The sequence below is a fragment of the Ursus arctos genome, unplaced genomic scaffold (genome assembly GCF_023065955.2).
Source record: "Ursus arctos isolate Adak ecotype North America unplaced genomic scaffold, UrsArc2.0 scaffold_24, whole genome shotgun sequence".
NCBI lineage: Eukaryota > Metazoa > Chordata > Mammalia > Carnivora > Ursidae > Ursus > Ursus arctos.
This window is the reverse complement of record NW_026622919.1, coordinates 894,910-1,121,796: the sequence shown is the minus strand read 5'-3', so window position 1 is coordinate 1,121,796 and position 226,887 is coordinate 894,910. Positions and strand designations below refer to the sequence as shown.

At 57.6% G+C, this 226,887-nt stretch overlaps 8 protein-coding genes across 30 annotated transcripts; 2 read left to right on the top strand and 6 right to left on the bottom strand.

Annotated features, from left to right (window-relative positions):
* Positions 1-16,565: 16,565 nt before the first annotated feature.
* On the bottom strand, positions 16,566-20,611 carry RFNG (RFNG O-fucosylpeptide 3-beta-N-acetylglucosaminyltransferase). Its single transcript, XM_026483856.4, has 8 exons — positions 20,309-20,611; positions 19,737-19,785; positions 19,057-19,159; positions 18,776-18,929; positions 18,462-18,550; positions 18,204-18,369; positions 17,620-17,705; positions 16,566-17,532 (listed from the first exon to the last, which is right to left on the bottom strand). Exons 1-8 carry the CDS (start codon positions 20,594-20,596, stop codon positions 17,451-17,453), a joined length of 1,017 nt encoding a protein of 338 aa, XP_026339641.1. The 5' UTR covers positions 20,597-20,611; the 3' UTR covers positions 16,566-17,450.
* A 61-nt stretch (positions 20,612-20,672) lies between these two features.
* Positions 20,673-26,083, top strand: GPS1 (G protein pathway suppressor 1). Of its 9 annotated transcripts, none has more exons than XM_048211672.2 (15): positions 20,690-20,781; positions 21,092-21,176; positions 21,668-21,760; positions 22,347-22,528; positions 23,052-23,216; positions 23,299-23,434; positions 23,538-23,615; positions 23,774-23,831; positions 24,277-24,362; positions 24,606-24,700; positions 24,831-24,936; positions 25,022-25,102; positions 25,189-25,326; positions 25,415-25,549; positions 25,638-26,083. In XM_048211672.2, the coding sequence occupies exons 3-15, from the start codon at positions 21,683-21,685 to the stop codon at positions 25,710-25,712; spliced, it is 1,413 nt and encodes a 470-aa protein (XP_048067629.2). In that variant the 5' UTR covers positions 20,690-20,781; positions 21,092-21,176; positions 21,668-21,682; the 3' UTR covers positions 25,713-26,083. The 9 variants fall into 9 exon arrangements, with proteins under 9 accessions (XP_026339637.2, XP_026339636.2, XP_057173912.1 ...); XM_026483853.4 differs by having other exon boundaries at positions 20,691-20,781; positions 23,771-23,831; XM_026483852.4 differs by lacking the exon at positions 21,092-21,176 and having other exon boundaries at positions 20,673-20,781.
* A 280-nt stretch (positions 26,084-26,363) lies between these two features.
* Positions 26,364-32,478, bottom strand: DUS1L (dihydrouridine synthase 1 like). Its single transcript, XM_026483855.4, has 14 exons — positions 32,395-32,478; positions 31,456-31,702; positions 30,823-30,931; positions 30,227-30,277; positions 29,828-29,940; positions 29,229-29,311; positions 28,986-29,089; positions 28,639-28,783; positions 28,359-28,455; positions 28,191-28,279; positions 27,610-27,755; positions 27,220-27,257; positions 26,856-26,931; positions 26,364-26,755 (listed from the first exon to the last, which is right to left on the bottom strand). The coding sequence occupies exons 2-14, from the start codon at positions 31,690-31,692 to the stop codon at positions 26,616-26,618; spliced, it is 1,428 nt and encodes a 475-aa protein (XP_026339640.1). The 5' UTR covers positions 31,693-31,702; positions 32,395-32,478; the 3' UTR covers positions 26,364-26,615.
* Positions 32,479-45,444: 12,966 nt separating this feature from the next.
* Positions 45,445-63,652, bottom strand: FASN (fatty acid synthase). Its single transcript, XM_026483849.4, has 42 exons — positions 63,544-63,652; positions 61,694-61,827; positions 60,809-60,961; positions 59,506-59,679; positions 59,190-59,390; positions 58,953-59,075; positions 58,752-58,867; positions 58,530-58,664; positions 57,551-58,022; positions 57,260-57,447; positions 56,971-57,160; positions 56,295-56,389; positions 56,053-56,187; positions 55,759-55,962; positions 55,495-55,610; positions 55,005-55,180; positions 54,714-54,905; positions 54,551-54,631; positions 54,244-54,432; positions 53,806-53,985; positions 53,524-53,727; positions 52,557-52,861; positions 51,919-52,308; positions 51,501-51,665; positions 51,300-51,418; positions 50,983-51,137; positions 50,650-50,853; positions 50,329-50,479; positions 50,063-50,241; positions 49,860-49,979; positions 49,555-49,677; positions 49,224-49,447; positions 48,947-49,145; positions 48,674-48,825; positions 48,471-48,562; positions 48,093-48,244; positions 47,749-47,994; positions 47,311-47,499; positions 46,792-47,022; positions 46,490-46,710; positions 46,299-46,397; positions 45,445-46,182 (listed from the first exon to the last, which is right to left on the bottom strand). The coding sequence occupies exons 2-42, from the start codon at positions 61,818-61,820 to the stop codon at positions 45,793-45,795; spliced, it is 7,557 nt and encodes a 2,518-aa protein (XP_026339634.2). The 5' UTR covers positions 61,821-61,827; positions 63,544-63,652; the 3' UTR covers positions 45,445-45,792.
* Positions 63,653-66,797: 3,145 nt separating this feature from the next.
* On the bottom strand, positions 66,798-166,216 carry CCDC57 (coiled-coil domain containing 57). The gene is made up of 21 exons (XM_044378685.3): positions 166,147-166,216; positions 157,778-157,869; positions 155,572-155,986; positions 153,218-153,326; positions 147,605-147,706; positions 146,072-146,229; positions 145,879-145,953; positions 141,097-141,297; positions 136,891-137,049; positions 133,461-133,623; positions 132,860-132,994; positions 132,661-132,723; positions 126,897-127,119; positions 126,096-126,248; positions 121,740-121,843; positions 118,682-118,852; positions 112,347-112,536; positions 101,155-101,255; positions 96,298-96,429; positions 95,579-95,795; positions 66,798-67,140 (listed from the first exon to the last, which is right to left on the bottom strand). Exons 3-21 carry the CDS (start codon positions 155,976-155,978, stop codon positions 66,935-66,937), a joined length of 3,069 nt encoding a protein of 1,022 aa, XP_044234620.1. The 5' UTR covers positions 155,979-155,986; positions 157,778-157,869; positions 166,147-166,216; the 3' UTR covers positions 66,798-66,934.
* A 9,376-nt stretch (positions 166,217-175,592) lies between these two features.
* LOC113244669 (translation initiation factor IF-2-like) lies at positions 175,593-176,722 on the bottom strand. The gene is made up of 2 exons (XM_026484222.2): positions 176,044-176,722; positions 175,593-175,744 (listed from the first exon to the last, which is right to left on the bottom strand). Exons 1-2 carry the CDS (start codon positions 176,720-176,722, stop codon positions 175,593-175,595), a joined length of 831 nt encoding a protein of 276 aa, XP_026340007.1.
* On the top strand, positions 176,181-186,399 carry SLC16A3 (solute carrier family 16 member 3). 7 transcript variants are annotated; one of them, XM_044378788.3, is made up of 6 exons: positions 176,206-176,290; positions 182,452-182,651; positions 183,161-183,407; positions 183,803-183,946; positions 184,291-185,049; positions 185,687-186,399. In XM_044378788.3, the coding sequence occupies exons 3-6, from the start codon at positions 183,185-183,187 to the stop codon at positions 185,941-185,943; spliced, it is 1,383 nt and encodes a 460-aa protein (XP_044234723.2). In that variant the 5' UTR covers positions 176,206-176,290; positions 182,452-182,651; positions 183,161-183,184; the 3' UTR covers positions 185,944-186,399. The 7 variants fall into 7 exon arrangements, with proteins under 7 accessions (XP_057173662.1, XP_026339615.2, XP_057173663.1 ...); XM_048211709.2 differs by lacking the exon at positions 182,452-182,651 and adding an exon at positions 178,932-179,179 and having other exon boundaries at positions 176,219-176,290; XM_048211713.2 differs by lacking the exon at positions 176,206-176,290 and adding an exon at positions 178,933-179,179.
* Positions 186,400-186,926: 527 nt separating this feature from the next.
* CSNK1D (casein kinase 1 delta) lies at positions 186,927-220,587 on the bottom strand. Of its 9 annotated transcripts, none has more exons than XM_057317683.1 (10): positions 216,806-219,716; positions 215,547-215,712; positions 212,911-213,021; positions 200,097-200,245; positions 199,430-199,658; positions 198,850-199,020; positions 198,347-198,495; positions 196,582-196,753; positions 195,873-196,012; positions 189,520-191,694 (listed from the first exon to the last, which is right to left on the bottom strand). In XM_057317683.1, exons 3-10 carry the CDS (start codon positions 212,924-212,926, stop codon positions 191,644-191,646), a joined length of 1,077 nt encoding a protein of 358 aa, XP_057173666.1. In that variant the 5' UTR covers positions 212,927-213,021; positions 215,547-215,712; positions 216,806-219,716; the 3' UTR covers positions 189,520-191,643. The 9 variants fall into 9 exon arrangements, with proteins under 9 accessions (XP_044234728.1, XP_057173666.1, XP_044234726.1 ...); XM_044378791.3 differs by lacking the exon at positions 216,806-219,716 and adding an exon at positions 216,488-216,556; XM_026483834.4 differs by lacking the exons at positions 215,547-215,712; positions 216,806-219,716 and adding exons at positions 192,858-192,922; positions 220,250-220,580 and having other exon boundaries at positions 191,643-191,694.
* Positions 220,588-226,887: the final 6,300 nt, after the last annotated feature.

Sequence of the window (226,887 nt, the reverse complement as noted above, 5' to 3'; positions counted from 1 at the left end):
TGACCCTCCTCCAGGCCCTCCAGGTGGGACCCTGACACGCAGGTGAGCCCTTGCCGCCTCTCCCTCCTCACTCTGGCCTGGCCGGACCCCAGGTGCGGTCCCAGGAAGAGAGGCTCCTGTCCTGGAGCGCATCCTGCCTCTCGGAGACCTCCTCAACTCCCGGAGGCCCAGGTGGGCTTGCCCTCTGGGCACGTCCTTGACCTTCTGAATCACCAGGGAGTAAAATGGAGGAAATCCTTGCCCTGGGCATGACACAGCACATGAAATCCTGGCTTTCTTCCCAGACACATTTTGAAATCCACTCCCAAGAGGGACTCAGGTTGCCAGCTGTGGGGGTGGAACAGTCAGTCCTGTGCACAGCAAGGCCCCCAAAGCGCGTGTTGGAGCCATGCCTGGGAAGCACGGTTGTGCGGTATAGGGCTGAGCCCTCATCGTCTACAATGGGACCCGCAGGTCTCGTCCGAGATCCCCAGGATGGAGTGCACCTGCCCCTAGCCGTCCCAGAGCCTTGGGAGCTGGCTTCCACCTGGTCTGGAGGACAGCCCCCAGCCCCGCCCGCCGTTTCGGCCTTGCAGAAGGCCCTTTGGGGAGTGTTCTCCCACAGACCCACATGTCACAAAGAGCCCCCTGCTTCCAAATCAAACCCCCCACCATGTGCCCCACCCCTCCAAGGCCACTACCACATTCCTGACACAGTTCAAATGCTACAGATAATTTTTATTTTGAAATAATTCAGAATTGCAAGGATGCTGCAAACTTGTCTCCCCCTGAGCCATTTCAGAGTAAAACTAGCACCCCATCACCCCCAAGTAGCTTCATGTCTGCTTCCTTCCAACACAGACTTTATCCTACACAGGCGCGAGCACGCACAGGCACGCACGCACGCCAGGAGACTAATACCACGTGTCCCCACCATGTGTCCTCGGCTCCGTTCCGGTCTCATAAATTATCCCAGGGATGTTCTTTTCAAAAAGAACAGCTTCGGGGCGCCTGGGTGGCACAGCGGTTAAGCGTCTGCCTTCGGCTCAGGGCGTGATCCCGGCGTTCTGGGATCGAGCCCCACTTCAGGCTCCTCCGCTATGAGCCTGCTTCTTCCTCTCCCACTCCCCCTGCTTGTGTTCCCTCTCTCGCTGGCTTTCTCTCTGTCAAATAAATAAATAAAATCTTAAAAAAAAAAAAAAAAGAACAGCTTCATTGAGGTATAATTGACATACACGGTCAACAAAAATTCACCTGAGGAAATTTTAAAGATCTAATTGGCTTTCTCAATTTGTGGATTAGGCATCTTCCCATCTAGCGAGTAGAGAGGAACTCCACTGAGCAGCAGAAGAGGAGAGGTTTTTAAAGGAAGAGAGGGACAGGGAAGAAGGAAATTATTAGCAAAGGATGCCTCACGTCAGGCAAGGTGGTTCTCCCAAGGGGAGCAGACACTTCGGAGTGCTGACCGGACATTCCCAGGTTGACTGGTTCAAGGGTCCCTGACATGAGTGACTACTGTTTGGGTCCGTGGTTTTCGTTTTCTTTTCTTTCTTTCTTTCTTTCTTTCTTTCTTTCTTTCTTTCAGGATTTTATTTATTTATTTGACAGAGATAGAGACAGCCAGCGAGAGAGGGAACACAAGCAGGGGGAGTGGGAGAGGAAGAAGCAGGCTCATAGCGGAGGAGCCTGATGTGGGGCTCGATCCCGTAATGCCGGGATCACGCCCTGAGCCAAAGGCAGACGCTTAACGACTGCGCCACCCAGACGCCCCTCTTTTTTTTTTTTTTTAAGATTTTATTTATTTATTCATCACAGAGAGAGCAGAAGCAGGGGGAGAGGCAGGCAGAGAGAGAAGCAGACTCCTCGCTGAGCAGGGAGCCCGATGTGGGGCTCGAACCCAAGACCATGGGATCATGACCTGGGTTGAAGGAAGCCGTTTCACTGACCGAGCCGCCCAGGTGTCCCTGGGCCCGTGGTTTTCTTTTTAGCAACACTGAACTGCACAGGTTCAGTGTAGACGACCGGAGGAGTTGGGGCGTAGGCAAACCCCGGGGGAACCACCCCTACAGCGAAGGTCATAAACGCATGCATCACCTCCGGGGTCCCTGGCGTCCCGTCGCTCTGTGTTTGCAGGCAGCGCATGTGGCCGGAGACCCTGCCCCCGCAGCGTTCTGGGAGGACTGTCTACACCTCAGGGCATCCCTGGAACTCACTCCTCTTGCCTGAAACTCCCCGTGTCAGTTCTGTGTGGTGAAAGGGTCCAGTCCAGGCTCACCTCCCTCACTCCAGAACACTCCTCAGTCTTTCCTTGACCTTTATGACCTTGGCATTTCCAGAGACTAGAGGCCAGTTCTTTTGCAGAAAGTCCGTCAGCTGGGCCTTGCGCAGTGTTCCCTCGTGGTTAGGTGCTCGTGTCTCCGTCAGTGGCTCCAGAGAAAGGCGCCGCGTCTCACAGCACGCGGTCAGCTGGTGCCACGCGGACCCGTCTCACTGCCGGTGATGTTAGCTCTGATCGAGGGGTGAGAGCTTTGACCACCTCAAGCACAGCATTGTCCTTCCCCTTCATATCTGTCCTCTGAACCCCAGGGGCAAAACCGGGTGGCTAGGGTCCACCCAGTGCACCCACCACAGTGCGTTTGACTTAACCTCCAAGTAAAGCCAGTAACAAAATCTAACATCATTCAGCCAACAGCCCACAACAGACACGTGCTCACCTAGACAGGCTGGAACCACACCAGAAACTTAGCCCCTACCGGCTCGGCTTACGGCAGGTGGGGTGGGAACGGGCAGAGAGGACAGAATGGGCCAGCATGCACACAGACGTGCCCCAGTAACGAGGAGCTGACGACAGCTCCTGGTCCCATGGTCACCACTACCGTTCCCTTACACCACGGCACACTGCCTTGCACGGCTGGCCCAGGCTTCTCGCCCGCGGGAGGAAGAGCTCTGCCTGCCCGCCTTCTGACTACTGCCACGTGTGGCAATCACCACCAAGCCATCTTTGGGACTGGGTTCCCCCACTGAGCTCAGGAAGCCCAGCTCAGAGGCAGCCGTCCCCACCAAACGCTCTGGCTGCAGAGAAGAGCCCGTCCTGAAGTTATTTCTCAAAAGGGGTGCTGAGCAGTGCACCCCTGGGCTCTCCCGGCTGGGAGAGCGGGGCTCACGGGACCATTCCAACCCCCCTGCGCCCTGGGTGCCCTCCTGCCCAGCAAGCCACGGAGCCCGGCATTTCCAGGTGGTTTGCAGGGCGTCCTTGTGTCCGGGCCCCAGGCTGCGGGGCAAGTGCTCAGGGGGCCCCGCCCGCCGCAGGAGGACCCGCAGCAGCTTCACGGCCCGCTCCGGGAGACTGCTCAGGGCTCTCCCGGAAAAGAGCCGCTGGGCTCCTGGGACCCTTCGTGGAGCCGGGCGCGCGTCACCCTGTCCCGCCCGCACGGAGCTCCAGGACCGAGCTTCAGTGGGTGGTGCAGCCGCTTTCACGAGCGTCCCTGGGGCCTGCGGGGTCATTAGCACAGTCATTTGGTCATTCGGGGTGAGACTGAGTGAGCGTCTGCAGAGGGTCAGCGCTTCTTCTAGACGGCCGCGGATACTCAGGTCCCTTATGCAGGCCCTGGGCTGGGACGTCCCTTCCCCTGTGTCTCCAGCGCCGAGAGAAGCAGCCGGCACCCCTCACTGCACCGCCGCACCCCTGCCGAGGAGCCCTGGCACTGCTGCGGGGGGCGCGGGATGCACATACAGCCCACCGTGGCCAGCAGAGCAGGCAGCAGCCAGACTCGGGGTCCAGCCTGCTGTGGGGTCCCAGCTGCTGCCTGAGTCTCTCGGAGCCTGGGACCCGCAGGCCCCGCAGGCAAGAGACAGAGCCCGGGCAGAGGGACAGGGCAGCCGGAAGGCCTCCCGCAGCCTCATGCATGCCCCCCAGATGCCCCCGCAGACACACCACGCTCGCGTGCGCACACATGCACACACACGCGTGTGCACACGTGTACACACAGACGTGCACACGCACACGCCCTCACGTGCCCTGACGTCTACATTACTGACTATTTTCTACCCCTGAGATTCCGGGGTCTTCAGTCTCCCAGATCAGCCCTCCCGGGGCTGCCCTCTGCGCTCTGCTCCAGCAGGCCGTGGAGGCTGCCTTCCCAGGGATACGGCTCCGAGGCAGGAGGGTGAGGTGCTTGCAGCCCCGGGCAGCACGTGAAGGGGTCTGCATGCCCAGATCAGCGCTGTGGGGCAAAGAGTCGCCGAGCGCCAGGGCCCTGACATGGGCTCATCTCCAAAAGGAAGGTCATCTGCTCCTCACTGAACAACACGCGGAAGCCCCACAGGCCGGCTTGCGCTCTGGGCTTGGGATGCGTGGGGTGGACCCACCAGGGAAAGGGGCAATGAAACAGGCACAAGAAGGGTGTGACCCAGGCTGTGGCAGGGCCGCCAGCGCAGGGAGCCCCCGCCCGAGGCTCACCTGCATTGCACTAGCTTGCTCGGCAAAGCCACAGCCCTCTTACGCTGTGTGTGGTGGAGAATTACCTACAGAGGGCTCTGGCCCTTGTCTCCGCTCCTGGGATGGGATCGCCAGGCTCCTGCCATGTCCCACCTGACAGGCACGTCTCGGTTTGCCTGGGGGCCTCGGCCACGGGGTAGTCTCGGGGTGATTTATGCTGGGGGCTTCGGGATGCGTTGTATTGGGCCTGACCTCTGGGGAGGCCTGGAGTCTAAAGGTCGTGCAGCCACACAGGCGGTAGGCGATGGAGCTCCCCAAGCCCCTGGACAACCAAGGCTCCGGCAAGCCTCCCTGGTTGGCAATATTTCACGCCTGTTGTCACAGGTCGGGACTCCAGGGGGCAGTGGGAAGGTTGGCCCCTCCTGGGTGCCATCCTCTGTCTCTCCCTTTGGTGATTTTCCATATCCATTTGCTGTAAGAAAACTGTAATCCTAAGAACAGCACCTTCTTGACTTCTGTGGATCATTCTAGCGACTTATGGAAACTGAGGGTGTCTGTGAGGTCCCCTGAATTTGTAGCCAGCTGGTCTGTGGGGAGGGTGGCCCTGGGGACCCCGAACTTGCCACTACTGTCTGAGATGAGGGCAGTCTCCTGGGGCTGCTCCCCGGGGCTGCCCATGGCTAAGCTCTCACAAGCCCCGTAATCTCGGGGGCTGGACGCAAGGACACCTCCCCCACTCCCACTATGGCTCGGGGCCGCTGCGCAGGGACTCAGGCAGGTGCAGGCCCCACCGCCGTGTAGCTGCACCATCCGGAACTTGCGCTTTGCCAGGGGCAGCTCTCGCGGCCTGCACCAGCTCTTGGAGCCCGCAGCCTGGGAGTGACGTGCATTCCTCCCCCCCCAGCCATGGCCCGGGCGAGTCTCCCAGTCCCACCTGCACTCAGAGCCACGGGGCCCGTCAGGGAGCAGCTGAATGCTCTCCACCACACCTGGTCCCCCCAGCTGCTGTGGACCAGACGGCACACACATGTGGTCATCACCCGCTCCCACAAACCGCCCGGCCTCTCTGAGCTCGCCAGTGACCGCCCGCGGTTCCCAGTCCTTCTCACCTTCTGTTCTCTCTGGAAACCCTCCACGCCGGCCCTCCTCTCTCTTAGCTAATCGCCTGCATCACACAGCCCCTCGCTGTCTGCTCCCAGCCCTGTGCCCCTTGAAGACCCCCCCCCCCTTCACGAGTGACCCGTCCCTCCTGGTGTCACCAGAGCCTCCCCAGCAGCCTCTCCCTGCTGCTCCAGGAGCTTGCCATTGTCTCTTCTTAAAAGCAAACCAGGGACACCTGGGTGGCTCAGTTGGTGAAGCGTCTGCCTTCCATTCGGGTCCTGACCCCAGGGTCCTGGGATGGAGCCCTGCATCAGGTCCCTGCTCAGCGGGGAGCCTGCTTCTCCTCTCCTGCTCCCTCTGCTTGTGCTCTCTCTGTCTCTGTCAAATGAATGAATAAAATCTTTAAAAAAACCAAAAAACCAGAAACCCCCCACCTGGCCCCACTGGCTGCCACTCGTGTCTTTGCTCTCACTTATAGAAAAACTCCTTGAGAAAAAGCTGATCTCACCAGCTCCTTCCCCAGGAAACCCATGTGAACGGAGCTCCTTGTGTCCAGCCCAGAGGTGCCCCCAGGGCCTGCCTCACTGATGGCCCATTGCGCACAGCCTGGGGGCCGCGTGGGGAGGGCAGCCCCGGCACGCATGTGCACATGCCCGCGGGCCAACGAGCACACACTTCTGGCCACGGGGATCGGCCGTTGGAGCAGCAGGGCAGGGAGGACAGTGTGGTCAGGGCGCCGAGGGCCTGGGAGAAGGACTCCAGCTTCAAGGGCACAGCAGGTGGTGTGAGGGGGTGGGGGTGGGGAGGCCTCGGGTGCCCAGGGCCTGCCCGGAAAGGCCTGGGCTGCACCTGAACAAAGGTCCTTCCCAAGCCTCCAAGCTAACTTCTCAGGTTTTCTCCTTAAGAGAGAGGGAGGTTTCATTTGCATTTCCTGTTTCTCAGGGCAAGGAGAGCACCCTTGTGCAGGCCTGCCCGAAACTGGAACTGGCCAGGGCCAGGCCCCAAAGAGGACACTTGAGCAGGGTGGAATGGAGCTAAGTCAGGGCTGGCTGGGGCCAGGGCCAGGTGGGCTCTGAGGGGAGGAGGCTCCCCACCAAACGGCCAGACCCTGGGCACCCTCCAGAAAAGGCTGGGCTCCAGGCTGCACTCAGGAAGGGCATGGGGGCCTCAGGGAGGCCTGGGCACCCGAAAGGCCTGGGAAGGAGGGCCCCCCCTCAAGCCAGATCCCACCCCACTGCCTGGGCTAGACAGTTTCTCAGTTGGGAAGGCTCGACGCCACCTAGAACATTCTGTGACTGGGAGGTGCTGACAGGTGCGGTCCCACAAGTGTATTCTGTGCACCTGCGGAAGTTGGCCAGGCAGGGAGGGGGTGCACGTGGGCACGGGGCCTGGAGACCAAGCCCGTCTCCCAAGCAACGGCACTTCCGTGCCACAAGAGGTGTGGAGGGGGGCCGCCCCTTGTGCCGTTCAGGCTGAGCAAGTGGCTTCTCTCTGAGTGGCACCTGCCTGCTGTGCGACCCAGAGCCATGGCCCTGTCACCACCCAGAGCCCAGAGCCTGCACTGGTTCCAGACCTTTCCTCATGCTCCACTGGCCACCTGTTGCCCACAAGGTCCCACTGGTGGAGGGGACGAGGATCTGCCTGTCCCCAAGGCCAGGTCACCTGCACTCTCATGGCCCGGCTCCCACCCCCACGGCATCTGCTCCGTGACTCCTGACAGCCTGAACCCCAGGAGGGCAGGTGTGCTGTGCTGTCCGCCTCTGTTCCCCCGGCACTGGGCAGAGTGCGCCTCCAATGTGTCTGTGGAGTGAGGAATGAATGAAGGAATGAATGAATGAACGGTGCATTATCTTATTTATTTTTTTAAAGATTTTATTTATTTATTGGGATGCCTGGGTGGCTCAGTCGGTGAAGCGTCTGCCTTTGGCTCAGGTCATGATCCCGGGGTCCTGGGGTCGAGTCCCCGCATTGGGATCCCTGCTCAGTGGGGGAGCCTGCTTCTCCCTCTGCCTGCTGCTCCCCCTGCTTGTGTACTCTCTCTCTCTCTCCCTGACAAATAAAATCACATGAGACACTCCAGGTCAGCCCCCCCCCCCCCGGCCCCGGGTGTTTGTGCTCCTGGCAGGGAGTGGGATCCTGGGCTTGCGCCATCCCAGGAGTTCAGTTTGGAGAGGGCTTTGCTCTGGGTTGTCTGTGAGTCAGTGCCAGGCCTTTCCTGCTTTGAACACCCCCTCTGTGGACAGGTCTGTAGGCTCGTGGGCACCACAGAGAAAGGGCTCCTGCAAAGTTTCCTTTGAGGACCCGGGAGCCAGTCCCTGCATGCTGCCTTCATCAGGCTGTGTGGGACACGCTGCCGTGGTTGGCGTGTTAGCCGCAAACCACAGCTTGTCGATTCTTTTTTTCACCCGCGGCAGCCGCCGGGCAGAGCCTCAGAGGGAGAACGCTGGAGGTGTGTGGAGAGGCTCTGCCCGCCCTGGCTGAGCCTGCGGGGCGCGGAGGCCAGAGCCACGGTGGAGGTTCTGGCCCGCTCGGGGACTCCCACCCCTGCCTGCCTGCACCATCTCCTGAAGGCCCTTGGCCCCACTCTGTCTCAGAAGCTGACTGCTTCACAGCCTGGCGCCGGGGCTTGGAGAATTCCAGGGAGACCTCGGGTATCAGGGTTATTGGGCAGCGGCCCCTTCCTGGAAGCTCCTGGGTCTTTGGGACTGAGCCTGCCGCTAGCTGACAACTTCTCTGGTGGGAAAAGTCCTGAAGCCCCTGCTCCCAACATTATTGGATGATAGCAGAAGGGATAAGGTGTAGGGAGAGGGCCTGCCGGCAGGTCTGCTTTGCCAAGAGCCTAGTAAGCTCTTTCCTGAGCTAGCCTGAGGCACAAAGGCTCTGTGTGGGTGAGCGTAAGGCAATGCCCCTGGGAAAAGCCGACTCAGCTACTCCCAGGATTAGGCCTAGGTGGGGGGGCAGGGATGCTGAGCTAGGGAGGCGGCATCAAGCTTCCTGCCTGCGAGCCGCCTCCCTGTGCCTGTCGCCGCACCCTTTGGGAGTTGACCCCAGCCTGCAGGCACAAGGCCCTAAGCACTGAGTCTGGAAGCTGAGGGCCCAGCTATTGGGTCCAGGGTAACTTTCTGGGGTGAGTTTTCTAGGGGTTTCTTGTCCATAGGCCAAGTCACTGGGTTCTCCCATCCCTTGGCCTCTCTCCGTGCCTGGAGAGGACGGTCCCTTCCTCCAGCATTACGGTGTGTCTGCGGAGTCCGACCACCCCCTGGGGAGCTGGCCCAGCTTAGATAAACTTCTGTCTTCTTAGACCGCACTAGACCCTTCCACCAGCTAGTGCTTCCTCAGGAGCAATCATAACTTGGCCCTTGGATCAGAGTGGAACAAGTGAAAACAGACTGAGATTTACAACACACTGTCCTCCCCATAGACTAAAAATCATGCACATTTGCTTCCTGTGGTGATGTTTTCACCGGTTCCCAAACTAGCCTTCCCATTGTGAGTAACTGTGGAGCCTGACAAATATACCCAGTAATTGTGTTCTGGAAATGGTAATAGGCAGCATAAGACTTCCATCCTTGGTGGATAGAAACCCCTGAGGTTAGACCAACAGATGCTCTGCCTGGGATAACACGTCCCCTGAGGGGCAGGAAGCCAGGATCCAAGCAGAACATGTGGTCCTGCCAAGTGGCCGAGGCAGATCAGGGTCTGAGGCAACTGAAGGGGCTGGAATCTGCAGGGAAAAGAGGAGGCTGTGCCCAGAAGTCTGTGTGTGGTCTCTGCCTGGTTCCTTTCTAGTCCATGGCTGAGGATTGGCTGAACACGTGCAGGATGAGATCACCCAAGAGTGGCTCAGGACAGAACAGAACATCAGTCATGGCCCAGTGCTGGAGACCTGGGAGCTCTGGCCCAGCCACAGTGGACACAGCTCATCAAGGCTGGGCATCCAGCTATGACCTGGAAAGTCTCTATGAGTCAGGGCCACCAGAGGTAGGCTCACTCTCGCTTCTCTCTCAAAAGCCCTAATAAAACACACAGGCGAGACAGTTAGGAGGCTGAGTCACAGTAAGTTAGAGGGCAGGGGAAACACCAGAAGTTTTCTGCAGATAGCCCTAATAAAGCACAAAACAAACTTAAACAAGTTCGAAATGATTAGTCAGTAATTGAGCTGCCTACCAGGACAAGATCCAACACCCTTCAGAGGAAGATAACAAAATCCAGACTGTCTATAGCGTATTGTCTGTAATATCCAGTACACAATGAAAATTTTCTAGGAATGACAAGAAACAGGAAAACATTACCCAGAGTCGAGGAAAAAGCAGCCAACTAAAACAAAAATTGTCTTGATTTACTAAACAAGACTTTAAAGCACCTATTATATATGTGTTAAAAAAATTAAAGGAAAATAACATTTTGATGAGTAAACAGAAAATTTTATCATAGAAACAGAAACTATAAAAAAGAATCAAATGGAAATTGTGACTTTAAAAGCACAATAACTAAAAGAAATTCGCTGGGTAGGTTTAACAGCAGATCGTAGGTGTCAGAAAACAGTCTTTAAACTTGAAGGCAGATCAATAGAAACGATACAATCCGAAGAAAGAGAACAAAACACCAAAGAAAAATGAATAGACCCTCAAGGGTCCGCTGGCTAAGGGGAGGGTCAGATAAATGGCCTAACATGGGGGTAACTGACGTCCCAGCAGAAGAAAATGAGAAGAGAGCTGAAGAACTAACGCCCCAAGTTCCCAAAACTTTGATTAAAGTAATCAACATACAGACCCCAGAGCTCACAGAACCCCAAGCGGGATAAGTGTAAAAAGAATGACACCAAAGTGCATCATTATCAATCTGATTAAACTAAAGATAAAAGGAGGACGTGGAAAGAGGCCCGAGAAGGAGCATTCATTGCCCAGAGGGAAGTGGGAGCGTGAACGTCACCTCCTCGTAAGCCAACCAGGAGGCCAGGAGGCAGCAAAATGACATCTCCAAAGTGTTAAAAGAAAAAAAAAAATCTGTCCATCCAGAAATTCTAGATGCAGCAAAAATATCTCTCAACAATGAGGTGAGGGGCGCCCGGCAGACTCAGTCGGTGGAGCGTGACTCTTGATCTCGGGGTTGTGAGTTCGAGCCCCATGTTGGGTGTAGAGATGACATTTCCAGGTCAACAAAAGCTGAGAGATTCTGTCGCCAGTAGACCTGCAATATAAGAAAGCTAAAGGATGTTCTTTAGCTTGAAGAGAAATGATTCCAGATGATTCCTTGCAGCTATCAGAAGGAGGGAAGAATGTTGGAAATAATACACGCGTTGGAAAATACTCAATACAATTTTTCTTGTCAAAAATTCCTTTAGAAACACTTGACTCTTTAAAATAAAAATAAGAGGGGTGCCTGGCCGGGACAGTCAGGGGAGGAAGCGACTCTTGAGCTCAGGGTCGTGAGTTTGAGCCCCACATTGGGTGTAGAGATGCCTTATTAGGTAAATAAATATTTTAACAACACCCTTGTGAAGTGGCGTATGTAAAAGTACAGAGGAAACAACAGCCCAAAGGGTAACGAGGGTGAAAGAAATTCTACTCTTGCAAGCTTAGTACGTTTGCCAAGTGGTTAATATTGACCCCAAACCCATTTTGATAAATTCAGGACGCATACTGGTAACCATGCCATGCCAACAAAATACTCCTTAGACGCGGCGAAGAAGCCAGACAAGGAAATGAAGTAAAGCATTAAAGCTGCTTGCTTGCCAGCCCCACCCCGGGGAACGTGGGCAAGGATCAATAGAACAAAAAGCAGAAAGAACAAATAGAAAACAGGGCTAACTGGGGAACTTGGACCCAGCTAGACCAACAGCAACATGAGACCTGACCGGACCACACGCGTCCGAGGCAGAGATCGGGACGCCCAGTACAGAAGCAAGAGCACACTCTGTCTACAGACGCCTGACAATCGTCACGGGTGGGTGGAAAGGAAAGACACACTGTGCAGACAGTAAGCACAGAGATGTCTGCCTACAAAACGACACGCTGGGGCGCCTCCGGGCTCCGTCGGGAAGCGTCTGCCCAGGCTCAGGACATGATCCCAGGATGCTGGGATCAGTCGTGCGCATCGGGCTCCCTGCTCAGGGAGCCTGCGTCTCCCTCTGCCTCTCCTCTCTCTAATCAATGAAATCTTTTTAAAAAAATATGACACACACTTTACAAGAACACAAACACACAGTTAGATCCTGAAACACATGGATAGTTTCCAGGAGGGGTGGGGAGTAGAGGACAGAACTACAAGGAGCAAGTGTGTGAAAAAGAGGGGGGACCTGGGCCGAGCGGGGGAGAGTGAGGAAGTGATTCTTGCACAACTTCGAAGAAAGAAAAACCAAGGAGGAAAGGAAGGGAGGGAAGAGGGAAGGTGGTGGGCAGGAAGAAGGGACAGGGGAGGCGGGAGGGACGGCTGCCCTTACAGGAGGGGGTGCAGTGCCTCCTGGGGGGCCTCCCAAAGCTGTGCATTTTGGGGCTTTTGCTCCTTTCTCCGGGGCACGGGGAAGAGGGGGACAGGTTAGGGGCCCGAGGCCACTCTGTGTGGCTTCAAGCTTCAAATTTATTATTTTACTTTACTTAATTTATTTTATTTATTAAGTAGGCACCACGCCCAGCTTGGAGCCCAACGTGAGGCTTGACCTCAGGACCCCGAGATCAAGACCTGAGCTGAGATCAAGACCTGGGCGCTTACCCGACTGCCCCCCCCCCCACGCCACCTTCTTGCATGAACCCCTCAGGAGCTGCCTGCCCTTCCAGAGCTCTGGCTCAGGTGGGAGCAGGGACGTCGCTGAGGCTCAGGGGCTGGGGGTGGGGGAGGAAAGCCCACCGGCTGGGCCAGAAGGCGGCCAGGGGCGGAGCAGGGCGAGCCCTGGGCCCGGCACAGGTGCAGGGAAGCCCGCTGGAGGCGGTGGCTGTGGCCGGGGTGCGGGAACCCGAGCCCGTGCGCCCCTGCACTGAGGCCAGGACCCCGTGGAGACCCCTCCTCACCACGATGACTCCCCATAACTGAGCTTTCCAAACTTGGCTCTGGCGTCCTGTCCTCGGGGAGACGGAAGACTGCTGCCCCCGCCTGGTGTGCGCCGGGAGCCGCAAGCTGAGGGCCCGGCCTGCAGGCCCTGCCTTGTCCCGATTCCTTCTCCTCCTTTCTTCCCCTTTCTGCTCCTTCCAGAGCCTGTGTGCGGCTGCAGGGCTGCCCTCACATTCCACGTCAGGAGAACTTTCGGCCGAGAGCAAGGTGCCTACCACTGACTGAAAACAGGAGTTTGTGTCTCTGGTAGTAACAGGGAACGGGCGCTTCTGAAGAACCCCCCACCCGGCCCCCCACCCCCGCCAGAGCACCCTCAGAGGCCGGTGTGCCAGAGTCCCACGTCATGGGCACGCGCCAAACTAGAGGCTTCTCCACGCTTTCCGGCTTCCCTCCCCTCGAGCCCGTGACGTGTGGGGAGAGGACTGTGGTCCCTTCCCGGGTCGTGTGCTCATCGCGCTTCTCTGTGCCTCCGTTTTACCCGGTGATGCTGGGGCCGCTTGGAAACCACAGATGGGCCCCGAAGGTAGGAGCGCCCTGGGTTCCCGACCCCCGCCATCACCGTGTGAACAGATGCGTGTTTAGGACTTAGTCCTTCCTGCACCACTGCCAAGCCCAGCCCAACACTCCGTGCTGGCTTTTTTTTTTTTTCTTTTTAAGTAAAAACAAATTAATTCATAGACTAATTCTAGCACTGTTTGTTGCAAAGACTTTCCCCCACTGGATTGCTCCGGGGATTTCTCAGGACCCTGTGACGGTGTGCGCGTGCACCTGCGTCTGGGCTCCCCTCCGGGGCCTCTGGGTCTCCGTGTGGGCCGTGCGCGGACGCCCTGCCGTCTCCATCCTGTAGCTCCAGGGAGGTCTTGAGGTCAGGCTGTGTGAGTCCTTCAACTTTGTTCTTTTCCAAGATTGCTTTTTAGATCCCATGAGCTTAGCATCTCCATATAAAGTTCAGATTCAGCTGATCCACTTTTTTGTAATGTGTTTGTCCAAGTTTGGTGCCGAGTTATCCTGTCCTCACAAATGAGGGAAAATGTCCTCTTCTAACCTATTTTCTGGAAGGCTTTGTGTCATGTCGTTCTTCCCTCCTTGGATGTTTGAGAGAGTTTGCCAGTGAAACCACCTGACCCTGGGGGTTTCTTTGTGGGAACGTTTTTTGTTAATACGTTGAAATATGTAATAAGTATGGGCCGCTCCGATTCTGAATCTCACCTCAGCTCACTTTGCAAACAACACCCTTATTTGGTGGTTCTTACTATATTCACAGAGTCGTGTAACCATAGCTACTCTCTAATCCCAGAATAGGGTTAATCCCTGTTATTCACGGTGGGACCAAGTCACCACAAATACTGAGTTAGCTAACACTGAGCCATTGCCCTTAGAGGAAATGCACGCGGGCTTCACACACGCGCTCACACACCTTACGGAGACGGTAACCCTGGAGATCAAAACACAATTCATTCTGGTAGATTCTACTTGACAAAAGAGAAAACAAGGCTCAGAAGTGTGGCATGAACTTGCATGAGGCCACTAGGTGCCGGAGTGGGGATTCGCACCCGTGCCTCTGGCCGCAGAGCGGGAGCCGTTTGCCCTCTGTGCCCATCCCCCCATCCTCGGGCCTCGCCAATTCTGCCTCAGCTGGGGGCGCGCAAGCCTTCACCTGTCTTCAAGTGGCCAGGAAAGTAGGTGCTGGTCTTGGGATTACAAGCAAATGTTAAGTGGGCCAGTGTGCAAACACACCGTCTTCCAATGGGGATCAAGGGTGTTTTCATCGCCCCGTCAGCAGCTGCTCCCGTTCACCCCAAACCCCAGCAGCTGGCCTGCTCTGCGGGTCCCCGTCCCTCCGGGGCTGGCCTGGGGCCTGGCCTGCGGGGACACGTGTCCTGATGCTTATTAAATACTCATTCAAAAAAGGTTAGAGGAGGTCCAAGGACACACAATTGAATTTTTAAACTTAATTTACAAAATTTTAACTTTTTTGATTATACGTCTACTGCAGGTCCGTCACAAAACATAGTTTGTTATGTGTAAAATACCATAAAGGGGAAAGAGAAAAACCCATTTTACTGGTTTTAGCATTTTTCAGAGACAATTAAACATTTTGGTGTTTCTTTCCAGGCTTTTTTTCCTCTCGGAAGCACAAAGGCACCAGCTGGCCTGGAAGAGCACGCAGCTCAGGAAGCCAGCCAGTCCCACCCCTCCTAGGAGGGCGCCGGGGGCCCGGGGACGGCTGTTCCTCCAGACCCGCTGAGGGGGGTCTGGGCCTCTGAGGTGGTCCGGCCTAGAGCTCCAGCCAGGGGAGGGGCCGTGTGGGCCACTCTAGTGCTGTCTATGGGTCTATGCTATGTGAGCACAGGACGTGGGAGAGGCAGGTGGTCTGAGCGGGCTGGGGTCTGGGAGGTTCAGCTGGTGCCCTGGTCTCGGGGGGCTGCTGCATGCTTCGTGTCCGAGGGTGTGAGGGGAGAGCTCCTGAGCAGGGACAATGCCTGGCAACCTGCCACGAAGCCCCTTCCAAGTGACCTGGGTCCCACGCCAGCTTGCTGCTTTGGGGTCTAACAGCACCGCTTTCAGAGGACCCTGGCTGGCTTCTCCCACCCCCGGGACTCCTGGAGCCCACACCCATCCATCCTCAGGATCCCTTCCCAGGCTGAGGTTCGGCTGTCTCCGGTTCCCGTGTCACCCTGCACGCTGACGGCCCCCCGCAGCCCCAAGCTCGCTGGGTCTGCAGCGGTGTGCGGCTGGCGTTGCCAGAGGCTCTCCGCAAAAGGCCTGAGCAGTGGGACTGCGTGCCTGGGGACAGACGTGTGAAGCAAAGTGGAAAATTGCTCATTGGAAAACTTCATAACCCGCGTGCAACAACACAAAATGGTTGTGCTGTGGCCAGTCGCTTACAAGAAGAGCCTCAAGGCCTGGGTAAGTGGACGTGAACGGAGACCCCGACCCGAGACGGAGAGACGGAACAGGACGGGCTCACAAACCCACGGCAAATCCAACCCTGGGGAATGGCTTACAGAGTGACTGTGTCATAACTGCTGGGAAGTCCGCTGTAGACAGAACAGGGGTGGGGTGGGCGGGCTCTCCCTCCTCTTCTGGGAGACACGTGGCCCTGAGAAGAGCCAGAAACCCGCTCCCGGGTCCTCGGTCGTAACCCACGCAGCAACTGCTCTGCACACGCTCCCTCGGTGGGGGCAGCACGTCCCCTTCCACGGCCCCCCTCCCAGGACACCTCGGCGCGGGCGAGGCGAGGGGCGCTACGGAGGCTCGGGAAGGAGGGCTAAGGGAACCCCGTCTGCCTCGATGGAGCATCGAGACAGCCGCGCCCACCCGCGGCGGCTTGGGGACCGCAGCGGGCTGAGGCCTTCGGGTGTGTTTTTCTCCTGGCCGTGCACCATCGAATCACACACAGAAACCAGGCCACGCTGACTCCAAGCTGCTTGTGGGCGTGTTGCCTGCCTGCCCTATACGCACATCGGCACACGCCTCCACAGCAGTGCTCACTCACGTACGGCCACGCGCACACGTATTCACGCACACGTACTGCCACGCGCACACGTCCACTCACGTACAGCCACGCGCACACGTCCACGCACACTCACGTACAGCCACGCGCACACGTACACGCACACCTACATGCACCCATGTGCACTGCTGTTTACATACGTGCACACCTGTGCATGTCTGTGTGTGTACACCCCCCCCCCCGGCAATACACACACACTAGTTCCACAGTGTGCTGAGAAAGCAAGCATAACGGGAAGACTACCCTCCTGGGACAGGTTTGTGCGTGTTCATCATTCCCTGCAGGACCCCTCTCCCGACCCCTCGCCGTTTGCTTGGGCTCACACAGAAGAGTCCCATGGCAGCTTAAGGCTTGGCTGGCAGGGCTGTAAGGGGTGCAGATTTGCCTGGGATGGAGCCCCCCTGGAGCAGCGGCTGGAGGCCCCGCCAGGAGCGGAGCTGCCAGGTGCTGTGCTGGTCCATTAAGCCAATGAGCCAAACAGAGTAACCATTGAGCCTTTATTCACTTATGGCAATGGCACAGCAAGGGACCAGAGCGAAAGAGCTGACTCCCCTCGTTCCACTCTCTCCTCCACGGAAAGGCACAGTTAAGGTGGGTCAGCGGCTGGGATGGGGATGCCACACTGCAGAGGGAGCCCCAAACAAAAGGGCCCTGCTGCTTTTTGGACTTGGGGCGGGGGAGCCAGGGGAGGAAAAGTACAAAATGGTGGGTCAGAGTGCAGAAATAAGAAGACCTTGACCAAGGGGCCCCTGATGACAAGGCCTCCGGATGGAGATGCCCCAGCTAGGGATAAGCTGTGCCCCAGCCCACTGGCCAGAGGCCTGAGTCCTTACTGCAGCTCCCTCAGAGACCTCGATGCTCTGGCCAGGCACCAAGCCCGGTGAGGACAGGGTGGCTCCCCCGCCCCAGGCCTGCAGGTGAAGCCTCTGTGCTCACCGATGGCCAGCTGACGGATCCTGTCTGTGACCCTGGCCTGGAGCCCACTCAGGGGGCCCAGTCTGTCTGGAACCCCCTCTCCAGCAGGGTAAGGAGGGCAGGATAGAGCCCTGGGAGCCAGATGCCAGCCTCCTCCCAGGCCCTCAGATCCTAGGGTGGCCACCTTTCCCGTGGGAGCACACCTTGGGCTGGGCTAGGGGGGCAGCAGCATCTCCCCCTCCCGCCTTCTGGGGCAGCCTGCACACTGCACAGCCTGGACCCCTGGGTGGGGCAGGCAGCTCTCCCAGAGAGCCTGGTCACCTGGCCCTCCAGGGGCTCTGGGGGAGGCCTGCAGGGCACCCACATCTCCCTGGACGTGGCTGCGGCCACCTGAGAGAGCCGAGGCCAGGAGGGGTCAGCCACGCTCCTCCTCCCTGGGTTGGGAGTCCAGGGTCACCGAGAAACGAGGTCACTCTGCTTGTGCACAGGACACCAATCCGTATCTGGGTACAGAAGGCAGTGGACAGACTTGAACCTGGGAAGGAGACGTGGCGGTCAGGCCTGCTGGGGTGGAGGTGTTTTGGGGGGCTGGTGCCAGAGCCCCTCCGCACTGCCCACTCACCGTGTGGGGTCCTGCTGCAGACTGAAGCCTCCCATCACATTCACGACATTATGTGGGTTTTCTGGACCCCCGTAACTCAAGGTGACCTGGGAGAGGGAAGGGGGCAGGTCACTCTCCCAGGACCAGCTCCACCCCACACCCTCCGCTGGCTTCTGAAGTCAAGCCAGGAGAGGCTGCTGTGCCTCCCGCTTCCTGGGCCCCCCAGGGCAGGACCACCCCTAAGGGCAGACTCGGGAATAGCATGGAAGGGCTGAGAGGTGCAGCCGACACAGAAGACACCTCAGGACGGCGGCTGGTGCGCATGCGGGGGCACCCCTGTCCAAGCCTCCTGTCCCTCTCTGCGTCCTGGTCTGGGACCGCACTGCCCACAGCCGCTGCCCCTTACAAATGAGCCCCCAGACCCAGGCCTCTGGGTCCCAGCAGGCCGAGCACAGGGTCTGCAGCTGCGGGGCTGGGAATTCCTCCCTGAGCCCTGATGGTCCAGCCTGAGATCCCTGGGGGGCTGGTCAGGGGCGGGTCAGGGGCGGGACCCCAGGGGCGAGTGCGCGGGGAGCGCCCGGGGGCTCCGCGCCCAGGGGCCGCACCTGCTGTGGCACAGCGTCAGGCGGCAGCCTCTGCAGGTTCTCCAGGTGGGAATGGAAGAGCGAGCTGGGCAGCAGGCGAGCACCCAGCAGCCCCTCCACGATGTAGCCCACGGTGCAGTCATCCGGCAGCCGCACCCGCTCGGCTGTGCTCATGAAGCTGCCCAGGCTGGTGGGGGTCGGGGAAGCGGGTCAGGGCCTCCTCCATCCTCAGCCCCACCACCCCGGGCCTCCCAGCCCGGGCAGCCAGCACCCCCTCACCTGGCCCAGGGGCTCATCTTCAGAGCGAGGCCTCTGCTCAGGCAGAACCCGGCCCCGCCCGTAGCAAACCAGAACTTGACAGTGGTCACCTGAGGAGGAGAAAGATGCCAGGCGGGCCCCTCAGCAGCTCCCCACACAAATGGCGGGAGTGCCCCGCAAGAGGGTGGGCTTCTGCGACCTGGTCCCCCAGCTCCTCCCACAGCTCCCCCTGAAGTGCCCCCAGCCCCGGGGGTGGGTCAGACACCTGCCCCCCCTGCCCTTCTCCACCGGGGTCTCCACTCTCTCAGCCGCCACTCCCCCGGCCCCGCACTCACAGTGCCTCCTCCCTGGACCCTCTCGGCGGCCTCGATGGGGTGGTCCAGGCTGGGCCGCCCCAGGTAGACATCCTGGCTGGGCGAGAAGGTGGAGAGCAGCCGGAGCAGGCCTTTGGGGTTCACATAGTTGTCATCATCCACATGGCAGAACCACCTGGGGGAGGTGGGGAGCGCTCACGAGCGAGGGGCCGGTGCGGGTGGAGGCCTCCACCCCCTGGCCCAGGTGTGTGGGCCCCAGCCCTGGGCTCTCCCGGGGGCACCGGGCCGTGGCCATCACATACTTGCGGCCCGACTCGATGAACTTGTCGTACTCCACCGACATCTTGCAGCACAGTGCCTGGCGGGTGTGCACAGCGGAACAGTTGGTATTGATTACATGGCTGCCTGCCGGGGCGGGGGAGGGGGGTGGAGAAACGAGGCAAGTATGAGGGCCAGAGTAAGATGAGGCCCGCCGCCAGCCCACCCCACGGAGATCAGGGCAAAACGTGGCTGTCCAGTGGGCCTTGCCATCTCGCCCTGCTCAAAGCCCCCAGTCTGGCTCCAACCGCGCAGCCCTGGCCTGGCCTCACTTGCTGACCTTGTTGCTGATCCACAAGGCCCGGACAGGTGACAGCCATTGGGAATCCCGTGAGGGCAAAGCCCCCCCGGGGTTGAGGACACATGCCTGAAGTGGGGCTGCCGGGAAGGAATGACTCTGTTGGAGTGTCTTCAGGGACCGTGGCTCCAGTCGGAGGCCCTGGGAAGCCCGCCAGAGGCTGTGGGAGGCAGAACCTGGCTGGCAGGGTGGGGCCCTGATGCTGGGCTGGTGGCAGGTGGGCACCCTGGCTCTGTTCTCTACCAGCTGTGTGACCCTGGACAAGTGACTTAACCGCTGGACTCTACGTAGCAGGGAGATGGGTGTCACTGCACCAGAGGATAAGCGAGGGGGCCTGGTGCACGCTGGGCTGGGGAGGGTGCTCACCTCCCTGGAGTTGAAGCTCAGGGTCATCCCCATCCGTGAAGATGAACGTCTGGGGAGAGACAACCTGTGAGACCCCAGGTGGACCAGGACGGAGCCGCAGAGATGCCAGCGGGTGAGCCTGGGCTTCAGGGCTGGAGCTTTGGGATGAGAAGAGGGTACCCAGGACGGTCCTGGACGCTTGGGGTTGGGATGGGGGAGAGAGGAGGGTGGCGCCCGCTACTGTCCCTGGCGTCTCCTGGTGCAGTTGGGGCCAGGCCTGCTCTCATGGGGTGTCTGCGGGGTCTTGGTCCAGTGTCAGCTGAGAGAACCCACCCAGGTAGGAGGGGGACTAGGCCTGGGTCCCCAGAGACTCAGAACGGGGGTCTGCCTATCACTCTGAGGACACAGCAGTGGGTAGGGGGTCCCGGGGATGGGGTCCCCGGGGCAGCCCTTGCGGGACAGGGCTGCCAGGGGTCGCGGACAGTTGTGGTCCGGCGTCGGGATCCTGGCTGGGGGCCCCGGGGGATGGGGGCCCCGGGGCTGGGGTCCTGGGGCAGGGGTGTTGACATCGGGGATCCTGGGGCGAGGCCCACCTGTTGGCGGGCCCGGGAGATCCAGGTGCTCAGTAGCAGCCCCAGGCGTGGACCGTGGTTCTTCTGAGTGGTCTTGACAGCGATGAAGACGTCGTCCGGTCGCAGGCGGGGGGCGGTGGCGGGTCGGGCAGGGGACGCCCGCCGGCCGGGGCCTGGAGTCGGGGCCGGGGCCGGGGCCTGGGCTGGGGCCGGCACACGGGGCAGCGGCAGTGGCAGCAGCAGCAGCGCGGCCAGGGCCGCGGCCAGCGCGAGGCAGGCCCGGCACAGCGCCCCCCGCGCGCGGCTCATGCGGCCGCGGGACCCGCGGGCACCGCCCGGGCCCAGGCCGCGCTGCGGCCCCTTTAAGAGCCGCCCCGCCCACCGCGACCCGGAAGCGCTGCCCCGGAAGTGGACGGCGCTGCCCCGGAAGTGGACGGCGCTCCGCGGCGGGGTGGGCGAAGATGCCGCTGCCGGTTCAGGTGTTTAACTTGCAGGTAACGAGCCGTGGCCGGCGGCCCCTCCGCGCCCTCCACGACCCCTACTCCCACCCCCCACCCCCGCCGCCGCCGGGCCGGAGCCGGGCCCCCGCGCGGCCTCCCGTCCCCACGGCCCGGCGGCCTCGCGCAGGGTCCCCGCCGTCGGCCCGGCAGGCCCGGCCCGGCGCTAACGCTCTTTCTCCCTTCAGCAGCAGGCCAGCTGTGTGTCAGGGTCGGGGGGTGCAGAGAGTCAGGACAGAATGAGGGATAGCCCGGCCCCCAGCTCGGCCTCCTCGTCAGTGACAGATCTGTACTGCACCCCTCACAGCAGTAGGTCAGACCTCTTCCTGCCGGGCACGGCCGGGGACTTCAGCCTGAGCGCCAGCCTGTCGGCCTGTACGCTGCTTTATGAGGTACCTTCCAGGACAGGGGGCCCAGGAGCGAGCGAGCGAGCGCGGGAGGGGGGCGCACCCCCGCCCGCCGGGCCGGGCCAGCCAGCGCAGGACGGGCGCCCCAGGAGACTCCTTCCCGCCGCCGCCCGGGCCCTGCCGGCCCCCTGCCGGGCGCTGCTTGCGGCTCGGAGGAAGCTGCGTCAGGACGGTGGCTGGGGGCGTGAAGGGCCTGTCGGGGGTCCCTGGGCAGGGGGCCCCCGCTGCCTGCTCTCCGCTCCAGAGGCCGGCGGTGGAGATGGCGCCAGGGCTGTCGGCTCAGCAGCCGCTGGGCTTGCGAGGGGCGGCGTTGGACGCGGGCCGGAGCGGGGAGGGGCAGGGACGCAGGCGCTCCCGGACAGGATCCCGCCGGGGACGTGGCACCGCGGGCAGAGCCCGACTCAGGGCACGGTGAGGGTTTCTCGCCCTTCCTGGGCAGTCCGGTTCGAGTGCCAAGGTGGCTGCCTGTGTTGCAGGGGGCCGTGGAGCCCATGCAGATCGATGTGGACCCCCAGGAAGACCCGCAGAACGCACCCGATGTCAACTACGTGGTGGAGAACCCCACCCTGGTAAGGAGCCCACCGGGCGGTCCTGGGGCAGGCAGCAGGTGGCTTTGGGGCGTCAGTCCTGGAGCGGGGGCTAGGCCAGACTCCCCACGCAGGCCATGTTTTTCTCTGATTTGGAAACCTTTAGGCTGTTCGGTCACCCACTTGTTATAAGGGGTGGTAGCCCAGCCGGAAACCGTGCACCCCACTTCTCTCCCACATGCGAGAGCCCCATGTGCAGCTTTTCTCAGACTGAGGACGGGTCTTTCTTGGGGCCCAGCCTATGGAGCACTGCTTCCTGACTGCTCTGCCTGGGGACTGGCAGTCACCAGTGGTGCCCATCTGGCTCTGGCCATTCACTCCCTCAGCCCCCCGGGGCAGAGCTCTGCCCTGGAGGCCCCTGCACTGGCCCACCCCAAGCGGCCTTTGCCAGCGCTGGATCACGATCTGTCTGGTGCCCGAATACCCAGTTGTTCTTGTCATCGGCATAGGGCCTCTCGGATACTGCAGAAGGGTCAGCGTTTGGGTCCTGCTCTTGACTCACTTGCCAGGGCTTGATCTGGGGTCCTGCCTTGCACAGTCTCCATCCACTCCCCCACCCCCACTTCAGGATCTGGAGCAGTATGCGGCCAGCTACAGCGGGCTAATGCGCATCGAACGACTGCAGTTCATTGCTGACCACTGCCCCCCGCTGCGGGTGGAGGCCCTGAAGATGGCCCTCTCCTTTGTGCAGAGGACCTTCAATGTGGACATGTATGAAGAGATCCACCGCAAGCTCTCGGACGCCACCAGGTGAGACCGGGGGCTTGGCAAGAGGACACAGGGCCCTTGGTGGGGGCAGACACCAGGGGCTGGGCGTGGTATGTCCCCCTTGGGTCTAGCCCAGGTGGGGGCCCTTCATGTGCCCCTGTGAGTCTTGACACCGTCCCGATGTGGGCACTTAATAGCATCACTGCCTCGACGTGGTGATCTGGCCTTCCTTGTTGAAAAGCCAGGAAGGGCAATAAATGGCAAAACGGGCTAGGTTCTCACTCCCCACTCTGTGGCTCTCTTTACGTTGTCCTGGCTTTTTTCTGTGTGCACGTGACACGTAGTTATTCTGACATCAAGCAGAACTTGTGAAGACAGCACTTTGCTTCTCTCCTCTTGGCATGGCTGCACGCACGACCCTTTTCCTGTTGGGCATCCCCGCCAGGCCATGGGCCCCTGTGTTCCTGTGCTGGCTGGGTGCTCACTCGGCTGGGGCTGGGCAGGGGCTCCCGGGAGGCACCCATCCTCCTGCACCTTGGCCCCTGATGGCCAAGTACTCCCTCAGGGAGCTGCAGAATGCTCCGGACACCATCCCAGAGAGCGGCGTGGAGCCGCCACCCCTTGACACGGCCTGGGTGGAGGCCACGCGGAAGAAGGCCTTGCTGAAGCTGGAGAAGCTGGACACGGACCTAAAGAACTACAAGGGCAACTCCATCAAGGAGAGTATCAGGTGCTGCTCCCGGGAGGCTGGGAGGCGGGTGTCGAGGCCCACGTGGCCCTGGGCCCAGGTCTGCTCACGCCTGGGCCCACAGGCGCGGCCACGATGACCTGGGTGACCACTATCTGGACTGTGGGGACCTGAGCAATGCCCTGAAGTGTTACTCCCGGGCCCGGGACTATTGCACCAGCGCCAAGCACGTCATCAACATGTGCCTCAACGTCATCAAGGTGGGCCCTGCCTCTGTCGGGTGGGCATCAGGAGGGGCTGCAGAGCAGCACTCCCCGGCGCCAGGAGGGGGCGCCCAGGCTGAGTCCCCCGCCCGCCCACCAGGTCAGCGTCTACTTGCAGAATTGGTCTCACGTGCTGAGCTACGTCAGCAAGGCTGAGTCCACGCCGGAGATTGCCGAGGTAACGCCGCCTCAGACCCCGTCCCAGGGACTGCTGCGGCCCCGGTGGGCCTCGTCCTCCCCAGTCGGCCCTTGCCCCTCTCGGGCGGCGGCAGGGCCCGGGAAAGGACCAGGGTGTGGAGGCTGGTGGCTCATGTGTCCCCCTTTCCCCTGCAGCAGCGTGGGGAGCGGGACAGCCAGACCCAGGCGATCCTCACCAAGCTCAAGTGTGCTGCAGGTGAGGGCCTCGGGGCGGGAGGACGCCACGGCTGACCCCGGCACTGGGGTGGCCTCGTGTGCCGGATGTTAGGTCCTCACAGCCAGAGTGGTGGGCCTTGTCACATCTGAGGAAATGTCTGAGCTCTGCACCCACGGCCCCGGGGGTGCCTGCCAGGCTCCGGTCTTGGGCGGGGAAGCCAGCCTGTGGCCAGTGGTCAGGAGCTGAGGCATTGCTAACAGGTGGGCCTGGGAGCCCTTTGCAGGAGTGACAGCCGCTGTGCACGGCTTCCCTGGGCCCTTGACTCAAGGAGAGTGCCCCAGTCAGTGCTCTCGGGCGTGGTTACATCTTGACCAGAATCCTTGTCCCTGACACTGAGCAGCAGCTGGGCTGGGAGAGGTGAGGGTGGCTCTGGCAGCTTCCTCTGGGCACCAGGCTTCATTCTGCCAACCCCCCACCTCCCTAGGCCTAGCCGAGTTGGCCGCGCGCAAGTATAAGCAGGCTGCCAAGTGCTTCTTGCTGGCTTCATTTGATCACTGTGATTTCCCCGAGGTGAGGGACAGGAGGGTGTCTGGGGACGAGCCCTTGCTGGGACGCGGGAAGCAGGGGGAGGGTTTGTGGGTTGGGTTGTTTATTGAGGGGTATCCCCCCCCCCCATGGAGTCCTATGTATTCTTTGGCTGGGTGGTGGGCGGAGCAGGGGTGACCCAGCCTTGTGTCTGGGCTTCCTCCTCGGATTCTGTCTCGACTGTCAGCGACCCTGATGTCTGGACCTAACTCTCTTCTGGCCCTTCAGCTGCTATCTCCCAGCAATGTGGCCGTCTATGGTGGCCTGTGTGCCTTGGCCACTTTCGACCGCCAGGAGCTGCAGCGCAACGTCATCTCCAGCAGGTGGGTGAGAGTGGGGTGATAGCCCCGCAGACCGTCCCTCTCCGGGGGCCCTTTCTCTGGCCCTGCACCTCCCCGGCCTGCAGGCCAGGTGGCAGGTGTGGGGCCGGCTCTGAGGGGTGTGCACCTGCAGCTCCTTCAAGTTGTTCTTGGAGCTGGAGCCACAGGTTCGTGACATCATCTTCAAATTCTATGAGTCCAAGTACGCCTCGTGCCTCAAGATGCTGGATGAGATGAAGGTGAGGGACCTGCCTGCTCTGGATGGGGAGGGGGGACCAGGCAGAGGGCGGCAGGTGGTGGTGCCTGACTGGGTCTCCTCACCAGGACAACCTGCTCTTGGACATGTACCTGGCCCCCCACGTCAGGACCCTGTACACCCAGATCCGCAACCGCGCCCTCATCCAGGTAGATGTGGGGGCACGAAGGCCGAGGCGGGGCGCTACGGATGGGTCTGGGAGTCGCGGGAGGCTGACGCGCCCTCTGCCCTGCAGTACTTCAGCCCCTACGTGTCGGCCGACATGCACAAGATGGCCGCGGCCTTCAACACCACCGTGGCGGCCCTGGAGGACGAGCTGACGCAGCTCATCCTCGAGGGGCTCATCAACGCCCGCATCAACTCCCACAGCAAGGTGCCTGGACTGGGGTCGAGGCCGTGGGTGCGGGAGGGGGCCCCTGAGACCCGGTGAGCACCGCTGAGCCCCGTCCCTCCCGCCGCAGATCCTGTACGCCAGGGATGTGGATCAACGCAGCACCACCTTTGAGAAGTCGCTGCTGATGGGGAAGGAGTTCCAGAGACGCGCCAAGGCGATGATCCTGCGGGCGGCCGTGCTGCGTAACCAGATTCACGTCAAGGTGAGGGCGGGGGCGGCCCTGGCGCGGAGAGGCAGCGAGGTGGGCACACGCGCGTCCCCTGGGCTGAGCAGCCCCATCTCCACCCCAGTCCCCTCCCCGAGAAGGGAGCCAGGGGGAGCTGACGCCGGCCAACAGCCAGTCCCGAATGAGCACCAACATGTGAGGGCGTCTGTCGGCCTCCGGGATGGTCTGCGTGCCCCCACCCTCGGACTTGGACACGCAGGCTCCCGTGGCTCGTGAGGCACTTCTGGAGGTTACCCCTGCCCCCGTGAAGGGCCCCCCGCCGGGGTGTCCACGTCCAGCTTCTCGTGACCCCTCCACCCTGTTGTGCCCCGTGGGGGGGGCCCTGGCGAAGTGGGCTGTTGCTCAAGGCCCTTCCTGGAAGGAGAGACCGCAGGGCTCACATGTGCGGCGCCCAGCCCCCCCTCCCCCCCACGCACCCCAGCGGCACTGCCTCCCAACTTTCCTGTTCCTGTGTCACTTGGGGTTGCAGACAAGTTCGATCTCAGACCATTAAAAGGCAGCCTGAGAACACTCCCCTCGTGCTGTTTCTTCCTGCTAAGAGGGCTTCTGAGGCTCATCTCCATGAGGTCAGGCTTTGGGGCTCCCCACCCCTCACGCAGCCGGTGCAGTGGGGAGGGGACTGAGGCCAGCGCGCTGCCCTCCGTTAGGAAGGTTCCCCAAGGCAGGGGGTTCCTTCCGTGGCTGCTTGTTTTGAGTCTTTATTGCCCTGACCCCACCCTCCCGACTCACAGCCTTGCTTCGAGTTTCCGCTGGGCCTGGGGCCTTCACATACCGTCTCCGGCTCTGAACGTGCATCTTTGAAAGGATTTATTGTTCACTTCAAACACACACGTTGCGAGGGGGCAGGTCCAGCCTGGGAGCCTGCTCCCTGGTGCAGCATTTCCGGGCTCCCAGCGGAGGCCGAGGGGAAGACCAGCTCATCCTTCTGTGTTGAGTAGTGGGAGATTCCCTGAGTAAAGGCATTTCCTTAAGTGGGACGTGTTGAGGTCTCAGCAGCAGTCCTGGGGCCTGGTGGGCCGGTGTGTCGCGCTCCAGCTGCCCCTCAGGCCAGGGCACTGCCCACAACCTCAGGAAGGCCGCCTGGCTCCCCAGATCCTGCTGGCTGAGACTCCTGCGGCCGGGACTGGGCCCCTTTCCAAGCCAGAGACTTCTCCAATTTGGTTTTAAAAAGCAATCCGTGACCTGGCAGAGAAGGAGGGAAGTGGGGCTCAGGAGGCTGAGGGTCCCACTGCCCCCTGGGGGCCGGGGATGGGGGGCGCTGGCAGCAGCAGGTGCCCCTTACCTGGGCAGTCTGCGGCCTCTCTGAAAGCTCGCTTCTTACAGCAGCCCCGGCACAGGTTGAACACACATCTGTTACCCTGGACGCGGGAAAGCTAGTGAGCCTGGGGCTAACGCCCCTCCTGAGCAAGGCCCCCAAAACGTAGGGCCGGCTGGGGCACCAGCAGGCTGCACCCTGGCCCAAGGCTGGCCTGCCACGCTGCGAGGGGCTGTCCTGAGGGGGAGAAGCAGCCACCCCCCCTCGGGCTGCCCCCTCAGCAGACAGGGAAAGGACAGTCCCCGCAGGTCCTGGGCAGCGTCAGCGGGGACCACCCTGCCAGCCACCTCCTGACACTGAGCTCTGCCCTAGGCAGCACGGCCAGACTCACCTTTGGGTTTCCACACTGATCACACTTTGCGTATTTTGCTGAGAAAAGAACAGAAGCAAATGTTGGTTGAGCAGGTGAGCCTGCCTCCTACCTGCCATTTCCTCCAGAGTGCCTGCTGCCGGCTGTGTCCCACCGTGTCCCGCCGTGTATGGCCCGAGGACGCAGCACACGTGCCCCCACCGTTCACTGGTTGCTTGCCAATAGAAGAACCTTCTCAGGACGGTAGCCCCAAAGCCCACCTCTGGCTCCGAGCAGTGGCCGAGGGAGCACATGGCAGGCAGGGCCACGGCTGCTTCATGTAGCAGCCTGGGTCACCGGCGGCCCTTGCTACTGCTCTCCCACCTGCCCTGGGGCGGAGCTCCCGGGGCCCCCGCAGTGGGAGCAGCTTACGCTTCAGCGAGGCATCGAAGGTCTTGTGGGGGTTCCTCAGCTGCTTCTTCTGCTTGTTCTTGGACAGGACGTCTGTGCCGCCCTCCTCCTCCTCCAGGGCCCGCTTGCTGCGGGCACCCCCGTTCTCCTTGCTTCCTTCCCGGGGCCTGAAAGGGAAGGGCAGCGGGCAGAGCTGGGGGCGCCCCGCAAGAGGCGACCCACCAGCCTGGGCCCCAGGGCAAGGACGTGCATACAGAGCCCCAGCAGCTTGGCTCCTGGGCCACGGCTGGGCCTGAGTGGCCACAGATCACAGTCCAGCCGCGGCTGTGAGGACCCAGCGGAAGCTCAGGGTTGTGTGCCCCTTGCCCCCAGTACAAGAAGCACTTAAGAGCTATCTTCTTATGGAAAAAAGACATAAAACCACAGCACCCACGATGGGTGAGGGCAAAGCCGGCACTGCGGGATGGAGCCCAGCCACCAGCACCCTCCGCCAAGGCTGCAGAGAGGAGGCCAGGCTCCTGCTGTGGCAGTGGCGGAGTGCCCTCTCCTCTGTGTGCACCCCAGCCCCCCAACCCCGGCCCGTGGGCTGGTGCGAAGCTCACCCTGGCCGCAAGTAGGGCTGGCAGATCCAGTGGAAGAAAGGCAAGCCGCCAGATGGCTCCTCTCCCTCCTTCTGCCTGGATATATCCTCCTGCGAAAGCCCAGAGCACCCCAGGTCACGGAGCCCAGCACCCCCCCGCCCCCCCGCTCCCCGCAGCCCCGTCACCTGCCTGACACCGCAGCTTCAGTTCCTGGTTCACGGCTGCAACACCCTCCAGGGTCTTCACTTTGGCGAGCTCCTCCCGGAGCTGCTGATGCACCTGCAGCCTGGGACAGAGGCTCCATCACCGAGCCGGCCCCGCCTCCCGCTCCCCAGGCCGAGCCCAAGCCCCGCACACAGACGGGCACTCTCCATCTCTCTTCTGAGCCAGACCCACTACACGTCTCCAGAGAGCTCCCTCCTAACACCCCCAACACCCCAGTCAGGCGTCCACCTCAACAGCAACTCACGCGTGGTGCCACAGCTTGAAGAGGTGGGCCCGCACGTAAGACAGGGGGCAGGGGTGCTGCCGCACGATGTCCAGGTACTCCTCGGCCAGCTCCCACACGGCGGGGCTGCGGCCCTCAAACAGGGCGGGGTTGTGCAGGTTGCCCTCTGTGGGGTATTGCTCAAGGTGGCAGGTGCTCACATCCCCGGAGGGCTGGCCCCCCCACCATGTCACGCCAAGGGCAGCCGCCAGTCCGAGCGCTCAGGCCCATCAGGCCGACGAGGCCTGTGAGTGAGGCCAGCGTGGGGCCCAGGGCATCAGGATGGCGACAGGCGCCTCCAGCGTCTGCCAGCCGTGGCCCTGCCTCACCTGCACTCATGACCCCCTGGACTCCTGTGTCCTGGATGCAACGTTCCACGTCCCGCAGGCACTGGATGTTCCCATTGGCAAACACGGGGATGGCCACTGCCTTCCTGTCGGCAGCAGGTGGACACTCAGAAAAAAAGGACTCTGTCCCTTCACCCCCCAGAGGACGGTGCTCCAGCCGCCACACTCCATCCGAGCAGGTGTTTCTCGGCCCAGGCAGCCGCGCCCCCCTCCACGCACACTCACCGCACGGCCTTGATGTGCTCCCAGGACGCAGTGCCCGACAAGGGCCCCTTCTGCTCCTTGGTGCGCCCGTGCACGGTCAGCAACTAGAACACAGCGATGCCCAGCTCTACCCTGCTCGCGGCCGCAGACCCCCGGGCCCAGCTCACTCAGTGCCTGCCCCCCAGTCCCCTGGGTTGCAACTGGTGGGGTGCTGCCCGGGGCTCCCACGTCCCACGGGTCCACCCAACACGCAAAGCAGACAGGCCCAGCCCTGTTCAAGGGCCAGTCTTCCCGGAAATGGCAGCACCCCAGCACCAAAGGCGTCAGGGACAGGCGGGCAGGCGGGCACCAACCTGACCGTGAGGCTGGTGGCAGGTGGGGAGAAGGCAGCGGAGGCCTGGCACCTCCTCCTGCCCAGTACCAGCCTCCCTCTTGGGAGCCTGCGGCTCACCCACCCTCACCAGGCCTCGCCTCGTGGTCGCCATGATTCCGGTCCACCCTGGCGAGTCACTGCCTCACGGGAGCTCCTGGAGGCAAGGAGCACTCCACATCTGGCCCAGGGTGCAGAGGACACGAGGCAGGGGAGTAGCACGTGGCCCTGCGAGCCCACAGCCCCGCACCTGGCAGCCAGCCTTCTCCAGCATCTGGGCGTACTTCACAGTCTTGTCAATCTCCGGGAAGACACGGATTTTGCATGTGACGGGGACAGAGAGTTTCTCGTGTGCCAGCAGAACTGGGGAAAAGGAGAATCGGCTTCTGAGAAGCGTGGTGTTCACTTCAGGCAGGCGGGGCGCCTGCCTCCGCCAGATCCCATCTGCCAGCGTGCTGCAGGGGCCGGGCCGGGGCCAGAGCACCTGCCGTCAGGCTCAGATGAGCAGCTGGTGTGGGATGCGCGGCCTCACAGCCGCTCCTGCAGTGGGGCGCGTGCCGCGGCCAGGGCTCAGCGGCCGCCGGCTCAGGGCTCCTTTAGCAACTACGACCCAGCCTGACTCCCCACCCACAGCTTGCGGCCAACTCACTCATTCTCTGGAGCAGGTCCCACTCCTCCTGCAGGAAGGCACCATAGTGACCTGCAAAGACCAGCATGGCCCTCAGCACCCGTTCCCCCGTGTCCACACAGGGCACGCGCCCCCTGCCATGCCAGTCCTGAGGGGCCACAGGAATAATCACCGAGTTGAGCAGTGTCTCAGCATCACACTTGGGGGAAGTGTGCCCAGGTGCGGAGCTCAAGGGCACTGAAGGCAATGCCCACCCTGCACGGCTGCCCAACCAGCAACCCCTGAACCGTACGCTTAGCAGCGCACGGCGGCAGTGTGCGGGTGACGGGGTGGGGGGGATGACACCTCCTTCCCGCAAAGCGTGTTCACCCGCAGGGAGCCCAGTGACCCCCCCCCCCCCCCCGCGCACTAAGGGGAGTGATAAGCCTCTGAGAGCCAGCAGAACCCTGTCCCTCCAGAGAGAGGAGCAAAGAAAGGCCTGAGACGCCACTGGGAGCAGCGCCAGGCCCTCCCCCGGTCGCGTCCACACCCTGGCCTCTAGCTGGGCACTCTGCGGGTTCAGGGCCTTGCCCCCGCCCAAAGCAGTGCTCAGTACAGCGACCCGAAGCTGAACTCACCTCGCTTGGCTATCATCTGCGGGCAACCCAAGTTCAGGTCGATGGCATCACAGTAATCCTGCGCCAGGAGAGCCGCCTGGACAAACACCTCTGGATCATTGGCACAGAACTGGGAAAGACACAGAAGGTCCCATGAGCCCAAGCCAGGCCCTGGTACCACAGCTCCCCAGCCCCACAGGGCGTTCATATGCGGCCCAGTGGAGACAGGGTCCCCAGGGCTGACTGCAGGATGCATCCTGTCCTAAACATTTACAGTATGGCATGTGCCCACACCACAAGGAGAGGGAGTCACTGATTCACAATGGTCCCGACTGGAACAAAAAACTGGCATCACTGACTTTAGCTAGAGAACAGAGTGTTCTTCCCCATCGTCTGATAACGACAGAACACGTGGCGGACAGCAGGCAGGCAACGGGGGGGGGGGGGGGGGGGGGGGGGCTGCGAATCCTCCACAGCGCCCAAGGCATCCTCTCCCCCAAACTCAGCCAGCACCCGGCGAAGGGATAAATCTCTGGGAGACCAGCAGCAGGAGCCCTGGGAAGCCTAGTGCTTCACCACAGCACCCCACCCCCATCGGGAAGCTGTTAATGGAAAGAGGCTCCACCTGGTGCTCCTTGCCAGGCCCCTGCCCACCTGCACAATGAGAGGCCGGTCCTCGGGGCACACTTCGCAGTACAAGTTCTCCTTCCGATAGTTGGCATCGCGGACGAAGACCTGGGCGTGTAGCATGGGGGTGTAGCAGAGCTGGGCCCCGTGTCGGCGGCTCAGCAGCCTCCAGGCCAACTCACTCTGGTCCACCATGGGCGCCACCACGTGGCGAGCCCCCCCCAGGGTGCGGCTCCAGAACTCGAAGCCCTGCAGCTTTGGCATCGCCTCCACACTGAAGGGGGAGACCAAGGGCTCAGCCGGCCGCGGCGGCGGGGGCGGGGCATCCACGCAGGCGTAGGATCGGACCCAGAGGAAGCGCTACCCTCCCTCGAGGCCACTCCAGGGCAGCCTGATGGTCACGGATACGGACATCAAGGGTGACACCGGCTGCAGGTCCAGAACCATCACCTTCCAGCGGAGGCCGTCACCCCCTGCTCGCTAGCAAGCCAATGGAACAGGGAAGGAGCTGTCTAGTCCTGGTCTGCGGGTCCGAGTCCCCCTCGGGACACCTCGGTCAGGGAGAACCGCCCCGCCCACCTCCTCTTCACAGGAAACGTCCGAACAGACTCTCTTCTCTGGCTTCTAGGACCTGTGCGGGCCAGCTGCCCTCGCTGGACCTGCCCGTCCCTACAAGCAACTAGCCGAGCCCCAGCGGAGCCCCGGAGGGGCGGCCCGGCTTACAGGGACAGCCGGGCCGGGAGCGGCAGCCCCCCCGCGCCCCGAGCTCTGCGATCACGGAGCAGTCACGGGCCTGGCCACTGACCGAGCGCGCACCTGGGGGTCTGGCACTTCCGGAGACCCTGAGGTCCCACGGAAAGTCCCCGAAGCGGCCGGAGCACGAGCGCGCGGGGCGCCGCAGCGCTGTCACCGTCACTGCCGCCTCGCGCTGGCAGGACCGCCGGGCCGGACCCGCAGGACACCTACCTGCGCCCGGGCCCGGGCTCCTCCCGGACCGCCGCCGGGCTTCTGGGGGCCAGGGCGCGGCGGGGGCTCCCTCGGTGCCCGCAGGCCGCCACGCCGGGGCCGCCACCCGGCCCAGGGCTCCGCGCCGGGGCCGCCGGAAGGTGCCTCTGCCAGGGCGGTCCGGGCGGCCCGCGGTGCGGCGGGAAACGCGTCCCCGGGAAACCGCGCCCGGCCGCGGAGAAGCCCCGCCCCACGAGGTCGGAGGTCAGACGCTGGAGGTCGGCCGGGCCCCGCCACAGCGCGGTCGGGCGGGGGAGGGTGACGTGCCGACCGCGGAGGCCGAGGCCCGGCCCGGCCGGCGCCCGCTTTCCACTCCGAGCTCCCGCCTCTGTCTCCTAAAGGGGCCGCAAGTCCCCGCCTCAGTTCAGCACTCAGAGGCCTTAGGGGACCCCCCCCCCAGGCCGGAAGTGCTGCTATCGGCGAGGCCACACCCCCGAACTTCCGGGGCCCGGCCCGGGCGTGCGCGACGCTACCCCGCTGGAAACTGAGCACGCACGCGCAGAGCGCTCCCCGCCGCGGGGGCTGGCGGAAGCGCACCCGGATGTCCGGGGCTGTCGGGTCAGGAGCGACCCTCCGGAGTAGCTTCGATGGCGGGGTTTCTTCCTGGCGCTTCCCCGAAACCCGTTCCCCCTTCCTGAAGGAGCCTTTTGGTCTCACCTTTCCCCTGATTAGCGAGGCACCCGAACCCCTGCTCTGCCGGCTGCTCGAGCCCCTGCTCGGCGCCTGGGAGTGCACGTGCCCTTGGCTTAATTCGCGGGCCTCTGCGCACGAACCCGACAGGATGGAGGGACGGGTGCCAGTCATTTTATTCCAGCCTTAAATATTGCAGCATCCCCAAAGGACAAGGATTAAAAGAAGAATAATAACCAAACATGAGAGATAGACTAACATCTGAAAAATAAGGACCATACCAAATATAGCTCCTGTGTCCGCCAGGGGAGCCAGTGCTGGAATGTAGCTGGTCTTAGTTGAAATGTGCTGTTACGTGTGAAACATACAGATTTCAAAGGCTTAGGAGGAAGGGAAAGAAGTGTAAGCGTTCATTCATAATTTTAAAGATATTGATTACATGTTGAAATGATACTATTTTTTTTTAAGATTTTATTTATTTATTCGACAGAGATAGAGACAGCCAGCGAGAAAGGGAACACAAGCAGGGGGAGTGGGAGAGGAAGAAGCAGGCTCCTAGCCGAGGAGCCTGATGTGGGGCTCGATCCCATAACGCGGGGATCACGCCCTGAGCCGAAGGCAGACGCTTAGCCGCTGTGCCACCCAGGCGCCCCTGAAATGATACTATTTCTTACACTGACTTAAATACATTATTAAAATTAATGTCACAGAGGCATGCCTGGGCGGCTCCTTCGATTGAGCAGTCCACTCTGGGTTTCAGCTCAGGTCATGATCTGGGGGTCGTGGGATTGGAGACCCCTGTGGGGCTCTGCCCTCAGTGGGGGGGTCTTCTTGGGATTCTCTTTCTTCCTTTTTCTCTGCCCCTTCCCTCCCACCGGCCTAAGTAAATAGGTCTTTTAACACACACACACACACACACACACACACACACACACACACACACAAAACCCAAAATCAACACCATGCTTATTTTTTTTAATATGGTTACTAGAAAATTTTAAATTACATATGTGGGCAGGATTTCTGGAATAGCAGATTGAGGAGTTTTCCAAATCCCTTCCCAAAAAAGCAATGTTAAAACAGGACAAATTGTTAAAAGCAACCATTCCAGGGCTCTCTCTCGCTCTTTTTTTTTTTAAGATTTTATTTATTTATTTGACAGCACAGGCAGGGGGAGCAGCAGGTAGAGTAAGAGGGAGAAGCAGATTCCCTGCTGAGCAGGGAGCCCAACTCGGGGGCTCGATCCCAACACTCTGAGATCATGACCTGAGCCGAAGGCAAACGCCTAACAACTGAGCCACCCAGGTGCCCCCCATGCCAGGACTCTTGACCAAAGGCATACAACATTTGAGAGCACTTTGAAAAAAATGACTGAACATCCGGTGTGCCTGGCTGGCTCAGTCAGTGGAGCCAGGGACCCGGTGTGACTCTTGATCTCGGGATTATGGGTGTGAGCCCCATGTTGGCTGTAGAAATTACTCAAAAATAAAATCTTAAAAAAAAAAAAAGGGATGCCTGGGTGGCTCAGTCGGTTAAGCATCTCTCCCCTGCTTGTGTGCTCACTCTCTTTCTTTCTCTTAGTCTCTCTTGCTCTCTGTCAAATAAATAACTAAAATCTTTTTTTTTTTTTTAAAGAAAAAGGTAAGAACAGGGGCAGTCTGTGGAGTTTCAGGAGGGGGCTACTTTCCTTTCCTCCCACCCTGTGGTAATTCCACCAGAGTCAGGTGAGCCTCCAGGACCTGACAGGGGGACATCTGATTAGAAAGCTGGACTGAGGGGCACCTGGGTGGCTCAGTCGTTAAGTGTCTGCCTTCGGCTCAGGTCATGATCCCAAGGTCCTGGGATCGAGCCCCATATTGGGCTCCTCCACTGGGAGCCTGCTTCTTCCTCTCCCACTCCCCCTGCTTGTGTTCCCTCTCTCGCTGGCTGTCTCTCTCTCCCTGTCAAATAAATAAATAAATAAAATCTTTAAAAAGAAAAGAAAGCTGGTGTGACTAGAAAGCCCCACAGGGTGCTGGTGGAGAAAATTGCAATCATGGTGGCAGACAGCTAGCTAGAGACCCACACCTTAGCTGCTGGAGGCCGTGAGGCTGGTTGAAGCAAAGACAGTCCAGCCAGAAATTTAACAAGGAAATTCAGTCAATAAAATAGCTGCAGTTGGGCCTCGATTAGCCCCCAGCTGTCCCTGGTAGCCTGCAAGGCTGTGTCTCTGCTCAGGAGGGACCAAGGCTGTGGACTCAGCTATAGACTCTTCTCTGGCTGCATATGAGGCTTTGCACAAGCAAAAAGGACAAACCAGGGCTGAACTCTGAATGTCTCCCCAACCTACACCCACAACTGTCAGCAAGGACGGAGCCCTTACTTGTTCCAGACACTTAAGCATAACCTCTAACCAGTAATTGACTGTCATTAAACCATACTGACCCAGGGAAGCTTAGGAAACCAGACTTCCATATAAAAAAAGAATTTTAAAAAATCTAGCAGAGGGGCACCTGGCAGAGCTTGGAGTCCTGAACACACTGGGCGTGCAGCCTAATTAAAAAACAAACACACAAACAAAAAGCCTGCTAGAGAGCCCAGTGGCCGCACACTGCGGCGGAGACAGACTCAACAGAATTCACCATCCAGGTCCAGTACCAATAACAACACCAAGTCAGACGGGGGGTGAGAGTCAGAACCCAGAGTTCCCACAGCACATCATCTAATATGCCCAGTACTCAATTAAAAAACATTCTTTAAAGATTATTTGTTTTAGGGGCTCCTGGGTGGCTCAGATGTCTGCTTTCAGCTCAGGTCATGATCTCGGGGTTCTGGGATCGAGCCCCACGTCGGGCTCCCTGCTCAGCAGAGAGTCTGCTTCTCCTTCTCCCTCTGCTTGCGCTTCTCCCTGCTTGTGCTCTCTTTCTGTCAAATTAAAAAATATATACATTTATTTTAGAGAGAGAGCGCATGAGTGAGAGCTGGGGGAAAAGGAGAAGCAGACTCCCCACCCAGCAGGGAGCCCGATGCAGGACTTGATCCCAGGACTCTGGGATCATGACCTGAGCCGAAGGCAGACGCTTCACTGACTGAGCCACCCAGGCGCCCCAACAGCACACTTCTAAGTGATCAACGGTCGAAGACAAAATCACAAGGGAGATTTTTTTTTTTTTTAATTGAGATGACTGAAAATGGCAACACCGCGTATCACAGTTTACAGGACGCAGCGAGGCTGCTCTCCCAAAGAAAGTTCCTGTTCTGAACGCCCTCGTGAGAAGAGAGGTGTCAGATCAATAACCCAAGCTTCCACTTTAGAAAACTGTTAAGAGAGCAAACTAAACCAAAGGAAGCAGAATAAAGGACTCAATAAAAATTAGAGCAGAACAAAAAAATGAAGAGAAAACGGAAAAGCAATAGTGAAAACAACGAAACCAAAGATTGGTGTCTTGTAAAATCAACGAAATTGACACACCTTCAGCTAGACTGACGGAGAAAAAATAGAGAAGACACGGGTCAGCAGAAGCAGGACATCAGCACACGGACCCCAAGAAGAAAAGGCGGGCGGGGGTGCCGAGACCCCCGGTGGGATAGCACAGCAGTAATTTCGAGTCTCCCACGAAACAAAGGCCCGGCCCGGATGGCTTGGGTGAGTTCTAGGAAAGATCTAACAATCAATACCAAGCCTCCACACACACTTCTAAAAAAAATAGGGGAGAGGACACCGTCCAACTGGTTCTGTGAGGCCCGAGTCCTCCTGACGTCCGACCAGACAAAGGCCTCGCGGGGAAAGAAAACTGCACACTGATAGTCTTCACAGCAGAAAGATTGGTGGGCATCAGCCAACCCCAGGACTTACGGAAGGAACCATACACCACGACCCAGTGGCAGTTACCCCGGGAATGCCGTCAGTTTACCGTCTGAAAATCAGTTAACGCACTATGCCATCTATTAGTAGAACGAAGTGCAAAAACCCATTACCTCAATAGATTCACAAGAGGCATTTGACGGAGTCCAACACCTACTTATGATACCAAACAAACAAAGAAAGAATGAATGAATGAAAAAGCCATCAATAAACTAGGAATAGAGGGAGGAATTTCCTCAATTTGATAAAAAGTATCTACACAAAATCCTGCAACTAGGGGTGCCTGGGTGACTCAGTCGTTAAGCGTCTGCCTTTGGCTCAGGTCATGATCCCGGGGTCCTGGGATCGAGTCCCGCATCCGGCTCCTTGCTCAGCGGGGAGCCTGCTTCTCCCTCTGCTGCTCCCCCTGCTTGAGCTCTCTCTCAAATAAATAAAAATAAAAAAAGAAATGGAAGCAACCTTTAGTGTGAGGGTGCATTTCTGGGTTCTCTGTTCCCTATTAATCTGTATGTCTGTCTTTACCCCAATAGCACACTGTTTGAATTACGATAACTTCAGGGTCAGTCTTGAAATCAGGGGATCGATTCCTCCAACTTTGTACTTTCTCTGTTCCATCCGTTTTAGGCTCTTTGCATTTCCACTCACATTTTAGAATCAGCTTGTCAAAGTCCTCCGTTGAACGAAAAGCCTGCTGGCGCTCGGGTTAGCATCACACTGAATTCATAGATGGACTGGGGACGACGGAGGCCTGAGCGAGGCTGGGTCTTTGGGCCTTGCAGCGAGGCTTCCCCGGAACTTCCCTCCCGTGTGTCTCCTGTTGCGGGTTTTTTTCCCCGGAAGCTTCTCTAAATGGCGTCATTTGTCCTCTCATCTCATCATTGCTTCCCGGTATGTGATGTGTTTTCTTTTTTTTCTCAGGGTCAAGATTTTCTCTTTATCTTTGGTTTTTAGCGGTTTGTTTATGTTATGTCTGACTGTGTCCTGTTTGGGCCTTGCTGGGGTTCTTGTCCTCACAGATCAAGATACTTAGCAAATGTTTGGCCATTATGTCTTCAAACGTTCTGTCTGTGCTGTTCTCGCTGCCGCTGCCCGACCTCCCTCCTCACTGCTTCCTCCTCAGTGCCAAGGGCCCTGTGCTTTGCTCCAAGACAAGTCTGCCACTTGGGGGGGTGGGGCGCCTGTTCCTGCGCCCTGTCCCCAGCACTGCTGGGGCACCGGGAGGGCACAGGTCACTCTGAGTGACAGTCCAGCCTCGTGAATGGGGCACCAGGCAGCCTCTTCCAGGGTCTGACAGCTCTGAGGGGCAGTGGGGCCAGCACCCACCCGAGGAGCCCGGGTGGGGGTCCCCTGGCACTCGGCCTCTCCCGGGGGGATGTTCTGGGATGTTCCGGTCTGCCCCGCCCGGAGCAGAGTGGGGACGGGGGTGTGGGGACTTGGTAGCTTTTCCGGCACAAACGTCCCTCCCTGGGCCCTGGGCGGGTTCACACACCGTGGGGACCGCTCGCCCCCATCCGCAAGCGTGGGCCTGCCGCTGTCGCTACTGGTTTCGGCGCCAGCGTGTCCAGAGTCGTGGCCGGGCCCTCTGGGCGTCCCCGTGTGTGAACATGTGCTTGCCGTCCCCCTCCCCGCCCGGCCCTGGAGGCCGCCCTCCTGCCGTGGGGCCCGCCGTGCTGGGGTCCGGGCCACACCGCCGGCGGCGCCGCCCGCAGACTGAGCGGGGAGCGCCTGTCCGTGCGGCGCCAGCCGAGCCCATCCTGGAGGCGGCGGGGCTCCCTCTGCCTTCGTTCCAGGTCTGTCTTCGCCCGCGGCCGCAGCCTCGAGGTCGGGCTGGTTAGCTGTCCTCCTGTCTGCGGGACGGGCCCGCCCGCCCGCCGAGGGCGCGCAAAGGGGACTCCCCCCAGAGGGCTCCTGCCCTTTCCTGCGGCTCCCAGCCCCGCCGGCCGGTCCCCCCACCGCCTGGCCGGCAGAGCGTGCAGCTGCTGCTGGGCGTGAGTGTGAGCGTGCGTGCGTGTACGTGCGTGTGAGCGTGCGTGTGCGGGAGTGTGTGCGTGTGCGGGAGTGTGAGTGCGTGCGTACGTGTGTGCGTGCGTGTGCGAGAGTGAGGGAGTGCGTGCGCGTGCGAGAGAGTGTGCGTGAGTGTGTGTGCGCTCGTGTGCGTGTGCGGGAGTGTGCGCGGGTACGGCCCGGAGCTCCGCGTGACTGCGGTCCGCCTCTCTCTCTTACAAGGAGACAAGTCGGGGTCTTCCGTAGGCTGGGGTCTCGCCGACTTTGATGTGGTTTATATGTAACAGCTTTATGGAGCTTTAATGAACGATGACATATTTATACGCCAGGGAAACAACCACAATCAGAAAAAGAAAAATATGTACGACGCCCCCAGTTGCCTCCTGTCCCCCCAGCCCCCGTCCCTTGAAAGTGCTGATCGACTTTCTGTCGCTGGAGAGTACCTTGCCTTTCGGGGGTGTTACAGAGACGGACTCTCTCTGGTCCGGCGTTGGCAATCCGCATCATCGTGCCGAGTCCATCCAGGCCATCGTGGGCTCCCATCGTTCGCGGCCTGTTGCTGCTGAGGGCTTCCGACCGCCTGTTCACTTGTGGTGGACGTCTCTGTGTTTTGCAGCTTTGGGCTACACAATAGGCTTGTGGACAAGTCTGTGTGTGGACACAGACTCCGTTTCTCTTGGGTAGATCCCAGGAGGGGAATGGCCGGGTCATATGGCAGGTGCGCGTTTCACTTCTTCAGAAACTGCCGAAGTGTTTTCCAGGGCGGTTGTACCGCTTCACATTCCCGCTTGCGACGCAGGAATGTTCCAGTTGGTCCATGTCCTCCAATGCTCAATATTCTTTTTTTTTTTTTTTTAGATTTTATTTTTAAGTAAGCTCTACACCCAGCATGGTACTTGAACCTATAACCCCGAGATCAAGAGTCACGTGTTCCGTGGACTGAGCCAGCCAGGCAGCCCTTGATGTTCTTAATTTTAACAAATAGGCGTGTTCTGATATCTCGCTGTGTTCTTTTTTTTTTTTTTTTTAAGATTTTATTTATTTCACAGAGCGTGAGCGCGAGCAGGGGGAGCAGCAGGGGGAGAGGGAGAAGCAGGCTCCCCGCAGAGCAAGGCCCAATCCCAGGACCCTGAGATCATGACCTGAGCCGGAGGCAGATGCTGAACTGACTGAGCCCCCAGGTGCCTCTCTCATTGTGTTCTTAATGTTCATTTCCTTATGAAACGTTGTGTCTGTTCCTTATTTCTGTTTCACATCTTTTGCCCATTTAAAATTAAAAAAAATTTTTTTTTTAAAGATTTTATTTTTAAGCCATCTCTACACCCAGCGTGGAGCTTGAACTCACAGGCCCGAGATCAAGAGTCACCTGCTCTTCCATCTGAGCCACCTGGCACCCCTCTTTTGCCCATTTTTAAAAATTAAAATGTTTGTTTTCTTTTTGTTGAATTTTGAGAGTTCTTTACATATTCTGGACACAATTCCTTGGTCAAAAACTTTCCAGTGGTCTGTGACTTATTTTTCGTTTTTTGAACAATGTCTTTCAAAAAGTAGAAATGGGGGCACCTAGGTGGTCAGTCGGCTGAGCGTCTGACTCTTGACCCCAGCTCAGGTTTTGATCTCATGGTCGTGAGTTTCAGCCCTGTGTTGGGCTCCGTGCTGGGCGTGGAGCCTACTTAAAAAAAAAAAAAAAAAAAAGGCAGTGAGTAGAAATGGTCAAACTTCGATAAAATGTAATTTAACAATTTATTCTCTTATCAATTGTGTTTTTGATGTCCTAGTTAAGAAACCTTTGCCTTGGGGTGCCTCGGTGGCTCAGATGGTTAAGCGTCTGCCTTCGGCTCAGGTCATGATCCCGAGGGTTCTGGGATCGAGTCCCGCATCAGGCTCCCTGCTCAGTGGGGAGTCTGCTTCTCCCTCTGCCTGCAGCTCCCCCTGCTTGTGCTCGCTGTCAAATAAATAACATCTTAAAAAAATTAAAAAAAAAAAAGAGACCTTTGCCTAACCTGAGCTCACTTTTTTTTTTTTTTAAAGATTTTATTTATTTATTCGACAGAGATAGAGACAGCCAGCGAGAGAGGGAACACAGCAGGGGGAGTGGGAGAGGAAGAAGCAGGCTCATAGCGGAGGAGCCTGATGTGGGGCTCGATCCCAGGACCCTGGGATCACGCCCTGAGCCGAAGGCAGACGCTTAACCGCTGTGCCACCCAGGCGCCCTGAGCTCACAAACATTTATCCTGTATTTATTTTGAAAAGTTTTATAGTTTTAGAAGATATGTTTAAGTCTATGATCCATTTTGAGTTAATGTATGTGTTGTGCTGCGATCTAAGGTCTCTTCTTCTTCTTCTTCTTTTTTTTTGTATGTGGGGATATCCAATTATTCCAGAACCATTTATTGAAAAGACAGTCCTTTCTCTATGGAACAGCCTTTGCATCTGTGCTGAGAATTAGCTGTCCGTACATGTGTGAGTCTACTTCTTGGCTTAGTATTCTGTTCCACTGATCTACTTACATATCTTGATGTCAATAAACACACTGTCTTAATTATAGCAGCTTTGTAATAAATCTTGAAAAATCTTGGAATCGGGCAACTTCTCCAGCTTTGCTGCTCTTATCGAATTTGAGTCAGCATGTCCACGGCTATGAAAGCCTGTTGGGATTTTGATCGAGACTGTGTAAAATGTATGGATTAGGGGGGCCCGGCCTGCTCCTTCGGTAGCACGTGGGACTCTTGGTCCCTGGCTCTGGAGTTCGAGCCCCAGGTTGGGTGTAGAGATTGCTTAAAGTTAAAATCTTAAAAAAAAAAAAATCTATAGGTCGTTCTGGGGAGAATTTACACGTCGACACTGAGTTTTCTCACCCAGGGGCACAGCACATCGCCCCACGCGCTCCTTCATCCCGTTCAGCGGTGGGTGGTCTCCGAAGGCCTTACACACCATCGCGCTCGCCTGTAAGTCTCTCTTACTGGAGGGGCGCTGCTCTAACCGCCGTTGACTCGTGAACATCAGCGCCTGCGGCTCATTCCTTGTCCGGACGCAGTACACCGATCTCTCCTGCAGTCTCCCCACGCTCACGGCTTACATCCAGCAGGCTTTTGTAGGTTCCCTCAGCTTTTCTGCAAGGATGACCATGTTGCCTGCAACTGGGGGCGGTTTGATTTCTTCTTTCTCATCTGTACGCCCTTTGCCTCCGTTCTTTGGCTTGCTGTGCTGGCTACAACTCCCAGCGTGGCGTTGACTGGACGCGGCGGGGCCGTGAGTCTCTGCCTCCTCCCCGGGCGCAGGGGGAGCGTCCGCCCTTCTGCCACGAGGGGCGACGCGGCTGCATTTGCAGGGACGTCTTTATCGGGTGGAGGAGGTCTCCTGTCTCTAGCTGGCTGAGAGCTGTCCCCGCAAATGCGTGTTCGGTTTGTACATCTGTGTTCAGCAGATGCTGTTTTCTGCATCCAGTGAGATGATCCCTTTTTGGCCATGAATCTGGTGAATTACAGTGATTGATTTTTGAATGTCAAACCAGGCTGGCATTCCTAGGATAAACCCCATTTGGTCATGATGTGTTACCCTTGGATATGATTCTGCATGCTAAAATTCCGTGTCGATTTTTCACATGTATGACCATGATGGATACTGGCAGCTTTCCTGTAACATTGGGTTTTGGTATCATAGGAGTGCTGGCCTCATAGAAGACCTGTACATGACTCCCTTGCTGTGGAGTGAACTGGGCCCCCCCGACATTCACGTGGGAGCCCTAGTCCCCGAAGTGACTGTATTTGCAGATGGGGCTATAAGGAGGTGCTAAAGGCAAGGTCCTAGGGGGGGCCCCCCATCTGATGGGGCTGGTGTCCTCTCAGGAAGAGGAAGAGACCCCAGGCGTGGTGTGCTGGCTCTCTGCCGTGTGAGGACAGCAAGGGGCAGCCGTCTGTGAGCCAGGAGGAGAGCTCTCCCCAGGAACTGAACTGGCAGGAACGGCGATCGTGGGTTTCCCAGCTATGAGAGGATAAATGTCGGTCTACGGTGTCGTGTCATGGCAGCATGAGCGATGAGCACGTCCCCAAAATATTGCATGCACACGGAATCCTTTTGAACTTACTGAGACTGGTTTCCCTTCCAGAATTCCGGGGAGAGTTTGAATAGAATGGGTAACATTTTCTCTTAAGTATCCTGCAGAATTCGCCATTCCCGTCTGGAGTTATCTTTGTGGAAAGGTTTTAGCTACAAACTCGTTTTCTTCCATACATGCGGGGTCACTCGGGCTGCGATTCCTTCCTGACTGTGTGCTGTGTGGGATCTTGTCATTTCACTGAGGCTGTCCAACTGCGTGGTGCAAAACCGTTCGTGATGTTCCCTCATCAGTCTTTTCACGTGTGTAGACTGTCAGGGACGCCACCTCTGTGGTTCCCGATGCCGGTATTTTGTGTCTTTCCTTCTCTCCCAGTTCCATCTGCTCTGAGGTTTTTTATTACCGGTCTTCTCCAAGAACTTGCTTCTGGCTTCATTAATTTTCTGTTCTGTATTTTACTCCATTGACTGTCACTCTGGTGTGTACCATTTCCATTATTCTGCTTAGCTGGGTCTCATTTGCTCTTATTTTTAGTTTCCGAAAGTTAATTTGAGTGGTTCGGCCGTTCCTGCCGCAAGCCTTCAGGCCATGCCCGTCCGCAGAGAGATGTGGCCTGGCGCTCTCGTCCAGCGCGAGATACCAACTTCTCTTTCCAGTTTTTCTTTAACCCGAGGATTCTTTACAACTGTTACCTGATTTCCACACATTTGAGGATATTCTAGAGAATTTTTGTTATGGATTCTAATTTTATTCAATTGTGGTCAGAGAAGAACTTTTCCAGAAGTTGAATTATTTTTTAGCTTAATGACACCGGTTTTATGACCCAGACTGTACGACCTTGGCACATGCTCCCCGTGAATTTGGGAAGAATGTGTTCTGTGACTGTTGGGTCACAGACTGTGCCAGGCCCATCAGGGCAGACTGGCTGCTTCTGCCGCCCGTCTCGTACACCCTACTGACTTCCGGTCCGTGTTCTTTCAGCCCAGAAGGGCTTTTGAAATCTCCAGCTTTCATTGTAGACTTGTCTGTTTCTCTCTTCAGATCGACCACCTTTGTTTCCTGTGATTTGGAGCCATCACGGAGCATAAAAGTTCAGGATCGTTACATCCTTTCAACCAGTCGACTCTTTTATCATTTTGAAATAACCCTTTTTCTTTTTCTTTTTTTTTTAAGATTTATTTATTTATTTGACAGAGAGACAGCCAGCGAGAGAGGGAACACAAGCAGGGGGAGTGGGAGAGGAAGAAGCAGGCTCATAGCGGAGGAGCCTGATGTGGGGCTCGATCCCATAACGCCGGGATCACGCCCTGAGCCGAAGGCAGACGCTTAACCGCTGTGCCACCCAGGCGCCCCTGAAATAACCCTTTTTATCCCAAGTGTATTTGTTGCTCTGAGACCCTTTCAGTGTTGGCACATTTCCAGAACGTGCCAGAATGGCAGCCCTTCCCACAGGGTGACAGTATCCAGGTGGGAACGGCCTGTGTCTGTACACCCATCCATCCACTGGGGGACACCTCCTGGCCATCGTGAGCAGTGCCGCTGTGAACACTGAAGCACGCCCGTGTGAGCCCTGGTGCGTAATTCTTCGGGGTATATACCTAGGAGTGGAATTGGCTCGTGGTAATTGTGTGCTGAACTTTCTGAGGAATAGGGAGGGGTCCCGGTCCGTTTCTGGGCTCAACACGTCCCTTTAGAAGCCTAGAGGTGGGCCTGACCACCCCCCCAGCCCCCGGCTCTCTGGCTGCAGGGTCCAGCTCTCCCTGCTCATTCCCACCCATTGGGCCAGAACTCACACCTCGCCGCACCCCATGGATCCACTGGTGTCCCCGTCACCCCTTGGCTCTCAGGGTTCAGATGCTCAGGGGACCTCCCTCCCCGACTTCCTCCGATCTCCCTTTGCCCAAACCAACGTGACGGTCAGTCTCCTGTTCAGCTTGGCGAGTTGTGCACACGGTAGCCTAGGTGTTGCTGTGAAGGTGTCTCGGTGGTGAGACTCATCCTTATGACCACCTGACTCCAAGTCAAGGTGACGCTCAGTAATGTGGGGAGGCCTCCTCAAGTGAGCGGAGACCCTAGACAACAATCCCAAGGCTTTTCTGAGGAGTAAGGAATTCAGGCAGGAAGTAGCAGTGCAGGGGCCCCAGGCTCGCCCTGGCTGATCTGAAGGGCCCAGCAGTAGCTCGTATGCCTGTCCTACTAGCTCTGCTCCTCTGGTGAGCGCCCACCCCAGCCCTCCAGGAGCCGGGCGCTGTCCCCGTGTCTGAGGGCTGCAGGGAGCAGAGGGGCACCCCCCCGACTCCCAGGAGGTGGCAGGCCCGTGCTGGCCCCCACAGCAGCTGTCAGAGGAGGGAAGAAAGGGTGACTGGAGGCCAGAGCTCAGGTGGGGTTTAATTGTGAGCAGGCCCTGCGGCCTTCACCAGCTTGGTGTAAAAACGGACACAGTACTCGACGCCGACCGTTACAGAAAACTCCAGAATTCAAGCAGCAACGTGAATCATGTTTCTTGAAAAACGAATACAGACGAACACAGAACGGGTGCCCCGCACGCCCTGGGCTGCTCCTTTCCACAGGCCCCTGCATCATGGGGGCCCCAGGGCTGGGGCTCCTGCGCCGCCGGCCTTCACAGGGTGGACGAGGCCCTGGCGTCTCCCCAGCGACGCAATAAATAGGAGAATCGAACACAGGACTGAGGAACAGACCCACGCGGCACACCAGGCCCCCGGGCCGACCCTTCACAGACCGGGGCGGGTCTCCGAGTCGGCGGCGGCGGCACACGGGCACGGGCACGGGTCCCACCGGCAGGACCCCCCCGGCCGCGGGGCGGCTAGCCCTCCCGCACGCTGACGCGCGGCTCGGCCAGGGAGCCGTGGATGATGCTGACGATGGAGTCCAGGCCGCTGCCCTCCAGCAGCGTGCGGTGGTCCCCCTCGATCACGTGCACGGACACCTTGCCGTCGCACACCTGCGACAGGCTGTAGTCGGCGCCCAGGCCCTCGCCGTACACGCTGCTGGTCTTGGCGCGCAGCAGCGTCACGTTGCCGTGGTAGGTGGCCCGCGGCGCGTACTCCTCGGCCGCGCGCAGCTTGTAGTAGAAGGAGCGCGCGGCGAAGCTCAGCTCCCGGCGGTCCAGACCTGTGTGGCTGCGCTTGATCAGGTCCACGGCGGCCGCCACACGCTCCTCCAGGCCCCCGAGGGGCAGCAGCGCCTCCAGCACCTGCGGGACGGGGCGCAGGACGGGGCTCTGAGCGGCGCGACCACGGGGTCGGACAGGGCCGAGCACGCTCGGGCTGCAGGGCGCCCCCCGCCCGGCCACCGGCTCCCCGCACCCACCCTGTCGTGCTCCATGTCTATGAACTGCTGCAGGAAGAAGCACATAGCCTCGGCCTCAGCTTCGGCCTCGCAGCCCCGGGTCATCTTGGCGCGGTAGCTCTGTGAAGGGAGAAGGGGCTGCTGCAGCCGCGGACTGCACCGGGACCCTGGGGCTGGGGGTGGGAGCCCGCTGTCGCTACCGGGGCCCTCACCTGCGTGTAGGCCAGCACGTAGGTGTGCGAGCCGTCGAACAGGAAGAGGCTGTTGTGTGTGGGGGCCGGGCTCTGCTGCGTCTGCAGCTGGAAGCACATCTCGAAGGCCACGCAGGCCCCGTACGAGTAGCCGGCAATGCGGTAGGGCCCCTCAGGCTGCACCTGCCGGATGCATTCGATGTAGTAGGCGGCCAGGCTCTGGATGCTGTCCAGGGGTGCAGCTGTGGGGCAGAAGGAGGCTCAGCGCAGGCAGGACACACACACCACCCTGCCTTACTGGGGGGAGGGAGGACGGGTCTCACCTCGGGTACACTGCAAGCCATAGGTGGGGATGCTGAGCTTGGCGGCCAGGCTGTGGAACACGGTGACGGAGCCTTCGATGGGATGCACCAGGAACAGCGGCCGCTCCGAGCTCTGCACCGAGTTGAGCCGTGTCAAGGTCGGGCCCTCGGGGTTCACCAGCAGGGTGCTCAGGTTCAGCTGGGCCTGCTGACTGGTGGAGCTGTTGTCCTTGGGCGTGGGGGCTCCCAGCTCTGTAAGGAGGGGCAGATGCCAGGGAGGGCCAGGGCCACACAAGGTGCTCCACGCGCACATACCCACCCCTGACTTGGGCTGCTGGTGGCCAGGGCCTGAGGCCCCAGTAAGGGCTCACAGGAAGGGGCCCGATGGACAAGCCCTGACCTGGGAGGGCGACTTAGGCTGCTTGCAAGCCTGCAGCACAGAGAAGCACCCGTGCTGCTCCAGGGATAGAGGAGCTGGGGCCAGGGTGGCCCAGGGACCCCCCCCCCCTTTTCTCCAAGTCTTCCCTCATAGCCACATACCGTCAGCTGTGCTGGCCTTCGAGGAAAGCTCCTGCAACTTGCGAAGCGTGAGCTGCCGGATGTCCCGCATGGACAGCACCAGGTCGTGCTCACGCTCCAGCATCTGGCGCACCTCCACGCCCATGAGCGAGTCCAGGCCCAGGTCCGCCAGTGTGCTGTCCAGGTTCACGGTGGCCAAGTCTCGGATGCCTAGGGACAGGTACTTGGTTGGCAGTTCAAGAGAGGGGGAGGGGAAGGGCCCTGGGTGAGTGCAGACACCTCGGTGGCTAGTCCCCTTCCCATACCACCATCACCGTGGTTATGGCACGTGGCCCCCACCCAGACCACCGGCGCCTGTGCCCTCCTGGAGCAAAAAGGCACGGCTTCTCTTCCAGCCAGGGAAGCTGCAGCTAGTGGGAATTGACGGTGTGCCAGTGTGGGGGTGGTGGGCTCTCTCACCTAGGATGTGGGCCACCGCCTTCATGAGGTCCTGGTGGGTGCTGCCGTCGCCCTGGGCAGTGGCCTTCTTCTCAGCCAGCACAAAACTGCTCAAGACGGGGTGGGGCTGGTTCAGGAAGAGGTCCAGCACCTCCAAGCAGGAGGTGATTCGCTGAGGCAGGGTCCCGCCAATGACCGTGTCGTTGGAGCCCATTGTCTCCAGGACGACACCCACATCGCCGATGGCGCCCCACTGCACGGCGAGGCCTACAAGAGTACAAGGGCCAGTGGGCCAGGGGTGAGGGGGGGCGCCCGTCGGGGCAGCAGCAGGTGGGGGTGACCGGGCGAGGAAAGAGCTGGCTCACCTGGGAGGCCGTCATGCCGGCGCTTCTCACACACGCGCTCCATCGTGGAGTTGGCGAAGCCGTAGTTGGCCTGGCCAGCGTTGCCGCGCCCACAGCTCACGGAGGAGAAGGCCACGAAGTAGTCCAGCTCGGGGCATGCTGCCCGGGTCACCCTGTGGGTGCTCGAGTCACACCCTGCCGGCTGGCCCAGCCCACCGCCAACGCGCCCAGGAGCCCCCGCCTGCCGAACTGCCTCCACTTCCCTGAACCCCCAGCTCAGGCCTGTTGCCTGGTCCCTGAGTGGCAGAGGGAACTCTGCGTTGGGGTGCACACAGGCCAAGAGAGACAGCTGCTCCCAGCACGCGCCAGGTCAGAGCCAGGCCGTGCTGGGGGCCTCACCTGTCCAAGTTCACGGTACCACTGGCCTTGGGCTTGCTGACATCCTGGAAAAACTCGGGGGTTTGGTTCTCCAGCATGGCGTCTCTCAGGACCTGGGGGTGAGGGGTGCTTAGCATCTGCCCTGACCTGACGGCTCGGGAGGGCTCAGCCTAGGAGGGCCTTCCCTGGGGGGCCTGCTCTGGACCCTTCCGAATCACACTCACCATGGCCAGGTTGAAAACACCTCCCACAGGCCCCAGCTGCGTGGCCTCCGCGATGAGGCTCTGGGCCCCATCTAGCGAGCTGGCGTTGCTGGTGGACACCAGGACCTGCACGCCCTGGCGCCTCCACTCACGGACTTGCTTGGCCTGGTAGCCTGTGGGCCACAGGGCAGGGCGGTCAGGCCAACTGGGCTTCTAGCCCTGAGAGCACACGCGGGCCGAGCTGACCAGGTGTCCCCCCACCCCCACCCCATCCCGACCCTCAGGCCCACTTACCTGTGCGGATCCCAGAGCGAGAGGTCAGCACGAGTTTCTGGGCCCCTCGCAGCACAAGCCACTGGGCCAGCTCAAGGCCGAACCCGCCCAGGCCCCCAGTGATGACATAGCTCTTGTGGGCTGGGCAGAAAGTCTTGGACGCAGCCGTCATCAGCAGGGGCCTGGTCACCTGCGGCACGGCCTCTTGCTCCTCGAGCACCTGCAGCCCAAGCAGCACCCCCGCTCAGGCACTGCCCTCGGGGGCCGGAGCCGGGGGTGCCGGGGGCCCTGCGCTCACCTGCACGACCACTTTGCCGATGTGCTTCCCTTGGGCCATGTAGCGGAACGCGTCCTCCACCTGGTGCTTGGGGAACGTGGTGCACTTGAGCGGCTGCACCACGCCGTCCCGGATGCCCGCCTGCAGCAGGCCCGCCACCTCCCGCCACTCGCTGCTGGCCTCGTCGAAGAGCGAGTCCAGCAGAATCCCGTGGAAGGCCACGTTTTTCAGGAAGATGGCCATGCCTGGGTGGGCAGGGGAGAGGGCTCAGCATGCATGGCCCCCAGCTGACCCTGTGGACCTCGCCCCACCAGGGGCCTCCTGTCGCCCGCCTGCCCACGGCCCAGCTCACCCAGCTGGTGGTTGTTGGAAAGGTCGAATTTGCCGATTTCCAGGAATCGGCCGTGCTGGGCCAGGCACCGCACGCTGGCCTGCAGCTTCTCTTCCGCCAGAGAGTTCAGAACCAGGTCGACACCTTGGGGGGGCAGTGGGGGAAAGACAGGTCCTCCTCGTCACAACACTGGTCTGGGTCCAGAGGACTGGACCTTGTCCCCGCCCAGGCCGGGTGAGGAACAGGAGAGGAGGAGGATGGGAGCACGGGGGACAGCGACGGATGGGTGTGCCGGGGACGCCGCCGGGGGTCCGCGGGCCGCTCACCCTTCCCGGCCGTGTGCCGCAGCACGTGTTGTTCAAAGGACGTGTCCCGGGAGTTGGCAAAGCTGGCATCGCTCAGCTGGGGGAACCTGGCCTGGAGGTACGCCCGCTTTTCGGCTGACCCTGGCAGGGAGAGGCACGTTGCTGAGCCACGCAGTGGGGCTAGGCCGACAGCCCTGGGCTCCCAGGAGGGCCGGTGGGCTTACCCACGGTGGTGAAGACGCGGCAGCCCAGGCTCAGGGCGATGGCGATGGCAGCCTGGCCCACGCCGCCCGAGCCCGAGTGGATGAGCACCGTCTCCCCGCGCCGCACGCGTCCCCGCACCACGAGCGAGTAGTAGGCGGTAGTATAGACCACAGGCACGGACGCCGCCTCCTCCAGGGTCCTGCGGGCGCAGCGTAAGAGCTCAGCTCTGGCCAGAGCCTCGGCCGTGGCCACGTGGGGCGCCGGGCTCATGGTCCCACCAACTCACCAGCTAGACGGCACATCCCACAGGAAATCCTGGGACAGCACGACGGAGGTGGCCAGGCCTTCAGCGGGCACCAGCCCCATCACGCGCTTGCCACTGGCGTCCCGGCCAGAGAACTCCATGCCCAACATACATTCCCGGGCGGCCCATTTCCCTGGGGGTAGATGGTGGCGGTGAGCCCCACATGTCCCCGGAGGCGCCCAGTGTGCAAGCTCAGGCCCGAGGAGCCTCCAGGGCCCTGAATGCTGTGGGTCAAGGAATCCTCTTCCCAGTCCCTGGCCTGGAGCGTTTGCTCTGGCTGTCCCTGTAGGGGACAGTCCGTACCTGGGATGGCATCAGGGGACAGCTTGCCCGTGGCCAGCATGATGTCTCGGAAGTTGAGAGAGGCATAGTTGACAGTGCAGAGGTAGACGCCGGGCTCAGTGGGCTGGACGTGACGCAGAGGGGAGCAGACCCAGCGGATAGAGGACAGGTCCCCCCGGGTGAGGACGTTGACGAAGGCATGCTCGGTCTGCTCCTCTGGCAGGCCTGACCGCAACAGGGAGTGCGGCTGTCACTGGGGCTTCCCAGCCAGGGCCCCCAGCCCCGTCACCCTCAGCCCACCCAGCCATAACGCAGGAGCTGGTGGGGGTCCGGGAGGCATCTTGGGGGGCTCACCACGCTCCAGTGGGAAATGGCGGAAGGCCCCCCAGGACCCGTCCCGGTAGACATTCATCACGAGGTCCCCCTGTAACACTTTCTGCAACTCTGAGGAGCTCGGGTCCATCTTGGGGACAGGGGACGTGCTGCTGAGGTTGGATACCAGGATGCATCTGCGGGCGGCCAAATAGGTGAGGGGGAGCTGGAGGAGGGGGAGAGGGCAGGGGGAGGGAGGGAGAGAGAGGGCAGGGGGAGGAGACCGGGAAGAAGGGGAGGGGGAGAGAGAGGGGTAGAGGGGCCTGCAGCTCTGGCTGAGCTCTGTGGCTGTCTCTCACCGAATCCGGTGCCCGCCAGGCTCCCGTCGGAGACAGTTCACCATGCCCACGACGCCCGAGGTGGCGCAGCTGACAGCCGTCAGCCACACGGGTCGGGACGAGTTGTCGGCCATGACGTTCTGCAGGACGAGGGAAGGGCTGGCGTCTGGGCAGGTCCCCAGGCCCGTGGGCATGGTGCTGGGGGGCCGGGCAGAGACTGACCTTCAGGGAGTCCACCCATCGGAAGCTGGTGTCCTCCACGGGCAGGAAGACGGGGCTGTCCCGCGGGGCCGGCCGGCGCAGCAGGAAGAGCGCCGAGCCGTAGAAGGAGCGCTTCAGGGCCGCCAGGTGCAGGGACGCTGCGGCGAACAGACCCTCCCACTCATCCTGCGGGGCGGGGCGGGGCGGGGTCCGTGCTCAGCCAGCCTCCGGCCCCGCCCCCCGGCCCCGCCCCCTGCGACGCTCCGGCGAACAGACCCTCCCACTCATCCTACGTGGGCGGGGTCCGTGCTCAGCCAGCCCCCGGCCCCGCCCCCCGGCCCCGCCCCGCCCCCTGCGACGCTCCGGCGAACAGACCCTCCCACTCATCCTACGTGGGCGGGGCCCGTGCTCAGCCAGCCCCCGGCCCCGCCCCCCGCACCTGACTCAGGAGGCTCTGCGGGCCTCGCTGCTCCGGGCAGGTGAGGAAGGCCACCGTCTCTCCCAGGGGGTGTCCTCGGAGCAGGACGTGCAGCAGCAGGAAGCCGCCCTCCTTGAGAGCGGCCGCCATGTTGCCGAGGGCCGTGGCTGGGTCACGGAGGGGGGCCACGGCACAGTTGCACACCAGCAGGTCGGCGGCGCCCAGGCTGCTGGGGGCGGGGTCTGCAGGGTCCCACTGGCCCTGGGCCATGCCGTATTCCTGTAGCTTGGCCTGGGCAGCCTCCAGCGCCTGCGGGTGGCGGTCCGTGGCCGTGTAGTCCAGCTGCAGCATGGGCTGCGTGTTGAGCAGCGCCGGAACGCGGGAATACAGGCGGCCATCACCAGCCAGCACCTGGAGGCAGGAGAGCTTCCTGGATCAGCTGCCCCCCAGGCAGGCATCCGGATCCCAGCTGGCGGACACCTGCCAGAAAGGCCCGCCTGCCCACCCTGCTGAGGAGACCGCCAGCTAGTGTCCTCCCCGCCGCGCCCACCGTCCAGCAGGGCGGAACGGTCAACGACATGAGGGCGGGCTCGGCACAGCTGCTGACCCGGCCCTGGCGTCCCTTACGTCCGAGCCTGGATCTGGGTGCCCACACCCACCTCTACAATGTACATCCTGGGGCTGGTCAGGTTCTCCAGGGCGGTGTCCACGCAGGCCTTGAGTGCCGGGGAATCGAGCAGGCCGCTGAGCAGAGGGTCGTCGTGCAGCAGGGGCCTCTGCTGGGCCAGCAGCTGGTCCAGCTCCAGCTGCAGGCTCCCGTTGAGCTGGAGCTGGCAGGCGGCTGCCAGTAGCTGAGGCAGGCCTTGCTGTGGGGGCTCCCGGGGGACCTGGGCCCCATCCAGCCCAGGTACCACCATCTTCAGCCCCTGCTGGGCCACCTTGGTCTGCAGTGCCTGTGCCAGCCCTGGGGAGGTGAGAGATGGGCACTAGGGAGGAGTCTCACCTGGGCCAATGTGCCCTAAGCCCCCCATACAGCAGGTGTCTGCTGAGAGCAGGGGTCCGTCAGCAACCAGGACCCACGTGACCCTGTCCTCCCAGGGCCCACTGTCCGGCCCTGGCCCTGGATAAGCAAACAGATGGGAGGGACAGAGCAGGCAGGCTGGTCCTCTAGGACTAGGAGCTAGCCCACCAGGTGGGTATCATCAAGGCATGAGCTCCACAGAGAGGAGGCTGCCTGTGGAGCGTTGGGCTCAGTGTCCTGACATCCCCAGCTGCACTCCAGTCCCCCGCTGATCATCCCCCACCCATCAGCATGGGTGCAAGCCCTCATGGGGTGGGGGGGCGGGGAGGGGAAGGGGTGCAGTCTGCCGGGCCAGGTCCCCGTGGCATCACACCCAAGTGGCTGGCCAGGGATGCAGCTAAGAAGGACCAAATCTGTCCTTGTGCCCTAGGCTGCCCCTGAAGACCGGGAGCCTCTCCAGGAGACAAGACTTGGCTTCCTGTGAAGCGAGAGCTTGTCAGGCTGGAGCGGGTCCCAGCGAGGGGCTGCATGGGAAGCTGAGAAACTCCCTTTTGCCAGAGGCATCCAACGGAGGCTGGAGCACAGAGGCAGGGACTGGGCCTCACCCCTGCACAGCTGCAGCTCCTCCTGCAAGGCTGCGTTTCCAGCCAGGAGCCCCCCCTCCACGTGGGGGGTGAAGCAGAACTTCTCCAGGCTGGGGGCAAGCTGCTCCTGCTGCCGCCTCGGGGCCACGGAGGCGTGCAGGCCCGAGATGAGGACGCCACCGGCCGCTGTGCTGTTCAGACAGCTGCTCACCACCACGTCAGCCACTGTGGGGAAGAGCTGGGTGAGCGTGGGCCGCGGTGGCCCAGGGACGCAGGCGTGGGGGGCCTGGGACACGGGGCTACCTTGGGCCTGGCCCTTGAGTGAGTACACCTTCTGCCGGTGAGTGGCGGGGTCGATGTGGATGGAGGTGATGCGGGTGGGCAGACGCAGGGTGCGCTGGACGATGCCCAGGATGGACATCTGCAGCATGGTGTCCAGGAAGGTCACCCAGTTGTCCTTCCACAACAGTTGGCCTGTGTTGCCTGTGGCAGAGGGGCCGTCAGCGTGGCTGGGCTGGGTCTCTCGCGCGCATGGCACCCTCTCCTCTACACGCCTCGACCTGGGAGCCCCCGGTGGCCCGTCACACCCAGTACAGCCCTCCGTCCACAGGATTTGGGCGGCGAGGGAGTCATACGGCACCTGGATGGGATCCTGGGCAGCTGGTCAGGCCCAGTGTGGCCTAAAGGGAGGCGGCCCCAAGGCTCGTTCCCCAAGCATCAAGGGAGGACGTGGCGCCCTACCTTCAAGGTTGGTCTCCAGAATGCCCTGGAAGTAGGGGCCATAATCATAGCCACGTAGCCGCAGCTCCTTGTACACATCCCCCTGGGACAGGCGGAACGTGGCTGTGGGGTCCGTGGGGTCTGCGGGGTCCGGGCCATCCCCGCGGTCGAAGAGCTTGGGATCAGGGTCCTCCCACTGGTACACCTTCCCTATGGGTGGGGGGCACAAGAGCCTGAGGTGCGTAGAGTGGAGCCGGCAGCCAAGGGTGCACTCAGAGGCCAACCCCCACCAGAGAGCCTGTGGCCTGGCCGGACACCCTCTGCTCACCGCTCACGATCAGGTTGCCGTTCTGAGACACCTCAAAGGTGCGGGAAGCCTCCAGGAGCCGAACTTCCAGGGCCACAGTCCCTGTGGACAGCAAGGCCAGACATGAGCATCAGGGGCGGCGGTCAGCATTCCCACCCTGACCCCGGCAGCTACCCCGTCTCACCGGACTTGGGCAAGATGGTGGCCTGGTGCAGCGTCACATCCTCAAACACCACAGGCACGTCTTCCATGTTCTGGCTCAAGGCACGCGCCAGCACCTTCCAGGCCAGGCACAGGTAGCCAGTGGCGGGGAAGAGGACGCGGCCATCGATGCAGTGGTCCACCAGGTAGTGGTCAGGGGACTCGGGGCTGGTGTCTGTGTGGGCTGGACCTTAGTGCCAGTGCCCAGGAGGGAGAAGGCAGGCCCCGCCGGCCCCCTTGCCCCACCCCGCCCCTCCCCGCAGCCCCTGCTCACCGATGTTGTAGACGGTGGCTGCGGAGGAGCCGCTGGAGCCGCTGGGGAAGTCCCCAGCGGCAGGCACGTCCCACACCTGACTGTGGTCCCACTTGATGTGGGGCGAGATGAGAGGAGTCCCCCGGGGCACCGGGAACTCCACGGGTGGAAACAGGCCATTGGGGTTGGCATCGATGCTGGGGGGTGAGGGAAAGGTGTGATGTGCACGCCTGGCGCCGGGGGCCTTGCCCAGGACTACCCTGTCCCACCCACGGCCAACTGCCTCCCACCAGACCCCAGAGAGCATCAGGACGGGGTGGGGGGCCATAGCAAGGGAGCCTGGGGTGGCCCAGCACCCTCCAGCCCACTTCCTGGGGACGACCTCAAGGCCACCGAGGGGCCTTAGTAACACGCTTTGCTGTCAGGGAGAAGCTCCGTGTGGACAACCCCCCCCCCCCCGCCCGGGAACCTGGCACCCTCCCCAGCGGCCCAGCAGGGGCAGCCGACCCACCCCAGCAGGTGCAGCCTGCCCACGTTCCTGAGGAAGAACTCCAGGTTGTCCCTGTGGTCCCTCTTCATCAGGGGGATGATGGCGCAGCTGGCCTTGAGGCCTCTCTTCAGGACGGCCTGGTGAGGCAGACGGGCTTGGCCTTCCTCACTGGCTCCCACCTCCCCCCAGGCCCAGACCCTCGGCTTCTCTGGGCCGATGCACCAAGACCCCCGTCCCTCCCGGAACCGCCAGCCTTCCTCGCCCCCGGCCCCAGCTGGTGTGCACCTGCAGCAGGGCATGGGGGGCTATCTCCAGCACCACGGCGTGCTCGGGCACGTGACACAGCGCCTCCTGGAACAGCACGGGGCTCACGAGGTTGTTGACGCTGTATTCCGCCGAGCACATGCGGGCCAGGCTGCCCTTCCACTGGGCCTCAGGGATGGAGGTGCTGAGCCAGCGCGCCGAGCGGGGCTTCGGCTCCCGGATCACCTGCGCATGAGCCGAGGTCAGCGGTCAGCGGGCGGGGCCTTGGCTCCCACTGCCCCGCCTCCAGGAGCCCCCGTGGGGCGGCCAGCCCACCTTCTTGAGCGCCCGCAGCAGCGTGGGTGCGATGGACTCCATGAAGTAGGAGTGGAAGGCCATGCCGCCCGTCCGCACCTCCTTGGCAAACACACCCTCCTGCTTCAGCTGCTCCATAAATGCAGCCATCTCAGCCTAAGGACAGAGGTGTCAGGGCTGGACGAGTGCTTGGCTCCCCACGCAGAGCTCCCCCTGGGGACGGGGAAGGGACTTGGGGACAAGCCTTGCCTCCCAGGGCCCACCTGAGGTCCTGAGATGGTCACCGTGTCCTCGGAGTTGTGGCACGCGGGCACAATGCCAGGGGGACAGCGCTGTTTACACTCCTCCCAGGACAAGCCTGTGGGCAGGGATGGCCTCAGGGGGCGGGCTGCGGGGAGCCAGGGCCCCCACCCCAGGGGAAGGCACTGCCCAGGGCAGGCCCTAATGACGGGGTGCAGTAATGACAGCCGCGGAGTGGGGCCTTTATGGGGCACTTTCGCTCCCGCTGCGTTTGATCTTGAGGCAAGGTGTCCTCCCTGTTGTCCCACAGGCGGGGAGCTGAGCCCTGGACACCCGACAGGCCACCGAGGGCCTCGGCCCCTCCCCTGCCAGCCCCTCAATGTGGTGGCTCCCTGAGGTGTCCCTCCTGCCCAGCCCTGCCTGCCCAAGGCACGAGCAGGTGCCAGTGGAAGGGACCCACAGCGAGTCACCGATGCCGACTTTATCAAAAGCGCTCTGGCTTCTTGTGTAGAGGTGGGGGGGGGGAACTCTCGTCCCCACGTGGCTTCAGACCAGCTTGAGGCAACGGCGCGTGCTGATGCCCGCCGGCGAGCGTGCTGGGCACCGTGTGACCATAAGGAACGCAGGGACAGCACCCCCACCCCAGAGATCTAGAGGCCAGGGGGAGAAGCGGGATGGGGGAGCACAGGGGACACCCACCCACGGCCGCCATGGCCCCTGGCGGGATGTTGGCCTCCTTGATGCACTGGCCCCTCCAGTAGGCAGTGAGGACGGCCTCCTCCTGAGAAAGGCAGCCGTCTGCGTAGCCGCAGGCCACCTCCCCCAGGGAGTGCCCGATGATGCCGTCGGGCCGCAGGTCCATGGAGGTCAGCAGGTCTATGAGGGCGATCTGGGGGCAGGGGAACGTGACATGTCACGCCAGTCTGGCCACCCGCACTGTCACAGCAGCCCCATCCTGCCCACTGGCCCCCAGACCCCAAGGGCACACCTGGATGGCGGTGAGGCACACGAACGAGTGGATGAGGTCGTCGAAGGTGGTCTCGTCTGCGCTCAGCAGCAGCTTGGATACCTGCAGACCCAAGGGCTTCACGGCCTCGTCGGAGCGCAGGATGGAGTCTCGGAAGCTGTCCAGGCGCATGAGGCTCGACCCCATCCCGCGCCACTGTGTGCCCATCCCTGTCCCAAGGAGAGGTGTCAGGGGTGGTGGCCGTCAGCCCCAGCCACCCGCTCCAGCCACCTGCTCACCCTCCAGGGAGGGCCCGGGGAGCAGCGTGCTCACCAGAGCAGATGAACCAGAGTGGACGCCGTCCGGTGGGCGGCTGCTGAACCTCCTGCAGCTCCAGACTGCTGTCCTCGGCTCCCAGCACCGTGTAGCCCCGGAACGGCATGGCGCTGGGGGGGCTGGCCGCAATGTCATTGAGCATGCTCACGAAGGCCGCGTCCCGGCCGTGCTGGTGGCCCTGTCCCAGCAGGCACCGCACGGCCTCTGGGGTGCGCCCGCTGGCCTGCAGCAGACGGGGCAGGGGGACGTGCGGGGTGGACGGCGAGGGTGGCTGCAAATTGGGCCTGAGGATGACGTGCACATTGGAGCCGCCGAAGCCAAAGGAATTGATACCCACGTTGCCTCCACGGACGGGCAGGGGCCGGTCCACCACCTGCAGCCGCCCTTCCCGAAGGGCAGGGATCTCAGGGTTCGGGCTGTGGAAGTGTAGGTTGGGGGCCCAGACCCCGTTTTCCAGGGACAGCAGCACCTGTGGGTGGCTCGCAGTTGGTGGGGCAGCTGGCCCTGGACTCCCTGCATTGCTGCGTGGGGTCGGGCCTACCTGTCCCCCAACCTTACCCCTCCACAGTGCAGGGACCCAATGACCTCACCACAAGCCCTTTCCCCTCTCTGGGCTTCATGCCTCCACCTGGGGCCCTAAGGCGCCCCCCAGATGGATGGGCTGTGGGCCTGGACACAGAGGCTCCCTCAGCCAGGGCTCCCTCCAGGTCCCAGTTCTTGCAGAAACTGTAAGCAGGTTACTACGTCAGCCCGAAGGAGCTTAGAGCACCAGGAAGCCCCCACCGCACCCAGAAGCTGCCAGTGCGTGGTCTTCCCACAGGCCACCCAGCCCCCTCCTCTGGCTGAGTGACCCACAGGGAGCAAAGGTGGACACTGGTCATAGGCTTGTGCCCTGCTGTCCGGTCCTCGGTGGCTGGCACCCTGCGGAACCCTCCCTTTCCGGGCAGGCAGGATGGCTCCAGACCTGCCCACCTACCTTGGCCAGCGCCGCGAGCCCCGAGGCGGGCTCTGGGTGCCCCATGTTCGACTTCGTGGACCCGATCAGCAAGGGGTCCCGGCGGGTGGTGCAAAGGGCTCGGTCAATGCCGTTCAGCTCCTGGGGGTCGCCGACCTGTGCAGGACAAGAGGAGAATCAGGACCCTGCCCCGGTGCCTCTCGGCGTGGGGCATGGGGCGTGGGGCGTGGGCGGGGCTCTCACCTTGGTGCCCGTACCATGGGCTTCGATATACTCGAGGGACTCTGGGGCCAGCCCAGCTGGCTCATACAGGGAGCGGATGAGCTGCTCCTGTGCCTCCCCGGAGGGGAAGGTCACACCTGTGGGAGGAGCCAGGCCTCAGCCCAACCAATGACCGCCCGTAGCAGCCCGGCCCGGGCCCCTCCGGCCCCGGCCGGCACCCACCTTGCTCCTTGCAGCCATCGGTGTTGATGCCGGCGTTCAGGATGGTGGCGTACACGCGCCGGGCCAGGGACTTCTTGGTCAGCAGCATGACCACCACGGCCTCCGAGCGGCAGTAACCGTTCCCTGCGTGCAGGGGGCACCTCAGGCCCAGGGGCTCTGCTGATCCGAGCCCCTGGGGCCAGGACCTCCGGCGCCACCCCCCTGCCCCCCCCCCCCCCCGGCCCTCTGCTCGCTCACCAGATTCATCGAAGGACTTGCAGCTGCCCTCGGGGCTCAGCATGCCCAGCTTCAGGAACTGCACAGAGGTGTTGGGTTTCAGCAGGATGTTGATGCCGCCCACAATGGCGCAGGGGCACTCCCCGTGGCGGATGGCCTGGTAGGCGTTCTGCAGAGCCACCAGGCTGGAGGAGCAGGCCGTGTCCAGAGCGACGCTGGGCCCTGGAGCAAGAGCACAGCGTGGGTGCCCTCCCCGGGAGCCCGCGGCACAGACACCTTGCCCCAGGCAGCCTTCCTGGGGGAACCAGAGGCCCAGAGGGGCTGGCTGGGTACCCACCTTTAAAATCAAAGGAGAAGGAAATACGGTTGGCCATCATGGCACGCTGGCAGCCCACCATGCTGTAGCCCAAGAGAGTCTCCGGGTCTCGACTAAGGGCCTCTGAGGCCTCAGAGCCGCTCACGCCCACCCAGACACCGGTGTGTGTCCCTCGGAGTGACGCTGGGTTGATGCCTGCAAGAAGCAACCGTGAGACCTGGCAGCCGGGCCTGCTGCCCAGCTCTGGGGGTAAGTCCTCCCCTCTCAGCCTGACTCTGGAGGGGCCTGAGCAGGGCAGCCAGCCCAGGTAGGGCTGAGGACAGATAACTGGGTCACAAGGAACCTGGGGCCCAGGAGACAGGTGGGGCTCCAGGCTCTGGGTCAGGCAGAGGCCAGAGAAAGCTGGAGGTGAGGACAGAAGGCAGCATTGTCCCCGGATACTCCCCTGGCCCCTGGTGTCACCAGTAGGGTCTGGCAAGCCCCAGTGACCAATGAGCACCCAAGCACCAAGGGCAGCCTACCCTAGGACAGCCTAAGATAAGGAAACAGAGAGAGACAAAGGCTGAGTGTCCAGGCCGGGAAAGGAGGGAGGGATCCTGGCCAGCCCCGGGGAGCAGCGTCCAAGGTCTCTGCTGGCCCTTCACTCCAGGGCACTGTGTGCCTGCGACACTGTTCAGTGCAGGCCCCAGGGGCTGGCTAGCTGTGGGGCAAGAGAGCTGGAAGGCCCGGACTGCCTGCCTGCCTGCGGCGTGACCGGTTGGCCCCCAGGGTCCCCCCAGGGCCGGGCTCCCCGTCACCTGCCTGCTGAGGCCCCACACCCACATGGCAGGACTTCTTGGCCCCTGGGGCATAGGTCTGGGTCTGCCCCGTGACAAGGCACAGCTGTCTCCAGCCACTTGTACAGGGCCAGACACAGCCTGGAAGAGGGGAGAGTGGAGAGCACTAGTCCTGGGGGCTGGTCCCCCCCTCCTGCTCTGCCTGGCACTCCACCCTTGCCCCAATACCAGCTGTACTTTGGGGGGAGGAAACTGGGGCGTCAGGGCATGCCAGGGACACCTGTGTGTGCAGTTGTGAAACCTTGACCTGCTCCCGGGCCCACGCCTCCCGCACCTCCATGAGCCCACGGGCCCTGGACCAGGGCCCAGGAGAGACAGCCACAGAGCCTTGCGTTGCCTCCTTGGTAATTTTTGTGTCTTCAGACTTATGCTTTTAGAAGTGAAAAGCGGCAATGTTGTCATGATTTCTGGAGAGGTGGGAACCTCAGGGACACGGGCCCCCAGCCCCAAGGCGGCCGTAGTCGGCCAGCAGCCTCATGAGCACCCACCTCCGTCCAAGATGGCCTCGTAGGTGACCTCCAGCAGCAAGCGTAGCTGGGGGTCCATGGTGTGAGCCTGCTTTGGGTGGACCCCGAAGAAGGACGCGTCGAACTTGGATAGGTCCTTCAGCTTGCCGGACCGCCTGGGCAGGCCGTAGAGTCCTGCAGACATAGGCAAGTGGAGGGCTGTGGGCCCCGAGTGACCGGCGGCAAAGTCCCTGCTGGGATGGGGAGCCATGGGCTGCCCAGGAGGATGGGGCAGGGGCTAGTGCTGCTGGGTCTGGGGTACCACTTGGGCGACACCAGCCCTGCTTCTGAGAAGGGGCCCCCCTGGGCAGCCGTGTGGGAGGCGGCCCGGGAGCAGAGCACAGCGGGGACAGTGCCTGTTCCTCCTGCCCAGCACCGCCCTAGCCGGAGACCCTCGCCTGTGCTACCGCTGCCGGCTGCTGAGGCCGGCCAGAATCTACCGCGCTGACTCACATCCCGTAAATCAGGTAGAGCCGCTCTGCAGAAGAGCCTACTGGGCGGGAGGGAGTCAAACCAGCTTCCCGAGAGCCTGGCTGCTTATCTGGCAGTAGCCGGATGGGCTCTGCGGGACAGGCTGGCGGGTGGTGGGGCTGGGGGTGCCTGCCCACCGGGACTCACCCGGGATCTGCTCCCCCAGCAGATCACCTAGCTCGGCCGTAACACGGGCAGACGCACGCCCAGGGTTGGCCCTCAGCCTCCCGTGGGCCCTCAGTCCCCAGCCTCGCCTTGATGACCAGTGGCTCTGCCGTTGGGACTGGGGCTCAGGCTGGAGCTGGTCTGCTCTGGGCAGCCAGGAGGCCGCATCCAGAGCAAGAACAGGAGATGGCCGCCCTGTGCGGGAGGGGAGCGCGAGGGCCACCCACTCACCTGCCTTCCACCTCCTGTCATCGTCTGTCACCATGTCTACACCGCCGATGAGATTGGCCCAGAACTCCTGCAGATTGTCCGACTCGGGCAGCTTCCCGGACATGCCAGCAATCACCACCTCCTCCATGGCTGGTCTGTGCAGGGAGGGCAGTGTGGGGGCCTGACGCTGTCGGCACTGGTGGCCGCACCACCAGCGTGCAGCCTCCCACCCTCCCCGGGCTTCCTGACCCCACAGCACCACCTATGGGTTTGCGAGCAGTGAGACCAAGATCTAGCTGGCCGGCCCAGACAGAAGCCCAGGGTGTATGGGGTGGGGGTCCATGCTGGTCCAGCCGGGCCTTGTCACTGGGAAGGCCGGGGCCTCTGGCCTTTGGCACTGACCTGTCACATGTGGGGCCCCGGCCTAGGTGACCACACCATAGCCCTGCTGCCCTGTGTCTGCCCCCCAAGTCGGTGGGCTCGGCAACCTGCTGTGGGGAGAGGGCCTCACGGAGGGTGGCAGGCCGGGCCACCCCAGAAGGGCCGAACCCTTCCCGGGACAGGGCCACTCGGCCATCAGTCTGTGAAGAGCTGACCCAGGGAATCAAGCAAGCAAAAAAGAAAGGGTGCCAAAGTTTAAGGGGAAAAAATGAGACTGGGGGGAACACCGGCCCACACTGACCAGTGGGCCCTGCACCCCATATCCCAGCTTGCTTTCCATGCTGGGGACAGGGGCCCAGGGCCACTCAGGGCAGCCCATGAACTGCCAGGGCTTGGGAGGGACATGGTGGGGGTCCCAAGTGCAAAGCCCCTGAAGGGTTCTGGGGAAAAGATGGCCTCCACCACACGGTGGACCCAGCCCGCCAGTCTGACCATCCAAGCAGGGTCCAACCTGGAGAACCATTCTTGGTTAGGGGCCAGGCAAGTGCAGCCCACCTCCGCACACCTGTACAGCTGAGGTCTCAGGACTACCTGCCCACCTCTGCACAGCCTGCCTGACCACCCAGACCCAGGTCTCCCGAGGCCCCCACTGCAGAGAAAGCCCCGGCCCCCCTGAGGAAGGGCGCTCCTGGGCAGGCCCTGGAGGGGGCAAGGCCACGGTTGGTCTGGCAACTTCCGCCAAGGCCCCAGGGCCTCGTGGCGCTCAGGACCGGTGGACGCGCCACCCTCCGGCCGTCCGGGTCTCTCCGAGCAAGGGCGCCCGAGCGGAGAGCCGCGTCTTCCTCGCGTGGCCCGGCATGCCTGAGTCCCTGCCGCGAGGGAGCCCCCACCCCCAGCGCTGAATAAAGAGCCCTTTGGCGGCCCAAGAGGCACCAGCTCGGGGGAGGCTGCTGCCTCCAGAGAGCGCCCGCTGTTCTCCCCTACTTGCTATTCACGCCGAGTCCCGCGCGGCCCGGGCAGGGGCTGGAGACCCCGCGGCGCCGGCCTCGCCCCGCCGCCCGCCCTCCAGAGCTTCGGGGCTCCGCGCGGCGCCCACTTGACCGGAGCCGGTTCCCCCCCGCCCCGCCGCCGGGCCTCGGCCCCCCGGCACCGGGGCTGGGGGATGCCGCAGGCGAAGGGGCTGGGCGGTGCGGTCCGCGTGGCCCACCCCGCGACCAAAATGGCTGTTCGCGGCGCGCCCGGCGTCCGCCCCTCGCGTCGCCCACCTGCCCCGCCCGGCCCCGGGCGCAGCGCCGCCGGCCCTCCAGCGCCGGACCCCGGCGCCCAGCGCACCCAGACCGGGGGCCTCGGAGCCCGCCGCCCGACGGGCTGACCCCTCCCCGCGGGAGCGCCCCGAGACCAGAGGGTGCGGGCCGGCGGCGCCCCGACGCCTGGCCGTCCTCCGCCCCCCAAGGCCCCCCGGCACCCGGTCCCCGCCGGGCCGCTCATACCTGGTCTGGGCGCAGGCGGCGGAGCGGGCGGCGGGGAGCGAGGATGGAGCGCGGTGGCGGAGAGGAGGCCGGGCCGCTGCCGTCTCTCTGGCTCCCTCTAGGCCGGCGCCGACTCTATTTAACCGCGGCCGTCCCCGCGCGGACACGCCACATGGGCTGACAGCTTGGCTGCGCCGCCCAGGCCAATGAGCGTCGGGGCTGCGCCCCGGGACCCGGCGCGCCGCCGCCGGTGGGGTGATGCCGCGCGCCGCCGAGCCGCCGGGACCCCGCGCGGGGGCGCGCAGGCCTGGGGAGCCCGGCGCTCGGGGGGCGCGGGGAGGGGCGCCTCAGCACCCCCGCCCCCGGCTTCCGTGCCCCGCCCCCGCGGGCCCGTGGCGCGGAACCTTCGGAGGCGCACGCGCACGCGCCGGGTACTGAGCCCGCGGCCGTCCCCCGCCCCTTCCCGGGCCCGTCCCCCCACACCCTCGAGCCGCGGGGCCACGTGTGCGCGCTGCGCGGGTGAAGATGGACGGGGATGTGCTTGAGCGCCACTCTGGGACCACTCTGGGGGTACACCGGGGGCCCACCGGATCCCCGGGAGCACCGACGGACCGGCCCGCGTTCTGGGGTCTCGGAGCCGGGTCGGGGTGGGGGAGGGGGCGGGGCTCGCACGCCACGGCAGCCAATCGGGGGCCGGGGGCGTGCGCACCGGCCCAATGGCGGTGCGCGAGTGGGCGTTGCTAGGCGATAGGGTGATGGGCCGGGCGGCGCGGCGGTCGTTGACCCCTGCCGAGGGCGCCCCGGGCGGGGTCACTGCCGGTCACCGCAGCGCTGCGCGGCCAGGCCTCCCCAATCTTGTGGGCCGGCGCGCGCGCCCCACGGCTCCCGGAGACCGTGGGCGGGGCGAGGCCCGGACACAGCTTGGCGTGGTTTGAACAAAGGCGCCCCCCCTGGGCAGAGGCACTCGCGCGCGCACGTGGCCACTTGCACCCACGGGCGCGCACACGCCCGGCTGAGCCTCCAGCCCTGCGTCTCCGCGCATGCTCCTGCTCACATGGTTACCGAACTTACAAAAAGACCTAGGCTTCCAGACCAAAAGGAGACAGACCGCCGGTCTAGGGGTCAGCTGAGAGTCCAGGAAGGCCGCCCTCCCTCCCTAGCGGCCATGCCCTACAGGACCCAGGCCGCCATATGGGCCCCCAAGCAGACCCTTTGTGAGGCCAGAGGAGTCCCTGGCGGTCCCCAGGACGGCCAGTGCCCTGCTTCCTCTCCACCGCCTCATTGTCTTGAAATCAAACCCTGCACTCCTCGCTGTGCTCCACGGCAACCCCTCCCGCTTTGCTTTTAGGAGCTCAGGGACCGTGTGGAGCAGGACACTGGCCAGGGACGCTCAGGGACTGCAAAGAGCGGGACTGGCTCCGTGACACCAGACGCCAAAACTTCACTTGGCTGCATGCCTCTGCACGCACCACAGTACTCACCAGTCCCGTTAGGTCCCAGTGGCCACTCCATGCCCCAATGCTCCCATCTTTCCCTTGGCATCCTGTCTCTGGGGGCATCTAACTCCTGACAGTGGAAAAAAGGGCAGGCCGAGAAAAGGTGGGAGAGGGCCCTAGGGTCCAACAGCTGAATTAATGTTCTGAACAACCTTCCCATGGGTTTTTCTTTCTCTTCCAATTTAAGAAGTTTTCAGATACCTTGCACCCTGGGCCAGCAGTCACTGGACCATGCTGCGTACACTCTCAACTTTTGGTGACTTAAATTATCCCAGGCTCACTTCTTGCTGGTCAGTGGGGCTGTGCTCACTGCAGCCTGCCAGGGGCCCAGGCAATGGGAGCCAGTCTGGGATGGAGGGCCTGGGTTTGCACCATAGAGGGAGGGCTTGAAGGCTCACTCATGGGTTCTGAAATACCTCTTTGGAAAGTGACTGCTCAGGTTTTCAGCTTAAGGAAGTCACACAGTCACGCCCCACTTCTAAGGGCACACACCAGAAACAGCAGAGCACCGGGACCCCTGCCACCCCTCGGCAAAGCTGCCTCCGGGTTGCTGCTTCCTGGCACAGCGGGAATGGCCCACTGTTGCCTCCGCAGCTCCTGCAAGCACAGTGTGCCCAGGGTGAGTGCTTAGCCTGTGGAAGGATGTCCCCCAGGCCCGTGGGCCATCACATGGAGCTCAAGGCTGCACAGGATGGGACAGGAGCCATTGCAAAGCACAGGGACCTGGTCTGTGACCTCTTGGCCCTGCATCAGGCAGATGCACAGACCAGCCACACCGCCACTACTGTTTGTGGTCTCTCCCACGACGTGCATCTGCACGCGCCCCTGCACCTGTGAGCCAGGCAGGGAGAGGACACTGTGCACATTTTACGTGAGGGCCAATGGAAGCCACAAAGGCTGCAAGATGTGTGCAGGTCATCCTTCCCCCAGCACTCTCCCGTCTTCCTGGAGAAATCATTTGCCCGGTTCCATGAGAGCTGGCTGCCCAGAAAGGGAAGCCTCAGGTTGCAGAGGGCCCGGGCTGCCTGAGGGCACAACCACGCTCTGCCTAGGCTGGGCACAGGCTGTCTCCGTTTCGGAGCGCTGCTACAGGCCAGGAGCGCCCTGGCTCTGCCAACCCGCTGTGGACACCAGGGGAGCAACGGGCTGAGGGCTCTGGAGCAGCACATGCCCTGGCCTCTCCCACACTGGCCCTCCCAAGATGGGAGATTGTGATCTGGAATGTGAAGTTCACTGCAGAGCAAATCCGCAAGTGTCAAGGACGTGTGGTTAGGGTTTGTGGGATGTGCTTCGGGTGGGGAAGTGTGGGAGTGGTTCTGTGGTACTTGGAAGGGTATCAGGTGCCTGGCCCCAGACATCTAGCTGTCAGAAATGTCTCACGACTGTCCTACTCGGGGGGCGGATGTGGAAGGCTCCAGACTGACCCGCTGGGTTGGTCTCATGGGACTAACGAGGACTGGAAGTGCCACCCCCACTCCACCAGCTCCCTGACGTGAGCAGGCAAGCAGGCATGGCGGAGCCCGGGGAGGCCGCCTCTGGTCTGGCCGTCGGCTCACCCGGAACCCCAGTTCTCACTTCTTCCAGGAGGTCCCCTCACATGTGCAGCACTCTGGGTGGGCATTCTGCTCTCCTGTCCCCCACCACCCTCACCAGGCCGTGCTGCCTGTGGACTCCCCCCACCCCAGCCCATGGAGGCCCTCCTGGCTTCCTTTCCCATGTCCCTGGAGCACTGATGCCCTTTCCCAGCAGGACGGAAGCAACTCCAGGGCCAAGCGAGAGCCCAGGAGGCACGGGATTTAATGGCTCTGGGGGAGTCAGTGGGGGCCCCTGACACACTGTGTGCCAGCACCCCCCCCCCACGAAAGCACCAATACGGGAGGGCAGGGGAGGGTGTGGGAAAAGGAAGGCCCAAGAAGTCAGTCCTTCAAATTGTAGTTTCGGATCTTGGGGGGCCGCTGGCAGCCTTTAGTTTTTGCAGGTGGAGCCCTGGAGGGTCTGGCGGGCTTGGCCTTTGCGTGCGCTTCCACCTTCAACCCTTGGATGGCAAAGGCTGTCCGTGTCCTCGCGGGGCTCCTGTCCGGGTGTCTGAGGCTGTCGGGTACTGGACGTGCCATGAACTCTACTGGAGAACGGCAAGAGAAAGGCCTGTCACAGCAGGAAGGGACAGGAAGAGGCAGGAGGGGGCAGGAGGGGGCAGGAGGGGGCAGGAGGCCCAGGCTCCCCGTGTACAAGCTAAGCGGCTGTGCCTCTTGCCCGCAGGACCCAGAAACCCCACGCCCTGGCTGCCGTTCCGGAGCCTGTCAGGCCAGAGGTCCTCCCCCACGGGGGTCAGGCCAGAGGTCCCCCCGGGGGGGAAGCGCTTGATGGCAGTGGCTGTGCCTTGGGGGCCTGGCACAGGAGGTCTCTGGGACACATGCTCTCCAGATGTGCTCCAGGGCCTGGGCCTGTCCTTCCACTGGGCACTCTGGACATTTGGGCCCCAAAACGCCATCTCCTGCCTGACCATTTCGTAATGGGTCCCCTGGGGGCACTGAGGTTAATGGTTGACCCAGGGCAGGTGTCAGGGACTTCCCCAGATGTCAACCACCCTCCACCTGCTGCCGTGCTCTCCAGGCACCCCAGCTGCCCAGCAGCCCTGACGCATGTCCAGGCATAGGCCAAGGACCCAGGAGCCTAGACCGCATGCCACACGCATAGGCCGACACTCAGGGCAGCGTCTCTGAACTAGGGCATGGTAAAAGACTTTCGGGTTCCAAGCTTTTCTCTATTTCCCAAGTTTTTAGAACTAGGAATGTATTTCTTCTGTAAAAAACAAAACAAAACAAAAAAGATGGTATTAAGAAGCAGCTGTAAGATGCAAGGTGAGAGTGGCTCTCCCTTGTGGGCTGGCCTAGCAGGTAGGGCTGGGGTCTCTAGAGCCCCAGGAGGGTCCACCCTGGATGGGATGCTGCCCCAGAGTCCAGACGGGGGAAGGTGGGGCCTGGCACCAGCACCTCACACACGGGAGGCACACGGGTGACGCGTCTCCGAGCCGACCACCCAGGGCCTGGCCAGCACAGGGCGGTGTGCAGCACAGGTGGGGGGACACCGCATGGCAGGGACCCACCCAGGCGAGGCCCGAGGACAGGCCAAAGGGGCAGGAAAAGGCCTGTGCTTTAGAAAGCACACACAGGGGACGCACACTGTGGGCTTGCTGGCAGCGTCCCCGTGCTGGGAGCTGGAGGTCCGCCATGCATACCCGGGTCCCTGGCCCTCACGTTGGGCCTCTTCTGTCCTCTCGAGCACCTGGAACTGCTCCGTTCCCTGCAGCCTCCTTGGGGTCACATACGCCTCCTGTGCCCTGGGACCCAATCCTGGGGCCAGGCCCTGCTCTCCTCTGACTGCCCAGGCTCCAGGCACCGGGATCCTGGAGTGGGGCGAGGTTGCTCCCCGGATGTCCCCGTTCCTCTCTGCTTCCCGAGGCCATGGCTGCGTCTCCCTCAGGAAGGAAAGGCCTTTGGTTCTCTAACGGCAGACCTGTTCCTCCTCCGCACACACGCTCTCCGGGCTCGTCTCTGGAAGTGGACCCTCAGGCCCTGACTTCCATTCAGCCCCATCCTGGTAGCAGACAGTATCTAGGCCCATCCTCTGCTTGGCGTAGTTTCCTTCTGGAAGGCAGTGGCTCATGGGGGGGGGGGCAGGGTTGGGACCCTGAGCCGACAACGTGAGGGACTGGCCCTCTCAGGGATTCCATGGGCCTGGCCTGAGTTCACCCTCACAATCCACTGCCGCTGGGGTTGGGGGGTGGGGGCAGGAAGGAGGAAGAGCCCAGGCCCCGAGGCCCTGTGCTTGGGGGGCCGTGCTCCCCGTGGCGGTGGGAGCAGGGCCTCTGAGGAGGACAGCAGTGCCAGCTGTGTGGTCTCGGGGGCTTCTGTCCCCCCCCTTCCACAGAGCCCTCCCTGAGGTAGCCGGCTGCTCCAGGGCAGGGGCTGTCCCGGCTCAGGCATGAAGCTGGACGGGTCAGGCCTGTTTGCTGTCCTCCCCCTGCCCCCCCTCCCCCCGCACACGCCCTGTGACCGTGATGTGTCTATTCCCTGGTTAACCTGAGATGTGCCCTCGGTGCTCAGACCAGTGCTGGTTGGTAGCCGTGCGACCTCCACCACTCTGCCCTTCCCGGTCCCCGTCTGACTCGTTCTGCGGACCCAGCCTGGGGCTGCTCTCTCTGCACTGGGTTCCGGTGAGGCTTCAGGAGAAGCACTGGGGCACACGACTTGCCTCCTGTGCGCTGCTGGTCCTGCTCCGCGGTGCCCGAGGCCAGGCAGCTGTGAGCCTGGGGGCGGGACCCTGTCTGTCTCAGGGGCTCGCGGGGCTCTGTGAGTGGTCCCCGCTTCGCGGCTGCTTGGAGCTGCTGCTCAGCCCCCTTCCGACTTGGGGAGGCTGTCTGCTCTGGGGAGCAGGTCAGGCTGCCTCTGACTGTCAGGGGGCCCGAGCACATGTTGGAAGGGCTGGGGACACGGAGCCCGTGCCGGCCCTGGCTCTCCAGAGCCTTCCCTGGGGCTGCGGGGGCAGCTCAGCCCTCAAGTCCCTGTTGTGGTCTTGGGCTCGGGGGACAAGGCCTTCCCAGGCTGACTGCAGTGTTGGCTGGTCCGGTCAGCGCTTCTGTCTCCCCTCCTTCATGTGTGCTGACGGGCACTGCTTCCACTGAAGCCTTTCTCCTGCTCCCGGGAGAGAACCTCGGGCCCCTAGGTCCAGCCCTTCCCAAATAAGATGAATTATACCCCCACCTCGCCTTGCCCCTCATCCCAATCCCCCCTTTCTTTCCCCTTAAGTAGGCTCCATGCCCAGCGTGCAGCCCAACATGGGGCTTGAACTCATGACCCCGAGATCAAGACCTGAGCTGAGATCCAGAGTCGGACGCTTAACCGACTGAGCCACTCAGGTGTCCCCCAAACCCCTTTTTGATTAATGGTTATGAATTAGATGACGTCAAACTCCCCAGAACCTTCCAAGGCTCCTTGGACCCCACAATGGTGGGATGGAGCCCAAGCTTTCAGCACACAGTGGATGTGGAGTGGTCTCACTCTCTAAGCCCGCAGGCTGCTCCTGGCCTTAGGCTGGGGGCGCCGACCACAGACCAACCCCCTTGCTAAACATACCAGCTTCATTGCTCTGCCCCTGTCCTCCCTGAGCTCAACACCCAACCCCAACCCCTAATCGCTCCTTCCTAATATCATTTTCAGGGGGACCCCCTCCCTGGTTCTGAGCTCACCCAGGCCTGTCTGCTGGGGCCTCTCAGTGTGGTCCAGTGTGGTTTCCGCCCAGGGTCTCAAGAACCGCTGCTGGGCCGCGGGGAGCACAGCGGGGCCCTCAGGAAGGGAATTTAGGGGAAATACTCTGTGAGTACTGGCCTTAAAGAGAGACCAGCTCTATGCTTGTCTGGGCTGCCTTGTCCAAGGCGGGCGGGCAGAACCTGGAGAGCGGGCCCTGCCCTCCAAGTGGACCCTGTTCCTTCTCTGGGCCCTGAGGCTCGGCTCTATAGGAAAGAGTTGCTGACAGAGGTCAGAGGTGGGGCAGGCAGGCCACAGGGGTCTGGGGCGGGGCCAGGACAGTGACAACTGCAGGGCAGGGAAGGGGCAGAGAGTGATGGCCAGGCCCCTCTGCGGGCCTTGGTTTCCCTTTTGGAAGGGAGAGGCGATGGCGGGAAGAAGTCCCCGGGCCCCAGAAGGGAAAGAAGGTGCAGTGGGCAGGCTGGGGGTGTGGCAAGTGTGAATGGGCTTCAGGACCCCGGGCCGAGGGCCGGGGCTGCATTCAGACAGCTGTCCTGCGAGGCGCTGGCTGGAGACGGCAGGAGGCCACAGGGGAGCAGATGGGGCGGGGTGGGTTCTGATCTCCCTCCTTTTCACAGATCGAAGCCTAGAAACTAGATCAACAGGGTAAGATTCAGGAAAGATGCGTGTCAAGAAGGGACCATGGCAGGAGCAATTGGGTCAGCCAGGCGGGCTCATGCTCCAGTCGGCCGGGGACCCTCCCTGGAGGGGCTGCCCGTCCTCACGCCCCTGACCACATGCTGTCATGAGCTGCTCTCTGTCCCTCTTGGCGGAGGAGAAGTTGTGAGCGACTGAGGCAACACTCTCCTTTTTCATGAAAACGTGGCCCCTCGGGAGGGCTGCCCATCGGCCACATGCACACAAGCTGGTCATCTTGCTCAAGACGCCGAGCCACCCTGGCCAGAGGCCTCCCCACGCCAGACCCGGAATCGCGCTCTGGAGCTCTGCTCAGGGCCTTTGGGACCCACGGGCTGCTTTCAGGTCCCCAGAAGGAGAGGCAAAGGGACGGAACGCCTCCATCCCAGTGGCCAAGTTGACAACGGAGTGGGGGGCCCCCGAGCAGGCCCAGCTGGATCAGGCGGCCAGCGTTCGGGCTCTGTGACACGGCTTGCGACTCTCGTGCTGCTCCCTGTCTGCTTTCAGCCCACGTGGGCAGCGGGAAGGCCTGAGGTGGCTCCCCGGGGGCCTTTCCCTTCACAAGGGCCGACCACGCGAGGACACGTGTCCTGTGTGCCGAGTCCTGACACGGGTGCCGGGCATGGCTCTAAGCGAAGCAGGCGTGCCTCGTCCTCCCCGGGCTGCGGCGACCCCATCCTCCCACCGCCCCGACACCCGCCAAGGGGAGGTGGTTAACTTTGCTCCAGAGCTGAACTGGAGGCTGCCCAGAGGACGTCAATGAAAATAAACTACCCGGGGCCTGCCGTGTCACGAGTTTGGCCGAAGTGCCTTTGCCGTTTTCCCGACTGCTCCCGGGAGAGCGGGCTGGCCGCACTCGGGAGCCGGACCCGGCTCAGCGCCTCTGGGTTGCGGCGCCGCGGCTCGGCTCGCAGGGGGCGTCACAGGTACAGAAACAGGCCTGATGAACCTCCACATCTTCCCCTGCAAGGGCTGCACATTCCCTGTGCTCCCTGGCCTGACGGACACGTAAGCCTGGGAGAGTCGGCCTGCCTAGAAGGTCCTCTGCCCGCACAAAGCCTGGGGCCCTGCACTGCCGCTCAGCTCCCAGCCAAGCTGCCCATGGGCAGGTCCGCAAAGCAGGAGGCCCCTGGGCCGAGGCACCATGCAGACCGTGCAGGGGCCGGCAGATGGCGGGGCTGCAGGGGCCGGCAGAGGGAACTGACCCAGCCGGGGGTGCCCAGCCCAGGCTCTCGGGCTCCCTGGCAACGCCTGCCCACAGTGGCCTGGACAAGGGTCCATCTCAGTCCTGGTGCACTGACCGCTCCCTGGACGGTACGGCACAGGCTCAGCCCTTGTGAGACGGGACTGCCCTCCTGCCTCTGCGGCCTGCAGTGCTGTCGGGGGCTCTCAGAGTGGACGCTTCTGGAGCAGACTCTTGCAGGGGAAGGGGGTTGGCTGCCGGGCCTGTGGTCACCACGTGGACGCCTAGGCAGGGTCACCCTGCATCTCAGAGATGAAAGTTCACGTAAGAAAATGCAACAGGGAAGGGTGCCTGGGGGGCTCAGTCGGTGAAGCATCTGCCTTCGACTCAGGTCATGATCTCCAAGTCCTGGGATCGAGTTCCACGTTGGGGTCCCTGCTCAGCGGGAGCCTGCTTCTTCCTCTCCCTCTACCCCTCCCTCCCTGCTCACCTGTACTTTCTCTCTCTCTCTCTCTCTCACAAATAAATAAATAAAATCTTAAAAAATAAAAGACACATAAAAACTGAAAATAAAAAAAGAAAATCAAATTGTGGAAGGAGTGTCATCACAGGCGAGGAAGAGCCCGTCGGGAAAGGTCGGGTCCACAACACATCAAGGAAAGAGAATTCAGCACAGGCACATGGGGGATCTTGTCCCTACTGATAAAACAAACAGGCCCACACACGGGTGGAAAAGACCTGATGCACAGAACTGACTAGCTTGAGTGATTAGCCACACAGACATCTAAACCGGCAGGCAGAGAACGTCATTTCTTTGTCAGTGAATAAGCCACACACAGAATCAGACACATATTACACTTGCCACAGAGTAAGTCTCAATTCATTACAAATGTAAAGCGACGAATTCAGAAGCCAACGCCAAACCCTGTTAAATCCATTCTGCTTTGAAACTGTGTAACACATGACTTAATCACCCTCGAGTTATAAAGGAATACATAAAATGAATTAAGAAATGTTCAGAACTGGGGCACCTGGTGGCTCAGTCGTTTGAGTGTCCGAGTCTTGGTTTTGGCTCAGGTCACAATCTCAGGGTCGTGAGATCGAGCCCCGTGTCGGGCTCCCTGGTCAGTGCAGACTCTACTTGGGATTCTCTCTCTCTGCCCCTCCTCACTCTCTCTCTCTCTCAAATAAACGGATAAAGCTTAAAAAAAAAGAAAAGAAATATTCAGAACTGAATCCTCGAATTTGCAGGACACAGCTGAGATACACTCTCAGGAACAGAGAGACAGGTAACCCGCAAGGAGACGAGCTAACCCCCAGCATAAGGAGCTGAAGCAAACTCAGGGAAACAAGAAGTAAAGAAACGGTGAAGTTCGATGGAAACCCCAAGGAAAACATACGACGGAACAGCAACCGAGCCCAGACTGTTGTCTGCAGAGATTAATGAGATCGACCTCTCCCAAGACCAACCCACACAAGGGAGAACAAATAAACACAACAGGGGAGTAACTGGGCAAAAGTGAGCGCTGCAAAAGCTGTTCACTAGTAAATTATTAAGACCTAGAGGCGATGGAAAATTCCAAAAACCAGAACCAAAAAACATTTGAAATATCCAATAAGTATTAAGAAATTGAGATGGTATTCGACAATTCTCTTCCCAAAGGCCCCTGGCTCAGATGGCTTTACAGGCGGTTCTGCTGAATTTTCACAGAAACCAAATTTTCATGGAACACTTCATTTCTATCTTATTCAAATTATTCAGAAAAGTAAAAAAAGAATGAAAGATGCCCAGCTAATTTTATTCCCAAACCATGTAAGGACAATACAAGAAAAACTTACAGGCCTATTTAACTTGTAAATACAGTTGCAAAAACTATATATAAACATTATCAAATCAAATCAGGCAGGTACTAAGAATACATCACTATCAAGAAAAATTTATGTCAGTAACGCAAGGCTGGTTTCTTTTCAGAAAATCTACCACCATATTTACCACACCAATAAATGAAAAGAAAAAACAATCATGCCTATCATAATGCAGAAAAAAACGGACAAGGTTTAAGACCTATTTGTGATGAAAACTCTTAGTAAATCTGGAATATAAAGGAAATGTTTAATTTGATAGAGGCTGCATTCTTGAAACGTGGCAATCACACGTATTTAGTGGACCAGCCTCGTTGCCTTCCAGTCTGTGAGTGGATGAGACGCCCGCCGTACTGTGGCTGTCGGTGCCCAGCCAAGTCTACAAGGGAAGAGAGGTCAGGAGTCTAAGGGCTGGAGGGCAAGAGAGAGACAGTCTTCATTTGAAGATGCCGTAGCGATTTACTCGGGGAAGACAGGCTGCCGGGATGAGGGTGGGAGCTCGGCAGCTCCCGGAACTTCCCTCTCGAACGGCACCAGCCCGTGAACATAACGAAGTATCAGAAACAGCAAGAAAACTCCCAGCAGGATGGCCGCCTGTTTCGTGAGGGACACGTTCCGCATGGTCTGGGGCTGGCCGGGGGCCACCTGGGGGCCTTCCCCCGGCAGAAGCGAGTGACACAGAGATGTGCAGCCTTCTGCAGAGACGAAATAACCCCATGAGATGAGAAAGCGGAAGTCACACCCGAAACTAATTGGAAACTGCCCGCCAATTACACTTCGATTAAAAGGAGAGGGAAAACGGAAGTTGGTTTGTTACGTCCACGGTCTAATGTTTTAAAGCTGCGGCGCCGTTTCCCAAACACAGTCCCGTGTGCAGGCCGGACGAGGCGGCAGTGCTGGTCTGGGATGAGGGCTGGAGCCCGAGGTGCAGACGCTCCTTCGCTCTTGCCGACGCGCAGGGGCTCCTGGGGCCCTTCCAAGAAGCCCGGGCCCGCTGGGAGGACACGGCTACAGTAATGACCTCCACCGGGAGCTCCTCAGTGCCACAGGGCGGAATGAGGAAGAGCCGAGCAAATTGATAAGAATTACCAGGGTCCTCTGAGGCCGCGCGGCGACCGCGAGCGGATGCAGGCCGACGGCGGTGTGTGCACGGCGGGGGACCGAACAGCGGCGCGGGCCTGACGCCCCCCAGGACCGGCACCAGGCCCCAGCTGCTCCTGAGAAAGTGGCTGCACTGACTTAGAGTTGACACGCAACACAACGCACCCGTCTTGAAACATGCGTTTCCGTGGCTTTTAGAAAACGCATGGCTCCACGCGGACGGAACGCGTCCGTCACCCAGCAGCCCCGCGCAAGCACGGCCCGGCCTTCGGTCCCCGCTCATCGGACGCGTCTCTTCCGGAGCCTCGCGTGAACGGAAGACACGACACTAGGCACGTTTTGAAGTCTGGTTCTCCCAAAACCAAAGGCATGTTTCTCGAGATTCACTCATGCTGCGATGGACCCCCGAACTCGTTCACCCGGGGGGGAGTTCCACTGAACGGCCACGCCGTACTCTGCCCTCCCCTTCATGCGTGGCGGGATGTTTGTGCTGTGCCCTGTCCGGGTATGAAGTCACCATCGACATTCATGCTAGTCTTTGGCTGCGTGCATGCTTCTTTTCTCGACACCTCTCTGCTCTTGATTTCCAATGTAATATGTCTGTGGCCGGCAAAGACAGTCCGTGTGATTTCAACCTCTTAAAATGTACTAAGACGAGTTTTATGGCCAAATATGTGGTCTATCTTGTCAAACGTCCCATGTGCACCTGAAAAGAATGTGTGTTCTGCTGTTGGGTAGAGGGGTCTACACATGCCAGTTAGGCCGAGCTGGCTGACCGTGCTGCTGAAACCCTCCCTACCCCCCCCTGGCTTTTCTGTTTGGTGTTCTATTGATTACTGATAGAGACGTACTGAAGTCTCCAAGTGTAATTATGGACTTCTCTACATTTCCTTCCACTTCTGAGAGGGCTTTATAAAGATTGTATTATTTAATTTACAGATCGAGCAAGAGCAGGGGGAAGGGCAGAGGGAAAGGAGAGAAAATGTCAAGCGGACTGCACGCTGAGCACAAAGGCCGGCACGGAGCTCAGTCCCACGACCCCGAGATCACGGCCTGAGCTGAAATCCAGTCAGATGCTCAACCGACTGAGCCCCCCAGGCGCCCCTTTTCCCGAGAGTTTTTAAACGTCATGTGTTCACAGCTGTCATACCAGGAGCATACACAATTGGGACGGCTCTGTCTTCCTGCTCAACTGACTTCTATGCCATCATGACATGCACCTCTTCATCTTGGGTCAGCATTCCTTGTCAGGAAGGCTACTTTGCCTGACATCAAATAGCCACCCAGCCTTCTTTATCTGTGTCTCTGTATTTAAAAGCGGGTTTCTGGTAGACAGCACACAGTTGAGGCTAGCCTTCTGCTCCCAGTTGGCTTTTTAATGCAATATTAGACCGTTACATTTAATACAATTATCAACATGATTGGTTTTAAATGTACCTTCTTGCTAAACTGCAATTGCAAATTGTTTTCTCTTTGTCCTGTCTGCCCTTTGTTCCCTTTTTCCTCCTTCTGGGGCTACTTTTGGGATGATCCTTTTGTTTTGTTTTTTAAAGATTTTTATTTATTTATTTATTTGAGCGAGTGAGAGAAAGCACGGGCCAGGGCGGGGGGCGGGAGGGGAGGCAGAGGGAGAGGGAGAAGGAGAAGCAGACTCCCCGCTGAGCAGGGACCCCGATGTGGGACTTGATCCAAGGACCCTGGGATCATGACCCGAGCTGAAGGCAGACGCTTCGCCGGCTGAGCCCCCCAGGCGCCCCAAGGGTCGATGTCTTTTACTCCGTTTTATCTCCATCACTGCAGTACTGGCGATCCTTCTTTGTGATCGTTTTTAATGGCTGTCGTGTGGCTTACAATGTGCACTCTTACCTCATGCTGCGGTGACACAATGTGGCACGAGGTCGCCTTCAAGGGCCTCGCAAGAGCACACTTCCTTCTCCCCTTCCCACCACGTATGCCATTTTTGTCATACCTTTTACTTCTGTGCACATCACAAGCCCCATAATGCACTGTAATATGTTAATATGTGCATTTTAAACAATCAGTCAGCATTTGAAGAAAAACGTAAGCCTGTCCTCTTCATTTACCCACAGACCCACACGTCTGCCTCTCCACGTTATTCTCTGTTGACCCACATTTCCATCTGGCATCATTTTCCTTCAGCCTGAAGAGTGTCCTCAATTTCATGTAGTGCGGGGTCGGTTGGTGGTGAATTCTATCAGATTTGTTCATCCGTAAAAGCTTTTATTTTGCCTTAGTGTTTGGAGGGTATTTTTGCTAGATACACAATTCCATTTTGACAGGTTTTCTTTCAGTATTTTATACCTGATGAGCCTTTGCCTTCTGGCTTGCACAGTTTCTGAAGAAAAGTCTGCCATAATTCTCTCTTTGTTCATCTCTATGTACTGTGTCCTTTATTTTTGCTTTGACTGCTTTTAAGATTTTCTTCATCACTGGTTTTCAGACACGTGATGACAACACTCCCTGGGTGGCCCATGCACGCCTGTGTTTAGCCAGCTGTCTGGGGTAGTTGAACTTGGATCTGTGAGTTAAGAGTTTGCATCAGATTTAGGGGGAGATCTGGTCTTTTTTTAGAGAGAGCAAGTGCACAAGTGGGAGAGAGAATCTGCAGCAGACTCCGCATTCAGCCTGACGCGGGGTCAATCTCATGACACCGATATCATGACCTGAGCCGACCGAGCCACCAGGTGCTCCTAGTGTTATTGCTTGAAACACTCTTTCTCCCCCTGCTCTCTACCCGGCTGTTAGACTGATGGACACTGTCTGTCACGAGGCCGAGGCTGTTTCCCCCCACCCCTCCTTCTCTCTTTGTACATCACTTAGGACAGATTCTGTTGCTATGTCTTTGAATTCTCTGTTCTTCCTTCTACCATCTTTACTCTTGGGTTAATCCCATCCTATGAGCTTTCCTTATCAAATATTATAGTTTTCATCTCTGGAAGTTTTGTTTGGTACTTTTCATATTCTCAATTCTCATTAGGTACATGTTTTTCTTTATATACTTGAATATAGTCATTCCAGTTCTTTTAATGTCTTCGTCTGCTTGTTCCCCCATTTCTGTTATTTCTGGGCCTCTTTCTCCTGACTGATTTTCCTCTTGCACACGGATCACATTTTCCTGCTTCTTCACATGTCTTGGAATTTCTGATTGGGTGTTAGGCATTGTAATATTTCCTTGAAAAAACTTTTTTTAGAGTGTTGGGTTTGATTTTGGCAGGCAGTTAGGTTCCTAGATTGGTCATTTCAAAGACTGTTTTTAAACTTTTCTAGTGTAAGTCCACGTGGGGCTTCACTCCAGAGATACCTAGCCCTACTGCTGAGGCGTGACTCTCTGGGTCTCCACTGAAGGAAGGTCATGACGGGGACGCTGAGTATCTCCCCACTCTCTGAGAGCTGGAAATGGTTCAACGTACAAGCCGTCTGTCTCTCCTTTGTCTGGAATTCTGGAGCTTTAGTCTAAACGTCTGTGGGCTGGTATACAGGGAGGACTCACAACAACATCTGTACAGGTTTCTGGAGCTCTCTTCTGTATTGTACCCCCCTTTCCAGACTCTGTCCTGCAACTGCCAGCCCCTGCTGCCTTCCCAAACTCCACTTCCCATTTTCCCAATGCAGTAAGGCTGCTGAGTTCTGTCTGGCAACCCCCTCCCTGTGCCTGCAGCCCAGAAACTGTCTTCAGGCAGAAAGCCAAGGAGATCCTGGAACTCACCTCACCTGTTTGCCTTTTTTCAAGGACAACGGTCCTGTGCTGTCTATTGTCAGATGTCTGGAAACAGTTGTTTCATATATTTTGTCTAACTATCTAGCTGTTTATGGAGAGACACTGAGGTCGAGTCCATGTAACAGCTAGCCAGAAGCAGAAGTGAGAGCTAGCCGTGCTGCGGTCCCAGAACACAGGCCACTGAAGAGGAAGCTGATCTGGCTATTTCTTCAACTATTAACTTTGGTGTACATGTTCTTTCTATATCAACTTTTCCCCAAGTGGCATAACTGTTTAATCCCAACGCCTTCAAGAGGAGAGCTAACAGAGATGTACTTGACCGTCACCTCTCAAAAAGTTTACAGGACACTCTGCACTTCTTAAAAAGTCTCAGGTTGTACTAATTAGCACAGGCAGGAAGCTGGCGTTGCTCACGCAGTCCAGGACACAGCACTGCTCCCTCCTCTGACCAGAACACTGGTTCTGGGAATTCTGTAGTTGTGATTACGACGGTGCTGAGAGGCAGCACACGCCAACCCGTAACAATGTCGCTGGCATGCTACGCGCTCCCATCCAGCCCCGTCTGAGAGTAGTGACAGGCAGAGCCAAGAGGATAAAGGGTGCTGAGCAACAAGAGGGCAAGACCGCTTGGCCGCTGGGGTCTTGTGCCCTAACAGTCATAGTGCTGAATAAGCTTCCCGTTCTCGAGGACGAGAACGTGTGCCTCACAAGGTCTCTCTGTGGCGGTGGCCAATGAGAATGTGTGCTGAGCCCTCCAGTGAGAGGCACTGCACGCTGTTAGTAGCTCGTGTTCCCAGAGCCCAGCCAATGAGTCCTGACTGCGGGTTGCATCGTGACGTGTTTCTGGTGCAGAGGACAGCCCTCCCTGGCTCTAGCTGGCTTTGTTCCCCACGGCTTAGGCTGCTGGTCTCTGAGCCAGGTCTCACAAGGCTCTCCTAGGTCTACCCGTCTCACTGACGCTCACATTCATGTAAGGTTCTCAGACCCTAGAGGAGTTCTGTGATTAGTGCATGGGTATGAGGACCACATGGGAAGAACAGAATGTATTGTTCCAGGTGGTACAATGGAATCACAAGATGTTCTTTGAGGTCACCTATCCTGTGTGATTTTAACCTTTTCTTATCACAAGTCCATATCACAAATGGCTATCACTCAAAAAGTGCAGGGCCATCAGCCTGCCCTCCTGTGCTCAACCCCTGGGTTTCATAAGAAACACAAAAGCATCTGTGGGGAAGCCAGATGGGAACATTCTTGGTCTTGGGGCATGTGGACAAGGTAACTCTAAGGTCCTCTGTTCACAGTATGTTTTTATGCCCTCAGACCAGGGCTGGGCTAGCAGGGCCACAGCTGAAGCAGTCTGATTTCAGAGCAAGGTCCAAAACACTGTCCCTGTGTCCACGCATCCTTCTAGGGAAGGCATGGGACAGTCTCCACTCAAGAACACAAGACACCAAGAAGGGGACAGATAAGATAGTGTCCTGGGGGCTCACTCAGCCCTCGTCAGAGGCAGGTGACACACTGTAGGATGGACACGACAAGCCCAGGAGGGCCTGGTGTGTGTGCCCTGCAATAACCCGTGGAAACAAACCCCGACTCCCCAGTAAAGAGAACCCAGTTTTACCAGCAGTCACCAGATTCCCAGTCTGGGAAGGAGCTTTGCCAGAGGCTGGGTCCCTCTCTGGAGCCCACCCTGCTGATCCAGTCACTGGAGCATTTTCTCTTCTTCTCAACCATGTAAAATCATGGACGTGGTTCCCAGCGGGAGGCTGCGCGTCACGAGGCAGGGCTGGGTCTGGCTCACAGAAGCGTGTGGCTCCCAGGCTGAGCTGTAATTTGGCCCACGCTTTGTTTTGATTTTTTAATTAGTTGCCAATATTCAAAAATGAAAACATTCTATATAAAAAACAAGATTTCTAGCTTCTCTTGAAAAATGGGAGGATCTAGCTCGTGGGACCATCTGCCACTGAGGGGCAACTGTAGGATGGCGTCATCCGCCAGACAGAGCGAGCCTGCCAGACATCAGCACCCCCACGCAGAGGACTGCCTGGCAGCTAGCACAGCCCCTGCGGGCCTTCACTCAGCCACCTGCTGCCTGGTGCCCATGTGCACGGTGTCTGGGACTCTTCTCAGCCAGTGGGCTCAGGGTCTGGAGTGCAATGGCTTGGACTCTGGTCCTAATCCACTGACTGGGAGCTGTGAGACCTTAGGGGAGTAACCTAGCATCTCTGGGCCCAGGTCTCTACATCCGACCGCAGAGCCCCCACCTCTGAGCTTCGGGAGCTGCTGAGAAAGGGACCCACTGTGTGAGGTGCACGCCAGCTCTCTGTGGCACTGGCGGGGGCTCCACAAGCCTTTGGGCTATGAACATGAGGTGGCTGGTTTGGTTTTTATCTGGATCGTTGGTTAAGAACAGCCTGGCAATGTGGTTATCTGATTTAGGGGTCATCTCTGTAGAGAAATATGTATGGAATTATCCTTACTACACAGGATTTAAAATTAATTTTGGATTAGTAACCAGTTAATAGCATCATGCATACCCTTTTCTTTTTTTTTTTTTTTTTTAAGATTTTATTTATTTATTTGACAGAGAGAGAGACAGCCAGCGAGAGAGGGAACACAAGCAGGGGGAGTGGGAGAGGAAGAAGCAGGCTCATAGCGGAGGAGCCTGATGTGGGGCTCGATCCCAGAACGCCGGGATCACGCCCTGAGCCGAAGGCAGACGCTTAACCACTGCGCCACCCAGGCGCCCCTGCATACCCTTTTCTTAACATTTTATGCAACCCTGTTTCGGGGGGCGCCTGGGTGCCTCAGTCGTTAGGCATGTCTTGGGCTCAGGGCGTGATCCCAGGGTCCTGATCAAGCCCCGCGTGAGGCTCCCTGCTCAGCGGGGAGCCTGCTTCTCCCTCTCCCACTCCCCCTGCTTGTGTTTCCTCTCTCTTGCTGTCTCTCTGTCAAATAAATAAATAAAATCTTTAAAAAAAAATTTTTATACAACCCTTTTTAAAAAGAAAAATGTTAAATTTCAGGAAAAAGAAATAACACCCCCATTGTATCGTTTAAAAGTTGTCACCCTTCTATCCCTCCTCATTTTGATCCCCCCGGGGGATCCCCTTGGGGGGAAGCAAGGGAGTGGGGGTGAGGGTCTCCACCCAGGGGAGCTCCCCGCACCAGCACCCACCACGGAGCAGCCTCCAGTGCTCACAAAGGGATGGGCCATGAGTGGGTGGGGCCTTCCGGGCAAAGCCCGCCTCCAAGTGTGGAGGAGTGTGACCCAGGGCCACATTCCTCAGGTGCTCCAGGCCATTATCTGTCTGACCTCTGGGACAGCCTTGGCCCTTCCCCCAGCCGCCCGACCCCATTCTGGTCAGGCCTGTCCCCTCTGGAGCTCCAGGGGTGCAGGGAGGACTGGGACTTGAGACCTCTGCTACGGGCTACCTGGCCTTGGGCGGGCACTCAGTGTCAATGGGGCAGACAGAGGCTAACCCCATTCAGGTTACCTTCATTTGTAAAAACAGATCTCCAGCCTGCCCCCGTCCCCACCCCTGCACTGCCCCCTTTCCTGAGTGGGGGCAGAGTCCCCTCCTACAGCACTTCCCTGTCCTGCGTTCTGACTTACAAATCACAAGGAACGTACACCTTCCTCCTGGGCAAGCTTCCGTCATCACCTCTAAACCGGTGCAAACCCAACGACGTGCGAAGCACTGGGAAGATGGCCAGCCTCTCCCCTAGTTTACAAACTGCACACTGAAACCAGTAATGAAGTATATTGTTCATCATCACATTGGCAAAAAAGAAAGTGCTTGATAAAAACCCAGCAGTACTGGGGGCGCCTGGGTGGCGCAGTCGGTTAAGCCGCCAGCTCTTGGTTTTGGCTCCTGCCCTGATCTCAGGGTCGAGGCCACACCAGGCTCTGCGCTCAGCAAGTCTGCCTGAGATTCTCTGTCTCTCAAATAAATAAATAAAATCTTAAAAAAAAAAAAAAAATCCACCAGTATGGGAGTTAGGAAAGACACTCTTAGACCCTGCAGCCATGAACACCAACTGGGACAACTTTTCCAGGGCGATTTAGAAATAGCTCCCAAAACTCAAACCACTCACACCTTTGACCCAGTGATTCTGCTTGGAGATACCATTCTGACAGCAGACTCCCACAGCCCTGCTCAGACACTGCAGCACTGTCTGCGGAGCTCAGACCACAGGCCACGTACACGCCTGTGGACAGAAAGCGGTTAAACCACGTACTCAGGCACTGGGTCACTAACTGCTGGAAGGGGTTAGCTCTGTTCGCAGGCACCAACTAGAGAGAGACGGCAGATGGGGATTTAAACAGCAAGCTGCCCACTGGTACTTACAACTACAAAGAAAAGGGGAGGCACACACATTTTTAAAGGTTTGCTTCTGTGGCCACAGAGAGCAGGCCACGCTTGGAGAGGGGCAGGGGACTGGACAGTTGTGGTCTGGGGAACAGAGAGGGGACCGGAGGCGGGCAGGTGACTAGAAGGGAGGGAAGGGGGAGGAGGGGACTAACTTTTCACGGAAAACCCTATGCAGCATTTAAATTGATTTTTTAGCCATAAGGAGGTGTGCACCATAACTAGCCCAGGTCTGGAGCCCCCTTTGCTCCAGTGGGCATGCCGCACCCTGGGCGTCCACACATGTGGCCAGCACACTTGGGAGGCTGACTACTTGCACCACCCCTGGAACGCACACACCAACAAACCGCACTGCCAGAAGTCCCAGCGCCCCAGCCTCGCCCTCCGAGGTGGGTGAGGCTTCCCAAGGCGGGTGATGAGTTGCCAATGGGGCCTGACACCTGTGTTTTTCTGGTGCTGCCCTGTTTCTGTCCTGATCAACTTGGATGAGTTATTCATACGTGACCTGTGTCATCTTGCTTAAGAAAACCTCTCCAGTTGGATTATTTCTGAAGTTAAAAAGAATGATCTTAGAAATGTCTGATTTTTAAATCACATCTCAGTCATTTGTAAATCTTCAGTTCCAATGCTGTACATTTTTAGGTTTGATTTTGACTGGGATGCACTCTGGGGATTTAGAAAGTGTGCTGCTGACGCTGCTGGTGGAGGGCCGTCCCTCCCCCGCAGCTCACCCGCCACTGAGCCCCTACATCTCATTACTCAAGGGCTGGGTCTCGCTAGGTATGACCTCTTCCCCCTTGAAAACACACTCATTTAGCTTCAAGGGAAACTGTCCATATTTCCATTAGAATTACAGTAACCGACGAGGTCAATGTGGAGAAAACATCTTTACAGTATGTAATCCTTCCGTCCAGGAAGAGTCAACTGTTAAAAATCTACCTTTTCAACAATGCTTGGTAGTCGCTCTAATCACCTTGTCCCAGGAATCCAGATCCCTGGGCTGCAGACTCAGGGCCTCCCCCGGCTCCATTCCTTCCAGTTATCTCCCTGCTCAACTTGATTGAGCACCTATTGTGTACCTGCCTGTGCTGACCAGGGGGGTCAAGGATCAAGGACGATGCCCCCAGCCCAGCCCCATGTTGTTCCAGGATGCCGGCCAGTGCTAAGAGGGGAAGGAAGTCGGCTGGAAGATGCAGCTAGAGGGGCTTGGGATGGGGGCAGGTGCTCGGAAAGGAAGGTGGGGAGGAGGTGTCTGCAGATGCAGGCCGGAGGGGGCGGGGCTGCATGGGGCTGGGGGAGGGATGGGGAGCAGAGGTCGTAGCCCCTAGGCACTGCAGCAGGGAGAGAGGAGAGAGTATGGTCAGGGTGGAGCAGGCGTGGGTGGGGAGTGTCAGTGGCCGGGCTTGGGCAGCAGGTGCCTGGGAATGGACAGGATGAAGGGGGCCGTGGTGACCCTGAGACCCTGGGTGCAGCCAGGTGATCCGGACCCCAGGCAAGTGTCCAGGCCCAGGAGGTCAGGCTAGGGCTCGGGCCCTGGCCTCAGATGAGGGTGCAGCAGGGACTGGCCAGGCCTGTCGGGGGCAGGATGAGGGTGGCTCTGGTCCCACCTCAAAACTAAGGGGCATGTGTCCTTTCAGTATAAGAACCGTGTGCCATCTGGAGAAACACCGTGTAATAGAAGTAATTCTTCACGTTTAAGTGCAGATGTCACACACCGTTAAACTATTTACCATTTTGACTGTTCACAAACGCTGCTCACGATGCCCTGAAAATGGGCCGATGCGAAGATACTTCACCACCGTTTCTAGAACGGAGCCTCCGGACGGCTCGTCTGGGGACCGACTCCCGCGTTGTACTGGCTCAAGCAGAGTTTTTGTCTGCCTACGAGCGTCTTTGAAGAGACCAGTGAGGTCTTAAAAAGTACTCTTACACACAGTAGAGTGTCATATGGGTAACTCAGTCACGCACACCCAAATACTCAGGATACAGGGGCAGCATACAGAAGCTTCGTAGATAATTAAAACGTCTAAATTGCATTAATTTCAACCTTTTCCTCCCACCTCAGTTTTTCACAGGGAGAACCAAAAGCCTACATTGAAATGTATCTTTCCTACTTTTTAATCAGAAATCAGTGCTCACAAAGGGCGACGGCCACCCTACCCCCAACTGGTGTCTGACCACCCTCCCCAGCATGGACCCTGCTGAAGCCAGACCCATCCCCCCATCCTTTCCCAGGTTTCCTGCCGAGGACGGTAACACTGTTCCTGGCTGCTGTCCTCAGGGTCTGAGACAATCCCCTGGTCAGGTGGGAGAGGGGTCTGTTGGGAGCTTTGAGGAAACGCTTCCATTTGCAATGAAGAGAAAGAGAAGCATGAGGAGAGAAGCACGCCTTTTTCAGACGTGATGCCTGGAGCTGCTGCAGCCCTTAGGGACCTTTAGGAGGAGCGAGAACCCCAGAGGCGCCAGCCCAGGCTCATCTGCCCTGGACCTAATGTGCCAGTCCAGGGACTCCTCTGTGTTGCTCAGTGTGTGGGTCCTGCAGCTGTGCCAGGCACACCGCGTGTCAGGAACGTGTTCAAATGCCCACCACCTTGGCTGTCTCCTCCTGGGGGGGTGCCATGATGAGAGAAAGTGTTTTAAATCACTTCCACGCGGCTGTCCTATGACCTGTGCACAAGCATGTCAGTCTGTTGGGGGGGCCGTGCTCCTCCCCACACACGAGCGTCTCCGCAGTCAGCCACGGCAGCCAGCTGGCCGTCCTGCTCTCCACGGGCCTGGCGCTGCTTGGCCATTCCCTTCCACCTGCTTCCCGACTCGTCCAACGACCGTTTCACAACTGGGTTCTGTAACCCTCCCACAGCCGCCTCCTCTCTGAGCCGTGGCGCTGTGTCACACTTAAACGCAGGCGAGCAAGGGGATGTGACCGGAGCCTGCTTTCCCACCACCGGCCCTGTCGCCAGGACAGCTCTCCTTGCCAGCGGCCCCTTGCATCTCTGCTGTCAGAGCACGGCCAGCTTCTGCTGTCGATGCTGCTGTCGGTGTTTGTGTACGTCTCCCTCAGGCGCGAAGGGCAGATGGGCCTGCAGCCCACCCCCAACTCTGCCTGGCCCTGGGGGAAGGGGGGAAGCTGGGGAGACAGGGGACCCACAGCCGCCTGCTGTGCCAGGAGAACCAAAGCCTCGTAACCTGACCCTGGGGCCTTGTGCTTTCTGCGGGCCACCACCGGCCACCGTGCCTGTCAGCCGAGCTCTCAGTTCTGGCCACACATCTGCCTCCCTGCCTCCATCCTGTGACCAAGAGAGTCCTGTCCTGTCAAACCCCAGTCCTGCACGGCCTCCGGCCCTCCTCTCTGGAGTCTGCCTCCCCCCAACGAGACCTGTCATGTGCCACCCGCCTCTGTCACCTGCACGCAGACAGGCTTCCTCCTGCGTGGTCCCCTTGGAACCACTGCCTTGCAGAGCACGGCTTCCCGAATAACTTGTCCCCCCCTTCTGCCCTCCAGCCACTCCGCCCGGGAAGACTGGCATGACCATGCCACCCATCCACGCAGACCGCCGGTAACCCCACAGTGACCCCCACCTCAGGACAGCAGTGGCACCTTCCTGTCCTGACCTCACCTGACCTCCCTGCCACGCCCCCAGGGGACCACTCTCTTCCTTAAGACTCTGCATTACAAAAGGTACCCAAATTTCATCAAGTGTGCGTACATGTGTAGTTTAAAGAATAAAAATAAAATAACTTGAAGAATACAACAAACCCCACAAACCCCAGGGCACCTGGCCGGCTCCATTGCTGCAGTGGGCAGCTCTTCCTCTCCAGGCCGAGAGCTGGAGCCCCACGCTGGGTGCTGGGATTACTTCATAAAAATAAAAGAATAAAACAAACACCTGTGTACTCAGCTTAAGAAACAACATTGCCACCACCTATATTTCTTTTTTTTTTTTTTTAAATTTAATTTTTTACTTATATTTGACAGAGACAGCCAGCAAGAGAGGGAACACAAGCAGGGGGAGTGGGAGAGGAAGAAGCAGGCTCCCAGCAGAGGAGCCTGATGTGGGGCTCGATCCCAGAATGCCGGGATCACGCCCTGAGCCGAAGGCAGACCCCCAACGACCGTGCCACCCAGGCGCCCCTACCACCTATATTTCTAAATAAAGTTTTATTGGCAGGCAGCTACATCCCTCATTTACATACCGTCTGTGGCCCTTTACAGAAAAGTTTGCCAACTCCTACTTTGGATTTTTTTTTTTTAAAGATTTTATTTATTTATTTGAGAGAGAGAGAGCACGAGCAGGGAGGAAGGGCAGAGGCAGAGGGAGAAGCAGGCTCCCCACTTAGCAGGGAGCTCGATGTGGGGCTCGATCCCAGGACCCTGGAATCATGACCTGAGCCGAAGGCAGATGCTTCACCCACTGAGCCACCCAGGCGTCCTGGCATTTTTTTAAAAAAAGAGGGACAGGTGGTGTCGAAGTTGCTCAGTTCTTATTGTCTGTCAAGTCTTTGTTTTGCCCTGGTTGGTGAAAGACATGTCCGTGGGTGTGGGGTTCTGGGTTGCCGGCATGTACAGATTCCCCGTTGCTGTTGACAAGAAGTCAGCCGTCCATCAGGCCTCACCTGCTTGCAGGTGACAGCCTTCTGCATGACCCCATCACGTCTGGTGCTCCTGAGTTCTGTCAGGACACACCCAGCTGTGCACCTCTCCGCAGTTCCTGACGGGGGCTTGTGAGGCTTCCCAGAGGGGGAACGAGGGCCGTGGAATACTCCAGTGGATCTTCACAGGGCGCCTTTGGCCTGGACTCTGTGCTTCTGAGGCTCTGACCAGCGTGCGGGCATGCGTCACGTCACACCTGCTTATGCCGTCCTCCACGGCTCCTGACCTGCTTTCTTTCTGGTTCTCTTGCAATCTCTCTGTCTCTCTGGGTAATTTCTTCATATGTAACGTCTGTGTCACTGATCCGCTGTGGGGCTCAACCACCAAGCTTTCACTAGGAATGATTACATTTTCCGGTTCTTAAAGTTTTGTTTGTTCTTTTCTAAGTCTCCTTGGTCTTTCTTTATAGTTCTTGGTTTCCTGATGTGCTTTCTTGCGAGTCTCTTATTTCTTTGAACCTGTGAAACTCAGCTATTCATACCTTGTATCGTCCACGTTTATGGAAGGTCTGTCTTCTGCTGGCCTCATTCCTGGTGCCTTGCACCCTGTGCACGGGATCCCATTCTCAGCTGGAATCTGATTTGTGGGAATGTTTATGGTCTGGGACAAAGTGGGCCCCCTGAAGTGGTCTGTCTCCACTGCCGCCCAGTCCTTGGGGGCCCCACCGGTTCAGAATCACTGAGAACTAAAATCCTCGGGCCACGCAGGTGCTGTAATGGGGACTACCCTACATGAGAGCTGCGTGTGGTGATGAGTTATAAGGGACAGCCTTCCTGCCAGTGCTCCGTGCGAGGGCCCTGTCCTCAGTGGGGGCACTGGACAGGCGGGGCACGGAGCTGTTTCTGGCTCACCTTCCCACTGAGGGTGGGTGGGACCCTTCCCAGTCCCTGCTTTCTGGGAAGGATCACCTGTCACACTCCCACCCTGGGTGGGCCCTGAGTTTTGTCACTTGCTTCCTGAACACCGTGAGGCTGTGACACCCAGTGTCAAGTTCACCCAGTTTGACAAAGGCCTTGGGGTCAAAGCTGGTGGTGGTCAGCCTGCAGTCAGGGCTCCTCCTTCACGGGACCTTTGGTAACGATTCTTCACCTTCTTGCCACGTATGGATGCCTTCAAGCATGACTGTGGCATTTTTTTAAAAAAAGCATGCTCTGCTTTACTTATTTTGTTTTAAGTAGGCTCTACCCAACGTGGGGCTTGAACTCATGACCCCGAGATCAAGAGTGAGCGTGTTCTACCAACAGAGCCAGCCAGGTGCCCCGACGATGGCATCTTCCTCAGCAGCTTTACTGAGCTGTTTGCAGAGGGGTTATCAATCCAGCACGTAGCTGATGTGCTGGGAGCAACGGGGCTAGATTTATGGATAACTAGAGTGACTCAGATGTGACACAGAAGTAAAAGTGCTCTCCATGTACAAGGCCTCAAAGAGCTTCCCATATAAAAATTCTCTTTTAAAATTATTCTGGAAGAAGAAAAATATGTCCAAGAGGCTACTATGAGAGATTTGCAAAGTACATAAGGATAAATCTCAAAGAATTTAGTCAAATTTGGGGCACCTGGGGGGCTCAGTCGGTGAAGCGTCTGCCTTCGGCTCAGGTCAGGTGATCCCAGGGTCCTGGGATCGAGTCCTGCATCGGGCTCCCTGCTCAGCGGGGAGTCTGCTTCCCTCTCTCCCACTCCCTCTGTGCTCTCTCTCTCTCTCTCCCTCTTTCTCAAATAAATAAATAAATAAATAAATAAATAAAATCTTTATTAAAAAAATAATTTAGTCAAATTTACTTTGTCTAAGAGATACCCCTCGCCAACATCTAGTGTTCTTGTTGGCACCGATGCATAATGCAGAAAAACACAGGTGTTGACAAGCTTAAGAAATCGACGGCGAAATGAAAATAAGTAGGTCTTAAGGAGTGACTGCCAGAAGATCACTTTGAAGCAGGCAGGAGATGGAAAATGTGATCTATCCAATGAAAGGCAGGAGAAAATAAGACATTTTTAAAGCATGCTAAGTAGAAAATACAAACTAAGATGTGAGAGGGAAGCGCTCGCGCTGCACGAGTGAGCAGGGCCGCCAGACTCAGACGGGGCAAGCGGGGTGCGCAGGGCGCCGGCCGCCCTGAAGCAGGAGGGAGCAGGAAGGTGGGAAACGAAACTCAGTGAAGTCGGAGCCGAGAGGGACTGAGGCCCCAGGACGGTGAGGCAGGGTTTGGGGAGGGCTGTAAAGCTGAGTCTGAAACCTGCGTGGAAAAACCCAATAAACATGAATGACCAGGAAGATGTGGACATTGCAGGCAAGGAGAGCTCAGGTCAGCCCATGACCAGGGCCCGAGCCACTGTCATGACTCCAGTAGCCCAGCCACGCATGTGGGCGGACCCAGACACACACGAAGACACCCGGGAGAGTCAGCACTGCTGTGAAAGTGGGGAATGTGAGTCACTCAGTAACTGTGGCTGGGACATCTGGGTGGGCATCTGGGGTAACCAAAAAATGTAAGTTTGGTCACTATTTTATAACATATCCTGTGATAAATTCCAATTGGATCATAGCTTTAAATATAAAAATGTGAAGCCATATCTGTATTAGAAGAAACCAAGGAAGAATCATCTCTAATCTTGGAGTGGAAAAGGCCTAAGTATGGCACAAAACCCAGGAAGGATTGAAAACAAGGACAGTAATTTAACTACATAAAGATAAAAAAAAATATGTGTGTGACAAAAACCACCATAAGAAGAGTCAAAATCAAATGAGAAATCAGTGAACTATAAACCAGAATAGTAGAGCTGATCAACGAAACTAGGAGCTGGTTCTCTGAAAGAATAAGATTGATAAACCCCTGGCCAGACTTACCAAAAGAAAAGAGAAAGGACACAAATTAATAAAGTCATGAACGAAAGAGAAGAGATCACAACCAGCACTGAAGAAATACAAACAATCATAAAAACATATTATGATCAACTATATGCCAACAAATTAGGCAATCTGGAAGAAATGGATGCATTCCTAGAGATGTATAAGCTACCAAAACTGAAACAGGAAGGGGGCGCCTGGGTGGCGCAGTCGTTAAGCGTCTGCCTTCGGCTCAGGGCGTGATCCTGGCGTTCTGGGATCGAGTCCCACATCAGGCTCCTCCGCTGGGAGCCTGCTTCTCCCTCTCCCACTCCCCCTGCTTGTGTTCCCTCTCTCGCTGGCTGTTCCCTCTCTTGCTGGCTGTCTCTCTGACAAATAAATAAATAAAATCTTGAAAAAAAAAAAAAAAAACCCAAAAACTGAAACAGGAAGAAACAGAAAACCTGAACAGACCCACAACCAGCAAGGAAATTGAAGCGGTCATCAAAAATCTCCCAACCAGAGCCTAGGGCCAGATGGCTTCCCAGGGGAATTCTACCAAACATTTAAAGAAGAATTAATATCTATTCTACTGAAGCTGTTTCAAAAAATTGAAATGGAAGGAAAACTTCCAAACTCTTTCTATGAGGCCAGCATTACCTGGATCCCAAAACCAGACAAAGACCCCACTAAAAAGGAGAATTACAGACCAATACGAACATGGATGCAAATATTCTCACCGAGATACTAGCCATAGGATCCAACAGTACATTAAAAGGATTATTCACCACGACCAAGTGGGATTTATTCCTGGGCTGCAAGGTTGGTTCAACACCCGCAAATCAATCAATGTGAAACACGACATTAATAAAAGAAAGGACAAGACCATATGATCCTTTCAACAGATGCAGAAAAAGCATCTGACAACGTATAGTATTCTTTCTTGATTAAAACTTTCCACAGGGATGCCTGGGTGGCTCAGTCAGTGAAGCGTCTGCCTTTGGCTCAGGTCATGATCCCAGGGCCCTGGGATCAAGTCCTGCATGGGGCTCCATACTCTGTGGGGAGTCTGCTTCGCTCTCTGCCTGCCCTCCCCCTGCTTATGCACACTCTCTCTCTGACAAATAAATAAAATAAAATAAACCCACAAAAAACCAAACCTCTTCACAGTATAGGGATAGAGGGAACATACCTCAATATCATAAAGGCCACCTATGAAAAGCCCACAGTGAATATCATCCTCAACGGGGAAAAACTGAGCTTTTCCCCACGGTCAGGAACAAGACAGGGACGTCCACTCTCACCATTACTATTCAACACATACTGGAAGTCCTGGCCTCAGCAATCAGACACAAAAAGAAAAGGCATCCAAACAGGCAAAGAAGTCAAACTCTCAGCCTTTGCAGATGACATGACACTGTATGTGGAAAACCCAAAAGACTCCACCCCAAAATGACTAGCACTCATACAGGAATTCAGCAAAGTGGCAGGAGATAAAATCAATGCACAGAAATCATCTTCGTTTCTACAGATTCTATGCGGCATTTCTGCATCATCTGCAAACGATGAGACAGAAGAAAGAGAAATTAAGGAGTCGACCCCATTTACAATTGCAGCCAAAACCATAAGATACCTAAGAATAAACCTAACCAAGGAGGCAAGGGATCTGTACGCAGAAAACTATAGAACATTTGTGAAAGAAACCGAGGAAGACATGAAGAAATGGAAAAACATTCCATGCTCACGGATTGGAACACATATTGTGAAAATGTCTATGGTGCCTCGAGCAATCTACACATTCAGTGCAATCCCATCAAAATACCAACTTCTGGGCGCCAGGGGCTCAGTGGGTTAAGCAACTGCCTTTGGCTCAGGTCATGATCCCAGGGTCCTGGGATCAAGTCCCACATCAGGCTCCCTGCTCAGCGGGGAGTCTGCTTCTCCCTCTCCCCCTGCTTGTGCTCTCTCTGTCTGACAAATAAATAAATAAATCTTTTAAAAAAAAGAAAGAAAGAAAGAAAGAAAGAAAGAAAGAAAGAAAGAAAGAAAGAGAGAAAGAAAGAAAACTAAAGCTGGAGGCATCACAATTCTAGACTTCGAGCTATACTACAGAGCTGTGATCACCAAGACAGCATGGTCCTGGCACAAAAACAGACACATAGATTAATGGAACAGAATAGAGAGCCCAGAAATGGACCCTCAACTATATGGTCAGCTAATCTTCCACAAAGCAGGAAAGAATATCCAATGGAAAAAGTCTCTTCAATAAACTGGTGTTGGGAAAATTGGACGGCCACATGCAGGATGAAACTGGACCACTCTCACACCGTACACAAAGATAAACTCAGAATGGATGAAAGACCTAAACGTGAGACAGGAATCCACCCAAATCCTAGAGCAGAACACAGGCAGCAACCTCTGTGACCTCGGCCGCAGCAACTGCTTGCTAGACACGTCTCCAAAGGCAAGGGAAACAGACGTAAAAATAAACCATTGGGACTTCATCAGGATAAAAAGCTTTCGCACAGGAAAGGAAACAGCAAAACCAAAGACGGCCGACAGAATGGGGGAAGATATGTGCAAATGACATACAGATAAAGGGCGAGTATCCAAAATCTATAAAGAACTTACCAAACTCAACACCCAAAGAACAAATAACCCCATCGAGAAAGAGGCAGAAGACATGAACAGACATTTCTCCAAAGAAGACATACAAACGGCCACAGACCACGAAAAACTGCTCCACATGACTCGACATCAGGGAAATACAGCTCAAAACCACAGTGAGACACACCTCACAGCGGTCAGAACGGCCACAACGAACAAGTCAGGAAACGACAGATGTTGGCGAGGACGCGGAGGAAGGGGAGTCCTCGTGCACTGTTGGTGGGAACGGAAGCTGGTGCAGCCGCCCTGGAAAACAGTATGGAGGGTCCTCAAAAAGCTGAAAATAGAGCTACCCTATAGCCCAGCAATTGCACTACTAGGTATTTACCCCAAAGACACAGATGTAGTGATCCGAAGGGGCACCTGCACCCCAGTGTTCATAGCAGCGATGTCCGCAGTAGCCAAACTGTGGAAAGAGCCCAGATGTCCACCGACAGATGAATAAAGAAGATGTGGTATGTGTGTATACACACACACACACACACACACACACACACACAATGGAATAGTACTCGGCCATCAAAACACATGAAATCTTGCCATTTGCAACAACGTGGATGGAACTAGAAGGTATTATGATAAGTGAAATAAGTCAGAAAGACAATTATCATATGATCTCACTCATGTGTGGAATTTAAGAAACAAAACAGAGGATCATAAAGGAGGAGAGGGGAAAAAATAAAACAAGACGAAATCAGAGAGGGAGAAAAACCGTAAGAGACTCTTCATCATAGGAAACAAACTGAGGGTTGCTGCAGGGGAGGGGGTGGGGGGATGGGGCAACTGGGTGGCGGGGTTAAGGAGGGCGTGTGATGTAATGAGCACTGGGTGTTGTATACGACTGATGACCTCTACCTCTGAAACCAATAATACACTATATGTTAACTAATAGAATTTTACCTTAAAAATGTAAAAAAAAAAACCCAAAAACCAAATGAGAACTTGAGGGGAGATCTAATTCATGCATCAGAAAAGGCCTAATTTCCATCATAAATGATGAGCTCCCACAAATCAGTAAGACAAAGAGCAAACTCCACGTACAAAGGGCAGAGAACTGAAGGTGAGGAAGAGGAAGTGAGGAGGCGTGGAAAGGCTCCCACCAGGCGGCCTGCACACACACACACCGCCAGAGCGCCTGTGATCCTGTGGTGTCACCAGAGCCCAGCTGGACAATGTCTTCCCCAACCAGAAATGCATCTGCTTCCCGACAAAGCAACGCCCCCGCCCTCGGAGTCACACGTGGGCTGAAAGCCTGTGCACAAGGCCATTCGCCGTAACATGACGTGTACGACAAAAGATTGGAAATAACCTAAAATGTCCACCTCAGGGACAACAGTCACAACGGTGGGAGCACATCTACGTAACAGAGCGCGACCCGCATGGGGCTGAGACCCGGATCGAGGGCGCTCTGCGCACACGGATCCCCAAGGGGCTCTGCACAGGCTGCCCTCCCTCAGCCTTCTTGCCGCATGGGGCGTTCTGCAGCTCCCCCAAAGGTGGGCCCTCCAGATGGATGCTCCTGAACACCCGTGATGACCAGGCAGGACAAGGGCAAGGACAGCGTCGTGCTCGCGAGGCTGGGCGGCACAGAGAATGGCCGTGTCTCCCAGACTGACGCACCAGCTCCCTGGGGAGGGGACCCCCGCGGGTGGCCTGTGCTGCGCGCTGTGGGTGAGGACCGGCCTCCGCGAGGGAGCCTGCACAGGCGGAAAGAGTGCCTGTGTGTGTGCACGTCAGCCTGACAGTGGTCACCTAGCCCTGCCAGGCAGCGGCTGGGGGACAGCACGTCTCACCTCCGCTCTGACCTCTCGCTGGACTCCCCGCTGATCAAGCTCTTCCTTCCTGCTTCTCTCTCGGCAGAAGACCCTGAAAGCAGGGTCCCCAATGGGAGCCGAAACTCCCCTCAGGCTATAAGGACTGCCCTGAGCCAGCAGGACCCCATGACTGACCCCACGACAGTGACCGACCTGACCTTCACTGCCCACGAGCACGCACCCACTGACCTTTGTCCCACACGGTCCTTACATAAACCTGGAAGTGCTTTCCACACTTCGGAGGGTCTTCTCGACACTAGTCCGCAGGCTTCCCGGGAACGGCCTCCCTGAAATAAACTCCTTCCCTGTGTCACCACCACCATCTCTCCGCCTGTGGATTCTGTCGGTGGCCAGTGGCCAAGCCTGGCCCGTTTGGGACCCCAGAGCCCTGGCCCCCGCCTACCTGGTGCGGAGTCGTCCTGGGAGGTGAGGCCAGAGGGGCTGGATCCCAGGTCCAGTAACTTCCACATGTCCTGGAGGGGACCGCTGGCCAACGAGGAGGGGCTTCCGCTGGGGTGGCTACTCTCCCTGTGGGATTCTTGAGCCGGGCGTGGCTCTGGGGACCGGTTTTCTTTCTGCCGAGCTGATCTGCAAGTTACTGTAGAGATTTTGTGTTGCCTCTAGGAAAGCAAAAAAGGATGAATTATCCCTGAGAGCCCGGCTCTCCCTGCCCCTGGAGGAAGTGGCAAGACGGTGGGCATGGCCCAAAGACAGGCCTTGGAGTGAGGCTTCAGGGCCCATCGCCCAGAGGCCCTGGGGACAGGCCCGCGCTCCCCAGGCACACTGGCTGGCCGGTGCATGACCAGCTGGGGTTCCTGTGGACACCAGAAGGACAAAGCAACGTGTAGGGCAAAGGCAGTCTGGTCTTCACGGGAGGTGGGACCTGGAAAGAAGGGCAAATGCCCCAAGCACAGCTCTCCAGCTGCGCCAAGGCCCACTCCGGAGCCGTGCTGCCCATGCCCCCAGCGCCCCGGGGGGACCCACTCTGCAAGGCACAAGAATAGACTCCACCATCCTAAGAGAAGCCTCTGGGGTTGCCATGGCAACAGCCATCTGCTAGGACACCAGGCGCTCCACTTCCCACGGCTGTGCCCGTGCTGAGACCGGCAGGCCCTGCCGTACCTGCCCCGACCCCGCCAAGGCTCCTGCTGTCCAGCCCTGTGGAGGACCGCTTCTCCCGACTGTCTGGGCCAAGCAGGGTTGGACCTTCCCCGAGCATTCAGAGAAACATTTTTTCTTGGTGTTCTTGGAGTCCTGCCATGAAAATGCAAACAGAAGGAATTCAGTGTTGGCGGGTCACTGATGGGGTGTGTTACCGAGGTCTCCCTCAAGATTAGGGAGAAACGCTCTCCCCAAATTTCATGGTTTTCAGCCTCTGTTCTGTGGCCAGCCCTGCCCAGTTTCTCAGGCTAGCGTCTCCTCGTTGGGCAGACCATTGTGCAGGCCTCTCCCGCAGACCCATTCCAGGTGCCCTGGAGCTGTCCCCGCCGTCCCCACCGTCCTGTGACTCAGACCTTGCTTTTGCCGAGGGCTTGTGTTGAGGCCCAGCAGAAGCCCCTGTCCCCTCCCCCCCGCCAGCCCCATGAAGTATGTGCCCATCGGACATGCCAGCAGGGCAGCTCGGGCATCACCAGTCCCAGGCCCCCACTCCCACCCCCCCCACCCAGCAGCCAGGCCTCAAACCTGGGTTCCTTCCCTCTCTCACATTCCAAATCCATCCGACAGTGAATCCTGGCTTCAGCTGTCTCCAGACGTGATGCTTCTCCTTGCTGGCTGCCCACCCCTCTTACCCGGGCCCCCAGATCAGCGTGGAGCCTGAGCACCGCCACCTCGCTAGGGCCACCTTGGGGCTCACGTCACCCCATGGCAGAACAGGACATCCATCTCCCAGCTGGCTCTCTCTTACTTTATTTTAAATAAACTGAAAAGGCAAGCCGTACACTGGAGACTATCTTCACAGAACATGGGCCGATAAGGATTAGTCTCAAGACTTTATAAAACTCCCATATCCTTCAGGGAAACTGAGTATTAGTGAGCGAAACACTACACGCAGGTACAGAGACACACACTTGCTACCTCTCATCAGCTAATTACAGGCGGAAGCTTCTAGTTGTGTGGAAAGGCTTGTGAAGAACGGAACTCTGAAGGCAGCAAGACACGGCCCGCGCACACATGCGGCTGGCACACTGGCAGGCATGACCTCCGTGGAAGGACAGTGGCATCCCGCCAGCCGGGACCCCAGTCGTGGTCACCGGGATGAAGTCAAAAGCACCAGGAGACAGAATTCAGCACTTAATATAGGTCAAAACTCAGTAGAGCAGAGGAGAAAGAACTTTAAACTGAGGACGGGTCTCTACGAGGTTGAACCACACGGAATTGCTGATATTTCACCACTCCTGATTTACAAAAACGGCAGTTTTGTAGGATTCGATGTAATACCCAAGCCTACAGCAAACTTTCTACTTGAAGATAAAATGCAAAAAGCATTTGGGGCACCTGGCTGGCTCAGTCAGTGGAGCGTGTGACTCCTGGTTTCAGGATTGTGAATTTGAGCCCCACTTTGCACGTAGAGATTGCTTAAAAAAATAAAATCGTTACCAAAAAAACGCAAAAAAGCATTCTATAAATCAGGACAAGGTGTGGATGACCCTGTTCTCCCCGCTGCGTGGGAGTCCTGGCCAGGAGAGCAGCATGAGACAGGACCGCGAGGGGAGCAGCCGGACCCTCACCACAGACGCTCTCTGTCCGTGCAGTGAACCCGGGAAAACGGCTGCTACACGTCTTAGTGCCAATCAGTTCTGCAGAGCTGTAGACATAAAACAGTTGATAAAAGCCGACTATGCTCCTAATGGCCTGCGACACCTGGAAAATGCAAGTTTAAAGAGGTCCTCCAGATGAACAAACCGGTACAGCCACCAAACAGAACACCGTCCGGCAGCGAGAGGTGAGCTCTCAAACCCTGGAGCGTCGCGGAGGGGCCATGAGTGCACCGGACCAGGAGAAAGGAGCCAGTCTGGAAAATTCCAGCTCCGTGACGTTCGGGGGCAAAGGCAGAGCTGTGGGGCAGTAAGATCAGCTGGTACCGAGGACAGAGCTGGAAAGGGGAAGGGTGCACAGAGCACAGAGGAATCTCGGCACAGGGGGACTAGTCTGGGTGAGACCACGGTGGTGGCCACGTGTCACGATACGTTCGTGCAGACCCACAGAACGCACAGCAGCGGGAGCGGGCCGCGACGCGCTGCACGGGCTCTGGGTGATGACGGTGTCTGTCCGGGCTCATCAGTGGGACACACACATCGAGTGTGCACAAGAGGGCTTTCTAACAACGTCTACAGCAAAAAACAGCCTAAATGCCCCTGAGAGAAGAATGGATGAGCCAATGCTGATGTATTTATACAACAGAAGGAACACACACAAATCAGTGTCTAGACGTGGGCTCGGCAAGCCACACCTGGCAGAGGCCAAACCCCGCCCACCTTCCTTTGTCCAGCCCATGACCTAAAAGTAGTTTTTACATTTTTAAATAGTTAAAAAAAGTGAAAAGAAGAATGTTTCATGACATGAAGATTATATGGAATGAAACTTCCTGGATCTATCGAGTTTTCCCAGAGCACATCCAGGCCCGTCTGCTCCTGTACCCACTGTGGCACCGTCCGGCTCCTCGCAGAGCTCAGCTGCCACAGGGAACGCGGGGCCCTAACGCGGGGCCCTAACGCGGGGCCCTAACGCTGGGGCCCTAACGCTGTGGCCCGACATAGCCGCTCTCTACATAGCACATCGGTGTAGCTCAGAAGCATGACGCGGAATGAAAGTGCCGTGCAGAAAGATGCATGTACAACCAGATGTGATTCATGCAGATTTCTAAGTATCTGCGAGGAGGAACACCAGACTCAGGAAAGTCTGAAGGGGGGATGTCAGGGTAGAACTCTCAGAGGGGTTTTGACTTTATAACATTTTGTTTATTAAGCTGAATGGTATACATCGTATGAGTCTTTGTATCTTCTTAGAAGTCTAAAAAAATTTTAATAAAAATACATAAATTATAGGGGCGCCTGGGTGGCACAGCAGTTAAGCGTCTGCCTTCGGCTCAGGGCGTGATCCCGGCGTTCTGGGATCGAGCCCCACATCAGGCTCCTCTGCTATGAGCCTGCTTCTTCCTCTCCCACTCCCCCTGCTTGTGTTCCCTCTCTCGCTGGCTGTCTCTATCTCTGTCGAATAAAATAAAATCTTAAAAAAAAAATACATAAATTACAATATTTACCAAGTAGAGATCAAATGGGATGAATGGCTAAGAAAATTCTGTAAAAGAGCGGAAACAAGAACAAGCTTGTTACATGTTTTTGTAATATATTAAAAATATTACAAAGGGATGGGTTTTTTTTTTAAAGATTTTATCTACTTATTTGAGAAAGAGAGAGAGAGAGACTGTGAGCAGGGGGAGGGGCAGAGGGAGAAGGACAGAGTCCCAAACAGACTCCCTGGTCGATCCCACGACCTGAGATCACAACCTGAACCGAAACCATGAGTCAGCTGCTTGATCGAATGAGCCCCCAGGCGCCCCGCGAAGGTCTGGTATCTAAAGCAGGACCGCACCAGCGGGGAAAGGACCCCTCACTGGAGCTGTGTCAAAAATAAATCCAGACCCAAATCTGACCATGAGGAGGCGCCATCCCGGTCTGCCAGACACTGGCCTGGCTCTTCCAAAATGTCAGCATTGTGAAGGACATACAAGGTCAGCAGACCCGTTCTGGAGTGAAGGAGATGCCCACACACGCACCTACCCCCATGCAGGCACATGTGCAATAACATGCTTACACGTGCAACCCCCACATGCATGTCCACACACACACACGCGCGCACGTGGGTGTGCAAGTGCTGGAGGCAATGTGGGTCCTGGATCTGTAACTCACAAAATCTGAGTATACAATATGTATTAAATTCTAGGATCATATTCACGTTTCCTGATTTTCATAATGTCGGGAGGTGTCCTTGTTTTCAGACATAAAGGGGCTCGATGTCGGCAAGTTACTCTCAGCCAGTCCAGGAACAAAGTTGTCTGACTGTGTGTGTGTGTCTCTCTCTACCTACCATTTATCCTATCATTCATCCATCCATCCATCCATCCGTCCATCCGTCCATCCGTCCATCCGTCTATCCGTCCGTCCGTCCGTCCGTCCATCCATCCATCCATCCATCCATGTGTATAAATAACCCACAAAAGAAGAAATATAAATGGCCAATAGATTACAGACTTTAATACCACCAAGGACATAAGAAACTTCTAAAAGATGAAATTTTTTTAGCCCATCATATTGGTAAAGATTTGAAAAATAAGGGGCACCTGGGTGGCTCAGTCAGTTAGGCATCTGCCTTCAGCTCAGGTCATGATCCCAGGACCCTGGGATCCAGCCTCAAGCGGGGCTCCCTGCTCAGGGGGGAGTCTGCTTCTCCCTCTGCCTCCATGTGCTTGCTCTCTCTCTCAAATAAATAAATAAAATCTTAAAAAAAAGAAAGAAAGAAAAACAATACCCAGGTGGGTAAAGCTACAGTAAAACATCCATATGATGTAATTTGTAATTTTATATTTATTATTTATTTAGGTAGTTTTTAAAAAACAGCAGGAGGGGCGCCTGGGTGGCTCAGTCGGTTAAGTATCTGACTTCTGGTTTCGGCTCAGGTCATGATCCCAGGGTTGGGAGACTGAGCCCCGAGTCAGGCTCCACATTCAGTGGGGAGTCCGCTGAAGATTCTCTCTCTCCCTCTGTCCCTCCCTCCCCACCTAAAATAAATAAATAAATCTTAAAAAAAAAAGCAGCAGGAAACATACTGAGGTGTTACTGGTAATTATGCTTGGGTGCTGAAAATTGGAGCCTTTTTCAACGGTATTTACTGGATTTTACATTTTGGTAATGAAATGCAATACTTAAGCGATTAGTAAACAGTTATTAAAACTACATTTCTTAGATAAAGGAGTATTACCTGGGCTGCAAAATGGGGTTGCAACTGTCCCAGAGGGGCCTCAGGTGCGACATTCTGTTTCCGGGCCTCAGGAGTGGGCAGCGGGTGATGACGTGGCTTTCCTAGAAACAAGAGGAGGAAAAGGATTTGCTTTTTCTTTTCTTTCCTTTCTTTTTTTTTTCTTAAAGTAAGCTCCATGCCCAGTGTGGGGCTTGAACTCCCAACCCCGAGGTCAGGAGCCATGTGCTCCACCGACCGAGGCGGCCAGGCACCGGAAGGTTTGCTTGCTGTGCACACCTCACTTCTTGATCTCGCTGGTGCCAGGCCCAAACGCTCCAGAGGCACGGCCCTCTCCTCCCCTACACCAGTCACTTCTCTCTTGCGGTGCGCCTGGGGGCGACGCCGGGAACCTTGTGCCGCGGCAGCTGAGAGCAGGGGCGCTCGCACACGACTCACAGCTGCGACGCCTGACCCAGCGCCTCCCAGCCCCGGAAATCAACATGTTCACCAACAGACCCAAAGACACCCTCTCTGCAGCACAGAAAAACAAGCAGCGGGAGGTTAAGTGAATAAACCTGGAGATTCTGCCTGTAAGAGGCGCTTCGGCACCCTGTCTCACTTAGAAAAGATCCGTTAACTCAGGTTGAGTCAAGTTACCTACACATCTTGGAAACTCATCTGTAAGCTGACATACCACAAGGTACAATTACTGTTGAAGTCACATTTCTCAGAATAAGAACCTACGTGGTTAAACACAAGGTTACTGAGGACTCCAACGAGGTTTTTGCGTGTTTGAGTTGTAAATAACGATACGTACTGTATTAGTACTGAGTGACGTACCATATGTATGGAAACAGAAAATTCTTTTTTTTTTTAAAGATTTTATTTATTTATTTGACACAGAGAGAGAGACAGCCAGTGAGAGAGGGAACACAAGCAGGGAGAGTGGGAGAGGAAGAAGCAGGTTCATAGCGGAGGAGCCTGATGTGGGGCTCGATCCCAGAACGCCAGGATCACGCCCTGACCCGAAGGCAGACGCTTAACCGCTGTGCCACCCAGGTGCCCCCGGAAACAGAAAATTCTTAAAAGCTTATAATCTCTTCATTTGAAGCTGGTGGTGGTGAATGCATCGCATGTTAGCATCTGGGTACAGAACTAGTGCTGCCATCTTGGACCTCCTGGGAGGGTCCGAATGTACGACGTCAGTTTTTTTCCAGGAGGTAAAAGGACATGGGAAAGACAAAATTTGGAAATGAATTTATTTTCCTTAGTTTTTAATACCTGAGCTTAAAAGCTATGAAATTCGAAGACACACAAACGGCCAACAAGCCCATGGAAAGGTGGTCGACGCCGTTAGTCATCAGGGAAATGCAGCATCACAGTGAGATACCACTTTGCACTCGTGAGGGCGGACAGAAGAAGAAAGAAGTCAAGTGTTGCCTGAGATGTGGAGACATCAGAGCCCTCCCACGTCGCTGGTGGGAAAGTCAAACGTTGCAGTTGCTGTGGTAAAGTTTTAGTTTGACGAGAGCTGAAGGCCAGGGTGCTTGTCCCTCACAAGGACCGTCTCTGAGCCACGGAGAGGCTGCGCAGGTCTCGTCCGCAGTCCCGGTTCCTCGCGGCCAGCCGTGGTCTGCACACAGACGACCCTGCACCTGCCCTGCAGTCAGGTCAGCAGTAGCCTCACCCGATGTCGCAGGCCCACATCACTTCCCTCCCTCCTCTCATCACGGAGGCACTTCACCATTTCAGCGTCGCAACAAAGGGGAGTCAGCTCAGTAAGATTATTTTGAGAGACCCCAGTCACAGAACTTTATTTACAACAGATCGCTCTAATTGCTCTATTTTATTGTTATTGTTGTGAACCTCTTACTGCACCTAATTTATAAACATTATCATGGCTAAGTGTGTCTAGGAAAATATGTGGAATGCGTAGTGTCCGCGGTTTCAGGCATCCCCTTGGGGTCACGGAATGTGGGTACAGGCGTCCGACGGCATCGCTCTGCCCCCTGTGAGGCAGGATTTCCAGAGCTCCAGTCGAGAACAATGTGCACTCCTCTGACCAGGAACCAAACTCAAATGGATCAAGACTTCGTCACGGAGGACACTTGCGACATTTGGACGTGCGACTTCCTAGGTATAGAAGGGCCCTTTCTCCTTCCTCTTAGCCGGCTGTAGTCTGCAAAACCCGAATGGCTTCCGCTTCTGTAAACTGACGTGGAGCATTTTTTTTTTTTTAAGATTTTATTTATTTGACAGAGAGACAGACAGCGAGAGAGGGAACACAAGCAGGGGGAGTGGGAGAGGAAGAAGCAGCTCCCATTGGAGGAGCCTGATGTGGGGCTCGATCCCAGGACTCTGGGATCATGCTCTGAGCCGAAGGGAGACACTTAACCGCTGTGCCACCCAGGCGCCCCGGAAGTGAAGCATTTCTAAGCGGCATCTGTCTCCCTAACTCTTCAGGAACTCAGAAAGTTTTGCTAGCGGATCACGGGGGGCATCCCCAGAAGCAGAAGTAAGCACTGGGCTGGCCGGTAACAGGCTGTGAGGGGCAGTTCACAGCGCAAGTTGAAGGTGAATGTCAGAGGCGTGGACCTCAGCTAGGGGGCAGTTATCCCAATTGTTGGACTCTCAGAAAGCAGACCTTCTGAAAGGCATGGGATCTTCTTCGAAAAGGCCTTGCATGAAAATGAACTTCTGCCCAGGCATCAGCATGAATTATCAGAAAAAAAGTTCCAACTCGAACAAAATAAAATGAATTTTTCCACTAAAATTACAAATGGAGAGGTGCCTAGGTGGCTCAGTCGGTGAAGCGTCTGCCTTCGGCTCGGGTCATGATCCCAGGGTGCTGGGGTCGAGCCCCACGATGGGCTCCCTGCTCAGCAGGGAGCCTGCTTCTCCCTCTGCCCCTCCCCCTGCTTGTGCTCTCTCTCACACTCTCAAATAAATAAACAAAATCTTTAAAAATAAATAAAATAAAATCACAAATGGAATTCAAGGCAGAGCAGCAGGCTCGGCATCTTCCATTTCTTCTGAGCGCAAACCTTTCACTGGGTATTTTCAGGGGTAGTGAAGAGATATTCGTAACGACCCATCGCAAGGTGAACTAATGGGAGACGCCACTTGATGGTGGAATAGAAACTCGGTTTCCTGTAACCTGTTGTGCATTCACGAGAACAGAGGGGCTGCACCTGTTCAGTCTTCTTTCTGCTATAATCTGATGTATATGACATTAAAAGTACTGACTACATGGCAGTTTTTGCCAAAATAGTGCCTGTGATCATTTGAGATTATTTGGGTCTTTGGTTTACAGCCATGCGACAACGGAAAGCACTATAGGGAGAGGATTTTAAAAATCCCAATTTATATGAAAACAATAGCCTTCTACATCTTTACAAAATCGTTGCTAATGAGCATTTGAAAACTGTCCACAGGCTCCAATTCAGCCCATTTTCTGGGTATTCCATAAATTTAAGTTTGAAAAACCATTATCAGCACTCGAGTCTGCAGCCTTCACGGGAGTGTCATTCAGAATAAACATCTATAACCGATTTCAGTGGCAACACTTCCAATTAAGTACGGAGTAAGATATTTGTATTTTACCTTGTTTCTTGTATGGCCCGTTGCTTCTCATTAGAATAATATTAGCTTTATTGAGGCTATTTTAGAATTGTAGCTATTCTTTGTTTCTTTCAAGTTGAAAAGTATAAGTTCAAAGGTTTTGATTTTGGTGTTATCTTTATTTTTTTATTTTAAAGATTTTATTTATTTATGTATTTGACAGAGAGAGAGAGAGAGAGAGGGCTCACGAGCAGGGGGCAGAGGGCAGGGGGAGTGGCAGAGGGAGTGGCAGAGGGAGAAGCAGGCTCCCCCCTGAGCAGGGAGCCCAATGGGGGACTCGACCCCAGGACCCTGAGATCATGACCTGAGCCGAAGGCAGATGCTTCACCAACTGAGCCACCCAGGCGTTCTGGTGTCTTTAAAGTGAAAAATTAAATAAAGCAACCAGCATATGTTGATTTAAGGGGGAAAAAAGCGCAAATCACAGGCCCCAGGTGGTGTCCCTTAGGCTGGGTCCCAAACCAGGCGCATGACCTGAACCAGGCTGAGCTGCGGCTGTGAGGGCGCTTCCTGACAAGTGACAGCACAGGAAGAAGGCAGGGAGAACCGGGCAGAAACACAAGAGCCATGGCAAGATTTTAACACAAAAATCACCGTTCTTGGCAGTTCAAGTTGTCAAATACACATAAATTTAGAAAGAATGTTAGTAAGTATGTATGATAAAGGCTGCTTAACAGATTCAAAAGTAAATTTCAACATGTGTTTAAAAATAACTAAAAAATTCTAAAACTTCTCCCAAACAACTCAAGTGAAATAGAAAAGCCGGGTGCATAACCGCAGAGTATCTGGAAGCTAGTCACACTGACAATACCGTCCCTCAAAACCGCGGAGACACGGCCAAAGCAATACTCAGACGGAAAAGTCACACCTTAAAACACGCAGTTACTAAACAAGAAAGAATAAATGTTAAAGAAATCAGGAAGGAGCAATCAAACAAACCTGAGGAAAGGAACGAACAAACACAAAAAGTAAACTCCTTGTAAAGGTACGGGAATCCATCGGCTGGCTCCAAACAGCTGCCTTTGGGGAACCCCCCCTCCCCGCAAGGCAGGCGAGAGGGCGGGCAGAGAAGGGAGGGAGGGGAGAGATTTCCAGCAGATATTATGAGATCTCCAGAAAAGATCAGAAACAAATGGGAAGAAGAGTATTTAAAGAAACAATGGCTGAGAATTTCAAAGTATGGGAAAAACAACCAACCATAAGTCTTAAGATTTCAGAAAACCAACCGATTCCTGAGCAAGTTAAAGTAAGGCCAACTGATCCCGTCCAGACAGAGGCTGGTAACACAGAAGAAAGGCAGCCAGAGAGAAAAGGGAGGCCCTCCCCAAGGACGGGGCTCTGACCAGGAGGGCCGGCTTCTCTGAGGACACCGAGGCATTCGCTTTAAAAAAGGTTGTGAGAGAACGCCAGCGTCAGGTTCTTGTTCCAGCCAAGCTATCATTCTAGAAAGTGGTCAAAATACAATCATTTTTTTAAAAAAGATTTTATTTATTTACTTGACAGAGAGAGACAGCCAGCGAGAGAGGGAACACAAGCAGGGGGAGTGGGAGAGGAAGAAGCAGGCTCCCAGCGGAGGAGCCTGATACGGGGCTCAATCCCAGAACGCCAGGATCACGCCCTGAGCCGAAGGCAGACGCTTAACCGCTGTGCCACCCAGGCGCCCCAAAATACAATCATTTTATGACAAGTGTGTGCACTGCCCGCGTGAGACTGTACAAGCCAGGGTGCGCGTCCCCGTGTCGCAGTCACGCGGAGGGCGCTGGGGCCAGAGAGCCAGCCTGGCACGAGTCTGTCAAGCAGAACATACAACCTGACTGAGAACCATTGCTTCTAAATCAGCATAGTTGACAACAGACTGTTAGATGCCTGTGTAATTATGAATAATAAATGTAAATAAGGATTTTAGTATTTATGTACACATGCCTAATACATAGTGTTGGGCCAGCAGGCTAACTAAAGCTAGGTCCCTAATTTATTTATATTTTTTACCAAATTCTTTTTTTTTTTTTTTTTTAAGATTTTATTTGAGAGCAAGAGAGCGCGAGGGGGAGGGAGGGGCAGAGGCAGAGGGAGAAGTAGACTCCCCGCTGAACAGGGAGCCCAACGTGGGGCTCAATCCCAGGATCCTGAGATCATGACCTGAGCCGAAGGCAGACGCTTCACTGCCTGAGCCCCCCAGGAACCCCCCCAAATCATTTCTTGATGAACACAAACTTCATCAGGACAATGACACGGTGAGGAAACACAAAAGGCGCCATGCTGTGGGATTCCAACTGTGGGACGCTGGGGAAAAGGCAGGACCACGAGACAGTGAGAGGGTCGGCGGCCGCCAGGGAGGGGCGGGATACACAGGCAGAGCGCAGAGCACTTCCAGTAAAACTATCCCATACGATCTGCCGGAGTCCCGCGGTGGACGCGTGTGGAAACATATCTATCCCAACCCGTACGACGCCCAGCACCAAGAAGCCCCGCAATGTAAGCATGGAGTCTGGTGCTGGTGGCGTGTCGGGGAGCTTCGTGGATCGTGAGAAACACACCACTGTGGTGGGACGTTGATCGCGGAGGCTGGGGGTGGGGGACATCTCTGTACCTTCCTGGCAGTTTTGCTGTGAACCTAGAACTGCTCTCACACAGTCTTTACAACAGTGTTCGGTATTACGACCCTTGGAAATAGCCTTTTGAGAAACGCTGGCTTTACATGAGATCCCGATGGTGTGCGCAGCTGGGGCTTCTGGGAAAAGCAGAGTTGGCAGGTAGACGGCATGAAGGGAGAGGCCCCACAGCGCGTGATGTGCCGGTCTCCACCTCAGAGGTGAGGGGTGAGCAGTCAGAGGAGGGCCGCTCCACGGCCTGTGTGCCCCACACGCGGGGCTGACGGAGCCGGCCCAGGGCCAGGTGCAGCCTGACCGTAGACCCACACACAGTCTGCCTGTCTGTCAATGCAGATCTTGAGGCCTGACCTGAGCGGGAGGGGCAGGGCCGGCACAGAAGCCCGACCCCGGTCGGCTCGGCAGGGCATGTGGGATGAAGACTGGGCAGCTAGAGCCGAGGCCACTGAAGGGGCTGGACCGCCAGCTCCGTGTGAGGGTGCTTCCCAGAAGCAGCTGGGGGCAGACGCGCCTTGGGGCAGGTGCCCGTGAGCCCTGGGATCTGCCTTGCCTGGCGGAGCTGGAGAAGCCCCTGGGAACAACTGCAGACTGGTGCGGCGGCTCGGGCGCCACCTTGGCTGGACGGTCTCGCATTATTAATGTTGTTAAATGATGATAAGATATTCGTGTCACAGTTGGTTTATAAGCCAGATGTATTTACGAACCAGATAAACTGTCTTTGTAAAAAAATGCACAGACCAGTGTTGCCATCGGGTCTACGCACGTCCGTGGGAGAGGAGAAATCTACCACCAGCACGCTTCTGAGGGAAGATGGCCTTCCCAAAAGGAAACAGTGGAAGAGTGTTTGGTATATTTGCAAACTGCAAATAATATAGAAGTACCCAGAGAGAACTCCCTGAATTTCACTCACGAAGTTCCTCCCCAAACCACCAACTGAAATTGATACACGTCCTTGCGGTCCCGTGTTCGCGGTCACATACGTGTGCACACACCCTCTTCTGTGTGCCTGCTGTACAAACGCCCTGCTGTGCGGCACCTGCACAAGAGGGGTCAACGGGGTCAACACACACGGCTTCGGGCTCATGACAAGACGGCACAGACAACGAGAACGCGCACTGGGAGCGCTGGTAGCAATTTGGAACTGCCACCTTTTTCCTGTAGTTGCCAAAGCATCACCACATGGACGGGACTTTAACAGGGAGAAAAGGCTCTAACTGGTGTGAGGCCAGGCAGAGGCCGCTCCTCTGGACTCCAGCGCCCCAGCACGAACACGCAGACCGGTCCCGATGACTTTCTCATGGTAACAAAATGCTGCCAAGAACAGCCTTGCACATACGTCTATTTCATATCGGTGAAAAATCTTTTAAATAGGTTTCTAAGAGAAGAATTGCTGATCCAAAGGGTATAAACATTATAAAACCTGACAGAGCCAAACTGCCCTCCGAACAGGCTTCGCCAACAGGATCCCCACCAACAACGCCCCTGCTCTCCTCGACACTAAGGGTGACTTTTCCGTCTGAGACTCAAACTCAATACTTAACAAACTTACTTTGCCTCCGCAGACGCCTGCAGAGGCCGCGTGTCACCCGCACCCTATCAGCTATGTGACTTCTCCTGGGACTCGCCATCCTGGCCCTTGCATGTGATCTGTAGACACCTGCTTTAGGTATCGATCCTCTTCACCTGTCGCACATGTCGTGAACACTGCCCCCAGTCTGTCATTTCCCTTTATCTTTGCTCACAACGTCTTTTCCTTAGAGACTTTTAAAATGTAATGCCATCATACCTGTTGATCTTTGACTTCCCCTGCCTAGGGGGTATTTTAATGTTTTATTTTATTTTATTTAGGGAAGCCTTTCTCCATGCTTGGGGTTGTTGCAAAGATGAACTGAGGTAATGTGTGCACAGCTGATGGGGGAAAGGCAGTTTGGACTGAACCCCACACCGCTGCTCATATGAAGGTCTTAGAAAATAAGGAGAGACAGCCACAGGTCCAGAAGAGAGCAGAGAGCTATGAGCCGCCATGTGCCACTCACTTTACAGGCTGGGGACTATGGATAGTTTCCTAGCAAAATGGAAATAACTAAAATTAATCTAAGAAGAGGCAGAAAACCCACACAAACAAATCACTGTAGAAGAAAATAAAAGACGGTTAAAAGTCTACCATCAAAAAAGTCACCAAGTAGGGAAAATTCTTTTGCTGAGGTCTCCCTAACCTTCAGAGGAGGCTGAAAACTTAAGTCACTAGGGATCTGTGGCTTTCTCTGACACTGTGAGGCAGGAAGGTGCAGGCCTGGCAAGAGGAGACAGTGAGTTTAGCCAGATTTGAGGCTGAGTGATGGAGAAATTGCAGAAGGCAGGAAGTATCTGGCACATAGCAGTGGCTCCTCTGTTGGAAGGATGGATGGATGGATGAATGGATGGACGGATGGATGAGTGTATGGGTGGGTGGATGGATGGATGGATAAATGGATGGGTGGGTGGGCGGATGGACGGACGGATGGATGGATGGGTGGGTGGGTAGATGTGTGGGTGGATGGATGGATGGATGGATGGATGGGTGGGTGGGTGGGTAGATGTGTGGGTGGATGGATGGGTAGGTAGATGGGTGAGTGTCGAGTGACTCACTGAAATACTTAGCCGTAAGGTCAGGCTGGCTATAGGTAACCACAATGAGAAGGAAAGACAAGTTCACTTCCACTAGGATTAGAGGGAGAGGGAGGCATGGTTGCAAACAGAAAAGGTCTTGGGACTTGGAGGCTGAGAGAGAGCACCCTGGAAGTGGCATAGCACAGCATGGAGGCCAAGGTCAAGAGCAGCAAAGCTCAGATGTGGGAGGGAGGGTGTTGCTGGTTTAGAAGACAAGAGAACAGAATGGAGTTAGAAGAAACAGAGTCATAAATGCTGAAGTTGCTGTGGTTGCCGGCTAAAATGACAAGTGTGAGGGAGGAGAGTAAGGGCAGATGGCACTGCCTCCCAAAGAAACGAGGTTTTCAGTGAACTTGGCAGAAGATGGTCTAGAGTGTGTCTGACAAACAAACGCAGTCAGCCTTCCTCTTCGGCTTGTGACCTGGAAGGAGGACGCAGAAGGGCTTTCACTGAGCAGGTCCCGAGCGAGGCACATAGCCAGTCCCTCACGGGGCTGCAAACGACACCACTGCCGCTGCTGTCGTGTGGACAACACACGGAGATGAATCTGGTTGTCCCCATTTACTATTCCTCCTTCCAGAGATGGGATCTTAGAAGGACAGAGCCTCTGAGACCGCCTCTCCTCCGTTACCCTGCATGGCAGGGTGGATATCCCGCTGTGTCTCAAAGAGCCATTTGGGCTAACTATACCCATGAGGTTTGGTTTGCTCTGCCCCTTGGGCCCCTGGCCCACAGCAGCCACTCAGCAAGACAGCAGCTGCACAGGCCTCCTCTTCGGATTTCCTCAACGGTCTGCACCCGCTCTCTCAGAGACATGGCGCTCCCTGCTGCCCTGCTGCCTAAGTTCTCCCACGTTCCACTTGCTACTCACTAGATAATTCTACTCATATTCAGACCAAAACCACTAACATAATAAAAACTATTATTATCCATGCAGCTTAGCTGTGGGGGTCCTGAGGATGAAGCACAAGGCCGACCTTCCCCTCCCTTTCTGTGCGTTGGGTGTTAAGGACTTAGGAAGACTTGCCCAGGAAAGCTAAGACCGTAGTTGACAGAGGAAACATTTTTTGCTGATATTCCCTTTGCAGTGCTCTGGGCTTTAGACAATAGACAGGAGAGAGGGAATGGCCTGTCTCCCATCAACCATGGGTGGAACCTGAAATCCCTCATCTCTGATCATCACAGTATCTCAAAGCACAGAGAGGCAGAAGCCATGTTAAGTGAGGGGATACAGCGTGAGGAATGGGGGTGCCACAGGGAAATGAGAGCAACTGCTTCTGAAAGTGGTCTGAGAGCCATGTGGCCAGTGGCTCGCTCTGGGCACTAACCAAGAGTGTTCGACCTGGACAAGGCTACTCCTGGCCGTCCGTGGTGACAACCATGCAGCCGCCCCATGAAGGACATCATCTTGCCCACCAACACTGGTGCCTTTGGTCCTCTAGCAACAGGGGACCTTGGCTTTGCGTGGGCAGCTGGACGTTTGCTCTCAACCGATGACCCTACACCAGACCTTCCAATAACCCACTGGTAGAAAGGTGCACCTCAGCTAAATTTGGACCTTATCCCTTCCATCTCCCCTTGCATGGAACAACAGTGTGATTATGTGTCATTAATTTGAAGCATGTTATTTCCTTATGGGCTTTTTAAGAGACAGTATCCTATACACTATTGGCTTGTGAAATACTATTATAAGTTATAATTCATGCAGTGAACCCTTGTTGAATAAATTATCGGCAAAGACAGTGTCAGTATGAGCACAGCTTGCAGCAAACAAAGCCCTGGGCTCCTGTGTCCTCAGTGGCAGCCTGGGCCTGTCCTGCAGGCCCGGAACACAGGCACGCCTCTTTCTAGTCTGGTTGGAGCGCTGCCTGTCTTTCTTGGGAACCAGGGCCCTCTGAGACCCCTGTGGGCAGCCAGGCATCTACTGCCAGAGGTCTCAGGCCGGGTCCCAGGGGACACACAAGTCCCGGCAGAGCCGGCGAGAACATGGCGAGAACACGGCAGCTGTGGCTGCTCCCTATACGCAGCCCAGAAACGCCGTCTGCTCTGCTAACTGCAGTATTCCCCTCAGATGCCGCCCGAGACGCGGGTCCGGGGAACTCCCACCGCGGGATGAGGCTCTGCTCTGTGCCGTGACTCCTGACCCCGGCTTCCCTTCACAAGGGCAGCTTCTGTTCTCCCTCCCTCAGGGCAGCAAAGCTGCTCTGCTCCCGCCTCCCAGGTCCCTCCCCTGCCCCCTCCAGAGGAGCAGGCCCGAAGAAAGCACTTCTGAGAGGGCCCCTGGCCCCTGTGACCCCACTGCCCGGTGGAGCAGGGCACTGCTCCCAAACTCACCTGGGGCCTGATGGCCCAGCTCTGCACGGAGCCTGTTCCCCATCTCCAGGAGCTGTTCTTTCTCCAGGCAGAGGCGAAGGATTTTTCGGGCTGCCTCCTTCAGTTTCCTCTGGAGTAGGGGCACAGACAAGGCCTGTGGGGGCTGTGGCCCCTGGTCCTCAGTCCCTGTGGGTCCTTGGTCTGCAGGGACCTGTGGATGAAGCCACAGGCAGACAGCCCATAAGACAAGCCATCCAGGTGGGAGAGGGGCATGTGGGTGTGGGTGCAGAGCCGGCACCACGGGGGGACAACGGGATAAGGACCAGTGTGCTTTGGGAGTGAGATGGGGACGCTGCCTCCTCCACAAGTGGGGTGAGCGAAGATCACGAAGCCCTGGGCCGGGCCAGGCCTGCTTTTGGCCCCTTGTGGCCCCCACCAAGCCCATGTCTTTCTCACAAGGACAATGAGGAACTAGTTGGAACCCATGCCGAGCCTCCAATGGGCCCCCAGGACCCATGAGGGCTCACGTCTGATTGGATCCCCTGCGTGGCACCAGGGTTACAGGCTGGGTGCACAGGTCACAGGTACCGGGGTCACCTGGTGTGGAAGGGGCTGGCAGAGGCCTGACGGACAGCCTGCGGTGGGCGCCAGCCTTCCTCTGTACTTCCTTCCTGCCTGGACTCCGTGCTGTGGGTTCACTGTGCCGGGTCACCACACAGCCCCCATACAGACACGCAGTCACACCCAGAGGGTGTTCGGAATGAGGGGGTGTAGAGAGTAAGAGAAAGGGAAAGACCAAGGTGTGCGTGCCAGACAGAGGCCCCGGAGGAGCCAATGTCCAAGGCCCCGAGGGACGCAGGTGGCCTATTTAGGCACGGCTGCTCCTGACACTGTGAAAAGCTACACTGTGCCCTGTCTTGGCCTCATGACGTGGAGCCAGAACAGGAGCCTGCCTGGAGTCCCTGGAACAGACCAGCACGTTCTGTCCTGGCCCCACTTCCCGGTGTGCCTTTCCAGGGCTGGCAGGCGCCCGTGTACTCGGTGGCCTGGAGCCGCGGTGACCACACACGGGTGCCTCCAGTGCAGGCCGCAGGCTGGCTGGGCAGGATGACAGAAAGGGGAGGAGAGCGGGAGACGGCCCCGTGGCAGCACAGCCCCCGCACCCAAATCCTGACCCCCTTCCCCCGTGACGGCGCGTGGGCCTGCTATCAACCGCGCAGGGCACCGGCCTCGCCCGCGCTCTCCTGAGGGCCCAGGACATGACTGGGGTCCTCAGGCCTGTGGGGGGCCTGGGACAGACCTCGAGGAAGGGAGGACGGAGGCCTGGCCTCCACAGGAACACGATGGTGGGAGTCTCCTGTGCCACTTGAAGTGAGGAAAGATACTTTGCAAAGCCCAGAACGCTCAGACGCTGACGAGAAAGCTCGCTTCTGAGAGCAGACCCCAGCCCACAAGGCAGCCCCCCTGCATGGGCAGGGAGCCGACCCCACACGCGGGCCTGTGGCTGGGCTCTGGCTGGCCGGGGAGCCATGGCTGTAAGCTTCCCAGGCCCTAGTCACCGTGGCTGCACATGGTGAGAGGGCGCAGCAGCCGGGGCCGTCCTGGGCTAGGTTTCTGATGCGATTACTTTTTTTTTTTTTTTTACAGAGGCACAGCAAGAGAGGGAACACAAGCAGGGGAAGAGGGAGAGGGAAAAGCAGGGTCCCAGCGGAACAGGGAACCCGATGCGGGGCTCCATCCGAGAACCCTGGGATCACGTCCTGAGCCGAAGGCAGACACGTAACGACTGAGCCACAAGGCGCCCCATCTGGTGCGATTCCTTTGACGGCTTTCTCAAGTCTGCCCACACCCACCATGTAACACTCATTAGGACAATCCCGGGACTGCCAAACCACTGCGCGCTTTGGGGCCCCCACAGCCCCCACATGCTGGCCCCGTACACCCTCGCCTGCTCGGGGGGCTGCTCCCAGAATCCTGGCCAGGGGGGTCCACATCTGTGCAGCACAGGGAGGGCTTGGCCGGTGGAGGGGTCCTCGTGAGGGAGGATTCTGTTCCCAAGGGCAGCGGCGACTGCACTCCACAGAGCCTGACGTCAGAGCATGCCCCAACTCGGGGGTGCAGAGGGGCACTTGCCAGGGCTGCAGGGGCTCTCGCGGTGGACATTAGGGATCCCAGTCCTTCTGCAGGTTCCCAGGGGTGCAGGCAGAACTGGAGAACACTGCCCCCCAGTGGACCCAGAGCGTCCCTCCCGCTGTGCTCAGGGGACTGGGAGGACCAGTGGACAGGAGCAGGCTTGCCGGGGAGAACTCTGGGGCTGTCAATCCAGCGGGCTGGGGGTCACTGGAGACACAACAGGTGCCGGTCCAGCAGTGGCCCTGCTGCCAGCTGGAGAAGGGGCTCCGAGTTCCTCACGGGCCCTTGTCCTGGGCTGGGGTGGTGAGGGGCCTGCCTCCATCTGGGAGAATGTCAGACTCGCACGGGAGCTGCCAGGGCAGCGCCGCGGTGGCACCAGACCCTCTGCTTCGTCACCATCGGCCCCTTGCGCCATATGCATTTCTTCCTGAACCGCGGACAGGAAGCTGGAGACACCGTGCTCAGTTACACCTCGATGCTTCAGTTTGTACTTCCTACAAATGGACGATTCTCCTTGTAACCGCAGTTACGAAAACCAGACATTTACCACACATACAACACTATGACCTACCACATGGGCCGCACGGAAACCTCACCAACTGTCCACTCGTGTCCTATAGTTTGTTTCTCCCGTCCAGGGCGCAGGACCCCGCAGGACATCTGCCTCGCGGGGCCCTGCAGGCTCCTGACGGGCACAGTCTCCACAGTGCGGGCCCCGATTCGAGCGCATCACTTGCGGCTGGAGTCAGCAGTAACCTGTGACCCCCTGCGCGGTGGGCTTCAAAGCCCAGGACATCCCTCCGTCCCAGCGTCCATGACAGGAGTGCATCTCAGTGAAGGGGTGTCTGCAGGCTGCCCCCCTGGACAGTTGCTCTTTTCCCTTGTAACTGAACCATTACTGGTGGGAGACACTGAGTCACAGCCTTGCCCCTTTGTGCATCACGATGGCTTCCCGGCGCACAGGCCCTCCACGTCTGCAGATGATGTTCTGGCCAAGGACCAGCCCTCCCCTTTCCTACCTCTCCTTGTCAGCACAGACCTGGGAGTCCCACTTACTGTGTGGCCAGGGCCTGGGGCCCTTCTGTACCTGCGTCCTTCTGCCCCATCTCCATGTGTCCATGGTGGAGCCCGCCCCTTCCTCTCAGCAGAGCGAGACTTTCAGAAACCAGGCTCTCGGCACTGGTGGCACTCAAGGCTCCTGAGCTGCCAAGGTGCTAGCCCTCCTGCAGTAGAGCTGGGCTGGGCACAGCCACTGGATTTCCTGTGCCTCGGTTTCTCCCCAGGGTCACAGTCACTTCAGCTCTAGCCTGTCAGTCAGAATCAAACATCTCCATTTTAAATCCTGCTGATACACATGATTTCTTCCATCGAAGCAAGTGGGGTCTGTGACCAGGCTGCTAACAGAACCCCTAGTGCTTCTGACCTCAGGGCCGAGCATGGGCAGCACCTGGAATGAACAGTGGACACGGGGTGAGGCAGACGTGCTGCTTGCCGGCCTCTGTGGCCCCGTGGCCAGGACGGTGTATCCGAGCTGAAGAACGGTGGAAGGGCTCGCGCGGGGCCGGGGCTCTGGCTATCCAGGTGGCATTTGCTAAAGGGCAGTGCAGGCGGTTCCGGGTCCCACCTCCCGGTGGCCTCTGAGGGCCTCCCCTCTGCAGCCATTCTTCACCTGTCCATCCGTCCCAAGGTGCGTCCGGCCCTCCTGTTGTTCGTGAGCCAGAGAGGAGTGGACCCGCCCTCCCCTCCGGTCCTTCAGGGCTGGACGTCGTCCGAGAGCTGAGTCCCCCTTGTGCCTCTCAGCACTGCCTTCTACGTCCACGCTGCTGCCGCCGGAAAGCTCGCCACATCTCCCAGACCCCATGGTACAGTCGTAACTGCAGGCCCCCACGGGTAACGAGGTCACCATGGGTCACCACAGGTAACCAGGAACTGCAGTCACCACGGGTAACCCAGGTCACCATAGGTCACCACGGGTAACCCAGGAACTGTAAGTCACCACGGGTAACCCAGGTCACCGTAGGTCACCACGGGTAACCCAGGTCACCGTAGGTCACCACGGGTAACGCAGGAACCGTAGGTCACCACGGGTAACTCAGGTCACCATAGGTCACCATGGGTAACCCAGGTCACCGTAGGTCACCACGGGTAACGCAGGAACCGTAGGTCACCACGGGTAACTCAGGTCACCATAGGTCACCATGGGTAACCCAGGTCACCATAGGTCACCACGGGTAACCCAGGAACTGCAGTCACCGCGGGTAACCCAGGTCACCATAGGTCACCACGGGTAACCCAGGAACCGTAGGTCACCACGGGTAACCCAGGTCACCGTAGGTCACCACGGGTAACCCAGGTCACCGTAGGTCACCACGGGTAACGCAGGAACCGTAGGTCATCACGGGTAACTCAGGTCACCATAGGTCACCACGGGTAACCCAGGTCACCGTAGGTCACTACAGGTAACCCAGGAACTGCAGTCACCACGGGTAACCCAGGTCACCATAGGTCACTACGGGTAACCCAGGAACTGCAGTCACCACGGGTAACCCAGGTCACCGTAGGTCACCACGGGTAACCCAGGTCACCGTAGGTCACCACGGGTAACGCAGGAACCGTAGGTCACCACGGGTAACTCAGGTCACCGTAGGTCACCACGGGTAACCCAGGTCACCGTAGGTCACCACGGGTAACGCAGGAACCGTAGGTCATCACGGGTAACCCAGGTCACCGTAGGTCACCACGGGTAACCCAGGTCACCGTAGGTCACCACGGGTAACGCAGGAACCGTAGGTCATCACGGGTAACTCAGGTCACCATAGGTCACCACGGGTAACCCAGGTCACCGTAGGTCACTACAGGTAACCCAGGAACTGCAGTCACCACGGGTAACCCAGGTCACCATAGGTCACTACGGGTAACCCAGGAACTGCAGTCACCATGGGTAACCCAGGTCACCGCAGGTCACCACGGGTAACCCAGGTCACCGTAGGTCACCACGGGTAACGCAGGAACCGTAGGTCACCACGGGTAACTCAGGTCACCGTAGGTCACCATGGGTAACCCAGGTCACCATAGGTCACTACGGGTAACCCAGGAACTGCAGTCACCATGGGTAACCCAGGTCACCATAGGTCACCACGGGTAACCCAGGAACTGCAGTCACCGCGGGTAATCCAGGTCACCGTAGGTCACCATGGGTAACCCAGGAACTGTAGGTCACCACGGGTAACCCAGGTCACCGTAGGTCACCACGGGTAATGCAGGAACCGTAGGTCACCACGGGTAACTCAGGTCACCATAGGTCACCACGGGTAACCCAGGTCACCGTAGGTCCCCACGGGTAACCCAGGAACTGTAGGTCACCACGGGTAACCCAGGTCACCGTAGGTCACCACGGGTAACCCAGGAACTGCAGTCACCACGGGTAATCCAGGTCACCGTAGGTCACCACGGGTAACTGACAGAGTAAGAAAGTGCACACTTGACAGCATTTCCATCACAGCCGTCGGTTAGAAGAGAAGCGGCCTGTGCTCCACGTCTGTGGGGACGGCCGCCGCGGGGCTCTCTCCACAGCTCAGAACTGTGGCTTGAACCAGCCACAGAGCCCGCTGGGTACCAGGTGTGGAGGGCCTGACCAGGAGCAGACGGGAGCCCCACTGTCATCATGACTGCAAGGGTGGTGGCCTCAAACACTCTAAGAATCCCCACAAGGGTCCTCTCCAAGGAAAAACCCAATTTTGCTTCAATTTCAGGGCCCTCTTAGCAAGTCAGGGTCTCCGTTTTAGAGGAAACAGAACAGCCCTCTTCATATGTGTGGTTTTCCCACACTGGAATTTTTTTTTTTTTTAAGATTTGTTTGTTTATTTTGGGGGGGAGGCAGAGAGAGAGAGAATCTCAAGCAGATTCCCCACTGAGCACAGAGCCTGACGCGGGGCTCGATGTCACGACTGTGAAATCATGACCTGAACCGAAACCAAGAGTAGGACGCTTCACTGACTGAGCCACCCAGGCGCCCGGCCTACGCTGGACTTTTAAGTGGTGGGATCCCGAGGCCTGGAGGCCGCGGACCAGGCCCGACCATGAACGCCGAGGCAGAAGCAGGGGGAGTGGGAAGCAGCACGCCAGGGGCCCAGGAGGGCTCTGCAGATGGCCACTCGGGTGACTTGTGCAGCAGGCCCCAGACAGCACAGTGGGAGTGGGAGCGGTCGGCACAGGACACCTACCTGCCTCCCAACGGCCACCTTGTCCAAGGCTCGCGGCTGCGGCCTGCTCCCAAGACGCCCCTCAAGCTCAGCCACCTGTCCCCGCAGCTCCGACACCTCCAAGTGCAGCTGGTCCACCTCACGGGGGAGCTCGTGCTGGACGGTGTCCGCGTCCAGGGGCCGCTGCAGCACCTGGAGGGCCGTTTCAGGGGCAGTCAGGAAGGGGGTGGGGGCTGGGGAGGGTAGGGGGGCAGGGAAGCAGAAGGCTGGAGGCACTTAGAAACGGCAGGAAGATCGGAAAGCAAACGCAGTTGTAAGTCTCTCGTCTCTGACTCAGCAGTCGCTCCCCACACCGCGCCCCACCTGTGCCCTGCTGTGTGGACGCACGTGCCTGCGGCAGAGCCCACGCTGGACCCCAAGGCTGGCTGGGGAGGTCCAGGCCTGAAACTGTCTGGACAGAGGCAGAGGGCCTAAAACCCTCTTCCTGAACCCAGTTCAGGCGGAAACAAACATGTAGAAAATGCAGGTCACCAGTAGGGGGCAATCCGGGGCTTGGGACCCGAAGTGGGGCGGAGGCAGGGGTGAGGCCAAGGCTTTGAGGAGGAGCTAACTGACGGGACTCGGGTTCCAAAGGGAAGTCCCAGGAGTAGGCGGCCTTGGGAGTTACAGGTCGGCTCTGAGATCCCCAAAGCGGGTCCGGCCAGAGCTCCAGGGCCAGCCCCTCACTCTGGCAGCTTCTCTGGACAACGTTTGTCCTCCTGCTGATACAAGGAAGAAAAGAGCAGGGGATAGAAAGAATGACACCCCCTCTACACTCTTTTCCCTTTCATTCTCAGGAAGAGACAATACGTTCCTATTCCAGGAACTCCTATAATGAATTCCTGGCGAATATTTTATTCTTTGAATTTGTCGAGTACACACCAAAAAAGGTGACCATTTGGTAAACAGACACTGTTAATTAAAAAACACCTTGAGGTGGGTATTTTTCCCCATGATAATCATAACATCTATGATTATCAAGAGAAAACTAAAAGCTTATATTTAAATGTTTACTCCCTGTTTGCAAAGTGTGTGTGTGACATCCCAACAGTGGGCAGAACGGGAAGCAGCGAGTCTGAGTGTCTTGTGCCCCCGCCCCTCATGCGGTGAGGAGAAAGAGGAGAGCGGTGAGTCCCCTCCATGATGACAGTGACACTGCTCTCAGTCAGGACAAAGCACAGCCTCCTGGAGCGCCACCTGCAGCCGCCGGAAGGCTCAGCCGCCGGAAGGCTCAGACGCAGAGCGCACGAGGCAGCGTGATTTATGTGTTTATGGACTTAGGACATGTGAAAACGCTCTCTTCTTGTTGCCTCATGAAAAACGTATCTGTGCAAAAGGCAACAGGATGGTGTAACACCAAAGTACAAGCCGTAAGCAAATACAGACACAACAGGGCTGCCTGGGCGGCTCCGTCAGTGAAGTGTCTGCCTTCAGCTCAGGTCATGATCTCAGGGTCCACGGATCGAGTCCCACATCGGGCTCCTGCTCGGTGGGGAGCCTGCTTCTCTCTCCCTCTGCCACTCCCCCTGCTTGTGCTCTCTCTCACAAAAAATGAATAAAATCTTTTTAAAAAAATAAATAAAAAAAATAGACAAAACTGGAAATCATAAAAACTAAGAACATTTGTGCTTTGAAGCACATTATCAAAAAAGTGAAAAGAGAAGCCTTAGAATGGAAGAAAAATTTTACGAAATATATATCTGATAAGGGACTAGTATCCAGAAGATACGAAGAAGTCTTAGGACCCAACATGAAAAGACAAACAACCCAATCACAAATGGGCAAAGGGTCTGAACAGGTATTTTTCCAAAGAAGACACACAAACGGCCAGTGAGCCCATGAGACGACACCCCCATGACAAGTCATCGGGGAAGACGCAGACCCAAACCACGCGAGGTACCACGTCACACCCATAGGATCGGCCAGAATCCAGGGACAGAAAATAGGTCACGTGGGTCAGGATGTGGCGGTCGGGATCCTCACACGCGGCCAGGGGGACACGAAGCCGCACAGTCACGTGTGAAAATGGTTTGATGTTTCTTCAAAGAGCGAAATACAGACTGACCATGTGACCCAGAATCCCGTGCCTACACATGTACCCGAAAGAATGGGAAGCAGGGCTTGTCAGGTGCCTGGACACCACGTTCACAGCAGCATTATTCACAGTTGCCAGAAGGTGGGAACAACCAGGTGTCCATGGGGTGAAAGGGTCCACACGGTGTGGGAAGCACAATGGGGTATTACTCGGGCCTTCGAAGGCATCAAGAACTGATCGATGCCACCACCTGTGATGAACCTTGAAGCCATGGTGCTGAGGGAAACGAGCTGGTCACAAAAGGACAGCTCGCAGGACCCCAGTCCCAGGAGAGTCATCCAGCCCACCGGAAGGACAGACGTCCCCAGGGGAAGGGGTATGGGGCTGGTGTTGAATGGGGACAGTTTCTGTTCAGGTGACGGACAAGTTCTGGGAATATTAGATGGCGGTGACACGTACACGGTATCGTGAATGTGGTTAATGTCAATGTACGCTAGAAAATTGTACGCTTCATGTTTGTATATTTTACCACAATGAAAAAAACACTAAAAAAAGAGAAATTATGAATTTGAAGCAATAAAGCACGGGCTGTGACCCAGGGCACACGTGTGACAGGGCAGGACGTGTGCCCCAGGAAGCAGCGGGCTCCGGCCCAGCGCAGGACTGTGGCCTGACCCCAGACAGGCTGCTGCGGTGTGTGGACACGCCCGTCACCCTGCATGGTCCTGCCACAGCTCGGCACCCGGACTCGCTCAAGCGCGTCCCGAGTGCGCGGCCGGCATCACACCCCTCGGCAGGGGTGTGAGGCAGGGAGTTCCGGCTGTGCGCTCCTCCACGCGTGCTGCCCCTCTCGCTCTGGACTCATTTACCAGGGCTTCCCGTGCGCCTTCCAGGGACCACAGGTGACCTCACAATAACCCGTTCCTTGGAGGGAAACTGAGGCACAGAGGGTGAAGCGGTCCCGTGGAAGACTTGCACCGCACATGTGTCGGGGGGAGGCCATACCTTCTGCTTGAGCCGGGCCACCAGGAAGTTCACGAGCTGTGCCCTGTCTCTGAGCCTCCCGAGCACTAGCCCAATGGACGCGCCACCAGCTGACACAGCTCCTCCTGCAGAAAGAGTGATTCTCCTAGAGCCTGTCCGGGGAGTGGGGTCTGCGCCGTCGCCGCCCTCCCCTGCAGGTGCCCACCATCACTGCGTCCACCTGGAAGCCAGGACGCTCTAGAGCTGAGAGGAAGGGCCAAGTCCCCACAAAGACTGAGAGGCGCTGGGGATGAAGTCTCATCCTCGTGAAAGCAGGGATCTCCGCAGGAGAGCAGTGCAGCCTCGCCACCTTGTGCCTGGTGGAGGCCGGTCTGCAGCAGCCTCCCAGTCACTTGGGAGTTAGGGAAATGTTTCTACAACCATAGGTCAAAGAAGGAATCGGTGGAGGTTACAAATTATTTTGACCCAAAGTATCATTAATACACTGCTTATCAAAACTTCTGGAATGCAGGGCTGCCCGGCTGGCTCAGTCAGTGGAGCGAGCAACTCTTGACCCTGGCTCAGGTCACGATCTCAGGTCCTGGGATCGAGCCCTGCATCGGGTTCCCTGCTCAGTGGGGAGCCTGCTTCTCCCCCTCCCTCTGTCTGCTGCTCCCCCAGCTTGTGTGCTCTTTGTTTGTCAAATAAAATAAATAAAATCTTTAAAAAAATATAAAAACAAACAAACTTCAGGAATGCACTGAAAGCTGTCCTTTCAAAGACACTTACAGCCGTGGGAGCTCACTGTGGAGGGGAAGGGAGGCGAAGTCAATGAGCTGAGTATCTGTCTCAAAGAATGAGAAAAAGACCAACCAAATAAGGCAGAAGAAAGGACAGAATAAAGTGAATATTAGACACCGAGGAAGCAGAAAATGAGCGTACAATGTAGCTGGCTCCTTGAAAGGCTTTTTGCAAAGATAAATCCCTCGTAAGACTAAGCAAGAGAAAAAAAGTCAACAGAAACAAAACAATCAATGAAAACAGATTTATTACTTTAAAACCTACAGAAGTTTACAACTCATAGGACAATACTATAGACAATTTTTGAAAATTTGGATGAAATGGGCAATTTTCTAGTAAAATATAATATCAAAAAGTGACACACAGAAAAGAAAATCTGGGTCGTCCTTTACTATTAAAAAAAACAAAACCGAATTCACACTTTAAAACCTTCTCAGGAAAATCCTAAACCCAGAGGGGCTCAGAGTTGAAATCTATTAATTGGTTCAGGAAAAATTAACATAAGTCTAATAGAAACTTCTTCAGGAAACAGAGAAATAGGGAACATCTCCCAACACATCTGAGGCCAGAACTGTGGTCCTGAAACTTGACAATGGCCATCATGAGAAAGAAAGTGTACAGGCCAATGTCCCTCACGAACATAAATGTAAAATATCAGTGAAAGAATAGATCACATGTTGAGTTTATTCCAAAGACGTAAAGCTGGTTTAACATTCAAAAACCAGCGCAAGCTCGCTGTTCTGGACAAGGCAGTGCGTGCGCGCCCCATCCCTCTCCTTCGGTGCGGCTGAAAGCCCAAAGCAACTGTGAGGGGAGGCCCAGCGGGCAAGGGCCAGGGGCTCCAGGGACGCTCCGCGGTGGGCTCCACGTCCTTCTCCTTCGCGTATTTCCCAGCTTTGATGCTGGAACAGCCACAGCCCAGAACACCAGGGAGCTCAGACCAACAAAGGCCCCAGCCAGGCCTGTTCCCTTCAGCACAGGGGCCAGGGAAGGGAGACTCCGCAGGTGGGCCTGGTGCAGACAGAGGCCCACCTGCACCAGCCGCCTGCACCCTCCCGGGAAGAGCATGTGGGGAGCATCGTGGGGGGGCTGAGGAAGGAATTCCTTAACTCTGTGCACCAAGTCCCGGAGGGGCCCCTGGAAACCAGGCAGCATCCATACAGCCAGAGTGTTGCAAGCTGAGCCCTGCGGCGGCAGGGAAAGCACCAGGACTTCAGCGGCCTCGGATGGCACACGAGGAGGTTAAGCAGAAGAGCATCGTCGCAAAGGTGCTGGGGACCAAGTGGCTGTCCGGACCCAGCCCAAGAGAGTGGGCCAGGACACAGACGTGCATTGTGCCCGAGAAAGGTGGGGGACCGGTAGAGCAGAAGAGGAATAAAACAGACGTCACACAGATGGGAGGTTTGAGCACCCACTCGATATGTGCACGTCACAACCCAGCGTCACCCGTCACACCGACAACCAGGAAAATCCCAACTCGAATGAAGCACTGAGAGGACAGACGTCGGGACTCTTTTTTTTAAGATTTTATTTTTATTTATTTGACAGAGAGAGAGAGCACAAGCAGGGGGAGCAGCAGAGGGAGAGGGAGAAGTGGGCTCCCCGCTGAGCAGGACCCTGGAATCATGACCTGAGCCGAAGGCAGACGCTTAACGACTGAGCCACCCAGGTGGCCCAAGCTGATACACTCTTAAAACAATGGAAGAAGAAAAGTTTCAGCAAAGGAATAAAAGATAATGAAAAACAAAATGGATCTTAGAACTGAAACTGAAATAGAAGTCCCGCCGAAGGCTCCAGAGCAGCATGGAGGTCTTGAAGACAGACACAGAAATTACGCATTTAGACAAGGGAGGAAACAGACTGAGAAAAGTCACAGAGCCACGGGCACCCGCAGGAGAAGAACAAGAGAGCCAGCGTTTTTCTGGTCAGAGTCCCAAAGGGAAAAAGAGCATGGAGTCAAGAAGACACATGCAGAAGTAATGGTTGAAAACTCCCCAAATTTGGCAAAGACAATAACCTTCAGATTCAATGCCAAACAGGATAAGCCAAAGAAACGTGTGCCCAGACACACCACTGTCACGTCTCTGCCCCGAGCGACAGACTTGGTGTGTGGCTTGTCAGGGACAGTGTCTGGGGCGGCAGAGGCCTTCTCAGAAGGAAGCGGCACCATTAGTTTAAGGGCTGAAAGCTCCTCCTCTTATGCCAGCGAATGCCTTCCCTTCTCCAATAAAGGGAAACCAGGACTTGCCATAAGAGTGGGTGACATGGAACCCAGAACATCGGGATTCAGGAAGGACACGGGCAAAGGGCAGGTGTCCAGAGGAACGTCACAGACTCCACCATTCCTCCTGAGTTTTTAAAATTACATTTGAAGGTTCAAAGCAAGAGCGATAACCCTGCCTGAAGCGGTTCCTGATGTAGGAAAGGCGGTGTTTGCCACAGCCACGCGGGCACGGGGCCCGGGCAGCAGGCAGGCCTCCACCTTCCGCTGGCAGCTGCGCAGTGTGGACGGGAGCTAGCCGTGGTCCTGCAGCCACCGAAACGGTGTCCTCAGCAACCACGGACCAGTGACAACGGAACATAAACAAAGTTTGGACGACCTACGAGCAGGAAAGAAGTCGCCGGGGACAGAAAACAGGCCAGAATCCGCGGCTCACACTCACACGACAAGTGCAAGCGTGGACGGTGCAGATATGTCAGTTAATTCAGAAACTGACCCTATGTGCTGCCTATGGGAAATTCACTTCAACTGCGGCAGAGGCAGGCGAAAAGGGAACAGGATCCTGAAGATACACTGGGCAGACACGACCAGGGGAAGGCCAGGAGAGCTGCCTGGAGGAGGGGACCGCTCTGGGATCACAGAAGGGTCCGTCCCCGTCACAAACAGTCCTAGGGCTGCACGTACGCATCCAACGACAAAGCTTCAAAACACATTAAGCAGAACTGACAGAATCGCGATAAAATACAAAGATCTGCCTTACAACAGGAAGAGAAAGGAATTTCCTTACTCTGATCCCGCCCCCTCATCCTTACCAAATATTAAAGTGAAATGTTGAAAGTGTTTCTCTGGGCTCAGGAGGAGGGCCAGCTGTTACCCACATCATATGGAGAGTCCAGCCAGGAAACATAATACAAGAGAAACAAGTCACAGACACCAGCTTTGGGAAGCCAGCCAGCTCCTGGGCGGAGAGCAGGCCGTCTGGAGGCGCCGTGTCCTGCTCCCTCCCTTCTCTCCTTGTAAACCATCGGCTGGGCAGCTAGAGGGTGCTGCCTGGCCTGCATGCGTCCGCCTAGTCCCCCGAAGTGGGCCCTCCACCGGGCCAGCGCCCCAGCTGGGGTGAGGGGGCATCTGCGTGGTGTCGGAGCAGGGGCGGGGCAGGGAGGCGCCCATACACGGGGGTGAACAGGCGTAAACACTTTGAGAACGGCTTGGCCTGCGGACTCCTGGGGAACAGGACAGGGGACCCGCGGTCTGCGATCATTCCTTGACCTGTCCGTGTGCATTTCGTGCACTTTCTGTAGGGTTTATATTTCAACTAAAACAAAGGCAGTGTTACCAGGGCAGAGCATGTGACAGGACAAGACAAGGACTCTTACCGTGGACGTCAGCCGAGGTGTGGACGCTGGGCTGAGAGTCAGGGTAAGAGGAGGACCTCTTCGGGGGATCGAACACATCTTCTACTTGTTCTTCCAGGGCTTTAAATTTATGCTTCAGATTTTGTATTTCTGTTTCAAGGACCATAATGTGATCTGCCCCCAAAAAAACAGTAAATACACAGGCACACACATTTACATGTCCCTCCACCGTCACCAGGGCAGAGGCCCACTCAGGCCAGTGCCACCTATTTCCCGCCCGCCTCCACAACAGCCCCTGGCCTCGGTGCTCTTCTCCCCTCCAGTGCCAGGCGCTCACTGAGGAGGGTTTCACAACCCGGCAGACACTCAGCGCCCCCTCAGGCCCGTGCGTCTCAAGCGTGGGCTCGTGCTCCACACTGGTGGAACTGGCCCTCCACTCACAGCCACTCCTGGGCCCCTCCTGACCGCACACGGGGTGCAGCCCAGCTCCGCTCCAGCACCAGACGCCCCGAGGAGAGGCCCAGTGTCCCGCCAGCCCTGCACTGCCCACCACAAACACAGTGCCCAGCTGGCTCCCCATGCCAGCAGACTCTCGGCTGGACATGCCAAGCACACCCTTCACTTTCTCCTTCCCTGTTATCCACATGCAAACACTGACTTAAGATGTTCTCTCTCAGAGGAAACGCCGCTGTCCTACTTTGAAGTGATGTTTTAAACCACGTGTTCATTGGTAAGACTCCAAGTGAAGCCCATTTCGGACCCAGTGGAGACCCGTGTCCCCCCGGCCTCCCCTCCCCTCCTGCAGCCCTCACCCGTGCTCACCAGGAACCGCGGCTGCTGCCTCTGGGCTGGGACGGGGCTGCTCTGTGTCAGCGACCTGACCGCCTGACGGGGCAGGAGGCAGAACGTGGTCACTCAGAGTCTCCATTTCTTTCCTCATCTCAGCAACAGCCCTTCGTAAACTTGTGTTTTGCTCCTGGAGCCTCTGGATCTCACTAGATGGGAAACTTTCCCTGATTTCTTCTTCATGATGCCTTAGGAGCAGCTGTCAGAAAAGAAAGAGAATGCTTACAGCTACAGGAGAAACCTGCGTCTCGCTGCCCGTCCAGAGCCACTGTGTCCGCGCTCCCCCTCGTCTGCCCTCCCAGCTGCAGGGACCTTCCGTCTAAACTGACAATGCAAATCTTCTGGTTGTCACAAAGACAAGACTGCTGTTTGCCAAAGGCAGCTTTCACTGAAACCTGCGGACCCTTTGTTCTCGGTCACGAAGCCACCCTCACCCACTGGGGCGGCAGGTGTGGAAAAGACCAGCAGTCACTGTGCCGGGAGGAGGCGGACGACACGGGGCTATCACCCGCTGCGAGGGCTGCTTGCGGGCGTGCGACAGAGCAACGCTGTGGGAGACAGTCTTGGTGGCTCCTCGAAAGGTGAAACACAGAGTTACTACACGACCCACAATTCCACCCTGGGTGTTCGCCCAAGAGAACCAAAAACATACGTTCACCTGAAAACTCGTACGTGCGTGTTCACAGCAGCGTTTCTCACAGGAGCCAGAATGTGCACATACTAATGTCTACCAGTGGATGAATGAATTAAGAAAATGTAACACAATGGAACAGAAGGAATGAGGTTCTAACACACGCTAACCCATAGATGAACCACGAAGACATGCTACGTGGTGGTCAAAGACTTCAGCACAGTTATAAACAGAAACACAGTCAAGGATTTAAAGAAAAACAGGACATAAAAGGAAGAGTATTGGAAGAAATTTTTAGAAAAACCAAAGAGCATCTGCAGAGATAAGAAATACATTATTTGAAATAAGAAACTCGCGGAGAGGACGGCCTGAGAGCAGAGCAGACACTGTAGGAGGAAAGGTCTGTGGGCACGAGCACAGCGCCAAGTGACAGACCCGGAGTCAACAGGCTCGGCGCAAGATGTACTTTATTCGTAACAAATTGATGAAAACATCAGTCCACAGATCCCAGCCCACCGAACCCAAAGCAAGATAAACATAAAGAAAATCACACCAAATAGCACATCGTAATCAAATTGCTAAAAAAGATCAGTGATAAAGAGAAAACTCCCAAAAGCGATCACAGGAAAATAGCGTATTACCCGGTGTGCACAGCACAGATACAAGGTTTCTGCCGACTTCCCGTGACAGCCACTGAAATCCATGAGAGAGGACCGGTGTGCGGCGTGCAGGAAGGGAACACACCGACCACCTTGCAACCCTATGGGCAGTGGCAGCACCCTTCAGAAATGACAGTGACCACAAGGGGCTCGCTGCAGGGGGTCTGCAGCTGGCTGTAAACAACCAGAAAACCAGACACGGTCCTGGAAACGCCAGCACAGAACCAGGGTACCTGAAGCATGGGCCAGGAAACGCAGCCCCGCGGACTGCCCAGGTCCGTGTCTGAGCCCGAGCAGAGGCCCCTCCTTCACGGACACGTGCCTGCCGACCGGGCTGCCTGGCCGCTGTGCTAACCGTGTGGGCGGGCAGGCCTGCCGGATGCCCCGGCGGCCGCACACGCTCCACGGACCCCGGCCTTCCTTCCGACACGTCGCTGGCCCCTCTCAGCTTGCCCAGTCCTGCAGCACCTAGCCACCCGAGCTCAGAGCGAGGCACCAACACACCCGTGTGGCCTTAGGATGGTCTCGGCGGCCGCAGGCAACAGAAGGGCCATACAGTAAAATGTGCAACCATTTACATTGTGTTCTGAAGAACTACAATGACATGAAAAACAGTTGTCACAGAAGTGGGAAAAAAGACTCCAAATTATACAGCACAAGCTGAACTATATAAAGATAGTACGTGCACGGGAACACGTACAAGACCCGCAAGGAGAGGCAACTAGAGAAACACACCGGAGTGCCCGAGAGGCCCAACCACGGGGGACTTCTGCCTTCTCTGTAGCGGTAAGACTGGCCCGTGTTGAGCCAGCCGCAGGCCGGGCGCTGGGTCACGGCCCTCTGTCAGTGCTCTGCAAAAGGGACGCATCACACAGATGAGTCAATGAGGTCTGACCCCGCCACCACACTGTCTCCACGCTGCCGCCGCGTGCTCAACCCGCTACCCCCGCCATGCTCCGGCCACTCATTCATTCCCCACGAAAGCGCCAGGGAGGCTGCGAGAGGCAACCCGCTCTGGGCCGAACAGAGCTGGGCTGGGTTAGACCTTGGGTCCGCCTGGTTCCGGAGGCCATGCTGCTAAACTGAAATTGCTGAACTCTTGCAGTGGCCACATGTTACTTCTCCTTCCAGAAGGAAGCAGCTCCTTCTCTACTGAACACAGACTCCAGCTTTCCAACGCCCTCCTCTCCCCCGTCACACCCTCCACAGGCTCCTTTCTGCACCTGCTCTGCGTTCCGGCCCCTGCTCCTCTGCCCCACTGCTCGCCGTGGACACTGCAGACAGGAAGGGCAACCTGCTTCCCTGCAAACCCCCACCTCCCTTTCCCGTGCCCAGCGGCACGTCGCCCACAAAACTTCACAGCTGCCCCAGCACAGACACCACAGCAGAGCCGCGTGGGACCTGCTGCTGGCCTGGCCTTGCTCAGATGCTTCCTCTGCCACCTGTGGAGCAGGGACCACCCTTCTCGGATGGAATGGCAGCATCAGCCCCCACACCCCTGGGGAGCCCGAGAGCCACGATCTCCTCCGTGACGTGGCGTGGCGATGAAGCCCCCGTGACACAGGCTGCGTGCTCCCCTGAGCCTGTACCGGGAGGGCCTGTGCTTCGGACCTTAGACCGTCACCGCGGGAGGACTGACGCGGTCCCTGCAGAGGCTCCACGTAACCAGGTGCCCGTGGGAAGAAGACGCCGCCACACAAGATGCAGCCCATCGGCTCAGCGGAGATCACGCCGGCCCATCCGCCCTTTCCCATCGCCTCCTGATAGACCCGCCTGCTGCCCTAACCTTGTGCAGGCCGAGAGGGCCCACCTACACCAGACAGGCAGCAACCACTGTCCACGGACAGCTGCAGCTTTCCCAGGTGGCCACATCACGAACCTGCTAATGGTTATCACACCCCATGAAGCAGGGACACCCACGGGACTCAGCTCAAGCCTTCATCCCACCGTGTCTGCCGGACGCCCGCAGAGAGCCCTCCCACCCCAGTCCTAGCTCGGAAGCCACATCAGACCACGGGGCACGCCAGCTCATGCTTGCGGACAGCCTTGTGGAGTGGGCTGTTACGTCCCACTAGCTTTGGCTCCAGGCCCCCTACACAGAATCAAAGGTATGCGCATTTATGGACAGGAGTGGAGTGTTTTCTCAGCATGGCTGGTGGGATACGACTGTCTTCATGTGACTTCCAGGTCAGCCCTCGGATGCTCAGCTCCCAGCCTGCCTCACACACTAACCACAGGGTGAGTGCCAGCCACGCAGGGCACAGCCAGAGTCCGCAGGGCCGACTTCCACTCTGAGACACGCGTGAGTCACTGCCAGCGAGAACATGAGCCGTGCATGTGCTCTCGACAGCCTGGCTAACATGGACAGCGGGGCAAGCCAGCCCACAGACATGGCGCTCATGCCTGCGTTTGCCCTAACCCCCCAGGCTGATGCTGGACGAGTGGGGAGAGGGCTGCACTGCTGGAAAGTTCCCTTACCGTGAACAACTAGGTGAGTGACTTCTCATCAAGGGACAGAGGTTGGACTACTGGACACTTGGGCCCTAGAAGCAGGAGGATGGTGTCTGACACTGCCCCCAGCACTGCCCCAGAAGCCACCTCCCCTGCGGGGTTTCCCAGATTTCCCAGCAACACGGCTTCCCTCAGGGGCCTTGAGGAGAGACTGGTGGTGGGCTGGGGCTTCCTGTGACGCTGACTGTGGGGCATGTGCCTCAGGCTAGAGGCAAAGGCTCCCTCAGGGACTCTGGCTAGAATCCTTCCTGCCTCTTCCTGCTTCCAGCGTGGACCCACACCCCTTGGTGTCCCTCGGTTTGGGGCCCCGTCACTCCCGTGTCTGCCTCCGTGGGCGCCTGGCCTTCTCCCTGTGTCTCTGTCTTCCACGTGCTGTGCCTTGTATAAGGACTCCAGCCATATTGGATTAGGACCCACCTGCTCCTGCGTGACCTCATCCGACTGGTTACACCCACAAAGAGCCTATTTCCAAGTAAGGTCGCATCCCCGAGAGCTGGCGGTTGGGACCAAACCTGTCCCTTCCGGGCTGCTGTTCAGCCTGCAGGCCTCTCACGGTCAGCGTCGGGCTCTGGGTGGCTGTCAGCAAGGAGATCTTTGTGGGGAGAACATGGCCATGGCTGTATGTGGGCGGCTCAGACAGCACGTGTGAAGACGCGTGTCTCTGGTATAAATTCTAGCCCTTAGTTCTGTCCTTCCTGGACAGACGCACCCTTCAATACAAAGGGCCCTTGGCTGCACCCTGGGATTTCCTTCTGGATGTCTGACGGTACCCCACATCCTTCAAAATCAGCACCAACACCGACAGGAAGCATCCTTTGCAAGTCCTCGGCTCTGTGGCCAGTGACGTGGCAGGAAGGACACTGGTGGCCCTGCCACACGCTGATTCCTCCCTGTGAGCCTTCCCACTGTCCTGTGTTGCCGAGGCCCGAAGGAGCCTCCGTGCCCGTGTGCCACGTCCTCCCCAAGGCTGTGGCTCCTGCCCAGCTGTCCACACAGACGCTGGGGCAGTTTCCTGCGTTCTGACAATTCTCACAAATGACCGAGACAGGATCATCAAATGTCAACCCTGTGCTTGAACTTAAAACTCTTGAGAGAAGAAGTAGAGGTCCTGGGTTCCGTACGTGGGTCAGAACAAGTTGGGAACATATATGCGTATGTTTTAGTAACCTCCACACCCAATGCAGGGCTCAAACTCATGACCCCGAGATCAAGAGTCACATGCTCACAGACTGAGCTGGCCAGTGCCCCAAATTACAAATACCTTAACATTGGTTAGGGGCTGGGCCTACAGACGTGGCCACAGCACTGTCTTGGAGGAAACCTTGCCCACCTGGGTACCTGAGACAAGCCAGACGTCTGAGCAGCCGCTGCCTTTGGGGTGGGGATGGGGACCAATGGGAAGGGCCGCAGGGTACTTTCTAGGGTGATGGAAATGCTCCATATCTTGCTGGAAGGCTGGGTCCCATGGGCACATTCACGGCAAACACACTGACCTGCGTGCACTAAAGATCTATGTGCTTCACTGCATGTCAAACAAGACAAGAACCGTTCACGGGCCTGGAAAAATCCTCCAGCCACCCCGCCTGCTCTCACTCCCCCAGCCTCATGCTGCCTCTGCCCCTCTGACCGTGGACCTTGGAGCCCAGCCCTGCTCCTTCTAAGCTGTTTTCTAGGGTCCCAGCCTCTCGGGCCACAGGGCCGGCCTCAGCATCAGAGATTCCAAAGGCCAGGACACAAAGTTCTCTGGCAGACCCAGCACAGGGAGGTACTCAGCCAGTCCCTGCAGACAGGATCACGGCACACAGAGACCCGTCATGACAGCTCCACGGGGAAGGCCACAGCAGCAAAGTGACACTAACCATCTGTATGGCAGAAGGGAGTGTGGGGTTTTTGAGATTTCAAGAACTAAAGATACAAAGAAGAGTCTGAACAGAGTTACCTCAGCTCTTTCAGGCGTCAGACTGGCCCCTGTTGCGCCAACAGACCCTGGAAAGGAATAGGGCTGAGAAGACAGACCTCCAGTTGGGTTCTGTGTGGCCCTATTCTCCCATGGCCGCTGTTGAGGCAAGCCTCAAGGAGCGGGCTGCTGGGGCCGTGGGCGTTCCCGGGCGAGGCTCAGGGAGGACAGCAGCACTGACCTGCACCTCCCTCTCAGGAAGGAGCCCGCGTGTCCTCAAGGCCTGCACGGCCTGGTCTCTCTCTAGGGTCAAGGCCTTCAGCACCACCTCCTGGTCACGCAGCATCCGCTCTGTCTCCTGGAGCTTGGCAGAAACCTGGGAAGAGATGTGGGACTCAGTTCCCACTGGGAGGGTCACGAGGCAGCAGTACCAACTTTTGGGGTCCTTCCCGGGAAGGAGACTGCAGATGTGTGAGCAAGCAGCCCCCGTGGCCCAGGACCACGCAACGGTCGGAGCCGGCTGAGCGGCCGCACCAGGCTCGGGTATGGCCCTTTCTGCCAGGTCCCCCGCACACAGGAGCCAGGGATCCTCCCAGCACTGGCCAGTTAGGGAAACAACTAATAAAATAAAAACTAAGATGCTATCAAAGGCTGTGGGTGGGACAGGGACACCTTCCCCTGCTCTCATCTTTGTTGTTGCGCGTCACGCTGCTCAGTGAGGCTCGGCATGCTCCTATCCGAACGGCAGTGTGGTGAGAGCCCAGAGCCTTCCAGGAGCCGCGGGGCGTGCTCCCAGGCCCTCCCAGCGCAGGATGAAACCTGACAAGCTTGGGGACACAGACCTGATCCCGCGCCTCGGTCAGGGCCCGAATCAGGTCTTCAGACTTGCGGTAGTGGTCCCTCTCCACACCGTCACAGCGCTGCCGCCAGTCGAGCTCCCGCTGTGCCTTCTCACGCTCCAGGCACCGCTCCCTCTCCACGGCCTCGGACAGCTGCTGTCTGTACCTCCAGGGACGGGAAAGGCACAAAGGTTAATGTCTTGCACATGAAGAGCAAAGGGGTGCGGCAGGCAACGGGGTGGGGGGACGGGGGGCACAGCCGGGAGGAGTCCGCAGTGCGCAGGCGGAGGAGACACGGCACCTGTGGGCAGACTGGGGTTCAGAGAGCAGCCAGCAGGGACTCCCAAACACCGAGGAAACCAGCACCACGGAAGATCACGCTCAAGAGACAGAAGAATCCATTCATGAGAAGGGAAGAAAGCCAGCAAACTCGGGGAAAAGAGAGAGAGAAGCGGTTCCAGCAGAGACATGTGAGAAGGTCTCAGAGTGACCACCACCGCAGAGCTCGGGAACGTGTGCAGAGTGGGCTGAGCCAGAGAGCTTGGAGCCGCCAGGACAGAGAGCCCTCCAGAGCTCAGAGGACCGACATCCATCAAAGAGCAGGTCCAGAGAGATCAGAACGGAGGAAGCAAAGCAGAAAACCCAGCACAACGGGGGGGATGCACGTCCTCGGACCAGAAGGGCTCACCGAGCGCTAGGCAGGGGGCTTCACGGAACCACACGCACAGACGCCATGTGCACTGTTGAGCCCCAGGATGAAAGAGAAGCCTAAGGGTGAGAGACAGTGAGTGCCAGATGGGCCCCAGGCTTCTCGTCGGCCACATGGGGGCAACACATGGCGGGGGCTCTGGACAACCTCCCCCAAGGGTGGCCAGGCTGTGTGCACGACACGGTGGGCGTGCCCCTGATCAGGTGAGGCCATGTGAGACCCTGTCCTGCCCACTGGAGGGAGTTTCCTGCTGGCCTTAGAGTAGCTGCCGCGCTGTGAGGCCACTGTCAGGACCTGCGGGCGCGTCAGCGGCTCACAGCCACTGGGAAGGGCCTCTGCCACCAGCCTGGAGGAGCCCGGGAGGAAAGGGCAGCCTGGCCGATACCGTGGTCCCAGCCTAGTGAGACCCTCTGCCGGGGACACAGCTGAGCCGAGCCGGACTCCTGAACGCAGAGACCGAGATGATATGTGGACGTAGTTACACCTGCTGGGTCTGCAGTAATTTGTTCCAGAGCAACGATAAAGTAATACGCAACGGGTTTAAAATCCAGGGGAGAAATGATTTGGAATTTAGCATCCTAAACGCAGCAAAATCAGCACTCACACAGGAAGGCAAACATGGAACATCTTCAGACACAAAGGCTCACAGCAGTGGGACAGGGCTTTGAAAACTGTGCTGAAAGCCCACTTGTTTATTGTTTTAAAAATTTATGTATTTATTTTTGAGAGAGATAGAGAATGCAAGCTGGGGGAGGGGCAGAGGGAGAGAATCTCGAGCAGACTCCCGCTGAGCACAGAGCCCGACTTGGGGCTCGATCCCAGGATGCTGAGATCATGACCTGAGCCGAAATCAAGAGTTGGACGCTCAACCAACCGAGCCACCCAGTCACCCCCAAGTTGTTTATTTTTAAAATGTCCATGGAGGGCCAATACTTTGTAAAATGCCAGGAAACGCCACAGTACTGTCCTGTGACCATGAAGTTCCGGAATGCCCGTGCTCCCTGCCCTTGGGTCCCAGGGAGCAGGAACACAGAATATGTTCTCTGTCCACAACAGAATTAAATTAGAAATCAGTAACAAAAAGATATCTGGAAATCTCAAGATGGTGGGAAACTTAGCACCAGATTTATTTCTCTTTCTTTCTTTCCCTTTCTCTCTTTCCTTCCTTCCTTCCTTCCTTCCTTCCTTCCTTCCTTCCTTCCTTAAGATTTTATTTATTTGACAGAGAGAGACAGCCAGCAAGAGAGGGAACACAAGCAGGGGGAGTGGGAGAGGAAGGAGCAGGCTCCTAGTGGAGGAGCCTGATGTGGGACTCGATCCCATAACGCCAGGATCACGCCCTGAGCCGAAGGCAGACGCTTAACCACTGAGCCACCCAGGCGCCCCACAACAGATTTCTAAACAGCCCATGGACCAAAGAAGAAATTGCAAGGAAAATTAGAAAGTATTTGTAACACGGGGCCCCTGGGTGGCTCAGTCGTTAAGCATCTGCCTTCGGCTCAGGGCGTGATCCCGGCGTTATGGGATCAAGCCCCACATCAGGCTCCTCCACTGGGAGCCTGCTTCTTCCTCTCCCACTCCCCCTGCCTGTGTTCCCTCTCTCGCTGGCTGTCTTTCTCTGTCAAAATAAATAAATAAAATCTTTAAAAAAATAAAAAAGAAAGTATTTGTAACTGAATAATATCAGAATCTGTAGGAGGCAGTGAAGTAGTCCTTGGAAGGAAATTCACAGCATTAAATGCTATGTTTCTCAGAACAGAAGAATGGTCCAAAAATAACAATTGAGAATTCCACCATTAGAAGTTGTCAAAAGAGCATCAACTTAAAGCCAAAGGAAGTGGAAGAAAGGAAATAACGAAGATGAGAGTAGATGTCAATGAGAATAAAAACCCAGAAAACTAAGAAAAGTCAATGAAACCAAAAGCTGGCTCTTCGAAAAGATCTGTAAAATCAACAGATCTCCAGCTAGACCGACTGAGGACAGGAGAGAGACGGTTCTGACAGGCTCTGCACACACCGGGGAGATATCAGGAAACACCACGAACAAGTCCGCGCCAACAAAGTCAACAATGAAATGAAACAGCAAACGCACTGAAAGACACAAATTCCCAAAACTGACATAGAAACATAGAAAACTTGGAACAAGCATGCAGAGAAGCCAGATGCAGAGGGCACACAGACGGAACGGCGGGGCGGCAGGCGGGCTGAGACAAGAGGGAGCGCCGGCCGGGCAGGGACAGGTTTCGTGTCTCGGCTGCAGGGGTGGCTGGGACGTGTACGTGCTGGTCAAGATTCAGCAGCTGTACAGTTGAAACAAGTGCATTTTATTATATTTAAATTATTCCTCAAGAAAGAGAAATGTTCTTTACTCAAACATTCATTCCATCTGATAAGACGGTAGCAGTCGGACAGGAGACATAAAGCGGTGACTGTCCACACGGGATCAAGCAGCAGGAACGCTGCTGTGGGGCTTGCTACAGACCTGAGCCCATTCCCGGGGACAGGCTTTCTCTGGCCGCCCTCCATCACCCTGTCCCCTTGTTCTCTTTTCTCACAACCAGATGTTCTTCTGTTTCCTGTTTCTTGTCTTTTTCCCTCAATAAGATGTGAGGCCAGGGCCTTGATTCTTTTCCCTTTTGTACCCTTAGCACCCAAAACAGCACTGGGCCCCGAGGAAGCGCACACTGAAAAGAACCCTCTCGGGGAAGCTGTGGGGACAGTCACCTTCCGATGTCCTGCTGGCATCTGGCCAGATGTGCCTTGAGCTCCACCTCCCCTTCCTGCAGCGACTGAATGTGAAGGTCCTTGGCGACCATCTCCTTGGACAGCTGAGCGATCTGGGCATCCCAGCCGGATTTCAGAGCTGACGCGTCCTCCCGAAGTCTGCACAAAGAAGGGAAGCTGTGTGACTGTGGGTGTGGTGCTCACTCCAGCTTTCTCTCACCCACACGCGCGCCACCCTCAGCGGAAATCTACGCACCAGTGTCTCCGCATCAGGGTGGAGATTCCCTCACCCAGCTCAGGAAATGGTCCTACCCAAGAAGCAATGTCCCCCCACCCACGCCACCAACCCAGGTGCCCACTAAACACCCACAGCACGCCACGTCCGCACCAGACGTGCAGGGAGAGGGGAGCCACGGAGGTCTCGGGGCGGCGCCGCTGGGCTCACCTGTGCCACGCCTCGTGCAGCCCCTCCACACGGAGACACACGTTTTCAAATTCAACAGTAACATGAGGTTGTACAGAAACCCTTACACTACCTGGTAGAATCACCAAAACTCAGATAAATTTCCCCAGAAGAAAAACCCTAGAGAAGACACCTAGAGATACTGACCAGGGGAGACGCAGTACTGACGGCACAACAGGCCACTGGGACGCACCCCCTGCGCAGCCCGACTGTTACAGGACGGGGCACAGAATCACCACCTCCGGAGGAAAGCAAGGTGGCTAGTACGCGTCAAGTCTTTGGGCTCTGCGGCTACGCCACCCAGAGGCAGCGCGTGTCACATTCTCAGAGGAGGAAGAAAGTGTCCACAAAGAGTTTCCAGCATGATTCTCAGCCACTGGAAAGAGACCATTTTTCTTCAAATGCTTCCAACAAATTATTTCTAGTACAATTTGTACAAAGTCATCCTGACGTCGTACCTGTTCTCACACCACAAAGGGCTGCACAAAGTTGGAAACTTCACCACACATCCAGTTGAGACAACGTGCAGGTGCCAGGAGGGGGGCCGGGACTGGCTCAGCCTGGGGGCCACGCAGCCCCGCTCCAGGCGGCGCTCCCCGCTCCAGTACCGCAGGGTGGTCGGGTGACAAAGTGCAGGCCGGGACCGGTGCCACGGTGGCCCTTGACATGTGCTATCCTGGAGCCACGTCCCCACAGGGTCTGGGCCTCGGCCGGCTGAGCCGCACCAGCACCAAGCGTCTGACGTGATGGGGGGACACGACGGCTCTCCTTCAGCTACGCTCCCATCTACACGCCCCCAGGGAGCGGGACGGACACAACATCACCCATATGTCAGCAACTCAATTTAAGGGGCAAAGGACATCGGCCAGCAGGGAACTTGTCACTGAGGCTTTTTCTGACTTTCCAGGTGGGAAAGAGCGGCTGGCGGCCCTGGAGGTCACCTGCCGGGCCTCAAGCAGCACCAGGGGGATGGTCCACATGGACTTCCCGTTACGCTCCCCGACACTGCTCCTATGCACCCCGAGTGTGGCAGCCCCCGCCCCCCCCCCCCAATGACAGGAGAAGCCGCTGGGACTCAGGAGCTGTATTTGTGTGTTTTCTGTTTGCAATGCACACCGACCAAGGATCTGCCCACCACAGAGCTCCGCTTGTGCCCCGAACGTGAGCCCGGCTCCTGTGCCAATTTGCTAAGACCAACCCAGCCCAATAAGGTCGGGGCTCTGGAGAGCATGGGGACTCACCCTTACTGCGTCCTGGACCCCCGCAGTCAAGCACCCCGCAGTCAAGCGTCCTGGACCCCCTCTGCTGCTCAACATGGGACCACGGGCCACACGTGGTTCCTGAGCACGTGGCTGGTCTGAACTGAGATGTAGCTTCAAAATTTAGCACTCAAAAAACGCAAAATATCTCCATAATAATTTTTTCAGGCAAAAGCATGAGTTGTTACACTGATTTCTTGTTAATGATGCACAGCGTGATTGGGTTAGTCTCCCCTCTCTCTTCTTGTGCCTTAACTGTGGACCCCGGAAAGGGGCCCCGCCCGTGTGGCCAGCGGCGACTCTATGCTGCAGGTGATATGGTGGCACAGAGCACGGTGGGTTCTCACAAAGCCTCTTCGGGCCACGGCCTCTTACTGTGGCATTCATGACCCAATGCCCTCAGAATATCATCACAAATACACCCAAAGAAATAGCTCAAAATATGGGCTGTTTTGTTGCTCATTTCCAAACAGCATACGTCTTAGTATGAGAAGACACGGACTGTCCCAGGCATGATGGCCCCAGGCAGCACCGGCCACGGCCTGCGAGCCGGGCCGCACAGAAGAGCAGCGAGGAACCCAAGGACAGACACGTCGAAAGGCGAGCGCGGGTAGGAGGAGGCGGTTCAGGGCCTCCATGCAAGTAGATCTGACCGCAGCTGTGAGAAGGGCCCGTACAGAGCCTCGCAGCCCAGAGGGAACACATCCGCCCGTCAGACTGTCCTCTAACTGCGTTGCTTGCGTTGAACAGATCAACAAGATCGTGCGTTCAGTCAAGGAACCTTCCTGAGTGAGCTCTAACTTCCTGGTATTGTACCGTTGCACGAGCCATCTCCCCCCGACGGAAATATAATTGGGCAGAGCACCCTCTCTAGAATGGAGCCAGTCACGCTTCCCAAACATACAGGAAAAGCCAGTTGCTAAGTAAGGTAAACACTAGCCAACAACCGACTTAACTGTCTTAATCGGATATTTTTAGTAAACACAGCTTCTCCAAGTATCACATCCTCACTGGCAGCCAGGAGCCTGGAGTCCAGTTCCAAGTCCAGCTCCCACTGGTTCTACACGCACATGCGTCCGCCTGGACGCTGTGCACGGTGGGACAGAGCTGCTCACACATCACACCTGGCCGAGATGCTCAGAAGAAAACTGGGTTTAGGAAGAAACCAAAGGAATACTACTCAGCCATCAAAGAAAAAAAAAGGAATCTTGCATCTGCAACAACGTGGATGGAACTAGAGGGGATTATGCTAAATGAAATACGTCAATCAGGGAAAAACAATTATATGATCTCACTCATATGTGGAATTTAAGAAACAAGACAGAGGATCATAGGGGAAGAGAGGGAAAAATAAGACAAAATCAGAGAGGGAGAAAAACCGTAAGAGACTCTTCATCATAGGAAACAAACTGAGGGTTGCTGCAGGGGAGGGGGTGGGGGGATGGGGCAACTGGGTGGCGGGGTTAAGGAGGGCGTGTGATGTAATGAGCACTGGGTGTTGTATACGACTGATGACCTCTACCTCTGAAACCAATAACACACTATATGTTAACTAACTGAATTTAAGTTAAAAGAATAAAGTTAAAAAAAAAAGAAACGAGTTAATGGAGGAATTGGAATCCGTGTGCAAAACAGGGCATCTGCTGTGAAAACCATCTGGCAGCTCCTCAAAAAGTTAAACATAGGGGTGCCTGGGGGGCTCAGTCAGTGAAGCATCTGCCTTCAGCTCAGGTCATGGTCTCTGGGTCCTGGGATCAAGTCCCGCCTCAGGATCCCTGCTCAGCGGAGAGTCTGCTTCTCCCTCTGCCTGTTGCTCCCCCTGCTTCACTCTTTCTCTGACAAATAAATAAATAAAATCTTAAAAAAAAAAGTTAAACATAGATTTACCATCTGATCCAGCAATTCACCTTCTGGGTTTACCTCTCCCCAAATTTTAAAGAGACCTGAATAGGTATTTGCACAGCCATGTTCGCAGCAGCACTATTCACAAGAGCCCAAAGGTGGAAACAACCCGAGTGCCCACTGACAGGTGAATGGATAAACGAAATGTGGCCCACCTGCATAGTGAGGACCACTCAGCCGCAAACAGGAAGGACATCGGCCACCTGCTCCAATATGGGAGGACCGAGGAGGCATTACGGGAATAAGCCAGTCACAGAAGGACAGACGCTGCAGGATTCCACTCACATGAGGGACCCAGAGCCCTCAACGCCAGAGACACAGTGTAGACGGTGGGTTCCAGGGGGTGGGGGAAGGGAACGGGAAGGGACATTTTGGTGCCTGCACAACGCACTGAATGTGCACTTTAAATGTTTGACGGTAAATTTTGTATTATGTGTCTTTTGCCACAAATAATTGCACACATTCATACATACATACACACGGCACAATCTGAAAAATAGAAAAGGAGTAAAAGGGTTAAGAGAAACGACCAGAGCGGGCAGAGGTGTCTCCACCCACTTCGCGCCCCCCGCCCGCACTCACTTGTCCATGGCGGCATCCCTGGACTTCAGGGCGTCGGCCTGCCCCCCCTCGGCCCTGCGCAGCCGCAGCTCCAGGGTCTCACAGCGGGCCTGCAGCTCCTGGGCCCTGGCCTCCAGCGCCCGCAGCTGCTCCGCGTGGGCGCCCTTCACAGCCGCCAGCACCGCGTCCCTTTCCCTGGCCAGACGGTCGAGCTCCTCGTGCCTGAAACACAGGCCGGTGTCAGAGCAGCGCACACAGGCCCTGGCCGGTGCCCAGAGCACACACACCTCTCCCGCGTACGGGGGCTGCTGCGCTCGGCGCGTCCTGCCCGGCCACCTCTGTAGCAGCCACCTGACCACGTGCTCACGCCCCTCAGGTAAACACCGGCTGGACGGTTCTTAGACGCCAGGTCTCTGGACACTCCGGAGCTCACCCTCCCCCGAAGAAAGACCCCAGCGACAGGAGCTCTAGGAAAGCTGTCTTGCCGCCACCCCCACCGGCTTTCCTACCGGCTCCCGAAAGCAGGGCGCAGGCATACGCCACCTCTGCGGCTCAGCAGCCGTCAGTCACCCGGAACGCCGAGGCCTTCCCTGCGACTGGGGGCTGCCGGACACCAGCTGCTCGCCTATCTTTGCCGGAAATGCCAGACCTAGCAGAATCCCATGACCAGGACAGAGGCTCGTCTGGACAGGACACCAAGCTGGCGGACGTCACACAGATGTGTGACTGGCAACGCTCGGGACTTCTTACGCTTGTATTCTACTTGGTTTCAATAAAAAGTTAAAAGCCCTAAAAAATGTAACTTTACATGGTATTTTTTATTTTTATTATTATCTTTTTAGACAGAGAGAAAGCAGGGTGGTGGGAGAGAGAGACTCTTAAGCAGGCTGCAGCCCAGCGCAGAGCCCAACGCAGGGCTTGAACTCACGACTCTGACATCATGACCTGAGCTGAAACCAAGAGTCGGATGCTTACCCACCTGAGCCACCCAGGTGTCCCCTACATGTTTTTTTTTTGTTTTGTGTTTTTTTTAGATTCCATCAGCATTTTTCTTTTAAGATTTTATTTATTTGATGGAGAAAGAGAGCAAGAGAGAGCACGAGCAGGGGTAGCAGCAGAGGCAGAGGGAGAAGCAGGCTCCCCGCTGAGCAGGGAGCCCGATGCGGGGCTTGATCCCAGGATCTGAAGGTCATGACCTGAGCCGAAAAACAGACGCTTCACCGATGGAGCCACCCAGGCACCCCTTCCATCAGCATTTTTCAGTGGGATGGTGAAGCCTTATTCAACCAAGTCACGTGAAAGTACTTTACATTCTAATTACAATCAAGCCTCACCTTATCCATATTGCAACCTGTTCAGTATTTTCCACCTTCTGTTAGCAAAAAAATGAACACAGGCCAGTTGCTGTACCTACCAGCGTCTGGCAGCACAGGCCCCTCTCATCAGACCGGGAAAAGTCTCATCGCGACGGCTAGTGAGAGGAGTGGAGTTACTCCCGAACTGCACTGCGTGATTGTTGCTTAGTGACTTTCGAAAGGCAAACACCAGACTCTGGGGTGGGAAGCCTGCCTTCTGCCACCTTGGCTCCATTTGTGCTGCTCGCGACACCACACTGTCACACAGCGTGATCGGAGGCGAAGCATGTGCGTGTGTTCTCATAACCTGCTCTAATAACGGGTCTGAAAGCGTGTCAGGTGTATTCGCACTAACCCGTCCTAACCTAGACCGCTCTGGTACCTCTGACACACGTGCTCTGTAATTCTCAGTGTTTTCATGATACTCCTCCAAACACGAACTGAAAACCAAGTGAGACGTTCTTGCACAGCAAGCTGACCAGCCAGTGGTTTCACAGCAAGGGCGGGTTCTGCTGAGCTCTTTCCCTAAATGGAAACTAAGTCTGCAAGCTTCAGGCTTTAGGGAGAAATGGTAAAGCTTGTGACAAAATCGAAAGCATCTTGCTGTGTCCATATCATGCTGGCGAACGTGTTCCCCGCGTCACAACCTTCCAGTTTCCCAGCTTCTCAGGACAAGGGGTTCCCACGCTGTCACTAAGCAAAAGGGCACCAGGTGTATATAACGGTCACAGAATAAGTCTTAGAAAAGCGTCTTACCCAAACTTCTGGAACAGAGAACACGAATGATCCTGCCGACCGAGCCAGGCACTACCAGCTCTCTGCTCCCACAGAGCTACCAGCAGGCACATGACGCACAGTCATGCCAGGCGCGAGGCGGCAGGTGGTTCCTGGCAGGTAACCGGAAGCCGTCCAAAGCCTGGCGGATGCTGCCAGAGAGCCCACCCAGCTGCTCTCTGGCCATGAGTGTGATGAGGTGGCCAGCCCCACGCAGGTGCTCACAAACTGATGGGGGGACCCTCTCCCCTCAGTTGGGGGGCATTTCTAAGGAGACTTACAGTTTACTTAATTATTGAATTTTATAGTATATTATAGTGTTTTGTAAATTATGTACAAGTAATTATCAGAATACATTCACTTAGAAACCTTTTAGAACACTTGAGCCTTGTTACCCCAGCAAATTTCACTGTTTCTAGTTTATACAAGTATATGTACTGTTGTTAAAGGAGATTGATTTCAAATTTCTGAAGCATAAGAAATACATGATGGGACGCCTCGGGGGCTCAGTCGTTAAGTGTCTGCCTTCAGCTCAGGTCATGATCTCAGGGTCCTGGGATGGAGCCCCGCATTGGGCTCCCTGCTCAGCGGGGAGCCTACTTGTCCCTCTCCCTCTGCTCCACCCAGCTTGTGCTCTCTCTCCCTCAAATTAATGAATACAATCTTAAAAAAAAAAAAAGAAAGAAAGAAAGAAAGAAAGAAAGAAAGAAAGAAAGAAAGAAAGAACTACTTGTTTCACTAGCCGTCACAATCAGATTGATTTCAGCTCAGGCCACAGTCTCAGGGTCCTGGGTCAGAGCACCGCATTGGGCTCCCTGCTCAGTGGGGAGTGTGCTTGAAATTTTCTCCCTCTCTCTCTGCCCCTCCCCCTCACACATGTTCTCACTCTCTAAAATAAATAAATAAATCTAAAGAAAAAAGAGAGTGACCAGTTTTACTTTACCTTTCTTTCTTTCTTTCTTTTTCTTTCCTTTCTTTTTCTTTCTTTCTCTCTCTCTCTTTCTTTCTTGAGATATTAAAGTAATCTCTGCACCCAACATGGGGCTTGAACTCACAACCCCGAGACCCAGAGTCATGTGCTCCACTGACCGAGGAGCCAGACACCCCTGAACAGTTTTACTTCTTAATGCCAATATTTATAATATGCTAAAAATTATATTCATTTTCAACTATTTCAGCGTATGAATAAAAACACTTTGGGGGTGGCTGGCTGGCTCTGTCTGTGGAATGTGTGGCTCTTGATCTTGGGGTCATGAGTTCAAGCCCCACACGGGATGTAAACATTACTTAAATATAATTTTAAAAAGAAAAAGGCTCCAGCTGTGGACATGAAGAGGAACACAGTTTTCACCGAAGGCCGGCCGCCACTGCGCATCCCGGCACCACAGGCCTGCGTGGGGCCAAGCTGGACCACATCCTGCCGTGCGCATGGGGCCCGCATGCCCCCAGCAGGAGCAGGAGCACGACCCCCGCCCCAGCTCCCGCGTGCCGGCCTGGCCAAGGGTACACGGGCCGACGGCATCTATACGGTGGCCTAGAGGGCAGCCCCCAGCTCCAGCCTGACTCCAGGTGAAAAAGCAGTAGACGGACAGCCTGTGAAGCTTTTCTCCTCAGCGTGCGCAGACCGCACAAACGTCGCGGCCAGAAAACACAGAACTGCCCCAGACGGCCCGTGCTCCCCCACCCTCACCGGCTCGTTCCCGAGCATACTCACCACCACCATCCTGGTGCTTCTCCAGAAAAGGAAGAGGGTGACTCCTGTGGCGGGGGAACGGTAGACGCTGCCCCCTCAGGCTCTCTGGGACCCACCTAACCCCGGGCCCGGGCTGCTCCCAAGGGCACGGGCTCCCCCACACCCTCGTCCCTGGGTGGGCCACCTTGTGCTCTCTCAGGGTCCCTGCCCGGGGGGTGCCACGCTGTGTACGTGCTGGGCATCCCCTGACCCCTGGCGGTGTGGGGCACGCAGCCCACACTGAGGAGTGAGACAAGTATTTCGGCAGGAAGAAGGGGGGGGCTCTTGAGAATCTAGAGAACGTACAACCAGGAGAGCAGGATTATTTTGCCAAAATAATGCAGAAATGAAAGGTGACTGTATCCCCAAAGTGACATTTGTTGCTGCAGTCTAAAAGCAATGAACTGGTCAATAAAACTTTTCTTTTTTTCTTTGGAGACAGAGAACTTGCGTGTGCGCTCAAGCCTGGGCAGGGGCAGAGGGAGTCCTAAGCAGGCTCCGTGCCCAGCGCCAGCCTGATGTGGGGCTCGATCTCACGACCCCGAGATCACCACCTGAGCTGAAATCAAGAGTCAGATGCTTAACCAACTGAGCCAGCCAGGCGCCCCCTGGTTAATAAAACTTTTAAGTTTAAAAGTCTTAAAACACCGGGCGTGCCTGGCTGGCTCAGTCAGTGGAGCACGTGACTCTTGATCTCGGGGTTCTGACTCCAAGCCCCACATCGGGTGTAGACAGAACTTAAAAATAAAACCTTAAAAAGTCTTTTAAAAAACGTTTTAAGACACTAAAAAGCCTAACTACCACCGAGAAAATCCTGAACAGAGCATGGAAGCAGACCCAAACCCAAAGTCGCAAATTCAAAGGCTGGACGGCCCGCCGGTTGGCAGGAGCCTCTGCCTGGACCTAACCCCAGCGGCCAGGCCGGGAGCCAGGAACACTCACTTCCTCCTGAACGCCTCCTCTTCCCTCTTCCTGGAGAGCTGCACACAGTCAAGCTTGCCCTCTAAGTCCCTTATCCTGAAGAGGAGGAACTGTTAGCCACAAGAGCAGACCAGGGCCCGCTGCCACGCCCGGCGGCCTGCGCAGGCCGGCACAGGCGGAAGCCCCCGCCCAGAGAGGCAGGCCCGGTCCGCACCGCGCGTCCTTGGCGGCTGCCAGGTCCCTGAGCTCCTGGCCGCTGCGCCGCAGCTCTCCCTCCAGCCCCGCATTGGCGGCCTCTGCGCTCCGCAGCGACTCCGCGGCCTGCACGGTGGCTTCCTTCACAGCCGCAAGCTCCTTGTTCAACAGCTTCACCTTCAAGAGATGAAGAATTCAAAATGAGGCTAGAACTGGAGCCGGGCCGGGAGAAGAACACGTAACCCCAGAAGCAGCACAACAGGGAAGGTGCCCCTTGACGCCGATGCCCCACGACCCCTGAGGGCACGCTGCACCCCACCACGGGGCCCACGCGTCCATCCTGGCTCCCATGTGAATACTGCTCAGACACCGGACTCAACCTGCGGCCGTGAACTGCCGGCCACGGTAATGGCTTTGCACGTGTAAGCCGCGCTGCCCGCTGGGGGAGGTGCCCACGGGTTTGTACGGCCAGGCGTGGCAGATGGAGGTGGGGCAGGGCATGGCCCCGCATGTCCCGCCAGCCCTCTCCCCCCTGACTCTCAGAAATCCCCATGTGGCCTCCTGCAGGTCACTGAAGGGCAGCCTGGGCCCTGGCTGGCAGGGGGCAGGGCTCCTGCAGGAGTGTGGTCAGGGGTACTCATGCACAGGGGCCAGACAGGGCCTGAGAGGATGCGGACTGGCACTCCAGGAGAACTGGTGTCCCTGCCAGGAGGTGAGGATGGGCTGGGAGCTGCCTGGCCTGCATGCGGGCCACATAGGACTGCCAGGATTCCTGGGGCCTCTGGCTGGCCAAGTGCTGCCCCTTGGACTATGGCACTGTGGGAAGGCTGGAGGCCTGTGGGAAGGCTGGAGGCCTGTGGGAGGGGCCCTCCCTGACCGCTAGGGCGGGGTTTCTCTTCCTGACACCTGCTGGATGCCCCTGCAGGTGTAACCTATTGGGGTGGCAGGGCCAGGCCACGTGTCCTCCCCTGCTTCTTCCTCCCCTGCACAACCTCCCGCTTCCTCAACGCTGGCCCCTGTCTCCATACTAAAGGTCAGTTGTGCACGCAGCTCGCGTGTGCCCTGGCAGCACGTGGGCTAGTGCATCAGAGAACCCACGCTCACACAGGCCCTGAGGGCATGCTGCACCCCATGCTGCACCCCGTGGGTGCACAAGCTGCACGCAGGCCCTGAGCGCCCGGCCCGGCCTCCTGTGCTGTAAATGGGGGTTGAGCAGCACCCCCGGGGCCATTCCCGGTGCTCACGGAGGACACAGGCCAGCAGCCGGCCCTCTCCACCAGGGTCGGGGGGCAGTTTATCCCGGGTGGGGGCACCCTTCCCTAACACCGGGGCAACCAGAGCGGTGGCACCGGCCCTCCTCTGTCCCTCATGAAAGGGGCCACATAGCAGGCACCGTGGCGGGCACTGCCCAGGCGTGTCACCCGTGGCCCCTGCACGGCAAGGGAGGCCTCTGTGTGAACCCCACCTTCCTGCCCAGAGGTAGCCTCACGGCTCAGGAGCAGCCCCTGACGTCTGTGGAGGGAATGGTCACAGCCCGAAGGCCATACCCCACCTTGAGCTCATGAGTCAAGACCACGTTACTCATGCTGTCCGCCTGTAGCCGGAACCCGTGCTCCCTCTTCTGCATTTCAGACTCGAATTCCAGCAGCAGCTCCTAAAACAGAAAGGGCTGGTGGTGGGAGGAGACCGTGGCGCCCCCGCAGAGACCCCCGCCACAACTAAGCACCGGGCGAGCGGGCCCGAAGCTGCCAGGACACAGAGGTCCCTGGAGGTGGAGGCGCGACATGAGCCCTGCAGACACGGTCCGGCCAGTCTGCGCAAACCGCCTCAGAGGGCTCCCGTGGCGTCAGTGTGCCTCGACCGATCGCCCAGGTGGTGCCACCAGTTTTTGCCGGGCACCCACGGAGCCGCCGGGCCTGTCCACTGGGCACACACAGATGAGGAACTGCTGGGGACTGGGGACAGAGGCCCCTGGGGCTGCTCACTTTGCCCCCGTGCGGGAGCAGTGCTGCCAGCAGCGTTCCAGCTGGTTCCGGCTGCTCCCTGCCTGTCTCCCGGCTCTCGGCTGGCTCCCTGCCAGGACCGGCAGCCATGGGGCAGCCCCATCCACACCTTCCAGGATGCAGACCACGGCTCCGCGACACCTGGCTCTGCAAGCAGGCAGTCTTCTGAGCTTCACCCCCAAGCCGAATCTAAAAACTCGACACGTTATTATGACGATAAAAGTATTCACTGCACACTCGCCAGGGAACGGTGACCACAGTTCATAACCGACAGCCCACTGTTTCTCCTGGAGTTTGGGTTACCCTCCGACCTCCCGCCACCTCTCTCTCCTAGGTCATCCCGTTCCCTCACGTTCCTTCACGGTGTCCACTTGCGCAGCGTGACCCTCTCTCCTAGGGGACAGCCACTCCAGAGGCTCCACACTCCGGCCTGGCTTCTCCCCGGACTGCCGCACAGCTGTCTCTCCGGCTGCCCTTCACACCTCCCCGCGCGTTCCCCGGCACTCCTGTCCCTCTTCCTCTCTGTGCGTCCCTCCTGCTGGGAAGAGCCTCTGCCGGACTCCACGCCCCAAACGGCCTCACCGGGGGTCTGGAAGCCCAGCTCTGGCCAGGCCCAGGCCCACTCGTTCCTGCGTAGAACTCTGGGAGTATGAGGCTGCCAGCAGGGCCCTGTGGCTGGGGCTACCCAATCCAGGGGATGCCAGGCAGTCTGCTCAGCTCAGGCCCCCATTGTCCCGGCAGCCTTCTCCAGCTCCCATCTCTTGGTTCCCACTGGTCTGAACTCAGAAGGGAATGGAGGCAGCTGAGGGTTGAGCCCTTGGCCACGGGCCAGGCTGCAGAGCATGCTCCAGTACTTTGGGAGACTCCGGCTGAGCCCAGCATCTGCAGGCAGCCCCCTTCCACCCGCATGTGCGGACCCGAGGGCCCTGCGCTCACACCTCGCAGCCGGTCTGCAGTGCTGACTGCAGCTAAGCCGCGGGGGGGGCCCTGTGTCCATTCTCCCCTTCCAAAAGTTTCCCAGATGTCTCCGATACATCTCCCACTATTGCCTGGGCCTCTGCGGGCCTTTCATTCTGAAGTCCCCACCCTGAGAAGCGACTGGGCCGTGTCCTCGATAGTCTGCCCTTCCTGTTTTCCACTGCATGTTTCTGGAATGTGATTGCTGGATTGAACTTCCTGTTTTATCCTCCACATCTCTTAAATTTTCCCCCAGATTTTATTTTTTATCTATATTCTGAGTTTATTTCTTTAAATATACTTTTAATTGTCAAAATTCTTTCTTGTTTTGTGAATGGCCCTTCCTCCTAACATCCTATTCTTGGGTTATGGATGCAAAACACATCTCTGGTGGCACTAATCACAGGACGGCCCACAATGCACCCCAGGAGCCTGAACACTAAGACGCAACATGAGGTGAGGCTGGGCCTGTCCCCACCCCGTCCAGACAGGCTCAAGCTCTCAACTGTGCAGAGGGTGGGGGTCACAGGATCACCACCTCGCCTGCGGACGGCTAGACCGGCATGGACAAGCAGAGGCCTGTGAAGGCACAGCCGCCGCCTCACCCCGGACGTGGGCACACAGTGGTGGGCTTCAGGATCACTGACCCAGGAGTCATCGTTCTCTCAGGGCTACTTTCCCATGCTGCTGGCAATTCTCAAAGGTCTCATAACCCTGTCTCAGCTGTACGTTCCTATTCGGGAACGGGGCAAAGAAAAGTTCCCTGGAACGTCACCAAAATTAAATCACCTGCTAGTCATGCGATAGTGCTGAGGAAAGGAAAAGGCCGGGGCCAGGACGGAAGACTGTGGTAACACACGTACCCGAGGGCTTGCTTCTGGGGTACGTAAGGAACTCTTACATATCAACACGTGAGGACGGATAACCCACCTTGTAAGAAGGGCAAGAAAGGTGAACTGACACTTCACAAAAAAACATGTCTTAATGGCCAACGAGCACGTGAAAAGATGCTTACACACTGACCATCGGGAACAAGCTAATTAAAACCACAGTGAGACAGACACCATGACCCGCCCTGTAAAGTGGCTAAGTGGGAAAGATGGACGACACTCCGTGCTGACAAGGACACAGAGCAGTGAGAATGCTGATCGAAGGCTGGCGCTGGTGGGAGCTAAGATGGCACAACTGTCTGGAAAACAGTTTGGCGGTTTCTTACCACGTTAAACATGCCCCTAGCACACAACCCAGAAACTCTGCTCCTAAGTTATTTACCCGAATGAATGGAGGCCTGCCAAGAACGTTCACAGCAACTTTATTCCAAACGACCTCCAACTAGAAACGACCCAATGTCTGAAACATCCAGCCGCAGGTGAGCGGGGAGCCGACTGGTACAGCCACACGGGGCAAGAGAAGGAACAGCGCGCTGACCACAGCATGCTGCGTGAAAAGCCAGACAGGAAAGAGCACGTAGCGCGGGACTCTGGCAACAGCGGACGTCGCCCGTCATGGAGGGAAGCAGACAGGTGGCTGCTAGGGCTGGCGTGGCGCTCACTCACTGACTGCAAAGGAGCACCCCGGGACTTCACGTGACACAAGCTTCTGTCCTGGCCGTTACGTGGGTGCGTGCGTGTGTCAGAAGTCGCGGTGGTGCACAGACTGCATGTAAATCGGGGTCCCTCACATCAGCCCCACGGCCCACACCCGCTGCTTTCCTTCCTCTCGGGTGTGTAATTCAACTTGTTAAAGGAAACTGTGCTGAGCTTCCGCCCGGGAAGGAGCTCCTGCCTGCTGGGCATCCGGGTACACATGTCAGGGACGCTGCCCCGTACGCAGCCCCCCAGCTGACACCAGGTCAGCCCCCACTGCACGCAAGCCCCTGAGCCCCCCGCCCACGAGCTGCTGCTTCTCTAGCTGAGGCCCTTCCAACCCCTTCACTGCTGTGGTCCTCACTGCTGTCAGTCCCTTCGTGTCCTGTTCCCCGTGGTCTCAGAGAAGAGACAGACCTCCATGGTCGATCTGCCACGTGGACTGAGGTGTGGACATGCTTGTTCCTCAGACGTGGCTCACACGTGAAGAACTGACACCCAAAAATTACACGGGGGGAGGGGTGCACAGTGGAACTGAGATGCAGAATCCTGGAGCTAGTGTCTGACTTTGTCTCCCCCATCCTAAAATCTCAAGGTGACCCGACCCAGCCCTGGCACCTAGAGCAGAGCAGAGGTGACACGAGGCAGGTGAAGCCCGTCCCCACAAAGGAGCCGGCGAGGGCAGCGTGCGGACAACACAGTACAGCAAGCAAAATCCAAGTGGCTGATGAAGTCATGGGGCTCCAGAGTCTGAGGGAGGCCAATCCCAGCCCGACTGTGCTGGTGAGGGTGAGGCCACATCTGCCACGTCCCTGGTCCGCCCTCTCCAGGGAGGCAGGCGGGAGCCGCACACCTGCCTGGTGATACATCCACATGGGATCCCTAAATCTCTGAAGGTCAAGTGGGGGTCTCAGAGACACTCACATAAGTACAATTGAAAGCATACATTTTACTTTTTTTGCCCTTTGAAAAGTAAAAGTATAAGGAGTCACGTGAATTCCCCTTACTAGAACCTGAATATGATAATCTTTTTTAAAAATTTAAATAATTAACTAAAGAGAGGGAGAGAGTGAGCGCACAAGCAGGGGGAGCAGCAGAGGGAGAAGCAGACTCCGCCCGGGAGCAAGGAGCCTGACGTGGGGCTCCATCCCAGCACCCTGGGATGATGACCCGAGCTGGAGGGAGACGCTTACCCCAGGGGCCCCCAGAACATGAGAATCATTGAGATTCTTTCCTCCTAACATATTACAAGACCACGAAGCATTTGGTTTCTGCTCCAAGTTCTGCAGGCTGTGGGGGCTGGGCCGTCACGCAGACGGAGCAGGGCCAGCAGGGAAGTGCTGACCTGAGGGAAAAGTCCAGCCCAGGAACAAGGAGCGCTTCACCCCGATTCACAGCTCACGTCCACCTCCACCACCCTCCTCTCTTGCTCCAGGGAACCCACTTTCCTGCCGGGCCCCTGACGGGCCCTCACCTCCCATCCTCCCATTGAACGCTCTGCCCAGGGCTCCTCTGTCTACGCCTGCCCTTTGACGATGCCCCAGGCTTCCAGTTCCGTACTCTGTGACCTCCCCACCCTGAACTCCAGTGTGAAAAGTCCCCTCTTACCCAACACATCCTCCTGGAAGGCCAGGAGCCACCTCCCATGCAGCCTGAGAGCACTGGTGTTGTTCCCAGGGCTGCTGCCTGTGAGCCCTACGTGGCTGCCTACCCCTCAGACCCCCTGAACCTTGAACGCCTGCCCCGGGAGCTCTAAGCATGCGGGTACCCACCACTCCCTCCATGCCCCTTAACACCTGCAGGCTTCTGCTCACGACTCCCCTTCCTGACCACCCTGCCTTACTGCGTTGTGCGGGTGACAGCCTTGGGGTGTTCCAGTACAGACCGTGCTGTTCAGTGTCCACTGTGACCCATGGAGGGCCAGCTCGCTCCCAGAGTAGGCAGGTCCAGGTACTCATACCCTAACTCCAGGACCTGGGAGGACACCTAACACATGGTTCACGTTCAAAAAATATTAGTTAAATGAATGAAGAAATCAATTACTCATTCTCTTTCTACTTCAGTGGATTCCAATTCTGTGTTGCTAACACACACAGCAGAAAGCTTCCTTAACCCCACAGTCCACAGCTTGCAGGTACAGCAAGAGTCCAACAGACCATCTCTGTTCCCATCACCTTATATTTCATTTTTCAAGAGAAAAATCATTATTGCCATTGAATCAATTCTACTTCTGACAAGTCAAGAATGGACACAAGATGTTCAGAAACAAGAGACAGGAAACCAGCCCCAAGGAGACCTGGAATTTGAGTTCCCAGCTCTTTTCTACAGTAAGTAACTCAAATTTTGACTTTTTAATACTTTTTTCTGAAATAAGTAAGGGAGAAAACATTTGTCTATTTGCGAGGAGAGAGAACACTGAGGGAGCTACTAGAGACAGAGGTTCGGATGCCCACCGTACCCCTCCAGGCCACCCTAGAATGGGAATCCGCTCCAGTACCTCAACTTTGATCCCATGGATACCACACAGTTAGCAAAAAGGCCGTCTTCTCCTCAACAACTTGGTTTCAACGTGGTGGGCAGGGCAGGCGCCTGAGGGGGTTACGCGCTGGAGCGCCCTACCTGCCTCTGCAGAGCAAGCTCGCCATCGAGCTCCTCGAGCTTTCTCTCCAGCGTCCACTTCAGGTGTTCGTACTGTTCCCGCTGCTGGTCCATCTCGCTGTTCTTGTCGCTGTGTAAACACGGCAGTATTGAGAAAAGCTCTCGAGGGGTGGCTTCAGTGGGACCTGCGTGCTGCACCACACAGTGACTGCCTGCAGAGGGAGCCTGAAATGGGGTCCAGAGTCTCACAAGGTAATTCCCCAAGCGCTCAGGACACAAGCCAGTCACAGGTCACACCGAGAGCAGGAAGGTCCCCACCTGAACGGGAAAAGGCAGTCAGCACACACACTAACACCAAGATGACACAGACATTGAGGTTTTCTAACGAGGGTTTTTAAAGCAGCCATTACTTAAAATGCTTCAACAAGCAATTTAGTGCACCCTTAAATAAAAAATTAGAAGCTCCCAGCAAAGAAACACTTACAAAGAATCAAACAGAAACACAGAACTAGGAGGTACGACAACAAGACAGAAGACTCTAGGGTGGGCTCGGCAGCAGAACAGACAAGACAGCACGACAGAGCAAAGACTCCATGAACTTGAAACCAGGACAACAGAAATTACCCCAGCAAACAACAGAACGAAACAGCCTGAAAAACAGGAGCAGAGCTTCGGGGAGCCATGGGACAGTCACAGAAGCTGAAGGCTCGTGCCACTGAGCCCCCGCATGGGAGGAAAAAGAGAAGGGCTGACGTGTACTCGAAGAAATAACAGCCAAAAAGATCTCAGATTTGCCAAAAATAAAAGGAGGGGGGCAGATGATGTGAGGAGACACTTTACAAGAAAGATGTAGAGCAGTTTAAGGATGCTTTAAACTCTCTCAAACACCGCCGTGAGAAAGAAAATCAGCACCCCCCGGAGGCAAGCTGGCCCACGTGCCCAGGGTTAAGGGCACTGCTTCTGCTCCTCCAAGAGCGTCACAGCACGACTTTTAACAGCAGAGTCGGGCAACAGCCAGAATGCCAACATCCGTCCTGCGGCGGAAGGTCCCGGAGCCCCGTCCCTGCTCCAGGCGATGCTGACCTGGCCCCTGGGGAGGTGGCCTGGGATGTGAACGCTGCGAGCCGCACTGCTTGCAGGAATGCCAGGCTCCCCGGCACACGGCATTGGGACTGGGAGCATCTGCACAGGGGCCGAGAACACCTTGGGCTTCTGCACTTCTGCGAGGACAGCGACGCTTGGGACCCTGGGAGCTACACCGCAGCGTCGTTACAGGAGATGCTGGCAGTGGCTCAGAGGCTCGTGAGCGCCCACCGAGGCAGGTCGCCTTTGCCACGCCCAGCCTGCCACGGGAAGTCAGAGGTGCACAGCGCCAACAGGCCCGGCAAACACAAAACGTGGCCGGGCAGCCATTTCACAGGATGTGGCAGAACTCGGTGCGTGAGGTGAAGAAAAGCCGCCCGGGAGGATGGGAAAGCGCCACAAGCAGGCTGTGGGCCATGTGTACGGGACGTGTCTACGTGGGCACGAAAGCGAGCGCTCCCGGAGAGAACACAACAGACTCCTCAGGCAGCTTCTCCTTTCCACCTCACCGTCTTCAGGAGAAAATGACTGTCTAAAACATCGTCACTGCTGTGATTTTCTACGAGTACCGTGAAGTGCACGTGTGACAACGTGAAACACTATTCGGGATCCCGTGTTAAGTGAAAACAGAACCTGCCGGACGCTGCCTGCCGCTCTGACGTCTGTGTGCTCACACGCGCACACACGCGCACACACGCGCACACACGCACCAGAGATGCACCCCGACAGCTAACGTGACGTCACAAACCTACATCCTGCAATCAGGGGAAGGCCAGCAGAAGATTTTAAAATGAAGCCTGCTTCTCTCTCCTCTCACTGAGGATGGTGTGTGTGATACGAGAGCGGCTTTCCGGGGACCCACCAACAGGACCCTCTGACCCCAGCCTCCAGTTCTTCTTAGTCCACCTGCCTCAAGCGGGCTCACTGAGCTTGGGAACTGAGAGCTGTTTTGCATCATTAAAACCATCACAGAGGGGCGCCTGGGTGGCTCAGTTGTTAAGCGTCTGCCTTCGGCTCAGGGCGTGATCCTGGCGTTATGGGATCGAGCCCCACATCAGGCTCCTCTGCTATGAGCCTGCTTCTTCCTCTCCCACTCCCCCTGCTTGTGTTCCCTCTCTCGCTGGCTGTCTCTCTCTGTCAAATGAAGAAATAAAATCTTTAAAAAAATAAAACCATCACGGGCTCTAACATCTTTTAGGGAAATGATAAAGATTTGTAATTCACGGAGAAAACTCTGAACGTTGAAACCAGTGTCCCGTGGCCTCCACCGCGCTGCCCAAGGGGTACCTCACCTGTGGATGCGCTCCAGCTCCAGCCGGTGCTCCTGCAGCTTCAGCTGGTGCTGCTGCTGCAGGTCCTCCCGCCGCCGGGCCTCCAGGGTGAGTGCCTGTCGCAGCCTGGCCGCCTCCACCCGGAGCTCGCTCACCTCCGCCTGCCGGGCCTCCTCCAGCCCCCAGGCCTGGGCGAAGGCAGCATCGTAGCGCTCCAGCTCGTGGTCCCGCTCCTCCAGCACCTGCAGGTTGTAGACGAAGTCCTCCTGCAGGCGCCGCAGCGCCCCCTGCGCCTCGTACAGCTGGCTGTGCGCGTCCTGCAGCGCGGCCTCCTGCAGCTGGCAGCGCTGGGCCTGCAGCTCTCTCCACTCCTCCTCCTTGCGAGCCAGCAGCTGGCTCAGGGCCTGGTCTGAGGGCAGCGGCAGCATTGGGGCAGCTGGAGCAGGGAGAAGGTGGGCAGCGGGCCCAGGGTTAGGGGCTCTAGCTGTCCTTCTGAAATACCCGCCCCAGATCCCCAACTGTGGCATCGCTGTCACCTAGCGGAAGCACACTCTGGGCCAGTAGGCAGCTGTCTGGTCACACATTCTGAAGAGCCACAGGAGGCTCCCCAGGGCCCAGACCTTGAGGGCTCTGTCTAGCCTAGCCTCACCCTGCAGCAGAGGAAGGAAAGATAGGAAACACCGTGTGCTCACCGACAAGAGCCAGAGCAAGCCCTGGAGCCCACCAGCCTCTGAGAGCCAAGGCCCTCCTGCCCCACACTGTGCCCCTGCGGCAGGTTTGGGCTCCCGCAGAGTCAGGACTCAGGAACAAGTTCCTTGGCTCTTTTACTTCCAATCCATCACAGACTGATACTTTTCTAAAACACAATAAAAATGAAGTACTAAAGGAAAACAGAATTTAAAAACAAAGATATATAATACACAAGACCAATTTTTTAATTATTAGATTCAACAGCATAAAACTACTTTGTCAAACTGCTAACAAGTATCTAAACAGCTCTTGGTCCTGTGTGCTGCCAAGGGTGGGCCGCACGGGTATGCGTGGGGGGACGGCTAGCGAGGGCTGCCAGGCGTACTAGAGACTGTGTGGACTGTCGACGTCCCGTCACCTGGCAGAGAAGAGGTGGATTCGGACACATAAAACCATGTGGTGCTCCAGGCCCTGATCTACGCCAACAGGCCTGAGGCCACACAGCAAGCCCAGAAGGTAGGCAGGCTGGGCCCAAGGGCCATGGTCCTCCTGGGGGCCGATGCCCCAGGGCAAACACGGCCCTTCTCTGAGAGCACCTTCCCAGAAGGCCGGGGGCATCTGAGTCGGGCATCTGGCAGTGACATGTGAGTATCACTATCATCCCAAAGAACCTGAAATGTCTGATTCATGTAAAGTGGGTTTTTTGGGTTTGTTTTTTTTTTTTTTTTGGTTTTTTGCCCAATGCAGGGCTTGATCCCACGACCCTGAGATCATGACCTGAGCTGAAACCAAGAGTCGGTTGCTCAACCGACTGAGCCACCCTGGCGCCCTGGGATTTTTTCTTCTTAAAAAAGACCCACTTCAGGGGCACCTGGGTGGCTCAGTCAGTACAGTGACCGACTCTTGATTTCAGCTCAGGTCATGATCTCAGGGTCGTGGGATCAAGCTCCATACTCAGCCAGGAGTCGGCTTCCCCTCTCCCTCTGTCCCTCCCCCTGCTCACATGTGATTGAGTTCTTTCTCTCTCCCAAATAAATAAATCTTAAAAAAAAAGAAAAAGAAAAAGAAGAAGGAAAATTCCCAGCATCCCGCATCATCTTGACTCACTGGTTCAACAGTGGTTTATGGTGAGGCTTCTGGGACTGGGGGAGACAGACAGCGGGCAGGGTTTCAGAGGCCGCCGGGGACGCTCGGAAAAGGGGTCACAGAGGTACGACGCAGCTGCTCCTAAGGAGACCCCACAGCACCCACACCGGTCTACTCGTCAGCACACAGCAAACAGACAGAAACTCGGAAACAGGAACAAGAGAATCTAAGGGCTACTGTTTCGGGTATTCTTTATGTTAACTCTAGAATTCCTACGTAAGTGACCCCTCTCTGAATCAGCAATACTATTTTTTAGGGACGTGAAGTATTGTTTCACTCCTAAAGTTACTAATAACAAAAACCCCCAACAAAAAATTATCCACATAATCGAATCCGTTACTATAACATTTTGGTAATAAAATGAAAACACAAAACAAAACAATGAACTCACAGGTGCAGGCAGTATGCTCCGTGAGGGGTGAGTCCTCCGCCAACACTACACAGGTCTCTGGCCCAATGAGTGGAGTTTGGTAGTAATTATCGCTACAAGTTAAAAAAAAAAAAAGGAAAGGAAAGGGGAAAAAAGTAAAAGAGAAATTGTCAAAATGGTCTGAGCTGGTGTTTGGAGAATCCCAAAACGCTGTCAGGACCGCAGAAACAATAGTGAGCATTTCGCAGCAGCTCGGTGCTGTGCGCCAAGCTGCCCCAGGGAACGGTGGAAACACGTCAGCTCTGAGCTCAGCACAGCAGTGCTTAGAACACGGACAGCAAGGGCGCCTGGGGGGCTCGGTCAGTTAAGCATCTGCCGTTGGCTCGGGTCACAATCCCAGGGCCCTAGGATCAAGCCCCATGTCGGACTCCCTGCTCGGTGGGGAGTCTACTCCTGACCTCTCCCTCTGCCTCTCCCCCCTGCCTGTGCTCGCCAAATAAATAAATACATAAATAATCTTAGAACACAGACAGCAGAAGAGGAAAACATGGTGTGATAAATGTCAGGATCGGGCAATGGAAGCCATGCAGTGGTTGCGCATCAGACAACGCACCCAACCCGAGGCTTGCTGGAGGACAAAGCACCAAGACCAGGATGGAGCGCAGCACCCACCACCTTCGTAAGGAAAAAGTATGGCGATTTCTCAGGTGAAGCCAGTATTTTCTTGGCATTGGCACTTTGATCAGAATGAATCCCTTATGCAGGTCTTCCCATAAGAGCAATGAATCACGCAGCACAGGGCTTGGCCCACTCTTGCTGTAAAGGGCAGTTGGTAATTATTCGGGGCTTTGTGGGCCACAGAGTCCGTCACAACTGTTCAACTCTGTGCAAAAGCAGCCACAGAGCATGGAAAATGCAGGCTGGGTCTGGCCCACAGGCCTGCTTTGCTGAGCCCTCTGTCTCCATGCAGGGGACACTTTTATCAACACCGTGTGGCAACTACTGTCATTTCTTACGGCTGCTCCTTGCAGCGCCGAGCCCTCAGGGCTCACTTCCAGCCTGGCCAGTCTTGGGGCGACTTGGCGCTAGAGACGAGCAGCAGAGTGCAGACGGAATGCCCCTGCCAAGACCCAGAGGGAGAGGCTAAAGCAGCGGGAGGGCCTCCAGCGGGCTGCGGAGACCGCAGGACCCTGCCACGTGCAGTGTAATAAGAAATACACCGTGGCCTTCATTCACAGTTCCCGGCACAAGGCTCCTAAAACCCTCACAACTTCCTGAGTGATAGGAGCTACAGGGCCAGCTTTTGTTAGGTTTAGTTTTTTGTTGCCAGGTTCTGAAATGACTCCAGGTGAGAGGGTATCTTCTGTTTTTCATATCAAACCTGTCAACCACACATGTGTTTACGAGGTGACTCTGAAAAGCCCCAGGTAACCATGGGATGGAGCTGGCTGCCAGAGGAACCAACCTTGGGATTACAGGGTTTCTCTTTCAACTGCACCCACCAGCTTCCACTGGGAGGCTGACTCAATCACCAATGGCCAATGGCTTACTCAGTCATGCTTCTGTGACGAAGCGTCCCCAGCAATGCTTAGCCAAGGGGCGCAGACAGCTTCCGTCGGTGAACACACTGGAGGTGCGCCAAGACAGCACGGGCGCTCTGCACTCCTTCCCCTGCCCCTCGCCCTGGGCATCTCTTCCACCTGCCTGTTCTTGAGTTACATCTTTTTATGATAAACGGGTCCGCTAGAAAGTAAAATGTTTCTCTCAGTTCTGTGAGTTGCTCTAGCAAACAGAACCCAAGGAGGGGGTCATGGGATCTTCTGATGTATAGCAGGTCGTCAGGAGCACAGGTGACAACCTGGACTTGGAACTGGCATCTGGGTGGAGTCAGTCTTGTGGGGCTGAGCCCTTCACTGTGGGGCCTGTGCTGACCCCAGGCAGTTAATCGGAATCCGGTTCAATCGTAGAGAATGCCTGGTGGAGGAAAATCCCGGCACCCGTGGCGTTGGAGGCGGAGCAGAGCTGAGTGTGAGCGCAGAGGGAGGCCTGGGAAGCGGGGGTCTAATCACTAGGGGCAGCAGAGCTCCAGCGCCCTGATCACTGCGCCCTTCCCACGGGCAGTCCTGTCCAGGGGCAGCCCCAGGTCTCCTCCCTGCAGGGGTCTGGAGAAGGGCAGTGCCCCTCCACCGTGGACTGCAGGCAGAGCCAACGTGCCTGGGCCCGGCACCGGGGCTCCAGCCCTACTCCTGCTCGCCTCTCGGCCTCGCCCAGCACGTCAACCCCTGCTCAGCTGCGACACACCCATCCGGGCACCTGCTTGCCATTCTGAGTGACAGACCGCCTGAGCCCAGCACCCCACGCTTCTGCCCCCCAGTTTCCCTGGCTCCTTCAAAGGCACCCCTCTATCTAGCTGCTCAAGCTAAACACGTGGGGTTAGCCTTGATTTCCAGCTGTCTCTCACCCCCACGCACCTCAGCCGTCATCATCCCTGACCTGCAAGCAGTCTTGCTGCGAGAGCCCCTGAACTGGCCCTTCCTGTGTGCACTCCCTCTGAGGGCTGCCAAACGGATCTTAGAAAAAAGGAAAAAAAAAAAGCCTGACTCCCTAGGGCTTCCCGTTCCACCACACTTGCAGCCATCCTCACGTTCTCTCAGGGCGGGGGCGCGCCCTGTAGGCCACCATCCGCTGCCGTGCGCCAGGTGCTGTCAGACGCCCAGGCGGCTCCAGCACGGGGCACAGCACCCCGCTTGCTGAGGTGCCTGGCCCAGCCTGGCCACGGCTGCTCTCGATCCGAAATACCGGAGACCCCACACTCCAGTCACCAGCCTTCACCCCTCCAGATTCTCAGTAACTTCATCTTCAGATGTGTTGGTGGACGTATAAATGAATCACAGAAAAACTGGAGACGTTTACTTTTACAAGTTTTTAATTCAATAAAAAAGGAAGTTACTGGCTTCAAATTCAGTCAGTGGCCAAATATTTCCCCCAAGTAGACAGCTGGGACGTGCAGAGGTCACCTCAGACTCTCTTCTGAGCCCCAGTCCCCAGCACACAGAAGGTGATGACCAGTGTTTGCCTCGCGCAGGAGCAAACCCCTGCCGTTACACCTCAAGGGCCACGTCACCGTCACCAGGAAAAAGTGATGGTGCTAACAGGAAAGTCCGACAGACACCGCGAGCTTCTTCGAAGTCGCTCCTCTAGTCACTGAACGAGTACTTACGTAACATCTACGAGGTGCCAGGGACGGTTTTACCTGCTGCAGACAGACAGGGAAGGTCTCTGCACCCATGGACTGTCATTCTGGGGCAAGACGGAAGCACAAAAGAAAATGGCAGAGGGGGTCACTCTCCACATCCACAGAGTGCCGGGGGCCACGGGCTGCTCTGGACAGAGGGCAGGGAAGCCTCCGCCCACCAGGGTAGAGCAGGAAGAGGCTCTGCTTGGCCTTCGGGAGGCTAAGAGGTCCTGCTTGGACCACGGTCCCTGCGCTGGCTGCAGGGCTCCCAGGACCACTGGGAACCCAGAGTTACGGCAGGCCAGGCTGGCCACAAAGCCCACCGAACGCGCTGGGGTGGAACTGGCGACCTGCACAGTTTGGTGCTCACCACACGAACCGTGTATCTACTGGCTGCAGAAAACACCCAACGCACACCCCCACCCCCACCCCCAGCCAGCAGGGCAGCTCTATGAGCCGGCCGCTGGTGTGCGGCCTAGGAGCTCCGGGGTCAGGCACAGTCTGGTCAACAAAAGCCGATGCACACACAGGCCACCCACATGCCTGCACCCACTCACAGGGGAGAATCAGGATTTAAGCAAACACACACCACCCCACGACGCCCCCGCTACTGTGATCTCTGGTGACTCAGACCGCCTCCCGAAGTGCCGACGAGTCATCAGCGCGGTGCTTCACAGAGAACGCACCAAGGTCGGCCAGGTGAACGGGCCTCCCCTCCTCCGGGATCTGCTCACTAGCCCCTGTCCTGTGCTGGGTACCGTGCCACCAGCTGTGCCTCTTAAATGCACCGGTCACACAGCTACCCACAGAGGTTACTCCTGTAAGAGACAGCAGACCATGTGATACCATGCCTGGACGGTATCCGCAAACGGCTCTGGCCATTTTCAAGGTAAAGTTCAACCTGTCTGGCAGAGTATTCAGAGAGTCCTAGGACAGCTCACTCCCTAGAGAGCGAGCAGCTTGGACCATGTACCCCAGATCCTACTGCACTCAGCACCCACAGGTAACCTGCCATGCAAAGGCGCACACCCCTTCCCTCACCAGAGAACAGCCTGTGTTGCTGTAATCTCACCAAAGGATGATCCCAAAAGCCCTGAGGCTGACATTAATCGGCTTTAAATGTCACAGATTCAGAGTCTGGACCCAACCTGTCAGCCAGCGGGTGACCCCAGCAAGCACCCAGTTTTCAGGAGGGACCACGTGAAACTTCTGGAGAAACTACAGAAATCCCCCATGGGGGGAGAGATGCACAGTCACCATGGCTTTGCTCCTGGCGTTCACAGGGCTCTAGGAGAGCCGGGGGGTCGGCAGGGGGTGGAGCAGGGCCACCCTAGGCCACACCATCACTCTGACTTTCTCATTGGTCAAACACTGAGCTTTCTAACCCTTATTTCAAGCCTGTCAGGTCTGAAAAGCACCTGGAAACCCCCGGGTGTTAGGAAGATGGAAAGAACTCCCCATGAAAGCCACAGTCTCCCACACATGGAAACCCTGCAGGCCCCAAACGGATGCAGGCAGCAGAGGCCCCACCTAGAAGATGACCTCAGTCAGCAATGCGCATGAGTGCGCCCCTGGTGTTAAGACAGGGCTGCCAGGAGCGCAGGGCAGCTTGGGACCCGCTCACTGGAGCCTCGCCAGGGCTGTGCAGTGGGGGCAGCCTTGTCGGAGGTGGGGGGGGGGGTGGGCAGCACCTGGGGCTTGGCGCTCCTCGCACAGAGCACAGGGAAAGAGAGGCTCAGAAGTCAGCACTTCCAGTTAGTGACTCAGGCAAGTCCTCACAAATGAGGATGGAGCCAAAGACTGCCAGAGCTGCAGGTGGGTCCATGCCGGCTCCATGGTTAAGAGGAAAGAGTTCGAGACAAAGGTGAGTCCCAGTGAACCACAAAGAACCACATGGGAGGTAAAGAGCTTTCCAAGCACAGGGGGCTCTGCAGGGGGCTCTGCAGGGGGCTTGCCTCATCCCGGGCCTGTCCCCATCCCTGCTGCAGTGTCTAGATGCTGGATGAACAGGGAAGGAGTAGGACAGGATGCTTCTGCCCCATGGATGACTCTCACCACTCACCGAGGCGACCAAATCATCAGAGTAAAACACGTCAGAGATGAGCCTGCAGGTTACCCGACCCGCAGATGTGACATTAGAATTAATCACACTCTGTACGGCCGACCAAAATTTGTAGCAATTTGTTTTACAACAAACCTTTGATAAGTACTTAACTGGAAAAGCACTGCATGACCTCAGTACAACATAAGCAGCTACAGAAGCTACAATTTACACAAGGGAACATTTGTAAAGGGTAAAAGTTGGCCACCAGACGCTTACGAACAAGCTGTTTGGGCACACTGGCTGAGCAAAGAGACATCCAAAGCAGGGGTTTCTTTTTACCTCCTTCCTCTGAAGGACTGCAGCTCCGGATGCATTTGGCTTTGCACTCAGCCACTAACAAGATAAGCCCCACCATTCTGAATGCAGAAGAACCCAAACCGACTTCATTAAGGAATGTTATATTGTTGCTCTATAAACGTATTTAGTGAGTTTAATTTGCAAAACATTTTGTGGGACTTGAAGGCGAGTCCAGAGGTGGCTCATCTGTTCTACACTCAAGACGGGACTCAATGCTGGCACCCTCTGGAATCCCAACAGGGGCTGTCTGAGCTGAACTCCATACGTGGACTCTCAGCATGTCTAGGGGATGAAAATCATGGGCCTATGACCCATCCTTCACTGACTGCCAAATAGTCCCCACAACCATCTGCAAAATCTGAAAGGAGAGAGATGAGTCACAAATGGACCTTAATTCCACCGCTGGCACTTGCTGGGGGGTATGCAGTGCTTCTTCATTAGAATTTACACCTGCCAAATTCCTTTGCCAAAAAATAACAAAAACCAAACACATACAAGTTAAGTGAGTAAATGGGAAATAAAGTGGAAGGGAAGTTGAATCATCTTATAGTTAAAAGCTGTTGATTTTTGTTGTTGTTGTTGTTTATTTACTTATTTAAGTAATCTCTACACCCACCGTGGGGTTCGAACTCATGACCCTGGGATCAAGAGCCATACTTTTCCAACTGAGCCAGCCAGGTGCCCCACGAGCTGCTGAGTTTCAGAATAACATGGTTCACATATCAAAACTTAAAATCAATAAGGACTCATAATGAAAGGTGAATAGAAACAAGTAAACCTAACTTTATTACAAATGATTAACGTTAAGTGGAAAAAACCCATAAAAATGCACTAAAATAACTTTGTAAAAAAATATTTTGACTATATATTCTAAGGATAAAAACAAAACAACTGTATGCAAATATTACATTCTAGCTAATAGGTTTTTCACAGAAATAACGGATTGGCAATTCTGAAATTACTCCACGTGTAGTCTAGGATTGAGCATGTAAGTAAATATACTGACAATAGGAACCAGACTTAAAGAGGAAAGGGAGTGTAGAACGAACCTTGGGGTAACTGATTGGAAGTATCAGTATAAACTCACGGCTTTTAATATATACACAGATCTATACGCACAGCTACGGATACAGATGGGTCTGGTTTCCTAGCTCTGCCCACTGAGAAAGCCACAAAGCAAGGACCCTGCAGGAGCAGTAAGCACACCCACAACCTCATGACGGTTTCCAAACACCTCCTTCAAGGCGAAGAGGAACCTGAGCTCCTTAGAGAAGTGACTGATTCAGGCTAGGTCAACGAAAGCACAAGATGAGCCCGAGCACCTGGTGGTGCTGAGAAATGTCGGGGGACATGCTGAAAGGACACAGAAGCCAACTTGAAGGGGCTCCTAACGCCCAAATCTGGAGAATTAGCAACAAAATACATTACAGCAATGGATTATAACCGATGGAATAAACACAAAATAAAAACATCTATACCAACATGAATAAATAAGTAGAAAAATGGGGAGAAAGGAAGGTTTTGGGGGCACCCAGGTGGCTCAATCGGTAGAGCATGTGACTCTTGATCTCCGGGTGCTGAGTTCAAGCCCCATGCTGGGTGTGGAGCCTACTTTAAAAAACGGGGGGGGGGGGGCAGAAGTTTCTTTCTTACAGAATTCCAACTAATATGAAGAAAGAATAATAGAAATAGAAAAATATTTGGTAAATATGAGTACTAATTGTTTCACAAAACACTTGTGATAGAAAGTGCAGTGACGCAGCTTCGAAGTTTCTCCACACAACATGTTCAATAATTACCAAGGGAAAAATGGTAACTCCTTTATAATGGAGACACACGTAAACCACTTAACCAAGTGTCACCAGTCATGGGACACACGGGCATCATGTGCCTCCCGAGAAGAGCACGACTTCACCGTTGAGGTCTCCTTATAACAAATGCATAACTTGGAGGGGCGCCTGGCTGGCTCAGTCCAGGTGTGGGTTCCAGCCCCACACTGGGTGTACAGATTACTTAAACATAAAATCTTTTAAAAAAAGGCTTAACTTGAAATCAATCACGAGGAAACATCAGACGAACCCAAACTGAAGGGCATTTCTACAAAACAGCTAATTCCTAAAAAGTCCAAGGAACACTGTGCAACCGGTGCAGATGAAAGAAGAGTGGGGAACCGCGCAGGTCCTGGACGGGACCGCAGGGCACTGGGTCGCGGGCGTGACGCCGGTTTTGTCCCAGCGCTCACTTCCTCAGCGCGCTAAATGACCTACGGTAGGAGCGCACGTTCACGCGGTGCGGAATCCGGCAAAAGGCACGGGGGAAACGTCTGCACTACTGTTGCACCTGCGTGCACGTCTCAGATAACGGGGGGGACACAGCAAATCACTGAACCAGACCGCCGGGGTCCGAACCGGTCCTCACGGGCGGCGGGACTGGCCCCCGCGGGGCGCCCGCACCTAGCGGAGCGGAGGGGGCACACCCGCACCGTGTGGGGGTGAGGGGTGACCCGCACGGGGGGAGGCGGGGGGACACCAGCAAAGGAAGGAGGAGCACCCACGCGGGGCAGCGGGGAAGCGCGCCCACTGGGAGCCCGACCCCTCCGGCTCCCGCCCGCAGCACGCAACGGCCAGCGCGGGCCGCCGGGACGACCAACGAAAGCGACGAACCCCTTTCAGGGGCCCGAGAAGCGCCAGTGAGGGCACCCCGCTCCACGCGAGCCTCCCGCACCGCCCCCCGGCCCCCGCGCCCGCGGCTCACCGCGCACGCCCGCCGGGAGCAGCCTCCGGGCCCGCCGCGTTGCCATAGTGACCCGGGTCCGGCCGCCGCGGTCCGGGCGCGCTCAGTGCAGCGCTCCGGGGCCACCGGCTCGAAACGCGAGCTCCGGCGCAGGGTTCCGGACTCTTCTCACCCGCCCCACGCGCAGGCGCCAAGGGGCGAATGGAGGGTCCCCGCCCGCCCGACCCCGCGAGAGGGTCCGCGGCGTTGGAAGTCAGGGCGGGGACGGTGGGGGGCTGGAGCGGAGGCTGCCGAGGCTCCCGAGCGGGGCCCAGGGGCGCCAGGACGCCAGCTCCCCGAGCGCACCCGGCACGCAGCCGCGAAGCTGTTGGCTGCCCCCGACGGGCCGGGCCTGGGGGCTGCGCAGGCGGGGGCGGGCCTGTCCTTAACAGGGGGCTCGGGGCTGCTCGAGGACGGTGTGGGAGGGGGCCTGGGCATGCACGTGGGGCGGGTGGGACTGCCGGGTCGGGGGCGGGGGGAGGGCGGAGCTGCCCCGGCTGGGATCCTTGGAGGGACCCGGGGCTGCACGCGGAGGGCTAGCCCCCCACGCCCCAGCATCACGCATGGGCCGTGAAGGACGCAGCCTTGAGGGGGGCGCGCGGTGGGGAGACCCCACTCAAGCAGAGAGGAGGGGCAGTCCGCCGGGTGGGGCTGGTCTTTGGGCGCTGTTGCACGGTGTGTGCTCTAACCTGTGCGCTTTTGTTTCCTGTTCCGTTGTAAGTTGAAACAAAACCAAACAAAATCACCTTCGTAGGCAACATGCCTCACCTCACCGAGGCAACGGCAGACCTTTCTGCCAAGGCCCCTGCACCTCGCTTTAGGCCTGAAGAGGACCCGATGGGCCCCCGGGAAGCAGAGACAAAACGTCAGCTCAGCGCACCTGACCCGGGGCTGGGTGGGGTCCCAAGCCCAGGGACACAGTCACCTGTCCGCCCTCCGTCCCACCCCTCCCCGTCTGTCTTCTCCACCTGGACGGCTTGCAGGCTGCCTCCGGCCAGTCCCCAAGCTGGTCCTGCTGGTGCTGGACAGACGTCCCAATCCAGCTAACAGTTGGAAAAGCTCCTGGAGGGAGGCCCAGGAGTTATTAAATATCAAGCAGCTCAATAATTCAAGCCTCATGAAAAATGGAAGATTTCACATCTTGCAGGGAAACCAAGTGAAAACAGCTGTGCTGGCCTGGAGGCGTCATAGAGGGTCCCCATAACCTTTAACCTGCATCCCACAGGCCCTGGGCCCCCTTGCTGCCTCCAGACCAGGATAACCTGCTGTCGCAGAGCCAGGTTTCAAATCCTAGTCCACTCCTGTCTTACATTTTTCCAGGACTCGGTTTGCTTCTCCACAGGATGGGAGAACACGCTCCCTTCCCTGTTGCTTGGAAGGTCACAAACAACACTGAACCACTCAGGTCCTGGCTCAGCCCCTAAAGGGGCCCCAGGTGTGTTAGGGTAAAAAGGGGGCCTATGGGACTTGCCCGTTTCAAGGAGAACAAAACCTAACAATGAGCTCCGTTCCTCGCCATCCTAGGCTCTCAAACCTGACTCTATAGTAACCCCAACACTAAGCCCAACCCTACCCCTGAACCTATGACAACCCCAGGGCACAACATGGCCTTGCTTCTCACGGGAAGGGTCAGCTCCTCCTGCCCTTTGCTGGGACAAGCACCTTCCCCGCCCTTCCGGGATCCCAACAACCCCAGAACTTCTGACCCTCTCACTAGAATCCCAGGTAAGGCTTCGGGGGTACCAGGCCCAGAGAGGCACGGTACTCATCTTCCCTTGCATGGCACACAGCCAACAAGATGGTGGAGGCCGGAGTGGGCCCTACCGGGAGCCCAGGCACTCACCACCCTGCCAGGGGCCTCCGCACACGTGGCCAGCCCCCACTCCAAGGTCTGAGTCAGCCTCCCTAGGGCTCCTTTTCCGTGCCGTATGCCCAGTAGCCCAGTACGTGTGTGTGAGCAGATGAAGGGACATCCTGACCACCAGAGTCAGGCCTGCAGAGCTCTTCCAACGTCTCTGCCCCCAGGTGAATGGCGCCCCTCTCAGCCATGCCCACCCCCACCTCAGGCCTCTCACTGCCTCATCCCTCATTTATCTAACCAGCATTTAGCGACCACCTAGCCAGAGCCCGCCCTCCCCTGTCCTCCAGGGGGGGCTCCAGCCTCTGGGGCCCAGCAGCGACATACAGTGACCCCCACTGAGGCCAGCATCGACACACGGTGACCCAAGTAGCCCGGCCCCCTCCACAGGCTCTCCACTTGCATCTCTGGTCACTGGCTGCTCCCTACCTCTCTCCCCCTGGTCTCCCCACCGGTCGCACCAGACCCCACGTCCTCCCAGTCTGCCCGGGAGACCAGACTCGCACCCTTCCTTCCCCCACTCAGAATGCCCTCCGCTCCCCCTATGGTTGTCGGGCCTGCTGCGTCCCCATTGCTGACAGCTGACTGGGTGTCAGCATCCTGGAGCTACGGTAACAAATGGCCACAAACTGGGGTGCTGAAGGTAACGCTTCTGCAGGCCACAAGTCCAAACTCAAGGTGGCTGCAGGGCTTTGCTCCTGCTGAAGGCCCTAGATAGAATCCTTCCTGCCTCTTCCAGCTTCCAGCGTGGACCCACACCCCTCGGTGTCCCTCGGTTTGGGGCCCCGTCACTCCCATGTCTGCCTCCGTGGGCGCCTGGCCTTCTCCCTGTGTCTCTGTCTTCCACGTGCTGTGCCTTGTATAAGGACTCCAGCCATATTGGATTAGGACCCACCTGCTCCTGCGTGACCTCATCCGACTGGTTACACCCACAAAGAGCCTATTTCCAAGTAAGGTCGCATCCCCGAGAGCTGGCGGTTGGGACCGGAACCTGTCTCTTCGGGGCTGTTTCAGCCCACTACAGACTGTTCCCCTGGCCCTGCACTGGCCGACAGTCCCCCAGGGCCAGGTCCCCCAGGCCACCCTGTGGTCACCTCATCACAGATGTAGAAACAGAGCCGTGGAGGTTGAGGGACCCTGCCCAGCCCGATGGCCTCTAGCACAGCCAAGATTGGACTGCCCTGCTCCCAGAGCACACAGTTGGAGCTCAGTAATTGTTTGGGGGGGAGTGACATTGGAGGGTCACTGGAGGGCCAGTGAGAGGGGCCCCGCTTCCTGGCGCATCATAGGGGATGGCCCCCCATATCGCACAGAGCCTTCGTGGCCACTCTCCAGGTGGTTCCGGATCTCTCCCCACTTTACAGATGAGGAGACTGAGGCCAGAGGGCCTGTTCTGCTTCCATTTTGCCCCAGTGCCAACGCCCAGAGTGGGTCTCAACACTGGGTGGCGGGCTGAATCTGCTGTCAGTTGTCGTAATCCAGGAAGGGTCATGGCTTAAAGGACTGGGTTTGGGCTGTGGCTCCAGCCTGACTTGGTGGCCAGAGTGGCCCCTGGGTGGGGAGGGCCCTGGAAGCTACGCTCCCTCCCAGGACAGTGCCCCAGGGAGATACAGGGAGCACCAGGGGCTGCCCAAGGAGGCCCCATCCTGACGGCCTGGGACTCCAGGTCCTTCCTCCAGCATTGGCCTCGGAGCTGACCTCACTGGGGGATGTCCCTTGCAGGCCTTCCATGGGGTCCCACACACAGCGATCGGGGTGGGGCCAGTGTGGGCACAAACCTACATGGTGTTGAGCAAGTCACTTCCCTCTGGGATTAGGAAATGCTCTGCCCCTACCCCTCACCCCCTGTTGGGCCCACAGCAACTTCCCCATTTGCGTGCAGGCCCTGGGGGCAGGAAACGCTGGGCTACCACCTGCTGTGGGAGCCTCTTCTTGGAAGGGTGTCTCCAGAAGGGGTGGGCAACACCCTGGTGGGATCCTGGGGAGAAGGGTACCCAGATGGGGGGGTTGGTGGGGGATGTCCTTCAACCCCCGGCGTGTGCCAGGCCCTGGACAGCCAGCTACATGGTCCCTGCCCTTCAAGATCAAGAGGTGCCCTGTGAACCTGAACTGGGCAGCAGGCTGGGGCAGGGCAGGGGCAGGGCAGGGGTCCTCACAGCCCCAAAACAGGAAGGGACACTGGGGGGGGGGGAGGACAGTGTTTCTGGAGGGACAAAGGGACCAGAGGGCCCGACATAGTTGTTTCCCCGAGGTCAAAGCCCAGAGGTAGACACAGAGCTGTCAGATGTTCCCCACAGGGCTGGTGTGAAAGGGACATGCTGCCCAACAGGGGGGCACCAAGAGGGGCGTGCCCCGCCAGGCCAGCCCCAGGGCTGTCTTGACCAGGGGGTTGGTGTCCACCTTCCTTTGCTGTCCTGACCACTACACAGACAGCAGCCTGTGGGGTGATCCCCGGGGGCTGGGGGACCCCGTGGGACTGGCAGGTTCACACGTGGATCCCAGAGACCCTGAGGTTCACCTCTCTGGGCTTGGAGGTGAAGGAAGCCAAGGGGCTCTCGTGGCCCACACACAGCTAGGACGGGACCCGGCCCCTGCACGCTGAGTGGAAACCCACCTGAGGGCTGGCCTCCCTGCCCGCAGCACGGGACTGGACACCAGCTGTCAGAGTCCCACCCCCTCCCAACCCCCCAGGTGGTTCTGCTGAGCTCTCAGTGCTGAGTCACCAGGGAGGGGGGGCTGCGGTCAGAGCAGGAAGGTGGGGCAAGGCCTTCCCCTCCCCGCGGGCTGGAGGAACGCTGCGCTTGGCACGCAGCCCGGCCCCACTGGCTTAGCCCCTGGCCAAGGCCTAGCTGCGGCCCTCCTGCGTGTCGCTCTGGCCTGCAGGAGGCTGAGACGCCCATCCCTCACCTGGTATCGTCCTTCACGGGTACCTTGATGTGCCACGCAGGGCCTGGGTCTCTACCTCTGTCCCCTGGGCCTGGAGTGCTCCACACTGACATTAGGGGGACTCGAGGGGGCTGTAATGTCAGGTATCACCATGGAGGGAGGCAGCCCACGTAAGCTGAGCTCGATCCTTGGAGAGCAAGATCAAGGAACAAGGTGGGCCCACGCCTGTGCCGTACCTCAGTGGGGACGCAGAGCCCGGTCCAGTGCAAGGTCAGGTACAGAGTGTGTGGGCAGAGCTACATTAGCGGGGGGGGGCCCCCAGCCAGCCCACCTGAGCGGATGAGACCTGAGCGCTAGGGAGGAGAGGACAGACGCCCAGCCAGGGCGCCGGACCACAGGGGTGGTTTGGGAGGTCCCCTCTGGCCACTCCATGGGCAGACAGGAGACTGGACCAGGGAGGGACAGGGCTGGTGGCTCCGCTGGCGTGTGGGGGTGGGGGTGCGGTCTCCCAAGTGTCCCTCTCTCACCTACATTGACGGAGCACCCGCTCTGTTCCAGGCACTGTTCCAGGCACTGGAGTAGGCACAGGCTCTCCCGGCCTTGCGGGGCCATGGCCCTGGGCAACAGAAGCCCAGGATTTGCCTGGGTCTGGCTTTTGGAGCAAAGGAAAGAGGGGACCCAGAGGGAAGCCTGATGTGCAGAGGGCTTCGGAGGGGTCGAGTGGGGTCACAGAGGCACTTCACTGGGCCAAGAGGCGTGGGGAGCCTGAGCTCCAGTGCATCTCGGGGTTGCCAGCAGAAGGATGGTCTTGAGGGCCCTGAGAGTGGACAAGGCCACACCCCAGATGGCATGGACAGAGGAGGAGAGGGGTCAGGAGACATGGGGGAGCCCTCGGAGCTGCGGGGGAAGAGCCAGGCAGAGGACCTCTGCAGGTTGGGGTCTGAGAATCGGCCACTACGTTTGAGGGTTAGGGCTGGGGGCCTGACAGGGAGCATGGGGCCGCATGCATTTGCCAGGTACCCCTGGGCAGGGCACCCTAACAAAGCGTCAGTCTCGGCCAACTTTCGGAGCTGTCTCTGGCCAGGGATGGGCCTCACCTGAAGAGCAGGTGCAGCTGTAGGCACGGCTTGGCCACCCTCAGGCCGCGCACAGGGCACGGGAGCAGCCCACTGCCAGCAGACGTCCTGGAGCCACCCATTCCGTCGGGACTCCCAGTGTTTCGGGCAGCTGAGGACGTGCAGGGCCAGGCTGGGGGGGAGGGGCCCCACCCCCAGCCCTTCACAGGTGGTGTCTGAGGTCCCTGCCTGGATGTCCCGCTGGTCCTTAGCAACACCTCACTCAGCCGGGGAGGGGGGGGGCAAACAACGGCCGGCAAGGGAGAAGGGCACAGGTCGCGTTCTGCAGCCACGGCCTCTGATTCGGGGGGACAGGGAGGAAGGACAGGACCTCACGCAGAGAGGAGTTGTTCCTGGTGCCTGGACTGGGGGCCTCCAGGAGCAGGCACCACAGGGACCAAGGCGGGTGGGACCTGGAGGGCCCAGGTCCAGGAGGACCCTGTGGGGAGGAGGGAGGCGAGGGGCTCCCACCAGTGGGAAGCACGGGACAGTCCTAATCCTAATTCATGCCCCTCCCAAAGCTGCCCCTGTCCCACCCCAGGGCTCCACGGCTGGGGAAGGACAGAGTAGCAGAGCCCCTGTGGCCATCAGCGGGGGGAGGACAGGAGTAGTGGAGCCAGGGGGAGTAAAAGCACATGGAGGGCCAGACCAGGGCCTGTGGGGCAGCAGGTGGGGGCAGGGGGAGCCCAAACGCTTGGGGCTGCTCCCCATCCAGCTTCCAGGCCAAAAGGCCGAGCTGGGGGGCAGGGGGCCGGGGGCAGGAGGGAGGCGGGACATTTATGTCCCCGAGGAGCAGTCAGGTGGGCTTCACCACACCCACGCCCCAGACAGGACACAGGTCCAGAGGAGTCCCGGAGTTGAATCCTGCCAGGCTCCACATGGCCTTGCTTTCTGCTTCCTTTTCCCAACTGGATCAGATTCTCGGACATATCTGCCCAGCTAGCCCACTGACCTTGGGGTGTGAACGTTCTGGCAGCAGTGCCTCCCCCCACCCCAGACACCCCCACCCGTAGACACCCCATCTACAGACACCCCCAACCTTCCCAGGCACCCCACCTCCCAGACACCCCAAACCCGATACCTCCAACCTCCTTCCAGACGCCCCCAGCTCCCCAATAACCCCAGCCTCCCCCAGATACGCCCAGTCCAGATATCCCCAACTCCCCTCAATGGACACCACCCCACCCCCATGCCCAGCACCCGCCCTGGTGAGTCATGCCAGGCTGGGCTGGGGTCTGGCCTCTGCAGCCCATTTCCGCCTCTGTTCACAGCTTGGGCCAGCCAAGCAGTTAATGTGTTTATTTTTCTCGGAGCCTGAACAGATCCCAGGTAAAGGCCCTGGGGAGAGGGAGGGGGTGGTTAGAAACCCCTGGCCTTGGGCCAGCTGCCCTGGCTGGGGGAGGGTCCTCTGCCCCCACAGGGCCTCATCTGCAAAGGCGGCCTCCCACCCTGGAGTGGGGGAGGGTGTGGCTGCAGGACTGAGCCCCAGCTGTGCCACCAGCTCCCTAAGGAGGGCAGGGGCCGTGGTTCGCCCAGATGTCTGTCACGTGGTTTGGCCTTCTTCACCTGCCCTGGTGAAGGCAGGTGGGGGGCATGGCCTGGAGTCCAGTGCTGGGTTCCCAGGACTTGAGAATGGGGAATCTGCATGGCTCCACCAGCAACCTGGCGTCCTAGATCTGGCCCCAGGTAGGAGCAGGAGGCCTGTCCTCCACCCTCCCTGTAGCCGCTGCCCTCAAAAGTCTCTCTAGGTGTCCAGGGTCATTTCTGGAGATAGAGGCAGACCTGGCAGAGCCTGGCACCTTTGTCTGGATGCACAGGGAAAATGGAGATAGGACCAGCCGCAGACGATGGGCTGAGCAGATGCCCCTCCACCATCTCCAGACACGGCAGCTCTTGAGAAAGGTGGAGGGTGTCCCCCAGGAGCTGCAGCTGGCTGGGCAGGGTGCTGGGGACAGCCCTGGAGGCCCCTCGGAGCACACTGCAGGGCCCGACGGGACCCAAAGCTGTGACTTGCAACAATTCAAGGAATTGGGAGTCCAGGAGACAGAGAAGAGGGTTGTGGCAGACGTGAGGGAAGGCAGGGCCAGGGCCACACCAGGTCATCGGGGAGTGGCCCTCACCCAGTACAGGGCCATCCTGTGAAGCCACCCCCTTGCCAGGATGGCTAACCCTCCCAGGGTCCTCCACTCCCTTCCGTTCTGAAAAGGGCAGCCTGGGCTGTGGGGCTGGCCCAGGGCCACTGTCAGGGAACGGGCATCGGAGCCAGGTCTGGGGTGGGTGCCCTTGGCCTTCCCTGTCCCTCCCGGAGAACTGCGGCCACTCCTGCCTGCAGTGCACAGGGCACCATTGGAGGGGAATGAAGGGCCTAAGGGGAACTCAGGGTAGGGGGGCTTAGCCCAAACTGAAATGTGCCGTGTGGGGCTATGTGCAGGATGGAGCCTGGCCACCCGAGACCCTCCCGGTGCTGGGCACCTCTGTTAAGGGACCAGCGGAGTCCTCAGCAGTGGGGCCAAGGGTTTCAGGTGTCAGAGGCTCCTGGCCCTCCCCTGAAGGGCTAGGCCAGATGAAGCCCTGGCGAGAAACTTCCTCTGGTGGTCGGCACTTGGCTTCCCACAAAGAGCCATCTACCCCACACACCAGCAGTCATCACTCTGCCAGCCCCCACTCTGGTCTTCCACCCCACCCCTAGTCAAAGCCCCCTGCCCTGGAACGCTCTGCCTGGGGCGGGGCGGAGGCCGGAAAGTGTGTCTTATCAGCCTGCCCTCTGTGTCTCAGCTCTGGGTGGCCAGGCCGGCTGGCTCCAGGACACGCACACACAGAAAACCATGCCTGAGGGGCTCTGAGTCTGGGGCACTGTCCTCTTCCTCCTCAGGGCTCCTGCAGAACCAGGTGTCCCTGGCTGACCACCCCCCCGCTCTCCTAGCTGGACCGTTTAGGCCCCTTTTCCTCCTAGGAGTGCAAGGGCTGAGTCCCAGGCACTCCCTCTGATCACTGGGGGAGGTTTGGGGTCCTCTCCGGTCTTGGAGCTCAGAGAAGACCGAGCGGTGGGCTTAGGGAGGCTGGGAGAGGGCAGGAGGACCCCAGCCATCCCTGCCCTCTTTCTCTGTTGGGCACTCTGTGCTCTTCGGTCTTGGGGTGGGGGCAGGGGTTGGGGGTCAGGGGCTGAGGGCAGCATAGCTCCTACCCAAGAGGAATCTTCAGTCTTCAGGGTGGGGTGCGTTAGCCACCAAGTTCCGTGAAGACAGGGAGGTATCTGGGTGGTGGTGAAGAGGGACCCTGAGCTGGGCATGCTGTGTGTCTAAATAATCTGAGGCAGGGGAGGACGGTGCCCCACCCTCCAGAAGTTGGAAGGACCACCATAGGTGGGGGGATTCCTTTCTGCAGCCGCACCCTGCCCCAAGCACCATGAGGCCTCGCCAGCCCCTCAGATGACCTCCCACACTAGGGCACCCCCACCTCCAGGCTGTGGGTTGAACATCGGCTGGTGTAGGCAAATGGGGGGTACCACCTGAGGCTGGGCTGAGCTAGCTCTTTCCATGTGACAGATGAGAAAATGGGGCTCGAAGACCTTACTTGGGACCAGCTGGGACGCCCCTCCCCCGTGGGCGAGCGTGGGCGGGTGTGGGGATGGGGAGAGCGCCAGGACTGGGGTCCCACTCCACCGCGGCCCCGGTCTGGGCGCCTGAGGGGAGGGTCACCAGCTCTATCTGGCTTCGCGGGGCTAGGAGCCACATGGGGAAACGGAAGTTCAGAGAGGTTGACTGCCGTGTCCACCATCCCTCCGGCAGCGCGGGGGGGCCCGGCCCGCTCCCCACCCTGGGAGGAAGCCGAGGCTTGGACGGGGCGGAGATTCCCGGAGGGTCTGGGGCGGGGCGGGGGGGAGGCCTGAGCGCCCCAGAGCTGAGCGGGGAGGTGGGAGCCCCACAGGGTCAGGGGAGCAGCCCCGGGGCGGGGGGACGAGACCTGGGGGCCGGCCCGGGGGCGCGGAGGGAGCGGGAGCTGCGGGGCGAGAAGGCGCACCTCCCTCCCCGGCCCGGGTCCGCGCGGTGGGGGTGGGGGTCCCTCCGCCCGGCGAGAGCTCGGGCGCCGTCGGGAGCTCTGGGCGCCCCTCCCGCGCGGCGCGGGGTCCGGGCGGGGCGGGCAGGGGCGGTGCCACGCGGCGGTGACGCGCGGGGGACGTGCGGCGCGAGCGGCCGGAGCTCCGAGTCCCCCCGGCGCGGCGCCCAGCAGCCAGGCGGACAGGCGCGCAGCGGCCGAGCGGCGGCAGGTAGGCGCGGCGTGGGTGCTCGGCGGGACGGGGCGGGCCCGGGACCCTCCGCCGAGCCTGCGCTCCGGCCCCTAGCCCCTTCCCCATCCGGGTCTCGGGCACCCCACGCCCGCGGCGGCCCCCATCGCGGGGTTCCGGGGAGCCAGCCGCGCCCCCGCCGCGCCCTCGGACCCGGCCCCTGTGCGGGGCTGGGCCCCGGCTGGGAGGCGGATGCGCGGGGCAGCCGAGCCGGGTCGCGGGAGTGAAGAGCTCCGTCCTCGGCGGCGGGCGGTATTTGGTGGGGCTGCCGCCGGCCCGGGTTCCCTCCCGAGGGCGCGGGGTGCACGTGCGCTCCCAGCGTGGCGCTGGGCGGTGGTGGTGTCTTGGCCCGAGGCCTCTGTCTCCCTCACTCCTCCCGCTTCTCGCCGCGCCCAAACACTCGCCGTCCCACATCCGCCCTCGGGCGAAGGCTCCCAGCCCAAGCCCGGGGCAGAGAGGTAGGGGGCTCCCTCTGAATCAGGCTGGACGCCCTGGTTCGTCTCAACCCCTCCTCCCTCTGGCCAGACCCCGGGCCCGTGGGAAAACCAGGTGGGACCTCAGTTTACTTATCTGAAAAGTGGGTTGACAACACACCTTTCTGGATGCTGGACCAGGCCAGTGGCAGGCAGGCTGTGAGTGGAAGGTTAGCAGTCAGGTCACGGCCGCTGGGGATGCCTGGCATCTAGGTGAGGGACTAAGGGGTAGCCCCGAGGCCAGAGTGCTTTTCTATCCCAGAGGCACTGAGTTGCACGTCCAGAAGTGCACCCTGGGTGTGAGGAACGGAGACAGGCGCAGGAGTGTGCCGTCAAGGCTGGATCCGGCCTCTGTGGGTGGGCAGTGTGACTGAGGACTTGCTCCTGTGGTGGGAGGCTTGTCCCCGGAGGGGCTCTGAGGGCACAGGTGGCAGTGCTCAGGCTGGTGTGGAGCCTTCCTGCCGAGAGGCCTGTGGTGTGGGCCGGGCCTGGGACGGGCAATGGGGGGCCTGGTCCCAGGGCAGGCTTTGTAATGACTTGGTGTGACCTTGGGCAGGGCCTGAGACCCAGGAGACAACCGGGCTCTGATGGACTGCAGCTAGAACCTCAGTGCGGAGGGCCAGCAACAAAACGGGGTTCGTGCTCTCCAGGACAGTGGCCGGGGGAGTATGTGCAAGGGGGGGTACTTGCTCCAGGGTGGGTCCCAGCAGTGACTGGCCTGCGTAAAGGAGAAGGGCCAGTGCCACTCCAAGGATCGGAGTCCAGTAGGGTGTCGACTGCCTCCCAGCAGCCAATCCATCGGGGGCACCTCCGGGTCAGGCCTCCGCTGGGACAGGAGTGGAGAGGCTTGGGGCTCCTCACGTGCCCCCGGGCAAGTACAGATCTTCCGGCTTCGGTCCCCATCTGTGAAATGGGCAGTGCGGGGGAAGCCTTCCTGCCGATGGGAGTTCTCGGTCAAGTTCCCCGCCCCAGCTGCGCCCACATGGCCGAGCCCCTGCGGAGGGAAAATGAGGTCCTCCCGCCCTGGGGGGGCCGCGGGAGGGGCCACAGGATCTCCTCCGGCGGGCGCCAGCCTTCACTAGCGCCCAGGGCGGTTCCGGGGCTCCCTGACCCCAGCGGCCCGCGCGCGGGCCTATACGGTAACAGACGGGGAGGGCGCCTACTCCAGGCAATACGGTGGCGGCTCCTCCCTTGGCGCGGTCACGTCCCCCACGTCCCTCGGCCCAGCGAGCGGGGCCGGGGTGGGCGGAGCTTGCTCCCTTCCCACACCCCTCCCTGTCTACCGCCCCAGCCCCACCAGGCCCAGCCGGCTGGTGGTGGGAGGGGCCTTTCCTGGCGAGGGGCTTGCTGATGGGGAGACCTCTTCCTGGCCTTGCCCTTAGAGCACTGGCTGTAGGGTGGGGGGCGGCTGCAGGGAGTGAGTGGGACAAGATGGCCATGTGATGGGCAGGCCAGGTAGTCCCGGGCTGGGCAGGGTCCAGGGCCACAGGGGGTTGCTTCGGACCCGCTCCGGCCTCTACTGCTCACTGGCCCCTTTGAGCCGTCTAGAGGAGGGTGCCCTGACTGGTGAGCCCGCAGCCGTCCACAGGGCCACCCACAAGGCCCGTGGCCCCCTCCTTGTCACATGGGGCACAGGGTTGGAGAGGGGCTGGCCCCAGTGCAGTGGCCAATATGACGCATGAAGCCAGCATTTTTGCTCCACTGGCCTCTGCAAGATGTGAGCCCACCCGAGAGCTCTGAGGGCACTGGACATGCCCTGGGGGCTTCGTGGTCAGTGGAAGTGGGGCAGAGGGCCCAGGCTGGGCTTAATAGGCCTGGATCATGCCTGGGGTAGTATCCAAGGCCCATCTCCCTCTAGCCCCAGCTCTGCACAAGGGGGGGGGTGTGCATCTGGGGTCCTGCACAGGCCCTGGGAAGGGGACAAGCACGCTGACCAGTGCTGCCTTCTGAGTCCTGGACAGGCAAAGGCATCGGTTATGCTGTTACCTGTTTGCACAATAGGAGAGTGGGGAAAGGAAGCAAGGGGGCCTGGGAGGCCCTCCCCCGGGGGCACTCCCATGTCCATCAACCACCCCCTTATGCTCCGGGGACCTCGGGGCTCAAAGGAAGCCAGGTGCTAAGCCACAATGGGGCTGTTTCTTGGTGCCCAGGCATGTGTCCCAGGCCTCCTGGTGCAGGAAGAGTCCAGGAAGGAATGCAGTTGTCCTTCTTGCCCACCTACCTGGAGCTGGTCTCCAAAGACTGGAAGTCTGCTTAGATAACTGGCCAGTCTCCTCAGAAGGCGAACCTACAGAGCACCTGGGATAGGCCACAGGCTCTAGAGTCGGAGGCCACCACACTGAACCTAGGGGACATGGCCTGCCCTGGAACCTGACAGGCCAGAGACCCAGGAGCCAAGGTGGGTGCGAGGACCTCTGGCACAGAGGTCTAATGGGGAGCATGCCAGGGTGCACTGGGGACGGCAGGGGGTCTACAGGCTGGAGTGAAGCCGCAGGAGGGGGTTCTGGAAGTGGGTGAAGCCAAGGAGATGTGGGGCTGGTGAGGGCCAGGGCGGTGAGCAGTCGGGTGTGTGAGTTTTGCACTCGCCGTCCAGGTGCAGACGTGGTGGGTGGGCCTGGGCCTTTCAAAGCCCAGTTGAGTAGAGTAGGCAGAGAAGGGGGTCACTGGGGAGGGGTGGTGCTGGAGAACAGGCCTGGCGGGAGGCCAGGCTGGCTCAGGGGCTGGGGTCTGGACTCCAGCCGGGATTCAGCCAGCCCCTGGACTGCTGAGGGAGACGCTGGCAGAAGCCCTTGATTTCGGAAAGCACAACGGCCCCTCCCCTCTGAGGTGTGGTCTGTGGTGGCCCAGGGCGGTCCAAGGGATCCCCAGGCACACCCCTCCTTGGGCCCTCCTCTGCTCAGCTTCCAGCCGCCTGGGGCGGTGGGACCTTTTCGGGAAATGGTGGAGGGGCAGCTCCCAGAGCCTCACCTGACCCAGAAGCGGGCACACACACACCCCACCAGGGAGATCAGCTTTCTGAGGCCCAGAGGGCGGGTTATTTCTGGGCTGGGGACGTGGTTTGCATGCTTCCCCGGGAGGGTAAATGTCATCACAAGGCCAGCCGACTGGTGTGTACCCACAGATGTGCCGGTGACACCTCCCCCTGCACTGCAGTGAGGGTTCCCGACCAAGCCCCTACAGGGGGCCACTCCTCCCATCTTGGGTCTAGACGGGCGGTGGCAGGCTTGTCCTGGGAAGTCTGCGGGTCTGGGCCTCTGCCGGCCTTCCTCCCCCAAGGCACTCTGGGCTGACAAGGCCGTTTTGCTCTCGGAAATCCCAGCCCTTTCTCTACCTCCCCCACCCCCTACATTTGCAAAGCCCTCCTGGGCGAAACCCTTTTGCTCCAAACCCAGAGGCCCCACCCATTCCCTTCCCGGGCTGAGAAACCTCACTTTGAGGACTGGCTTGTGTGGGGAACGGGGAGGGGAATGTTTTAGTCCGGCTGGCACCCAGGAAAACGTCTGAAGGGCCTCTGGGGCCTGTACGGGTGGATGGGGGCCATGACCATGCTCCCCATGTGGGCCTCCCATGGCCCACACAGGTCCTGGAGCATGTTGTACCCTCCTGGCCACTAGGCCATGGCACCTACTCCTCTGACCCTCACCCTCCTAGGTGCTGGCTCAGGGGACGCCCTGGGTCCCACAGGTGGCCAGCATCTGCCTCGGAAGACCAGGGGAGCCTTGGGGGTGGGGGTGGGGTCCAGCCCTGGTGGGCAGCAGAAAGCAGAGAACGGGGCATCATGGCTGGTGTGGCCGAGGAGATCTCAGAGGGAGGCCCTGGGTGGCTCTGGGACCCTGGGAATACGGAGTGGAACTGCTGGTGATTTTTGGTTTCAGGCGCACTTCCCTCTTCCGCCTTTGCACGGCCCACTTAGTTTATTTTTAAAATCAATGAATGTCTGTAAACCCACAACCCAAGACAAGCCAGGATTGTGGGGACAACTAGCGGCTCAGGGCCCCATGGCCACCAGCCCCGCCGCTGTCCTGGGTCTGGGGTTTGTGCTTTCTGCCTTCAGCAGTATCACGGCATCATGACACATTCCTAAGATGTATTTTTGGGGTTTTTATTAAGTTTCCCTGCTGCCTGTACTTCAGGGACCTTTTAAGCTTGACGCTGAGGAAGGTAAGGACTACCGCTGCTGGGTGTCCCCCACCCTGTGTGTTTGGCTGTGGGATGGCGTTCGCCTCTGGTCCCGTCCCGGCCTTGGGCACACGCTGCAGCCTGAGGCAGGGATCTGAAGGACAGAACCCAGGGGTGAGGCCAGACTATCCAGGCAGAGTCCAGTCCCAGGTTCCAGGTATGCCTTAGATGCAGAAATGGGCCAGCTGGGGGGCTGTGCCAGGTCACGGGTCTGTGGGCACGTCTGCAGGAGAACCGGGGGCTTCCTTGGTCTGGGCGCCCCGTGAACCTCTCAGCTGTGCCCCCAGGGGCTGTGCGTCCCATACCCTCGGTAACACCCTGCATCTTGCTCTCCCGTCTACAAGCCTTCTGAGCACTCGGGAGAGCCGGTGGGGAAAGGGCACGGGGTCCGGGAGCCCAGGAGGAGAGGTTGTTCTCTTGGGTTTCCCAGAAGTGGTGCCTGTGGCCGTGAAGCCTGGCCCAGCCTAGGGTGGGGGCCGGGGCCATGTTCTGCTCCAGTGGGCTGTGTCAGCCTTGTCATCAGCCTGGCAGCCAGCTGGCTCCTGGGGATCCATCATCTAACGGTGGCACTCGAACAGCAGCTACTGCTTGGAATCACCCAGAAAGTCTTCAGCAAACAGCCCCCAACACATGACACACCCTTGAATGGAGCCCAGACTCCCCCCAGGCAACTGAGTCAGGTGGCGTGGCCGTGATGCTGGGGGCAAGGGCGGAGTGGAGGCTGGGAGGGGTTACTCTCCACGTTCCTTCCCCCCCTCCGCTGACCCTGCACTCACACGGGCCAGGCAGAGGCCCTTGTCCTCACTCCAAAGTCCTGGCCCAGATTCTGTCTATGCCTTGCATACAGAAAATGGGCCACCCAGGGGGCTCTGCAAGGTCAAGGACGATGTTGGAGAGGGCACGGGGTGGAGCCAGGTGGCTGAACCTGGGGCAGTGCCATCCCCTGGTTGGGACGTTCCTGGACGTCAGTGCAGGTGGAGCGTGGTTTACGCCACGGAACTGGCAAACGCTCCCCATCGGGACTGCTTTCCCCCCGGGGCCGGTCTTCCGCACCCCGCTGGTGGGGAGAGGCCTGGCCCCCGGGCTGCCCTCCCTTCCCCGCACCTGCCCTGAGACGTGAGACGGCACTCTTCTGGGAACAGCCTCTGTCTGGTGAGGTGGGGGGACCAGCCACCAGCCTGATCTCTGGGATGAGGGGATTTCTCGTGCTAGGATCAGGTGGAGGCGAGGGTCTCCAGCTGGACGTCTGGTCCCAGTGTTCCAAGTTACTGTCCCGTGCCTCAACGGGCCAAGTTGTGGCTTGGAGAGGGAAGTGGGCCCAGGGCTGCTGTGGGGTTTCGGGCAGCCAGTGGGTACAGGCAGCCCCTCCTCGCCTTAGCAGGCTGGGGGCTGGATGGTTTGCTCCAGTGGGCTGCATGGAAGCTGCACCCCTGCCCACCTATCCCTTCATTCAGCTGTCCACCCTGGGGTCTCCCCTTCCTTGATCTGCAGAGACCCCCCTCCAGCTGTCCTGGAAGAGCTGCAACCTGTGGATAGTTGGGTGGGAGGAGTCGGCACCGGCACAGCGAGGGGGCCCTCCATCACGGGCCAGCGGGCACAGGGGGCGTCCTCTGCGGCGAGGACTGCACTCCCTGACAGCCTGACGGCCCCTGCCGGCTGCCCCCCACTCCAGCCTGCACAGCCAAGCCTGTGTGAGCCTTTGCCCCTCTTCCTTAGGGTCTCCCTCGGGGGGCAGTGCACGAGAGGACAGAATCGGGAGCCCCGCTCCCCTGGGGGTGGGAGAGCACGGCTGGCCACAGCTAGATTAGGTCTCAAGGGACACCACCCCAGGTGGGGCCCCAGGCCCCCTCTCACAGGACCCACCCACAGAGAACGGAAGGTGCCGCCTGTTCCCCCACACGGGGTCAGGCGGGATGACGGGCTGGGCTGATGTCCCTGCTGGGGTCTGTCCTCCTCAGGAGGTAACCTGAGACTGTGTCGAGCCCAAAAAAGCCACTGCCCTTTAGAGCCAGCTGGGTGGGAGGAGGCCAGGCCTGAGCGGGGAAGGGAGGAAGGGCGGCAGCTGCTGGTCAGGCCAGACCCTCCGCCCCGGGGCCAGACGCAGGTGAGGGCCAGAGGCAGGGCTGTCAGGTAGCTTGGGCAGCAGGGCCCTGCTGTGGCCGAGGCTGGACGGCCGCGTCAGCTTGCCTTCCTTCCTCAGGACGCACGAGCCGCCCTCCTGGCCATGGGCGGTGCCGTGGTCGACGAGGGCCCCACGGGCATCAGGGCCCCTGATGGGGGCTGGGGCTGGGCCGTCCTCTTCGGCTGCTTCGTCATCACGGGCTTCTCCTACGCCTTCCCCAAGGCGGTCAGCGTCTTCTTCAAGGAGCTCATGCGTGAGTTTGGGATCGGCTACAGCGACACGGCCTGGATCTCCTCTATCCTGTTGGCCATGTTGTACGGGACAGGTAAGGCGCTGTCCCGCCCGGCGGTGGCCTCTGGAGCTCACCAAGGGCAGTTCTGGTTAAGAGCCTCACACACCAGCACAAAGGCCTGGGGGTGGGGGACTGGCAGGAGGATCCGGTGTCCGCAGCCCAGACTCTGGGGGGCCTGGCGGGGAGCCCTGGAGGGGCTCCTGCCTGGAAGCTGCGGCTCCCCGCAGGGCCAAACCGGGCACAGGCCAAGTGCGTCCAGATGTTTCGCTGTGAACGGTGCTTTGCTCAGGAAGGCGTCTGAGCATGACTTGCACCCTGGGCGCCTGGTGTGTCTGCTGAGCCGGGGCGGGGGGCGTCAGGGCAGCCCGGCCAGGTCTCTCGGTGAGCGTGGAGAGACTGGGCCCAGCCTTATGTCCCCACCCCCACAGGCCCACTGTGCAGCGTGTGCGTGAACCGCTTTGGCTGCCGGCCCGTCATGCTTGCGGGTGGCCTCCTAGCGTCCCTGGGCATGGTGGCCGCATCCTTCTGCAGAAGCATCATTGAGCTCTACCTCACCACTGGGGTCATCACCGGTGAGTGGGGCCCGGCCGGGAGCAGGGCAGGCCGTGGCATGCTGGCCCCCCCGTGGCCGGGTGCAGTGGCTCGGGGGGCTGGATATTGGGGCAGTGTGCCCAGAGCAGGGCTTCTCAGGAGCAGGCAGCTGCGGACAGCCCCCCAGCCCTGGCACCAGTCTGTCCCCCGTTCCTCACTGGTCTCTCCTAGCATGTCGGCTGGTGACGGGGCTTTGGACACACACGGGGTCCCCTCACATGGATATCTGCAGACCCCCACCTGGAACTTCGGGGCAGAAAACGGGGGACCGGTGGAGGGGCCAGGCGGGCTGGCGTGACACCTCGCCTGCCTGCCCCTCCCGCAGGCTTGGGTTTGGCGCTCAACTTCCAGCCATCACTCATCATGCTCAACCGCTACTTCAACAAGAGGCGCCCCATGGCCAACGGGCTGGCGGCCGCGGGCAGCCCGGTGTTCCTGTGTGCCCTGTCCCCACTGGGGCAGCTGCTGCAGGACCACTACGGCTGGCGGGGCGGCTTCCTCATCCTGGGGGGCCTCCTGCTCAACTGCTGCGTGTGCGCCGCGCTCATGAGGCCCCTGGAGGCGCCCAGGCCGACCTCGGGGCCCACGCCCCCGCGGCCATCCCGGCGGCTGCTGGACCTGAGCGTCTTCAGGGATCGTGGCTTTGTCATCTACGCCATGGCCGCCTCCATCATGGTGCTGGGGCTCTTTGTGCCCCCCGTGTTCGTGGTGAGCTACGCCAAGGACCTGGGTGTGCCCGACACCCAGGCGGCCTTCCTGCTCACCGTGCTGGGCTTCGTCGACATCTTCGCCCGGCCCACCGCCGGCTTCATCACGGGCCTTAAGAAGGTGCGGCCCTACTCCGTCTACCTCTTCAGCTTCTCCATGTTCTTCAACGGCCTCACTGACCTCACGGGGTCCACGGCCGGCGACTATGGAGGCCTGGTGGTCTTCTGCATCTTCTTCGGCATCTCCTACGGCATGGTGGGGGCTCTGCAGTTCGAGGTGCTCATGGCGATCGTGGGCACCCAGAAGTTCTCCAGTGCCATCGGCCTCGTGCTGCTGTTGGAGGCCATCGCTGTGCTCATTGGGCCACCGTCGGGAGGTGAGTGGTGGGACGCAGCGGGGAGCGAGCCTTCTTGGGAGGGGGACCCACCGTGGGAGGGCTCTTAGCTGCAGGGACCCCTGCCCAGGTGGCCAGTAGGTGTCAGGAGGGAACACCGGCCACGCCCACCTCCCGGGCCAAAGGCCGGCATGTGCAATCTGGAGGGTTGGCACTATCCCTGCACCTGGGCCTGCTCAGAGCCAAAGTGAGTGTCAGCTTCCGTTATGCTAGGCTTTTGCTCTTTTGTGAAGGCTGACAAGATCCTGGGGCGTGGGCTAGGTGGGCGGCTAACTCTGTAGGCCCTCACCCATGGGACCCCGCGGGCGCCAGGGCTGTGCCTCGTGGTCCTGGTGCCCTTCTGGGGCCTAGGCAGTTCCTGTGAGGGCCACGGGTGAAGAGGCCTCCACAGTGACAGGCAGTGTGTGGCCAGGTTACCTCCAGGCACCTCAGACGAGGTGCGCACCCTGAGACTGTCTCCTTCAAAAGCCTCCAAGCCTCCTGGTCTGTGCTGCCTGGGGGGTGGGGGAGGCCGGGACAGGGTGCCCCCGGGCTGTCCCCAACAGCACAGTGGTGCACAGGTAGTCGGTGACCGTGGGCATGACCTTCAGCCCAGGCTGACGCTGTCACCCCCTTGCAGGCAAGCTCCTGGATGCGACGCACGTGTACCAGTACGTGTTTGTCCTGGCGGGGGCCGAGGTGCTGGCCTCCTCCCTCGTGCTGGTGCTGGGCAACTTCTTCTGCATTAGGAAGAGGCCCGAGGTGGCCGTGGGGGAGGAGGAGCGCCACAAGCCCCCCACGGACGTGAGGGTGGACTCTCGGGAGGTGGAGCACTTCCTGAAAGCAGAGCCCGAGAAAAATGGGGAGGTCGTTCATACCCCAGAGACGAGCGTCTGAGCCCAGGCGGCCAGCGGGGGTGACGGAACCGGACAGAGACTTCAACGCTCACGTTTATTTCACAAACAGGACTAGCTTGGCCGTCCGTGTTTCTCCGGGGAGGTGGCGGGCTGGGAACGTGTCATTCCAAACTGGCGAAGCCGAGCCGCGAGGTTACGAGCCATCTGCACCAGGGACCCAGCCTGCTGACCCCGGAGCAGCCCGGTGCCCACCGCTGAGCTCAGGGACCTAGAAACCCACGCTTTAGACACAACACGGCGGGCATCAGAGGGCGGGGCTGGGGAGAGCCGGCAGAGCGGCACCGTCTTGGGAGGGGGCCTCCCCACGTGGCTGGCTGCACCCCATCCCGCCCTGTCTGCACCACGGCGCCCCAGCCCGCCCCTCAGGGGGTGCCTGGGGTGCAAAACTCCCTTCCTTTGCCTCTGAATGTCTGAAATAAACCTGCGTGTGGGAGGAGCCACCTTGGAAGGAATGTCTTCAAGGAGGTGGGGCGTTGTTCTACGTGGGGTAGGGGTCTGACCGTTCCCTCCAAATTCATTCTCTCAACAATCTGGTGGTTTTTACAGCGTGGCTCTGGCCCTTGTCGGCTGGGTCAACTTTCTGAGCGCTGCTGCTTCCGTGCCCCGCTCTGCTGGAGCCCAGACAGCTCAGAGCATCCACACGGGGCCCCGGTGGCTGGCAAGGAAGGGGGCCGTGCTGCAGGGGTGTGGCCGCGCCCGGGAGCCCCTACGAGACGTGTGCACTTAAGCTGAGACATACGTGTGATTCTTGTTCACTGTGTGTGTGTTTAAAAAAAATGATCTTCCTGCCTTCCATTTATTCACCCCTCGGCTGGTGGATCGTGGCCCTTTGCGGTCAGCGCCCAGGGTGGGCATCTGCTCCCGTCCTTCTTGTCCAGCCCTGCTCGGCCTCGCCCCGGGTACCTCACACCCACCTGCCCTCGTGGCCAGTGGTGGCCTGTGTGGCTGGGAGCCCGGTCAGAGGCCGCTGGGGCCGCCTCAGTAGGTGGTGCGTCGCGGGCGCTGGGGACGGCAGCGGGCACCCTGGCGGGCCGTGTGCAGCCGGAGAGATGCCACGTCCCTGCTCCTCTGCAATGAAAAGCAAGCGAAAGCTCACATCTTGTCCCTCCCAGAGAGGTCCCCCCGAGGGGACTGCTGCTCTCCCTCCTCCACCTGCCCATCAAGCTGTGCGAAGAACCAGGCGCCCGCCCGTAGCCCTGGGCCCCCCCGACGCCCTTCCTGGTCTGCCTGGACCCTCTGCGGGGGGCCCGGGCTGTGGTGGTGCTAGCAGTCGCAGGGTTGGTGGCACAGCCCTGCAGGGCCCGTCTCTGTCGTACGAGTCCCACCTGGCTGCTGCTGGCCAGGAGCAGCAGAGGTGGGCGTCCTCCCCCGTCTCCGTGCCTGTGCCCAAAGGCCTGGCCCAGCGTGAGGACCAGTCCCGCCCTGGGGACAATGTCAAGCAATTCTGAGATGGTCAGCATGTCAGCATCGCTCCAACCGAGGCAGGAAGCGCAGCTGGCCTGGGGGCTGGGGTCCACGCAGGCACACACACACGCGCTCCCAGCTGAACGAGAATTCTGCCATCCTCCCTTGGCCTCAGGAATACGGGCCTGTCCGTCCCTTAGCTGGCACCTCGGTGGACATGTTAGGTGGACCCAAGGCTCCCTGCCCACCACAGTATCAACGCCTCTGGCCCACACTGGAGGCTGGGGTTCAAGGCCCAGGGGTGAGCAGGCAGTCTTGTCTGCCTAGGTTTTGGTTCCACATGTTTCCGGTGGGCCTGACATAAGAAAAAGGAAGCTTGCTGTCCTCAGGAAGCTGTGGCTACCTAGGGCTGAGGCCTCCTCCCTCACAGGAGTCCAGGAGGACAGTCAGCACTCGGGGGGCCATGGATGGGGCTGTCCTTCACCCTCCAGACATCCGTGCCAAAGGCGGCTTGTGGCCGGCACCCCCGAAGCCCACCCTTCCGAGGGACGCAGATGCCTGTGCCCAGCCCCCTCCTCGCAGGGTGCACACACACCACCCTGACCACCCCGGGCTGCTGGCCCTAGCCTGGTCAGACCTGGGGGCACCTGCCACATACACACAGTTGGGAGGGGCCTGTGTGAGGAAGACCCTGGCACACATGTGGGCCCCAAACTGGGGGTCCCCGGGAGATCTGCCAGTGATGTTTCGGGAGGCTGTTGCCCAGGACCAGCAGGGGCCCACTAGTGGGGGTTGTGAAGGGCTGTCCAGTCCTTCCCAGCATCTAAACCATGGCCTTGAGGATGCAGACCCCGGAACATGCTCCTCTGGGACCTCAAACACACCTGTACAGGTGCAGAGCAGAGAGGGTGCTGCTTCCAGAGGGCCCACCAGACGGAGCTAGGAACAGGACAGAAACAGGGTGTAGGGGTTTCCAGGAGGAGCTCCAAACAGCCCTCTGGGCAGGGGTGAGGCCTGGACATGGCTGGGGCAGCACACCCTCCTGAGCGCGGAGCCCGCCATGTGCCCAGGGGCTGGACCCTGGGTCAGGAAAATGGGGCAGCCAGTACGCGTCTCCTAGCACCGAGGGACCAAGGAACAGGACAGGCACGCTCTGGGCAGAAGGCAGGGGGGTGGCCCCCCGTCCTGCCTGCAGCCCCCTCCCGGCAGAACAGGGAAGGGCAGCTCAGGGCTCGTGTCACCGGCACTTTGGCTGGGTGCAAGGGTTGGCAGGTGGGGTGAGCAGCAAGGAGTCCGAATGCTGCCTTCCCAACGCTGGCCGCTAAGTGAGAAGGGCTGAGGGCCAAGGAAGAGCCCAGCCCTATTCTAGAACCTCAGAGCCCACTGGGCTCAGCCAGTGGCAGGAAGGAGAGGGCCTGAGCCCAAGGGCAGGGACTCAGGGCCCACACCCTCCAGAACACCCCCAGGCACCAAGGACCGTGGGGCAGGAAGATTACAGCACACAGGCCCAGAGCTGCTGGCTCCTCGGGCACACACAGGGCCAGCCCCTTGCTCGGCGGGGTCTGGGGCTCATGGGGGCTTCAATAGCTCCAGTGGGAGAGGGAAGCCAAGGCAACAAAGGGATGAGCCCACCCGGGGGCCACGGAGCTGGGGGTAGGGGGTGAGGACGGGCAGACAACAGCAGAGCCTCAGGCGCAGGGCATGTATGCTGGCCCCTCATGGGGACAGGGGCTGACAGGCCGGAGCCCCTTGGTCAGGGAGGGGGCCCCCGGGAGCCGCCTCGCAGGAACCAGGCACGCCCGTCCATGGCAGCAGGAACGCTGCTCACTCCCCAGAACACTCAAGGCAGCCACTGGTACTTCTTTCTGGGCTGCGCCGAGGCCCATGGAGCTCAGGCGCCTGCCCCGTGAAGGTGCTTAAGCCAGGGGAGAAGGAACTGGCGCTGGTGGACGGCCTTCACATGTGTCAGCTCCGGGACCTCGGGAAGTGGCAGCCCGTCCCTGCGGCCTGGTGCCCACCAACTTATACAGACAGCACCGCCGGGCCACAAGGACAGACATAAGACGCCTCTTCTCGGGAGACCAGTTTTCACCTGCTTAACCTACGCACACCGACACCTGACTACGAAATAAAGAGCAGCGCAGGGCGGGGGGGAGGTAAAAGTCATCACGGGTTTATTATTTACACGGTGGGTAAGCACATAAATGCAAGGGTCACACAAACGTGCCGCGTCAGAGACTGGCCGCCAGTACACAGGGTGGTACAGACGCTGCAACTACACTTCACTTCCTGCAGCGGGAGGGCGGCAAGTGTGCACGGACGGACGGACGGACAGCCGGCACAGCTGAGGGCCCAGGGTTTGGGCCCACCTCTCCAACACAATCCAGCCATTTCAGGTCGAAGCCCAGATGCGGAGCGAGGGAAGGCCACCCCTAGAGGTCTCCGGCACTCCATCGCGGCTGTGGCTGCTAACACCGTGCCCCCAGGGGCAGGCCCGCCTCTGAAGAGGGCACTAGGTCACAACAAAAGCCCCCAGCCCGCCCTGACCCGCCCGGGCTCGCACTGCACTCCCAGAAACAGCCCCACCTGGCCAAGTCCCTGCACCCCAAAACACAGAGCAGCCCGCTCGGGACTCACCAAGCAGCCAACAGTCGCGCTCTGTGCCGTCAACACACACTAGTCAGGGCGTCTGGGGACCAGTGCTCCTGTGCTAGGGGCCCCAGGGGACAGAAGGGGGAAGACAGACACGGACGCCTCTAGGCCCCTCACGTGCTGCAAGTGCCCCAGTCTCCAACAGAGCACTCTGCAACAGGGTGACAGGAGGAGAGGTGGACGTACCCACAAATACAGATTATTGCACCTTGTTTCCCACGGCGGGGGGGGGGGGGGGCTCCTGGCTACTGGTTGCCACCACCGTCTGGTGCCGCTGCCTGCTACAAAATGAGGGAGCGTCCTGGAAAACCACCAGGAACCCAGCGGCGCCAAGAGGGTCTTCCTTGCAAGACTCAGCCCCACCCTGCTTCTTGACCCCTGTGGGGTTCGCTGTATCCCAATGAAGGTGGTGGAAGGAAGCACGTGACGCCACACCCTCCTGGACAACCAGTCTGAGTCGCCAGCTTCTTGGCACCTCAGGGTGGATCCCCTTGGGCCCGAGGCCGCTGTGGTTAAGCCTGGCACAGCGCAGACGGCCACATCCTCGGTTCTGAGCACACAGCGTTAACACACTTCGAGGGTCAATCTACACTGATCACATTTACAGTCGGTTTAGAAAATTTCCCCAATTCAAAGACACTTAGGCAACACCACCACCAAAATAACCACACGTGACCCCAAAGGAGGGGCCCGATGTCTCTCAGTTCGAAATCCGCTCCTCAGGGACCAGCAACGCCCACGCAAAAAGCCTTGGCTCCCGAGGTCTTCCATGCTCGGCTTCCTTCTCGCCGCGTCCGGGGAACTCAGGTGCGCCGCGCCCGCTAACTGCTCTGAGGACCACGTCGCGTCACGTAGGCATTCTGGTGTAGGTGGGGAAGGGACAGTGACAGCCAAAACCAGCGTAATGAGGCCACAGGACACACGGCACACAGCACACGCACAGACGCACACACGTCACTTACACACGTCTACACGGGACAGCACTTCCGGTGAGAAAAGCCTTCTCCACAGCGGACCACACAACAAAGGGACCACAAAGCAGAGGACGGGCGCCCGCGCGCGCTCTGCTCCCTGACTCGCTCTGCCCTACACAGAAACTCCACGCCAGGCTTGTTCCAGGGCTCGTTAAAGTCAACATCGGTTTTAAGACCGCAAAAACAGACGAGAAAGAAACAATAAAAAGACAGATTTCTTTACACAGATTTAAGCCAGTAATTTTTAGCAAAATGATACAAAACTGTCTTAACCAAGTAGAAGATCGGTGGTTACAGTAGGCTCGTCAGGGAGCAGGGCGCACCGCCACTGGAGGGGAACCGAAAGGCTCTGGAGCGGGAGTTTGGTTCTCTCTGCAATTGTCTCTCACACTCTGCTTTTCTTCCCAGCCCGTGACAACCGAGTCCACGTGGGGGGCCCTCGGTGCAGCCCCTGTGACGGCAGCGCTTTGGAGTCTGTCCGGTTTAGTTTGTGTTTTGTTTCCCCCACGGGCGTCGCTGGGTGGGCGGCCTGGAGAGCTCCCGGTGTTAACATTTCGGTTCTAGACCGGGGGGCGTGTCACTAGTAAAGCCATTGTAACAGAGTAGATCAGCCATGCATTGTCTGCCCTTCACAGCAAAAAGGAGAGTTCTCATCGGTGCACCACAGACTGAAGACCACTGGAAGCCACCCGACCGGGAATCTGTCGGAGCCAAAGCACAGGAGAAGGTCAGCATGAGGCCGGTGGGTCGGGCTCGGGCACAAAACACCAGTGACGGCGAGGGGACATAGATGTTGCCCAGCCCTACTCCGGACGCGTGAGCCCCAGCCACTCTGGATGGCCCCTCCGCGGCCAGGACACGTGCTCAGCAGAACGAGTGACAGGAAGATGGGGAAGGAGGAAGAGGCATGCAAGCAAGGAGGCCGGGTGGCCATGGAGCTAGAAGCCCAAGAACGATCGGACCAGACAGAGCCCAAGCTGGAAGAGGTACTCGCTCCCAGCACTCCTTCCTGGAAAGTAACCTGGTGTTTTGAAAGCGGGAACCAGGTGCTGTGTGGGCCCTGGGGCTCCCCGTGGGGGGAGGCATGAAAAGCAGCTCCTATCGAGGTGTGCGAGAACACAGTCACCCTGGAACTGTGGCTGTCTCCCAGCGGCGTGGAGCCCAGCAGCGGCAAGCCCTGACCGGGAGGAGCCGCAGCACCGCCGACCGGAGGGAGCCTGGCTTGGACACCCAGCCATGCGCCAACGGCAGGGGAGCAGGCGGCTGTGGCTGACGGGTTAATACAGACGGCAGCACGGATGGGACGCTGAGCAGAGACCGAGCTCGAAAAGAAAAACAAACGAGGACAGAAATAATGCGAAAGAAGAGAGTGACAAAGCCAGGGCGGCAGAGACCACCAGGAGACTCCCGCAGCAAGAGCGCAAGAGCCCCCACCAAGCACGGCCCGCTCAGCTGAGCACGATACGACACACGCCCCGCACAATGGACCCCGGGACGGGCGGCTCGAGGGTCCTGGGACCACTGGAGCCAGGCGTAAGTGCAGAACCCTAGGCTCCTGCTCCCACCATGGGCCCCGGACTCTCGAGACCGCCACAGGGCCAACAGCCAGCTAACAGTGGGCAGGGTCCTGGGGCCGCCCCATTCGGATACTCTCCGGTCAGCTCACCCCCAGACAGGGCGACCGAGCACGGCTGCTCTGGAATCCACACGAGGAAAAGCACCGGGCGGAGGGACCTCGCTCTCCCTGCAGCACCTGGCATGCAAGCCCAGTCCCACCTGCGCAGCCCGTGGTGGACGCAGGGGTGGTCAGCGCCCGCCCGCCCGGCGCCTGCTGCCTCACAAGACCCGACATGAGCACACTCACCCAGTGCTGCCTTCCAACGGGGAGACGTGCAGCTACTTGCCGTGGTGTTCGAAAGGAATGCTATTCTGAGGTGGGGGGAAAAGAGAGCTGTTGGTAAGGGCTCTGCTGGCAACCAGCACTGTGGCCTTCCTCACTTCGCTTCGGCCAGGTCCACCACCGGCCATGCCGCCTCACAAGGGACCCCAGGAACCTGGCGAGTGGCCCCCGAACGAGCGCAGCCGCTGCTGCTCCTCGAGGCTGATCGGCTGATGAGGCCAACGAGGGGCCAGGCGGACCCCTGTTCAGTCCTCAGGCAGTGAGCAAACCTGACATCTGGATGGCATCCCCTCTACTGGCCCCTAGAAGACCAAGGGGCTGCAGGCCTTGTTTTGGGAGCATGAATGCAAACAAACAAACCAGAAGGAGTGACTGGCTCAGAGACTGGGTCCCATTCTACTAAGAGCACTGGACCCAGAAGGCCTTTTCTTCTCAGAGAGAAAAACCTGCAGTAGGTTCACTGACCAGATGCTCTCTGGGCTCCAGGCTGCTCTGGCTGAGAAGCCAGACGCACACCCTGGGTCGGCAGTGTGGGGACTGCGGTCCAGCAGGAGCCGCCCTCAAGAAAGAAGCTGGGGCAAGGAGCAGCCACCCTCCCGCGAAGTCTGCGTGTGCCACGGCTGAGGGGTCAGAACCAAGAACACAGCGGTCCACGGCCCTCCCCCACGCCCGCCCGCAGAGTCAGAAGGTCCTCCCACAGGCTGGCCGGTGGCTCGAGCACCTTCTTGCTGAAAATGAACTACTTCCTTGGACTTGGTACATCTGCTCAAGATGCAACATCCCCTCCAAGTGCACAAAGAACCGAGAGAGAAACAGCAGCCCCAGGGGAAGCTGGCGGGATGCGGCCTCAGCCCCAGGAGGGCGGGGCCACCCTCGTGCAACAGAAGTATCACTGGTTCTACCTTCACCCCACTGTCTTTGGGGGAAAGTGCGAACGGAACCTACAGAACCGTAGAAGCTGGAGTAGCTCCCCTCGCTCTGGAACTTCCAAACCACTGGGGCAGACATGGGGGTCAGCCCCTTGCTTAGAGTCTGCTAAGAGCGAGTGCTGGTGGGTGATCAGGAAAACCCAAAGAAGGGAGCCATCCCTGGGATGTGGATGCATCGGGGACACACCCCCAAGGGCCGTGTCCTCAACATGAAGACCCTAAGAAACCCCCTAGGGTGACCAGTGCTCCTTTCAGAGTGGGAAACACCCCCGAATCACATCTCTGGAGGCTCCTCCCTGCTGTCCAGCCCATCGCTTCTTCACACAGAAAGCAAAAAGAAGAATAAAGACGCAGGACTCCCAGTTGCAAGCTCGCCTCAGCTAAGGAAGACTTCACGGGAAGGCTCTTGCGGCGGCGTGCAGGCTGAGGCTGGCCACGCCGGAGGAGAAGCTGGGCTCAGACCCAGCGGTCGCAGGCTCTCTGGCCCTTTCATTTCCCTCAGTGGTCCCAAACCCTCCAGATACTTTCTTTTCCCTCAGAGAGAATTAGGTTTGCCCCATCCCTTCATCTCCGCTGGTGGAGGCCCCAAATCTGGATCCTGAGTTCAGACAGAGCCCGTGACAGCCACAGAGCCCGGCTGTCCCTGCCTGGGGTGTCCAGGGCCCCAGTGCATGCCTGGGCTCTCGGCCACGCGTGGGCACACACTGCCCAGGACCTGCTCCTGGCTGCTGACTCATGGATTCCAGGGCCTGTGGGAAGAAGCCTGTAGCCCTTTCTGTGTCCTGCGGGTAGGACTGGGGGCTGGGAGCCATAAGGGGCCCAATCTCGTGACCCTGGCCAGACTCCTTGAGCCCCACAATACAAACTACCTGCACCCTTAGTCTCTCTTCTGGCAGACTACCAGAAGTGTTTATAGTGAAACTACGCATTCACTTGATTAAAATAAAAGGTCAGGAGCACTCTTTCTGCCTGGGCACGCTTTGCTCCTCTGCCGGAAGGCCAAGACAACGCCGCAGAACTGAGCTTCTGGGCAGTTCTCACAGACCCTGTGCTCTCCTAACCAACGTGCTCCACCCACCATTTGCCAACAAGCTATGCCCAGCACCAAGCGCATGCCGACAGCAGGGCCCAGTGCTAACTCGTCCACGAGAGGTGTCACGCTGACCCAGAGGGGTGCTGCCTGAGTGCACAGCCCAGAACACTGGCTTCCAGTGCGTTCCTGAAACCAGTGCCTGCCCACCCAGCAGATAACCATGGGGCACAGGCACCCCGCGGACCCTTGCAGAAGCAGAAGAAATGCCCTCTGACCCGCTGCCACGCACAGAAGAGGGCCCTTGGAAGCTACGCGAGGAAGAACATCCCTGTGTGTCAAGAGCTCATCTGTGGAGGACACGTGAGCAAATGCAGAAGAGCCACGGCACCAAAGCCAGAGAAGGAAGAGGAGGACGTGAGAGAAGGAAACCGCGTGACCCAGCCACTTCCCTGAGGACACCTGCCTCGTCATAAAGAAGATAAGCGGGCAGGGACTTCAGAAGAGAGGAACGCTTACTCGCGGCACATTGCCTGGCGCCAGGCTCCAACAGGCTCATCCACACAAACTTACAGGGCCACCAGCAATCCCCCCACAGGCTATGTGTGCCCACGACAAACATGCAGTATGAGCAGGCCCGACATTTCCAGTCTGCACAGGAAGACGGCCCAGCCTCCAAGGCTGGCTCCGGGAGGGGGCCGGGACCGCGAGGACAGCAGCAAAAGAGAAAAAACCCCACCACCTGCACCGGCATGGTCGGGGAGCCAAGCCCTTCATCCGCACAGCCCACCTCAGGCTCCCAACCAGAGGGCCACACAGCAGCGAGGGGCAGAGTGTCCCTCCCCAGCTAAAACTCAGGAATGGGGGAGAAAGGAAAGAAGGAAGGAAGGAAGAAGCCCTTCAACACCCGCACCCCACTCTGCTTGGCGCCCTAAGAGCAGCCCAGACACAGAGAGGCCCGAGGCCCGCAGTGGCCTGAACTTGGCGAGCCCAGAGTGCGTACCCGCGCGGTGCGCGTACCTGTGAGGTGGACATGCGGGAGGTGTCTTGCCGGCCCGTGAGATCGGAGGACGAGATGTTGACAGGGGCGCCGCGGTGCAGCCGCATACTCACTTTCCGCTCTCGTTCCACACCGGACACGGGCCGAGGAGAGGTGTTAGCTGGAGGGGGAGACAGGGGTGATGGTGAGGGCTCAGGGCAGTCCCCTGACCCAGCGTGAGGGGGCCTCTCCTCAGCATCCAGTACACAGAGGAGTGGGTGCCGCTACACGCCACCAGATGTACGGGGCGGCAACAGGAGGCTGACCCCTGGCTGGCTTGCACAGCAGTGGTGGGCAGGGCCCACGGAGCACTCAAGGATGCCAGTGTCCTGGCTCCAGGTGGACTTTCCCAGGAGCAAAGCACCAGGAGTCCAGCAGGAGGGCAGCCCGAGGCCTCCCTACTTACGATGCCGCTCACAGAGGTGATGGAGGGGTGGGGACTGAGAGGCTCCCAGGGAGCAATCCGTGTCACAAGAAAGAGAAACAACGGAGAAAGAGAAACAGACATGCCCCGGCCGGCCAATCCTCAGAAACCAGAGTCTACCAGGACCGGACGCATACAGCCTCGCCCACGAGCTCTGCCCACCTGGAGCCCGCATGGGGCCCCGCAGCTCCAACAGCCAGAGCAGCCAACACACAAACCAGAAACCCCCAGTGCCTGCTGGGGAGACATGGTGCCAGCCCACTCACCAGTGTGTGAGGTAGGGGTGAGGGGGGTGGGAGGAGCCACTTCCTGGGTGCCCCGTAGGCGGCCAGAGGCCGTGGAGGGGAGGCCGCGGGCGGCTGGGTTTCGGGAGTGCCTCAGCCGCTCCTCTCGGTCCCGGCGCTCCCGCTCAGCGTCATCAGCAGCCCGGCTGGCTCCCTGCAAAGGAAACAGGGTAAGACCAGAGTGAACGGGATCTGGGGGACAACAACCCACAGGCCCTGGCTGTCCCACTGCCAGAGAAGCCATCCACAGCAATGTAGCCAGCTGAGATGAGGCCTCTCCCTCCCTAGGACAGCGGCCTGCCCCTTGGCCCTGTGAGTGCGCAGACAAGGTCTTCCCAACACTCCTGAACCCCAAACTCTGATGGCAACTGGGTGACCTTTCCCTGTGAGCATCCACACAGGGATGGGAAATCGTATGAGCTCAGGTCAGCGGCGGGCCCAAGGTGCTGGCATCCAGGGGATCCAACAGGCACGTGGGGCCCAGCCGGCTGGCCCTAGGGCGGATGTGGGCCAGGGCACACATGACAAGAACGCACGCAGCCAGGTCTGCTGTGGAAGGTCCCGCGTGATGGACACCACAGCCATCTCTACTTTGAGCAAGTACGACCCAGACGAGTGGGGGCACGACAGCCGCCACGTTCCAGTGAACAGCACCTAACAGTCTGCGAACTGCAGCCCACGAGCCAAATCCAGCCACCATCATTTCTACAAGTTAAGTTTTCCTGATGTAGCCGCACCCACTTGTGCCCCACACCGCCCGTGGCAGCTTCCCAGCCGCGCAGAGCCGAGTGCTTGTCCCACCACGCGCACACTGCAAAGCTGAGATGATTCATTCTTCAGCCCTGCCCAGAGAAAGGTGGCCAGTCCCGTCGGGAGGGGGATGACGCCGGAAGGTTGCCCAGACTCTGGGCGATCGGTGGTCGCACGTCCTGAGCCAGCCCACTGAGGGGCACCTGCAAAGCCCCAGGACAAGCCTTCCTGTCTTATGCCCTCTGAAGAAGAGGTTCTGCTCCTCCATCAGACCTTCTCACCCTGGAAAGGTTCCAATTTCTGTTCTAAGCTAACTAAATAGAACAAATTTGTAATGAAAAACGAAGCAGAAGTTCCAAAAAACCCTGGAAGTTTCCAGCAACAGTGTCTGAAAATTAATTAACTAGACTCATGAAGAGACTCACGGATGAGCAGCAGGTTTACAGAACAAAACATCAAAGCTCAAGTTCAGTACGTACGCGAACACCTGCACCCGCTTAATAAGCCTGGCAGCAAAGTCAACCACAGCCTAGCACCTCTCCAGGCACCCACCCTGCTCGCTCACCCGCACAGCCGGGTCAGAGGGAGGAAGGGCAAAAGGTCACCCCACCTGGCTGGAGCCCTTGGCCTTGGCCATACCCCCCTGCATGACACACACTCTGGAGCCACGCCTCCCACCACAGGCAGTCAAAACCATGGCGCTCTTAGCCATGGTGACAGCAATCACAGAAGTACCTTCCAAATAAAAGTTTATCATTCCAGTAAGAGCCGTGGTTCCAGGCAGACCTGCACTTGGGAGACCCACTCTGCCGCCTCCAGGGGGCCCGGTGCCGACGTGGTGCTGCCTTTGCTCTCCCTTGACGGGGATCTTGCTTCTCAGAACCTCCTGCCTGGGGTGGACCCCACCTAGGCCACAGCCATCGCAGGTACCCTCGGCCCCCCAGTGCGGTGGCAGAGGCCTCTGGCTGAGAAGTAAAAGAGCCAGCAGCACACTTACAAATTTGAGCATGTTCCAGTCGAACACGTAGTCATAGGAGAAGCCCTGGCGGTGGAAGAGATTCCTGAAGAGCTGCCTCAGGTAGGAGTAGTCAGGCTTGTCGTCAAAACGCAAGGAGCGGCAGAAATTCAGGTACGTGGCAAACTCAGCTGTAAGACAAGACACTCAGCGCTAACTAGCTATACCCGACCGGGTGTCCGTCGACATGTCTGCCACCATCCGCGGCCACACACTTAGGACGTGAAACACGGCGTCTCAAACACTGGTCACACTGGGAGGAACCGACGCTTAGGAAAAGCCGGTACCACAGAGCACAGCCTGGTCTCCCCTGCGGCATTTCTCCATAGGAACGAGGACAACTCCATGCGACATGGTCCCCAGAAGGTAAAGGAACAGCAGGGACAGAAGGCTGCCACCAGCTCAAGGACACAGCCTCCCAGTGCCCCCTCACCCCCACCCTGAGATCGTGGGCCGGCCCGACGCCTGCCCTCAAGGACACGCACAGGGATAGCTTTTACACAGCACTTCGATGGGGGTGGACATCTTCTTCTCGCTGATCCGCTCGTACTTCTGCCTCTTGGTGGCTGCCTTCAGCCCCTGCCAGGGCAGAGAGCCCAGATTGAAGTACATGAGCACATAGCCCAGTGACTCCAGGTCATCTCTTCGAGATTGTTCTGGAAAAGATGGGAAATGGGTCAAGGACAGTATGTGTGCGTCTGCAGCCACAAAGCCAAGACCCCAGGCACACTCTTGACTGTGGAAATGAACTTTTAAAACAACGGAAAAATATTCTTGGATTCTTTGTTTCAGTGTGCCCTTGGGAAACTCACACCCCTGAATGAGTGACACTGATGTTACAGGGACTATCAGAAAGCCCAACCATTTACCTGCCCCCACACCTCACAAAGGGTTTTCGAGAGTTCAGAGAGTTCTGTGCTACAGAGGTCTGATGACAGCCTCCATGCCAAACATGCTGACCACTCCCAGGGTCCCCCAAGAGGCTGGCCTTTCCCTAAGAGATGGCCATGCCCAAGGCAGCCTAGTGACTGGGGGCACAAGAGACCCCACCACCCACGGGCTCACCGATTCCAAGATGCGTGTTGATGGAGGCATACCGCGCCGTCCCAGTGAGGTTTTTGTTCTCACGGTAGGGGATGTGCTGGTGGGTCCTGGCGTCCCGGTACTTCTTGGCCAGCCCAAAATCGATGATGTAGACCAGGTTGCCCTTCTTCCCCAGCCCCATGAGAAAGTTATCTGGCTTCACATCTCGGTGGATGAAGTTCTTTGAATGAATGTATTCGATGCGACTAATCTGTAGTTAGGGAAGTAATGACTAGAGATTAAATCCCAGCAGCAGTCTTGGCAAAAGCAACTGCTTGGCAGAGTGAGGGCTGTGCCCTCAGCTGCATGTCCTGCGGCCCTTGGCCAGAGCAGAGTAACTCCACAACCAGGGAAGGATGCTGAATGGACCATCTTCCACACACCCGCCCGGTTAGGGCCGTCAACCAACAGCAGCCTGACAGGACCATCCCTTCCTGCAGGGGCCCACCAGGAAATGCACGCACACCTCCAAACCCAACCCACGGTCACAATCCTGCAGCAAAGGTGAATGCACTCCCACTCTCCGCCTGTGGACACTAACAGTCACAGAAGGAGAACAGCACCTGAATGTGCCATAAGACTGCCAAGTCATACCAAGCACGTGCCGAGGGCCCAGGCTCCCTGTCACCGCAGAAACACGGATTCTTACCATCTGGTCAGCGAGCAGCAGGACAGTTTTGAGGCTGAATTTCCTTGAGCAGAAGTTGAATAGATCCTCCAGGCTCGGCCCCAATAGCTCCATCACCATGACGTTGTAGTCCCCCTCGGCCCCACACCACCGGATGGTGGGGATGCCCACTGCAAGAGAAACCCAACACGCCTGTGCTCGCATGCTGGGACACACCACACGAGACACACACTGTGTGACAAGAGCCAGGCGGGCCGCAGCTGGAAGTGACACTGAGAGAGAATGGAAGGCCAGTGTCCCAGGTGGGGGAGTGAGCAGATGCAAGAAAGACTCCTGCTGACCTTCGGCCCAGGTCACCAATCAGGAACCAGTCTGGGCTCGCTGCTGGGAACCGAAGTCCACACTTGGCTCAGGTTTCCTTGGTTTTCTTGTCACACCCTCTTTCTGCCCCAGTCCTCACGACTCCTCAGGCTGCCTCTGGGCTGAGCCGTCTCTCCCATCTCTGGTTTCGGGGGCCGGGCAATTCTTGGGGGGACAGGGGAGGGAGGTTCTGGGGTCGTCCCTCTGTCAGGACGTGTCTGATGTTGGGTGATGGGTCTGGGGAGGAAGACCACGGAGCTGAAGGGCCTTCTCGTCACAGAACGTCAGGTCCCTGCTCTCAATGTGACTTGTCACCAAGGATGGGACTCTGACCCCTGGCCGGGGTGTGGTCATTCTCTCCAGAGTTTGTACTGTTCTCTCTGGGGGGACGTCACTACGTGGAGCCTACACTCCGGGGGTCGGGGGTGGGGGGTCACGCTCTACTTCTTGAGGGCAGAGCATCCATATATAGTACTCAGATTTGTCTCTTCTCCCCATTTACTTATTTATTTTTATTTTTTAAAGATTTACTTATTTGTCAGAGAGAGAAGGCGCGCACACAAGCAGGGGGAGCAGCAGGCAGAGGGAGAAGCAGACTCTCCGCTGAGCAAAGAGCCCGATGTGGGACTTGATCCCAGGACCCTGCGATCATGACCTAAGCCGAAGGCAGATGCTTAACCGACTGGGCCACCCAGGTGTCCCCCCATTTACTCATTTAATCACTGTTCTGCAGTACTGTGGGTACCTATCTTTTTTTTTTTTTTAAGATTTTATTTATTTATTTGACAGAGAGAGAGAGACAGCCAGCGAAAGAGGGAACACAAGCAGGGGGAGTGGGAGAGAAAGCAGCAGGCTTCCAGCAGAGGAGCCTGATGTGGGGCTCGATCCCACAACGCCGGGATCACGCCCTGAGCCGAAGGCAGACGCTTAACCGCTGTGCCACCCAGGTGCCCCTCCCTTTTTTAAAGATTTAATTTATCTTTTGAGAGAGAGAGAGAGCGCGCGCGCACACGCACAAGCAGGGGAGTGGGAGAGGGAGAAGCAGACTCCCCACTGAGCAGGGAGCCTGATGTGGGACTCGATTCCAGGACCCTGGGATCATGACCTGAGCCAAAGGCAGCCACTTCACATAAGTAGCCACCCAGGCGCCCCCTGTGGGTACCTATCTTATATTCTCGTCTATACTGCAGCCCCACATCACTCACTCTTGCGAACAGGGCTCTAGCCATGGTCGCTGGGGGCTAAGGCCCTTGACCAAAACTTAAGTTTTTAGTTCAGCTTTATAGCAAGTTGTGATACCAACTGGGTAACCCCCTTTCATTTTTAAAATTAATTACTTAAAAATGTATTTTACATGTTTCATGAGAACAAATTCAACAAATACATTTAAGTTATAAAGCAGAATGAAGGAAAGGTCCGGAGCCCAGCACCTACCCAGACCCAGGACATTCCTTCTAACTATGCCTACTCTTACACGCCTCTCTCCTCTCATTTTTGTGCTCCCCACATCATGACCATCCAGGGCTTTACCATTCCCTTGCTTTTAATAAAGTAAGGGTGCATGCTTACTACTCAGCCAAAGAAAAGGGTGAAATCTTGCCATTTTAGATAACAAGGATGGATTGGAGGGTATGATGCTAAATGAAATAAGAGAAAAAATACCACACAATTTTACTTACATGTGAACTCTAAAAAACAAAACAGACTCATAAATACAGACAGTGAAGTGGTAGCTGCCAAGGGGGTGGGGCAAAATAGGTGAAGGGGATTAAGAGCACAATCTACCAGTTATAAAATAAATAGAAAAGAGAAAAAAAGGTCACTGAGATGAAACGTACAGCACAGGGAACATAGGTAACAACACTGTAGGAACATGGTATGGTGACAGATGGTGACCACACCTGTTGCGTGTGCACTGTGTTAACACACAGACCTGTCGAGTCACCACGCTGTACACCAGAAACTAGTATAACTGAGTTTTATTATATTTCTTTTTTTAAAAAAGATTTTATTTATTTATTGGGGGGGGGGATCACAAGCAGGGAGGGAAGGGTAGAGGGAGAAGCAGACTCCATGCTGAGCAGGGAGCCTGATGCAGGGCTCGATCCCAGGACCCTGGAATAATGACCTGAGCCGAAGGCAGACGCTTCACCGACTGAGCCACCCAGACACCCTAATTTTATTACGTTTGTATTAAATCGTTTTTTAAAACTATACATGCTGTATAGTACTCCCCTCGGAGAACAGATCACAATTCATCTATTCTTTCACTTGGAATGTCGGAGTTTGCTATTGCAAACGGTGCTACTCAGTATACCCTTATTTATGTCCACGGATGAAAATTCTTCTACACAAAATTCTTGTTCACATCCGGTTTCCCCAGGCGCATGCCTACAAACACAGAGCACAAGTTATCTGACCCTATGAGATGATGTCACCTTGTCTCCTGAGACGGAAAGCCCACTCCACACGCCTGCCAGCAGTGAGCTGGTGAAGAGTACCACCAGATCACTGACTTTTCATCAATCAAGTGGGTGTGAGATAGGTCTCAGCGAACTCTCAATTTGGAACTTTCTTCTGTATTTATTGGCCACATGCTGTTCCTCTCTGAAATGTCTAACCTCGTCTTTTGCCAATTTTTCTATCAGGGAGTCTTTTGTCTATTTATAGCCATTCTTCAAAAATTCTGGGTACTAAACCATTGTTGATTTTATGTGAGGCATATTTTTTTTTCTTTTGGAGCCTTCTTTTTTTTTTTTTTTTTTTTTTTAAGATTTTATTTATTCATTTGACAGAGAGAGAGACAGCCAGCGAAAGAGGGAACACAGGCAGGGGGAGTGGGAGAGGAAGAAGCAGGCTCCCAGCGGAGGAACCCAATGCGGGGCTCGATCCCAGAACGCTGGGATCATGCCCTGAGCTGAAGGCAGACGCTTAACGACTGAGCCACCCAGGTGCCCCCCTTTTGGAGCCTTTTGATGAGAAATTTTAACAAAGATGAACATATCAATCTTTTCCATTATGAGTAATGTTTTTGGTATAAGAAACCCTGGGTCAGAAATAAATACTATTATTATCTTTTAAGAGTTTAAAAGTTACTCAATATCAACCAAGATGGAGTAATGGGAGCCCAATTTACCCCCACATCCGCAAAAACCAGAAGACTTAACAAAACACAGAACATATGGAAAAGTGGTTTCTAAGACACTGAACAGGAGAGGCAATGAACGACACTCAGGCCTGAGAGAGGACACAAGCCGCGTGGGCCACAGGGCTGCCCCCCCGCCCCCGCCTCGACTGCCAGCAGAGATGTAAAAACTGAACAGATGAAGTAACCTGACTTCGTCCCCTGTAACTACACGGAGAAGAACCTGAGCAACAAGAGTAAAACACCAAGCATGCCAGCAAGTAAAACTCCTAAAATTTGGCATCCAAACATTACCAGGAGGCAAAGAAGCAGAAAACATCCACACTGAGAACGGTCCATCAACTGAAACTGGCTCAGACGTGGAGTTCGCAGAGAAGGACAACAGGAGTCTTATAGGGGTAAGTGGGGGGCTCAGTCGGTGAAGTGTCTGACTCTTGATTTCGGCTCAGGTCATGATCTCGGTCGTGGGATGGAGCCCTGTGTCTGGCTCTGCATTCAGCAGGGAGCCTGCTGGAGACTCTCTCTCTCCCCCCTCTGCTCCTCTCCCCTCCATGTGCTCTCTCTAAAAATAAATAAATAAATCTGAATAAAAGTTATTATAAATTCTAATTATATTCCATGTCAAAAAAGCTACACAAGGAAGATTTATAAAAGACTCAAATCCAACTTTTAGAGATGAGAACTACAGTGTCTGAGATCAGACAGTGCAGAAGAAAAGACGCGTGACTCGAAGGCACAGCAATAGAAACTACTGGAAAAGCAGCAAGAGCCACCTACAAGCTACCTCTCATATCTATATCACCGAAGACCCCAGGAAAGATGGAGGAGGGGGACAGAGATGATGTTGGACGCAGCTGGATGGAGACAACAAACCTACAGATATAAGCTCAGGGGACCCCACACACAAGAGCCATAAAGAACATCACATAAGTGTCCATAGCTGCTAATCAAATCACTCAAAATGAGTGACAGAGAGAGCATCTTGAAAGCAGCCCGGGGAAAAAAATCCACATCACATGAAGAGGACAAAGGCCAGGATGGCTGCAGACTTTTCATCAGAAACCAGGCACTTAAGAGCACAGTAGGGCACCATCTTTCAAGTACTGAGGACACCAACCTCAGAAAGCCAAGCCAAATAAGATTTGCAGATAAAAAAAGTTGGAAGAATCCATCAGCAGCAGACCTGCACTGCTACGTATGGGAAAGGCCACCCTCCGGCAGAAGGCAGTGATGCCAGACGAAGTGTGGGCCCACACAAAAGGATGAAAAGCACTGGAAATAACAAGAGTTCACATGTAAGATTTTAAAAAATCACTTAAATCCCTTTAAAAGATAGGACTGTTTAAACAAAAATAACAATGCAATACAGGTGTGTACTATGCAAATGTCTGTGCTGCAGGACAGTATCACAGAGGCTGGTAGCGGGGAACCCAGCACTGTCACAGGCCCATCTGCCCTGTACCAAGTGCAGAGTATGGCAAGGACACGAGAGGGTTTGTTACACAGATGCACGTGATAAACCCTAACTCAGTCACTAAGGTAACAAGGAGAGCGTTAGTGAGCCAGCAGAGGTGCAAATCATAAGAAAAACCATTAAGAAATGTAAACAAAGGGACGCCTGGGTAGTGCCGTTGGTTAAGCATCTGCCTTCGGCTCAAGTCATGATCTCCGGGTCCCGAGATCAAGCCCCACGTCGGGCTCCTTGCTCAGTGGGGAGCCTGCTTCTCCTCTGCCCGCCACTGCCCCTGCTTGTGCTCTCTCTCTCTGACAAATAAATAAAATCTTAAATAAATTTTAAAAAATGTAAATAAAATACTTGTAATCAAAAAGAAGGCAAAGGAGGAGGGAGACAAAAACCAGCTGCAAGATGGTCAACCAAAACCTGGCCTGTCAGGAACCACATCAAGTATAAATCCTCTCAACACCCCAAATAAGGCACACTTTCTCAGACTAGATAGAAACAAGGGCCCTTTACACAAAAACGGGTTGTGAGAAGGACAGCACAGGACACCAACTTTAGAAAGAAGGGTGCACAAGAGCTGGGTCCACGTGGGACGCAGTGGGCTGTGGAGAGCGCCTCTGGGGATGTACCTGTTATTTCATAAGGATAAAGGCATCAACTCGTCAGGAGAACGTACCAACTCCGCATGTCCATGCAGCGGACAGCTGAAACACATGAAGCAAAACCGCAAGCAGACCGACAAACACACAACCTGACAGTGTCCTCAACATCCCCTCGGGCAGCCAGCACTCTCTCCTCTAGCACACACAGGGCAGTTAGCAAGACAGACCCCACAATGGACATAAAACAGGCCCAGAGTTAAAAGGATTCAAGTTGAACAAAGTATGTTCTCAGATGACAATGGAATTCAGTCAGAAATAACAAGAGTGCTCTCTGGAAAACCCCCAAATATTTGGAAGCTTCATAATATACTTCAAAATAACCCACAGATCAGGGAGAGACCAGAAGGGGAATTAGAAAGCTTTCTGAACTAAATGAAAATGAAAACACAACACATCAGGGTTTATGAGACATGCTCTAGGAGCACCTGCGGGAAATTTATAGCAACAAAACGCCTGTATTAGAAAAGACAGATCAATGATCTCAGAAAATAGGAAATTAAACCCGAACAGATGAAAAAAAAAAATGATCACAGCAGTAATCAATGAAACAGGACACAAAGAAACAAAGACAAAAACTACTGAAATCAAAACATGTTCTTTGAAAAGATTTTTGATACACCTCTAATCAGACTGATTAGGAAAGAAGAGAAGACACAAATTAGCAATACCGACAACTGCAGACCCTACATCTACGAAAAGGCTAATGGAGAAATATCACGAACAGCTTTATGCCAGTAATTTCAATACCCAGATGACACGGATAAACTGTCTGACGGACACCACCCACCAAAGCCGTTACTGCTGGCGGGGATGTTAACAGGACAGCCACCTGGAAAGCAGTTGGCCGTCTGTTAAAAAGGAAAACATTCACCTACTTCTGATTCAGCTGTTCCACTCCTAGACACTCACCCACGAGAAAAGGAAATAAATGTCCACCCAAATACCTACACAACGTTTACAGCATCTTTGTTTGGAATGCCGCAAACTGGTGGAGGGATGGAGAAACTGGGGCATCCACCCAAGGGCACATCATGGCGTGGCGCACCATGAGGACTCTCTCAGAGGCCAGGCAGGCTTCCTCGGGTTGGGTGGAGGGAGGGCAGAAGCATGGCTGTGGCCACAGAGGCACACCCACTGCTGTAAGCTCACAGCCATCACTCCAGGACACATGTTGCTTCTCACTGTCCCAAAGAACTGTGCCCTGGGCCCCACGTTCTCAGGACTCCAACTACCCTGGCCATGTACAAATCATAGATCTTGTGCATTCTAACTTCACTCTTGATGTAAGCATTCTGGTTTTATGTTCTCGTGTATTTCTGCTTGATGCCCTATTGTGCACTGGGTTCTCGGGGCAAAGAGACGTTTCCCGGGGGGTCAGCAGCAGCCGCAGGACCGTGAGGCAGGAAAAAGCCGTCTCCCCAGGGTGCAGAACAACTATTTGGAGTGCACAGGAACCACCTCACTTTTACCGGGGCTGCCCCGTGACTCGATCTCTCCCTCCTAGAAGACTCAAATTCATATGAACAAGAAAGGTGGTGTGCAGCGGTCAGGAGAAGGTGCTGAGGGGAAGCCACAGCTGGGGGAGGCTGGTCTAGACCAGTGATGAAGGACTCCTACTCGTTGAATCTCAGGACATGCGCTCCCTTCACCTACCAAATCCTTTACTGGCTCAGGCCAGGTCTACCAGCACAACAGGGTTCACGCGTGTGTCTGAAAAAATTCAAGTTGGTCATGGTAAGTTGTAAGAGGGCCTGAACTGCCCTGGGGTGCCACATGAAGCAAAGCCCCAAATCCTTAACCTTGAACAATTCTGAGTTTTCTTGCCTTGGCTTCCAGAGACCATGGTGTTCCAGGGCCAGCATCCTGCCCCTGCCACAGCCATGGTTAGTGTCACGGTGGGGAGGACAATGGAGCACACTGGACCAGCTGTGCCTCATCCTGGTTTCTAGCCGCCCCCTTGGATCGCTGTGTCTGCTGGGCCCACTGGACTCACAAGCTGCCGGCTGGGTGATCGACATGCAGCCGGGCTTGTATAAATATAATGAGCTGGTCTTTCTCCATGCTCTTCTGGGCTTTTATTGTTTACCAACTTTTTTTTCCTACTGAGAAAAACAGCCAGAGGATCTGACAAAAGGCTCTGCACCAGGCAGAAAATCTGAAACACAGGCTTGAGGGACCCCTTCTTGAAGTATGTGTGTATGTGTTGGGGGGGTGTCTTGAGCCATCTTTTCTTGGTGCCCCCTTCCCCTATTTCCTATTTTGGGCCAGATCCTCTGTCCTAAAAACTTGACTCCCACCCTATTCCTTCCTCTATCTCCCCACTCCCCCCAAAAAGCTCACACACCCTTACACTGAATTTCTGGGGCGTCACCACAATTCTTAAATGATCTGTGCAAAATTCTGAAGAAGCCAGAAATACTCCATCCCTTGTTCCCAACTCCCGAGTCAAAACTGTTCTTTGACACGATTCAGGCCAGACACACTGCTGTATTTAGATGGATCAAACCTACTTCAGTGTCTAATCCTAGGGAAGATGTGCAAGGGTGGGGGCTGGGAGACAAAGAAGGGAAGATGACTGGACCTCCAAGCCACTCATGGGCATCCGTGAAGGTACAGGACACGCACATCAAAAGGGCCACAAGACTGTTTAGTAGGATGTGGATGAATGTAACTTCATGTTTAGTGCAGGAAACCGAAGCTTTGTGTGGAATCTTGAATTTCTGGGGAAGGAGGGAGAGGAGGGAAGCATGTGCCTGTCCGCCCTCTCCCAAGCTCCCTCCCCCTGCTCCTGAACTGCAGGAGGCTGAGCCCCTGGGTTCAGTGACCCCGTCCCTGGAGAACGGATGAGATGGCTGGATCTGCTACCACCGTGTAACACACGCACCGACCCTTTCCCTTCCCCTCGGAAAATACAGTGACAAAAGAGACGCCCTTATTTTTTAATGCTCCCCCTTGTCTTCTGTGCTAGCAAAGACACCCCATGCCACGCTACAGAGGAATGGTGAGGACAAGACCAAAGAGGATGTGGCTCTAAGAGAAGCCCAAAGCCAGGCAGGTGGGACATGGCCCTGCAAGCATGTGCAGTGTCTGATGTCATCCTGTAGTCAAGACACTTGCCTGCTCCACGAAACACAATTCCACTCTCGGGCTGTGCACCAGAAAATATGTCTGGGTGCCATCGAGGCAGCGTCCCCAAGAGCCAGATGCCAGAAGCAGGAGAGAAGACTGCTTACAGAGACGTGAGGTTACTAAACAGCAGCCACGTCAGCGACACGCAGCCGTGTCAGCACAGGGGCATCTCGGGAGCATGCGGGGTCCAAAGTCAAGTCGTACGGTACGTAAAGAGCATACTGCGTAGACCCACATGTGGCGTCTGTCGGGCAGACGCACATCAAGGACTCACAATGTCTGTTTACACTGATGGGGGGTTCCAACGGCGGCACCTTTTTTTCCTAGCGGTTGATACTAGCATGTCTTGTCACCCCAGCATCAGGGAGCAGGTACAATGCAGTAAAGGCAGAGCGCCCTGCTCTTAGAGTTCTCTGGCCAGAAGATGCTAAGCTTTCTGCGTGGCCTGCTTTGTCCTGAGCAGATGTCTGGAAAATCGAGTGATGAGACCCCAGGAAGCAATGATCTATAAAGCTATTCACAAGCATGTTCCCACTGCCTATCCAGACTGCTACCCTGGGGCCAGCAAGATCAGAAATCTGAAAATGCATGCCGCTGCTGGGCCCATGCAGGAGCAAGCAAGGCCCGCGGGCGAGAGCAGTGGCAACCAGCATGCTGCCCCTACCCACGTGCCATTCGGGTGGGAAATGGGTCGCCTGGCATCACTATGTGTAGTTCTCAACACCTGATGGAGCCCAAAGATACCAAAATCTATGCTTGGGGGTGAAAAACTAGGAGACAGGCAAATGGTTTTCATTTCTACTTATGAGAAGTTCCAATATTTGACATTAATGCAAATACAAACTTTCACAAAGCTTTCGGCAACTGAAACCTAAAACAACTGTAAACAAAATGCCAAACGTTTCTAGACAAGGTCACTGGATCTTTAAAAAATTTCTTACAGGGTGACAGAAAAACAAAAACTTAGAAACAAACTAGGCAGGGATGTCGGGGGCAAACTCTGGACCGTGGCTTCTCCCCCAGAGTGCACTGGGACTGGCACGGGGCACTGAGGGGATCCTGCCGCCTCTCTAGCAGGAGGGAGCAACAGGCCTTCAATTTAGTATCGATCCCCATGTATTACATACACTCTTGGCTACTGTGAAACTTTCCTTTCCTTCCCTTCCCTTCCCTTTCCCTTTCCTTCCTTTCTTTCTTTCAAGATTTAACTTATTTATTTGACAATTTGACAGAGAGAGAGACACACAGCCAGCATCAGATGAAACACAGGTAGGGGGAGTGGGAGAGGAAGAAGCAGGCTCCCAGCGGAGCAGCCTGATGTGGGGCTCGATCCCAGGACCCTGGGGTCACGCCCTGAGCCGAAGGCAGACGCTTAACCGCTGTGCCACCCAGGCGCCCCAACTGTGAAACATTTCTTAACAAAAAGACAGTAATTGTCCAAAATAAAGCATGGGAACTAACCAGGACACAGGACGAGAGAGGTGAACCTGGGGATGCCGCCAGCTCCTACTGTGCTGGCGGGTGCTGGTTCACCCTCGCTGCCAGCCCAGGGTTTATACAAACGGCCCACTCACCCCTCCCACACGCCACACCCGCTCCGAGCCTTGACCAGAAGCAGCTGTGGACTAAACACATGTTCTCTACTGAGGGACCACCAAGAAAGGGTTGGCCCAAAGCCACTCTGGGGACATGAGGATGGGAAAGAGCAGTTAATGTCTTGGTAGGGCCTGGCAGTCCACTGCATCTTGAGAAGAGCCTCATGTCTGCCCAAGTCATTCACCAACACAACTAAGCAAGATTTATTCCTGCTATTCCAAGTGTCCCATCATTGCCAGCAGACTGGCAGCAGTGGAAACACCAGGGGCATGCTACGGACCGCCAGGGAGGGCAGCGGCACGCCTCCCCAGGAGAGAGCTACTGTGCACCAGTGGCCTGAGCACTACAGCACTCAGGTTCCAACCTCTGTCCTCTGGGAAGTTCTGCATCAGTCTGTGCATGTCTCCCCATTCAGGACACGAGGCTGGCTGACACTCACTGCACAGGACTGTAGTGGCAGCAGACGTGCCAGTGTTTGTAAGCGAGGCTGACTCCTCCCACAGGCGGCCTGCCCGCCTGAGCACTGTTCTCTCTGGCCAGGAACAGCAACACCACCACAGCAGATGGTCAGTGAGTGCAGGGCAGCCTCTCAGTTTCCATCTTCCTCCTAGGATGCCGTCAGTATCAACCACTTGCAAGTAAGCCCAGAACACAGCATTAAAAGCATCGAACAGCCACAAGCAGACACTTGCTGTCAGTTCACCATAACCAAGTGGTCTGTGTGTATCAGCACGGGACGTGATACAGAAGGCTGACCAACAGCATGTGGACCCCTGCATCCTGTCTACAGCCCCAGCTTCATCTTGGTGAGGAAGTCACACAACGCTACTAGAATCGCCGACTCTGCTGGACATCATCCGTTTTCAAACATTGAGATCTTACTTTTTTTAAAAGCACCTTGATAATATCCACCAAAAGCACATTTGAAACAGAAGTAAAACTCAAATACACGTGGGGGACGGCCAGACGGGAGAAGATCCTAGGTTCCTAGGATCCTAGAGAAGGCGCACAAACCTTACAGCAAGGATTCAAAGTGAGAGGCGATGCTGCAGCCTGGGCCCTCAGCCCCCCAACAGACAGCTGTGGTCCAGGGATGGAGGAGCCCCATCCCAAAGGGAATGAACTCTTCTCTGTTAAGTCTCAGCCACTTACTCAATTCCTCTTTGGGGCGTCAGCTGACCGTTTTCTTTCCTTCTGCCCTCTAGCCCTCCAGCTTACAAATTCTCACAGAGATGCTACTTGTTAACACTCAACAAGGCTTTTAAGCTGGAAGCTTTCTTCAACCCCCAGCCATAAGGCCCTGCCCAACCATGAAGGCCACATCCTGAGTCACCTCCTTCTCATCACTACCTGACGAGCTGTGTAGACTGTCCCTGATGCCTGAGAAGACTGCCCCCTGCTGAGGGTCACCGGAGGGCAGACACACTGGCTGGGTCCTCTGCTGACCACTCCCTGGGGCCCACAGGCGTTTGTACCCCTGGGTGCTGGTTGAGAGCCCACAGCTGCCTCTGGTCCCGAGAAAGCTGGGCCAGGACGCCCTGAACGCCCTCTGTGATGGGTCCTGCAGGACTGTCTGTGCTGCTCTGATATGCATCTGTTGCTGAGACACACCCGTTGCTGTGTAAAGCAAGAAATGTTGGTTGCTAGTAGCAGCACAGATTAAACCATTTTTGTGGAGGAAAGATGACAGTGAAATCACCAATCCTTCCTGCTGGCCTGGAAAAAGAGAATTCAGACTCTGAAGACAAGTTTTCATTTGGCAAAGCACCAAGAGCACCCCAAACTGTGAAAGTACCACAGAGGCTCCTGCCATGAAGGGTCTCCAAACTGGATGCAGTTGCAGCCTTTCTTCAGACACAAAGCCTTGATCCCGAGGGGAGCTCCCTGGGGTGAAGCACGGACATGTCCTTCCTAATGCTGCAGTGTCTTCAGGACTCTGAGACCGCCAACAAAATCCCAGCCTGCTCCATTAGCCAAACTACCGTGAAGTCCAGAGAATTCTAAAAGTTAGACTCTTTGAGATCAGGATGTGTGCTCTCAGACATCAGACACCCTTAGGTATGAGAGGAGGCTTCCCAGAATTGGGACAGTAATTGAGTTGGAAGGGGACACAGAGATCAGAGTTCAAACTCCATTTCACTCAGGCGTGTTTGAGGGGCCCCCCCAAAGCTGTGAGCAAAGCATGTGACTGAGGTCGCACACCCAACAAGCAGGAGTGTGCCTGAAAAATCAAAATTCACACGAACCCTGAGTTCAAAGACACCACCAGCTAACATGAGGCTACGGAAAAGCAGAAAATCATGTTTTATATGGAGTGAGGCCCTCAGTAGGCCTCTCGGTATCTGAAGGAAGCCACGTGACTGAGTCAAGTGTATGGACGTTTTCCTCCCTTTCCCAAATAAACCAGAGGCTCTGATTTACGACGCATTCTCCCTCACCAAATACGACCCCGGTTTTCTTTTGAACAGGTAAAGGGCATACCTCCTCCCTGCATCATTTTGTAGATTTTGCTCTCGATGTGGAGCTGAGGGTGTTTGGTTTTGACACATTCAAGCTTGATGGCAACTTCTTCTCCTGCAGCAATGTCCGTACCTTGGCAAAGAAAGAAAATCACAAACATTAATAATCTGGTGTCTACCGCCTAACGCAATGCTACAACACACTACAGACCCCCTGCTCTGCTTTCCACCATGAAATGGTGTCGGTGGTTGACAAACCCCTGTGGAAAATTATCATTACTTTCACTTTTTAGGCAGGAAGTCTTTGATATGTATAGAAAAGTCTTATTTAGTATTCCCTCACCCACTTCCATATGTCCCTACTCTGATCACGTCAATAGGGGACCCAGAGACAGGGCAGTGTACTTCTCTCCGCAAGGACTCCCATGTTTTCTGCCCTAAACCTTCCTGTTCACCTGCTGGCCAGGCCCTGTGTTCACCCACCCAGGGTCAAGCAGTGGGGGAATTGCAGGGTGACCGTGTATGCTCCCCGTTTCTCCATGCTGCCTGGACAGGCCTGTGTGGGTGGGTTTAAGCCTTTCTTTTTACCAAACACCCACACAGCTTCAGTCCACCCACCGCGGGTGTTGAGCTGCACGCATCCCAGAACAGTCAGGGCACTTCTCCAGTGGAATCGGTCCCTACAAGGAGACTCCCGCAAACCTCCCCCTCCTGGGGAACGGGACACTGCCATGCAGTTCTTACAGATACTGGACCAGAAGGGCAGACCCTTTTTCAGAGCCCAAACGAGACCCATCAACACGCACCTGTCACATACCTTTTGTTAGTTTTATGCTAAAACTGACAAAACATCTGCTAATACCTCCCGATAGCCAGCCATGAGTTTGAAGGCAAAATCAGAATTTTTATCTAAAAATGTTCTATCTCTGCTTTACCCCAATTAAGCAAATGCCAACAGGACAACAACCTGCCCCAGGCTTCACACACATCTGCCCCAAAGCTGTGCCTGTGAACCCTTCCTCAAGAAGCTTTAGCTGGAGAGAACAGGCAAGAACCTTACACAGCACATGCCTAGCTCTCCCCTAGGTGCCTTCGAAGTACGGGTGTTCCCCCTTGTCCGCAGCCAGCCTCGGTCTGCACACAGACGACCCTGCACCTGCCCTGCAGTCAGGTCAGCAGTAGCCTCACCCGATGTCGCAGGCCCACATCACTCCCCTCCCTCCTCTCATCACGGAGGCACTTCACCATTTCAGCGTCGCAACAAAGGGGAGTCAGCTCAGTAAGATTATTTTGAGAGACCCCAGTCACAGAACTTTATTTACAACAGATCACTATAATTGCTCTATTTTATTGTTATTGTTGTGAACCTCTTACTGCACCTAATTTATAAACATTATTATTGCTAAGTGTGTCTAGGAAAAAACGAGGTATACATAGGGCTTGGTACTGTCAATGGTTTTAGGCATCGCCTGGGGGCCATGGAATGTGTCCCCTGTGGATAAGGGGGTCCGGTGTATAAAACACTTTAAGCCTTCCCAACAGTATGTTTATCTGTACTGGTTCCGGCAGCTCAACAGATCCGGGACATTTCCTTCCAAAGGAGATCGTAGTGTTGGACAAAGCAACTTCAACTGACTGGTTTCTCTCTCCACAGGTTTAGTGGGGAGAAGTGCAGTCTGTTTCACAAGAGACTTGCACAAAGGAGTGGGTTTGCAGTTATAAAGCACTCTGAGATTCCCAGGGAAAGGCAGAGTAAGATCAGCGACACTAAAACCATGATCAATCGGCCTGCAGGAACTCTGCCTGCTGCTGTTCGTGTGTCCACTAAACGCCTAAGAACCTCCAAAGTCTCCTCCAGACTGCTCAGATGGCTGCAAGTGCAGTGCTTCTGGTGGGCCTGAATCCAAAACTGGGAAAAACCACCATCTGATCACTGCAAGTGACCATTCTAGATTTAAGAACTTCATTTACCATTCCACAGAGACTCTTCTGGGCACTCGGAAAGAAGACAGGAAATACATTTTGTTCTTCCTACCCGCATTTGGGATGATCTATCCAATTACAAGAGAAATGACTTCATCATAAATGTACTGTGCAAATGAGAAATGCACTGGGAGTTCCTGTGAGGACCTGGACTCCGAGCTGAACCCGCCAGCCCAGGAGACACAGAGAAACAGATGACTCAGCTTACTGGTTACATCAGCAACTCTGTTCCCCAAGCATGAGCAGTGGGGCCTTTAGCGAGAGCACTCTTGCTCCACCAACTACGTCAGCACTGTCACCCCTGCCACGAAGCAGGTCTTCAATGACAAGACAGCCTGGATCCACACGGACTACTTACCAGAACAGCACCTACAAGAGAACATTCTAGCTCCACTCTATTGTGGCTGATAATGCAAACATCTAGCCATCAACCCAGCAATACTGACCTGACAGACTTGGAGACAATGACCATAGGCAACTCTGCAACACAATTTGAATTCCATTCTCCTATCATGATGCCAGTCTTCCTGCAGGACTACACCAGTAATATAGCCAGCCTCCCCAAGGATCACACCAGCAACAGAGCCAGCCTCCCCCGAGATCACACCAGCAGAAAGGGCCGGCCTCCCCCAGGATCACACCTGAAAACAGAGAAAGCCTCCCCCAGGATCACACCTGAAAACAGGGCCAGCCTCCCCGTGGATCACACCAGCAACAGAGCCAGCCTCCCTCAGGATCACACCAGTAAGAGCCAGCCTCCCCCTAGGATCACACCGGCAAACAGAGATAGACTCCCCCAGGATCACACCAGCAACAGAGTCAGCCTCTCCCAGGATCACACCTGAAAAGAGATAGCATCCCTCTAAGATCACACCAACAAGGGCCAGCCTCCCCCAAGGATCACACCAGCAAAGAGGGCCAGTCTCCCCCAAGATCACACCTGAAAACAGAGACAGCCTCCCCCAAGATCACACCAGCAAACAGGACCAGTCTCCCCCAGGATCACACCACCATCTGAGCAAGTGTCCCCCTAGGATCACAACTGTGAAAGTTGCCCAGAGTTTGATGACCCAAAGAGAGGCTGGGCTTGGGCTCTGCAAATAAATGTGAGAACAGCAGACACTCTGGGCTGCTTCCTTGCAAGGTCTTTGCCCACTGGGTAGACGTACCAAGCAGCCCAGCTTTGATTCCTGTGCATTCTATGAGAAGCAAACATCACAGGCAAAACCAAGGTCCAACCGTCTACGGCCCTGCAGCCCTGCCCCACCTCCTATGGCTGGCACCACATCTCACCCTTCACTGGTAGCGCAGCTCCAAGTCTAGCACTCAAACCACCACCAGTCCATGGGGGGACCAATACAGGGCAGTGAGAGAGCACCGAGGAGCTCTGACAGCGAAGTGACGCTGCTCTTGCTGCGACATTTTGATCTTACTTTACAGAAGTAATGGTGTGTGAAGGATTGGAAGTTACAAAACCTGGTCCTTCAGCACAGCTAACTGGTACAAGGACTTCGAGATCGGGAACAAGAATTTAAAAGACCCCCCTGAGCACTGGGTTTGATTCACAAGTCAATCCTGTGTGTGTTTACACTAAGCAGTTTTATCTCCCAAACAACCTTGACTCCTGCAGCTGAGCAGCCCCACCCAGTCGGATAAGAGGTTCCTTTCCCGGCAGAGGTGTTGGTCTCTGCTTAGACAGGTTAGTGGTGGTCCTAGGAAAACAAAATTATGTCTCTCAAGTTGAGCAGATGAAGTCAAACGGCAAATGGTGAACCTAACACCAAGCTTGACTCTGTCCTAGGACAGCTGTGCTTACGCCCAACTCCCACTAAGGACTGTCTTATCAAAGAAACAGGGAGAGGCCTCTGGGTAGCCGGGCAAAGGTCACTCTCACAGGGCAACTGTTGACAAGGCAACTGATGCAGGATCACAACCTCCTTAGAGACACTCAAAGCTTAAGCCACCACCCTAAAGAACACAGGCAGGTGACTAGGAAAGCTTCAGCCAGTGCAGGCAACTGGTCTTCTCTCCTGACCGGCCAGTCAGCCACCACTCTGGAACCCCTACTGCGTGTCAGACATCCTTGCACGGCGCTCCTAAAGAGAAAGGAAAGTCAGTGAGAGGGAACACATGAAAATCAAGTATGACGAAATTACTAAGCTTTAGCCCTCTAAAGGCATTCTGTACATTATGACATCAGACCGAACAGTCCACCCAGGTAACACATGGGCAGAGGGGCCATCCTCTGATAAATGGATGCAGTGACAGGTCAGATACAAAGGCCAACATGGGCAGGAAGAAAACTTTCATTCCACCAATCATGAACAGCAGGGGCAGGGGGTAGGAGCGGCCCCGAGGACCCTTCTGCCAGCTTCTAGCAGACAGACATGGAGCAGAACAGAGAGAACTGGGGCCTCGCAGACTCGGTGGAACGTCGGCTGAACAGAGGCGACTGCAGCACCGCCACGCAGCCTGGCTCTAGCAATGGCACTCCACACACTCCCTTCTTCCCTCAGCTCTACTGCTCACACTGAGGACACGTGGTCCACATTAAGAACATGGCCCTGCCCCCATTTTCAAATGTTAGCAGGTGTACAAGAGGTACACTGCCCACAAGTGAGAGGACTTCTGGTGTCCAGTGCCTCACAAAGCATCACCTCCAGCAGCAAGGGGCCAAAGCACGTGGAAGCTAAAGCTGAGGGAGGCGCAGGGCTGGGAGGCTTCGCCTGACGACGGCTGGCAATACCAGCTACAGGCAATGTTTTGCCTAAGCGGGTACTGTACAGGATACATGAGCTCCGAGGCCTTCTCAGCCTACCCTTCCCAACAGCCTCTGGGATCTGGCAAGCTTGGAGGTACACTGATGACTGGGACTGCACACTTTGGGGTCCACGGAGGCCCAAGTCCAGTACATAAACTTTCTGAAGCACAGGCATTGGAGAAAGAGCCTCAATGTACTGCCCTCTTTAAAGAGGCAATTGTGGGAAGGGCTGGAATAAGTGGCAAGGCACCGTGCTCCACGGCCATATCGATGCAGCAGGCCGCTGGGAAGGCAGGCCAACACTGGGCCCTCTTGGTCCACAAGGCACTCAGCAAGCTGAAAGATGGCCTCCTCTCCTTGCAGTTTCAAACCTCTGAAAGCACAGAAGTACCAGGCGGAAATCCAAGACCTCAAATGCCAGGATCACAACATTGTGAACCTACCTAGAGGAGTCGAGAGCCTTCTGATCAATAGCAAAATGACAGCAGTAGAAATGATTTAAATTGTAATCACACCAGAATATGTGGGACATAACAATGTTCAAGATACGAGGTCCCAATTCCTTAACTAATGCCTTTACCTACACAGGAAAAAACTACGGTATGGACGACTCACTCCATTCCACGCTCTTTGAAGCAGCCATCTTTGACCCTCAAGCACAGTAGCTGGTGAGCTTCCTCAGACCCAGCTTTCCAGCCACATCTTACTCAAGTAACAAGATCACCTTTCCTCGGGGGAGCAGCTTAGCCTGAATGGACCACCGTGTGGGCCATGAGCCCACGCTGACGGAAAAGATCAGTTGTGTCTGAGTACACCTCAAAGGATGGGCGGCGTGGGTGCTGGGAGTGGGGGCGTGAGAGGCACAGTCCACCCGTCTTAGAACCCACAGGCTGGAGACGGCAGACAGACTTCTCTGGGATGGGTCAGCCTGATCTGTGTGAGGTGCTACTGTGTGCTCAACACGAGGTGAGGCCCAGAGGACAGAGCGGTGAATAAGCAGACAGGGCTCCCTGCGCCAGCTTCAGAAAGCACAGAGCTGGCTAGCACCAGAGCACAGAAAGTTTCAAAACAGCGACTTTTTGATGCCTGTGTAAGGGTGGCTAATGGATGGACTTTTCAGTACAGCTCCTAGATCCTAGGTGAAAACTTCAGCCAAAATTTACTGTTCTATAAATAATGCAAACAGTTTACATTCACCCAGCAATTCTGCCTAAACCAACAGGGCCGAGGATGCAGCCAGCTGACTGCTGGACAGAAACATTGCTCAAGCGTGTTTTACGCAGCAGGACAGTGAGGCAGAGGGCAGGCAGGCTCAGAGGCGTCGGCAAGGCCTGGGGCGGGCTTGCTCCGAGGGGTAGGAAGGCACCAAAAGCAGTAATGAACCACACAAACATGTGCACTCCTCTTAACACTGTCAAGTCAGGGCTGCACCCGCTGGGCGACAAGAGGGCAGGATGGGATGGGGACCATGTGAAGCTCTTCCTGACCCCCTCTGACAGGTACACAGCCCAACAGAAACAGCAGAGCAGGGGCTGTGCACAACAGAGCGTGTTTACCCAAACTTGCGCAACAGTCCCTCTGCACACACACCACGGCCAGCGCACGCTCCCAGGTCCGGGGGCTACGGAATAACTTACACACAGTGCCTCTGAGAAACACAGGAAAGTTATTTTTAAATCCCCAACTTTAAGATGCAAGACAATCACTGAGGTTACACGTGTATGTGCATATTCTTCCACGATAAATCTGAAACAATCCAGAACTTTCTAATCCCATTTTTTTTTTTTTTTTCAAATCTACCTTGAGAATTTTAACAGCCAGAGGCCAACCTCATGAGTACGGAGAGCTTTGCTTCTTTATTTGCCTCTCATTTCGCCAACATGGCAACAGCGACTTCGTCCGGAGTCACCTGAATCCCACCCAGGCTCCTGCCCAGGTGCGCGACATGTACTCCAGGACGGCTCAACGAGGCGGAGGAGCCGACCCACCCGGGCGACCCCGCGCTTGGTCCTGCGGTCCAGTGGCCCGAGGTCCAGACCCGGGGCAGCTGGCGAGCTCGGGCTGCACTGTCGCAAAGGGCGCCGCGGGTGCCTCGGGCCGGCGCCCCGGACTTTTCCCGTGCCCACCCCCCACGTGCACAGGACGCAGGGGGCCACCCACCCGCCCGGCGGCCTTTGTCTGCCTGCGGGGACACCCAGGCGCGGACACCGGCGGACCGCGGCGAGCAGCCAGGGTCTCGGGCCGAGGCTCAGGGCCACTCCCTGGCGGCCACGGGCGCACGTCTGGGCAGGTGCCCCCGGGGCACGGGCCGGACCCCACGGAAGGGCCGAAGAGTTCCCGCCGCCCCACTCCCGCCTGGGGGGCTACGGGGGCCCGGGCCGGGCGGGGCAGGGCGGGAGGGTCCCGGTCACAGCCGCAAGCCGGAGAGGAGATCCCCAGGGCGGGGGCGGGGTCCCCGGGGCGGGGGCTGGACGAGGCCCGGAGGGGGCCTGCCCCTGCGTCCCCGGGTCCTCGGAGCGGGGTCCGGAGGTGTCCGGGATCCGGCACCGGGGGGGCTGGGGCCGGGCGGACGCCGGTCTGGGGGGGCCGCCCGGGCTCGGGGGGAGGGGCGCCTCACCGAGATAGATGTCTCCGAAGGAGCCGCTGCCGATCTTCCGGCCCAGCCGGTACCGGTTCCCAACTCTGAGCTCCATGGCGGCGGCGGCGGCGGGTCCGGCTCGCTCCTGCCCTCCCGGCCGCTTCCTGGGTCTGAGCTCGGGGAGGCGGCGCCGCTGCTGCCGCTACGGCGGGTCGGGCTGCCGGCTCCGCCCCCCTCACGGCCCCGCTTTCACCATCGCTTTCCGGCCGCCCCGCTGCTCCCAGCGCCTCAATACGGGGCGGATGGGACAGTCCGAGCACCGCCGCCCCTGCTCCGGCCCCCGCCGACCCCGCTCGCCCTCTCCCCGCCGCGGATGGACTCGGATCTTCCGGGCCTAAATCCCCCTTCAGCTGCCTGAAGGAGCCGCCGCCATCGCGCTGTGACGTCACTTCCCCTAGCAACCCCGGTGGGGCGGGGCCCTGCTGCCCGAGGGGCGGGGCCGCGGCTTCGGGCGGCGGGGCGGGGTGTGGGCGGGGTGTGGGCGGGGCCGGGGGCCGGGGCCGGGGCCGGGGCTGGGACGGAGAGGAACCAGCGCGAACCCTGGTCCTCCGGACCCCGGGACTCCCGGGCCATCCCCTTCTCTCTTTGACTCGCCGCCGCAGCCCCGGGCCGGGAGACCCCCCGCCCTGCCCGTTCCCATGTGCAGGCTCCACGTGTTGGCGCAGGGGCTTCGTGTGTCCTGGCAAGTGTCTGGGAAGCCGGCGGCTCCCCGCGACAGACCTGGGACAGGTCCCGGGGCAGTGATTTTTGCAAGAGGGAAAGAGGGGTCCGAGGCTGTCTGTCCCTGCAGGTCCTGGGACCCGCAGGACACAGGCTGGGACGCAGGGGTCACAGGTGTGCACGGCCTCTGGGGTTGCCCGTGGTCTACCGAGCAGTTAGTTCCCCTCCAGTTCTGCGCCACCTCCCTGCAGCTCGGCCTGCGGCTGCCCGCCCACGCCCTGTGTCTGGTCGTCTGCGCTCAGACCTAGAGCCTGCTGTCAGACCCGAAAGGAGAGGTGAAGCTACCAGGGCTTCAAAGCGTGAGGCCCGCCGGCCTGCCTCTCAGTCCCATCTTCCTGGAAACCGAATCGACCTTTTCATCTCATTTGTATTGGGCCTGAATGTTGTTCCTTGCAAAAGAAAACAAAAATGTTAAAGTTCAGAATGATGGCCAGCTTCAAAGATCTGGAGTCTTGATTCTGATCACTGGGAAGGGAGTCCTCCAGAGAGGCATCCAAACCAGGAAGGAATGACAGACTTTCATGTCATTGCTTCTCGAGCCATGCCCCACCCCATGTAAAAGGGAGAACCATAATACACGATGTTAATACATACTTTTGGACATCTAGCAAATGTCTACTGCTCTGTGCACAGGGGTTACTGGAGGTGTGGGCAGGAGAGCAGCACAAGCTGATGTTCAGGACCGTCTCTAGGGGTGGCCGAGGAAGGAAGCAGTGGGGAGTGAGTGCCAACCCCTGGCACGAAGTGGGGGCGGGGGCTCTGTCCACTGGCAGGTCTCCCCTCTCCAGCACTCAGTCTCAGGAGTGGAGCCCCTGCCCCCAAATAGTTGGGGTCATGGGGCTGGGGAGCCTGGCATCAATTCCTGAGCATTTCATAGCAGGGCCTGGAGACAGGAGAGGCTGGGAATGCCCCCATGGCCATGTGGCAGCCTGCTTTCTCAGTCTTACGGCATGGGGGGGAGGATTTTGACAAACTAGTAAAAATAGCCTGTTGGCAGAATTCCCTGATGAACAGTGCCCTGTTCCCCCTCCCAGAAAGCCGTGAGTACAGACTGGAAACAGCAAGGGACCTGGAAGTACAGTCTGCCGACCACTCCCTTAGCTGCTCTGGGCTGGTCACTGGCTAGCAGTCCATCCTGGGGACTAAGTGTCCTCTCTCAAAAAGAAGCTGCAACTCTTTGGGCCACCCCCAGGCCCCAGGGTTCTGCCCACGTCATCCATTTATGCTTGGAATTGGTCAGGATAATCAGCCAACAGCAGGACCAAAGTCCTTGCTTGAGTTTTACTCCCCGTGATGGGGGAGTACCCGGAAGAGGCCTGCGCAGGAGCGGAGACACCTTCTTCGAGGAGCCCTGCACCAGGGTATGTACCAGGCTCGGAGCACCATGCCGCAGGCGGCCTGCCCCAGAGGCTACAGCTGTCCCCTGTGTATTCCTTGGTGTCCCGTTTGGGAAGCACCTTGTAGGGTGGGGGCTTGCCGAGGCCGTGCTGTGACAGCTGCTTCCTCACTTGTGGCCTCCAGAGGCCAGGATGACTCAGAGTGGGGCCACCTGGCCGGTGTGCGCTCCAGAATCCTCTCTGTCCTCAGATACTCTACCATTCACTTGCTGTGCAGCCTTGGGAAGGGCCAAAGTCAATGCCCCCAGACCCTTTCTTGGAGCATTGGTGAGAGGACCCGGAATAACACAGAGAGCAAGAAGGCTGGCACAGGTGCACGTGTGTTCTTGTTGGGAATAGTGTCATCCGTGTCGCAGCTCACACTGAGCTCAAGGAACACCCACAACTGCTCCTGGCACAGGAGCCCTGGTGGCAAAGCCCCGGCTTCACGAATGACTCACGTGGACGAACGCCCAACTCCCAGGCCAGGCCTTTGCAGCTGGGGCAGCTCCCTGGGCCTCACCCCCAGCTGGGTTTCACTGCCCCCTTCCCGACTCACTGCCCTCTTCTGGGAATGGCGCTGGCCTGTGCCATCTGCTTCCTCAGAAACTCGCTCGTGCCCAGGTCTCCCAGGGTGTATTCCCAGCTCGGCTAGGGGCTCCTCCACTCCTGCCCGGGGGCTTTTTTATTTTAATCCAAAATTAAAGGCAAGTCTCACCCAAAAGGCTGGGGGCCGGGGGCCCCACAGGCCTGCCCCCACTGCTCCCCACCCCCAGATACACTCCGTCCCTTCCCCTCCAGGGCACAACGCTTGGCAATGAGGGTCGCGTGTGTCTGCAGACCATTCCCGCTGCACCCGGCATTGCGGTTTCAATGTGCTGTCAAATCCACTGTCCCCTTCGCTTTCACCCAGACTCCCTCTGAGCTCTTGGGCAGGCCAGGGGCCTCGGAGGACAGCGGGTCCCGCCTGTCCGCGGTCCCCTGCAGAAGCAGAGTGCGAGAGAAGCAATCTGAGAGCGCGTGCGTCCAGGCCGGTGGGGGCTTCCCGGGCTTGCTGTCACGTGTGTGTCTGTGTGCACGTGTGAGCAGCCTCATGGACATTTAGTTCACATGCTGCTCAAGTCACACATTTACAGGGTGCGGTTCGGTGGGTTTTAGTACACGCAAGCCATTTTATGTTTTCATCACCCCAAAAAGAAGCCTGTAGCCCCCCGCACCGCGTGAACGACCCGAGCTCTGCACTCTCACTCACTGGTGTGGCCCTGGCTGGCATCAGGCTGCCAAAGTTTGTGATTTCTTGTCCCTGCACGTGCACGGCTCCCTTCTCCCGTACTGCCTCACAGCATGGGCTCTCGTCAGACTCTTTGGGGAAGAGGGGCACACTCCAGTCTCAGGAAATAGGAGGGGTGTGTGTGCATGTGTCCTGGGACTCGGGTCTCTGCAGAGTTGTGTCTCTTGACAGCCCTGAACCTCGTGCCATGGGCTTGGTTCTCCCTCCTCCTCACCTGCTGTGCTCCGGCTTCTGGTAGTTTTTGCCCCGGGAGCTGCTCTGACCTCTCTCCCGCACCTCTTCAGCTTCCTGAAGGTAACGAGCTGGTCCTGATTGGCCAGTTCTTTTTCTGCCTCAGGTCACAGGTCACTGTGCAGGCCTAAGGAGAGTACCCTGGAGCTGATTAGTGGGGACTGAGTCATTTGCACAGATGATGAGGACCTGTGGCTCCCCTTGGCCAGAGCTTGGGGCACCTCAGGGTCACTGAGGAGAGGCTTTGTGGCCCAAGTTCACACCCTGGAGAGAGGGTCACCTGGCTGCCACCTCTTCGTCGGGCTCCCCCGTGAGCACGCAGCGGTGAACAGTCTTCTCGTTGCTGCTCCTGCTGCACGTTGACGGAGCATAGCAATGCTGAGCGGCGTCCTTCCCTTGGAGTCGTCTTTGCCAGACGCAGAAACTGAAGCAAGAGACTGTCCGGCTAAAATTTCTAGGTTTTCCAGGGCGGCTGCAACTTAAAATATCCTGTGTGATTTTTTTTTAAAGAGATTTTATCCATTCATTTGACAGAGAGAGAGAGAGAGAGGGAGAGAGAGCAAGGGAGCGGCAGGCAGAAGCAGAGGGAGAAGCAGGCTCCCCGCCGAGCAGGGTTCCATCCCAGGACCGCGCTCCATCCCAGGACCGCGGGATCACGACCTGAGCTGAAGGCAGACGCTTCACCAACTGAGCCACCCAGGCGCCCCTATTCTGTACGATTTTAACAAAAACTAACAAAAAGAGAGGTTCGAGAGAGAATGAGATAGCCAGAAGATGGAAGCAGCCCGTGTCCAAGGGTGGAAAGGGTGGGCGAACGATAAACAATGTAGTTTGTTACAAAGAATGTCACGGAGCTTTGAAAGGGCAGTAACATCCCGACACGCTAGAACGTGGGCAGTCCTGGAGGGCACTGCGCTCAGAGAGGGGAGCAGACACAGAGAGACAGGTGCTGTGTGACCCTAGAGCTGAGTAGAAGGTATAGGGCGGGGGGGAGGCGAGCTGGCATTAATGGGGACAGAGTCTCAGTTCGGGAGGATGGGAGGAGTCTGGAGGTGGCCGGTGGTGACGGCTGCACAACGTGAATGTGCTCAGTGCCATTGGGCTGCACATTTAATGGTAAAAATGATAAAGTGGATGTTAGCTACCCTTTACCACAACTTAAAAAAAAAATCCATGGACCAAAAGAGAGGGGGAGGGGGAGGAGAAGAGAGGAGAGGGGAGAAGGAAAAGGGAGCGAGGAAGGGGGAGAAGGGGAGGGCTTCTCACCCTGGACAACAAGAACTTCCCAGGGAGGCAGCAGTGCTGTGCTGTCTGCCTGGGTCTTGTGTGTTTGTGTTTTGACTCTGTGACCTAGACGGGTAGGATGGAGCCGCGGGTGCCGTGGACATGGGAAGGCGCTGAGCCCCGCACAGCCACCAGCCCAAGGGCAGGATGGTCACTTTGTCATCATCCCCAGGGGGGGCCACAGTTGCCAAGGCTCCTGCGCCCCCAGACCCCAACCTCAGAGAGGAGGAGCTGTGGGAGGAGGTGGTGGGAGCACCACCTGCCGGCAGGGTAGAGGAAGGACTGCGAAGCCAGCCCGTGGAGTGGGGGTGGGGCGGGGGGGAGGGGCCCACAGATGCCTCTTAGTGCACAAGGATACAGACTCGATCTGCGACAGGGAGGCACTGGGGCAAGGGTCCTCTGGCCACCCTCCTGTATCTGCACGTGTGCGAGTATGCACCCGGCATGCACAGGTGTGTGTGTGCACATGTGTGCACCTCCAGAGAAGCAGGCACCACACATAGATGTGGGCACGCACGTATGCACTTGTGAGTCTGCACTGTGCACAGTATGCACATGCGTGCCTGTATGCCCATGCATGTGTGCAGTGTGCATACACACGTGTGCGTGTACACGTACTTGCATGCATGCTGGCGTGTAGCGGGAAATAGGAATGACCATCTCTCTGGAACCGGGGAAAGAAAGTGCTAACTGAAGATTCTCCATATGGAAAGGACCACTGTGAGGGGTTCTAAAAAAGATGGACGTCGGGGCAGGGACGGAGGGGAGTAGAATCTTTCCAGAGGTCTCGTTGTAGGTGGGGAGGAGGGGAGAAAAGGGGAATAAATGTCTTCTAGAGACTTCATGTTGGGGGTGGGGTGTGAGGAGGAGAGCTTAGAAGCTCCCTGCTGCCAGATCACATGTGCCCATTGGGCACTCTGCCCGTGACAGGTGAGGTCTCCCCATGCCTGGCAGCAAGAACTTGAACTCCCTCCTCTGATCAGAGCTCTTTCCCAGACATGGGGCTCAGCTCTTCCAGCCCCGAGTCTACAGCAGGGCCGCAGACACTGTTCAGAAGTTCGAATCCCACACGGGCACGGCCCTGTTTAAAACCAGTGGACTCCTGGCGTGGGGAGGGGGGTCAAGTGATGCAGCCACTTTGGAAAACTGGAAAACGGCTTGGCGGTCCCTCAAAAAAGGTGAAGGTCGAGTTACTGGGTTCCCCAGCCGTGCCCTAGGGAACTGAAAATGTCTGTCCACACAGAAACATGCACGCGAATGTTCATAGCAGTGTTATAGTGTGTGCAATTATAGTCTCATAGCCCAAAGTAGAAACAGCCCAAATGTCCATACCAGATGAAGGGATAAACAAAACGTGGTCTGTCCGTGCAGCGGAATATGGACCGTTCAGCCATAAAAAGGATTGGAGCAGCAACACCTGTCAGCAGACTCGAAGGGCCACATCCTACAGGGTTCTATTCATGGGAAACGTCTGGAACAAGGGCAGAAAGTGGACTGGGGGCTAGATAGGGAGCTGGGAATGGGGCTGGGGGCAGACTGCTGGTGGGTGAGGGGTCTACTCCTTCTTTGGGATGACAAAAACATTTCAGAACTAGGTAGAGGTTAGGATTGTTCAACATCATGAATGTATAAAAAGCCACTTAACTGTCTACTTTAAAATGGCTAAAATGGAGAATTCTATGTTAAATGAATTTTACCTTAAAATAACACAAATT

Coding starts and splice junctions, on each gene's coding strand:
- RFNG (XM_026483856.4), bottom strand. CDS start 20,596: ATGAGCCGCGCGCGGGGGGCGCTGTGCCGGGCCTGCCTCGCGCTGGCC. Junction 18,930..19,056: donor TTCATCGAGTCGGGCCGCAA/GTATGTGATGGC, acceptor CACCTCCCCCAG/GTGGTTCTGCCATGTGGATG. Junction 18,370..18,461: donor AAGATGAGCCCCTGGGCCAG/GTGAGGGGGTGC, acceptor GACCCCCACCAG/CCTGGGCAGCTTCATGAGCA.
- GPS1 (XM_057317927.1), top strand. CDS start 21,024: ATGAGGGATAGCCCGGCCCCCAGCTCGGCCTCCTCGTCAGTGACAGAT. Junction 23,435..23,537: donor TGTGCCTCAACGTCATCAAG/GTGGGCCCTGCC, acceptor CCCGCCCACCAG/GTCAGCGTCTACTTGCAGAA. Junction 25,103..25,188: donor GCAACCGCGCCCTCATCCAG/GTAGATGTGGGG, acceptor TCTGCCCTGCAG/TACTTCAGCCCCTACGTGTC.
- DUS1L (XM_026483855.4), bottom strand. CDS start 31,692: ATGCCAAAGCTGCAGGGCTTCGAGTTCTGGAGCCGCACCCTGGGGGGG. Junction 29,090..29,228: donor GAGCACATCAAGGCCGTGCG/GTGAGTGTGCGT, acceptor TGCTGCCGACAG/GAAGGCAGTGGCCATCCCCG. Junction 28,456..28,638: donor TTCAAGCTGTGGCACCACGC/GTGAGTTGCTGT, acceptor CCTCTGTCCCAG/GCTGCAGGTGCATCAGCAGC.
- FASN (XM_026483849.4), bottom strand. CDS start 61,820: ATGGAGGAGGTGGTGATTGCTGGCATGTCCGGGAAGCTGCCCGAGTCG. Junction 55,963..56,052: donor TGCTGCGGGCGCTCAAGAAG/GTGGGCTGGCCG, acceptor GCTCATGCGCAG/GTGATCCGGGAGCCGAAGCC. Junction 48,826..48,946: donor TCGCTCTGGGATCCGCACAG/GTAAGTGGGCCT, acceptor TGTGGCCCACAG/GCTACCAGGCCAAGCAAGTC.
- CCDC57 (XM_044378685.3), bottom strand. CDS start 155,978: ATGCTGCCGCTGCCCTCAGACCAGGCCCTGAGCCAGCTGCTGGCTCGC. Junction 118,853..121,739: donor TGGCCCGGCTCAAGCAGAAG/GTATGGCCTCCC, acceptor ACGGCCCTCCAG/GTGCTGCAGCGGCCCCTGGA. Junction 112,537..118,681: donor AGGTGGCCGTTGGGAGGCAG/GTAGGTGTCCTG, acceptor CTTCATCCACAG/GTCCCTGCAGACCAAGGACC.
- LOC113244669 (XM_026484222.2), bottom strand. CDS start 176,722: ATGTGGGACGGCGAGTGTTTGGGCGCGGCGAGAAGCGGGAGGAGTGAG. Junction 175,745..176,043: donor GACCCGGGCCGGGGAGGGAG/GTGCGCCTTCTC, acceptor TGTGGCTCCTAG/CCCCGCGAAGCCAGATAGAG.
- SLC16A3 (XM_026483830.4), top strand. CDS start 183,185: ATGGGCGGTGCCGTGGTCGACGAGGGCCCCACGGGCATCAGGGCCCCT. Junction 183,408..183,802: donor GGCCATGTTGTACGGGACAG/GTAAGGCGCTGT, acceptor CCACCCCCACAG/GCCCACTGTGCAGCGTGTGC. Junction 185,050..185,686: donor CATTGGGCCACCGTCGGGAG/GTGAGTGGTGGG, acceptor ACCCCCTTGCAG/GCAAGCTCCTGGATGCGACG.
- CSNK1D (XM_057317681.1), bottom strand. CDS start 220,325: ATGGAGCTCAGAGTTGGGAACCGGTACCGGCTGGGCCGGAAGATCGGC. Junction 200,246..212,910: donor CAAAATGATGCAGGGAGGAG/GTATGCCCTTTA, acceptor TTTCTCTTGCAG/TGGGCATCCCCACCATCCGG. Junction 196,754..198,346: donor ACTGGAACATGCTCAAATTT/GTAAGTGTGCTG, acceptor TTTCCTTTGCAG/GGAGCCAGCCGGGCTGCTGA.